Source organism: Anopheles cruzii, chromosome 2, assembly GCF_943734635.1.
Source record: "Anopheles cruzii chromosome 2, idAnoCruzAS_RS32_06, whole genome shotgun sequence".
NCBI classification, from domain to species: Eukaryota; Metazoa; Arthropoda; class Insecta; order Diptera; family Culicidae; genus Anopheles; species Anopheles cruzii.
The window spans coordinates 19835081-20112509 of NC_069144.1; the positions used below are offsets into that span (position 1 = coordinate 19835081).

At 48.8% G+C, this 277429-nt stretch overlaps 31 protein-coding genes and 1 non-coding gene across 43 annotated transcripts in view; 16 read left to right on the top strand and 16 right to left on the bottom strand.

Annotated features, from left to right (window-relative positions):
* Positions 1–14119: 14119 nt before the first annotated feature.
* Positions 14120–16936, bottom strand: LOC128278615 (alpha-L-iduronidase). The gene is made up of 7 exons (XM_053017346.1): positions 16575–16936; positions 16030–16223; positions 15875–15970; positions 15497–15797; positions 14579–15397; positions 14343–14497; positions 14120–14211 (listed from the first exon to the last, which is right to left on the bottom strand). Exons 1-7 carry the CDS (start codon positions 16934–16936, stop codon positions 14120–14122), a joined length of 2019 nt encoding a protein of 672 aa, XP_052873306.1.
* LOC128277740 (PRADC1-like protein) lies at positions 16414–18423 on the bottom strand. Of its 2 annotated transcripts, XM_053016248.1 has the most exons (4): positions 18031–18423; positions 17847–17950; positions 17517–17772; positions 16414–17456 (listed from the first exon to the last, which is right to left on the bottom strand). In XM_053016248.1, the coding sequence occupies exons 2-4, from the start codon at positions 17947–17949 to the stop codon at positions 17162–17164; spliced, it is 654 nt and encodes a 217-aa protein (XP_052872208.1). In that variant the 5' UTR covers position 17950; positions 18031–18423; the 3' UTR covers positions 16414–17161. The 2 variants fall into 2 exon arrangements, with proteins under 2 accessions (XP_052872208.1, XP_052872206.1); XM_053016246.1 differs by having other exon boundaries at positions 17847–18423.
* Positions 18424–22070: 3647 nt separating this feature from the next.
* On the top strand, positions 22071–23231 carry LOC128268180 (antigen 5 like allergen Cul n 1-like). Its single transcript, XM_053005206.1, has 2 exons — positions 22071–22529; positions 22596–23231. Exons 1-2 carry the CDS (start codon positions 22218–22220, stop codon positions 23076–23078), a joined length of 795 nt encoding a protein of 264 aa, XP_052861166.1. The 5' UTR covers positions 22071–22217; the 3' UTR covers positions 23079–23231.
* A 1026-nt stretch (positions 23232–24257) lies between these two features.
* On the bottom strand, positions 24258–33758 carry LOC128278616 (STE20-like serine/threonine-protein kinase). The gene is made up of 13 exons (XM_053017347.1): positions 33435–33758; positions 32174–32372; positions 31775–32085; positions 31557–31700; positions 30524–30599; positions 29595–30455; positions 27484–29429; positions 27175–27420; positions 26829–26983; positions 26588–26756; positions 26406–26512; positions 26202–26334; positions 24258–25480 (listed from the first exon to the last, which is right to left on the bottom strand). Exons 1-13 carry the CDS (start codon positions 33756–33758, stop codon positions 24395–24397), a joined length of 5757 nt encoding a protein of 1918 aa, XP_052873307.1. The 3' UTR covers positions 24258–24394.
* A 27839-nt stretch (positions 33759–61597) lies between these two features.
* Positions 61598–62326, top strand: LOC128268403 (NADH dehydrogenase [ubiquinone] 1 alpha subcomplex assembly factor 2). Its single transcript, XM_053005480.1, has 2 exons — positions 61598–61870; positions 61941–62326. The coding sequence occupies exons 1-2, from the start codon at positions 61623–61625 to the stop codon at positions 62140–62142; spliced, it is 450 nt and encodes a 149-aa protein (XP_052861440.1). The 5' UTR covers positions 61598–61622; the 3' UTR covers positions 62143–62326.
* Positions 62214–71739, bottom strand: LOC128268402 (poly(U)-binding-splicing factor half pint). Of its 2 annotated transcripts, XM_053005477.1 has the most exons (5): positions 71621–71739; positions 71002–71188; positions 65157–65442; positions 64347–64850; positions 62214–64268 (listed from the first exon to the last, which is right to left on the bottom strand). In XM_053005477.1, the coding sequence occupies exons 1-5, from the start codon at positions 71639–71641 to the stop codon at positions 63308–63310; spliced, it is 1959 nt and encodes a 652-aa protein (XP_052861437.1). In that variant the 5' UTR covers positions 71642–71739; the 3' UTR covers positions 62214–63307. The 2 variants fall into 2 exon arrangements, with proteins under 2 accessions (XP_052861437.1, XP_052861438.1); XM_053005478.1 differs by lacking the exons at positions 71002–71188; positions 71621–71739 and adding an exon at positions 66491–67331.
* A 175-nt stretch (positions 71740–71914) lies between these two features.
* On the top strand, positions 71915–73403 carry LOC128278618 (bifunctional peptidase and arginyl-hydroxylase JMJD5). The gene is made up of 5 exons (XM_053017348.1): positions 71915–72205; positions 72266–72422; positions 72481–72607; positions 72665–73076; positions 73146–73403. Exons 1-5 carry the CDS (start codon positions 71915–71917, stop codon positions 73401–73403), a joined length of 1245 nt encoding a protein of 414 aa, XP_052873308.1.
* Positions 73404–73439: 36 nt separating this feature from the next.
* LOC128278619 (uncharacterized) lies at positions 73440–93837 on the top strand. Its single transcript, XM_053017349.1, has 7 exons — positions 73440–74420; positions 90014–90450; positions 91277–91448; positions 92594–92705; positions 92812–92996; positions 93399–93479; positions 93743–93837. Exons 1-7 carry the CDS (start codon positions 74366–74368, stop codon positions 93835–93837), a joined length of 1137 nt encoding a protein of 378 aa, XP_052873309.1. The 5' UTR covers positions 73440–74365.
* A 2189-nt stretch (positions 93838–96026) lies between these two features.
* LOC128277636 (B-cell receptor-associated protein 31) lies at positions 96027–97670 on the bottom strand. The gene is made up of 4 exons (XM_053016122.1): positions 97608–97670; positions 97096–97392; positions 96732–97024; positions 96027–96661 (listed from the first exon to the last, which is right to left on the bottom strand). Exons 2-4 carry the CDS (start codon positions 97322–97324, stop codon positions 96482–96484), a joined length of 702 nt encoding a protein of 233 aa, XP_052872082.1. The 5' UTR covers positions 97325–97392; positions 97608–97670; the 3' UTR covers positions 96027–96481.
* Positions 97671–98087: 417 nt separating this feature from the next.
* Positions 98088–102591, top strand: LOC128276897 (inositol polyphosphate 5-phosphatase OCRL). Its single transcript, XM_053015359.1, has 9 exons — positions 98088–98279; positions 99184–99364; positions 99466–99979; positions 100055–100214; positions 100287–100465; positions 100537–100894; positions 100971–101742; positions 101808–102041; positions 102111–102591. The coding sequence occupies exons 1-9, from the start codon at positions 98202–98204 to the stop codon at positions 102281–102283; spliced, it is 2649 nt and encodes an 882-aa protein (XP_052871319.1). The 5' UTR covers positions 98088–98201; the 3' UTR covers positions 102284–102591.
* Positions 102592–102725: 134 nt separating this feature from the next.
* On the bottom strand, positions 102726–104597 carry LOC128278300 (retinoblastoma-binding protein 5 homolog). The gene is made up of 5 exons (XM_053017001.1): positions 104470–104597; positions 103972–104399; positions 103720–103901; positions 103534–103653; positions 102726–103473 (listed from the first exon to the last, which is right to left on the bottom strand). The coding sequence occupies exons 1-5, from the start codon at positions 104486–104488 to the stop codon at positions 102726–102728; spliced, it is 1497 nt and encodes a 498-aa protein (XP_052872961.1). The 5' UTR covers positions 104489–104597.
* Positions 104598–104808: 211 nt separating this feature from the next.
* On the bottom strand, positions 104809–106947 carry LOC128278620 (testis-expressed protein 10 homolog). Its single transcript, XM_053017350.1, has 2 exons — positions 106151–106947; positions 104809–106081 (listed from the first exon to the last, which is right to left on the bottom strand). Exons 1-2 carry the CDS (start codon positions 106945–106947, stop codon positions 104809–104811), a joined length of 2070 nt encoding a protein of 689 aa, XP_052873310.1.
* A 103-nt stretch (positions 106948–107050) lies between these two features.
* On the top strand, positions 107051–107461 carry LOC128277054 (protein PET100 homolog, mitochondrial). Its single transcript, XM_053015508.1, has 2 exons — positions 107051–107135; positions 107197–107461. The coding sequence occupies exon 2, from the start codon at positions 107206–107208 to the stop codon at positions 107458–107460; it is 255 nt and encodes an 84-aa protein (XP_052871468.1). The 5' UTR covers positions 107051–107135; positions 107197–107205; the 3' UTR covers position 107461.
* Positions 107462–107673: 212 nt separating this feature from the next.
* Positions 107674–109628, top strand: LOC128277043 (protein LTV1 homolog). The gene is made up of 5 exons (XM_053015497.1): positions 107674–107813; positions 107911–108093; positions 108157–108911; positions 108980–109243; positions 109331–109628. The coding sequence occupies exons 1-5, from the start codon at positions 107811–107813 to the stop codon at positions 109572–109574; spliced, it is 1449 nt and encodes a 482-aa protein (XP_052871457.1). The 5' UTR covers positions 107674–107810; the 3' UTR covers positions 109575–109628.
* A 537-nt stretch (positions 109629–110165) lies between these two features.
* LOC128278621 (uncharacterized) lies at positions 110166–114488 on the top strand. The gene is made up of 2 exons (XM_053017352.1): positions 110166–110667; positions 110734–114488. Exons 1-2 carry the CDS (start codon positions 110166–110168, stop codon positions 114486–114488), a joined length of 4257 nt encoding a protein of 1418 aa, XP_052873312.1.
* A 115-nt stretch (positions 114489–114603) lies between these two features.
* Positions 114604–114675, top strand: Trnaa-cgc (transfer RNA alanine (anticodon CGC)). The gene has a single exon. It is a non-coding gene; the product is annotated as a tRNA-Ala (tRNA).
* Positions 114676–115946: 1271 nt separating this feature from the next.
* Positions 115947–117689, top strand: LOC128278040 (lipoyl synthase, mitochondrial). The gene is made up of 5 exons (XM_053016676.1): positions 115947–116098; positions 116185–116532; positions 116722–116936; positions 117019–117293; positions 117358–117689. Exons 1-5 carry the CDS (start codon positions 116033–116035, stop codon positions 117603–117605), a joined length of 1152 nt encoding a protein of 383 aa, XP_052872636.1. The 5' UTR covers positions 115947–116032; the 3' UTR covers positions 117606–117689.
* A 345-nt stretch (positions 117690–118034) lies between these two features.
* LOC128278676 (cationic amino acid transporter 4) lies at positions 118035–122323 on the top strand. Its single transcript, XM_053017408.1, has 5 exons — positions 118035–118170; positions 118270–118472; positions 119052–120227; positions 120282–120557; positions 120632–122323. The coding sequence occupies exons 2-5, from the start codon at positions 118331–118333 to the stop codon at positions 121027–121029; spliced, it is 1992 nt and encodes a 663-aa protein (XP_052873368.1). The 5' UTR covers positions 118035–118170; positions 118270–118330; the 3' UTR covers positions 121030–122323.
* Positions 122324–122694: 371 nt separating this feature from the next.
* Positions 122695–123757, top strand: LOC128267700 (ORM1-like protein). Its single transcript, XM_053004589.1, has 3 exons — positions 122695–122990; positions 123068–123219; positions 123285–123757. The coding sequence occupies exons 1-3, from the start codon at positions 122820–122822 to the stop codon at positions 123418–123420; spliced, it is 459 nt and encodes a 152-aa protein (XP_052860549.1). The 5' UTR covers positions 122695–122819; the 3' UTR covers positions 123421–123757.
* Positions 123758–128062: 4305 nt separating this feature from the next.
* Positions 128063–139337, top strand: LOC128268096 (transcriptional activator protein Pur-alpha). The gene is made up of 2 exons (XM_053005113.1): positions 128063–128182; positions 130130–139337. Exon 2 carries the CDS (start codon positions 130804–130806, stop codon positions 131641–131643), a length of 840 nt encoding a protein of 279 aa, XP_052861073.1. The 5' UTR covers positions 128063–128182; positions 130130–130803; the 3' UTR covers positions 131644–139337.
* LOC128268095 (cationic amino acid transporter 2-like) lies at positions 139048–152764 on the bottom strand. 2 transcript variants are annotated; one of them, XR_008269127.1, is made up of 8 exons: positions 152177–152764; positions 147689–148075; positions 147337–147621; positions 146539–147265; positions 145648–145835; positions 143297–143572; positions 139797–140024; positions 139048–139338 (listed from the first exon to the last, which is right to left on the bottom strand). XR_008269127.1 is itself a non-coding variant. In XM_053005112.1 (7 exons), exons 2-7 carry the CDS (start codon positions 147918–147920, stop codon positions 139930–139932), a joined length of 1803 nt encoding a protein of 600 aa, XP_052861072.1. In that variant the 5' UTR covers positions 147921–148075; positions 152177–152764; the 3' UTR covers positions 139475–139929. The 2 variants fall into 2 exon arrangements, 1 of the variants encoding a protein (XP_052861072.1); XM_053005112.1 differs by lacking the exon at positions 139048–139338 and having other exon boundaries at positions 139475–140024.
* A 1227-nt stretch (positions 152765–153991) lies between these two features.
* Positions 153992–158334, bottom strand: LOC128269516 (cationic amino acid transporter 2-like). 4 transcript variants are annotated; one of them, XM_053007002.1, is made up of 4 exons: positions 158146–158334; positions 155820–156188; positions 154718–155746; positions 153992–154655 (listed from the first exon to the last, which is right to left on the bottom strand). In XM_053007002.1, the coding sequence occupies exons 2-4, from the start codon at positions 156181–156183 to the stop codon at positions 154261–154263; spliced, it is 1788 nt and encodes a 595-aa protein (XP_052862962.1). In that variant the 5' UTR covers positions 156184–156188; positions 158146–158334; the 3' UTR covers positions 153992–154260. The 4 variants fall into 4 exon arrangements, with proteins under 4 accessions (XP_052862962.1, XP_052862960.1, XP_052862959.1 ...); XM_053007000.1 differs by having other exon boundaries at positions 158135–158334; XM_053006999.1 differs by having other exon boundaries at positions 158104–158334.
* A 1521-nt stretch (positions 158335–159855) lies between these two features.
* On the bottom strand, positions 159856–170301 carry LOC128276301 (cationic amino acid transporter 3-like). The gene is made up of 3 exons (XM_053014772.1): positions 170010–170301; positions 160901–162317; positions 159856–160835 (listed from the first exon to the last, which is right to left on the bottom strand). The coding sequence occupies exons 2-3, from the start codon at positions 162297–162299 to the stop codon at positions 160360–160362; spliced, it is 1875 nt and encodes a 624-aa protein (XP_052870732.1). The 5' UTR covers positions 162300–162317; positions 170010–170301; the 3' UTR covers positions 159856–160359.
* Positions 170302–172824: 2523 nt separating this feature from the next.
* On the bottom strand, positions 172825–174277 carry LOC128267485 (general transcription factor IIH subunit 2). The gene is made up of 2 exons (XM_053004324.1): positions 174142–174277; positions 172825–174063 (listed from the first exon to the last, which is right to left on the bottom strand). Exons 1-2 carry the CDS (start codon positions 174198–174200, stop codon positions 172857–172859), a joined length of 1266 nt encoding a protein of 421 aa, XP_052860284.1. The 5' UTR covers positions 174201–174277; the 3' UTR covers positions 172825–172856.
* A 337-nt stretch (positions 174278–174614) lies between these two features.
* On the top strand, positions 174615–175447 carry LOC128267229 (ER membrane protein complex subunit 4). 2 transcript variants are annotated; one of them, XM_053004029.1, is made up of 2 exons: positions 174615–174778; positions 174865–175447. In XM_053004029.1, exons 1-2 carry the CDS (start codon positions 174723–174725, stop codon positions 175325–175327), a joined length of 519 nt encoding a protein of 172 aa, XP_052859989.1. In that variant the 5' UTR covers positions 174615–174722; the 3' UTR covers positions 175328–175447. The 2 variants fall into 2 exon arrangements, with proteins under 2 accessions (XP_052859989.1, XP_052859990.1); XM_053004030.1 differs by having other exon boundaries at positions 174874–175447.
* Positions 175448–176271: 824 nt separating this feature from the next.
* LOC128278260 (ADP-ribosylation factor 1) lies at positions 176272–183526 on the bottom strand. Of its 4 annotated transcripts, XM_053016947.1 has the most exons (6): positions 182263–182326; positions 179875–179905; positions 179212–179598; positions 179022–179131; positions 178830–178955; positions 176272–178742 (listed from the first exon to the last, which is right to left on the bottom strand). In XM_053016947.1, exons 3-6 carry the CDS (start codon positions 179357–179359, stop codon positions 178578–178580), a joined length of 549 nt encoding a protein of 182 aa, XP_052872907.1. In that variant the 5' UTR covers positions 179360–179598; positions 179875–179905; positions 182263–182326; the 3' UTR covers positions 176272–178577. The 4 variants fall into 4 exon arrangements, with proteins under 4 accessions (XP_052872907.1, XP_052872903.1, XP_052872904.1 ...); XM_053016943.1 differs by lacking the exon at positions 182263–182326 and adding an exon at positions 183479–183526 and having other exon boundaries at positions 179212–179905; XM_053016944.1 differs by having other exon boundaries at positions 179212–179905; positions 182263–182328.
* Positions 183527–183736: 210 nt separating this feature from the next.
* Positions 183737–187448, bottom strand: LOC128267222 (uncharacterized). Its single transcript, XM_053004022.1, has 5 exons — positions 187065–187448; positions 186925–186997; positions 184656–186832; positions 184449–184590; positions 183737–184374 (listed from the first exon to the last, which is right to left on the bottom strand). The coding sequence occupies exons 1-5, from the start codon at positions 187446–187448 to the stop codon at positions 184265–184267; spliced, it is 2886 nt and encodes a 961-aa protein (XP_052859982.1). The 3' UTR covers positions 183737–184264.
* A 1790-nt stretch (positions 187449–189238) lies between these two features.
* On the top strand, positions 189239–194734 carry LOC128277433 (sorting nexin-8-like). Its single transcript, XM_053015886.1, has 7 exons — positions 189239–190270; positions 192445–192542; positions 192618–192709; positions 193403–193948; positions 194016–194133; positions 194202–194381; positions 194443–194734. The coding sequence occupies exons 1-7, from the start codon at positions 189619–189621 to the stop codon at positions 194494–194496; spliced, it is 1740 nt and encodes a 579-aa protein (XP_052871846.1). The 5' UTR covers positions 189239–189618; the 3' UTR covers positions 194497–194734.
* A 2466-nt stretch (positions 194735–197200) lies between these two features.
* On the bottom strand, positions 197201–207751 carry LOC128277432 (transmembrane channel-like protein 7; the record flags this gene model as incomplete). Its single annotated transcript, XM_053015885.1, has 4 exons — positions 207589–207751; positions 207352–207489; positions 199914–200014; positions 197201–199849 (listed from the first exon to the last, which is right to left on the bottom strand). Coding segments are annotated over exons 1-4 (3051 nt in total), but the record flags the coding sequence as incomplete, so codon positions are not given.
* Positions 207752–220816: 13065 nt separating this feature from the next.
* LOC128269362 (neuronal membrane glycoprotein M6-a) lies at positions 220817–226452 on the bottom strand. Of its 2 annotated transcripts, none has more exons than XM_053006807.1 (3): positions 226284–226452; positions 223286–223756; positions 220817–223208 (listed from the first exon to the last, which is right to left on the bottom strand). In XM_053006807.1, the coding sequence occupies exons 1-3, from the start codon at positions 226285–226287 to the stop codon at positions 222931–222933; spliced, it is 753 nt and encodes a 250-aa protein (XP_052862767.1). In that variant the 5' UTR covers positions 226288–226452; the 3' UTR covers positions 220817–222930. The 2 variants fall into 2 exon arrangements, with proteins under 2 accessions (XP_052862767.1, XP_052862766.1); XM_053006806.1 differs by lacking the exon at positions 226284–226452 and adding an exon at positions 225005–225626.
* A 502-nt stretch (positions 226453–226954) lies between these two features.
* On the top strand, positions 226955–228262 carry LOC128267953 (uncharacterized). The gene is made up of 2 exons (XM_053004918.1): positions 226955–227659; positions 227721–228262. Exons 1-2 carry the CDS (start codon positions 226955–226957, stop codon positions 227853–227855), a joined length of 840 nt encoding a protein of 279 aa, XP_052860878.1. The 3' UTR covers positions 227856–228262.
* A 228-nt stretch (positions 228263–228490) lies between these two features.
* The window catches only part of LOC128278622 (uncharacterized), a 51678-nt gene continuing 2739 nt past the window's right edge, over positions 228491–277429 (bottom strand). Inside the window, exons 2-4 of the mRNA XM_053017353.1 lie at positions 242750–245034; positions 229097–229303; positions 228491–229021 (exon numbers count right to left, since the gene is read on the bottom strand). Of these exons, the coding sequence (XP_052873313.1) occupies positions 228653–229021; positions 229097–229303; positions 242750–245034 (2861 nt within the window). The 3' untranslated portion in view covers positions 228491–228652. The remainder of the gene's footprint in view (positions 229022–229096; positions 229304–242749; positions 245035–277429) is intronic.

The following is a 277429-nucleotide window of genomic DNA, read 5'->3' on the forward strand; positions in this document are numbered from 1 at the left end:
TTAATGCTGCTAATGTTGTGAAACCTAAGAAGATCAACAACACCGATTTTTGAAGCATATGGCAAACAGTCTACCATTCGTTAGCAAAAACAAGGAGTCGCTCACCACCTCCATCCACATCCCGTTCAGAACCCACATGTTAAAGCTCGTATTGAAACTCACTATTCATAAATTTCGATCCGTGCCATGCTCCGATGATCCGCCCGCCGATGGTCGGTGTTCCGTGTCATCATTTGTCGGCTTTGCGCCTGCTGCAAATCAAAACACGGGCTCACGTTTCGTTCTGTTTCTCTCTCTTTCACCTTTTTGTCACGCTCGCGGCCGAGGAGGTCGCTTGGGCATTTAAATTGATATTTTGGGTGATGTGCCTTCCGCCGCTATCGAGACCATCCAGGAGACCTTGCACTTGTCACGATCGGGATCCAGTGGTTCAATTTGGTTTAATAAACATAAACTGTTCGTCAAACCGCCCGCCGGGGGGAGCGGACGATGTTTCAAACGTTTTAAACTGTCACCTATCCGGATGCTGCCGTGGCTCTCAGTCAGCCCCGGAAGCGGAGAATCGCCAACATCGGCAAACGCCTGGCGGGCGGCAAGATCCTTAAACGAACGAGCAGCCCCAACACGTTCCCGGCGGTGAAAGCGACGAAAATGTCCCGCGAGGATTAGGCAACAATGCTGCTGCGTAACAGTGCGGAATAACAAACAGAAACCCACACATAAACGCACGCAGCGAGTGCGCGAGACAGTTCACAGCCGCGGCCGAGGTGAGCGAATCCAAGAGATGGAACATGGAAATCGAAAGACAAGTATTAGTTATCTGATACTTTCATTTTTATTTATCAAGAAACCCTATTATCGAATTTGAGAACCTATTGTCCAATTTGTCAAATTTTTCAGCACGGATCGCTTAGTACTGTGACCTTAAGCATATGCCTACGACAGATAATTTCGTTGAGCAAAGAACTTACCTTTTATTTATTTGATTTATGATTACTATTTACCTTTAATTTCATGATTTCAATTAACTAAATGGTATCAAATGTGAGTTGAGATTGCTTGAATGATGCTTTGATTAACTGTGTTAGTTCCTTACCACACAGAAACACTTTCATAACGACCGGAATCGAGGAAATCGTTGCCTTAAATCGAAACAATTTGGACTTGGAAATCCATAATTTGGCTTGGAAGATCTAGCGCAAGAGTTAAACATTTTCGGATACTTTTGACCGAAATTTTGGCCAAGAATTTAGTTACCAAAAGTTCAGCAGGCACAGATATGGTTTCATGTAGCTTTTTCCTTATTCCTTTAACTAAAGATGCTATTGCAAAAAGCTCTGTAACGGTGATTTAACTATTATATTTAACTTTTCATTTGAACATTTTTAAAGAACTGTTGACAAAATCTAATTTTAAGTGAGGTTTAAATTTATAAATCATTTTTTCCATCACTCTAATAATAATTGTCGATGCATGAAAATAAATGACAATGCTTACATTTCTTGTGATATTGGGATCTGAAAAATTGTGAAAATCCTGCCACTATTCTGCCACAATCGCACTCGCGGCTGTATGGTGGCCCCAACGTGTGGTGGTAATGTCAAGGCAAAGAATAAGCTAAAGTGTGCGCGTCGCCCTTCCGGTGGGATTCGTCGCTTTGGCCCAAAATAAACCGCCGCATAAAACATGGCCCCTGCATAACGAGGGCCTGTCGGGTGCAAGGCACGTTCTTAGCTTCGAAGAGTCGCGTCGCTCCGTCGTGAGGCTTCCACTTACACCCCTCGGCCCCAGTCAGCGAAAGGATTGCAATTTTGACGCCAACTTGAATCCACTCCACTTCGCGAGGGGGCCCATGACCGTTCGATCGTTTGTTCCCCATCCCGGGTGTCGGTGAAACATTCATGAACATGAACCGACGGGCATAGTTTGGCGAGCGATAGCCTTTAATGCACACACGCAAGAAACGGCACAGTCAGTCAAACGCAGGATCTCGAAACTCAATAACGTCGATAGGGAAACACGGTTATTGGAACGGGGTCCTAGCCTTCTCGCTAAGCCTACGCGCGTGGCGTCACTAGGTGGCCGCTAGGGCGGCTTGTTGAGCGGTGCCTCGTTATGGCTGTCACGAGTATACTTGGAAGCCGATTCCGCTACTCACGTGGCACACATTTGGCACAAATCCGAATGCTCGGTTGCTTGGCCTGACAGCGCGCTAGCCGCTACGCAGCGTTTTGGAGGACAACGCCGATCCAGCGCTGCACAAGACAGTGCTTGCCAAACAACGAATGTCCCCAATATTCGAAATGAATAAATTGGGAAACCGTTTTTCGTTAAGCCAGGCGCTGTGGCCAAATTTAAGACGGAAATTTAACATACAATTTTGAAGCTTCAAAACCACTACGGCCAGTTTTGCTTTTTTACTTAGACGAACCCTGCTTTACTACTATGGGCACAAAATACCGGGAAATGTTTAAATTTTAATTGCGGTAATGCTCAATGGTGGCGGAAGCATAATTTTTTTTTTTTGCAGCACTGTCTCCAGAATCAAGCTTGAAAATCATGACAATATAGAAACCTCTTTAAAACTTATGAAAATATTATTCCATTTCGATAAGGATAAAAACTATTGCAGAATGCCCCCAGTGAAAAAGTTCTATCGAAAACACGATTATATGAAACGATATGAGCAGTCTTAGGTTCAAGAAATGGTCGAAGACAGGAAGCAATCCGGACGAGCAATTACTTCAAGTGATGACCGAGACGTCAAAAATATCACTAATCGGTGCTCACCCATGGCCAACAGATAATAAAATAACTCACCTGTTTTATTGGTGTAACGGGTTCCCATTTTGGAAGACCTTTTGTGTCTGAGAAAAATGAGGTCCTATTTGGTTAAAAAAATGCCTGATATGACCTCTAGAGGTTCGTTAAGCACAAGATAGCGCTCGAATCGAAGTTTGTATCGAAAGACATCACGGAGAAAAGCTTGTTTAGAGAGTCTAAAGAAACGACCATGATTTGTTGTCCACAGTAGTAAGAGACAATTCCGCCACGAAACGTGAAAGTATAATGTCGCGAAGGTTGCTAAACATTAACTTTGCCATACGAAATTGACCTCTCTTGCAGGGGGAAAACGAAAAATCGCTTACATAACGAAAGTAGAAAAGTACTCATACTTATTTAATGCAAGAAAGCAAGAGACTCAAGAGAGCAAGGCCATATTCAAATATTTTTTTTCATTTTCACTGTCATTGCAATCATTGTTCATCGGCCAGAGACGAACAAAACTGGAACAAGATAAAGGGGTCTACACTACCGGAAGTCGTTGTGCTCCGCATATAATAAAACTCCCACCGGCAGAACCACCCCCAAACAGATTGGCCACTCTGCCTAGTACGCGAAACAGATTTTTGGGCTTTTTTTGGAATCGGAGGACTAAACTCTTTCGCCTATGCTGCAGAGCCCGTTTGCATAAAATCGTTTCCGTGTATGTGGCGCATGTGAGCCAACAAAAAGGGGGAGAACTGTGAAGCACTTCTGCGGGCGTTCTGTCGTCAATATTTTGGCCATCAAATGGGGATGCCGGCGCACTTCACAGAGTTGATCACGGTTTTTGGTCGCCGTCTGTGTATCACGTCACGCCTCAGGAGGGCGCACTGATTGGAGGTGATTGACTTGGCGCGTGTCTGCATTTTACTAACGTCGACGATCGGTTTGCGCTGGAATCGATTTCTTCCGTTGACGTCCCACTGCGGCCCGCTTTAAAAGCCATTGGAGGGCGGCTTTTCAGACGAATCCACGAACACTCCACCGTCACGAAAAAGAGTAAACGGGTAAACGTTGGCCCAGTTTCTCATTCTTGCCGCGGAGGCCAAACGTTCCGATGGTTGGCAATTGAATTTCGAATCGACGCGGCCTGCGGCAAATTGTATTACTTTGGCCGACTACTGTGTCGAGATACTGCTGAGATGTGATCTTGAATGGGATGCTTTTTGTAGTAATTAGATGATTTTCAGTTCGAAAAGGTTGCTCGTGCAGAAAATGAATCCCTCTTTTTACACTAAATTTAATTAGTTTCTAGTCAATTAATTATCAATGGATTTTTACGGAATGTTACGAGCATTGTTTTCATACCACTGCCCCAATAATCAATAAAAATCCTCTTCTTCAATATGACAATTTTTTAAGTATAACATAACTTTCTTAAAGATTAAAGCTATTATCAGCACACTTAAAACCATTACTTTGTGTAGAAGAGTAGATTTCGTTACGTGTTTGTTGCCCATTTTTGCCGCTGAACCATAGAGTAAAAGTTAAGAATCTGGAGAATTTTGTGCGAAAAAAGAAAAAACGTCATATTGCCATAGCATAACTGAGGAGTTTGTAGCCCCCGGCCTAGCCTAGTGCCTATCTAATAAAATGATGATGATGATGAAATATTTTTAATTAATTTAATGATACCACGAGTATGATGATACCGCAACTTTCGGGGACGATATAAAAAGATCCTATTTCAGGACGTTCTTTTGCGGTGCATCAATGAACGGTAGACATTTTACGCCATTCACGGCTTGCAATATAACGACGTCAACCAATGTCAATCAACCAGGACGCGCCATTTGAGCGGTAGCTTCCATCAGAAGGCGATCAGGCGATTGCATGCTAAACAAACACCAAAAATGGATGTCAGTGGCTTACCGTATGCCACTTTCGAGCCATTCTCAGATCCGTTCGAAGCACATAATGATTTTTCAGCAGTGGATTGAAAAGGTCAATTATGTTCGATATGAAACGTTGATTCCGAGGAGATTTATCATCTTGCAAAACAAAACAGCTTAATCTCATCACGTATTCCCAATCGTGTCCGTGCAGATTCGTTTGAGACAATCCTCGAGGAACATCAACGGACAACGGGACCAGCATAATTATGATAAGGAACACGGCGACCGAGCACCGCACCGCAAGGAGCTCGTTTTCGAAATAACCCAACATGGTTACTCTTTTATGCCGTTTATCTACCCGAGCAAAAGCCGAGGGTTGATTTATGAACACGTGCCCGACAGACGGCACCGGGCGGAATAAAAAATGAATTCCAAGACTGTGGCGGACAGGATGGACTGTCTGGCGTAGTGCACAGGTAGCAGAGCAGAGGATAAGAACTCTGTAAGCAGCGCTCGTCACATGCATGAGCTTCGTTCGATTCACGCCCGGTCAGCAGCCCGACCGCAGATGTTTTGACTTTTGGGACACGATAATTTATGACACTCCATCATCTAGCCCGTGGAAGCTAATTAATTTTCTATTTTCAATTTCATGCACTCCCGGCGCTACCGTAGAGAAGGTTAGAGGCAATCGGAAGTCCCTCTTTCTCAGGCCACCAAACCAGCGAGCATAAATTTTAAAACCAACCACAAGAGAACCTCCGGGTCCGATCAGCACGCCAGATGATAAATAACCGAACATGCTGTGGAACCACAGTGCACACCTTGTACACGAGGCCTCTCGAGGGAGCGCCGCCAGTGGGCAAACATCTGACATTCTGCACAGGATTGCGCTACACACTCATATGTCTCCATCAAGCATGGCTGGCCTGCTGGCCACTGCTGAGGCAAGTCTTCAGACACAAAGACAAAGTTTCCGGCAACCTCTTGTGCGGTGTGAAGAAGTATGCCAAGAGATGGCTACGGTGCCGAGACAAACGACGGCAAGTTGTAAAGTGGCCATCGGACAGGCTAAGGTAATTTTGCCAGACGGTAACCATAAGGAGCCGTGAATTATAATGCCATGAATCACAGGTGCTGCCTATGGTGACGAAACAAAAACTGCTTGGCCGTACCGTAGGGCTCAGTCTCCCGGGGGGACACTAAATAAACCTCAAGGAATTCACTTCGACTGTATTCTTTGGTAATTAGGAAGTGGGTTCCTGGCTGCAGGTTTCTCGGTTCATCCAACCGTTTATGTTGATGCTGTCCAGTAACCTATCTGAAGGCATGGACCTATCATGGGAAATATTTTTATTAATTATGATTCGGTATCGTAAGTAAGCAAACAGTAAGTAAAGTAGTAAATAGAGTAACAACACAACTATATTTTTCGACGATTAAATGATTTTCCCCCTTAAATGATTGTGGTGAAATGTAACATGCAAAAGGTTCGTAGTTCACATACAAAAAGAGCAGTGAGCATTTCCTACGTTATCAACTTATCATAATGTTCAATTAAGCATAAAGTATGATGATGATAACAGTTCATAACTCACTACAACTAGCAGTAGTACTAGTCGTGGTTTATTTATTCGTTACATAATTTAAATGTACACATATTATACAACGTTCAACAGTTGTTTCATTAATGATAGAGATTAGTTTCTTTTATTGAAAATTCGAAAATTTAAGGTGAGTGCAGTGCGGTTATAGGCATTAAAACAGAAACAGCTTTTTACGCAAACCTGCGGTCTCATTTTTTACAAATATCCTACTAAATTTATTTCTAAACCTAAAGCTTATTATAACCCTAACTTTAAGTTTAAAGTTTCTTTTAATATGGTGTGGTACATTTTTCCCTAATTGATGAGGTGTTTTATTAAAGGTTTTAAATGTTATTTAGGTCGAACCCACACTTCTGCCAATGAAAGGGTATATTGTGCTACATATTTTTTAAACATTCTATTATTAGTTCAGTCATTCTACCCCCTTTCACTCTCATATCGCTAACAATTAAAGTGAATTTTAAGCTGAAAATTAGCATAAAAAATATTAAAATGAAAGCATACTAACGTTGTGTAATACCCGCTTCGGGCAGGTTTAGAAAACACCTGGCCGTGTCCTGTGGGAAAGGAGCTAGGTCCCGCAAAAAAGAAAGTCATCCACCAACCAATTTATGTTTCATCGTTCAAATCTCTCCCCGACCAGGGCACGGAAAAGTTGAAAAGTGTCGCGAATAAAGGCCTGTCCTGCGCCTTAGTGGTTTTGGAACAAGATTCCGTCGCAGTCTCCGGGGCCCAGTCGAAAAAAAACAAACCTCCAGAAGTGGTATAAATTTTCCGGATGAAAATCCTACCAGCACGGATCGCGGCGGTGCCGGGTGATGACAAACTTCAGAAACTAACCTAATTTAAATATGTTCTTCACCGACTGTAGGAAACTCTAAAACTAAAAAAACACAAAACAAAAAACTTTCGCACCCGGAAGCACCGAAAACGAGCCCCACGGCAGCGTTGCCGCGGTCGGAGTGGTGGTGATGGAATCGAAGCTAACAAAAACTATCCGATGGCCGTGAGATCATCCGAAACGAAGCGACAGCAGGTCAGATAGTACACTAAAATCTGAGGAAACACAATCTAAACGCCTGTTTTGTCCACAGGCAGAAAATAAAACAAGCACTTCACCTCAGGTTGTAGTGGGGCCCAGAAGTTGCTCAAATCTCGAGTTGCCCATGAGACCTCGAGCCGGGCAGAAAATAAAAGTGGTTCCACAAACGAGTTTGTCCAAGGATCCCGCACCGTCGCCGAACTCGCCGCCGATGAACGTGATTATGCTCCAAACAATTTATTTCTTTCGCGACCTGTGCCACGGATGACGGGCGAACTAATCTAACGAATCAGGATGTGCCTCCCGTAGTAACACGTAACTTGAACGCCTCCCCAGCATAGAACTCGCTGAAGACAAACGTACACTTTATTCGAAACGGCGCTACCACGTGGATCTGTGGGAAAAGATGTTCGGGTGATCTTGCCAGAAAGTTGTAAGATAACGTAATTTTTGGGGAACTCAAAAGCCGGCTGAAACCGGAATACAATTCTTCAATACTTTAAGCGAGACCGTTCTGCGGTCTACAGGCCCTAACTAAAGCGCATAAAAAGTAGTACACTTTGTTAAAGTAATTGATATCAAATTTTAACATAAATTATGTCCACCAAATTTTGGCCCAAATTAAGGTCCATCGCATGGCCACCGCAAGTCACTACTAGGTCGGATGCAGCAGAGTATGTCCCCCCCTTGAATGCACCATCATACGGCCAGCGGACGATATCTAGGACGAGCTAGGTAGTGCACTCGTAAGGGCATGCATTGCATCAACGTCAGCACCACTACGGTTCCGGTAAATTATTACAACCCACATATATATTGGGTACCACCCGTTGGCACCTAGAATCCTGCGCCCACCAGTGTCCGGGAGTAAGTGAAGTGCGCCATTTCGTCGACCCCACAAACACGAAACTAACCCAAAACACTGCCATTTGCGTTGGCGGTGGTCAGTAGTTTACACATTACGCTGCCACGTGGCAAAGTTCTAACCCAATAAAGTGCAAACCGAGTGGTGCGCGCGTAACGGTGCTCTTTTTTCGCTTCAGGTTAGTTTAACTCGCAGCACGACACACAGCAGCAACAGCAGCGAAAGGGTACATCGATTACGGGTTCGCCGGGCAAAAGCGGGTGTAGAACCACGGGCTTTGGCCGAAGAGTTTTATGATTCTCATCAAACTCGGCCGGCAAGCGGGCAACCGCAGTAATAGTCGCACGAACAGGAAGCACGATTTATAGACCAAACACGCCATCATGTAACACGCTTTTGGTGGCCGGGGGCTACGCCCGCTCTGGGCCGAATATTCGGAAACCCCGGTAAATGCAACGCAGATGCACTTTCTGTCCCATCCAGGGGGTCAATAATGTGTTTCAGGTTACCGAAGTGTGAAATTCGGGAAAACGACTGCCACATACAAAAAGTTCCCTTCCTAAACACTTTTACATTATTATTTTAAATGCACTTCTGGGAGGTTTAGCGATGCTGTCAGTCTCGATTCAAACTACCTGCCGGACCCTGTAGTATGGAAATGTAGGATTGCTGATTGCTGTGCAGCAGATGTTCCTGATCGTACGAACATTTCAGAAACGATCGTACCCCGGTTTTCAAACATTGCTTAATGTTGGAGCAAAATGCAGAGTCGTGCCAAAACAACTCAAATCGAATTTTTAAAATATATAAAACATATGAGCTAACATGGAAATTTGTTACTCGTTTATTAAAAAACAATACATTAGTTTCAATAAAACATCAATCGGTTAAACGTGCATTATAAAGTCCACTGTCCATAGAATGATGCCATAGAATGAGGTCGCTCCGTCGCGTGCCTCCGACATGCAGGATACCTCAGTACACGTCCACTAAACTGTGTACATGCACCGAAGTCTGCAGTATGTATTTTGAAATCTGATAGGTACTGCCAGGCACGGTAGCAACGCAGTGCAAAGATCGGACTCGGACATTGTCTATGATCAGGTGACCAGGAACCGCAAAGCCGCAAACAACACCATTCTTAACATCAGCTCAACCATTAAGGTAAATATCATTTCGGTAAATATCAATTAGCAACCCGGTCAATGAGTCATCGACTCAGCACGTGCTTAAGTAGGAAACCGGAAGTCACGCTACACGCTGCGGTATTGTTTCAGGCGACCGCGGCACTATCGTTCACCAGCATCGATGCCCAATCCTGAACATTGGATGTACATTGATGTACTACCCACCACACGTTGCTGTGATGGCCTCGTTCTGTGATATTGCGTGCCAAGCGACATATGAAAAATACTTAATTGCGTTAGTTGTGACCTATTTTTTAATACCTGTAAATGACATTCAAAACTTCTATAATCAAACAAATTCGGAAAGCATGTAAAGAATTTTGTATTGGATCGTTTCAAGCATAACAATTATTATTACATACTACCAATTATATTAACTTACGTTCTAAGTAACTGGCTTCGTTTTTTAGCTTAGTCAGCACTGCACCTAATCAATGCCCAAAAACCGGACCATACCTGCTAAATAAATAACATAACGCACATTCTTTGACTTCAGCCTATACTCGATTCTGATTTGGTTCGCTACTTATTCCGGTATATGTTTGATAAAACGATATTATAGCTCAATAACAACCCGTTGTAAACACTGAAAAATACATGGCTATGGACTAAAGTAAAAGACCCCATAGGTTACCGAAACATTTGAATCATTACCTTGCGTTCGAGGAGCAACACAGGACATTAACAAATATGCAAAACGGTTGATTGTAACTACAGGGTGGTCAAAAACGCGTGCACATTTTGATTTGGTTATAAAACAAAAACGGCTGAATATTTTTCGATGCTTAAACATTTATTTCAAAGGTTGATCATCAAATTTATGTGTGAAAAACAATTTCGCTCAAATGTCCACCACGACTGGCTTCGCAGTACCCTATTCGGTCGACCCAAGTTTTGAGCACTTTTTCGACTGTCGTTGGTCCTATCGCGGCAATGGCAATTTCAATTTCGCTCTTAAGGTCGTCAATAGTTGTTGGTTTGTTTGCATAACATTTATCTTTCACCGCTTCCCAAAGATAATAATCCAAAGGCGTCAAATCGCAGCTTCTTGAAGGCCAATTCACATCACCATTTCTGCTGATTATTCGCTGTCCGAAGATGCGGCGCAAACAATCGATCGTGGCTGTCTTTGTAGGGCACGTAGCGCCATCTTGTTGAAACCAAATGTTGTCTAAGTTCTCAGCTTCAATTTCACCAAAGAACCAATTAGCTAACATTGCTCTGTAGAGTTCGCCGTTGACGGTTACGGCGGCTCCTTCTTCATTCATTGATACGGCGGCCGATGATGCCACTATCCCCAAATCTGCACCGAACAATCACTCGTTTTGGGTGCATTGGCTTCTCTTGCACGACGTGGGGGTTTTCCGAACCTCAAAAACGACAATTCTGCTTATTACCATAGCCACCGAGGTGGAAATGAGCTTCAACGAAATGAGCTTTTCAAATATCCTACCGTTTGATTTAAGACCTATCACTTTGGAAGTAAGTTTTTAATATATTCCAGCATTCTTCAAGCGGAAAGCGACCCATTTCGTAAATTTGGAAGTGTCTACTAAATGTTTACATTTTCCAGAATCAAGTTTGACGTTTTAAACGTCAAATAATGAGTAGTTCAAAATGTGCACGCGTTTTTGACCACCCTGTACTTAGGCCTGTGCCGTTTAAAATCGAGATTTTACTACTGCATTCTCCGTGCAGAGTGCGGTATAAAGCCACTCAAACACCTGCAACGGATAAACCAGAAGAGGAAAGGTGTGCAATCACATTGGTGCACACGTCACCAAGATCGAGCTGTCACTTGTTCTCTTGTCCACCAAAAACTCCAAACCAAGAATAGACCATATTACGAACAAACTCCTATGAAACTAACCGAACCTGGCGAGGATACGATTGTTATGCCTACTGAACACTCTGTTGAGTCTCAACATTATGCCACCAAAGTGGAAACCCTGAAATGGATCGCTATCTTAAGATCCGGAAAGTCACCTTCCAACACGATTAGCACACATGCGCAAAATACTCGAAAAGAAGGTGCTCTGTCGATTAGATAGATTACTCCAGTAAAACGGAAATCTTTCCGATACCCAGTACAGGTTTCGTAAAGGGAAGAAAACCAATAACTTGGTGGCTCATGCACTCCATGAATAGTTCAGTTGGTCGCCCAACTTAATTGAGCCCTCCAACGTGCAGTGTGTACATCAAGGACATAGACTCCAGCAAACTGCAAAATGAAACGATCCCGTCGCCATTTAACTCGTTTCGAGAGACAATGACCATGTAGCGTGTTTGTGACAATTTTTTCCAGCCTAAGGATATTTTTTTACCTGCACATCACATCGCACTTTGAAAAGATTTTGGAAGTGGTGCAAGAAACTTCATCCGACAATTGGTTCGACAGCACACTGACCTAGTGAAGAGGCCAAGGCCAGCGCAAGCCACGAATTCTATCCAGCAACGCAAAGGGGCTCCGCTATCAGCATGCGACCCAATCCAGATTCGAAACCTTAGAGTCAAGTCATACATCGGGTTACATTGAAAACCTTATGGCCAGCGCGAAGTACCGCCTAAAATGATAATGAAGCTGCCTAAACCCGTCCAACATCCCAAAAGAAGCCGAGAGAACGTCTTGCCTCCAGAACACGTTATCGGCTAGCGAGATTGCCTCAACGCGTGTAGAACCAAAATGGTATTGGCGATAAAATGCAACGCACCCAACCAATGCAGCGGGTTGCAATCTCAATTGAATGGCAAAGAGACCGAAAAGGACAGAATATTCAAATCGGCATGTTCTTGAAGGGATTGCCTAACAATCGCCCAACGCTAAAGCAAAATACATGATTGACATGACGCCCGGCCATACGATAAGAAAACTCAAGATGCAAACGCAACAGCCCAACAAAGACGAGTAACGGCCAAAAGAGTTGGTTGGGGTTGATAAGGACGAGGTTTCTCAAATTTCGAACCAAATAAGGGCAATAAAACTAGAAGGTTACATCATCGCTGGGATGGAGTTTCGTTGGTATGTGGGAGCCGCGGAATCAGCATCCAACTATAAATAAGAGAGAAGAAATAAAATCAGTGCGCAGTTGAGAAAACGAGATCACAGTGTGCCAACGTGTTTTATTAACTGATTAACGCCTGAAAACCCAAGAACTTCACTAGAACCATGAAAGGTCCAGGCAAAGGAGGATCGTAATTAGCGTTTGTTCAGAGTGGTGGATTTATTTTTTGTACCTCGAACTCGCATGCATTGGGAATACCAAGTGAGCGAAAAACGCACTACCTGTGAGGTGTCCGTTGGTTAAGGGTTCTATTGTTGTACCTGTGTAACGCCGTACCCTTAACGAAAAGGATTATAAATAAGGTTGTAAAAACGAAATCAAGGCTCATTCATCCAACGAACTTCTACGAGTGTGCCGGTTTTGTTCGATTCGTTCCACGAGTTTTTACTGTCGTTCGCCAAGCCTCACTTCTAGACGACCACCGACGATTGCGATGGCAGCGCATCGAAGAGTTCAAACTGTAGTTATGTGGCTGTTATTCGGCTTCCTGATCCACAGATCGTCGTTACCGGCCAGCGCAATGTCTTTCGGGCCATTGATACGCCCTCGAGCACCGAAAACGTCCCAGGAGGCGCCCCGTGAGCCATCGCCTCTCAACGAACGGGACACGTGGCTACTGATGCCGGACAAATTGTTAACGCGCGGGAGTGCTTCGCGAATTCGGACCCAACAACCAGCCGGCAGCAGGGACGTATCAGCCGATAGCAACATCCTGTTTGTGATTCGGGATCAGAACGGTTCGTTGATGCCGATGTTCTGGAGCACCACGCCAGTTCCATCCGTTGCCCGCAGTCCCAGTGTGGCAGAGCACCAACATTTCGCAGCACCGCCTATCCAGGTGCTGCCAGTGTCCCCCGGTGCTAACTCAACCACTTCCGACGATGTGACCTTCGACAAGCAGTCCTACCCCGACGGCTACCCGTTCGAGCGGATCCAGGCCATCTTGAAGAAGAAGCGTGGTATCTACCGCGACGTGTTCGAGGAGCACCTGGTTGCAAATGTGCTCCCGCGCCTGGACAGCCCGACTGATGAGTATCTATGCAGTTCCAGTCGCACCAACGAGTACCCGACGCTCCACCACAAGACTGGTCAATACATAGTCAACGTACCTGGCTTCTATCAAAGCGTCACCTTCGAACACTGCGACAAAATCGGCATGGCCTGCAGCAATGCGATCACCGACGGCAAAAGCACGCTAGAGTGCGAGCAGGTCTACAGCTACTACGACGTCTACGTCGTTCCAAGCAACGGCAGAAGGGACAGATTCGAGCGACTGGCTCTGGAATTTCCGTCCTGCTGCAAGTGCAAACACGTTTCCAAGTAAATGGAAACCCGGCGGTATTACTGTTATTTAGTAGTTATTTAGTCCTAAGCCTTATTTTTATCAAATAAAACGGAGCCGAAGATAAAATAAAACTTAACACTGTGCTTACTTTTGTGTACTTTTTCGTGTTAAAATTAATTTTAGATTAAAAAGGACGAACGAAAAAAAATTATTCGTCAGTTTATAGATAAGCGAGTAACAGACATACAAATAGGCATAAGATGTAGGACCTTCTTTGCATGGATTCTTAAGAAAACAGGAAACTTTTGGGAGTTTCTATCTAGCCCATGTCCATGAAAAATCCGGTTTCGACACTCATTCAACAGCGTATCGTTTATATCAGCTTAACGTCTAAATCCTACCTTTAGCTTTTACGACACGTGTGTCTTAGCAACATGGAAAAAGGCAGCAGAAAATTGTCCCTTTCGGTTGAACATATCGATGGCACGCACTTTGTAATATCCTGCGAAGTGAAGAGCCAAGAAAAAGAGCTAAATTTTCTTGACACAATGACACACAACACGAAAATTACGCGTTATGTTACGAAAAGTGGTGTAGGATTAAAGTAAATGGCATAGACAGGTTGATACGTACCTCCGGAAGAGTGTTGAGCACGGTGCTGGAGGAAAGCGAACGGCGTATGTTGATCCGCATTTATAGGTTTCCAACCGTAACTGGTTGTTTTCGACCTTTTTCGCCGTGCGTGTCGGACTGCCGGTTTGTACCACACTTCGTATGTCACGATGCACCTGAATTGGAGGTAAATTATAATTACAGGTACAAGCAACTTAACGAACGGGGCAGTGGAATAAAACAAAAACCGTACCAACCTTGAGTCACCCATTTTAGGCGGTTTCCAAAATATGATCACTTCTTTCTTGAATACCTGTTGCACTCGTACATGGCGTACCATTCCGGGCGGGGGACGCATATCGCTACAAATACGCACTGCCAAGATCCACGGAGCGCGAAGGAACAGTGACAGCCGCACCTCGGTAACGTTTTGCGCCACAACTTGCGGGCCACCGTTTAACACCGCCGGCAGCTGAACCGAGCGCAAAGCAACAAGCTGATCGGCCGATGGATAAGGTGGTCTGCCCTGCGCGCTCCAAAGCTTGAACGGATCCGTCCGCCCATCCTGCAAACCTTCGACTAGGTAGCTTTTGCGGCTTGCGCTGTTCTTCAGCATGGTCAACGGAATAACCACAGTTAACCGAGAATGTCTTCTCCACGTTATGGGCGAACTATCGTTTGAGCGGGATGCCAAAACGGAAAGATAACTTTTGTCCTTTTCGAACGAAACAATGTAGGACACGTTGGCCTTGCCAAAGTGCGTACGGGTCGCGTACGATCCTAGCTGGGCCAGCATACCAAGAGCCGAAAATACTGGTTTGACGATAAACTGGACGTGCGGTGGAGCCGTTTCATTCATTTGAAACCGCGCCAACAAGGTTCGCTGCTCAAACTCGTACGGGTGGTAGCTGAGGAAAGCGTTATCGTGCGATAAGAAGCGGAAATTCCCAAACGTAGTTGTATTACGGGCCATAGCCGACCAGTGCTGGAGTACGATGGAGAACAACATTGCCGCGTAGCGTACGTCCGCTTGGAAGGATCGTGGGGTTGACCAACTTGCTACGGGATCCGCTTCACTGCGATACACAGAAAAAGTGCCACCAACATTATTTTAATCGACTGAAACAAAACCGATGCAAGAATAGAAACGTGGACATGTGCCTCTTGAAACTTACTCGTTTGCGAAAGCCATTCCGCGAACGGTTGGATAGCGAGCAAATAAGTCATCCAGCAGTTGTCGCGATGAGGACAGCACCTCCGATGCCCATCGACCACTGCCCTTCCGGTGGAAGGTAATCGTGTCGAAAGGGCATTTACGTACAGCGCATAGCTCAAGCGCGGCCCAACATAACAAATGATGCTTCTGTTCCTTGAACAATCCGGCTGGGCCGTTCAGTGAAAAGGGTGTGGATGTTCCTAGCACCAGGCGAGCCTCGTCCAATCCAGTGCGAATCGATTGAATGTACATTAAATAATCTACAAGAGCATAGAACAAGATCTCATTGGTCCCAAAACGCCAAATACTGGTAATTTTTAATGTGATGCAGACTTACCGGAGACGGTGAAATTAAGCAAATTGTAACCTCGCAAATCCGGCTCGTTCCACGATTCGAATCTCCAGCGAATAACGTACTGCAGGCCATAACGAGCTTAAAAATAGATGTAATTCTTAGTACAGCATCTCATCGAATTGGAAAATCGCACGAACTTGTGTATCTCAAAACCAACTGTTGCACTAGATCCGACCAGAATTGGGAACTGTACGGTTGCAATCCTAGGTCACCCTGCGGAACACCCATCAGCTCGAAACCAGGATAGAGGCCAACACCGTAGAGATGATCCAAAAGTTTATCCAGCGCCATAAAATCATACGTAAAAGGCCAGTTTGTCCCTTGTCCTGACCTGTAACACAGCCCATTGAATAAGAGCTTATTACTCATTTTTATTTTCACGATGTTATAGGACATATTGTTGCTGAATTGCTTGAATTTATTACACAATCCTGTCAACATATTTTGCCATAACTGCATAATTTCTCAATATTAAATTCCCCTGTGTTTCGCTTTCTTTCAAGTGAGGATTAACGTTTCAATCTTGTTTCGATAATTTATTCTGTACAATAAAAACGTATCTTATGTCAAGCATCATTTGTCACAATTGTTTAATAATTTCGTAAACGGAGGCATTCCATACAAAGTAATAAATCAACCGTAAAAACAATGAACAAACCAATCAACAATGTTTTATACTTACACCCGTATTAGCTCCAACAACCAATGGATTCGCACGTGGCTGATGGCACGATCCGTCAATGATCCAATCAGTTGCAGGTTCAGTAGTGAATCCCGCGACAGCAGAAATGTTGCAGTGTTATTGCGGGGCTCCGGTGGACACAAACCGGTACTTGCCCAAAACGGCTCCATCCGCTGGACGTGGAGTGGATCGCCGTTTGGTGAGTGACGAAGGCTAATCGTTAATGGTAATACAGGCGCGACCTGGACGGCGGCTCCTCCACGAACCGAGGCAAGTGTAGCAACAAGCAGCCAGGCGAATGGCGCAAGTTCCAACAGAGTCATGGTTTTGAGGCGTTCGATGTTTCTTATCTTAATAGCCATCCAGAAAATCGCTTCTCCAGGAAATAATCCCGAGCAACTAATTATCACTGCAATCAAGTCGTCTTGCCGATTCGTTCGCACTCACTTCACAGAAATAGTTTGCCTCGTTGTGGTAAAATATCACTCATTATCGCAAATTGGTGTTAATAACGTATTCGCCCAGAAGTGGACGAAACCGATGGTGGTAATGTGAGTTTGATGTTTCCCCCGGAAATCGCACTGTTGTTACCACTGCAGCCACGGTGGTTGATTTATCTCGTGTGGCTGCACAAACGTCAGGTTTACCGGGATGTTCACAACGGCGTACGGTTGTTTCAGCTTGTTCAGTGTCTTCCGTATGATGAGTCCATTTTTTCCGAGCAAAAATGCAGCCGGAATATCGGTGTCCCGGTCCGTGTTGTCGTGCACCATCTCAATGTAGTAGTCATAGTCGTCGGAATCGGTATCAAGTTCAGTAATGATTACGGCCGCACCGCCTGCCGCCTCAACGTTGACGGCCTTTGTCAAAAACGAGCATTCGCTGTGAAATTAAACCAAGTGTGTAACAGGTGATATGTTCGTGCTTTTGCGAATTACATACCCCCGCTCAACCAGCGCTATGTTACCGGCAAGTTCCTCGCCGTTCACGAATTTTGGACTGCAAGCGTCCGCCGGTACGGCGGGAACCAGCTTTCCTCGCGACGCCTTGTACGATGTACCGAAGCTACCGCCGAAATCTTTCGCTGGCCTCAGCCGGTACGTGTACTCGAGCTCGGGCGGATCGAGGATTTCGAAAAACACGTCGCCCGCTATGATGTGGTGTGTACTTATGGCATCGTACGTATGCAGATTGTTCGCTAGAATAAGTGGAGGAAACACGAAACGATGCAAAACCCGGTCCATTCGCTTCAGCAAGCGCCACGCCACTTACCACTGCTCCAAGTAGGCGGAACCAGTAAGCATAGCCAGCAGCAAATCGTATAAATGTTCAACTTTAATATTGCACTAGGCACCAATTTTCTAAGCCGTAGCATACTAGGTTGCATCAATGAAAACGGTTTACCATGAACTTGCAATGGGTAGCGACGAACTGAACGAAAAGATTGACTGCTTACTTGAACTAGAAGTGGCCACTTCCACAGGCTTCGTTTGCAAAAATGGCAGCAGCTAAGAACCGCTCAACGCAAGCACCGAATAATCGTACGCACACGTACTATCAAGTTTTTTTATCTTGAAAAGCGTATTATCTGCCGACGACACATCACACATCACCTTGGAGTAGCTGGAAACATCGTCCTGCAGGTTTACTTATCAGCTATGATGTTGTTGTCGTAAACAACGTGCCAAACGTTCACTTACACATCGAGTCTAACGCACGCATTTTACGTCGTGTGGTTTCGAAAAAAGCAGCCACCGGCATTTCATCTTGACTAAGGATGGTTCAGGCCGTGGAGTGCAGGACAATACTCCCAACAATTAGCCAGCATCCAAAAAACTTGCAGCCACAATCAACAATCAAATCGCCAACCGCGCGCTGTCACTTTGCAATTTATGCAGGGTTGCGTCAAAAATAGTCAAAAACAACTGTTTCATCTAACACAACCCTTCCAAATGCATCATGCATATCTTTTCTTTAAATTGTACTTGTTTCCACATGTCCTAATCGTGCTGCGGTCATGCTTTAAAAATTGTTCCGGACAATGAAAAACGTCCTGGGGGACAGCTGCATCAAAACCATGAAGCGATTAAAACATCATGAAGTTACCTCCCAACCATTTCATTGCCCAAAAACCTGTTCTGTTCTTCGTACCACAGACCAGATTCGGATGAGTTCGAGTACCGAATGTACGTAGCAAAGATAGAGAGCAATTAAGGAAGTAAGCAACTGCCTCCGCCATCCTGGGCACAACTGCATGGCGCTGGCTGCCAACCATACACACAGAAAATAAAATTCAAATGAATGCTATTTATCAAGCAAAACGAAACAAACGTTGCGTAAAAATAAGATTTTTTATTATATTTCTTCAACATTATCTACGCGCTACGTTACAGCTTTTACTCTTCGTTCCTTGGAATACTCTTCCACGTCGATTCCATCCTTTACAACTTGCTGCTCACTCGATCGAACGAACGACGCAGGACCATTTATTTCTTGAATTACTTAAACCTTAAACTATCTAATAAATTTCTCTCGTCTAACCTCCCATTCTCACATTTGCGGTAATACAATCACAAATACCATCTATCTGTTTCTAAACTGCACCGATCCGTCGCCCGGAATTCCACCCGTATGCCCAAGTGCATGCGGATGGGTAGGTTTGATGCGCGGTCTCGGATGATTGTTGCATTTTTAAGCTGCCGTTTTCAAAATGCGAACGATTCGACGGTTTTGCTATGATGGCGGCGCTCTTTTCCATCAAGCACCAAAACTAATCGATTAAGAGGCAAAGGAAGCTCAAGTACGAAACATTTGGCCACGCGCGCGTCATCGATCGGTCGTATAGGTTTAGCTTGCACATTCGCTGGAAACACAGCAAGCACGGACTGAAACCAAAGAACCAAGTGATGAAAACGGTATCCTTCGTCTGGTGGTGTCCTAGGCCTAGGAAAGGTGATCAGGAACGTGGTAAACTGTAAAACCAAACAAGAACAAACCGACCTGGAGCTAAGATTACACGATTAAATACCTCTCCTACTATTTACGTATTCGCTTCTTACACGTACAGAGCGCGTCTTACAGCCTAGTAAACAACCTAAAGTGATTGGCATTTTGTTTCTTCATTCACCTAAATACTTGATAAAACCATACGCTTTGTGTGTAACGATTCTTTACAATAAATGTTCAGCTTCTTGTTCAGCGTTCCTCCGCGAGGAAACAAGGGAGTGCCCGATTTTCGGTTATCATACACTTTCGCCGGATCGGACGCGGCCACCCACACGCTCTTAATACGTACTGGAAGAAATCGATAGTCTAAGCGTCGGAGTAACGACTGCGTTGACGAATAGATAAAGACAAAAGAACACCACTGAAGCATTTTGGCAAACGGCCCGACAGTCTACGACACGCCGTCGATAACGACGAAACAGTTAGTGTGACAATGGGACTGTTCTAACAGGTGGCCACCTACTGGTCACATACTGGAGTCGACTGATTTGTTTATGGTGTTATTTGGGTCTTAGCAATACGTATCCGTGTCCTTTCGTACACTCCAGCCGAAAACAATAGCAGCACCAAGAGCGCCGGATTAACGAAAAAAGAAATAATTGTAATATTCAATTTAAAATGGTTACCAACTGCCTCACACTGCAGAGGATGAACAGGAGGATTAAATTAGTCTACCCAATCGAATCGAAATCAACCGATATGGTTCGGTGCTGGTCATCGACACGGGCACAACAATATTTTAATATACAATTTCACTGCTGTACATTTTAAAGGTAAACGCTTTAAACGTCCAACAGATCGCAATGACCCTTGGGTTGAAGCGTTCCTTCCCCGTGCGAGTGCATCGATTAGTGGCGCGCGCGCGCAGGTTTATTTTTGCCACGCATGCATGTCCGAACAGCTCTCTCTCCTTCGCTCTCTACACGTCCTGCTTACCTACGGCGCTGCTAACTGATTAACTTATAGCATCTAGTGTCCCTATTCAGTTGTCTATACAATTTACTTAAGGTGCTAGCCCCCTAAAAGAAACAGAAATGACAGTCTCAACAAAATCCTCGATCGCTCGGCTGCTGATGCTGATTTCGGCGGACTTCCGGGGAAGGGTAATGGGTGTTCTTCGGCAGACTCTGCCAGGGCTGCTCTTGGAGGGCGGGCTGCGCTCTGCGTGGCTACTCAGCACAGATGCAAAAGGCAGTCGCCCTCCTCGATCGACCACACTACTAGCCGCTGCTGTTCCGGTTCGTGCTCCCACTGCTGCTGGTGCCACCACCAGCACCGGTACCGCTGCCGCTGATACTGTTGTACCGAGCCCTGAAGCCCGCCGGCCTGTGTCAGGCGCCCAATCCATCGGAATACGAAGAAATGCTGCTCCGGGTCGAGCCCACCGGGTGCAGATGCAGGTGGTCGTGCGCCTGCGGGGACTGCGGCGGCATCGGTACCAGACTGTTGCCGTACAGTTGTTCCATCTCTTCCAGCTGCTGGGCGAACGCTTCTTCCAGGCGCTGCGTATCGATTGGAAAAAGAACAGAACAATCATCCATTATCGTCTTGGCCTCGGTGTGGTTTCGGGTTTCACTGCGGTGGAAAAGAAAAAACATGAAGAACGATCCACCACCGACTCACCCTCGAACTGATTAAAACAGATGAAAAGACAAATGTAACGAAAGAGAATTGCACACCGAACCGAAAACACACTACGTGGCAAAAAAACTAAATAAATAGCAAAATAACGGAACTAAAACAAATCACTACTATAAACCGTAACGGAGTGATAAACCACCACCAGGAAGTAAGTCACAGAAAAGCTTTACTCAAACTTTTAACTCAATAAGTTCAGACCCCTGTATCGTGGACCCAACGATGTGGCCAAGACTTCCTACCGAGAACATCTAGGCGATGTGTCACCTAAAAAAAATAAATCACGCGCGACCGATCGCCAACACGTTCCAGTAGCGCCGCGGCAGGTTCGGTGCGTCAGAAAGATGAATGATAATTGTATGCAGCGGCGGGGTGTTGCGCATGCATAAATTAAAACTGCAAGCGCATCAATCATCAGGCCGAACGCACCGCACCAACAAGTGCATTTAACGCCCGTTGCGAGGAGACGAAAAATGTCCTTGCCCGCTCAGTTCTCGCTTTCGATGGCCGGCGCAACCGACAGAGATTGCTTGGAGTCTCTCTCACGTGTCCATCATTAGTGGCGGCGCGCGAATGTTCTTGAATGCTAAGTGTGGCCCATTCTGTTGGCCACCCAGCTCGCCATCCAATCAGCTATCCAACCAGCGATCGATCGAACAAACTATCCTTCAAAGGCACGAGTCGTGAGGAGGACACACGCCGTGAGATCGCGTCACCCACCGGATATCGGTGCTATCTACAGCCACTAATCAATCCGCGCGCCCGCGCTTCGAGGCCTTCACGCCTTCAGCGCACTAAGGTTGAGTGGTCTCCTGAACGTGCTCTGAGTATGTCGGACAGCTGAATGGGACGGAATGTCAGCGCGCACAATAACGGATCAGCGCAGCGTCTCGAGCAGCACTGTGGCGTCTGTTTGTCTCAGTATAGAACCGTTCTCCGGCGAGTTCGGGCGATGTTTCGGGAAGTCTAGAGAGCACAGAGCAGGAACCAGTCAGAAACATGTTCAGGGTTTACAGCCGATGGAGCCGTTTCCTGGTGTGGTTTGCCATCGTTAACCACCACCACCACCTGTGGACGGTTGGTGCGGCGTTCGATTATTGTGCCGCCTCGAAGGACCTCTGTCAGGTGGACGGGGCGCGCCATGTTGTCTGCAATGGGCGCAATTTTTCTACCGTGTGTCACCAGCCGAAGCTGATCAAGATGACCGAGCGCTACCGGGAGCAGGTACTGGAGTTTCACAACCGACTGCGGAACAATGTGGCGTGCGGTTACTTCCGACGCTACGCCGAAGCTAGCTCGATGGAGCAGTTGGTAAGTTGCAGCCGGACGCCTAATCCGAAGGGGAACTCTGAACCGCCGTTCTACGATCGCCGTTAGGAATGGAGCCCCAAGTTGGCGCGCATGGCCGAGTACAACGCCCGGACGTGCACATTCGCTCACGACGAGTGCCGAAATACGCGTAAGTTGCGTGCGGTTGGACAAAACCTGGCCATCAACTGGTTCCACGGGGTCAACGTGAGCGTGACGCAGGCCATCGACAGTTTCCAGCGGCACTGGTACCAGGAGTACGAGAACGGCCACCAGAAGCTACTCAATCGGTACACACAACACTCGATCCAAGCCGGTATCGGCCACTTCACGCAGATGATACACGCCGACACGCAATCCGTCGGCTGCGCTATGGTACGCTTCGCTGGCACAAGGCAGGGAGTGACCGTGACGCAGTACTATCTCGTGTGCAACTACTCCGAAGGTAACCTGTACGAGAGGCCCGTCTACCGGAAGGGCAAACGGTGCAGCAAGTGTAAGTACGGTTGCTCCGCTGCCGCTGCCTACAAATGCTTGTGTCGAAAGCAATAGTAGTGGCCCGGGGTGACCACACTAATCCATCCTCCAAACCACTTCACCGTTGCGCCGCGCTTGCCAAGTGGCTATCGGGGCGCCACTCTAGCTTCACTAACACATTAACGTCGTACTAGGAGACCGTGGGTCAGTCAATGTGGCTCGAATAAACCGAAGAAAAATTAGTTTCCCTAGGAGATGTACTTTGTTTAATCGGAAACATCTGCGCACCTAACGGTAACGCACGCGTACTGCGTAATTGTCTCTTCACGGCGCTGAATCATCCGTTGGTTCCTTCTCGGTAACAGAACGTGCCTCGGCGCTTCGGTCGGTTTGAAAAGTACTTGTTCCATAAAGCATGTGTCGCCACTGCGCATGTCACGTGAATTCTGCTGGAACTTAGAACGTCTGCTACTGCTGCAACAGGTTTTCTCCTCATTCCGCTGCGACATCACCGACATGATTCCTGGCGCAATCCACACCGCCATTAGCGACACGTGATATGCTTTCGAATGGGTGTCATCAATTGGTTAGGTTTACGATGGACAGTTAAACATGGCTACCCGGAATGCGAAATGTTCCTAAACACAAATGTAACAAAAGTTAAACACAGTAACGAGTAACACAGAAATGGTGGGGCAGAAATGAAAACAATAACCACGGAACATAGCACAAAAAATTAGATACCAAACGAATGGGACAAACCAAACTCAATGGGACACAGATGAGCACTAGACATCAAACGGAACGGAAGAGGCACCCTCCCAATTGGAACGGTTCATCTGGCAGCGCCGTTAAAACACAAAACAAAAAGGAGGACACATAGAGAGTAGAGAGTGCAGAACCAACCTTCAAGCGTTACAGAAAACGGGACGAGACTAGCAGAGCCCCCATGCGGTGCGCGCGTTCGAAAGAGAGACAGCCGTGGGGCGATGTCTCCGAAGAGGTCCCAGAGGATGTTGCTTAGAGTAGTGTTGGCGCGCAATTGATAGTGGACACACACGAAAGAGGTACTGCAGTGTCGTCCGCAGTGTCGTCGTCGTCGTCCCTCGCTCCCTCGCATGCATGCGTTGCGTCACACGTTTGCCCTCTCTTTGGCCAGTACGTTTTAGTATTCACAGTGTTAGTAACGTACGGTGTTGGGTCGCGGTGTTAGTAGGCGTCATCATTAGGCTTGAGTTTCTGTTGGGTTATGGTAGCACCACCATCGGCCATCGGATGTCCATCGATCGATGAAGCGTTGCTTGTTTGGCGTAAAGGAATAAGGAGCAAGACGGGAATAGAGAAAGCGAGAAAAAGGACAATGGGGATGGATGCTCCACTGGTGGCCTCGTTTAAACGTTCGTATCATCATCCTTGCTCGGTGCCAGCAGTACCGGTGTCGAGGGAGACAGCTTCAAACCCCCGGGCGGGCCGGATTTGCGCCCGGGCATGGTACCCCCAGTGGGCACCGCTGCCGCCGGCAACGGAAGACCTCCGCGGGCCGAACTGAACGTGGTCAACCGGTGATTGAGGTTCGCATCGGACGCGGTGAACGAGTTCTCCCCCAGCCGACTCGGGCCCCAACCCACGCTACTGCGGGGCATCGTCGTCGTGACCATGCCCGATCCAGTAAGGTACTGCGGGATGTTCGAGCGGTTCGTCATGCCGTCGAAAATGTTAATCGGTTTCCGCGATGGTGGCGTCGACGAGGTCGAGGCCGCCGTCGAGTTCAGGCGAATCGAAACCATACCACGATCCTTCGGCTCCGTAAGTCGGCTTTGCGACGCGCTGTAGTTAGAGGATGGGCCACCACTGCGCGCCTGTGGCCCCGCCGCAAGCCCGTACGTGGACGCTGCCGAGCTACTACTTCCGGCAGTCGAATGAAGAAAACTTTTGATCGGAATTCGAGTACGCTTGCCGGACGACAGTATGTCTTCCGACTTGCGCCGCAAATGAACACCACCGCCAACACCGTCGTCGTTGGTGTGCACGTACTTGACCGCGTATTGGTAGCTGCCGTGAGCACCATGCATGACACCACCACCAACAGGACCACCACCAACAGGACCACCACCACTGCCGCCAGCCCCACCGGGGGGATGGTTTTCGCTTTCGTTCTCCTCCAGCACCGAGTCGTAGGACGAGGCCAGCGAAAGCTTGTGGCCCGAGTTGGGCGTGTTCGGTACGGAGCGGCTCAGATCCGGCACCGAGCCGTGTATGGTGCTGCGACTACTACCGTTGGGCACGTTGGGAAGCGTTAGGAACGTACGGGACCGGGTAATGTTGAGCAGCCGCAGGGACCGGGTGTTGAGCGAGTTGGCGCGATTGCGGAGCTCGGGCGGCACGATAAAGTCACCGTCGAATTCGCGCCGATCCACCGGGCCGCCCCAGGCCGCCTCGTACTCGTCCACCATTCGGTTCAGCTCGCGCTCGACGGCCTACCCAGCGCCGTGCCCCGTGTGGTCACGGTCCCAGGGGGGAATGCATCACACGAATTGGACACGGGCAGAAGAGAAAGATGCATTTTATTTTGGGATGTTGGGATATTGTTAGTGGGAAATGGATAAAATAGAAAAAGCAAAAGAAAATTGGTTCGATTACGATTAGTTAGTGTGTTGCAACTGTACAATCGCCGCAGGCAGTACGGAATGGTTAACATCGGTTAAAAGCCAATTATTTGTTACTGGAAGTTAGTTTTAGATGCTATTTTGGGTTATTCTGATCTACGACCACGCAACTACACACTCTTCGCGCAACACAGCCATTCGAATGCGCAGCGATCGATTCACTCAACTTAGTACTTCACTGTGAGGGCTTCCTGAGGACAAATTTTCGGAGAGTGTGCCGACGAAGATTTTCAAAATGGATGTGCAGGATTTTACTAGTTTTCACTCACCGATCGCCATTCATAAGATGTTGTTTTATAGATACAGTTCAACAGTACATTGACACGCTGCCATAATAGACTTTGCGGTCCATTTGTGTTCAATGTTACTTTTACTTACGGATATGTATATCATTTTAAAAATATCTGCACGACATAAACATCGACCAACATTGGCCAACGTCGGCTTTCAACCAAAGTGGCTCAGTCATATTATTATTTGTGCCCCTGGTTGGGGTTCCTAAACCAGTTCATTTTCATGATATTCCACTCACCTGTTTCCGGGGCATGAGCTGTCCCTTCCACTCGCGCAGGTCTTTCTGTAGCGCTTCATCGCACTCGCGCAGTTTGGCCGTTTCGTGCTCCAGTAGCTGCTTTCGTTTCTCATTCTGAAGCTGCTCCAACTCTCTACGGTTAGGAAAGGAAAATGGTTCATATTGAGCATTATATAAGGATGCAGAGTTTCGCTTCGCTCGTACCTGATTGAACCCTCGGAGGTAGCTCGTAGCTCTTCCAGCTGTTTGCTGTGCTTAGTTTCGAAGCGCAACTGCTCTTGGGTGTACCGTTTCTTCTCCTGTTCTTGAAACTGTCGAACGGACGAAAACGAACATTACATTAAACACACTCGAACAGATCGAGACAAAATGATAGAGCTTCGCACCTTTTTCAGCTTGTCACGCTCCACCTCCGGATCGGTGGTCATCGATATGCGCAACGATTCGCGGAACATCATGTCGCGTGCCTTCCGCTCGGCGCGTATTCTCTTTGGCAGGGCTCGCCTCTCGATCGTTTGTCTCTTTACCAGTTCCTCCTCCTTACGCGTAATCATGCTGTAAATTGGGTGGATTCGCACAAAGATTAGATACACCAATGCCAGAAAGCTTCCTAACACACGGTCGTACCGCTTGATCTGGTCCAGTTCCTTCTCGTGTCGGATTATCATCTGATGGCGCTGCATGAAGCAGATGTCTTTCACGTGCCGTTTCGCTAGCTGATGTTTATCGTGAATGTGCTTTTCCTCTAGCTCCCACAGCATTGCTTCGCGCGTCCTCATCGCCTAAACAATCGCAATCAGTAATGCAGACGTTAAATCAAGTGCATTTAGATTGAAATAAAAACACGGATAGAAGAAACGGTTGAACTATAGATTCTCATATAACAACAAAATAAGCACTATTCTTGACGAGAAGGCAGCTCATCGCACCCATAAATCTTCAAAATGCAGTGCCTGTCCACCAAGCAACATACCGTTTGCTTTTGCTGCAGATGGCCCTTGTCGGTGGACGAAAGCTTCTCCCGGTAGATTTCGCTGATCCGGCGCAACGCCATTTCATGAGTCTCGGACAGCCGCGACAGAAACGACTTCTCGCGCTCCTCGTGCTCGAACTCCATCTGTGTTTTGCGGTTGCGGAACTCGTCTTTTCGTTTCTCCTTCGGCAACAGATCCACTTCCTGCTTGAGCAGTCGTATCTCTTGCTTCAAACCGTCCCGGAACTGCAAAAGTAACAGTAGGTTCTGTCTCTCGGTCTGCCTTTCTCATTCGCTTCGGTAACTTACCAACTTAAGCTCGCGCTCCTGCTCGGCCCGGATTTTCTTGGACGTGTTGCGAAGTTCCGCTTCCTGCTGCTGCTCGAACTTCTCCACCGTCTGCCGGTGGTGCCGGGCGAGCACGTCCATGTCCGCCTCGAACGTGCGCTCCAGCTGTACCCGCTCCTGTTCGAACTTTTTCTCCTGCTGCTCTTTGGCGTTCGCTTCCTTCGCTTGCAGATCGTAGAACTGCTTCTTTTCTTGCTTCTGCAGCATCTTCAGCTCGCGCAACTCCTGCTTCCGGAACAGGTGGTCGTCGTACAGCTTGTTGCTGTCCTCATCGCTGTAGATCACCTTGCTCGTCGTCGTCGTCACCTGCACGCCGTCGATTTCAAACTTGCGCGTCCGTTTGCGCGTTTTCTTCTTCAAATTTTGCAGATGCAACTCCTCCTTGGTGATGGTTCGGTTTGCCTTCTGCCTCACTGCGCCACCGCCGCTTCCGGCGCCAGCACCACCGCCAGCACCACCGGTGGTGGTGGTTGCAGCGCTTGTCACGCCCGCTTGAGCGGCCGTGTTCGGCGATCCTGCGGTAAGACCCGACGGCAGTGGGGCCAGTTTATCATCGTCCGGCTCACCAGCAGCCGGCGGCAGTTGCTTCCGTCGTAGTGTGACCTCTTCCTCGAGCAACTCTGCGGCACCCTGCTCGCGACTATCGTGACTAGTGGTGGTCGCGATACTTTCCGCATCGCTCCGATCGTGCTGCAGCTGCTGCTTCGAAGTGGTGCCACTTCCGGTGCGCTGATGATGCGCACCCGCTGCCCCACCAACCACCGTCCCGTGAATGGGGGTACTGGCGGAGCGAACCGACCCACCGGCACCATCGAACGATCCCACACTGCTGTCCGGGGAAATCCGTTGCTTTTCTATCTTACGCTTATTCACTATGATGCTGACATCCTCGCGGCTTTGATGGAACTCTCCGGCGGCACCGTTGAAACGATTTCCATTCACGATACCCGCACCGGCCGCCATCTTGCCCGTTTGACTGGGCAAAGAAATCGACGATCCCGAGGGAGATCGTTGCTGAAGGTGCTGCTGCTGCTGCTGCTGGCGACCGGTGGAAGCAGGATGGCCCAGGACGATGTCAACCTTTACATCGTCGCTCGATTCACTTGGACCACAGCTTACATTTGACAGGTCACTGGTAGAATCATTGTAATTATGCTGCTGTTGCTGCTGTTGCTGCTGCTGGTGCAGATGGTTGTTGAGCAACTGCGGATGGTGCGGCTGAGAGGAAGAGTCCTTCACCTTCACCTCCTCCTCACCCACCGTTACGACCGAAACATGACTAGTGTCCAGCAGGAGCAACTTGCTATTGCTATTGTTGCTACTGCTGCTGCTATTGAGAATACCGCTACTGCTTCCGTTGAATACTTCGTCCTCTTCATCGCCCTCTTCTTCGCCCCTTCGGCGCGCCACCTCCATTGCCCGGGCCACCGTTTCCTCCACATAGCCGGGGCTTACGATCAGCACTTCGCTTTCGTCCAGCTTCCGTGCAATCGCAGCCGAAGGGGTACTCCCGGCCGGTATCGGTTGCTGCTTGCGGTAGCGGGGCGAAGCGACCGTATTCTCGAGACTGTCGAGCGACTGGAAGTCGTCGTCGGTGGACGACTCGTTGACGTGCGTTTTGTTCAGCTCGTTCGATACAATCACAACCTCATCGCCCGCTCGCCGTTGCGCTGCGGCCGATCGGCGTTGCGACGATCCGAACGATTTGGTCGACGAAGCCGACGAAGAGGTACCCGAGGGCGAAGAGGTCACGGCGATTGCTCCCGGTATCGAGTTGTCGATAATGACGGGCGGGTGGCTGGTGACGACCGTTACCTGCGCCACGTTACTAGCCAGACTGTTCGACGGATCGGCCAGCACGGTCGCATCGTTGATCGTGATGGACGTGGTCGAGGAAGAATTCATCACTGCACCGGGACGCGCATGATGATGTTGCGGGGTGTGCCGTCCCGCTGCGGCCATTGCTTTGAGTGCCGCTTCTTCCTCGTCCACCAGCAGCGGTGACGATGAAGACGACGACGGCGGCGGTGGCGGCAGCGGCGGCGACGACGACGATGGTGGTGGAATCGCACGTGGAATGGCAACGTTCGTAGGATGAGGGTGCTTCGCCATCGGTGACGAAGGTGACGGTTTGGTACCGTCCTTGGCAGGTGGTGTTGGCGGAGCGTGCTCCTTGCGTGGCGGTGACGACTTCGAGTGCTCGTCTACACGCGACACCGATGCTGGTACCACCGATGAAATCAAGTTGGCGGACGCATCGGGGCGATCCTTGCCTCTACCGCCGGAAGCTTCACTTTCCGGCGGTGGCGTTTGTGGTGTTTCCGGTGGCGTAAGAGGCGTCCCTCCTGCCATTCCCTTAGGAATGTCTGAGGAAGCACCCCCGACACCACCTAGTGCTACCGGCAATACCGTTGGCGGTGGTGCTGGTTGGGTTGATGCCGCCGCCACCGGTTGATGCTTCGCCGTTGGTGATGTAGGTGTGTGTGGCGGTGGAGGAGCGGGACCTTTCCGGACGCCACCACTGACTCCTCCGGCGCCGACCGAAGACTTCCGCTCGCCAGCACTGCCGCTGGGCACGGTAGTGACCGACTCATCCACCGGTGCTTGCTGCTCGTCGTTCGTCGTGCTGTTTGCAACGGGCAGCACCGGCGTGGGGATGTTTACCGCTTGTGGCGGTGAGTTGCTGCTACGATTAGAGAACTGTCGTGGTGGTGGCGGCAGCTCATCGTCGGGTGATTGGGGCTTCTTAAAAACAACTCCCGGGACCGTGGCGGCGGCTGTTGCTGGCTGGAGATCCTGCGGCGGTACCGGGGCGGCCACCGGTGTTAGCCCGCTTTTGGCCGATTTGGAGGGATCCTCTTCGCTAGCGGGAACAGGAGTGGATTCCTTCGAATCCCGGGACGATTTCGAAAGGGACGTTGGTGTGTCTGGAACTGCAAGCAAGAAGGGGGGTCAATGAATTTTGCTCGCGTCATAAACAACGGGCAACACAGCGACTTACGTTTATCAGTTTCTTGGCTTTGCAGCGACGACGAGTCATCGTCCAAGTCGAGCGGAAGGGCAGAGTTGCGGGGTTCCTGAGCATAAGAATAATAGTACAAACACACAAAACACGATATTAATAAAACTGACCAAAGAACAAACGACTATCGAACAACAAAACCAAAAGGAAAGTTAAGAAAGTGGGAAATAAATACATTGTAATGCAACGTTCGGAACTCAAAGTCAAGCTAATGCCACTGTAAGGCTTAACACAAAAACGAGGCAGAGTTCGGACGAACTTTTGATTCGTTTCGGCGCCGCCAATGAGCATAGTTACAATACGACAACCGAAAAGAGGGGCAATTAGAAAAACGAAACAGGTGGACAAACCGATAAGAACTCTACGGAACTCTATTGCCAGACTAGACGTTTACGCACACTACGGACCGATTTTCACTTTTTCTACGCGACACTTTACGTTTACAGAAAAGAAAACGTTTTACAACACCGAAGCGAAGAGAGTGACTTTTCCGAAGAAAGCTCAACCTCTGCACACTCTATGGATCCGTTCCGATCCGCACATAGACCGGTGGTGGATCCGTCTACTGACAGCACCGGTACGTAGGACAAAAAACAACACACAACACACGCACACAGAATCAATCAACGATGCTCGAAAGGTATCGGAATCGGGCTGCCGACGATGAGAAAACACTCTAGTCTGACAAAACTTACCAACCCTCTGATAAAGCGATCTGCGTTTCGCTTGCCGTTTCGCTTTCTATACTTATTTGTTTTTTATTTAGTTAGTTTTTATCGGATCAGAGTGGAGCAAATGTTTCGGTTTGTCGTTCGAGATGGCGCACGTTTGGATGCGAGCGATGTTAGTGTGTAAGAGAGCGGCGGCGCAGTTAGATGAGAAAAAATGTAAAGGATATGACGTTAGAATACAGATTGAAGCTTGCGCATCGAGGCGAGCATCGACCAGCGTGTGACACTTGTTTAAGGAATTTCAGGCAAAGACTAGTTGGCCAGCAAGTGGCGGATCGTACCTCTGCCTCCTCATCCACCAACTCCTCTTCAACGACGTCCGCTTTGTACTCCAGGAGCAGGTCTTTGATGGGTTTCGAGTCCAGGTTGCCGCTGATAAACGGTAGCCCTATAAGTACATCCGTCGATGGCCTCTGCTGAGGATCCTGTGAACAACAGGCAGAAGGGACAAGTCTTAGTCGAGTCCAGCCCACTTCCCTGTGGCCGATTCGTGCCATACCTTCACCAGGGTGCGGGCCAGGAAGTCGTTAAAGTGTTTCGACCACTTCGACGGCTGGTCCAGCTTCGGTGGATCGCTTTTCTGTATCTTGAGCAGCACCCGCATCGGTGACATCTCGCTGTTCGGTGGCTCCATCTGAGCGAACTCGATCAGCGTTATACCGAGCGACCAGATGTCGACCTTAAAGTCGTACGGATTGTCGCGAAACGTTTCGCACAGCACCAGCTCCGGTGCCATCCAGTACGGGGTGCCGATGAACGTGTCGTGCTTCTGCATCGTGTGCTTGTTCTTAGCCGACACACCGAAGTCAGCTACAAAACAGGCGAGGTTTGTGTTAATTTAAAATGGTGTACCTTAAATGTTACTTCCGATAGGGAACGGGACACTGCCCGCACTTACCTAGCTTGACGCCACCGTCCATCGTGAGCAGCACGTTGCCGGCCTTCAAGTCCCGGTGTATCACCTTGTTTTTGTGTAAATGGTTCAGTCCGGCGCACATGTGCTTGCACACGTAAGCGATCTGCGCCTCGGTCAGTGGTTTCTCGAGCTCCACCATAATACTATCTAAGGCACCGCCATCACAATATTCTATCAGCATCTGTGAAATAGGAGCGGACAAGTTGTTGGTGAGAAAGATGAAATTTCAGGCGGCTGCTACTGCGATGACGATAAGGCGGGCGGAAAGATGCAACAACACGGAGCCGATGGGGTAGGTTGCTAGACCGTTACCGTTGGTGATCGCTGCGCGAAGAAACCTGACGTCAAGAAAGCGGACCAAGCAGCAGCAGAGTGGTGAAAAACCGATGCTTATGAATGGGGAGCCGCCGCCGCGACCAACCGCCAACCCTCGACACACGTCGAGGTGTTTATTTTTCCTCCGCCGAGCGAAGTAAAGAAAAACTCAGCCAAAAGAAACCTGATCCCCAGGGCAGGCGCTCTCTGGCAGCATGTTGGCCCTGCGTTTAATCATCTTCAGGCCCGGTGCGCGGTCGCGTGCACGCACATTCGATGCTAACTACGCTTGCTCCGCTACGCCGGACGGCACACAGCGCGGAGAGTGCATCCAAAATGTTTTATTTTTCCAGTTTCCATTTTTTTTTCGGCCGCACACTCTTTTCACGTCGGGGGACTTGTGTGTTGCTTTTTTATGCCGGCACTGCTAGTAACGTGCAAATATGTAAAACAATCCAGCGGGGCCGATCCGTCACCACAAGTGGCGGCGCGGAAGTTTCAAGGCAACCCCGCTTAAGCTGCGTTCTGCGCTTGCAACCGTTTGCAAGTAAACAGCTGCTTAAAGTTGAAGTAATGGTTAAGGGTAAAAAAGAAGTATTCAAACACATAAACAAATTTTAAATGACACTCGCTGAATGGTGGAATTTTCGATGCTCGGATAATATTCTAAATCCGAATTCAAGTAAACTACTGATCATTTCGTGATCATTTCTCCACAGACTCGACCCATAACATTCCGCAACCACCATATTCCTGTCTGGCTTAGCACCATGTGACTTTTGGCTATTCGCTAAACTCAAGAAACCGCTCCGTGGACACCTTTCACAGTCAATAGTTGAAATAGAATCCGACACGAAGAATGTGTTGATGGCTACTCCTAAAAAGAATGGTTTGAACCGTTTCAAAAATGGCATTAAATGGAACCTACCCAAAGCTTATCGTCGATGGAGAACGCCTCGTACAGTCCGACGATGTTCGGGTGCTTGATTTCCGAGAGGATGTCAATCTCCACCATGTGATCGCTCAGGTTTTCCTCGTCCTCGAGCGTGCACATCTTGGCCGCGGCCAGCTGCTTCGTTTCTCTGCTCTGCGCCTTGTACACCTTGCCGAACGCACCGTCCCCCAGCTCGCCGATCATTTCCCAGAAATCGTTCGGATCCGTGTCCATCCGGATGTTGTTGAAGATGCGCTTCTTCTTCGCCTCCCCGCTGCCAAGGTGGAACACCTTTTTCAGATTGTTTAGGAACGACATTTTCGGCTCGTTACAAACGGTACACGGGGGACACGAGTAAAACTGCGGCCGGTCGGCTTTTCTCAAGTCACTGAGAGGGCTACGCCGGGTGATTAATGGACGGTGCTATGCCCGTTCGTTCTCGGGTACAGTGATCTTCGCGACACGCTTCACATTACGCACTACGATGGTGTGGCGAAGCTAAAGGCTGTCTGCGACACAACGACGAACTCGAATCTGCTTATCTTGGCTCGATATCATACACCCGTGTACAGTACAGTGTCCTTCTTATCTGGCCCACTTTACCCTAGGCTAACGCGTGTCAACACCTATTGCGCTTCACTTGTTTTCCGTAAACTCTTCTAAATCACACAGCTACTACAAAGCTACTCCTAATTCCGATCTCGATACGATAAAGCGATCGAGACGCTCTTTTTTCGAGTAATTATTTTAGTTCTTCAATACCAACACACAAGCGCGCGCTGCTCGTGTGATCACAAACTCTTGATTAGTTGTCGAAAATACTGTTCGTGAGGTACTTTTAGGGGAGTCAGGCACTATCGCTCCCAAGCTTCGGCCGGGGCGGCAACTCCTGGGACACGAAGCCGCAGAACCGCCGATCGATGCCGACGAGCTGATAGATTGGTCGACGCAATAGGACTATGGCTTATCACTCGAACGATGCCGGTCAATGCAGTTGAATGCAGTTGTAGATCCTCTCCGCAGGCGACACAATCGTAGCACACTACAGCTCCGTCCGGAATGGTTGCCCTCGAACCAACCTGAGTTTCCTCGTCACAGAAGATCGTGCCAACAGCAGCTTCATCGAAGGCATCTTTCAGGGATTCCATCTTCTCATGAACGGCGGCCCCGACGCAATCCTCCGTGGGCGGCGGTACATTAAATGCTCGTCTCGTCCACACTTGCGGTCGGCTGTGTGAGGATTCTAATTGTTCAAGGATGATGCCTACAAAGAAAAAAGGAAACAAAACACAGCATTAGTCAAATTTATAGCCGGGCGATGCGCGAATGTTTACCAAATGCTACACAAAAGGGCCCAAAAGCAATTGGGTAATGTAAATAAGCTAATCGATTTTCTTAAACACACTCATCGGCCGCGAATTACTTTCGAACAGCGGCAACCTTTTTGTGTTTACATTTGTTCATGCCGCGTTAAGCGATTGCTCTCCATCTGGGTGGGGGGTTCGGAGAAAGTATGGCCGAAAAGAGTCGGTACAGGAATTTGTGCTCCCAACAATCAGTAGATCATCGATTTTTCGCCTACCAAAGCAGAGCACATACTGTACGTCGTTAAAAAGGGGATGGTGTATGGAGATGTAAAAAATGTGTAACTAAACCGCGCACGCTACCGACCGGCCGTGCCCGGTCACCGGTTCGGTGCGCAATTAACACTATTCGAAAATAAACAGAAAAACATCAAAAAGAATCAGGCCTCGTGGATGGTAACAATACAGAAAAAACGTAATACAAATTAACCGTGCCAGTGGGCTCTGTGTAACCCAGATTTGTTGGCACGAAAATTGAGATGTTTACCGGGCGTGCCGACAGTACAGACAAAACACGTAAAATATGTTTTTGACAGAAGGGAAAAATAAATAGGAAAAGAAACCATAAAAAGCCCACCTAATAATCAAATATGAAAGTGTAGACTTTGTTTTCGGAGCGAAACTCTCTCAAGCAATCAAAAACAATCAAATCGATCAATAAAAAGGATAAATTGGTTTATCAATCGTAGAAGTAAAGATTAAAAAATCATATGTATAAAATAACTAGTGCCAACAAGAGACAGAACGCAGAATCGACTAAAATACGCCAAACAATCGAATAAATAAACAACTAATGTTAAGAAAAATGTTGTTTATTGAATAATAAACATGTAAATTTTAAAACTCTATGAGAGAATAGCGACTCTCCTCTTCTCATATTTCTGTAGCTTATATTTATTATAATTTCCTTCCCCGCTAAACACTAGATATAAACTGGCGATGTGCTCTTCTGCGTTTTAACCGTACTTTGTGGATGCTTTTAAGCGTTCCTTACAATATATTCTACTATATCCGATCCGCATATTTCCAACTACACAATGTTGTTGGTTCGGACGGAAGATCATCGTTGAGCCCCGCCAGAAAGATGGAAGCAAGTCAACCGGAAGACAAGTTATACGAGCAACTGAAAGAAGTTGGTTCGAAATTACATCATCTGCCCTCTGAACTCACTGGTCACGGTACCATGAAACAGAAAGTGAACCCAGGGCTCTCCACTGTGCTCCTGCTGCTGACCATTTAACGTCGATGGAACACTGTCCTTCGTGCGTGAGGCGTCGTGCACTATCATAATGGTTAGACACTTGATGACCAATTTAGATTAGCCGCAGCAGCAGCAGCACAACGACCGATTAATTACGACAGCTTACATGGCGGACCACACTCTTCTACGTCTCCTCCGCATTGTGTAACTTAATCTTTAGTCGACCTTCACCACGCACCTTAACCTTTCGGTCGGTCTCGAACGAACGCATCCCGTCCCACGGGCTTCTCATTATGCTTCGTTGGCGGGGCGCGATAACAACAATGGTTGGAGCCATTTCCTAACGCCCATCGTGAGTCATAGTGCCGCGGGCAGTATTTGGAGTTCTACTCCATCACCAGCCACCGTGGTAGGAAGTCAGTCAGGCGATAGTCAGCACCACTCTGTCGGCTTGATGGTTTATTTCCAATTGTTTGGTCAGAAAAGCAGTGTGCGGAATGTATGAACTCCGTTGATCGTCGGAGTTACTCGAACTATAGACAGCTTTAGCGCCTTTATTAATCCATTATAGAGTGGAAATTTTACGGCTAGCCCCCCGAGAAGCCGCACCGAGGTAGAATTGCCCAGTGTCCACTCACCACCACCGGAAGGTGATGATCGGTGATTAGAAGGGGTTCGCCCCCACCGTCGCGGGGTTTTAGGTCAAGCGTCGCGACGCGCACCACAAGGTGATTGTACCATTATAACGGAGAAAATTGCTGTGCGTCGGGACAGAGAGCGGGAAGGTGGTGCACGAGAGACGTTAGTGTTCCGTGCGTAACGCCCCGGACACCGGACTAGACTTTAGATGTCCGCTTCCAGCCAGCGATCAGCGAGGGGCCGAGAAAAGCACAGAGCGACCGAGAGAGAGTGAGTGAGAAACCGAGGCCGAACGAATTAATTTCTGTGAAATTAAATTCCAGTGCGCCAATAATGCGTAACAGGCGCGAAACGGTAGCGCGATGATAGGTAGGTAGGTAAGGCGGCAGTTTGCACCCATTTTTTCTCGCCTCTTCTTCTTCTTGCCGGGCTCAGAAAGTGAATGCGTTTTGAAAGGGAAAAGCCGCCGTCGGATGGTGTGATGGTGGGCCGCAAAAGGAACGCCATTATAACGAAACCACCAACTATGTACACTAAACCCGGCGGGGGGTTCACTCTCAACCTCAGCAGCAGCGGCAGCATCACGAAACGGCGGCGACAGATACGCGCTAGAAATGGCAAAAAAGGGGACCCGTTTGAGAGTGAGCTGAGGGAAGTGAGAGCCTAATTGCTCGGTTCGGTCGGTTCCGTGAACCCGGTAGGTAGTAGCTCGGTTAATCGAACCCCGTCCCTGGCCGGACTAAACTGGACACGCACGCGCTCTACCCCCCGCTTTACGTAATGCGTAAAATAGACAAATATTTCACTCGGTAACGGGGCGCAGAACTGAAAACCGATTTGTATTCGGAAATGATCACCACCACAACAGGATGTAGATCGCCGGGGCCCGGTGGTTTCTAAAATGTAAAAGAAAGTTACAGGGAAAAGTACACCGAAAAATGTCCGCAACGGCCGACGGCAAATGCAGTTAGACGAGGTACAAACGTATCACTTGGTGTTTATACAGCTGAACGTCAACCGTATGTTGCTTGCCAGTCGGCCAACGAAGTGTTGGTTGGTCTTCAAAGGAACGTCTCGAGGTGAATGCTATGCCGTGATTGTGTGAAATAATTTCTACGTTATTACCAGCAAATGTGTTGAGTCGAAACATTCGCAGTTGAACCATACATCAAACGTTGTTATCCTATGTCTTAGCTATTTTTGGAAGCGAGCACGATGATGATCCAGCACACCACCTTACGCTAGAACCGTACTGACCTCACCGTAATGATCAGTGAACACCCTTTCATAGATGGTTCTTATCTGGAAACTGGCAAGACTTTCTACTTTACCCAATAGACCACCACGAACGACCTCCAACAATCGAACGACACATTCCGATCTGCGTCCCTCTCGCTATCAACCCGTCGGGGGGTCTCACGACGTTTGACTGTAAACATATAAAACTTATGCCTATGCCCCGGAGGGGGTTGTTTGCGTTCCTTTTTCTATGTTATTAGAAGCACCGACACTACCGTGTGTCTGTTGAATAGCGTCGTCTGGTGGTGAATGGAACCGGGAGACCTCGACCAAACGACGAGCCTACTGTGTGCTGGTCAAGAAGCCCGAACACACGGACACTACCACTCAGAGAGGTACCCCACGAGCGCACGGATGCCATTGGCGCACCCCCGAGGCGGGGGCTTGTGATCCAAACACCCCATTCATTTCGCAGCCGTAATGCTGCTTCGTGGCTCATTCATGTCTGCAGAATCCCCCCGATGTCCTTCTCTCATCGGGAGCGAAAGTATCCGATCGCTTCTCTCACTCTCTCGCCGTCGGTTGTGGGTCTCTCGAAGATCTCCCAACATAAACTAGATTCCATGCTACGGCCTGGCCGTAGACACGTAAACAGGTGTGCGCAGCAGCGCATGGTAGATCTAGTCCGTCGGAAGACAGCATGCGCAGACTGAGCTGGCTGCAGGCCAGCATAGCAAAGTAGTGGTCCAACAAATTTTCTGCATACAGCGCGGGCTTAAGGGTTTCTCTGCCTATTTCGGCGGTTCTGTTTCTTTGGAACCGATTCAAAAGCGACCAAGAAATCATTCATCTGTCTGCTACTGCCGCTGGGCGGCCGAACTGCGGATAATGGACATCCCCAGGAAAGGGGAAAAAACAATATAAAAGTGTTTTATGGCCATCTTTTAAAACCCATCACTCTTGGGGCAACTTTTACTGGCACCCAGACAGGCACGCTGGCCGGAGGAGACCATATATCAACAGAGAAATGAGCTATAAACATTTTATATAGCTTTTTATATGTTTTGTTCCATTTTGCATAACAATCGAGCGGTGCAATGAGAACAAGCAGAACTCACATGTTGAATCGTTGTGAAACGCTTATTCAAGTGGATTTAAATTTATAAAAAATACAACAATCTATCGTTTTCAGAATAGGAACATTGAGATTTGAACGATTTGAGAATGATTGAAAAACACACTTAAAACTGTCACACTTTTCGACCTTTCTGCACACTTTATTTGCTCTCAAGAATTACACTTTAAAGAATCGTTGCCGAATCCATTTGTTGTCGTACATGTTGATTCCACACATGAGACAGATCGGGAAAAAGGTTCTTGGGCGATATCGGAAACCTTCCTTAAATTACAACGAAACCACTCTACACATTTTCCCCTTCAGGTGATGATCCGCAATCTGCTGCAGAAAGAGAAATGTGCCAACAAATTCATGTTATTTGTCACGAATCAACATAATTTCGCTGGCTGGCTGAATGCGCGCGCGCACGCTTCGGATCCATATTGGCAGGGCAATCACGTGCCACAGGTGCCATCACGATCCTGATGGGCACAAGTCACGCACAAAGCGGAGAAAGAGAAGCAGCAACAAAAGGAGTGGAAGCAAATCCCCAGACGACAGGGTTACTAAAAAGAAAACACATTAACACACCGGAAGGAAATGGTTGAGCGACGCGGCGCTTCGGTTGTCTTTTACGAAATAATCGACCGGAATGATCGGAGTGTGGCGGCCACACGGCGAGACGGCGGAACGAAACATCATATCGGTGCGCATGCGGCGGCGCCTGTCGATATATCTCGCGTCCATCACTCTATTGGCCGGACTCGACCAAACGATCAATATCTTCGCGAAAATCTTCCACCAGATTCGAGTGACTGACTTTGAAGAGGCGACGAATGCCGGCAGAAACCGGGGAACCATGGACAGGGAAAGAGACCCGGAATGAGAGACCGAGAGGGAAACGAGACAGAAGAGACCACGGGTGGTGCACGGAACACTCGTTTGATGAAGTTGTGTGTCCATGTTTGCGCTGCTTTCAACACGCGCGCGCAATGATTGCTAATGATTGACTTTCTATCTAAACATAGGCGCCTCCAACTGCACAACTCAATATGCCAATAACCTTCTTTCTTCTCCCGGCCAGCGAACGAGATATACCCTCCCTGCTCTACTCCCTCCTCCTATCACGGTGCCGCCGATTTAGATGACGATGGTCGATGAAGACACGATGGTGCATCATTAAATCCGCTCTAATAATTTGCGCCACCACTTCTCTTCGCTGAGCTGTGCCGCACGATGCACTGCTCCCGATAAAGGTGGATTGCAAGCAAAACCCTTCAATAGTCATTTGAATAGAGTTATTAATAAGAAAAAATCAATAATAAACACACCCACAACGACAGATGTAAGAAAAAAGAAGACAATTTTGCATTAATTCCATTGCGATCAATTTAACAATAATGTAAGTGGAGCAGGAGAACATATACGGTAAGCGGCAGCATCACTTCAATCGTGCGCCAAGATGTAGCGACAGGATACTACTACATATGAGCGCTCCATAGTAACTTGGCAACACAAAGTAGTAAAGCAAGTAGCACAATTTCACTTTCGCCTCTTCTAAAAACTATATTCTCTTTTTAAGACCTTTTCAATTTGATTAATCTTTACAACTAACGCCGTTGCTAACACCGTGCTGAAATGTTGGTAATTAAAGAGTGTAAATAAAAGAATGGTATTTTGCATCGAACATTTGTTTTGACCTAATAACCTACATCCCTGTCGATTAATAAAGCATTTCCCTCATGAAAACCAAGATTTTGGCCCGTACATAGAAACGCATCCAGGCCGCTTGCAATGTCAACCGCGGAACGTGGCAACCATAGCTACCTAAATGAGAATCCAGCGTATCTACAACATTCATATTGGGAAGGTTGCGTTGCATCATTATACACATATTGGGCTAGTAGCATCTCCTTCCGTTACCGAGGCTACGAACTGATTGAACAGCCTAGTATCTACTCCGTTCTCAATATCATCAGGATCCTGAGAAGACCATTCTTGTATCCACGATGGTCTGCCATTTAGAAATATAACCAATCGGCTACATTTTCGAAGTCTGCGTGCCTAAGTAAAGGAACTGCTGAGGTACGAAAAACGAAACACCTCTGTGACACATCATCATCTCTCCTCAGGGCAGGGCACAGCACTGGAGAAATGCACCGGTGCGATTGCGAGCTGTTCCACAGCTAATAAGAGGGCGCACATATTAGCTTGTCTAACTGTCGCGGAAGAGTGGCGCACAGAAGCGAGAAAACGGGCGGCATTCCTTCCTTTCGTTTGCTTTTGAGGACCGTTTGCGGAGCCAGCGGATCCGGACGGAAAACCGGTAATGCGATAATAATTGATTTCTCAAGTGTAGAAAGCTTAAGTACAGCCGTGACGCTGCACCTTGGCGGCCTCTACCTAATGCAAACCACCTCCTGCAGCATCCAGACCCCGCCCCGCCGCCGCCAAAGATTGCAAACAACGCAATGGAGGTCAGGAGCGCACATGCCCATCAGCGGAACCAGGCATCGTTAAGGTGAGATGTTAACTGAAACACCACCCACAGCTGCATTGTTGCATTCGCACACATACGGCGGCGGGGGCTCGAACCGAGCAACCCCCAACTAATCGAAAAACCGGTGACGAGGTGGTGATCATGGGAACTGCAACTGCGAGCATCGCTCGTAAACAATAGACGTGCAAAAAGCCAGACCCCCCGGCACCAACAATGCACCAACCAACCCCATCGTCTGTGCCTCTCCGAATCCGACCTCGATTCTAGTTTTGGAGACCAAGCTGTGGGTGACCTCTTTTGGGGAGCCCGGAGAGAGAAAGAAAGAGTGAGCACCTTCACCTACGTGGGGAGATCAATTTAAGTAGCGTTTGGTCCCCGTTAGGCTCCCCGAGCGAGGCGGCCGCCGGAGCATACCCCACATCACCCTCTACACCACCATCCTCCGTCCGCGTCGTCCGTCAATTATCGAAAATTAATGCTAAACGATGGCGGCGCGTAAAGTTTAATTGCAGTGGAAAAACGGTAGATCACCACGCCCCGTAAGCATAAATCTATGATTTTCGTAATTAGTGGCACACGAAAGCGAGGGCGACATGCGAAAGTTGCGCGGCCAAACGTAGAGGTGGGCCAAAAATTGAATTGTTTGCCGTCCCACTTATTGTACGATTTGTTTCCAATTGGAGCGGTCCAAAAGTACAAGTGGGCGTCCCCGTAGAAAAGGACTTTTCTGTTCCACGCGACCGCCCCTAGGGCACATCAATTGGCCATACTTGTGCATTTTATTATGTTAAATAATATATACGTAATATTTTATTGTTATGCGTTCGTCCCTCTGTTTAATTTAAAGGGCACTTGATACTGAGTTGGACAGTTTTGCTTAACTCAGATCTTTAGAACACCTCATTAATGCAACCGTAAATCCATCCGTAATTCCACAAAGCGTAAGCCAGATGATCAGTTGGGCCCTCTCGGTGACGCTATCGATAAGATCTATGTATAAGTTAATGAATTTGATTTATGGACTTTATGAACCACACCAAAACTGTGCAATTAATAATGGCAGTAAATTAAACTATAAAAAAGGCGCCAGCAATTAATCTAATCTTCTTTTTTAAGCTGCGCCAACGAGCGGCTTGCAAAAAACCTTTTTTGATTTTATTCTTCACTTTCGAATCGACTCGATGCGTGGTCCTCGAAAGGACAATTCGTACTTCTAGCTGGATGTGTTTAGGGCCAAAAATACCTTCAAAAGGGAAGCTGTTCGCTGCAGTGGTCCTCAGATGGTAGTGCTCTCAAACCACAAGAACTTTATTTAAACAATTTACGAAGCCCTTGCCCAAGGCAATTCATTAAATCATTGACGACTATTTTTTGCTTTCGTGTTTTTTATTCAGGAATATCAGCAGTTCTCTATGAGGAACATCCAGATATTTTTTTATTGACCCGACGTTCCGTCGATTGCATTTTCATTAAAACCGTTAAATAGTTCAAAATGTAGATTACATAACGCTTTTTAATTAGATTGTCTGAATTATACATATCGTACTAAACAAACGAACCAACGCAACGCAATTTTCACATATTATATCATTTAAAGCGCCGATTGCAAAGTTGGAAGAAACTCTGCATCGACGAACCCAATAGTGGTTCGGTCGACCGACCGGATGATATAATCCTTATTTTCTTTCGAACCTTCGATTGCAGTTTTTGCCTCTGGTGTTCATTTGCGTGTAGCACTAGCACCCCGGTGCAGGAATGAGGACACCACCCTACCGGATGGCTGCCCGGGAGCGAGAGAGCAGATCGATAAAATCGTTTAGCACTTCGAGAAATGGAAGTTCCACGACACGACGAGGTGTATTGTGAATTATCACATTCCCTAGGCTCCGAGCCGAGGCTGACTTCGAGAATAAAGGACCGGGCCAGGAGAAAGAGCCACACCACAACCGCTATTAGTTGGGATTAGATGTCACGGAGGAGCAGCGCCCTAAGCCCCGGCGGCAGCGGGACGATGCTCCGGATCACGGCGGGGCAAACACATCGATCGGTGCGCAAATGACGCTCCAGTAAAGGAGGTTTTAGCGCAGCGTAGACAAGCGCAAGCGTTCCACCGCATTTTAGGCTGCGACCACACCATTTATCAGCCGTCTGCTAATTATTCCATAGTGCGCACATCTCGTCGGCCCCGCCGATGGCGCTGGAATACTGGGAGGAAGTCGCAGAGTGTGCGTTTCATAATCCCGAGCCCCGCGGTCCCGAGGGGGACCTCGCACAGTGTGAAGCATTTCATCACCTTCGCTTCGCGTCCACTCGAAACGCGATCGATCACGGAGCGAACGACGGCGGGCACCTCTGCAACATTTGATATGTGTAAGAGGCATCGCCTCGCCTCGGTCAGGAGCCTCGCTACTGCTTCATTGCAGCTCAAAGGAAAAACAAAAAAGCGAACGAAGAAAAACAAATCTGTAAACTGTAAACATTACACGCACAGGGCGCGCGCTTCGCTACCACCCCAAACCGGTCACAAAACTCGTGTACCGAGAGAGGCCGCGCACGAGGTGCTGTGGAAAGGAGGGTACATCATTTTTCATAACTCCGCGGCCACCGTCGCCGCCTGGTGTCCACACGGTTGCAAATGGGCCGCAGCACTAGGTTGCGATTATCTAACACACGCCCGTGGGCCCTGCCCCGCCGGAGGGCCGAGAGTGTTAGGCGCAGGACACACCACCTGTCATTAGAGTTCCATCGTCGTGTTCCCCCCTGTAATAGCCGCGTTGTTGCCGGCTTATGACACGGCCCAACCCAGCATACCGCGGGCCAGTTATCGGGCTAGCCGGCAGGTTTCTATTGGTAGCCTTTTTGCGCTGGAATGAAGAATTGCTAGCGATACTGAAACGCACGAGGAATATTTTTGACCATCTTCGAGTTAAAAGGGGTTCCAACGATCCTCCAAAGATCCGCGATCATTAGGCAGTTTAAACCAAGTCAGAACTAGGTGGTTGAAGTTGAAAGGATAACTTTAAACCGAAACGGATCTCAGTGCACTTCACCAAAACAGAAGAACTCAACAGCATATAACAGGTCTTACAAAGTTTTTAATACGTTGAATCATGACGATAAGAAGGAAAATAGTGGTAAAACATGCAATTGGTGTACAATGCGGTATGACACAAAGCTCGCACTAAATTCGACAATTTCCATCAAATGTTTTCAAATTCAATCACTTTCCTGCTCTTGGCGTTTGCACAGTATTAGATCGTGGCAGGATGAGAGATCGTTTTAAGATCAAAACGTGATCAAAGTTTAAAAAAGAAATCTATAATTTGGCAGACCCTAAGTAGAGTTGCCTAAGAACAATTCTTAACACCAAAAGTCCAAAGAATCAAACAAGTTTCCATTAAAAAGTGCTACAACAATCGACCACAAAAAATGATGTAAAATGTTTCCCCCATTTTCGAGACAAAGCTTAGTCCGTGACAAGCTAGTCCGTGAACATGATTACAAATTCTCATTTAGAGAGTAGAGTATTCAACATTTAGAGTACGTTCGCGCTCTTAATTTCATTATTCACACAAAATTTATTAAGAATAAAAAGATTATTTGCCATCCATTTTTTGGAGCAGAGAAAAATCGACGATGAGCCAAACCACGTCCAAGCAAAACAGCTGTCAAAAATTGACCGATTACTCAAAATGACAGAACTTGTCACCATAAGTGAGTGGCATGAGTAGCAATATACACAACTCACTTAAATACAAAACTTTCATTACTTTTAGAACACACCTCGTAGTTGAGGTTTTCTTGAACCAACCTTCGCTGTGTGTCCATCGCTCAAGTCAAAAAATAATGTCACAAAGTGATCCAGAGAGGCTCTATGATCTGGCACCACTTCTCCGCGGCTACTCGGGTATATAAGCCAACCTCCCAACACACAACCCAGCTTCCGGCGTGCGTGTGTGTGTGCGGGCGGTCCCATCAAATCAGTCAGTCAGAGACAAATACACCTGACTGACCGACACCGCAACACACTCAACCGGACCTTATCGTTCACCATCTGACATCGACCAACGCGGCGCGTGATGTCAGCGCGCAGCAGGTGTAACACACCTCATTGGGTTGTAAAACGTTGGGCGTTGTCGTCCGTCGTGCCGTGATTTACTCGTTACAGTGTAGTACTAAGGCATTCTTCGACCAACTGTTTGCGCCACATGTGGGTAATCTTTCGGGGTGGTTCGCCCCAAAGCCTACGATTACCTCACACACACGGGCTATTTCTGCATGCATCAGTGGGTGCGCAGCGCGCAGTAGTTGGGGCGTATGCGCACATGACTTGCACACCAGGCTGCTGGTGGCTGGTGGGTGGCTTACGTGTTCGACAGAGTGCAAACCACCTCCGTGACTCCGAAATTGGACCACATTTTTAAATATTGCACTTCAGCCCATCAACTTCACAAACCAGCTGTGGAGTTGGTCAGTTTCGATTGATGTGACGAGAACGAGATGCTTCTCGTGTTCTGATGCAAACGAAGGCTGGACGTATTCTCCACGTCCGCATGTCTCGGACAACACACACACACGCTCGCACATCAGCGGTAAATTTTCTGTCCCGTTATTCTAAACCCATGGAGATGAAACAAAAAAAAGACGGAGAAATGAATTCCCCACGCCACGCCTGACTGCTTCCGAATCTATTTATCTCTCTGACGCTGTGGAGCTCTGTGGAGAGAAACACAGGAATACCGGTGGCGGAGCGGGGGAAGGAACCACTTCACCACTCAGGTGCTTCAGGAGTCAGGCTCTATCGATACCGCCCGGCGCCCGCCGCCGGGGTTCATCGTACACGATAGCGAATCGCAAATGGAATCGCGGTCACATGTTCTCCGTCGGGCCCCCGTATCACCGGCTTCTTCTTCAGTTCCCATAGTACACCATCTTCCCTACACACCCAAAATCTTCCCAACACTGACGCAGTCCATCTGAAGTAGCCAACGGAGGAACGACTCACCATTGCACCGTGTGTGAGGCAGGCAAGGCAGTGCGCGAACCGTTTTCCCGTCAAAGAATTCGACTTCGGCAGAGCACGACCGACATGCTAAATACACTTGATGAAACCAGTTCGAGGCGTACGCACCGGCCCTGAGGTTGTCGGAATTGGAATCTGAGGCCCCGCTGGGTGTTTTGATCACCAGAAATCGACACGCTTTTTGTGAGACAAAATGGCCCAACTTTGACGTTGATGTGTCAATGGGGGCCTCAGAATGTCTTCTCCTCTCGGAACGGTATCTCACCACCACCCGACCACTGGATACATGTTGGCTCAAGAACCTCCAAAAACCTGTTCTCACCAAGCACCCCAAATCTGGTCTAACACAAGCAAGGACCAAAGCCGCCAGTAGGATGGTGGCCTGATTCAAAATTTAAGACCCCGCCCTGCATGGGTGGTGGGATGCTGTTGACTGCTTCATCGAAATCGTTGCTCTTGGTGTTCCGGTAAATAATCTCCCCTAATACACACAGGGGTCCACAGTGCGCACAGGCTTAAGTCACCGAAAGAAAGCCGGCACAAGACCCGGGAGGCCGATAAGCTGTGGTTCGCCCCCTTTTAAAACGCTACCAACGCTACTAGACACCTCCGGGGCCTCCACCGGCGGTGAGGCATTAGAGAGCAAACAACTTCCGTCTACTTGGTGGAGAACCGGTGGTGACACTCTCTCCACCGCCGCCGGAGATACGGAAAACGTAAATTACTTCGCGCTCGAGATGTCGCTCCAGATCCAGACCTACTCTCTTGTCTTGGCCGTCGAGTGTGTGCCGCCTCCTCCTGCCGGGTTATCTCGCCGAGGGTCCCCCTTACGATTTGCCTTGGGCGGTGTTCCGACGCACTCAGGTCGATCCGAAGTCGAAATGAAGTTAAATGTTTACGTCGTGCGGCCCCTGGGGCCATTTGTGGCGGAGGGGTGGTATACGTGCGTGAATTGTTCACTTCCTCTTTCGGTGGGTTTCTTCAATGGGCACCGAGCGACAGTTGTGTGTTTGTTTCACTGAGTTTTTCTTATCCCCACAACCCGCTCTTGTGGTTGCCTTTTCTTTTGCCTTTCAAGCGATACAGTCCCAGAGAGCGCCGGGAATTGAACTCAAGACCTTAGACTAGAGAACTACCGGGTGAGCGGTGCTGGTGGTTTACAGGGAAACTTGACCCGCTCACAAACAAATTAAGCCCAATAGCGAAACCATCCAACACATTACCCGAAACCTGCGCGGGTCAGTTATGATCCGCGGCTTATGGTTCGCGAGATCCGGAAGACAACCCCCCCCCCCGGGCGTGTGACACACTGCAACGCTTTCCCTCTACACCACTGACATTAAACTACACTTTTCCTCAGCTGGCCGAAAAATCTATTTCCGCTGTTTCGAGCGACGTTTGTTGTGGGGGGCTTTCCCTCAGATATCATCGCCGGGGGAAAAAACAACAACAAGACACCGGGAGCGACACAATCCGCGACCGGGGAACCGTGGTGGTGTGTGAACGTGGTTCAGCTTCGAGAGAGAGGGCTTGGGTTGAAGGAACGTAAACTCTTAAATCGGATTGAGTTGATGGCCATTTGCGGACGCCTGGGAAAATGGGTTTTGGGCAGGCAAAGGCTACACCGTGCGACGGCCATCATCAGATCATGATTTTCGCCACCAATAACTATCGCCCGGGCGACTCACTTTCGATGAGCCGAACCCCGGTGGCGACAACCGAGAGGCTGTCTCCGCGTTTCGGTGTCACAAAAGGCGCCAGAAAAGAAGAATCACGCCCCGCGAAAAGACACCAAACACAGCTCACGGTGACGTGAAAGCGCGCATCACCGGGCATTCGCGATGAGCAGCATCATGATGATGATGGTGGCCAATTTCGAAGTTGTGAAATAAATTGTGCAGAACCTTCTCCTCCGGCCCACTTTCGCGGCGGCGGCGGCGACGACGATGACGACGACCGACGGTAATGGTTCCGAAAACCGATTCCGAGTTCGAAGGCATGGAGGCAGAAGCGCGGCCAAAGGAAATACCTTCACTTTTCCCACTTCACGTCGCAAAGAGCGGAGCGGCAATCAAAATTTCGAATCAATCTTTCCATATTTTCTACTCTCACTCTCGTTAAACACGAAGCCGGCCTCGACAGTCAGGAGGCCCTATCAGGAGGTTTCCGCAAGACGCCGATCGCGAACAGTTTGGCCGGAACCGTCCCTACGACCACGACACCACGCGGACACACGCCGTGGTCCTCCTCCTTGTGCTGGGTAACAATTTCACAGCAATTAACCTGGCGAGCGATAATAAGGGCGGACACTCCACTCCTGCGGGAATGGATACCTACTTTGTCAGATTTTTTGAGGAAGAGGTTTTTAGCTATCAAACCGACCAATGTTGGTTCGACGTGGAACCCAATTTCTTCCAAAATCGGTTGACAAATGTCGAAATCTGGAAGAAACTCCTACATTACCTGTAGCGGTTCATTCCGTAAATCTGGTACATCATTCGTAAAGAACTGTTGAAAATTGTAGCATCAACAAAATTGTGTCTATATAAGAAAATCGGAAGGGTATATCCGTGCGTTTCCGGGTTGTTGATAATTACATGTGATTTTAAGAATTATATGTTGAAGCTAGACCATGTCCGCAAACGTCGTTGCTAGGTCAGTCAACATGCAGTGGCTAGCAAAACAGAGTTTATCATCTGAACATTTGGATGTATGCGAAAACTTATATTTGCTGTTGGAATCGCCCTTTTGAAATGTCGAATGCTCGAATGCTAGTTCAAGATTCTCAGAGCAAAATTAAGTCGATTAAATGACATTTTGATACAACCCCTTTTTGTTTAAAGTATAAAGTTAGAATTTTTTCGTTTTCCCATCTATTTCCATCGTTTTGCTCGGTGTTAAAAAAAACTGGACTAGACTATTAAAGCTCCTTTAGTTATTTGTGAGTTTGAATGATATAAACGATAAGGATATTGCAAAAATATTCAACTAAAACTTCAATCGAAAATTATACAACTTCCTACTTCTGTGCATGTTATCCGAAGTACTCTATATGATGCAGGCAAATCTGACCTTGTCATCAAAAAGTTTCAGAACCTAAAAAATAGGCCAATCTAAAAAACATAAATGGTTTACCATCATCATACTTTCTCACATTTCACATTTTCCTATAAACGGACATTTCTCCTATAAGCGTGCTAAATAAATATTAGAAAACAAATTACACAGGCTTTATGGTCTGGCAATACATTTTTTCCATGAAACTAGCAAGTTAGTGAAAGAAACATCTTCAAGATTTCGCCCTAAAATAGGATAACGCACTACTTCACAAGGTACAGATAGTCGTGTAGTACCTCAAGGATGATTAATCTCATGTTTCAAACTATCCAACGCAATGCCCAGACGAGCCAATTCCACTATCGGGCCGCGCACGCTAGCAAGATAAAGATATAATCTAGTGAGAGTTGTTGGCCCACTGGCGTAGACTTGTACACTCTACTAACTTGATCGTTTCATATTACAGGTCATGTCATTCGAGAACTAAAAGAACCCAGTTCTATAGCAACGTACCACGGCATACCGTTGTGTCGTTTCTTGCTGATAAGATTCTCATCAACCGGTATGCGTGATCCACCCACTAACCCACGCCTCAGAAGATAACGGTTGCGGCGGCATTTATGATGTTTTTTTACACAAGGGCCGCCAACAAAGTGAAGTCTGCCGAATTGGTGAACCGCGCCCTGTTTGTGGGCGCCATTCGTCCGATTCTTAGACCGTGCCTCTGGTTGGAAGACTTTAGGAGACAAAGTTCCAACAGTGCGCTTCTCTTCCTGGGGCAATTAGCTCAAGCAAGGAAGCAAAACTATGAAACCGCTGGTTAGACGTTCTGGTTGCCGCTCAAGGGAACTCCCTTGCCTCAACCGGAAGAAACAGCAACTTTAGCAACTTGTGGCGATGGCAGGCAAGGAATGCACCCTACCGATGGGTTGTTGATGTCATAGCAGGAGCCAGACCAGAAGAAGAACATGACACACAGGCGGAAAACACCTTCCAACTCTGTGACACCTTCGAGTCATCCGTCTTCATCGTCATCACCATCATCAGCACCATCAACGTCGCCGGCAGCGGCTTCGTCATCGACGGAGAAATACCATAGTTGAACAGCACTGCAAGCAAGCGACACGAGCCATCCAATTGGGACGATGATTTATAGGCTCCTCGGAGCCGTGACACGACACGTTGAGTCGACGAAACTCATACACCTGTTCCCGCCGACCTTCCGTAGAGGGATGACTAATAGGGGCCGCATCTTGCGATGTTACCATAACCGGTTTAATGAAAAAAAAGGACTAAGCTCAACATGGTTGGTTTGTTGATTGACCAAACAACAATGTAGCAAAACTGATAAATTTGTGGAAAACCAAAATATAAGGTGTAGAGTTTGGACTTCCAAAATTGACTGAAAATCGCTCAAAAATCGAATATAATAGAGCTGAACCGAAAATACGAAAGTTGAAAAAAACTATATCATAACATAAGCGCCATCAAGCGTTGCCACCAACAGACATAAAAGCGCAGAGCAAATAGTTGACAAATAGACCGCTTCTCGGCAAAAGGGAAACAATTTAGCTGCTGCCAATTCACGCTATAGCCAAGTCTTACACGGGCCCCTCTTCAGTGATAAGCGCCGAGCAATCATGGCGCAGACAGTTCCTTCCGGCCGGAACTCACCGTTACCGTTTCTCGTACCGTCAGACGACGTGTATCATACGCCACGGAAGCAAGTCCCTAGCCAGCTGCACCTGGAGCCGGAGTCTAGACAGAGCCCAGCGCCACAGCCACCAGGACGGATCGCGCGATTTGAACCAATGTGAAAAATGGATGCTTCAGCAGACTTCCAACGAGTCGCAGACAGAGCCGCTGACTGCACAATGACCTACGCGAGTCAGGGTTGCGGCCAACCAAAAATGGAAGAAGCAAGCGGAAGGCTAAAGGCCACCGCCGAGATCGTGTCTAGTCCGTCCGTCGACGAAACCCCGCCGCAACAACGTAACGTGTCCGTGGGGAAGACATTTCTTTCCATTTCTTCGTTGGGGTTTCCGTTTATTTTTGGAGAAAACACACCGAGACTTTTTGTCACGTCACAGCACCACCGACACCGATACCGCCACAGGCTGTGCCCACAGAGCCTGAGAATCACGGCGAACGGGGCAGAGCAAATAGAACACGCAAAGCGCAGGCTGCCGCCGCGAGGCTCTTCGTCTTCGCGGGCGGCCACGTCTATTGCTGCTGCTCCACACGAGCACTTTCTTCGCTTTTATGAGCATTTTATTCAAGCACGCACCATAAAAATACGGTAAACTTTCCGGCCGGCTTTTGGATCGTTTCCGGTTCCCGAGTCAAAGCGGACAAGCGCGGGCCCTACGGCAAATGGCGGCGACTTCCACAGATAAGCTCCCTGGTGTTCTCGGGGTGCCCCAACCACAACAAACTGTGAGCCGGGAATACGGGAGACAAATCTCGTGCCGGGGGCTTTGAAAAGCCGAACAAACGAAGCAGACGAGTAACGAGAGAGACTTTTATAAGACGAGGTGTTTATGAAGGGAACAAATTTAGCTTGCTAATTACCGTGCGCTTTAAATGGGACTTTGGACGTAAACGACTTGAATGTCTAATTCAAGGTTGCCCCGGATACAAATGTTAATGGAATATACCGAACGTGGAACAGCATTTGGCATAATGATATTTGCAAACAGTTTTGTTATTTTTAATCTTTTTAGCTAGTGAAGAAGCACCTAAAGACACTATAAAATGTCCGTATTAATTATTGACAGAAAAACTTTGTACATTTGAGAATAAGGCTAAATTGCGTAAGATCACATTCTTGCAGCAAGCAATACCCTTTTCAACCAACCGAAAGCCGTTATCAGTAAAAATGACCACGTGGTGCGAAAGCAAAAGGATCCTTATTCTTGGACAGTTTCCACACCTGTTTGCCCTTCGAATCAACGAAATATAATTTCACACCACGAAATTGGGATATACGAACGGAAACGAAATAATTTCTCGAGACGACATTTTGAATTTCACGATATTTTCCTACAACGTACGGATAAAAAACATGCTGCCACATCAAACCATTTCCATTAGCCAAATTGACGGCCCCGATATGTTTGCTTGTCGCATGTTTCCTGCACCTATCGCAAATATTTTCATACCGTTTTCCGTTGATACCGAAACCATTACCACCATTATCTGGCGGGCAGGGGACTTGCCCACGTCGGCGGGCCACTCCACACACGGCGCTCCGTTTGACCCCGTGCCCGAAAAAAACACGGGGTGACAGATTGTAAAACAACGACGATAAGATAATGTTGGGACCCTGCGACAACGAGGCATTTTTAGATAAAAAAATAGTTGGCCGCCGTTTGGCTGCTTGCTCTGCGCCTATTATAATCACCTCTGGCGCACCTAACAGGTACCTCTCCAGTACCACAACCCAAGGACATTCCGAGGACAGCAAACAGCTGGAAAATAAATCTACATCCCAACAGTGCAAGGCCCAAAACACACCCAAAAGTAACCGTGATTATCATTCTTATCAGACCATGGCTTCGTGTGATAAATTTTGCGCCCTTTAAAACTGAGCTCCCGTTGAGTGTGTCCACAGCAACGAAAGCTTAATCTCTGGGCCTCGGGCGGTGCGGTTCCAAATTTCACCGCTCAAATAAACAGCTCATCGTTCTTTGGTCCATTCCAATTATTCTGCCCACTGCCCGGGAAGCAAATTAATGCTCCGCGCCACACACCCCTACGCAACTACAAAGAGACGCACTACTGCCCTTCAGCAACCTCCGCTGTACGGAGTGAGAAACTCGTTTGAAAATTTTAGCGCCCAACTCTAGCGGAAACACGCGTGTGCGCGGATGCTTTCGAAAGAGTGGCCATTTATCATCATCATCACCAGCACCAGGCGGGGCAGGCAGGCGGGAAGGGGAATCGAGAATGGAGGAGTTAGGTGGCATTAATAAGTGGGCTAAGAATGGGGAACCAAACAGCGAAAATTACCAAACAAACGGTTGAAAAAGAGTAAGGTATCATTCGTAACGTTGTGGACAACTGTAAAAATTTGTATAAAGATTCAAAATACGAAAATATTAAACGTGGAGCTTCGAAATGAAATAAAACGAAATCGATAAAAAGGAGTCAATAAACTTTAGAACAATTTATTTAAAACATCAATTATGGTTGTAACAGTGACCATAAAATGTCCCACCTTGCAAAGATTAATCCTATTTAGGCAGCGCACAAAAGCAATATGTATGGGAAGAATCATTTGAAAAAGAACCAAAAAAGAACTACGAACCCAACCCAGAACCCGTAGGAGATGCCAATTTCGGCATTTGAATGAACGATAAACATGAGAAATTCCCCACGGCGAACATTTTGACAGCCCGTCTGTCGCGCGCACCGTGACGTCCGTGCGACTGCCGAACTGAACAACGGTCAACACAGCCGAGGAGAAACCGGAGGCTCCACGACATGACCGAATTCCTCGGCATGACCTCAACCACATGGAACCGACCGGTGGTTCCGCCGCAGCGAACAGCCTTGAAAGATCCGAATCGATGGAGCGCGCTGTCGGTGGTGGACGAGATGCCCGGGCCAAAATGGTGATAATCGAACGATGGTGATGAGCCACATATGATTACGGAAAGGAAGTGATAAAACGGTGCCACCCCCCGTTGTCATAAATTGTCAAGAGCCGCATAGTTATTCAGTTTCAGTTCCAGGTTTTATTGGTTTGTGATAATCTAGAAGTGATCTTTGCACTAAACAAACTCAAAAGCCAAACCCGTGAGATAATGCCACAGGTTCTCCGCAAAGCTTGGTGCTAAAAGGAGATTTTTCCACTGTTCATAATGAGCTGAACCCGCCATTTGTTTCGAAGGGTTCACACAACCGGAATTGAAATCTGTCACTGAAAAGCGCAAATTATGGTATCGTAAACTCCTAATGCCCACCCGGACGATAATATGCACACACGGCCATGTTTGCTCGACAGGCCAGAGGGTAAAACGCCTCATCTTCGAAGCCGATCGAGAAGGGAACCCGCTGGATGTATGACTTTGACAGCACAGCAACAACCATCAACGCAAACAAGCCCGCTGGCAACCGTGTCGGGACCGTCCGTGGTGTTTTTTGTTTTGCCCGTTCCTCCTCTGGACAACCTGTTGTCGTTTGCAAAACAAATTAGTGCCCCTCCGACCCGGCCGGGCAGATACATCATCCACTGCGGACACCACTGCCGAGGCCCGGTATTGCGCGGATCAAGGGAGATGGTGTCTCGTTGGGCCACGTCGATTCGAGTTAAATTTAAAATTTGACACACATACTACGCAGCAAAGTATATATTTATTTTGTTTTCATTCACTCGCCACATTAGAAAATCCTGTTTTCATTCACAAATTCCTGTGCCCGGTGACTGTAGCGTGTAGAGGTTTGTGGCAGCGAGGTCTTTGGAAAAGATTGATTTTATATTACGTTTCCATATGAGGAACAACGAAACAGTCATCGATTGTTGTACGAATAATCCCACCGATCGGCAAGGATTGTTGAAAGAATGTCTTGTTTTGATGGATTCAAAGATTGGGACCCCAACATTACGCTTCGCAAATCGGTTCCGATGACGTACGTTTGTTAGCACCCGAGACACGGGATCGATTAGATACCGAGAAAATTCATGGAACTAACTGTTCGATACAAACGCATTGTTGTGCAATATCTGATATCCGAACGTTCATTACCTCAATCTATCAACTCATGATTGATATCAACACTTTCATTGATCGACTCCCCAAATCTGGGCCGTGTGACCATTACAAACAACACGACAAAATTATATATTAGTACATCGCATTCTACTCGTTTTATAAATTTCCACAAGTCCCAACCGATACACTTTTCCAGTCTCCAATCTTTATCGAATGTCGGACAGATTCACCCGGCAAAGCAAACGACGATACTTCCTCATGTGACCATTGCTCCAGTAAAAAAAAACTAAAAGGTTGGAACATAAAATAAAAAGTCCATAAAAAAGGCAACCGCAGCCGCATTTGAAGGTCGTTCATTTTATTGCTATATGGCTTCTCGCAGAGTCCCTTACTGTTTATTAAACCCACGAGTGGTCTTTTCCCGAACCCACACTCAACATCAATTTAACCAAATTATACCGTTTCATATCAATCGACCGACTGGTTCGCTGACCGTTGCAATCTAAAAGCACGCCAATCAAGATCGATATGGACAAAAACTCAGACAGGCACCCGCGTAGTAGTTGATTATTAATTTGCCTGCACAAGAAGTGCATTCGAGATGAAAACCGATGGCGCATTCGGCGCTGCAACCAAATCGGATTCATGCTTCGACAAACGATTACAATTGATGAACTAACATTTACCATTCCTCGGTTTTTATTTTGTCGCTGCAAAACAAAAGAGTGCGCTGCGGCCGAGAGTGCACACAATCTGGAACTAGAGTGATTTCATGCGCAATATACGCAAACACGCCAGGCTGCCCCAGAACACCAACGGGAGTGCAATTTAATCCAATTAATGTACCGGCTGTGAATCGGTACCGTTGGGTCGGTGGTTCGATTTGTGGCTCGTTGCTCGGCGCGTTGTGGTCGCCCACTGCGAATCGAGTTAGACAAGGCCAGTCTTGCCCGGAAATCCTAATGTAATTTTTATGAGCGCGAATCTGAAATGGCAAAATCAATTACAAAAACCCCTCGGCCGTTCGGGGGGCTTCAAATATTTATCTTTGCCATAAAAAATCGTTTTCACTATATTCGTAAGTGACCGACCCCTCGAGTTCGTTCCTCGATTCAGGGGGCCGCGGGACGCGATGTTCACATAAAATGTCCCGGCCCGAAAATGAAATCAACAAACTAGCACAAACCTACGCACGCAGCAGCCGCAGCAAAAGTGGATTGAGTTCGTTTTTTTGTGTGGTCTACGGAGGATTTGGCAGTGCGTTACACGATCGCGGAAAGGCGCAGCTCTTTTATGTGTTTGCATGGTGCGCGGTATACGACGGTTTTTTTCGGCGAGTTATTTACACTACAATCGATGTTCGGAAGAGAAAAGATACACAGAAAATGGCGGTTCGTCTGCGTACCAGCGGTTGACATATTAATTAAATGCTCGTTAATATGCAACCTCTGCGTACTGCGTCTCGAAAAAGGCAGACAACAGAGAAGCGCTTTTTTCAAACTGCGCCAACATTTTACACCAAACGTCACGTACAACAATAGTGGGGCAATAATTTTCGTTACGATTGCCTCCGTGGGCAGGAGTCGCCGTCGGGTCGTGTAGCTCCGATTTCGCCACAAGCCCGTACCGCCACTACGTCAAGACACACGACTGTATAGCAGCATAAAGCTCTATTAATTTGCTACAAGTAAGAACATTTACGTGGGAATGTGCAGACATAAGGCGCTATAAGCATCGGCAGATACAGCAAGATGGTGGTGCTAGAACCTCCGCAGAATGAACATCTCTCTATTAAGTATTCCAAGACGGAAAACGCCAAACGACAGTGCGCCGCCACACTGCCTTTGACGCCCTGTCTGGGAGCCAAAGCGAAGAATCCGCGGCCCACGATGTTTGGTGAACAAAGCTCCAAAACCCCGAAGATTTGCCGCAGTAACTGGACGGGATATATGGATGAATATGGGCTTTTCGGTGCCAAAAATCACGTCATAGGTCAAAAGTACATTTGAAGGTCTAGCAGATCTAGAAGACGTTTTTTAACGATTGAGTCGTGTCAGTGAATTTTATGTGAGTAAAAAGCAAACGAAGCAAGCCCAAAGTGTAAGATGCCCGAAATATTTTCAACAAACCTAATTTTCACACTCCAGTAAAGGTGACCTTCGGGCGTGCGGGTGTTCGTTGAAAGACACACATTTGTTCCAACTTTGCCACAGTTCATAAGGACATTTTCTGCCTGTACACGTGTCAAACCACGACGTGCGAGAAATTCCGCGCAAAGCCATACCAATTCTTGACACACACGGGCATTAGGCAAACGTTTTTGTTGCGTAAACCGACGCCCAGCAAATAATGCAACCATCGGAGGCTCTTATTACATTTTCTTATTTTGTTAGGAAAAGTTGTTATGCCAGTTGTTTGTTTGGTACGTAAATTGTAGGACGATCAAGCTGAAAAAATCGTTTCTTAATCAAAATATGTTATGCAAAGATCATAACAATATCAGATAATCATACAATCAATATCAATAGTATTGATATTATTCGTGAAACTCATAGAGAACGAATAAATATGGATCTCTTTGAAATTAAATTAATCGAGTTAAGCTAGAATAATGACAATTTATGTAACAAAAAGTTGAAGCAAACAATTGGCAAAGCAAATTATGTTGGTGATCTTTAAACTTGATTGCATTACAGTAAATTGCAACATTTTTCTAATTCAAACATTATGTTGCTTTTGCTGGAGCGAAAACCTACCTCTGCGACGTCATCAAAGCGGGTCTGGCTTCCGTCATTGAACCGAAATCGAAACAAATTCCGATGATCTCAAATCCCTCGCAAGACCTTGAGAAGGTTTATTTAGTTGAAGCGAAGATTCCGGAGGCGGCGGCGACGGCCGGCTTTCTCTCAAACACACAACACACAGCCAATGCTGGGGGCTGGGATTGTCTCACTAACACACACACAGGCACCCGAACTGAACACAGTCGGGCGCCACGCACCACACGACGGCGGCGGCCGAGTCAACAGCTCAGACGAACGTTGACAGGTTGACAGGACGAAAACGGAGCCGCACGTCGGCAACACATTTCACACACACACGCACACAACACGGAGGATCAGCGCAACAGCGAGGCGTAACGAACGGAAAAAACGCTCCTTAAACCGTAACGTACGTAACGTAGGCCACCACGGCCAAGCGGCTCCCGGCTGCCATTTCCACGGGATTTCCACCCTTTTCGGGTGTTAAACAGTAAACGCACTTTCCCGAACCCGTACACGAGAACCTCGAAGAAACAAAAGCGCCAAGTTGGCCCCAGTTACGCGAAGATAGTTCTCTTTTTCCACTTTATTCTGACACCTCAACGCTCGGCACCATTCTTCTTCGACACATCGAACCACCACAGACGCTGTCGGTTTTCACACTTCCTTCGCATTGCATACACATATGCACTCATGAATACGCACGCACTGGCGTAATCGTCGCACACAACCGCAGCCAGGCCAGGATAAGCCAGCCAAATCTCACTCTTCTGTGCCACTGGTTAATTAACGAATTAGAAATTTAAAAAAAGTAGAACTCAAGAGCTAGCGGCCCACTGATGAACACCTACAACACACACAAACACACCCACAAAGGCACGGATGAAAAAGGGGAGAAGAAAAGCAAATTAGAATTCGAACGGTTTTGCACGCCTCCCCGCTACCAAACATCCGTTAATTTCGTTCTGAGCAGTATCGGGCGGAAGTGAAAGAGACGGAATTCCAAAGCGCGGCAACAAAAAGCTCGTTTAAGAGGCACTGGGCTAATGAAAATTAAGACTACCGCTCGTGTCTGTAACCAAAGGCAACCAAAGCAGCAACATCACACAACGGGTACAGCATCAACAACGATACGCATCAACTTCAGGTGGTAAATCTCTCGTCAAAGATGGGTCGTCCCCGGCACAATACATGCATCGATGCACTTTCTGTCGCCCTTGCGCTCTCGCCAACTGCCCTAGTATCTCTGTTCCTTTTGCGCGGGCACAAACGCACACACGTAGAACACAATTATCACCGTTGCGCTTTGGTTGTTTTTGGAATTCGATTTTTCTTTTCCCTCCTCGATTCTTGCTCTTGCTGCACCGCGGCGCGTCTTCTTTTCCCGTCCCGAATGCTGTCTGTATTTACTCGCCGCAGTCCGGATTTCGCATCCACGTTTGGGATGGGCAAACGTCCTGAGCGATGTCGAAAGGACGAGCCGCAAAACCGTTTGCCACAAAAGATGCAGTATGGTTCTAGAAGCTGTCGAGTGACCGGTCAGAAAATCGCAGCCTGCTGCGAAAAGAGAAAATTGATGATTCATAATGCTTCCACGCCATCGCCCCGCTCCATCGGAGGTTTATTCTCCCGTCGGATGCTACCCAACGCAATCTTCCGGCTTCGGCGGCACGCTTCCGTCACGTTCGCATCTTCCGCGCCAACAATTGCCCGTAATGATTGGGGCCCGCCTAGCCTAGCATGAAGCAAGGAAGGTTCCGGATGGCGATGCTTGCAAATCTCGGGAGCCCCAGCGCACGGCGAGGTTGATGGAGAACCACGGTCCGGGTAGCACACACATCGGTCGCCTACGAGGCTACGTACAGGCCGAGCAAACACATCCTCATCCATTCTCGAGGCACGCAACGGTACAGCTACATACAAAGCCGAAGCCAGCGCGCGTTCACACAGATCCCCCGGCTAATGAGTTTTGCGCTTTTCTCGCACACACGGTTCACGCTCGAAAAGGCCACTCCAACCCGCCGTCACCTACCGGACGTTCGGAGTTTAGCGTAACATCCAAATCTAACCGATTCCTTCGTATGTCGCACACAGCACCGTTGCGAGTCTTATGAGCACAGCATTCCGTACAGTAACCCACAATTGACAGTGTAACAACAATCAGAAATAGCCACATTGGGAGGAAAACTGGGCAAATGCAACGGCGGCGGACTTTCGCATCGGAATGCGAAAACTTTTGCACCAACGTACAACTCAATTAAGCACGGCGGATTGGAAAACAGAGTTTAACAGCACGCATACTAGTGGTGGGGCAGCACTGCTGGAGTATTTCGGACTAAGTACCAACATCACATTCACCGGGGGTCACGGGAATCTGCACGACGGCCAACGTTATCACGTCACCAAAGTTGTGCGAGAATGTCCATATATTTCGGGGACGCAAAAGAAATGCTCTCCGTTTCGACTTCGATTGCAAACGATCGCTCCGTCGTTTGTCGTCGTCGTCAATCGGACATTTTTTCGGACACCAGCACGCTAACGCCGGTTGTCTCGCTCTGGCGCCCAGTGTCGGCTGATCGAGCTTGCGATTTCCTTTGCGGCTCGCCTCGGCTCGGCTTCACTACTACCAACGCACAGCGCTCCCTATAGCCGTCATCGTCATCGTCATTGTCGCGATCATTGTACCGCATACCATGGAAGTGATGCGCTCAGCACACGCCAGCAACAGCAGCCGAATATCTAATCGCAGCAATCGTTTTTTGCAGAAACATGTCACTCTGTCGGCATAATTCGTCATCAATCGAACGAATGGGCAACGCAGCGCCCGAAACGTAATGCCCGCATCGCCAACTATGCAATACACGCTCGGTGCGGATGTGTGCGGAGTCGTTCCTAATGCTCTCAAGTGACACAGCGTAAGCGAAGCATTCCTTCGACGCGACGGTCGATGTTTTGCGTGGCACAATGCTCTGGGTAAGTTGATCTGAAACACTGGTATTTCATACCGAACAACACACAGATTTTGAGCTAACACGGAATCTTACGGAGAAAAGTGTAACGGACGGCTCTTGCACGAACGAAACACGAACCGAAATACAACGTTCACTTGAATTTTTTTCTGTCTTTTGACTTTTCACAGGAACTGACACAGACAGACTTTTGAACCTGACTTTTCTTTACCGAAACTGACCAAGTGCCGAACGGGACAGAGCATGACGCTAGAGCGAGATAATCGATGTTTTTTTCTTTTTTTCCTTGTTTTCATATGCATATTTTTATCTAAATCTTGCATTTTTCCTCAAGGTGGTTCAAAGGCACATAACACATAATTAAGTTTAAAAATACACAATTTTGTGGCTCGATAGTTTGATGATACGATGTCATCCGCGCGATGCTTTTACTTCAGCGGTTCCGTGGACACCGCAAATGTCAAACCTGCCATTGTTTACAAATAACTCTACCGAAACCTCGCACCGGTAAAGTTACCAGCCGCAAATTAGTAATCTTGTTTATGTAACGCATTTGCGTCTCGGGTGGTTTTAGTGAACTACCTTTCCGCAGCGATGGCCAGTGGACCTCCGACACGCAACATCCTTCGTATCGTGCTGGACAACTTCCTCAAATCATTTAAGCCTCGCCAGATGAAGGGCAACTTGGTGGGAGAGGATTACTTCGGCAACAAATACTACGAGATTCCGCCCGATCCTTCGGTGGGCCGGCGTAAAGCGTCCCGGTGGTTCGAACCTACGGCCAAGGAAGCATACGATCAGGAAATCACCGCAGAATGGGAAGCGTGGCTCCGGGGTAGAAGGTAGGACACGAATCGGAAACTCGATCGGTCGAAGAGTTACCTACCTTTTACACGTTTCACCCACTTGCAGAAGGGAACCTCCGACGCAGGAGGAATTGCTGAAAAATTTGGCAATAATGAAAATGAAAGAACGCAATGCGGCCGAGCTGGAGGCCAAGTATAGCAAAGCGAAAGACACCCAAGCCCTGGAACAGCAGAAAACTGGCATGGGGTCGTTCCCACAGTACGACGAGTACGAAGTGATGCCCGGCAAGGGAAAACATGAAAAGTAACATTGGACACGCGCTTCTACAGGCACCGTCGAACAAAATTACGTAAACCCCGATGTGTGTGTCGAGACAGTAGTTCTTTATTTTATCGATCGTATGAGAAAAGAACTCTTCCTTGTGTTAAAGTTGTATATACACTAATATTTATTCTAATATGCAAGACCGAAGAATGATGCATCCGCTGTCTCTCTAAGGTGTTTGCCTTACAATGGTTTTGCAAATTACTGCACTTTTGAAACAGAAAGAAAAGTGTCCGCCGCCATTTTCGTGCTGGAATCAGAAGCGACGGTATATGGTTGTAGATGTTTTGAGCCCTAACCAAATAACCTAACCGGCCATCAGCATGCGATTTGGCGTCGCTGATTTGTAGCATTACTAATTTCGTATTCATTCTTCCGTTCTTAAAGCCACCGATTCTGAACAAATCGAACGAGGATCACTGTTTACTCGATTTTTATGCGGTTTCATTCAGCCCGCTGGACGTCGTAAAGTACAAGAAGTACCTGTCGTAAAAGGGAAAGATTGTTTTATCTTCATTTGTTCTCATTTGCTGTTCTGCTAACTTCTAACGTATCTCCTAAATAGTAGATATTTCTTAATTCGTCTCCCCGTTTCAACATTGCATTATGATAGTTGCATCATACAATACAGTTTACTCCCACGAACACCTGTTAATTCTAAAATCGTACCATCTCTCCGTCGGTATCAATTTACTGGTCTTGTAATCTTCCTCTCCCGTGTTCTCAACCATAGCCAAACTGATTCAAGTTGAGTGGTGCTACCGTGGTGATGATGTGATTTGATAAAGAAAACGTTACAATCTATCTGGCCGTTCTGAAATGCGGTACACGATGGTCTACTATCGATAGTGTCGTACCTTAGTCTCACGAAGAAAATTGATTACGAAATGAATTTCCAAGACATACATCGACCACACGTTGGGTCCCTCTTGCGAGAATGGACAACATCTTTCGAGGTTAGTGCGACCATCGGCATCGCACCAACTGATCCGGGAACCACAACTGCTCCTCACCACCGCAAGAGGTATTGATCGCGCACGGAAATCTCCCGAGGACATTCGATCCTCTTTCGAGTGGAGGAGGAGGGGAGTGCAAGAGGATGCAGCTCGCATTGCATCGCAATTTTATGAAGCAAGGACTCAGTGTACTTAACCAGACAGATCGCCATGATCATAGAGAGCCTGATCGTATGACTCCGCTTTGACCAGCCGGCCGCCAAAGTAGCGACCGTTCAATGCGTCGCGGGCTTTGTCTGCTTCGGTCGCCTGCGAAAACTCGACGTAGATCTTGACGATCATGTCCGTGTTGTCGTCCTCGGCATAGGTGCCCTCGGACTGGCGCTCCTTGTAGATAATAACCCGCTTCACGTCACCGTACTTGCCACACTCATCTTGAATCTCATCCTCCAGCATCTCGTCCACCTCTTCCGGACCGACCATATTGCGCAGTATCACGACTTTGCTTTCGCGTGGCCGCATTAGTCGCTGCATCACCAAGTGACGCGCGCTCTGGCCCTTGATCGACATTGACTCCTGCTGCTGCAGTGTCTGCGGTTCACCCTCCTCCAACAGCTTCTTCTGTAACTCCTCTTGTTGCTTTTCCTGTGCTTTCTTGTACACGTCCTCCGCTGTCGCGTTCGGAGCGGCAGCTGCTGCGGCAGCCGCCGCCGCAGCCGCTGCAGCCGCCGCAGCAACCGCCGCTGGATTGGCTTGGCTCAGAACGGTCGGTAGCGTCTTTACGGTCGCTCCCAGGACGGGATTCATGAGCAACGACGGAGCGAGTCCAAGTGCAGCACCGCTCGGTGCCCCCAGCAGACCGGGCTGCTGATTGATGGCGGCCGCTGCCTGTGTGGCCGCGGCCAGGTGGGCCTGAGCCACCAAACCGGCACTTGCTGCCGTCGTTATGGTGGGATTCATCGGCAACCCACCGAGACCCACCTTCAGCGTAGGTGCGGTGGCCGACAGACCCAACACTGCGTTTGTTGCGACCGCGTCCATGGCCTGTATTTTGGCTGTTGCAGCCGCCGCTGCTACGGCAGCAGCCGTCGGCATTGCCGAATTGGCCGCCGGGCCCATCAATGCGTTTGGTGGCGTAATCGAACGACCAACTCTGAATATAAATGAGAAGGCAAAATAAATCAATTTTTGGCTTATCTGCGCCGTACGGTGGCTTCGCAGCCGAACTCACCTCAACAGTTGGCCGCCGAGATCGAACAAGTTCATACTGGCAATTGCTTCAATGGCTGATTGGTTCGTCTGGTACTCAATGAACCCGTATCCCTTGTGCGAGTGCACGGCATTGCCTTGCGACATCTTGCACGTTACGATCGGGCCGAACGCTTCGAACACGCTCTTGATGTCTTCCTCGGTGAGATCCGGATGAATGGACGCGATGTAGATCCGATTGTAGCTCTTGGCTTCTTCCTGTATCTCGTCAATCACCTGCTGTGCTTGGGGCATGTTGCTCGGTCGTCCCACTTTGATGTTGCGCCCACCCAGCATTGCACCATTCATCTGCTCCAATGCGAGCTGTGCGCCTTCCGGAATTTCGTACTCGACAAACGCAAATCCTTTGTGCTTCTGAGTGATCGGATCCCACGACATGTTGATCGATTTGATCGGCCCGAACGGTAGGAACGCTGCTCGGATCGTATCCTCCTTTAGCTCGAATGAAATGCTGCCGACGTACACACTATGAAAGAAATATGAATAATTTGTTAGCACCAAAGTCGCTAGACGGAACCATCCAGTGATATTTTCTATTTTAAATTGAATGACTGAAAATTTACTGGACAATCAGATCTTATCAGCTGTGATGGCATCAAATGAGTTTAAAATGGATTTTCAAAGCATTGTTAAAATGCGATGAAACTCAACGTTTCACCATTCAGAAATGTATCTTTAAGGTCGACATCATTATTTGTCCAGGCAATTTAATTTCAAAATATCCCAAAAATTCTAATTCTAATCTTCTAATCTTTCATAGGGGGTCACTTACCGACACATCAAGGCCAATGCCTGTTGGCGCTGAACTTGTGTCCGCTGACTGGCGAGCTGCTGCTGCTGGTGGGCAAGCGTTTGCTTCATCAGCACCATCTTGATGCTCTGCTCCATCGCATACTTCTTCGCGCGTGTCACGAGATCGTGCTGCTCCGACGTCAGGCGCGGCAGTGCACCACCCAATATGCCGAGTAGCGCCGATCGAGTACCCGGACCGAAGGCCACATCGCCCATTTGGCGTAGGTCGTATACGGGCTGCAGAATGAACGGCGAAATCTTCGTTTCTGCGGGGGTTTTCGAAGAAAACGGAATAGTATTAGTTTTGCTTTCACTGACCACTGGCAAGAGACCCCTTTCCACTTGTCGAACATGTAATATGATCTAATAATTAAGCCTATTGAGTCCCACTCTAAATGAAATTATTCATTCTCTCCACTGTTCGTTGAGGGCTAGAAATTTGGAGGGGCAGGAAAATGGATGGCAGACGAAGTAGATCGATAGAACGGTAGGTTGCGAAGCAAGTTGCAAAGGTTCGTATGTTCCGAGTATAGAGCCATTTGTTTGAACCATAACCAATGTTTCGGCACTACGGAGCAGCACGTTTTCCAAAAAAACTGAACCTATTTCCTTTAATAGTAAGGACAAGTAGTAGATTTGTTAATTTCTCTTCGACCGACTATCAGTAGATTGTAGAAAAAATAGTTTACTTGCATTAAAGGGATAGTAATCCAGCACTTACTATGCACAAACTCTTTTTGCAAAAAAAAACTAATATGACTAAATGAAACGTGTGCTATCAACGTTTTCGATGCTTTCAATATTTCTTATCACTACCATTGAAATTTTTTATGTTTACACGGCTTCAACAACTCAAACTGGAATTCCAGATTATTGCGCTGTCCGCTGGCAATCCAGGCAACTGATAACATTTTCCAGGACCCTTCAGCACCAATAAGCCGCGGGCGCGGCAACCGGAAACCGTTCAACATTCACTAGATTGTTTTCAAACCTTTTTTTTTTTTAATTCAACCTTCATGTTGGGCAAACTCACTCATAAAAATGCTTCAGCATTGTTCAACTTTCGTACCATTACCAAAAAGGCACAGAACCATAATAATAACCCCTTGTGCCATGCCGTACTTCGCACGAATCAATAAACGAGTAACCAAAGACGAGAGGAAGGAGTAGATTATAAAATTGGAATTCAGGCACATTCTTCGATGTTGCGAATCGGTGTTGGACATTTTCGCATCAGAAAAGGGATCTTGTTAAAATACGCATTGTAGAGCTAAGAAAATAAAACAAAACAACAGATGAGAAATCAGTTCTAACCTCTTCCATGGATCTCTTGAAGGGGAAGAAGACTCGTGGGCACACACATGCCACGAGTCAGAGTTCACAACTACAACAATTTCATTGTTTTCGCCTCGTACACTCTGCGAATACTGTTTTGTGTGTTGTGTTTTGTTCAGCAATACTCGTTTTTGCTACTTTCAGTTTCATACTCTGTCTTACGAGGCTGCGCTCTGCGTAAGGCACAGGGATAATACGGGACGCGAAACACGTAAACGGGCCAAAGAACAGGTAGTAGAAGTTATGATGTTGGTGGTAGTAGAAGTAGTAGCAGAGGTAGCAGTAGGCGCTAGTAGCAGTGGTGGTGGTGGTGGTGGTGGTAGTAGTAGTAGTAGTAGTAGATAGGCGAACGATCTGAGTTTTGGCCTATTGGCTTGCAAGTGATCAAAAGGTGATATGATGACGGAAGAAGAGTAGTGGGAACCGTTCGTTTGGCGGTACGTTTGCATAGAGCCGCGATTTTGCACTTTTCGCTCGGAGGGATGAAACAAAAAGAGAAAGACATAGAAAGAGAGAGAAAAACAAAAACAATACGAGAATAGATCCTGAAAATAAATAAAAACAAGAAAAAATAATGCGGATTAATTAGTTGACTCGATGAAGGAAGAAGCGGCGTGATGGTTGGTAGGGAGTTTAGAGAACACAGAGCGAGCGTGCGTCACGTGTTACGACGTCACATCATATCCGCGATGTCGAACTCAACTCGACTGAGTGTTTCCGGTGCTTTCAGTCTCGAGCATCAGCAAATAGAGTTTGGGCGATTAAACGAAGATTAAAATAGTTTGTATAATCCAGTCCAGTAGCATAAATTCCAATATGGAATACGTATTGAACGAATCAAGCTCAAGGCCATAAAATGAACCATGACCCAGTTTTCAGCCAGTTTATGTGTACTATTTTTAACAATTCTTCTATGAACGTTTGTTGATTTCATGACCCAAACAAACATGATTTCATGAACACGATAATTAGTAAAAATAATATTTTACTTTGCCTCACATACGGCAACATGTAGTCTTCTTATTAGTGGATAAAAACACCGTTAGCTTCATCAAGCTACAAACGAATAGAATTTAATCGGAGCAAACGGGAGAACAAAAATAAGAGTTAGATCAAAACAAGGACATATCATCGTTGTGTGTTGCATAATCAGGACATGCTGGCGGCTTCTACCAAAGTTATAAGTGATGCGGTCGCGCGAAGTACGTAAACTATCGGAAGTGAGAAGGTTTAAGGTTTGTCGGATTGTTTCTCCCAGCAGAACCGGAAAGCCTTCACGTCCATGCATTTGGTCGCATCCGGGCGCCATGGTACACGCAAACAGTTGGTAGATATAGTTTAGTTTAAATACAGAGAAAGAGAGAGAAAAAGAAATACAAAAGAGAGAGAGAGAGAAAGAGAGAGAGATAGAAACAGAGAAAAGAGAGCAAGAACAAAATCGAGACAAAAACCATTGGCCGACATTCCCGCAGTCCAAGCAGCCGCGACGGCCAAGCGGTTGGGATGAATTGGACATTGAGGCGACGAGATTCACTCTTTGGTGGCGCGCTGGTGTGACTGTAGAGATGGTACCATTTGCTGTTGCTTTCAACCAGAACACACGCGGCGAAGATAAGAAAGACTTGATTTTTTTAATGGTATGATTTTACTACTACTTGGCAATGAAATGTTACTGTGAATGTATGCATTTGTTATAGCGTGCACCTTTGGCTCTCTTTCTCTTTAGGTTTGCTTCGCACAACCTCCGCCGTCGTGTTACGCGCGTGTCTGGGGAAAAAATCAAAACTCTACTACCGATACTAACGATTAGTCGTTAAGGTCATTCCCGCCTCCCGACGCTAGCGGCAAATCCCCTCTAACCTGTCGCATTTGACCACCAGCTTTACACCAGCCCATGCTCAACAAACTTTTCACTACGCCGAGCCCCCGGCCCTCTGAATGCAATCACAGGCGGGAGTAACATTTGGCAACAGTACCACCCTTTGCCACATCTCTACTCTTGACGCCGTACGTAACCTTTTTCTTTTCATAAGCTCATACATCACAACACGAACACAACACGGTTCGCTGAAAGTACGAAAAAACACAAAAAGACGAAAAGGAAAAAGAGAGAGAGAGAGAGAGAAAAAGAGAGATAGAGAAAAAGAATACAATGTTCCAGAAACAAGCAACCAGTGCTGCGACGGTGATGGAAACCGGGACATCCTCTAGGTTCAAATAATACGCAATACGATCGCGAGACAGAGGGATCCTCTTTCATCCCTTCTCATGAGAGCCAGAGATCACGTCTATCACCTCCGAGGATCACTTTTATGTTCATTTGATTATCTGTGTGAACGAAATAAGTCTATTGGGTTGGTTTTGTTTACGTTGGTGAAATAAAAAAAGAGGAAGATAAACACGAAGTAAGGAAGTAGACAGGATGTCGCGTCTCCTCTCTGCCTCTTGTGGGGGTCTGGGTCTTATAGTGCTCTTATGTGCGCCGCTGACCCGTTGGTACGTCACGACGATTAGCAGACGCCGGCACACGGAAAGAAGAAGAGCCGGTCCTCCTCCTCTCACGATCCATCTCCCCGAAGCCGCGAAGAGCTGGTTGTTGACGATTTCAGGTTGAAAGAAGAAGAATAAGAAGAAGAAGAAAAGGTGACGCGCTCGGCCGAGCCCGTCTTCGCGCGACGACAGGTATATTGTATAAAAAGTATATTAAAAATCAAACACAATCCAATTTTTCAACGGACTTCAAGTTGCGTGTTCACGTAAACTGCCAAATGGTTTTGGCACACTTCGCAACCACGGAGTAAATTGCCGCTACTTTCGCCACAAAATAGTTGACCAAAGAGTTAAGGGTGCAAAAGGACTTAAGAAATGCGCCGCTTAACTGTAATATAAACCCGCAAAATTTCCATATACTTTTAGCAACATCCATGCATCAGATACTGATGCTGCAGCTCTTTAACCTTTGCACGTTTGTACTGAGACGCGTGGAATTTTGGTTGTTCTTACACACAAAGCGGTTACGATTTAAAAATATAGTTAATACACGGTATAGGCTTAGGTTACCTCCCAAAGTACGAATGCATTGCACTGCGCGTGCCTCATGCATGAAGTTCAAAACAGACTCCCTCACTTTGATCTATATTCCATCAGTTTGGGAGTAATTGATAGAATATTGTTCTAGAAACCCTTCAATTAATACATATTTTTATGTAACAGCTGAAAGTACAGAACAAAAAAAAGAAAGAAAGAAACGAAGAAATCTCATGAATTGATTTTGTTGTGTGCGATGACCAGCGACGATCAGGGAAGTAACAGGTATGGGGTGTGAAATATCGTGTGAAAGGATCGACAGTCCCATCCGGGTGATGGTCTGTGCTAAACTGGAACCGAAGTGGACCAAGTACGGAATAAAAGTTTTGTAACTATATTTCTTATGTTTTTTTAAATAAATCATAAAGTACAGCGGTACGGGATGTTTCTAGTGCTTTTTTTTGCTATAGATGCATCTTCTTTTGATCCGACAGCTACAATTGCCGATAGATGAATTTAGCGCAGCATAGTTGATACGAGAGGCATCTAACGGTATCATCATTTTTGAAAAAGAACTAAATAAAATATGTTTTGAAAAACGGTCCAACCAAAAATTTTACTATCAAAAGAGAAACACAAGAATAACGCTGCTCACTAATGTGGCAACAATTCTACTATCAATTCAAATGAATGCACAATGCTCACGAGGAGCACAAGCATCAGCACTGAATTCATCGACAAAGGATTGACACAACAAGTGTAAGAAAATACCTTAATGTGGTGTTCAAAAAGAGGGCCGGAGGCCGGAAGCAACATACTTCGCAAGAGCATGAAATACACTGGAAGAGATAAAATGTGATAAGCACATTTGTTTTGGTTGGTGTGCGTTAATGGAGTGGTGAAACCAGTGTATGATATTGTTTATTTTACCTATAATTGAAGAGAAAAAGAAAAAAACGAGAAAGAGAAAGAGAGAGAGAGAGAGAAAGAGAGAGAAGAGGTGATGCACAATAGAAAGCAAATCTGGTTATTCGGGGATGACTATTTACAGTACAGAGAATTGAAAATTGATTCGCATTTCCATTCACTCTCATTTCTCATTAGAATTTTCCGCAAACTGTTTGCAAAAGAGAAGACAAGACAAACAACAGAACGCCGGCGGCCAAGAAGCAACTACCGGTGCGGGAGCACTCTCTTACTACACAGCACGGTAAGAGCGAGACTGTCTTGGATAGCGGAAGGATTTTCTGTTCCTTCACCGCTACTTCAAACCCTCGCTAATCAACCCTATCAGTCGACTTCGATAGAACCGTGTCAATAGTTGGCGTAGCGTAATTGGCGTGTGTGTGTCCCGCACGCGGTTGTTTCTCTCTTTACGGTAAGGGTTGTACTCGTTTCTTTTATGGAAAACAATATTAAGCAACCATTTGTTTGATGGGGCGCACAATAAATGCTGCACTTACCACGTTCGCGCTCCTCGCGTTCTCTTTCCCGGCGCTCACGGCGTTCGCGGTCACGTTCGCGCTCTTTGTCACGCTTGGAAAGCTTTGCCGGTGGCGGAGAGATGTCCAGTTCTTTGCGATATTCCTCACGGGCGGGTGAGGCCTCGCTGTTGTTGTTGTTGCTTCCAGAATTATACTCGTTGCTTCCCTGCGTAGGAAATTTTAAAAAAGGACATTAATGGACGAAAACTTGGCAAGGCCACCGCAACAGGACGTTCAAGGACGTTGCTAATAACAACAACGGGTGTCTTTTGCGTAGTTTACCCACAAAAAAACATAATCTTATCCGGCTAGTACAACCGCCGAGCGGTACAGGCCTGTAAACATCTACAAACGCAAAATCTTCCGCACTTTGGTATCCACCCACCGGGACATGCACAACCAGAAAGCCACACACCCGGAACGAAAGTTAGACATTGGCGGCGGTGCTATGGTTTGTAGCGCCCCCCTCAGGAAGCCAAGCAATCGGAACGCCGCCATATTGGATTTCTAGCGAAGCATACCATCGATTCGCACCGTTTTGCAATCGCACTTTACGGCTCAAATAACAACTGCTCCACCGAACGAACAGTACACTTACCATCGCTACAACACCATTCATATTCTTAACACCACGCAGAGCAATAGAGTGCACGTTTTCAACAAGTTTAGTTACAAAATCACCGGATCGTACGCTTGGCACACACCTAGCACACACTCTTTGCAGGCAAATTTTCACTCTTTGACAGGCGTGCGCTTTGGCTGCGTGCGTTGACAGCGTCCGCTTGCTGCTTCGTATGTTTCCAAAGGGAGACCGGCAAATGTTTTGATTGGCCGGCTGATCTCCTTTCGAGCGTGAGGGCCTGTGTTTGTTGTGCGATTTAAAACCGTGAAAATGGAACAGTGCATAAAAGAACTACTTGCACTACTCTCCACTAGCCCTTGTATCAACTGCTACATTCAGAGCAAATGTTGCGGAAGTGAAAAATTGTACCAAAGCGTTATAAACACAACCATCCAGTCCTTGATTGCCGATCAGGATGTTGGGGTCTCAAGCGGTTTGCCGAAAAATTTGGTGAAAGTTGGTTTATTGTACGACACCATTTACAATCGATTGCACACCGGCCAGTGGCAAGAAGTTCAGCCCGAGGAAAGGGAAATATTCACAATATTGTCCTACATAAGGGTACTTGCGTTAGCTTGTTGATTTACGGTTAGAAACATTCACATATCTAATCTATTTCAGATTGTTCACATAATGTTGGCTTCAAAAGAACCAGAAGTTGCGCTGAAGGATGGAACGTATCTGGCTGACTTGGGACTGATGCTGGGGGCAAGGATAGCGACAGCAGCATCAAACGATCTTCTAACCGAAGCGGCTACCATTTTGACGACTCATTTGTGTAAGTTTGTTGTGAAGTTTAATTTCCTTCGTTGTAATCAGTGTTTTTTTTTATTTAGCCAAAATAAACTCACGGAAACTACCTTTAAAACGGCTTAAAGTGAGTGAAGCTATCGACGATGCTGATACCGTACACAGCGATAGCGATGTGCCGGTACTGGAATGTCCCTCGTTAGACTATTTCAGGTACGCCGAGTTTCATCAACACAATTTAAAATGATTAAAACTGTCATATTACTTCAGAACACGCTGCTACGATTGCAAACAGCCCGCACTTTTGCGAAAAGTTATTGACGACTGGCCAGCCGTGCGCCGGTGGCACGATCTAAACTACCTGCTCAGTGTTGCCGGGGAACGGACAGTTCCCGTAGAGATCGGTTCGCAGTACAGCAACGAAGACTGGTCCCAGAGATTGATGAAGTTTGGCGAATTCCTACAGCAAACGCTGTCCAACGATCTGGACGAGTCCACCGATCCGGTTGCTTATCTGGCACAGCATGATTTGTTCGATCAAATTCCGGCCCTTCGGCGTGACATCGTCGTGCCCGATTATGTTGGCCGCACGGACACTGCTCCACGCATCAAGGCTTGGCTCGGTCCGCGGGGAACCGTTTCGCCGCTACACACCGATCCCTGTCACAACCTGCTGTGTCAGGTAATGCGCTCTCGCCATGCCATCTACGCTATGCTATTAACGGTCCTAATGCATGTTTCATCCGCTCAGGTGTTCGGCAGTAAGCTTATCATTCTCGCACGACCAGAAGACACAGAAAGCCTGTATCCTCACGATCACTTTATACTGAACAACACGTCCCGAGTCGATGCCCGGCATCTGGACTACGAGCGCTTTCCGTTGCTGAAGCAGGTACGCTTCTACCGTCTGACGCTGCGCCGTGGCGAAGCGCTGTACATACCACCAAAGTGGTGGCATTATGTGGAGTCCCTGTCACCGAGCTTCTCGGTTAGCTTTTGGTTTGAATGATTCATGGTGACTGCTGCTGATGATGCGGTTGGCGCTGCGTACGGTAAACGGCAACCGAAATAAACACTTATCAAATCAATCCCCGCCAGACAGAGAGGAGAACCGAGCAGAACACGCTGTTCATCTCCCGAATCTGCCGGGCAAACATTTCAAACGAAGTGTAGATAGTGAACCGCAGCGCACATGCGCCATAGACGCAGCATCCGGCCGAAGTGGCCTCGCTGCTGACTAAACGACAGTAGGTGTCAGAAAAGGCGAATTGAATAGTTGTAGATTCGAAAGAATTCGACTCGTTAACACAAACTAATCGAAGAAACCTCCATTCTCCATCAGAAAGGTGTTAGTTGGCAGACGATACACCCCAAGATTGGGTATATTTTTCTTGTTCACCCAGCAGAATCATTACTCAGCATACGTTCTAGCAGTCACTGTAGCTGGGAGCCAGCTGGCGGCATCCTGTTTAAATAAGCGTACACTTCGGCACCGTGCCGTTAGTATCGTCGACGGTTACGGGATGAACGGTGTTGCCCTTTGCGAGGAATCGAACTGTATCGTAGAGTTCGTTATCGCGTTACGGTCGTTGGCAAATGTCGCTGTGTTGTTCGATTTTTGGCGCCTTTAATCCGATTTAATACGTGCTCGGCACGCAGCTCAAAACAGTGTTCCTGGTATCCCAACGCGGTGTCCGTGGCCTATCGGTTTGAGTGGTTTTGATAGCGGTTTTTATTTGTTTTTTATTTGTCGTGATTTTGAAAATACATTTTACGCACTTTCTTTCGTTTCTGTGCACTGTATTGGATGTGTGTCGGTTGGCCGATTGGGACAAAATTATTCACCGAAGCGAAAGTAGTGAGCGAAGCGAAACGACGCCGGGAAACAATAGACGCAAGAAGTACAGCTGAATCCGCGTATCGAAAGAATAACGAATAACAATCCGTGTACGCCGCAAGGCACACGCTGAAATGTTTGGCATTAATTTGTTCAATGGCGTGTTGACAGTTTTTCTATTTGCACAAGGTAAGTACCAATGAACAATAGGATCCGGTATCGGTAGCGCGTTTTCGGAAGAAGACGGGGCACAGAAGGGCTCGATTACCTCGAGGCACTGTCGCTCAACGATGCGAAACGGCTTTGTTGCTGTTCCCGTCGTTCGTCGGGTTCTGCGGTTGGTTAGACAAATCCCATTTAATACATTTGCCCACCCGTAGCAGGGTTTATGGTTTGGCTTTCGCGAGAATAGCTTTATTTTGTTTGACCGACGACGACGACGACGGTGTTGTTGATCAAAGAGTATTGCCGATCCCGAATGGTGAGGGCCTCCGGCGAGACGTATCCTTGGAAACGCACAAATCGAAAGCTGCCACCGGTAGCCGATCCTAACGATGCAAGCCTCGTTCCTGTCCCCGGACACAATGCCCAGTAACCACAGCCTTTTTTTGGTGCTTGTGACCACCATGAAAGTCACTGTGTTTTGGCAAACTCCGTATTCCTCGAACGGTGGGAGGTGTAATATTTGAATTGTCGTTTTTTCCTACATTGCAGAAAAGAGAAACCGCACTCCCATGGTGTTGGAAGCGCGCCAAACTCCTGTTCCAAGACAAGGCACAGGACCGACGCTTCCTCTTCCGTCGGTGCACACTGGTGGCTGTCGGTCACAAAGGATTAAACATTAATTCACTGTCCTAATGGGTGTTGTTGTCCCGAATAGCAGTGGCCTATTTGCTTGGTGGCGGTCGGTTGGAGGTGGCATTCAACCTGGGCCACTTGTACCTACCGTTTATTGCTTACGCTCAGCGTAACGCGTGTAAAGCACTGGGCGTCTCCATCCGCAATGCGCCCCGATCGGTCGAGTGCTGCTCCGTTGTCGATTTTCCTGGTTTCGGTTCGGGGAACTGTTGTTTTCCGACGATGGCCCAGAGCATTGAATTCCATTGCTAATCCTTCGGCTCAGTGGTGCGAAAGGAATCCGGTTTTATTGTTTATTTCTCTTTTATAGCTTTTTAAACATTGGCCCGACATGCTCTGTTTTTCCTTTGCCTTTGGGAGTATTGGGATGGCTTATGGTGGTGGTTCGATGGCCTACGTGGCAACGGCCACAACAAATCGCTGTGATGGCATATTTCACTTGTTTTATGGGACCGACGTTTTGCGACCAAAGGGCGACCTGGAGAGTCATAACGTAATGTCGCTTCGAAGGCGTCAGACGTAATCCGTACCTAATTTTCGTTTGGACTTGTAGCGTTAATTTATACTGACTTTAGTTTATGGTGAAAGCAATAGGTTTTTTTAAATCAGATTTCTGGTACCCCAAGAGCCCTTTTGATATAATAACCTTATAGAAATTTGATACAATAGTTCGAGTGTATACCCAACTTTTGTAGTCATTTGAAATTTAAATGGTACTCTGTTTAGTTATACTTCACTTGAATATTAAACTTTGAACCAGGTTATTTAAACCGATTAAAGTTGCATTCGATTGCTTTCTTAATTGTAATATTTTACTGCAGAACGAGGAACCCAATTTAGTCCATTTGATGGTTCATTAGCCAGGTTTTATCAATTGCAAATTATTGGACAAGCCCGACTTGTTGCACCGACGCACACATACACAACTGGCGATTACAGAAACCAAAACCCCTTGAAGAGACAGAAAACTTAAGTCTGTTACTCATAATAGGGAGCATTTAAATGCCTATCGTCCTATATTAGATGTATTGCAAACCATGGCAGATGACAAATTTCAGTATGAATTAATATATTTGATCTTTTTTATTCGCATTGATTGGTATTCTATCCAATTCCGCTTTCACCGTTGGCCACACGCCAACCGACAGTTGTCTGTGGGCTCTGTTTCTCAACTGCGGTTGACACCTCAACATGGGACACATCGTTTAAAAGCAATTTGCGAGTTTGATTTGCAAACGACCCGAACGGTACACGGCCACTTGACGCAGTCATAAGGACATGTGTTTTCGGTGGAGTGCAGGGTGCTTCCCTACCGTCCAATCGTATCCGGGCCAGAACAGGTATTATTGTGTCAGACACAGCAAACGTCCTGTCATGTCCTTTCACCACGTGTGAGTGCGTACGAAAAAAAGAGGAAGTCCCTCGGGGCAGCATTCGTTCGGATGTTAGCGGGTTTGTGGACATGTGGGGCAGTGTCAAAGAATATTGGGGAAAAAGTAGTAGTTCAGCGCAAAAAGCCGACAGCCGTGCTATGAAGTACTATCGTAATTGGGGGGTTTTGTGCTCTTGTCATTAGAAAAAACAAATCAGTAAGAACGTAACATAATACCATTCGAAACTACAGGGTGGTCAAAAACGCGTGCACATTTTGATTTGGTTATAAAACAAAAACGGCTGAATATTTTTCGATGCTTAAACATTTATTTGAAAGGTTGATCATCAAATTTATGTGTGAAAAACAATTTCGCTCAAATGTCCACCACGACTGGCTTCGCAGTACCCTATTCGGTCGACCCTATTTTTGAGCACTTTTTCGACTGTCGTTGGTCCTATCGCGGCAATGGCAATTTCAATTTCGCTCTTAAGGTCGTCAATAGTTGCTGGTTTGTTCGCATTACATTTATCTTTCACCGCTCCCCAAAGATAATAATCCAAATGCGTCAAATCGCAGCTTCTTGGAGGCCAATTCCGCTAAATGTTTGATTTTCGAAGATGCGGCGCAAACAATTGATCGTGGCTGTCGTTGTAGGGCACGTAGCGCCATCCTGTTGAAGCCAAATGTCGGCTAAGTTCTCAGCATTAATTTCGCCAAAGAAACAATTAACCAACATTTCTCGGTGGCGTTCGCCATCGACGGTTACGACGGCTCTTTCTTCATTCTTTCATAAGGCGGCCGATGCTGCCACTAGACCAAAATCCGCACCGAACAGTCTCTCGTTGTGGGTGCATTGACTTCTCATGCACGACGTGTGGGTTTTCCGAACCCCAAACACGACAATTCTGCTTGTTAACATAACCACCGAGGTGGGAATAAGCTTACATGAAATGTGCTTTTCAAATATCGTACAGTTTGAGATTAGACCTACCACTTTGGAAGTAAGTTTTTAATATTTCCCAGCTTTCTTCAAGCGTAAAGCGACCCATTTCGTAAATTTGGAAGTGTCTACTAAATGTTTACATTTTCCAGAATCAAGTTTGACGTTTTAAACGTCAAATAATGAGTAGTTCAAAATGTGCACGCGTTTTTGACCACCCTGTATAAGCTTTTTAGGGAGCAAGGGAATAAAAACGAATGTTCCGTACAAGTGGTGAGATAATCAAAGAAATCAATTACCATTTTCTTCATACAGGAGCCACCAGGATCGTACGTGAAAAGAAAGAACACGGTTCGTGAAGCATGAACGGTGAAATCAAAGTTTGATACGTATCGTCGCCTCGACCCATGCCGAGCCCTGGTATGACCAACCTTTGCAAAGCTCGAGAACAGCAGCCAGTAGAAGTGCAACAGGACAAAAAAGAATCCATTTTGCCGCCTAAGGTCGCGAACGACCGTCCACGGCCGCGTCCCGCGAAGAATCTGCTCGCAGCTTTTGTGAATTTTAATGAATTTAAACCCATCACCGTTTTTACGGTACCAACGACGGGCCCGTTCAACGATGAAACACTGGACAGATGAAATTTGCGCGACTTTACCCGGCAATCCCGGGCATATGGCCGCTGGTGTTGGTGCTGTTCTGTGCAGACGTTCGTGGTGGCCCGAGCACATCACATTGTAGCAGTTATAACCTTAAAAAATATCTGACCAAAAGAGAATTGATGTTCGAAAAGGAGGATCATTGAATGCTAGAGAAAGTTTCCAAAATGGCCGACTGCAGAATGTTTTTACCTTTTTCTTTATACTTTATCAATCTATACTATCGGTAGCAACCGGTAGCTGGAAGGCATTCGTTGGCACCATTGTCTACCGATTGCCGGCTAAAAACGGAACTTACGAGCGTCTGACGTGGTCCGACGGTCCGAGAGTTGATCGGATTTGAGGTTAGGTGTCAATTGCCAACAATTGCACCGAACGCTTTTTACCGGTCTCTGGGATCGGCATGTCCTACGACCTCCATAAATAACCATTGCGTTCACAGGGACCCACGGGTAACGTGGGTCCCTAAACTCTCACACGCGCTGACCGCAGACCTAACCGACTGTACGTTGAAAGTGAATTCTTCTACTGCGGGTGCGAATTCTGCTGCACATTGCACTGTGCACTTTGCACCGATTTCGTTACTCACTCAGTGTCTTTCGTAGGTCTACACATATGCCGGGAACGCTGTGTCCGTCCGCATTCACTGTCATTCATGAGCTGATGACGGTGTGATTGAGTGTGTGTCTGGCCGTGGTGCTGGCGGCTGTGGAGAGGTTATGGCGCACAAGACGGAGGGACCCCCACGTGGTTCCGCTCGTAGGAGCACGGTTTTGTCACCGAAGATAAATAGCCTCCATTCATTGTCGTCGGTCCTATCGGTCCGCTGGCTCCGGAACTGCTGCTGGTATGTGTATGTGTCCGGTCAGCTTTGCGATCCTCGGGGATCCCGGAGCAGCCGTTGGCGTGCCGGCAACCCTGCTACTGCGGCGAGATTAAAAAGGATGTGTAGAGAACTCGAATCCCCTCCTAAAAAACAGGGCAAGGATATAGCGGCTGGGGGCACTTTCTGGCATCGCTGGGACGCATGAAGTACCCGCAAACCCGTACCATTTCGTACCACTTCCCGTCAGCAAGAGACCCGAGCCCAAGCTTGCCTGCCGTGGTGCACCGAACATCCATCAAGTCATGTTGTCAGGATAACCCTCAAGTGTTCAGCACAACTCGTGATGAAAACAAAAACACGAAGCGAAGAAAACCAGTACGTGTTCGGAAGGTTTTCATCGCCCTTCATAGCAATCCCTTGTGTAGATGTAAATAATTAATGCACTAATGGTGTTAAAGCTTGTCTTCCTTTTAAAATTGGTAAGACAATACACATTTTATTGGATAAAAAGTAACGGCAAGCCTAAAATATAGTTTTGCACATTGCGATAGAGTGTATTGCTGCGATCTTGTTTCAGTTTTATCAACTTAAGAACCGTGACTCGTCCGTAGATAATCCTGCTCCACTTCGATTCGATTGCGACTATCTGCAGATCGTAACCCATTTGAAGAGACTAAACGAACATTCCCGCGAAGTCCCTTGTGAGAACTGCGGCCGAACAGCCAAGGGTTAGCTCTCTACACAACTTCCCAGGCCGGATGCTGCAAGATCTTCACATCCGTTCGTTAATGACGCCTGTCCGAGAGGAGCAGCGTAAAATACGAATTTTAACCGATACATACAGCATTGGACGCTGCTGCGTAGAGCATCTTCATTAAGTTTCCTACCTTCCTGTCGCTGGATGGTCCCGGACTGCTCGACACATGGTCCATGTGAAATGCTCCCAAACGTTCCGCACCAGTCAGCCAAACCAGCAGCAACCGGCACCAGTAAATGGAACTCCCCATCTCCGGCTCGCCCTTCCCTAGCGATGACATTTTTATGCTACTGTGCCTGTGCCCCATACTGCCTCGCCCGGGCCAATATACCACCCGTTCCGTCTACATTCTCTAAGCCGCCGTGTACAAATGACGGTTCACGGGAAGGGCCCCGACGTTTCGGTTTCGGTCGTCCCAGGTTCCGGGGACGCAAATGCGTTGTTGATGAAATATTGCATTTGGGATAAATCCGGTCGGAATCGGAGATTGGATTAATTTTCGATTTTTCACCGGTTTGCCGGTTTAAAATCGGGAACGAAGCCCGTCTCTCTCCGGGAACCGGTCGTTCAGGAGAAACCATGCGGTACACACTGGCACGACGTCGTTGACGGCGACGACGGGAGTTTTTGGCAAAACTTGCGTTCGCCTCAGGATACCGAGAAAACCGACCTTTCCGGGCGGCCATACTGCCGTTACTCCGGTATCTAGGTTTTTGAGCAACGAGCAATTCCTGAGACGATTGCTATTTGAATCAGGTTGAACGATTGGCTGTGAGTAATTTAATAATTGCATAAATGCATATTTTATGTACATGTTGCTTCCGCCAGTTAATGGCATTTTAATTGATGTAGCAGTAGAAGCATTGCTGGAAGTTGCTAACACCGGGGAAGGCAATAAGCTGGCGGTGGTGGTCGCTTGACCATTTTTCAATCAGCTTATCTTCATCGCTACGCATCGCCTCGGACCCGCAAACAGCCCGGAAGCGAGTGGCTCCCCCTATCGGAGACAATTAAAACGAAGTAAAACCGGTGCTACATAATTCATCGCCGTAGATAGTCGGCCGAGCTTCACTGTGCGGCCACGGTGGAGGGCATAAAATAATATCAACGATAATTGTGTGTGTGCTGTTGCCAGACATACCGCCTGGCCGCTGGTGTGCTTGGGTGTGCAACGGCACATAACCGGTGTTCTGGGGCGACAAAGATGAGCGAGTTTTATCCGTTTAATAAACAACAATTTCATTCCGCCTCAGCGGTGGGATAGGATTAACATCATTTTGCTAGCATGTAGAAACTGGTACTAATATTCATTAAATGAATGAAACTGCATAAAAATAGGCACATTGACTCCGGGACAGTGACGTCTAAATGGTAACGGTCGCAGTCACGCGTACGCAATTATCCGCGTAGGTTAATGCGCCGGTAATGGCCGGTAACCTAATGGCTGCCCCGCAGATTGGATTATGGAAATAGTCCGCAATGCATCACTTTTCAATCACACTTACGGCGGTTCGTCATCGGCAAAGCGGGCCCCGGGCTTAACGATTATTAATAACCCACGGCGACAAATGTGGTCGATTGCAATTCCATTGCTGCGCGGCGCTGCGCATTCTTCCCTAATCAAAGGTATTGATTTTCGCACCACTTGGGCCGGGAATGGATCATCGGAGCCACAGATCGTTCGGTCGAAACCCACTCGGTCGGTTCATCGGTAGTATTATAATTTGAAACCACTTCACGGGGCCGAGTTTAATTAGGCCCGACAGTTTCCAGGTCCGTGTGGGAGAGTTTCATTAAGATTTCACCCTGACCGGGACGGCGCTTTTCCCGTCGTTAGGCGAGCTACGGCTTCACCATCAACGATAGCCACCGATTCCCGCTTCTCCGAAGTGCTTTCGAAACGAACCGAAGACTGCCAATGCCATCAGTTCCATCCGTTGATGGAGTGGTTGAGAGTTGGTCTCGTGAAAGCGAAACTTTCATTCACCGCCTTACGGCTCTGGTGGGCCGGTACCGAAAGCTTCTCCAAAGTGTAGTCAATTAATGGGGCAGCAATCAAAAAGGAGAATGCCTTCCGTTGGTCGCAAGTTGAAAGTAAAGTGGTTCCCGTGACGTCACCGGTGGACTACAAAAACGGACCCGAATAAAAGGTTTCTTTGCAATTTATTTTACAACATTCATCGGTCGCTGGGAACAATAATAAAGCCTCACAATACAAACGCGATGTTAGAAAATTTATGTTGTGTTGTGTGGATTGAAAAAAATAATAAATAACCTTGGCATGTTCCGAGTTTTCCGCCTGGAACGAAAATTTATGGAACAGGTTTTGTTTTGGAGAAAAAAGGATCACCAACGAAGGTTAAGCTGGAGTTAAAAAAAATCTATACCAACTACTAACCTTTTCTGTGTTGAAGCCATTCCTTCTGTACCCGTGCCTGTTGCTAAATGTCACCCAAACCTTACGGGTAATCGTTTTTACAAATTAATTTTGTTCGCCGTTCGCCGAGAAGTAACCTTTGCCGCTTTCGAGAACCGTCGCCGCCGTCAGCATGATCGCAGCCCCTAAACGTGACCCCTGAAACCATAACCACAAAACGCAGCCAATTGCGTGCGGATACTGGTAGCGTGCGCCTTGTAAAGGGCATCGTGATGAATTTTAAACCGTCAGTAAACCGCAATGTCTAGCCAACCCAGGGGTCTATAGGTTGGGGACTTTGCCGCCCTTTCGGCGAACGACGCCACGGAGAGGCGTAAGAGATAAGCATGAGGATGCGCTCCCCAGAACACGGAACGAACGGACCGGACCAGGACCCGGAAACAAGTGTTCCCGTAAAGTTGGAGATTTCGTTTGCGATAAACTAAAACTAAAGCAGCACTCGAGCCGCGATAGCTTTCTACGGCTGGGCCGGCCAGTTTCAATGGCACTTGCTATGGAATGGCCTCCTCCGCCGTTCGGTAGAGTCCGGCGGGCAGTCGAATGCCACTCAATGTTGAGTTCTTTCTTTTCGCCAAAAGGCTGGCCAAAGGGCGGGCCACAAGTCGGAGAGGTCAAGCCGTGTGGCTGCCTCTCGAAGCGCCTCATGGAACGAGTGGAACTAGCGACTAGCGGTGGGTAGTTGGTCTAGAAAAATGCAAAGGGCTCCTGAAGAAGATGGTTTGCAATGGGCCTTACCAGTCAGGACAATAAAAATCAGTAAAAGGGAAATCCCTTTCTTTCGGAGTGTTTGTTTATTTTCGTCCACAAAACTGTTTACCGTTGACCAAATTGTACTACTTCCATACCCAGTCAGTGGTTTGGTTCTTCCGGTTTTTGTTGACGAAGATAAATAAATCGTCGGGCACGGTTTTGTGACATGACGTGAGGGTTGTTTGCTGACGCATTTGACGTTTTACGTACCACACCTCGTATGTGAAGGGAAACTATGCATAAAGCATTAGCTAAATACCTTGTAAATATTAAATGGTATTTGTTTCACCTGAAAGAAAACATCTAAACAATATTACGTTAAGAATTCGCCATTAGATGTTTTAATTGATAAAAGTAAAGTGAGTGAAAGAGCTGGTCAGAATGGTGTAATTTCATGATGTATTTATTTACAAATTTATTTTAGACACTTAAACTAAATTGAAACACTCAACGAGGCCAAATTCGAAGGCTATCTCTCACTTAGCCTAAAATACTATACTTGTGTTCCTGTTCCTAATAAAATGTTTATGTGCTAAATCTTTCTAAATGTTGTTTAATTCCTCCAATGTCTAGGATCATAAAAGCGCATATTTTTAATAGTGTAATAAATTAAAAAAACCCTTCAAAAAATTTCCAAAATAAAGAATTTTTTGTTCACCAAAACCATTGTAAATCAGCATGGAGCTTTGAGCCAAACTAGAAAAGTCCTCTGTGCACCGTATATGGTCTCTTATTCGGGGAGTTTAAAGTACCACTTCGAGAAGAAACTTCTAGTCGATTAGAAAACACGGTTCAAAACCGAAACTGATGCTAAAGTTGGAAAGGATGCTAAAGTTACAGTCACAACAGTCATTGTCTATTGTTTTATTATGAGAACGGCAGAGCCGTATTAAGGGACGTTGTCTATTTGTTTGTATGTCCCAAGAAAACATACCCTAGCGTAACTAGCATATAGCTGCACAACTCTTCATTTATAAACTTAAATTTAATTAAATCTTAGTGATGGTGTGGCTTTGTTAATTTTGCGGGTGTTAGTATTTATACGGCTAACAATTAAAAAACTCCAAACCATTAATGGTTGGCTTTTGGCAAGTGAAGCTTTTGAGGCCTGGAAGTGTGGTCCTGGCTTTTTCGTTTACTCCGCTTCACACCAAACTGTTTTATGACTGACTTATTACAAGCCATTACAGGATTTTTGTTTACGTTTACTCCCATACAGGCGCCTCCCTTTAGCTGTGCCTGTTTTTAAAAACCAAAAACTCTAGTACTCATCGTCGAGAAGAAAAAAGTTGACCACTCACCCTGCACATTTGACTGTCCGTACCGGTAGCCTAGCGTTGCAAGCGGCGCGTTTCGACCAAGACCCGGTTGGTTTTATGACTAGCACCAGAGGAAAACTTTGTCTTCCCTGGGCCCCGTGGTCCAGTGGTGATTGTTTGCCAACCTCACCAGCAGGATGTAAGTCCAGCGCTCGGGAAGGTCGGCAAGGTATTTCAATAAAGAAAGAAGTCTGCGAAAAACCGGTAGGCCCGGTTCTTGCGGCCTCCCGACAAGCCGTTTCCAGGCGAAACCCGATACCCCGCAAGCAGCGAGCTGGCGGGTGGCGGTACTCGTAGAGCCGTGCGCAGGAATACTGGCCGGTTTCCCGTCTTCCGACGGGTTCCGAAGCTGATCTCCGGAGGTCAAACGAACCCTCCATCACTTTCTGCTGGAAATTCCCAGCTTACCGCCAACACCGGACCGGCCGGTAGAAGTTGGGCGTATCTCGCACACGTCGAAAGCTCTGGCTACAACTCCATCGCAGTCCGCATTCCTTATCCGAACCCTGTTCACCATCAACTCCGCTGCAGGAGACGGCTCACGGAACAAAATGTTTACTCCTTTTTTCACTTTACCTCGACCATCGATGTGTATGTACCCCACACACACACATGCGCTCCGGACATAAATAAACCATACGCTCTCCACTCTCGACCGACTTCCGGTGGCACACGGTGCGCACATTAATAGATGAAAGAGCAGTGCAACAGAGGGTTTGGGGGTTTTCTTCTTTTATTTTTGATTTCCTTTTTTTATCTTTCTTCGGCCACTTCCGTCTGCCAGGATTCTTTCGGTTCTTTTTATGCTTTTTGCTCTCGCTTGATAAAATAAACATGGGCCGGGTCCGGGCCGGGACTGACCCGCCTACCGGATTGTGTCTATGTGGGCCCACACGTCGGCACCGGCGTTCGATCCGAAGTGGTCGCTTACTCGGTGTACCAATAATTCCCGAACCACACACATCAGTGGCTCGATGATTGATTCATGAGCCTTTCAGATAATCAAACACATAATGCGGAAAACAGAGAGATGATAAAAATTGTCCTCAAGGGAAATGGCGGCATCTTCAGATGATTAAAATAGAAATCATAGGCCGCGAGCTTTTGCTACTAATTTTTTTTTGTTTCCAATGCTACTTTGGGTGTTACCTTCGGTGTTAAGGCCAAGACCTCTCGACGGATGTAGGGCCAGATAAGAAGAAGTTTGAACAGCATGAAATTTGTCTTGTGCGTTTAGGAGTGCAAAGGAATTGAACACAAGATCATCAACGTTGTTTTCGGGGCGAGGCTCGCGACTTATCAATCCACTTAGCATATCGACATCGGTGCCGCGTAGCTCCGCAACACTGAAAGGATAACAAGAACGAACGAGGAGATAGATTGGCAGCAAAGGCAGAAGCGGTGGGCCGGCCGACTGAACGCTCCCGAGCCTACCTCATATTAAGGGGAACATTTTATTCAATGTTTTCCACGATGTGCTGGGTTTTATTTTTGGTTTACCGTGTTTGCCGTTTCGTTTTTGTGCTCCGTGGTCACAACAGAGGTCTCCTGTGTTCCCGGCTGCGCCAGGCGGGACCGAGGTTGAAAGGAAAGGAAAACGAGACGGACGGAAGCAGCCCGGCAGCACAAAAGAGGGGTCACTGGCCGTCACCGGTTGATGCGAATGTAGGCATCAAGCATAAGTGAGCGAGCATAAGCCAGGGTGCCACGATGGCGAACGTGTGTGTGCCAAGAGCTCCTAGTTGTCTGACCCACTCCCGTCACCCGGAATGTAAGGAAAAAGGCCCCCGTCTGGTGACCTCCCGTGGGATCTGCGCATCCTGGAACAGGATTGAGGAAAGAGAGCGCCGGATAGCGGTCGGAGCGTCCGGAGTCAGCAAAAATTGAATTCAAGTGGGAAAAATTATACCAATTTTTGCAAACTCCGCCACTTTTCCCGTTCTATCCGGTTTTTTTTTTGCAGAAATGGTTTTTTTTATGCTGCCACCTATTTCCGGGTTCCTGGCTTTATGCGATTGAAAGAAGATTGGACGTTGGTGACGCGTTTTTTTATTTATTGATTCTTATTCCCGAATTGTAAATTACCAATATTTGGCGGGATCAGCTCGGGGATTACTGGGTTGGATGCGAGTTTGGAAATTGCTATACGATGGACACTTGCTGATGGGTTCACTTTCTCTCTCTCTCTCGCTCCCGCTCTCTGGAGTCATCAAATATTTAATTTAATTCCGTTGTGCAATGATGCCGGCTTTTTCCGCATCCTGGCTTTCACCAGACTCGGGATTTATTCGATTCCGCGATTGGTAATTTATTCAAATCAATCATTTCGTCCTGCAGCTGTATGCTGCTTGCTGCTGACCGGCAGGAAGTAGTGTGTTATTTTCCGAAACTAATAGCAACTTCATTCCCATTCTAACCGGTTTTCAATTTAAATATGATTATTGGTAGCGTATTATTTTTTATGGCGTCGATAATGTGAGACACATTATTCTGGTTTGATTGACCGCAATAATACGCACACGTCCCTCATTCTGCATAACTTTAACATACAGCGTTCAACACTCTAAATACTTCCAACAGTAAAGGCAGAAGGTCATCAACAGCAACAGTTCAATTTTGAGTTGGGCATTTTGCTGAAAGCTAACCATTCGCTGTTCGCTTTGCAATCGCTGATCTTCTGATCAATAATTAAAAGTTTATCAATTCACAGTCAGGCAATGGAAGTAAAAAAAAGTTACACAAATGGTTGTACGTATCGCTTTTGCTTGAATATTTTATGCGCCCTACCAACCTGAGCCTAACCTGAATTCCATTCGAACTTTGCACAGGGTATCTTTCTTGCGTTCCCCGAATGTCTCAGATGTACTCTGCTACGGAAAACTTTCAAGTGAATAAAATTTGGGATCCCTGGAACTTCGATTATCGAAGACAAAATTGGTGGTACCGTAAAACATGCCCCTATGGGTAGGGTGACTACGTCAAATCAAAGTAAATCGACATAACACGGTAAAAACACACAGACTAAACGAAACTGGAAAGTTGATGCTGCTTAAAAGTGGCCCGTAATGGTTCAATTTATCGCATCAAAAAAGGTGTCATTTTGGCTGACAAACAGTTTACGACACTAATGTAAAGTGGTTAATGTAATTTTCTTCACATGACAACAAAACATAACACGATAAAATTGGGTGACTAAGCTGTTTGGGATTTTTTTAATTTCAAATATTTCTTGTTCACCCAATTTTCGTGTTGTGGTAATCAATTTAATAGCCAGAAGAATATCTGTGAAGGATTTTACTTTATTTCAAAGGCATTTAACTGCCAAGTGACATAAAAAATTAAAATACATTTATGAATTGATGATAAATTTACCAACAAAACCAAATTGGTTGGCTCGATGAAATAGAAAAAAATGATTCCACACAGAATTAAATATTTCTTTTGATCTGCCCTCAATGGCCCGGATGGTGATGGGTCAAATCGTGTCCCAAAAGGCTACCGAACTAAAATCTGCTCTGTGAGCCTCTCGCAACAGAAACGAAACGAAAAAAAACCTAATCCGTACCGAAAGTGGCAGCGTTAAAACATTCAATTGAGTCCCCAGGCTCGTCATTCTCGTTCGATACAAGCGGGACCGAGCGCTTGTTCCACTTTTTATTGACACCCATTTCGACGCCGATGGGGACGCCTGGTGGCCGGTGACAAAAAATAACTAAATCAGCAAATAAAATCCATCTCGAATTGCATTGCCACACGTTGGGAAGTGAACCCCGCAGGAGAAACCCCGTTCGTACCGAAAGTGAGTCCCACTTGACCAATCTGCGCTCAGCGCGGAGAGCGAAATTAAATTAAACCAACCCACCACCTCGGGCCTTCGGGCGACGGTGCTTTCGTGATACAAATTTGCTCGACTGGCTGGTAATGCTGGTGCATTTCAGCATAGCCGAAGGCAGCAGCATCTGTGGAAGCATTTCACTGAGCGGCGAAGATTGCGGTGCAAGAGTTTAATTGTAGTGCAAGCAGCAGCACCGCTCGAAGGATGACAGGGCCACTGAGCGAGGTTCCATTGTGCCACGCTTTCTCCGTTGTCACTTGAGGCAGATGCATCGCTTTTGCTCGAAATGGTGCCTTTGTGCTCTAACATGCAACTTTGAAATGAAAATGTATTGCACAAATCTGGCGAACGAAACAAGCAAAGCGGGAAAGCGGGAAAAAACCCGTAAGATTCAACACAACATCAACAGAGACGGGAACGAGCGAGGGCCGCCCCAAAACAATGATCAATCATCGCGACAAGAAACACAATAAAGCGTCAAATTTCATTAGCAAACTTCTGCTTCCTGCCCGCTTCCGGCCCGGTGATAATGGTTATGTTTTGCGCGCACATTATTTGATTCCTGGCCACGGGTTTGCTGCTCCCTTTTATTGGTCGCTTAAACCGAGCTGGAGCCCTGCAAAGGGGGACCCCTCTAGCCCGACTCTAGGCCACGCCACGGTGGACGGCAATAAATTTCAGAACGGCAACGGTGAATTCGGTGTGAACGAGATTTTTTCATTACACTGTCAGATTTTCCTTAATTTTGCATCATCGCGAACGGAAACGGGGCGTCGACAGTGAAAGGAAGAAAACCGAAACGGAAGGAACGAAATAAAAACAATACAGAGTACATCCAGCAGCAGATCGACTAAGCCCGGCCCGGATGGCCCGGCGAGTGAAGAAACCGAACCGAAGTGGTATGAAATATTCATGCTCTGACTCTGGTCGGCTGGGTTATGGCGCGCTGTTGTTTTGCCGCCGTCCGCGATAAGTGCGGCGGCGACCAATGGGTTTGCGTATGCTCGCTCGCCTAACGGTGGCGTTGCTACTGCTGCTGCTGCTGCTGGTGATGATGATGATGATGACGATGGTGGTTGAATGGTGTTGCGTACTTCCATCGACCACCGTGGACGTGGCCACGGTTTGGCGAGGATTTTTCCCAATGCAATCTGGCGGATAGGCGGCACAGCAGGTGCTTTCCCACGCCGCGGAAAACCTCGCAGCGGCACCGCTCTAAGCCGGACGGACCAACGGACGGAAAAAAACTGAGCTACGTCGATTGATAACTCTACAGTCACACGAGGCAAAATGTGATACGTATGGTCCTGATGGCACTTCCGTAGGTCGATAGCATTTATCAACATCTATTAATCTATTAATCGCCTTGTATAAGGTTTTTGGGCCTGTGTTTATCATATTACTTCGGGTATCGATTTGTGGCAATCACAGATCAATCTCATTTACCTATATCTTCCTCTGATAATACTTTTCTTTACCCGTTGATTTTCCATGTTTGACACCGAAAAAAGTCCACAAAATTGGAGCGATTGAATGCAAAAAAAAAGGTTTTCAAACCTTTTTAGGGTAGAGCCCTAGTAAATTACTCTTAATTGGGCCATTTTAATTAGAATTGCATTCATGCGATATTGTGTGTATGCATCAGGAATTATCAGCCCATGGGGTAATCCGCACGCCCAGAACCAACCTGGGACCGCGTTGCAGGCTCGGCTTCGCTATGACGGTTAAGATAAATGAATTTACATGCAAATGCTGATGATTATTCGCGCAACATCGGCGTATCGGAGTGGCAAAGTTCCACGGCCGCAATCAGAGGCCCGGGAGCGCAACGTCGACGGTGATAAAATTCCGGAACGTCCCGCAGTTCGCAAATCGAAACGGTTAGAGCTTCGCTCGGCTTAGCCCTGCTCACCGGAGCGCAAAGTGTGCCGGGCGTAGTACCGACGCCCCAGTTCTGGCCGGGCAGGGAATTGCATAAAATTATAAACTAACCAACATCTCACGCCTCTCGCTTGCCTTGTTTCAGCGTACCATTCCGTGCACATAACGAACCTGAACGTACCGAAGACGTACGTTCTCGATCGGGACACTTACGATGCGGTTGCACCTTCGTCCGACGGGCAGCACGGAAGGGATGGGACGGTGTGGCACGAGCAATCCCAAGATGTCACCACCGGCGCCGGCAGTCCCGCCACGACCACCACCACCACCACCACCAGCAGTAGTTGGCAGCCGATGACATCGAGCACATTGCCTGGCGCTCCGGTCGGCTTGGCGGATCCGAGCGGGACGGGCGGTGGCCCGTCCACGACCCCTGTCACGACGAGCCACGATGGCCAAAAGCCTCTCATCATGGACTGTCAGTACGAGATTAAGGCCCGCGAGTGTGGTTTCGTACTCAAGTGGTACTTCAACAAGAAGCTCATCTACCAATGGATACCATCCCGGACGCCGGTCGGCATGGTAAGTGCCCACGATGTTTACAGGCGACGTGGCGCTCGGATCCGATTTTTCTCAAGCCGCTGGTTGAATATTACACTCCGGCGCGATCGATTCGATGGCTTCCGATGGCCTTGACACACAGGACTCGGCTCCTGATGGGGCATTTGTTTTAGGGCACCCAACAAATTTACAATTTAATGATTTAATTTATTGCATTTTGTGCACCTTGGGATCTCGTTTTTTTCGTTTCGAACACGTGAAAAGTAACAGTAAAACATACCATTCAAAGTTAGACACAGGACAAGTGGACTGTGTACTTTTAGGCGTGTTTTGGAGAAGAAATTGCCTACATTTAGGCGCTGTTTGGGAATCTATGATAGCTTTTCGAGAAGTTCCGGACCGCTCAGTTTTAGGCGCTAGTTAACATGAAATCAGAAATTTCAGAAGTTCTTCATATATGCTAACAAAAAACGGTAGAAAATAAATAATTCCGCCCAGATATGTTCTCCCGTTACTTTTCATGTTTGTTTTTATAAATCTCAAGATCTTCAGTTGGCTAGCGAACAAAATTGTTTAACGTATCACTCTGAAGAACTACTACATTTACCTATTACAAGACTCACTTTGGAAGTTACAATACTTTCCCAGTAACATTTTAGCACCATCGCCCATTCCTTAGCGTGGCACTCCTTCGCAAGCGCATTTGCTCCGTATCGTCATCTGGCATCGCATTATCTCATTGTCCGCCGTGTTGTGCCCCATAACTCATTGACAACGCCTTCCGAGTGTCCCTCAAACGTTACGTGACTCGAATACATTCTGCTTCTCGTTTTTCCGGCCCCGACAGAACCAGTTCAAGAACGAACTGCAAACCAACTACTCGATGTCCGACTCCGTCAACTACAAGTACCGTGCCTTGGTGATACGCAACCCGAAGCAAAACCACAGCGGAGAGTACAAATGTTCGGTGCAGACGTACGACTCCTTCGACTGGCGTGTGGCACGGTTTCAGATTGTCGGTAAGTACGGTCAGAAAGCGCTTGTGCTCGAGCCCTCGTCAGTCGGGCGAAATATCTGCCGTGTAAGCAAGGCTCTTGACTTTACATCTCGCTAGTCAGGAGATGGAAAGCAGGTCGGTGATTCGATTAGGCCCACGATGCAATAACCGGTTTTTAGGCCCCCCGATGCGTCGTCTTGCGGTGCGTACCCTTCATCAGTGTAATAGACTGAGGCAATGAGGTTACGTTGGTTGCCATCGATGGAATGTTTGCGTCGGATAGGTTGACAGGGCTTCGTGGTTGGGCCACAGCCATAGAGGGAAGATTAAAGAACCCGGCTCGGCTCGTGCACGGTACAGCCAATTTGCAGCCACATGCATGCGCGAGCGTTTTATGAAAGGCTCAATTAATTTTCAATTTGCAAATTTGTTTGCTGGCCGGATTATATCTTTCTGATGGGAAAAACAAGCGACAATATGCTGTCCTCATGATTTTTGTCTTCTTCTAAATTTTTATTTGTTATCTACCTTAAACCATGCTTATGCTGCGGTCAATCGCTTTTAATATGTTTAATGCCTATCGTGTTAACCACATTCGACATCAACAAAAGGCACCGGAAACAACGGACAAAATGGCACACTAGTTCTGTTGTGTGACGGGCCACGGGGACTCACGTTCTTTGTTTCCTTTTCAAACGAGCCATTAAACGTTGACACATATCAATACCGTATCCATTTTCATTGTGCGTGCTGCGCCACAAACTAACGAGGGACAAAGGCTCGAAAGCAATTAAAGTTCAATCGTGTGAACAAAGGCAATAAGGGCAGAAACAGTATTTCATATTTTGCATGGTTTGTGTACCATGTACTTAACATATCGGACAGGTTGAAAAAGTGCCGTTCGTTTCATAGCGTAGTTTTAATACAGTACAACTTTGCCACAATATGTACTATAACTACAACTCAAGCCCCTGAAGGAGGAACAAATCATTGTACAAGTATTCGCATAAGCACAAGCACACAAGAAAGGAGCCCAATTCTACAAATAGAAACGGGAAAATGGAGCACAGAAAGGGATGCACATTTTCATCACAATACGGTTATACTTCAAATATGTATCCAATAAATAAGGGAAACCGCTATGTACACCATTTTCGATGCTTGCAGTGCCGGAAAAGATGCTTCTGCTCCACTACGAAAATGATGGCGACAGCGACAGTATGCTGCTGATCAAGTGCAGTGTCTTCATGATCTACCCGGAACCGAACCTTTTGCTGATGTAAGTGAAACCACCCGACACCGGACGCGACACCGGTGGGTCAAATCGAATAAAAATCGGCCGCTAAACTCGATTTACTGTCTCCTCTCACCGTCGCCCTCGCCAGCGTTAGTGGAAATCTGTTCCTGGTCAGTTCGCGTACGCTGGTCACCGCCGACCGGAACCACATGTACAATAAGACCGTTTACGGTAAAATCGATAAACATTTGCTCATCTCGCCGACATCAATCAGTTGTGTGCTGTCCGTGCCAGACTCCGGTTACATTCGCAAACGCGAAACCATCTATTACGGTAAGTGTAAGTGTGGCCCGTGCTGGGTTCCCTAACTTCAAATTGACCTCTTGATTCGGCGATTTGGTGACACCGCCCACTGGTCGGTTAATAAGTTGTTAGGCTGGTTGCGGCGGCTACTGTGCTGGCCACACTTTTAAGCCGTGTCTTGTTTAATAGAAAATGTATTTCCACACTGTTTTAATTAATCCATTAGATACAGTCGCTTAAATAGATCCTTGTAAGACAGGCTAATAAAAATAGAGTTTAACAAGCGTAGCATGCCTACTTATTGACCGACATAGTGGCCGAGTAGTAAATGGACGCCAACAAATGGGACACATTTTAGTCACAACGCCTACGAAAGCCATTCGCATCCATAACCTCAACGGTACCGTACGTCATCTCTTCTCTCCGCTACAGACCCCACGCCTCTCACCAAGTGGAGCCGGCTGCGGATGGACGAACGGGGCCGATTCCAGCTGTTGTCCGGTGACGGTGCAGGTTAGTACCGGCCCAGCGGCGCAAGCTGTGTGGCCACCTCAGCCTAGTTGTGCCGGTTGTTGTTCGATTGATTGGATTGATTGTGCTGCTGCTGAAATTTTGATTCCATCATCTGTCGGGTCGCGAGGATCGTTCCGGAAGCGGCCGCTTTTTTGGCAGCCGTGCAATCGCTTGCGTTTGCATTTTTCAGGCGCTTCCTTCACGCGGCTACGGCTGTGGTACGTGATTTTGATCGCTGCTCTACCCCGTTTTTCCATTCGCAGGTCAATTAAATCCACTTGCCGGTTGGATGATTAGTTTAATTGTGTTTCTACAGCGCTACAGTATCTGCAAACACGGTATAGATTCAATAAAATAAACGGACCAATCGAACTGTTCCCGTTGTTTTTGGTGCTTTGCCCCCTAAGGCCTTTCCATTACCAGTAGCTCATTTTCCGTCGCTAAACCTGCACATGCAGAGTGAAGGAACAATGAAATTTATGATAGGATACGTTTGTGTGAAAGAAAATGTTTTGAAGCACCAGTTTTAGTTCCGCAGGTAAGAATAAATTATTCCTGAATTTATCGACGGGTCTCACTTAGTGCTTATTTTTATCTTTTTCAATATAAGGTTATTAACATCAATGTATTTTTACTGTCATAAAGATATCTTCAAAGGTACCTTCTCATTATGTTCACACCGTTCATAACTTCACCCACAGTGCGTTAAACTGTTTTCATCTAGTGCTGTATCCTGAAGAGCAAAACTTCATTTTTCACAATTGATTCGTGTTATTATCTCGTTTCCATTCGTTAGTAACCTTTTAAATTCTGTTGAGTTTTTAATTTGAACATCGGCAATCGGCTTTCGGCAAATTTACGATGGAAAACACGATGCTAAGATGGTTCGGTGCTGCACTTAACATAGACTAAGCGACCTTAAACTGTTGAAATGATCCGTTATTAGGTCTTGGGAAATCACTCGGTCAGTGCTTTTAATTTCGCTCGCTAAGGTTACTATTTTCGGATAAGTTTGAGAGAGATGAGAGTAGGACAAGGAACTTTATTTACAAAAAATTGTGTAAAAATCTCGTAAGGAAGGTGCTCCGCGAATGAAAGTATTGTTAAATTCTAGCATCTTATTTTATGCGTGAATTTTGACTAGTTTTCAAACTGTATGACTTATCGAAAGTATTGTCACGACGGTGATTGGATAACGTTTTGATTACACATAAACGGTGTTTCTATTTAGACGGAAAACTTGGAATCGAAATAAAACAAAGTAAAATATCATCTTTATCAATTTGATGCTAACACTTTTAATCAATAAAAAGAGAGGATCAAAGAAAGTCGAAATCAATCAAAGAATTACTAAAAGTTACTTCCCATCAGTCCAGTTATTGAAGGAGACGCCAGGTTATTGGTAAAATAAGTGCGAAAGCCTCATCGATTAAATTCCCTGCAGATCAAACGATTGATGACGGGAAAAAATGATAGTGTGCTGTACTTTTCTACATCACTGCCCAAAAAATATCATTAAATTATTCCACAACGTCCAGCATGTTTGTTTTGACGCAGCCTTTAAGATGAAACGAGGTTCTATCCTCAAATAGGACAAAAAAAAAATCAAATGCTGAATCCAATTTGGTGCTAAAACAATACAGATAATCACGGTCCGAACCTTGGGATAGTGTTTGGGGAGTAATTGAGCGTAAACATATCGGTGAGTCACGGACAATTAGCTCCACACGAATCGCCGGATTGCACCTCGGGCAATAGATGCATGGCCAGGCTGGGACAACGCTGAAAAACATATGTTTGCAATCACCTGTGTGTTGTAGACCGGTGGTGCCGTGGAATATAATACATCATCATAATTTGAGCTATTGATACGTAATAGATTTCCGTGCAACACCACGTGTTGAGATAACTTACTGCCACGAGTAAAGGTAGAGCGATTTGATAAGACAGAAGCATGAAAAAAATGTACTACTACAACATTGGCTCACAAAAAAGTACCCTCAATCGTGTTTTGTTAAACAACCTTTGGATCAATAAAAAGTGAAAAATGACCCAAAGCGGTGGTAAAATAATAGGTAATATTAAAATATTATCTTTTACGCCGAACGAGCGAAAACGAGATGGAAAATCGCGGTATAAAAATACTGATACCTGTCACCGCCACCCTATCATGACGTCATCGTAAGAATGACCGTACGATTGGGAAATTATGTCATCGAGCCGATATTATCTGGTGCAGTGACGGCATCTTTAGGCTCAGCGTGCAGTACTAAAGACGCTTGCGGGTAGGCAATGGTGCCTGATAAGCTAGCCTTTCAGATAAAATAGCAAAAATGGCAGGGAGAGCAATGAAAGACAAGTTTCTCGTAAGCACACCGTCCTGTCATAGTCCTGATAAGAGAAGGCAAAACTTATCTTACCCAAAAATATTGATACAGATGCAGAAAAACTGCATTCGTGAAGCAACTGCCGTGTGAAAGCTCTTTTCTAAAATTTGTTTTACTATTTACGATCGATTCAAAGACCTTTAAGATGCTATGGTTTTGTCGGGTTTTCTATTCCGTTTATTCTGGTTCAGTATAGTGTACAAATCAGATGTCATTATAATGGAGCATCCTGGGAAAATGGATTAGAGAAAAGACCCCATCCGAGTCCGGTCCGAGAAGTATTAAATATCCAAACCGCCGCCCCAATTATCCTTTTGTTTGACTCCCGTTAATTCTTTCGCCCTCTTTCCGCCGGTCGTATCCATTGCTGTAGCCTAGAGTCAGTCCCAAATCTGCTGCCATGTTCGTGCGTAGTGCGTGCGTAACCAAATGCAAATACCATCTTCAGCCCTACATCCTAATGAACCAAACGCGACACAGATTATTTCTTAACTCATTTCTTACGTTAAGAACCACCAGAAAGAGAAAATGAACCGATCAATGAACCGTGTTACACACTAAATGAAGAAATGGAGGTACGGAGAAAACGGTGACCGGGTGACTCTCGCCGGGTCCTTAGTCACTCTTGTCGGGGCTGGAAACGGTGATCTTTTTCTGCAGCTTGCTGTATTCCTCCGTCAAGCGGTCGTACTCGCGGTTCAGGCTTTCGGACTGTGACTTCATGGCCTCCTTATCCTTCCGCTCCTTGGTTAGCTCTTGCTCCAGTTCGGTGATCTTTTTCTTCAGTTCATCCACCTGTGAAAGTTAAGTAGGCTGTTGAGTAGGTTGTTGAAAAAATGCCCACCCGACACTAACGGACACTTACATTCGGTTTCGGTGCATCCGCTGCCGCCGGCTTTGTCTTCGTGTCCGGTTTCTCGTCACCCTTCTGCTGGTTCATCAAGCTGCGGGCGGCACTGGTGGCACTTTGAGCCTGCTTCATTGATGCTTCGGCCTGGGCCAGTAGCACGGCCTGTCCACTGATCAGCGACACCAAGCGGCGGATCACCAACGACAGGAAGATGGCGAAGCCCGAGATGTAAAAATTACGCTGCGCCCGGAACAAGCGCATGCTGTGCTGCATTTCGACGTTCAGGTGGGTTTCGGTGTGCGTATGATCTACAATGTTGGGGAGGGCGAAGGAGTTAGGAATGCTGATGGACGCAAATCACTGCACCCGGATCACCTACCGTTGGACGAATATTTGCGCATCTCGCGAATGGCTTCCAGAAGAAACAGTACCAGCACGGCCAGCAGCAGATAGAAGTACGTCTGGGCCTGCCGGCTCAGCATGGCCAGGAAGCGGGACTTGAAGAACCGGTGCCATTGCTGCGGACTTCGCAGGGGCAGCACCAACAGCAGGACGATGAAGAGCTCCACGTACAGAAACGATGCAATGATTCCCCAAACGAGCGTCATTTTGTTCCTTTTTTTCTTCTCACGACACTATTGGATACGTGTAAGCGGGCGATTCGCCGACAGTTCGTCTATAAATAACACAGATTACTAGCCTTATGCCGGGATGTTTGGGTTTCCGATGGTGGCTCGGTCCGCGAAGTGCAACGACTGATGCGCTTTTGGGCGCCGGCAGCTGCTCAAATAGTCGGCCTCAGACACGTATCTGGCTGATGAAACTTTGAACCCGACAGATCGTGTTGCCGGATGAAGCGATAAGTGCCAAAGAAAGGGTATGTTTTCGTACCTGAATTCCGTAGACTACGCAGTTGAGTCACCGCAGAACGCACCGTTAACGTATGACAGCCCGAAATGGAAGACGAATTCTGTGCAAGGTTGGCTAAGTGTTGGTGGTGATGTTTTGACAGCACGACTCACTATGGGCGTATTCTCTACGCCACCCTGCGCCCTTCTTTGATATTCGCACGACCGCTTAAATGTAACCAACAAAATGTTTGATTATAGCCCATGTTTTACATTAATACATGTTACATATCAAAATCATTCATTAGCACATGCAGAAAAGGGTTTTAGCATTACTCTTCGTTCTATGTTTCTGGCTTATCCGCAACCATTGGGCACCCTCCGGGTGACATCGCGAAAAAACGGCGATCAGATGTCAGAAGTGGGGTGCAGAAACACAAACCCAACGAAGCCGTACAGTTGAACAAGTTCGTCAGCGCCCCAGAGAGGAAAACTGTTGGTTCGCAATGAGTTTTAGCTTGTGGCTCCGTTCGGTTTAATAGCAGCGACCGACCTGTGCGAGTGTAGTTTGTTTAAGTGCAAAAGTGAATCCTTTAACGTGAGCGCTCCCATCGCCATCATCGCGGTGGATGTGAAAATGAACGGTCCCAGCCATGATCCGATCATCATCCAGACGGTGACACAAAAGTTCCGCGAGGGAGAATCAATACTGGCCGTATCCTTTTAAGAAATGCCTCAACCACAGCAAAACTCACACCACCTGCAGCGGAACAGATGGTGACCATCGGTTCCACCGGTTTGGTGATTCCTGATAACGGCCAATACTCGGTCTGACTACGCATTCTTACGCTCGTTTCCTTCCCTTATCGCAAACGGCATGTTCCGATTCAATTGGTGTCCGTGCGCAAATGGTTGCAAATATGTTGCGTGGAAATTCCTGCCGAAAACAAGCACGGGTCTCGAGAGAGAGAGAGAGCCAGAACGAGACGAGAAGCTTGTATCGGTCTCATTTTTCCTCCTTCGGTGGCCAGTGAGATAATGGTTTGTTTACAAATTTGGATCAAAAGCAGAAAAAAAACCTTGAACGTCGGAACGCAGAACCACGGGCGTGTGGTGCGCGCTACAGGGGAAACAACAGTGACGTGGGAGCAGCGAATCGGAAAAGAAAAGAAAAGAATTTTGCTCCGGCCCGGTGGTGGGGAAGGGGGTAGCGATAAGGTTTCTTTTCGGTCCCCTGATCCCTGAAACCGCCTTCGAAGAGCGACGGACGCGCGCACACACACAGAGCCTACGTCGATGCGAGTTACGTTACCTTGGTGATGGTTTGTTTGATGGCTTTCCGTTTCAAAGCAGACCGCGGCGAGCCGCGCAAATGCCGCGCAGAGTAAATGGTTGACGCACGTTTTCCGCACTGTTTACATTGCGTGAGCTGCACGCAATTTGTGTCGGTGCCAATTGAGCGCTAACGCAATAGTATGTTTGGCCAGACCAGATGGCGTTAATCGTTTTTTTTTCGGTTTCTTCTCCGTCTTCTTTTCCCCGCGCATGGACGCGTTGTTTACTTTTCCTTAACTTTCATGCAAACGCGCCGCGCCACATTAATTGGGGCACTTTTTCAGATACTGGAAGCGTATCAAATCGCTGGAAATAGCTTTCAGAACCGATTGCTCGTGACGGTGAGCTCCAGCACGGCGGCGGCCCTCTTTTCGTTCTCCATCTCCCGCTACCCACCGGAAAGCATCTCCGACCTCACGATCAGCGCCGTGTTCCCGATCAATGAGTCATTCAACGTGAATCCGGGTAGGGTTCGGGTGCACAGCCGAGTTTCCGTGCAACAGCAACATTACTCGTCGCCGTCGGGTTTATTTATTTTCCCTTCCCTCGTGTCTCGTGTTCCACAGAATCGGGGTTCGCTTCCGTGTCGAGCCACCAGTTTGCCATCTACTCTGACGGCCAACCAACGACGTTCTACTACCGCGTATCGGATGATGGCAGTAGCGCGAAGGATAATTTTCTGGAGAGCTTGGTAACGCTGATCGCTTCCTACCGGGCCGTACCGGAAGCGGCCCGTTCGGCACAAGCATTCGATTGGCTCGACTACTACCGCCCGGCCGACCGCAGTCTGCTGGCCATCGATCGCAGCGTGGCCGATGGAAGCCAAGCGCCGAAAACACGGGACGCCAAGTTCCGCGAGGAACTGGAGCGTCGCCGACACGAGTACATTGTGCACGAGCCGTACCGCGTGTACACGGGGACGTGGAACGTTAACGGGCAAACGTCGGACGACATTGAGCTGCCGGAATGGCTGGCCACGACCGAACAGCCACCGGATATCTACGCCGTCGGTTTTCAGGAGATCGAATGGACGCCGGAGAAGATTCTAATGAACGAAACGAAGATCGATCGCACTTGGGTGTAAGTTACGACAACGGTTGGAAAGTGGTTGATCTCTTTGCTTCTACTTCCGCTTCACTCTGTCTCCCCTTGCAGCGATAAGGTAATGAACGGGCTGCACAAGGGTGCCACCTACACGGAAGTTGTTTCAGTACGGTTGGTCGGCATGATGCTAACCGTCGCTGTAAAAAGTTCTATTTATCCGAAAATTTCCGATTGTCTAACGGGTTCCGTCGGCACGGGAACACTTAAATGGGTACGTACGTGTGTGGGGCTTGGAATCGCGCTGTCACGCTGAACTGAATTTATTCCGAATTGACCACCACAGGGCAATAAGGGTGGAGTTGGCGTAAGCTTTCAGCTGAATGAGGCCTTGTTTTGCTTCGTCAATACCCATCTGGCGGCCCACACACAGGAACTGGAGCGTAGGAACGACGACCACGACGAAATCATCCGCCGGATGTCATTCGACAATGGCTTCCGGATGCGTTCGATTGACGAGCATCAGTAAGCGTCGGGTCGGGGCGAACCTCCCAGCATTGCAGGAAGTTCATTGCAGGATCTTTCCCCTCTTTCAGCCATATCTTTTGGATCGGCGATCTCAACTATCGGCTCGATGGACCGGAAATCTCTCAGGAGTACGTTAATCGCAAGGATCGCGACTACAACCAGCTCTATCAGTACGATCAGCTGTACTTGGAAAAGCGTCGGAATCGGGTGTTTCGCGACTATAAAGAGGGCAAGATACTGTTCGGGCCAACGTACAAGTTTAACCCGGGCACGGACGAGTGGGACAGCAGCGAGAAGTGCCGTTCGCCCGCCTGGTGCGATCGGATACTCTGGAAGGGCCAACGGATCGAGCTGCTGCGGTATGAAAGTGTCATGCAGCTGCGCAAGAGTGACCACAAGCCAGTCTATGCGCATTTTAACGTCGAAGTAAGAAAGAGAACCATCCGCTGCATGCAGCGTGTACATGATTGCTTTCTGACCCTCTTCCGTACGTGCATTCCAGGTCCAGACGAAAGACCAGGCGATGCTGAAGCGAGTGAGCGAAGAAGTGCTGAAGACGGTAGACAAGTACGAAAACGACAATCAACCGCAGATTACGGTCGAACAGACGGATCTCGATTTTGGATTGATACGCTTCAAACAGAAGTACTCGCGGGAGCTGCTGGTGGCCAACAACTGTCATCTGCCGGTGCGCTTCCGGTTCGCCTGCAAGGACGATCGCACCGCGCAGGTGTGTGACGATTTTATCCATATTAGCCACACCTCCGGCGAGCTGCTAACCGGCAACAGTCTCAGCATTCGCATCGACATCCTGATCGACGGTGGGCCGGCATCGCGCATGTTGAGCAAGCTGAAGGACGCCCGGGCCGGCATCAAGGTGCCGCTCGACATTCTTGTGCTGCACGTCGAGAATGGGCGAGACATTTTCATTACCATCTTTGGCGAGTATCGGCCCAGCTGTTTCGGTGTTTCGCTCGACTCGCTCATGAAGCTGAATCGACCCGTCTCCGAGTACGCCATCCACGAGCTGGTGGGGCTCGATCGAGAGGAGAAGCTGATCGATCTCACGGACGATGAGCCGCAGGCTGCTGGCACTGGCGGCCCTGCCAGTGGAAACCTTCGCATTCCGCGCGAAATCTGGCGTCTGGTGGATTATTTGCGCAAGAATGGCATGCAAACGGCACAACTGTTCACGCCGGGTCGGAAGTTTGCGCAACACGAAAATGTACTCGAAATACGCGACTGGCTCGACAGTTGGTCGTCGGAGGTGTTTCGTAAGTCGATCCGCCGATACTGCTGTCCTTCTGATTACTTACACCAAACTTTACCCCACTTTCAGCGGGTGTTCCACAAACGGCGGCTGAAGCCCTACTATTGCTGCTGGAAGCCCTACCGGAGCCGGTTGTGACGATCAGCGAGCGTGAATGCATTGTCAATGCGGACAATTTCGATCGCTGCAAGGAACTGCTGCGAGCGAAGCTTAAACCCGTCAATCGGCTCGTGTTTCTGTACATCTGTCGATTTCTGCAGGATCTGAGGGTGGCAAACGCAACCACGCGGATCGATGTTATCGGTAACCGCTACAAACGATATACAATTGGCTGGTTTATCAATCGGTATTTCCTATTTCTCTCTTTCCCAGCGGCTCTTTTCGGGCGCACTCTTATTCGCAGCCAACTTCCACCGAAGGCGGATTACGGCAACAGTATTTATGTGTACACCGACGGCGAACGGGACCAGCGGAGACGCTTCATGATGACGTTCCTCAACAACAATCTGCAGGAATTTACACGCCAAGAAATGGACATCAACTGAGCGGAAGTTCACTCGAGTTATTTCAATGGTCTTCGGGACACAACCGCACAGACCTTAAACCCCTGGGAGGGTCATATATCACGGTAGCGAGTTTGTGAGGCGTCGTGTCCGGCCCCCACCAGTAGCGTTAGTATTCGAGTGTTTGTGGGCACGCATTGTTTTCTTGTCTGTTGTGCGATTGTGTAAATATATGTGCCAGAGGGACCGGCCCCATTGTTTTTCGTGTCTAGGAACAGGTGTTACCGTCGGGATTGTGCGTTTCAAAACTGGCAATAAAAGGACCGACACCGATCGCAAGTAATCGGGAGCAAACGGTAACACGGCTCTGTAAGTCAGTAGCCGGACCAAACAGCCTTTTCGAGATCCTTAACCGAGAACGAAAGAACTACGTGCGGTCGCGCGTTGCATGAAAATTAAAATTTATTATACATTCAGCATCCGGTTACTTCCGTGGCCGGCCGGCTGCCTTCTTGCTCGTGGCCGACTGTTTGTCCTTGTTCGTTTTGTTCTGCAGCAGCGGGTGCACATCGTCGGTCGGGGCATTGTCCAGGGCTATCTCGTACTGGCTGGTTTTGCGTTTCTTCATCGTCGGTTCGTTTTCCTTTAGCGAATCTACGCCCCCCGTCACACCACCGCCGCCGCCACCGAGTGACCCACCGAAGGCGCTACCGAGCGTATCGCCGTTATCCTGCGAACACCAGCCATCCTCCGGATCTTCGACCTCCGGAGCCATCGGCAGAAACTGAAGGGCCGTCTCGTCCTCATACTCCTCGTCCGAGCTACAGAACGCCGCGATCGGCTCGGCGGACACCACATCCACCTCCACCTCTTCGTCCTGTTTCGATTCTGCCGCCAAATCCACCGATTTGTCCTCGTCCGCCAGATCAAACTCCGACTCACGCTCCTCGTACTCCACGTTCTCGTCCAGCTCCTTAAAGTCGGGCGCGAAGGCGGACCAGTTTTCGACCTGATTTTGGGCCCAGATCGAAACCAGTCCCGAGCTGATGCTCGCGATGATCGGGCGCACCGGATGCCAGACGACATCGAGCAGCAGTTCGCCCTTCGTGCCGTGCAGAATCTTGACCAAATTGCCGATCGACTTCTCCCACACGTACAGTGCATGTTGCCGGGCACTGCCGGCACAAATGTACTCGCCGTCGCCGGAAAAGCAACACTTTTTCCACGTCGTTCTGGGAAAGGAGGATGTGATCAGAAGGTACAAAAAATTGTCCAGTTGACTTGGCAAGTACTTGTTCACGAGATCCTGCAGCTTTTGTATGGGTTCCGGTTCGCCGTCCTTCCCGCAAGTGACCACCTCCTTGGAGTCGTACACGCGGATCACGCGATCGGACGTATTAACTAGGAATGCTCTGCGAAAGATCAGGCAGTTGGTTAGCGCATCGTACTCTCACACGGTCACGCCAAATGTTTCTTACTCTCCCCGGCGGGCAAACTCAATGCTCTTGACCGCCGTAACGCTCGAGCTGCCGAGCACTATCTTAAAACTGGCCACTATTTCGAGCGTGGTGGCGTTAAGGACGAGAATCTTTCCCTTCGCATTGCCCGTGTATATGTGCTCTCCGCGTCGATCGAAGGCGGCGACGATGTTCAAGTCGCCCTGTGAAAAATGTTACAATCGGGACAGATGATAGACTGGACCACGTTAACCGGACACACTTGCTACCTACGTCGTTATCCAAGGGAAGACACTCGTGTTTACCGCCGACGACCACCAGTATAGCCGCGTAGCGCATCGGACAAACGAGAAACTTGTTGTCGTCCCGTGGATGAAACTGTACCTTCAGGATGGGCGACGGAAAGCGATACTTTTGCTCACAGTCACCGCTCAGCACGTCCCAGATGCACACGTTGTTATCCGTCGACGCGGACAGCAGCTTGTGGCCGTTTCGGGACCAGCACAAGCTGCATACGGGGTGTACGTGGGTTGAGATGATTTTCGCGATTCCGCGCGTCAGGAAATCCCATATCACGACTCGCCCATCGTTGCAGCCAACCGCCAGCAGCGTGCCGCACTTATTGAAGGCACACGTTACGGCCAGCGATATGCAGTCGAGCGACCCATCAAACTCTTCCGGATAGTTCTGCCCAAAGGATTCTAAAAGTGAGTGGAAAGCGTGAATCAAGCGGAACTAGAACCAGCCTTTGGCTAAGTATTTTCTTCTTACCTAGTAACTCTAAGTTCATTGTTCAGATAGCGGCCGGGTAACCCACCACAGGAAACTAGCGCAAAACAACCCCTCCACGCGCTTCGTACAAAAAAAACACTAAAAGACGCAAACAAACAATTATATCAACAACAGCGAAAAATAAATAAACGTCGAACGACAAACGTCAAAACGATGCGCGTGAGAAGCCTGTGAACGTGAGGTGAGGTGTTGCGACTGTGAGCTTGGTTTTCTCACGTAACCGTTCTCATTGCTTCACCACCTTTGAAATGTAGAATTCGTAACAAAATTCGATTCATTTTTTAAATATTTATTCGTTTCCACATTCGTATAAGCTTTTCACATTAAGATGTCTAGTCTCATCTGTAACGTATCGTGTAACCTTTTCCGTTGCAACGAGTGTCCAACTCCGTTGCAGCCGGTACCGATGAGTTCCTTGAGCAAATCGCGACTTCTAATATAGAAAAGCAAGCTACAAATCAACTCGAAACCTTCGCCCGGCTCGCCCTCGTTCGTGACCCGAATAGTTTCCGCGTTACTGATGATTTCTTTCGCATTCGCCTCGAGCACTTCCAGAAAGGCGTCCTTGTTGCGCTGGGCCAGGCAAAGTAACGCCCGTAGCACGGTCATGTCAATGGTTGGTTTGCACAGCAGATTGGGCAGCATCTTGAGCCACAGCGTAAACAGATCCTCACCGTACTGTCGCCAGAGAGTGTCACTGCGCACGATAATGTCACAGAACAGCACCAGAATGCGGTTGCGAATGTCCTGCGGCAGTCGGGACCTGATGTAGACCTCCATCAGCGTTTTCAGTAAGGCACGGGATTCCTCGTTCACGGAGTGACCACTTTTTTCCAGCAACATGAAGCGTAAAACCTGCAGCATAAGGTTGGTTGCCTCCGTCCCGCGAAACTTCCAATTCATCACGCACCGCTTCACGTACTCCACTATCCGGCCGTAGCCCGGATTGGCCTTCTTTTTCTTCTCGCCACGATTCTGCTCGTGCAGGCAGCAGTAGAAGTAGCAAATGTTAAAATTCTGCCGATAACAGTTATCATCCACCACCACCCGTTCGCCCGGAACGTCGGCAGCGATCCGGGGCTTTTTCGCCTGACTTTGTCCCTTACCGCCGCCCGACTGGTAGTAAGGAAAGCCGTGCAACATGTGACTGCAAAAATCCGCACTGTACTGTTCCCGGAACCATCGTTTCATGTCGTCGTTGTTCGTTTCGGCGCAGTACTGCACCGTCAGCTGCCAGAGCTGTAGATAGATGGTGAGCAGAAGGTCCAACGTGGATGCCGCCTCCTGGGAAAGGCAATGCTCTTTGACCACCTCTTTGTTGACGCCCGAGGGACGCACTTCTAACCACGATTCGATCAAAAGGGGCACCAACATCTCCACGTATAGCTTCAGTTTCCGGCCATCGTCGACCCGATCGCTCAGCGAAAGTCTACCCTCCGTTGAGGTCGATTTTCGGAACAGAAGATCCAGTGGACACGTCTCCATTAGGTGCCTCTGGATGAGTGGCAGAAACATGCGCCGTTCCGTATCGTAAATGTGTTTGATCTGGTGCTTTGTCTGCGGTTGATGTTCGGCCACACTCGGTGCGAATCTGATGAACATAAAAATGAAGCATTTATGGTACGGTTTTGGGTTTGAATTTGTTTCACGGGTCACTCACGGATTCTCCATGCTAGCACCGCCTGCCGTCCCTTCTGTCAACGGATCGCGGGATTCTTCCGGCTTGGCTTCCTTAACCGTTTGACTTTCGAGCAGTATCTTCAGTATGCCGGACAAACGCATCAGCACCTTAGCGCGCCACCCGGTGCTAGTCGACTGTTTGTTGAGAGTAATGGTTAGTGTCCGGCCAGGCTTACTTTCCGACTTCAGCTTCGATATCATGTCCAAAAATGGAGGCAATATTTTATCCCTATTGGCCAGTATCAACGCCGGTGCGTACTGGAGCAGCACATCGAGCAGCAGCAACGAATTCTCCTGGATGCGCGGCTGAATGTGAGTCATGGCGCACCGCAGGAACGACAGAAGCAGATCGAAAAATGGCGCCAAACTCGATGGTCCGCAGGAAGCCAGAATACAGCCCAGCGTTTTGTAGCAATCCCGCCGAACTTCGTGCTCCACGTCGATCGCCAGTCCGGCCACATCCTTCAGCACGTTGCTCAGCATGGTCTGCACCTCGGAGGGCATTTTTCCGAGGATTTCACGAATCCCGCGAAGACCTTCCGTTTTGGCCGACGCATGATTCTGCCGCAGTTTCGCGAGGCAGTCTTTGAGCGTAAGACTTTTGCTCGATAGTACGCTGGCCTGCGTGAGATTGCGCTGCTTCAATTGATCCGGTAACACAATCTTGCGGACCTTGAAATTGGTTTTGGTCACGTTCGCACCCTTCGGTAGTTTCGCTCCTTTGAGCTTGATTTTGGACTTTTCGGCCTTCTTGAATTTCCTCGAATTACCGCCCATGGTTTGGTTTGTTTGATCGAAGGCCGGCCAAAGAGTTCGGCACGTGCGTTTGACTCTGACAATTGCCAACTGACTGTCTGCTGTCCTGTCAGGCAGCTGTAAACAAACGCAGGCCACTGCACTCGGTCTCGGTGCTGTGTTGTTTTAGGTATTTCTTGTGGGAAAAAGCAAGCGAAAGACACATTTATGTAAGATCGATCGCAAGCAAACCTATTTCGCAATACGTGTAAATTTGTTCCCTGTTTGCAGCGAAACAACATGGGCGGGTGGGCGCTGGAGATTGGCAAAATGGCTCTGTACATGACGTTCCCGGTGGCAATGTTCCACTGGTTCAATCAGCCAGAGTACTTCGAGAAGTGGGTTACGGATACGAAGCGACAGATTTACCCACCGGAAAACCAGCAGCACCGAGAGCAGATAGAAAAGTGCATTCGCATCGTACGCGAGCAGCACGATAACGAGCTGATGAAGGAGATCGAAGCAATGGAGAAAAAGGAGCACAAGCTGTCCTGAACGAGTCGCCCTTTATTTGTGGCGCTGCTATCTTTCACCGCGCTGTGTTTGTGTTGTTGTAAATAAGTTAGTAAACTGAAATATTAGCACAAAAGTTATCAGCTATTCGTATTGCAAATGGGAAGACAAATTTTTTCTGCGCCCGGTGAAAAAAGAAGATATATTCATTCTGATTCGTTTGTTGACATTGCATGTCCAACTGTCAATTTGGTCCTTCCTTTCCAAAACAACTGGTGCTGAACATAAGCACGGTTGTTTCCATTTTACCCTTTTAAAACGCTTTTCTCGGTGTGTTTGCTCTTCACGAGTCGTATTTCACTTGCGAAATAAAAGTAGTATCAAACTGAACAATGGTGAGTCATTCTACAAGCGGATCACTTGAAATAACATAAGTTTCTACGCAGCATTTGTATGGTGCCCTAACCTGCAAACTCTCTTTCGTTCGCACAGCCGAAGAAAAAGTTTATCGACAAAAAGAATGCCGTCACGTTCCGGTTGGTGAACCGTAGCCAGCAGGATCCGCTGTATGTCGACGAAACGGCACCACAAAATGTGTTGATGCCCGTTCGCATACCCGAAAAATATGCTAACTTGGCCGGAGGAATCAAGAGACAGTCAACCTCCGGAGTAAAGGTGAGTGGATTGGTTGCACGTTAAACTGAAATTGGTAGCTCACCGCACGTATTGTTTCCCCAGGTTGATCCTACGAAGCGCAAAACAGAACAGGCAAAGTTTGGTATCTACTACGACGATGACTACGACTACCTGCAACATCTGCGTGAGCCGGGCCGTAATGAGGTGTTCTGGGAACCGATCGATACGAAAGCAACGAAAGAGCAGCCCGGAGCGAAAAATGTCAGCATTAAGCTACCCAGTTCGGTGTTTGCGTCGGAGTACGAAGAGAAAGAGGGAATTATGAAAAAGGCTGCCAATGCTCGCCCGGGTCCGCGGCCCGACTGGGATCCGGATGTTGTTGCTGCATTGGATGAAGATTTCGATTTCGAGAACCCGGATAATGCACTGGAGGACAACTTCATGGAGCTGGCAATGCAAGAAGGCGGCACCGACGGCTATCTCGAAGCAGTCGATGAAGATGAGGATGAGTACGATTCTGAGGGCCCAATGGATGGCGATTATTCCGACGAAGAACAGGACCGCATTGGCCCGCTGGGTGAAACGTTCGGAAGAGAGGAAACAAAATCGCGCTTCACCGAGTACTCCATGTCTAGCAGTGTGATTCGTCGTAATGAGCAGCTAACACTGCTCGATGATCGGTTCGAAAAGTTCTACGAACAGTACGACGACCCGGAAGTAGGCGCACTGGACTGTGAGGAAATCGAGGGACACGTAGAGGTGAGCGATAATGTGCTACTACAGTACGCGGAAGCGTACCAACGAGAAAACGATGGCCAGTTTGACTTGGCGAAGGAAAAGGAATGGATTAAGGACCGGTAAGCAAGCAGTGGAGAGCCACATCGACGTTCTCCTATCCCTTATATTCTGCGTTTTCTCCAAACAGCGTCCTAAAGTTCCAAGAGGAAGATGACGACGAAGAGGAGCTGGTAGAGATGCGAGTCGAAGACGACGCGGAGAAAAAATGGGATTGTGAAAGTATTCTCTCCACGTACAGCAACATTTACAACCACCCCAAGCTGATCGATGAACCGAAACGTTCCCGCAAAATTGAAATCAATCCAAAAACGGGTCTACCAGCGCACGTTCTCGGTTCGGATGGTGATAAGCTAACGATCAAATCTCTGGCCAAGCTCGAACAGAGCGGAAGGTAAGCGATCATTTGACGAGACAAGATTTTTGAAAAATAACGTTCTCGCTGTTTTATGCATTGCCTTTATGTTCTACCAACCAACAGTAAACAGGACGGCCCAAAATCGTTGTGCGATCAAAGTGTCATCTCTACGCTCAGTGTGCTATCGATCCGACCGCCAGACGAATCACCCGAAGAAAAGCGCGAACGCAAGAAGCTACTAAAGGAGTATCGGTCCGAGCGTCGGATAGAACGCAAGGCGAACACGTTGGCTTTCAAGCAGGAAAAGAAACTCCAGGAGAAAAATAAGATCAACAATCAAGTGAATGCCGGCCAACGGATTGTGTAAAAAAAGACTTGTAAAATTGCCCTTGGCTTACCTCCTGTGAAATAAAAGTGTTGCGGAGTAAACCTGTATTTTCCTTTCTTATTGTTCTTAACCTTTTTGCCGATCGTCGTCTTTGCGTGTGGTTCACACATCAAAACAAATATCGAGAGTGTCATTACGATCGCACACACAGTCACCCACCCAGCATCATGGGGAGAAGATCACAAGTGACCTTTCGCGACAGAAAGGATCTTTGCATTGGTTGAATACGATTTTTAAACTAGTTGCAACACTTTTCAGAGGATCCTCACCTCGGGCAACTGTTTTTCCCCTTAAGTATGTATGCGAATTTATTGAAACGATGCTTATGAAGTTACTAATTAAATGATTATTTTTCATAGGTTCTTAGCCCCGTCTGATAGCACCATGAATTGGGGAAGATAAAGACGTAATGATTTCAACCGTGTATAGCTATTGCGCTACGATGGAAGCAACACAATCGGTGTTATACAAACACTCGACAAGCATATTCTTAGGCGCAAAAGAATCCGCATCGATAAAGCTCCGACCAGTTGCAATCGGGACGTCGGGCTTTAAACTGTGCATAGCAGGATGGACCTAATACAGTCAAAAATCGTTGCTGATAACGTTTGTGAGCTGGAACAGTTGCTTCAACAAATTTCACAAACCGAAAGTACATCACCGGCAGTGTTGTTGTCCCATGCGTACGCCAAGTTACGGCACCACAACGTACCACTGTCGGCGGAAGTGGTGCACTACATCGAGAGCGAGTTGATTAAAACCAGCTATCAGCGTGCGGCCGCTTATCAGCCCAACGATAGCACAGCGAAGAGCGATTCGGCGAAACGTGTGGTGCATTTAGTGAATAGTATTGATCTTATCGTCAAACACCATCGGACGGGGCTGTACACCGATATCGATGAAAGCATGATTCAACGCTTGCGCCATGTTTACGCACACGTGTTCTTTCTTAAAACGCACCACCGGAAGTTGCCTTTGTTGCAGCTGCAGTTCTGCATTGCCGTTTTTCTGAAGCTGGTCACGGGAAAGGCCAACAATGATTTCGATGTCTTTTCCTTTGCGATCGATAAAGGTACTGTTTGAAATTCATTTTCTCTTCCGTGTAGTGCTGCGATCATATGCATTCGTATATTTGCAGAACGTTTGATTCGATTTTTGCAACTCGTCAGAAACGAATTGGCCAGCAGCCAGCACAGCCGGACTATATCGTTCGATAGCTACTATCAATATATTGGCTATTTGCTGAACCCCGCCGGAAGGTCGAAAGCATCATTACGTGTTCCCAAGCGAATTCGCACCTTCATTCGAGGGGACTTTCATGTGATGCAACCTTTATTCAGCGGCAACGATTGCAAAATGTCCTTCACCGAGCTTCCCCCGCATTTACAGAAGGGTTTGAAAGCTCACTACGACAAAACAGTCGATTGGGACGCCCGGCGGCGATCCAAAAAATATTTTAAGGAACTCAACGACACATACTTCCTCATGAAGCAGCACTACTCGATTCGCAAGATATTGTCCTACATCGATGGCATACCTGAGGCTACCCCAAACTCGCCACCTTCTCCGACGACCATCCGTGCAATCAAGCGAACCATACAGGTGATCGGAGAAACGATTAAAAGCACTCGCGAAACACCGAACATTACGGTCAAACTGAACCGCGTTCTGAAGCTCATCACGTCCGTCGCGTTGACTGAGCGGACCAAAGACTTACGCCAGTTCTTCAGCCACGGTTATCCGTTGTCGAAATGGGAACTGGAGAGGGCCACCGCCGCGGATGTGGCGACCGTGTTTCAGACGATCGACAAAAATTTGCGCGAAGCTCGCCACTGGTTCGTCTACACGCAAACGCAGCAAAATCTGCGCCTTTATCGGCGCTACTTGGCGTATCTGTTGGTGTTCGACTCGATTGATGCGCTACGTAGTTACATTGCGTTCGTGGGCACTGAATTTAAGGCCAGTCTCATACAATCGTTTCTCCCCGAGCAGCTCACGGAGGCGAAACTTCTCCTACAGGAAATGCTGCGTACGTCTAGCAGAGACAGTGATCCGGCGTACACCGCAACGCTGCGGCCCAATTTGGAGTATCTCGAACGGGAAATCGAGTTGCGCATCAATGCGATCCGCACCGAAAATGCCTCACTCGGCCGTACCGTCGATGAGTACTTCTTTCTCGAAACCTACATACGCCAGCCGAGTGGAACACTCGACCGTGTGCGATCGATCGTACGGTCGGTGCTGTGCGCAACGGAGCTCTCTAACCGGCACAAGCTTGTCGAAAAGACTGATCTCCAGTACGGTCGCGAACTTATGGCTAGGCTCCACACGATGGAGCGGGACGAAGCGCGGGCCAATCTGTGGCACAGCATCTGGCAGAGATTGGCACGCGATAATTTCGACGGCATCGACACGCTCCTGGGGCGAACGGAACAGCGATCGGATGTGGCACTTGATGAAACGGTGCGTACGATGCAATGCCTTGGACTACCGCTGGCAGATGAGGCATTCGTTGAGTTCGTGAATCGGCGATTCGTTAAGAGCTATTACCCCAACGTGTTCGTGCTGGACAACAAGTACCGAGTGCTGAAGGAGATCATCAAGGATCGTAGGGCGCAGGTTGGTGTGCGGGACGCTTTGGCGAAGCTGAAAGAGTTGCGCCGTTCAGACGAGGCCGTGCTGCAGGAAATGTACGATCAGCTACTCGATCGCATGGGCGAAACCCTGAACAACGGTTCCGGAGCGCGGGCCGATCAGATAGCACTCGAGTACAGTCTGCTCGAGGTATCCGAAATACTGTGCAATCTGGGCGTGTTCCGGGATAATGTGGCCGACCTTGCCGCCAGCATGACACCTGTCGTCACGGGGCGCAATTTGCGCAACTATTTGGCCCACGACAGCCTAGCATACGACACCCTGATGGCCGGATGTCCTGTGCCCGGTGCAAGTATCGTTCGCAACGCGCAATATTTAATCAAACACCGGACTAGGCTGTACCATGCGCCGAGTGTGTCCGGACCGCACAGCGTGAAAGGCGAACAACTACATTTTGAGGAAGTATTCAAATTTCAAACCGAGTGGACAGCGCAACAAGTAGAGTTTCTAGAACGGGTGAAACAGATGGATTTGGTCCAACAAATTGCTTGCGGCGCACGTGCTGATCTTCTGCTGCGGCGACGCGATCATCTCGATTACGACATCGTGTCGATAGCATTGAACGCAAATCCGGCCAAATTTATTTCTCAGCTGGTGTGTTACGAGCAAAGTGAGGCAAACTTTTTCCACATTCTACTGTCGCACGAATGCATGGGCGATGTGAACGGAATGATCCGCAGCTTGATAGAAAATCCCCACCAGTTCTGCCTTCGTCTGGCACTCATGAGCGGCTTGTGGGAGGAAACGGAAGCTTGCTTTCGTCGCTGCCGTGACGAGCCGGAGCTACAGTCCATGGTAACCCGTGAAGTTCCTCTCCTTTTCCGAAGGCACAGTACCTCGTTCATCGTCAGCGTACTGGAACTGTTCCCATCAGCCTGGTTTCACGGTGTGGTCAACCATCTGGGCAATACGATTCTACATCTGGCGGTACTGCGCGGGGACAAGGATTTGTTGCTGCTCGTGTTACGCCGCTACGGGAATCTGGTGAACGTGGCCAACAAATTCGGAGACGTGCCATTACTGATTGCTGTGCTCTACAGCGACGACACTGCAATCGCCGATCTGCTCCTCGAGCACGGAGCTGATCCGTGTTCGGCTCCGAACATCCTGGCCAAAGTTGCTACCTGCAATCGTTTGCCTCTTTTGCTGCGTGTAAGCGATGCATTCGCGACCCGAATGCCTCCAGCCGGAGATGACCTTCGGAATAATCCGATGCGAGCGGCCCTCGAGAGTGGCCAGTTCGAGGTGTTCCAAACGCTGCATCGCACGTTTAGGTACGATCTGCGCCAAGGGGAGCTCTTGCACCTAGCCTCGCGGCTCAATCGCCTCGAGTTCCTCCCTTACATCCTGCTCGAGGTGAAAGATGTCGATCCCGTGAATGCCGGCCACTGTTTCACACCACTTATGATAGCCTGCGGGTCTGGGCACTACGAAAGCGCACAGCTACTGCTACAGCACGGCGCCAGTGGCGTGTTTCGGAATGGGAACGGTTACAGTCCGTGGCACTGCGCCGTGTTTAGTGGCCGAAAGCGCGTCGTGCGACTCCTGCTAGCCATGTGCCCGGGTGTGGACGTGAACGCGATCACGCGGGACAAACACTCCGCCTTAGGGCTCGCTATAGAAGCGGGCCACAGTGTGCGGCAAATGATGGTACTCTTAAAGGCAGGCGTCTCCGTGTCGGCGGACCATGTGCTGCAAGCGTGCACCGGGGACAGATTTGCCCTCTTCAAACTGCTCTTCGAACGTCACCCGGAGTTTCTTGAGGCGCGAGACTACTTCCAGCGCAGTCCACTCATGCTGGCCGTGATAGAGGGCAACCTACCGATGGTGCGCTATCTCCTAGCTTGCGGGGCCAACGTGAACACGGTGAACATGCTCGGTATGGGGTGTCTACACGTGGCAGCCATGAATAACCAGGTGCAAATATGCACCATACTACTCGGGGCCCGGATCGACTGTGAGGCCGCGGACCACTGTTGCCGGACGCCGCTGGTGGTTGCTTTGGAGCGCGAACACCTGACGGTGGTCGAGATGTTGCTGCGGCACGGAGTACAACGGGAGAGCGCTTACCGATTCCGGTACGGCGTGCGGCACCGTAATGTGTCGTTGCTTCACAAATTTACCATCGAAAAGCGGCCCCGAATGGTGCAATACCTACTGCAGAATCTCCGTTTTCCACCCGACACTAAAGATGATGACGGCAAAACGGCAGCCATGTACGAGACGAGCGAGGAATAAAGAGCAAACTCACTTTTTTATACGTCCGTTTTATTAGACGCGAACAGAGAAGAATAGCAATGTAACGGATTTTTATGTTCCGCGAGGCGGGCGCACGTCACCGTACCTTGCCGGCGGGGATATAGCTCAGTGGTAGAGCGCTCGCCTCGCATGTGAGAAGTCCCGGGTTCAATCCCCGGCATCTCCAGCTTCTTTTTTAAATTTGTATATTTACATAGGAGTTTGAAAAACATTGAAAACCTCGAATTGTGGAAGCATTCCGGATTGGTAACTTGCAGCTGTCACTGTGTCATACCACTGTGTGTGGTATTGTGGGGGTGGGGGTGGCATTCTGGAACCACTAAAATATTGGTGGGCATATGATTGATACCCGGCTTGTGCTATGCCTTGGTGCGAGTAAGTGTAGCGTTGCTGCGATGAAATTGACCCAAATCGTTTGGCTGGTTGTGGGAAAACGTTTGGGCGGTGATGCACGCGATCGCGATTGCTTTTATGTCGTGCAGGTTTGGCGGTAACTTTAATGTTGCCAATGGTGTGAATGCAATCTGCCAAAACCATATTGACCGCTTCTTTCGACCGAAACTCGATAAAGCAGTAAGGCTCAGGCTGCGAGGTTATGTGGTTGTGAGGCCTGCGAACAACTCGGATCTGGCCATATTTTTCAAAGCACTCCCGCAGATCGTTAGATGTAATTTCCGGTGTGAGTCCATCGATGTATACGGTGTGTGACGTTTCGGCAGACTCATTTTGCGGCACCCTAACCAATTTGGGAACGTTTTTCTCAGTCGATAGCTTCTTGGGACCCTGGGTGCTGCGAAACAGGATGTGCACCACCAGCTGGTTGATATTTGCCGAATCTACGTCCAGACGAATCTGCTCGATGTCATCAAACTGGGAATAGTATTCCACCAGCTGCGCTACCGTCGTTTCTGAAGCTATTTCATGACTGAACCATCGACCGTGTTCCCCGATTCCTGGAACTATCTTGCCCTCGTTGTGGTTCTCCATTGTGATCTTTACCTTTACCGCCGGTAGAACCAGAACGCAAACACGACTGTACACGCAAGTGACCTATTTCAATTAAAAAAAGTATGTTAAAAACTGTAACTGAGCAAAAGGACCAACCCCGTTCCTGCTGCTGGGTGCTTACTTAATTAATTTCGCCGTTCTTCACAAGAAGTGCACAAACAGAAAATGCGTGAGCCGTCGTTAAAGAATCTACTAGCCGCTTTCAAAGATGGCGCCGTAATAAAACCACTCGCGTCGCCGACCGTATCTGTCACCGTTTTCTGAGAAGAGCAACCGATGAAGGACATTTTCATCCGTTTTTTATTTAAAAATTCATCTCGATCGCGTCGAAATTACGGTTGGTTGCACTGCTATGCTGTCAGTTTTATGTTGCTGTCAGAATCAGCTGCTACTGCGCAAACAACATATGTTGTCATCCGATTTACAATCGCAAACAACGTTTCACTCCGAACGACGGCTTATCGTCGCCGCTGGCTGGCCTCCATCGTAATATTCCGCACCAACCACCTAAAGCCATGGCCTGCAATGCTGTTCTGTTGCGAAATACAGTGTGGAAAGCAACACTGCCGGTACCGTTTAAGGTTGGTAACAGCACGACGGACGGACAGGACGGAACGACCCTATCCGCCTGAAACTGATTATGAAATCATATTATCTCCTTCCGTAGGTCCCCCTGCAATGCAAACACACTTCGGCGGCCAGTCCGAAGCTAGAGAAGATCCGCGAACGGCTGGAGAGTGGACCCCACTTTCAGGACTTTGTGCAACATCCGGACTACAATCGGGATGACTGGTCGACGTACGAGGGCAAGTTGCGGCGCGAGAAGGGTGAGAGCGAACGGCTGCGGCTGCCCCCGTGGCTGAAAACGAAGATCCCGATGGGCAAAAATTACACACGCATCAAGGAGCAGCTGCGCGAACTGAAGCTGGCCACGGTGTGCGAAGAAGCCAAGTGCCCCAACATCGGGGAATGCTGGGGTGGCGGCGAACATGGCACCCAAACGGCCACTATCATGGTAAGCAAGTGAGGAAGTGGCGGTCCGGTTTTCATTTTTCTTTTCTTCCCTTCGCCTTAATATTGATAAGGACGTCACACGCGCCTTATCAATGAAAGTGAAACGGCCCGGCCATGTTTACTATTTTTGGTGTGGCAACAGTTGCAAAAAGTTCTAATATATCTTTCTTCTTTTGCCTGACTTTTGCAGCTCATGGGTGACACGTGCACCCGAGGATGTCGGTTCTGTAGCGTCAAAACTGCACGTGCACCACCACCGTTGGATCCGGCCGAACCGGTCAACACAGCGACGGCCATCGCCTCGTGGGGCTTAGATTACATCGTGCTAACGTCAGTCGATCGGGACGATCTCGCGGATGGTGGGTCGAAGCATATTGCAGCAACGATCACGGAGATAAAAATGCGGTACAAAAAGGCACCCGCTTTATCTTTGCCCTAATGTCCGGCCATACTCATTGGATTCTTCGCTCTTTCTCTCTCTTGTTAGAAATCCTCGCATTTTTGTCGAATGCCTAGCGCCCGACTTTCGTGGCGATGAGAAGTGCATCGAAACGGTGTCCCTGTCCGGGCTGGATGTATATGCGCACAACATCGAGACGGTCGAAGCGTTGACGCCGTTCGTGCGCGATCGGCGTGCTCGCTACCGACAGAGCTTGGACTGCCTGCAGAGCGTAAAGCGCTTCAACCCGAATCTCATCACCAAATCATCGATCATGCTCGGGTTGGGCGAGACAGATGAACAAGTCGAGCAGACGCTGAAAGGTAACTACGGGTCCTGCGAACCTTTCTACGCGGAGGGCTACATCACTACATTTTCTTGCCCTAGATCTCCGGTCCGTCGGTGTCGATTGTCTTACCCTTGGGCAATACATGCAGCCGACCAAGCGACACCTGAAGGTGATCGAGTACGTGACTCCGGAAAAGTTCAAGCACTGGGAAGAGCGGGGCAAGGAGCTTGGCTTCCTTTACACGGCCAGTGGTCCGCTCGTGCGCAGCTCCTACAAAGCGGGCGAATTTTTCATCACCAGCATCCTTCGAAATCGAGCCAACGGACAGAAGGAAACGGTTGAGTAACCGTAAGGCGTACGGCAGTGTCGGCCCGGTTGCTGCTTCACCCGCTTTAATTAGTGCAATAAATGTGTTTGTTTTGAAATAGGCTATATTTCGAATTGATTCCTCTACGATGAGCGACTGTTGGTGTGTTTACGATTTGGGCGACCAAGACTCGATAATTGCATCGCACCAAATATATATTCTCGTCGTACTCATCAGCAAGGGCTACGTAATTCCTCCAGAGTGCTGGAAGCAGATTTGCGCATGATCGTAACGGAACGGCTAGCCGTTCGCTGTCGGTGTGTGTATTGGAATGTTTGTGATCCAAAAATCGAACAAGTTGCCATTCATCATTACACATTCCACCAACGGTGTTGCCGAACCGGACCCGCAGATTGTGTCGGGCATCACAGGTGGGTGGATGGACAGCTCGACCCGCCGCCACGCGTAACAGTGCAAAGCCCTGCCCGAGTCTCCGAGTGAGCTGGAGTGCGTAGGAAGTAACCAAGCGAGGCCGCTCTGTTGGACGCCTTCGTCAACAAGTGATTTTTGCCCGAAACGTCCCGCGTTACGAAACGTGAGCTAGGTATGGCGTTTTGTTTTTCGAAGGTGCTTTAGAGTTGCGAATAAGTTTCCCCACACCCCCCAAATTTGGTTCCATATGGTGCATGCGATCCGGGTGCAGACCAACGCATCGGGGACGTGACCTACTGAATCGCAATTAGCTACCACTCGTTGGCCCAACGATGCCGAGGGCCAGAAGAATGATCCTGGGGCACGTCATGTCCGGGCTGTGCTCGAAAATGAACCGTACCAAGCAGCTTCCGGCGGACCTGATGGAAACACCCCTCAATCGATGTCTCAACACGTTCGACATTACGCTATTGGGTAAGTTGGCATAATGCCCTCCGTCGGGGGCCTACCGATGCAGAGTTCCTTCACGCGCAAGGAAGTCCCTTCGAAATATCGCTCCCTTTAATCCGGGTGAAGTAAACAGGTGGCAGCTCTTGTTTGTTTACATTTAATGTTTGGTACTTTTGGTTAAATATTATTGTTTCCCATTCAAAGCCGTTGCGATGGTGACAAACCTTGAAGGCGAAGAAGAACATCTGTTCGCCATTGTGACCTCACCCATTTTAGTGCGAGAATGTGGAGCGATAATCGTACTATTTTCACTGTAATTGATTGATTGTAATTACCCATCGACAAGTTTGTCCACCATCGTTGCGCCTATTAAACATATGGAGCCTTCGGGGAGTTTTTATATTTGTTTTCTTCTTTCCTCAACTCCAACCTGTGCTTATCATTTCGTTTATTTAATTTGCACAAACGTGGACTTTTGCAAAGAAGTAAGTTTTTTCATGGGCTACCACACAGTAAGTTGCCAGTTGTTGCCAATCTAGTTGAAGTGATGGTGAAAGGTAGTACTTTGTTGGCCACTCATCGTTAACCGTCCGTCTCCCACAGGAATCGGGCATATGGTTGGAGCCGGCATCTACGTGCTCACCGGTACGGTTGCCCGAGAAATGGCCGGGCCCGCCATTGTACTCTCCTTCCTCCTGGCGGGGCTTGTCTCCCTTCTTGCGGCACTGTGCTACGCAGAGTTTGGAACGCGCGTCCCGAAAGCTGGCTCGGCCTACGTCTACACGTACGTTTCGATCGGCGAGTTCTGGGCCTTCGTCATCGGTTGGAACATTATCCTGGAGCATATGCTCGGTGCCGCATCAGTGGCCCGTGCCTGGAGTGGCTACGTCGACTCGATGCTGGGTAATATGGTGGCGAACTTCACGATGGAACTGACGGGCGAGATGCACGAGCAGCTACTGGCCAAGTATCCCGACTTTCTGGCGTTCTTCGTATGCTTGAGTTACGCGGTGGCCCTGGCGGCCGGTGTGAAAGCGACTGCCATGATCAACAGCATCCTAACGACGGTGAACGTGGCCGTAATGGCGTTGGTGGTGGTGTTGGGTTTCTGGTACGCATCGCCCCAGAATTGGTCGCTACCAGAGCAAGGTTTCATGCCGTACGGCTTTGGCGGCGTTCTGGCTGGTGCCGCCACCTGTTTCTACGCGTTCGTCGGCTTCGACAGTATTGCGACATCCGGCGAGGAAGCGAAAAACCCGAGCGTATCCATCCCCTTGGCCACCATTCTGTCACTGTGCGTGGTCACGGTCGGGTACGTCCTGGTGAGCGCTGCTCTGACGCTTCTGATACCGTACGATGAGATCAATCCGGTCGCGGCCCTTCCGGACGCGTTTGGAACGCGAGGTATCACCTGGGCAAAGTACGCCATCTCGACGGGAGCCATCTGTGGTATGACGACGACTCTGCTCGGGTCACTGTTCGCGCTACCACGCTGTATCTACGCGATGGCCAGCGATGGGCTATTGTTTTCGTGCTTTGGCAAGGTAAACACTAAAACGCAAGTTCCACTGCTAAACCTGGCTCTGTCCGGTATCTGTAGCGCGCTACTGGCGCTACTGTTTGATCTCGAGAAGTTGGTGGAGTTCATGTCGATCGGAACACTGCTTGCGTACACGATCGTTTCGGCGAGTGTGATCGTTCTGCGCTATCGGCCCATCTCGGTGGAGGAAACGGTCCATCTCGCCCCAGACACACCCGGTACGGACGAGGAAGACGGCGGTCAAGCACCGCTACCCGGCACGACGGCTACCGTGGCGTCGGCTGGGGGCATAGATTCATCATCCCAATCGAGCACGATCGATCCGTCGTCTCCGACGAGTGAAATGATTGAGATCGCTCTGGCCGGTCGACTGCGACCACAGTTTCGTTGGCTCGAGCCAGTCCTGGGACGTTGCGAGCCGGGCGTTGCCTGTTCCGGTGCAGTACTCATGTTCTGTGTGCTGAGTGTGGCTGTCTGCTTCCAGCTCGAAAGTTCATGGGATGAGCTGTACCACGGCACCTGGTGGGCACTGGGTTTGTACGGGTTTCTGCTCTTCTGCTTGGTTGCCTGTAAGTCGCAAGTCGAATGACGCCGGTTCACTCGTCTCTACACATACTACACGTCTTATTGTTCCCTTTCGCAGGCGTTGTGGTCATTTCGGCTCACCATCAAAACACACGAGGACTTCAGTTTAAAGTGCCGTTCGTGCCGTATGTCCCAGCGTTGAGCATCTTCTGCAACATAGAACTGATGGTCCACCTGAGCTTCCTGACTTGGTTGAGATTCTTTATCTGGCTTTCGATCGGCATGCTGGTGTACTTCCTGTACGGCATTCACAACAGCAAGGAAGGCGAACTCGGAACGTCCTACTCGATGCTGATGTCAACTAACGAGGCCATCCGGGGCTGGGGAGCCACCAGCACCGCACTCGGTGGTGGTACCAAGGTAACGGTAACGAAAATCATAAAAGGCCGAATCAGTCGCAAGACGGCCGGCGACAGACAAGCGATCGTCGACGATGATGAGGATGATGATTCCTAAATGCAATCTTATCAGCAGTGCTCAGGCCTTGTTTGATTAAGCGTTTAAATTTATGATTTTCCTTGGTTTTCATTTTATAAGTTGAAAATTCTCGAAAATGGGATTCGCTTGCAGTTTCCACTCTACGAACGGTAAATTTATTCGCATCAGTCTGAATACTTAGCTACCAGCAAAGGTACTAGTCGCGGCCATTGGTGTGTTGAACATTTCGTTACACAGTATTAACCTTTATGCTACCTAGCAATTGCCTTAGAAATGAATGTCCCAGCGTAGAACCTAAACCAAAATTACAAATAATTAACATTATCAACCTGTCCGTTTAACACGCAGGTACTAAACAGAATGATAGTCTATGTTGATGCGGAAAAATATTTAAAACAGTTTACTCTAAAAAACGTCCCTTAGATGAATAGCGCTGTTAAAGAGCATAATACGCTTTTATCGGTTTTACACTCCAGATGATTCCTATTGTTACTTAGTAGTTTATCGGTAATGTTTTTGGAAGAATGATGCGACAAATTAATCATTTAGCTTAATTCAGTTATTCGATCTGCTGGGCGGGCTTTGGGTGCAGCCGGTACAGAGCAGAGCAAAGGAATACCACCGTTCGTATCATTGGACACGTTTTGTACTACCTTCGAACACTTTCCACACACGGGTCACAAACTACTACGATTCCTTCGTTTCCATCATCGCTGTGCTGTGCAAACTATATAGGAATATGCGGAGGCTTTCGAAGGGAGCGCCTTGTCGTTTAATTTTGGGAACGTGTAGATTTAACTAAACATAGAGTGCTGGTCGGATGGATCTACTAGCACTATCAACCGTATATGTATCATAACGTACCATTATACTATAGATAAAAACACGCACGGTAAATGCATTCAACATATTGTCATAAATCGGAATAATAAGTTACCCTATAAGGGCCTAAGGAACACGGGCCGTATGCGATAGAGAGTATCTTGAAAAGATTTACGTACGAAACAACCGACAAACTTTTAGCGGTGATTTTTTAATTTATTATGAGCAATCACAACGTGGCTGACAAAAGAACCAAAGAGGATGGTAATGTGGATCCTTGCATACCAATCAAACTTGTTCAATTATGAATACCACCTACGGTATGATTCCAGATTCTACAGTTTCTACAGGTTCTACAACACTTTTTATCTCTAATTTATGGAACTGTGTACATGCAAACAAAAACTGAGCAACCAAAAAACAGAAGTGAAGAAAAAACATGGTATAAATTTATTCACCTTTAAGAAACTTAGCATACACCACATAAATAAAGAACAATAAATATACATACTTACATAAATATATTCGGATTAAGTATGGTTTTTGCACTATTGAGCAGTTATAATTTACGGAGAGTTTTAGTCCAACATTATTAATACTCCATTACGGGTATGGTGTTTTACTATACTGGTAAAACCTGGTATTTTTATTAAAATCAGTATTTCACTTGTTGCAAGTGGAGATTGTATTATTTCGTACTTTAACCGATTCGCTTCGAAAACAACGTTCGTTTTCATTCCTCAACATGCTGTGTGTTTCGTGATTGAAGTACACGACCCGGAGCGATAAACTGAAATGCGCATCCGTCAAGAAATCTTTTTTTTTTGCCTTTTTCGTTTCACCAGTTCGGCGTAAAAACAAACAAACCAAGGCACAGAATAATCTGTTGCGTGCATTTTGTTGTTGCTTTTTGTAATGGTCGTCTGAAGACGGCGATAGTGTTTGCTGCGTAAAAAAGTCTGAGTCTCGAGTCAAAATTCGATATAATGCTGGCTGGTGGCCACGGTGAACCCAATCCCAACACATCCTGGCTAGATTCGCGCGGCCTGTGGCTGTCGTATGTGCTGGGTATCACGTTTTTCCACATCGTTCTGCTTGCGATACCGTTCGTGCAAATTCCGTACGCATGGACCATTACAAACATTACGCACAATTTGGTAGGTTCTGGCGGCGTGCGAATGTTATTTGGTAGCTAAACGTGCCCTAAGCTGTGCCGTATGTTATCCTTTTTCAGGCACACCTCTACTTTCTGCACTCTATCAAGGGGGCACCCTGGATGAGCATTGATGCAGGCGAGAACCGCAAATATACCCACTGGGAACAGATCAACTACGGCGAACAGTTCACAACAACCAGAAAATTTCTTACGGCTGCACCCATCATTCTGTAAGATTGCTGCACAATTTCATACAAGGTATAGCATCTGCTTCAGTGTTCTTTTCTTGACACAGCTTTCTTCTAACGTGTCTGTACACGCGGAATGATGTGGATCATTTTATCGTCAACTTTATCTCACTGGCTGTTGTGCTGGTCCCAAAACTGCCGCAGTTTCATGGCGTTCGTTTGTTCGGCATCAATAAATACTGAAGGTAAAATCAGTAGCGAACATCGACCCTGGACACGACCCATAAATGACGACGGCGTGAAGAAACGTGCTACGGATACTCTTGGGAAGGAAAACATTTAATCTACAAGACAGAATAGTCTCAAAACTGTAACGATTGGACTTTATCGAGCCTCATTTATTGTCTATTTTGTAGAATATACGCATTTTAATGCATAGATGTTGATTGCTTGCGATGCACGTAAATAAGACAAGAAGCAGGGTTTATATGAAACATGGGTTTTTCTGCTCTTGACGAAGAATGAATTTAGTGTTGTCAATGTGTGCTGAACGAATTTGAAAAATAAACATTGTGATTATTATCTAATAAAAAGGTTACTCTAAATCGTTGTTAATATGCACAATATAGACCACAGTATTCCCACTATTCAACAGCTGTATGTATGACTCCAAGCAATTGTGTCCCACATCCAGTGTCCTAAGCGAGGCGCCTATAACGCTATCGGCACGTGCTTCCGTGTTCGTACATGTTGAGAACGAAAGTGAGAATGATACACCATGGGAAATTGGTATACAATAGGCGGACATATTGTGTTTTAGGAAGAATCTACGGACGTCCAACGTTTTTGTTTTCTTTGTATGTGTTTTGATTAAATTCAACATTTTATGTGTAATACACGCGTTCCTATTGTATTGTATTAGTATTAGATGATGATTCATCGTTTTATCATTATTGAAACTCATTACTCATTACTAAAATCCTAACTTTTCTAAGTTGGCTTATCCCGGATAGTTTGATAGCTGGACAAAGTGCGCTACAACTTGAAACAAAGACATAATCGCGTTGCACGAAATCACGCAACGATGTGACGAATCTCACGGTTTGTCTTACAATTTACGAAACTTTCACGATTCTCACTGTCGCTCCGCTCTCTCTCTCTCTCTTTTTCTTTCTCTCTCTTTCTCTTTCTCTCTCTCCCTCTCTCACTGTCTCTCTCTTTCTTCTGTTCCTTGATTTGGAGATTAGAAATCGGGCATATGGATCCGTTTGGGTGAAAAATATTCGTGTAAGGTCAGCACTGACCTATCGACCAAAAAATGAATTCTCTAACCGATTCCCCAGTTCTTTGGCCCTCTAACAAACAAGACATAATTAACTTCGGTGTACTAACTTTTCAAACCGAGTTTTGAACTCTCGAGCAACGCGGGGTTTGATGGCAGTCAATACGCTCCATTTGTTCTCTCCTTCGCTATGTAATGACATTGACCAGAGAACGGGATCGTTGCTGCAGTTCGTTGACCCCGTTTTCCGGCGGCTCATTTCGTAGACGGTGCTGGTTGTCGTTTTGGGGATTGCGTGTACAGCAGCCACTTTTTTCGGCACCCATTTGTGGGTGGAGGTGGCCATGCACTCACACATACATTTTCTGATCAGTTCGCGCTATACTATAAGACAGCTTAATTGAAAACCTATTGCATACGTTTAAAGGAAAAGAGAACAAAAGGGCTAGTTTCATATTTCACCCGTGCGTTAACGTTTCTTGCAACCGGAAATAGCAAGATATTGTAGGCAAGGCGTAGTGGTGTTGAAAAAATAGACGAGTAAACCAGATCAGACAGGTCAACAAAGATTGAGTTGGGGAACGTAAAAAGGGTAACTATGAGCTGTAAGCGAGCTGTAAGACTTTTAACAAATAATTTTTGGGTAGCAATCATAGCAATTTGAGCTGGAAAGCTTGGACGTACATTCTGTTCAGTATGAATATCTGTCGTTTCATTTTAAACACAAAACTTAAGTTGTACTTAGAAACAACTAGCAATTAATTTACATTGCAATCGTTAGTTTACTACAGAGATATGTAAGTTGAACTATTTTATTTAATTACTTGCTTGTCTCAAGCATGGCTACTGCAATGTGTTCGGAGTTTTTGCTGCGCGACAACAATTTGTAGCAAAAATTGAGCTAACTGGATGGATGGATGAATTTCTTCTCGCATCTGAGAAACGAGAGTATCCGGGAGCGCAAAGAGCGCGTGCCAGAACAGTCGGGGGTCGTTGGCGCTAAGTACTAACCGGAGGCTAGTAGCAGCAGCTGGTAAGAAATTTGATTCGCTCTTCGCGGCCGCAGTGTGCTGTGAGTCCGCGTAACGCGAGTGTGTCGATCGACGGTGACCGCCAGTTGCTGAACGCAGAGCAGTACCACCTTGCACACCGATTTGTGATGAGGATTTATTAGAGTTGCCCGAAAGAAAAATCCTCCAGAACAGGCAGTGAATACTCGCAGGAAGACCAGCTGTCCCTTGGCGGACTGTGGCCGCCATTGTGCAGCAGTAGCGCCATCCATATTTTCCTTCATCTTCAGCGAGCAGAGAAGACCCGAAAGGGATCCACTGAAACCTCTGCGAGATTGTGTCACCATGCGGGCCACCATCACTAGTCCGTGCCGCTAGCCAGGAAGGACGTCGGACGCAAAGTTTGTGCTCCACTTCCAGAAAGCAGATTTTTCACCATTAAGCGACGGTCTCTCGCCATTACAACCCAGTGGTAAATGATTTTCCTATCTTTGGCTCGTGTGTAAGTGGGAAAGGATTTTCCACTATGTGTGTGCATGTTTGTGAGTGTGTGTAACGTGTCCGTCTACACGTTTTACTTCTTCCGTTCGCCTGACGCCTGAGGAGCTTTCACCGATTTGTGCCCACGCCTCCTCAGATTTCATGCTATGCAAGAAATATCTTGACTTGCGAAAAATACGGCCCCGTGCTGCTCTCATACATAACTTGTGCAAACGCGACCTCTATGGAATGTTATACATATGTGCGTAAGTGTACGAGTGTGAGTGTGTGTTTGTACGTAAAAAACAGTGCCGCAACATTCGTCCCATTGTGTCAGGCAGTATGAACGCAACCAAGCAAAAGAAGGACTACCGAAAAGTAGATGATTTTAGTTCGTTTAATCGTATGGCGATCTCCTAATTCAGTGCCAGGGGAAGTAGTTTAGTGTGGAGGTAAACAGAAGAAACAGGTGTAGAATATTGCCACGAATCACAAATGTTGGAGTTTTCTGGAGATTAGTGCAGCCTGATGAATGACCAAGGGCCCCGATGGTGGATTATTTCTGGTCTGCAGACTCGGTGTGTTGATTTAGGATAAAACGGGAAAATGGGTTGACAGCAATAGTTATGGAATCCATCAAGTGTGGACAAAACTGCTAATAACATGATACCAACGGTGAGCCACATTGGTAGCAGCGCTATTGATTAAACCATTACTTCCAACAGGGCATGAAATCGATCAGAATCGTGAACGGCCTGCTATTCGTGTGTACCAAATTTTCTTTACCGAATTGTGATGGTAAAGAAAATAGGCGTAAGCCAGCCTCAGTTTGACACATTGCACAGTGCACTGAGTGTTAATAGCAACATATTTCGAAAAACGAAATTGATAAGACAGTATTTAAATATCTATAAAAAATTTTAATCATTACGAATAACTGCAAAAACTAATTGCACTCAACACGAGTCACTAATACGTGTAAGTATTTCGTTTCGTGTTTAAAAAAGGTCGATGCTTGTCTGATATTTGTCAAAGTCATTCGGCTAATGGCACCAGCGAAAGGCTCAATCAAGATCAACAACCTTTGAACCGATCATTTACACGACAGAAAAGCTCGGACATGAAGTGTCGCCTTCCTGCGGGGTGGTGGAGTCGCCTAGTGACTCGTGAAAACGGCGTGCCTTTTCTGTACATGATTAAGATGCCAGCTTCGCTTCTGTTTGGTGCAATGCAATGCAAACTTTTCGGTGATAATTCATAACTGGGTTAACATTTTTGTTAGAATACTTTGAGTATTTCCCGCTACAGTAGAAAAGTCTTTACGTTTGCTCACAACGAACTGGTAGAAGGAGAGCCAGCAAGAGCAAGAGAGAGAGCGAAAAACGGAGCACAAGAGGGACAGAGAGAGACAGAGAGAGAAAGAGACTGGGCAGCTGGGCGACGAAAGTCCTGCCGTTAGCGCCGCATACCGTCACATATAGAAGGTGTGCAACATGGTATAGAAGGTGTGCAAGCAACATGAGCACAGGATCATATGGTATGCTGAGCCCCGTCGTGTGCTAGTGTGAAAGCTTATGTTGCGTGCATTCGTACGTAAGTGTGAGTGTTTTTTCTTCACATCCCGAAAAACGTGTAACAAAGAAACGATCCGAGGAAGAAGTGTTTGTGCGATGGAGAGAAATAACTAGCAAAAAGAGAGAGGTGAGACACGCTCGTAAGGGAATCTATCGCAAATGCAAGAGAACCCTTTTTCTAACGCACAAATTTGCAGTCTCTCTCTCGCGCCCTCTCTCACTTTTCTGACAGTTTTGACTTTTCGTGATCTCGAACAGTGTCTGTCAGTCGGTTCAATAGGAAGGGGAATTGTGGTACCAGAAGTGATGCAAATATTCCGTGGAGCAGCAAAGGAAGAAGTTTGTGTTATACCCACTGAAGATTCGGCAATATCAGGCCCCCGGCCTCGGTTGCCATCTGACCCAGGCACGCACCGACTGACCCGATGGTTTTGATTTGAATTTGGCAGGTGAGCAGCACTATTTAGCTGATTCAGCTCTCAGCGTCGAGCTCGTGGCGTGGCGCGTGGCGGGCTGGTCGCGGGGCAGGGAAGGCCGAGACGTGGACGAGGACAGGCGAAGGACAACACTCTGGAGCACCGTCAGCAGCGCCTGCAAGATTGGATTGTGACACCAGCAGCCGCGGTGACCGTGCGGAAAAGCTGTTTGGATAAGTTACGGTACGTGTGCGTGCACGAAGCGAAAGGGCCCGGCGATCGCGAATGTAATAGGTAGTGCCGAAACCATAAGCTAATGTCCGCGAGTAAACGTGAATTGCCATGAAGGAAAAAAGCATTGCAATGCTCGTCGAATTGTGCGTCAGTAAACCACGGTAAGGCGAAAAGAAAGCGCGAGAGCGAGAGAGAAAGAGAGAGAGTTCGTGCCAGAATGAGCATAGTCCGGAACAAGAGAGAGAGAGAGAATGAGCGAATGGGCCCGCGTATGTATCAAAATGTGCGTTCGCTTTGCAGTGGAATTTTGGTGTGCGTGTCGTGTTACGTGCGATAGCCGTGAAGTGACTGTCACAGCAGCAGCAGAAGCAGACTTGCTGTGTGTATGCGGGCAAAAGGCCTACGAAGCTCTCAACATACATCAACACATTATACCCGTGCTGGCGTGAAAAAGCTGCAAAGGTGCGTACGTGTGTGCTGCGGGTGGTCAGCAAGCAGGCCCTGGTGCGGATCAGTTGCGCGGCGTTCATACGATCCTCGGTGGTTCCCGTCATCTCCCTTGTCCTGCATCACCGTTTGACAGTGACCGTGGCGGTAATTAGTTGCACACACCGCTAGAAGCGCGCGACGGAGCGATCTGTCGAGATTTTGTGTGACTGAGCCTAATGAAGAAAAATCGAAGTAGCGAGTGGCAAAATCGTTCGTTCATTGGCAAAAAGGTAAAGGAGAAGAACCACAAGCACTAGCAACCAGGTCTGACCAACAAACAAAAGGACGTACACAGCATCGCCCAGCATCTCAGAGGACGGTTGACAACCGACGGGCCGATTCTGACACCACGCAGCCGATTTTTGCAGCATGCCTGCAAATAAATTCACCTCGTTCCTAGGCGTAACACGCGATCGGAAAAGGGCATCATGATTGTGCAATGTCATTCGCGGCGGCGGTGTGAACCCGACACATCAGCAGGCAGGCGCCGCAGCAACCAGCTGTGGCAAAGGCGACACCGAGTGTGGCAGCAAATTATGCAAACATACATTTCATAAACAGCTTTCAGCTTGTTGCAGTTTTGTTCGCCCGAGTTTCGGAAACGGTTCGTTTTCGCCCATTTTGACCCATCCCAGCAGGTTGGTCAGTGGAAAATATGTTTTCAATTAATGGTGTAAGCTGTGAGCAGTGGTGGTTGGCTTTGCATTTGGGAACATTTCGGTACATGTTTATAGCAGAGAGCGTATGCGTGTGTGTGCGCGTGTTGTTAGTGCCAGAACAACACGGCCACGGCCGATGATGCCGATGAAAATGAGACAGTGGACCGACCGCACGACGGGGGCCATATGTATGAGTGAAAGAAAAGCATTCGTGTACGAGAATTAGCAAATGTACGAAGAAATCTGTACTGCGGCGGCGGACTCTTTGGTAGTGTCGGCAAAGATCGAAGTTCAAGAATATTTAATTATTGTCATTTGCGACCGGGCAGGGAGCATGGCCAATGTGTGTGATTTAACGTGTGTGCCCGATGGTGTGAATGTGCCCACTTCGATTCGGACCGCGGCGGCGATGCAGTCATAATCGAATCGGGATAAACCTTGCCCACGACAGCCAACCAAGCCGAAGGTGTTTGAAAAATCGAACCACTGTTTCAAATGCATTTTTTCCTTTTCTTCTTTTCTATGTACTTGCTGTCAAACGGGGCATCGAATGATATTGACCAATGGACAACCGACTGATCGATTGTTGCACCGACTCTGGAATACCCAACCATTTTCTCGACGCCCTTGGCCCAACCTACGATGTGCGTTCGAACGACAATGGCAACAAATTCTACCGAACGGAATCAACGGGTTGGCCAACAAATTCGATTTTTAATTCGAAATCGACAACTGCTTGATCGCTGCTTTTTCTTTCGTTCCGGTACAAATCGTATCAAACTGACGTTGTCCTTTGTGACGATCGTAGTAGACAGATGCTACTAAGCATTGGGCTCGTTTGAGTTGTCGATTTCATTGAACCGAGCATTCTCTTCGACTCGCACGCGAATGCAGCGGAACAACACTATCGATGAGTGCCGTTCGCTTAGAAAACCAATAGCATTGGAAGGAGGACGAGGACATTCTTTTATTCGATACCGAAGATCGTCGCGGTGATACGGCAGATGTAACGACAGCAGAAGGCTGCTGCAGGAGTTGGTACAGACCAGCCGCGGGTGAAAGAGCGAAACAGCTGCAAGAGACGCTTTCGTAGCAGGCGGTGTCCTGTGCAGGCAGTGGACGGATTGAAGCGATGCTTTTCTGATCGGCAACGAGTAAGACACAAGGATTTCATCTCTTAGCGGACGGACGTAAGGCAAAAGGAAGGGCGAAAAAACGAAACGGATAACTAAGCTGATCGACGAAAAGTAGAGGAAAATCGAAAACCCGGAAAGGGGAAGGGCGTTTGCTGCTGGTTCGTAGTGAGCAAACGTTGTTCCGGTGGTGCGGCGTTGCTGGTGATCGGCAGCGGTCGTAGTAGTACTCATCCGACTACTACCACTCAGGGCCCTTGTCCCTGACATTTTTCTGTCTTTACGGTTCAAAGAGGCTTAGAAAATAAACTTTAACCTGACTCTCGGTTGGTTCGGTGGCACCTCGGAAATGTCCGACACTGGCAGTGGACACGACGGAGGCGCCCAGAAGGACTATTCACAAAAGATGGACGGCGGCGGTGGCGGCGTCGGAGGCGGCGACTTCGACTCCGGCCAGCAGAGCCAGCAAACGGAGCAGGAGCTCGCGACGAAGATGCTGCAGATCCAGTCGAAGCGCTTCTATCTGGATGTGAAGCAGAATCGGCGCGGCCGCTTCATCAAGGTCGCGGAAATCGGTGCCGACGGGCGGCGCAGTCAGATCTTTCTAGCGCTGTCGACAGCGGCCGAATTCCGGGACCATCTGTCAACGTTTAGCGACTACTACGCCTCGCTCGGGCCACCCAACCCGGACAACGTGCCCGAAGACGGCAAGCTAAAGTCGGAAATGATGATCAAAGATAACCGGCGGTACTATCTGGACCTGAAGGAGAATGTGCGAGGCCGGTTTTTGCGCGTCTCGCAAACGATCACGCGCGGTGGGCCGCGCTCCCAGATCGCAATACCGGCGCAGGGTATGATCGAGTTTCGCGACGCGCTGACCGATCTGCTCGAAGAGTTCGGCACCAACGACGGTGGGTACAAGGGCGAGCTGCCCGAGGGGCGCCACATGCGGGTTGACAACAAAAACTTCTACTTCGACATCGGCCAGAACAGTCGGGGTATCTACATGCGGGTGTCGGAGGTGAAGAGCAACTTCCGCACGGCGATCACAGTTCCGGAAAAGTGCTGGTCACGTTTCCGCGACATCCTTACCGATTATTGTGACAAAATGAAGAAAACGTCCGAGTCAACCACATCTTCAATCACTGCCGAAAACACTTTACAGAAGCAAGCATCAAATAATATGTAAAATTTCAAATTAAACAAAACAAACCAACAAAACAAACGACAGTAAACCACAAAACCAACAACAACAAAAAAACGTAGCGAAACCAGGATTAAAGAAGAAGAAAAAAAAGAAAGAGTAATATAATAATAACTATACATATAATAATAATGATTATAATAATGATAACAAATAGAGGAAGGAAAATTGGAAGCATAGCACGCAGGATGGGTTTAAACAATCGACGGGAAAACCGGCATGGGGAAGCAAAGCGTCACAAACGGTAGTGAAGCACAAGGGCAAGCATAATTCAACACGAAATCTGGTTGAACCGTAGGTTCGGTGAGGGCAAACAGTGGAAAGGGCAGCAGCACACCGCATGGCCGGCGAGCACAGACCTACAGGCCTACAGGTAGACAGGTACAGAGGAAAATAGTGCTGAACAGAGTTTCACGTGTATATCGGGCGATAGAAATGCGATTTAGAAGAAAGAATTGATGGCCCCGAAGGATGGTATTTGAGTATTGTTTACATTTTATTCGCAATCTTTCGGGTGCGATTGTTTACGTTTGTTTTGTAGCTGTTACTATCTTGTTTAGTTTTTTTAAATCCTCTTATTTTCCACATCGTTTTCTAGTGGTGGTGTACGTGGGGTCCGAAAGGCACACCTCGCTTCGTCTAATCGCCACATATCGTAAGTCTGCGGTCCGTGAGTCGAGCGGCGAATGATTGAGTGGAGATTCTCATATGCATAATGTGTCTCAGTCGTGCCCTCAGTCTAATTTGTGTAAAAAAACACCCTCCCCCGAAACGGGGCTTCACGTCCCTGTCTCTGCAGAAGATTACGGAGAATACAATTGAAAGAAAGAGAAACATAGGCGAATTAGGTTTAAAAACTTTTAAAAATTTACCGCCAATACTGCAAACTCGGTATGGGCACGGAAAAATAAAAGAAGAGTCCTTTTAATAGTGAAAACAAAGGTCAGACGATGTTATCGGCAAACCCGGACACACGCGGAAGGAAGACACGCTAACACAACACATTAAGGAACGATAGAAATGGAGAGCGCGCGCGCCAGCGAGCAAAGGAGCTGACATTAAACAACAATAAATGAAATTGTAAAGCAAATAATGAAGCTCAGATAAAATCTGAATATATTAACACGTTATCGAGGCAAGGAACCGGTGCAACGGGCGAATGGGGCACACCAGTGCCAGTTTCTGTATATGTTTTCGTTATTACAGCAAACGGGCCAGAAGGAGTGAAGGAGTGACAACAATAAATTACGAAAATTGGTGTTTTTGTTGAAACAATTAAAACTCACACGGACGCAGTGGTTGCCGAAATTACTGCCTAGGTGTCGACAGGACGGAAGCATTAGTGGCGATTGGGATTAGAAGGACGTAGATTAAGCCGTGTGTTACGTGCTTCATAGAAACTTTTCGTTGTTACATACTGTTTAACTTACATTTCGGGAAGGTAGCGCATGGTCGGACACATTAGCTTAGTGCCGTACAAGAAAGGCTCCGGGAGGGTGCAACAAAGTGACTTGGTAGTGTCACCGAGTGTGTGCAAATTTGGGTGAAATCATCAGAATGTCTAGAAACAACGAGTAGTGTTCAATCCGTTCTATGCGCGATATGTAACCGTTAAGGCAAGTTGTGTACCGTGCATGCAAACAATGAGAACGAATAACAATAAAAAAGGAATACCAACAACAGCAAAAACGAAACCGAGTCAGTTAGGATCGCGTTTGAATTCTGAAATATGCTAAGCAAAACGCGCCACACATTTTTTGCATGTCGCTTTCCTTACGAGCAACCTTTAATTCCTTTGCAGCCACAGAGAGAGAGAGAGAGAGCGAGAGAGAAAGCTTGAGAGAGAGAGAAAGAGAGAGCGAGAAAGAAAAAGAACGTAAGAGAACGAAACCTCAGAAGAACGATAGAAAAAGCGATCGATTGGATTGGTCATTTGCACAGTATTTGCACACTCGTACATCTCGGGCTCCGCCGAAATCGTCGGGATCCGTTGGAACCCTTCCCTGGAACTTGGAGATCATCCTCTGGAGAGTCCTTCACAATCCCTGAGCCGTTTCAGCAGCTCTTTCTTTCTCTCACTCGCTCTCTTGCTATCTCTCTCTGATTAAGGCACAGATTTAAAAACGGTGGACAGCTGAGTTGAGATGTGTTGTCGGAGTGGGGACGATAAAACGCACGGAAAACAAACGCAAATTAAAACGAAGTCAATATATACTGTTGTTAAATGTTTCAAAAACAAATCTAAAACTCGACAAAACGCTGGATCTTGCTACGTTAGATGCCGAGCGCAAGAACGGAATCAACAAAACAAAACCAATGTCTCTCGGGCAATACAGAAACGCCAAGGCAGAAAGGCAAAGGAATGTAGCGCTCCGAGCGGTTTAGGTGAATCAAACAATAGAATGCAAATGAAAAAATGAAAACAAACGAAAAAAACAGTAAAGCGAACGTATTACTACTGAAACCTCTTCTATGCGCAAGCACTGCGAACAATGAAAGAAACTAGCAACAACTAAGTGTAGATGGGAAAAAAGTATGTTGCATTGGTGAAAGAGGTGATTATTATGCATTACAAATGGCGTATGCGTTTAGAGTTTTGGGCCATTTTATTCCTTTGTCTGAGTATTTAGGTTCAATCGTTTCTCTCTTTTACCTCTTCTCGCCAGTTAGTGAGACGCATGTTTCAAAACTGGGTTTTCGACATAGTCATTTGCTTGATGCGGTGCAATAAATGTATTCAGTTTGAGGAAAAAGGTTCAAATTTTGTGCTAAAAGGTATAGTTCAGTTTGTTCAGGAGTTTGTTACAATAGTAATAATTGTGCGGTTGTCCAAAATGCGGTCAGAGCGCCTAGTACTATAGTTTTACTATTGTCACTCTTCTTGGGATCGAACTGTGGTTGGAAACTTCAAAAACACAAAGCTCTTTTTTGGTGGTGGTAACACTCAGGCTGGCCCTACGTGTCTTCTTTCGGTTCGGTCGTCGTCTTCAGAGAATGTGTATGCACTACTTTTTTAGTGAACACTTTTTGCTGCCACTGAGACTGTACTTTTTAAAAGCTATTGAAGTTGTTGGAGTTGAACTCAAGCGCTGCAAAATCCTCTTTAATTTTGTTGTTTTTCAAACGGCAAAATCGAACGCCAAACTCAACGATGCTGGCACCATTCACGTTAGTTTTAAGCGAGTGAAGAAAAATGTTAGTACAAAATTGTTATTATAAGTACAACTTTTAATTACAACCATCTAACGCGTAAACTAGGATACCTTTGCCGTTGAGAACGCATTTCACGAGCGCGTATGGTTTGAACTGTTGGTTTTGATTTTTGTTAGCTCCCTTACGATACTTCGAAACTGCGCGGCCTGACCTGCCGAAATTTTTAACAGCACTCGACTGGATATTATTTGACCCTTCGTAGTGTGTCGGTATAGTGGCAGTGGAAATAGATATAGCAAACGAAATAAATCGCACCGGGCGATAGATGTAACAAAAGCACACACAGAACCACACTATGACAAGAACACAACAAACTCAGAATTATGCAATAACATAGACAATTCCAATGGACAGTGCAAAACGCATAATACAAAACGAAAACAAAAGAAAAACATCTTGCACACACATAGCGACTACTACCAATTATATATATATATATGAAAATTATTAAAAAATTGTGAAAATTTTAACTTCTGTTGTTTCTTTTCAAGTCTATTATAGGAAGTAATGAAACAAGCCCATGATACACATTAAGCAACAAACGCGCCGATGTGTAGGGGAACAAACGAAACAAAAACATGATCCCAAGCAAAGGACGAAAGCTCTGTGGTGGAGTATTAGCAAACCAAAAAAATCAAACCATACCCACAAAGTGTGACAGAGGCCAGTGAAAACGCATTAAATAAGTGGTTAACCGAGTGCGCTGAAAGAGATCAAGAGGATTCCGGTGTGCGGTTCTAGCGAAGAAAAGCAAAAGAGAACAAACAAAAATCGATAAAAAAAAACAGAAGAGAAAATAATATTAAGATAAATTACCGTAGGTAATATATATATATATATATATATATGTAAGTATAAGACATTTATTTAAAGAAAAACGAAATCTGCTAGCCGCGGTAAATAGAGCAAATGAGAGAACTATGAAAATGTAGCGACACGGTTTAGTTTTCCATTCATGCGAAAAGTCACTTCAAAACCAGCACATCGCCCCGTGGAGGCGGAATCGTAAATAGTCGAGCACACAACAAACCGGACCGCTAGCTCTTCTTTCTTCTATGGAATAGTTGGAGAGGTGCGTCAAATAGTTCCACAGTAATGGGCGTAATAGTAACGTTTTTCGAATTTATACGATTACCTATCGCTTAGCGATTTTTAAGAGCGTAACAGCAGAAGCAGAAAGTGCACTCTTAGCAGTAACATCCGGCGACCGGCGTGTTGTGCAAACACGAACGGGAAGAAAGTTCAACATTCGCGCCTTCAACCTTCTGTATCACTCGCCCAGTTGTGTTCGCTAATTGATCGACATGAGAAGTGACTCCTTTCCGTTTTCGTCACCGTGCAGGGAGAACCGTGCATCCCAGGTGCAGGTCCTTTCGAGAGAGTGAATGGCAAACACGTGGCATCTGTTCCATCTGGAACCAGACCAGCCCCCCTTGACGATCCCGTACCCGTTTTCGCATGCAGCATGGCTGTTTCGAAGCTCTAGTGTTGGCTGTTGGCTCTAGCCCTGTTCGGGACATATTTTAAGGCAAAGCATAATGGATGATTCCTAAGACTGCTGAGGTTTGAGCACTACCGATAAAGTAAAAATGTGATCAAATAAAACGCAAAACCTATTTAACACGACTTTGATATGTTTTCGTAGTAAAAAGCGGCCGACGAATAACACACCTTTCGTTACTGACACACATACACTGATGCTAGAGATAGAGTGCCCTCCTTTCCTCCTTTCCGTTGTCTTTTGTCCCGTTGTTTAACAGCGATTGAGTTTCTTAGAAACTCTGGATCCTAAGATGGTAGCTTTAATTAAAGTATATACTGAAAACAGATGGTCAAAGCTGAACGGAGAATAGAGGGAATAGCCAGCAAGGCGGAAGCAAGCACAAGCGTTACCAGTGTCAGTGCAGTCACCAGGATTATATCCAATGAGGACCTTGCAAATCATATCTCGCCTATTTCGAGATCTAGTTATTTCCGGTCTTTCCCGATCACTACTCCCGATCGGTTATCCGCCGCGGACGTCGGTTTCTCAAAGTGATCGATCATTGAAACAAGAACTGCAGAACAACAGAAAAGGTGTGTCGAAGTTCTTTTACAATTCTTATGCTCTCAAGCTTACACTCCAGCAGAGCTTTTCTGAGTGATGCGAGGTACAAAGAGAAAACAAAACGGAACGGCATCGGTACTATAAAAGGTACTTGAACGAGCTATGAAAGCGGCTTCGAACGGAAAGAAGATTGAAAAGCTAACCAGAGATACTACTGATCTTTCCCATCTTCCGCTGTACTAACGTCAGAAGTACGCATTGAGTTCAGAAAATTGCCCTCTAATATAAAAGCACAGAGTGATAGAGCTGACTATGGAAAAAAACCAGAAGCCGCCAACACTTTTACCGATATACCTAGGTTCTTTCGACGTTTTGTGTCCAATACTTACTTAAAAAACGTGTTTCCGTTTTCGAAAGCGATGTGTGGCGATTAACTGTTAGCCAGAGGGGCTAAATGATTTCATGACACCCAACTAAAACCATGAAATCATTGCGCAACACAGCGCAGCAGAACAAATGTTCAGTTCACAGTTTTGAAAGCAGACCAGTTCGAGCAGACGCAAAATTCAAAGGCGAAAATGAAATTAAGTTAAAATAGCATAATAAGAAGAAATGTAACATATGTCATTCTTATAACAAAAAAAAACACCGAAAAGTGACAGATAATAGAGAAATATAGAGTTTCTGGAAAACAAATTAGAGAGACAAGAAAAATACAAAAACAAAGCAGAACAGAACAGTAGAGAACGTACGGAAAAAGGGGGAAATGAAAGTAATCCAAACGGTACACAAATTATGAATATCGTCCTGCCAGAACAGATGGCTGCAAAATGACAAAAGAAAACAGAAAACGGTAAACGCAAGCGAAAAAAAAACACAAAATAAAAATAAATAATAAAGATTGTATATTTTTAGAGAATATGAAGTACTATTTTTTATTTGGTTTGGTATTCTGCGATGCGATGCAAACCAAACGGTGACCATAGTTTACGTAAACGCAACCGCGCGAGAGAGGCAAATCTTACAAGACACAAGGCAAACCAGGCCACGCAACCGGCCACGGAACATAACCAACCAACCGAAAATAAGAAAGTTCGAATCGAAAGGTGACATTAGGTATTTTTGGACAAACTCCGTCTGGCCGTAGCACATGACGACGGCGTTTCCAACTGCGTTACGACGCAGGACCGATGCATACTACTATTTATCTTCAGCCTTTTAAGAGAAACTAGTGTGTAGAACTCCGGACTTAATTTTCCAAAAGTTGAAATGTTCTAAGAGTATTCTCCTGTAATTTTTGCTTATTGTTTCCTTATTTGAACACCGTCGAATGGATATCGAGAAAACTAAAGAGCAAATCAGTAAATAGTGCTTCAGAAATTTATTGGTTTTTTTTCTTCACACAAAAGAAGAAACAAATATTATTTACCCGGATTATGGAACTAAATCGTTTTTTGCATTGAGCAAACTGCAGAAACCAATAAAGCAAGACGCAGCGCACTGGAGAAAAGCAAAGAATGAAGTCAATGTTGTGTATGTGTGTGCGTGTTTGAAACGATAATCACCAGGAAAACAGAGAAAATGCGGTTCCGAAAAAGAACAAAAGTCAATAAACGCAGAAGGGAAGCACAGAAGCGTCCACATAATCTCTCACGTAAAGAGCGACAAACGACATTCACAAATAAAACCAAAACCCCGTGAACGCCTGAACGTGCAGTGCACTTCTTTCGACCAAAACTGTAGACCCAAACCCAATGTGCAAAATCTGGACAAATCGCGTAAGGAGCCGGGCGAAATGTACGGCGGGGCAGAACAACGGAGAGCTAATGAAAGCACAGAAACCAGAGAAATCTTGTAAAACCCGAAAAACAGGCGCGTCAAAATGGAGATTGAACGGAGATCTGCACTAGTGTGTTGTAATCGATAAAGGAATAAACAAGTCGACAGCTTAAAGGTGTTTTGATTATTTGATTCAGGTGTTACCATGTTAGTAGGAAATATACTAATAAATGTGATTAAAAACAAGTAAAAGGAAACGAATAATAAATGAAAGGAAAAACCAAACCAAACTAAACCCCGTCGTCCGAGTTGCTGATTATGTTAAGTTAATGCGCTGCACTTTGCCACTGTTCGATTGTTCAATGAACTGTTCTCTACTTTCTACATAATGCCGGTCTTCCAACGTTCACTTTCGACATTCTTTTAGGACGTTGATTATCTCTAATGTCTTCACTAATTCGTTTCGGTGTGTCACTGACGGACACAACGGGTTGGGATGGTACAGCTCATTAGGATTAGGACATGTTCCAAAAATGCTTCTGAAAGGCATTGACGAAGCTTTTGGTCAAACTCGAAAAAAATATCGAAAGCACGGTTCCTTCTCCAGATATGCTCTCCTGTGACATCCCTGTTGTTTAAAACTGCCGCTTCGGGGATGTGTTTGCAGTCCAATAAAAGAACAATTAGAAAAGAGGTTGTTATTTATTTGACAGAGTGTATCGAAGGAACAGTTCGGGGAGCATGAAAGAAAACCACCACGACCCGAGCCGGTTTTGTTCTATTAATTTATTCTACAAATAAAGGTGGAAGAGCATAAACACTACAGCCATCATCATACTACTGGTCATAATATTTTCACAACCGTACAACCGGATTCACACGAAATCGGCGAGGGTACGATAGATTGCTTACACACTTCTTAAACGCTACACGGTTGGGAAATGGCAAAACAGAACACAACACTAATCGGCCACTAATCTATCGCTTACTTATCGTTTCCTGCACTCTTACTCTAAACGTATCATACCTACGCCACTTTCGCACACACTTCCGGAAGCTGCCGGATGTTTGCAATTTGTGTGTTTGGAACCTCTCTTACCCAAATCATAGCTTAGTCCCATGTCACGTCCATATTGGATGGCCGTCCGTCCTTCCAGTCTTCGTACGGGGTGGTACTGTTTTGCGATCTCCGTGCTGATGCTTGGGCTCGGCTTCCGATCCGTCGGATCGCTCTAGTGCACGTACTTCATCTTTGTCCATCCGAAGTGACTGGCGTACACTTCCCTGTAGCTGTTTTTGAAACCGTAAAATGCGTATATCGCCAAACCTTTCGTTGAAGAGACAGGAAGAGCCGGGAAGAACGGCAGATTAATGGAAGTTATCGAATGAGGCTTTGAGTTACCATCGGATGAAGTAGAATGTTCGTAGGGTTGGGATGTTCGGCCAGCACCATTCGGTTAACAATTAAGGTTAACATTTTTTAACAAAATAAATGGTCAATGTTACTTTACTTATTTTATTCTATTATTACAACAATGAAAAGAGTGTCGAGGGTATTTTGTTATGCACCCTGTCAAGGCACTAATTAATGACAAAACATGAAACATTCTTTAATGGATTTTTTACATTAAAATAAAACAATGGTCCTCTATAAAAGCATTCAATCCGTGGACATGGCCTATTAAGTTTATCTCGATCTCTAATTTTATAGGTAGAGCCATAAAATGGCGCTAAATTGTGGGCCACACTAATTTTTATGGAGCCATTCAATGTTGGGTGTCTAGCAAGAAGAGCCCAAACGTAGGAAAAACAAAACAAAGCCAAGGCCAATGAGTAAATTCAATTACGCTTCTGGTTGTACGGTACTCATAAATTGGATTACCGTGAAGCGCTTCACAAAATGCTTCGTTCCTTAATGTGCTGTCGATGAACGAGTCCAAACACAACAATTATGGTAAAGGGTACGAATCTACGAACTTTTTGCTTCACCAAACAGCTTCTCTTAAACTGCGGCATACCGAAAGGAGGGCTTACTATTACTCGTCTGGTCGGTTAATTAGATGCCTTAAATGGCACCTTACGGATGTTAGCAGACAGGCAGGACGGTTCATGCAGGACACTACTACGGAGGGATCTAACTACAGGAGGCTAAACACGAACACACAAAACAACGAAATAAAACGCTGGATCGATGGCCACGCAAGAGATCAGTGCTGGCGGGTAGGGGTCACGCGCTCGGAAGGAACTGCTTCGGTGGGACCGTTTTCCGCAATCCCTCCTTGAAGTTGCGGAACGACACCCGGTTCTCGACCGAGTTCCGTATGCTGCTCGGTCGCGTCTCCGGGTTGATCGATTTGAGCACATCGTCGAACAGCAGCTTCTGCTTCATCTTGGCCGTGTCGAATCCTCGGGCCCGGTCCCGGAAGCTTTCGTCGCGCTTCACGGTGGGCGTTGGTTTCGCTTCGGCCGCGAGCGCCACCGCCACCACCGCCGGGCCGGTCGAATCGATCGACATGCTCGACGAACTCAGACCGAGCCCGGAATCGGTGCTGGAGGCACCCGGCAGCGCGGGCGCTTTCTGCGCCAGGCTCGTTGGCGCAATGTTGTCCGCACTGACCGCGCCCACACTGTTCGGGGCAAGGGTTTTCGGGCGCCCCGGAGCCTCCAGTGGCCCTCGTTGCAGTATCTTCGACAGCCTAGATTTGAATGCCTCGCGCGGATCATCCGTCGATGTTTGAGTTTCGTTCGGTTTGCCAACCGCGACCGCAATCGGTTTTAGCTTCTTCAGCTCCAACTCGTAATACTGACCACCGACCGAGGGAGGTGCTTTGGATGGTGCCACGAGGGTCCCCTTCACCTCGTCCGCCGGTGGCAGAATGGAGGCCCGTTGCGTTTTCCCCTTGCTGAGCGTCGTGTTGTACAGAACCGGATCGAACTTGGGCGCTTGCGGGATGGGACTTCGGGGTGCAAGTTCCGATAAACCACCGGCCCTGATCGTGTTGAAGAGTGTCTCGTCGAACTTTGGGGCCGGCGGAATGGCACCCATACTCTTGGGCTCGGGCCGCACCTTCTCTTCCGGCTCGTCCGTTTCACTTTCCTGGGGCGAAACGGAACCGTTCAGTTTGTTCAACAGAAGCACGAAACTGGGCTCGCTGCTGGATCGATTGAGCGCCACTACAGCCGGGGCGGTCGGATCATCTTCCGGACGCTTCAGGACCGGCTTCTGGGGATTGACCAACAGGGTGCTGAGATGGGACATAAAACGCTCCTTCTCGACTGCCCGGAAGTTGATGAACTCTTGCTCGTCCTCAGTGAGCACCTTCGGGGTGCCTGCCTCATTGCCTTTATCGACGTAGATGGCCCGGGGCTTGAGTTTCGCTGCATCTCCGGCCGGTTCCGGCACCGGTGCGCTCTCGGCTGGGATTATTTTGATCGGAGGGATACGGGCTTCCAGTTTCAAATCGTCCGACGCCTGCTCGGATCGCTCTTCTGAGCTCGGGTTCGTGCGTACGATCGCCGCTGGTTCATCGATCGGTATCGACACCTCGACGATGGAGTCGTTGGCGCGATGAATGTCCGCCACTACCGATCGCTCTCGGAAGACCGGGCTTGCCAGCGAGGCTGCGTCATCGTCAAGGTTTCCATTGGCGGTGCCTCGCGGATAGCCTCCGATGCCGCCGGTGTAGTCTCCCGAGCTGAGCGGTTCTTCACCGGACGGAACCGTGTCCTCGTCGTTCAGTATGTTGTCCAGGAACGCGATCGCTTTGGATGTTTCCTTCTCTTCGCTCAGCGAGCTGGGTTCGGGTGCTTCGGCACCGGGTTGTTGCTGCTGCTGCTGGTTGGCCACGAAGTACACCTTACCGTTCGGTTCCATTTTCTCCGTGAACCCTTCGGCCAGCTCCGACAGGGGAATGATCTCGTCGAGGCTACTCTTCGGCGGCGTGCCCGAGGCCTTCGTTTGCTTCTGGTCTTCCTCGAGCTCGGGAACGACGGCCAGGGCAGCAATTGGCGCTAGGGCTAGGGCAGCACTCTCCTTCGATTGGGCCAAGGTCGGCAAAAGGCCAGCATCCCGGCCCGTAGCGCTTTCGGCAACCGAGCGGACCGCCGTGTTGAGATTCTGGGAGTAGAACCCATTCTGCGATTGATAGTGATCCGTCGGAGCGCCTCCGATGACTCGCCGATCGGCATCGATCGAGCCGGTTTCAATCGAGCCTTCCTGATCGGAGGGCACCACTTCGATGGTCGGCACCCGGACGTCGACGTTTTTCGCGTCCCGCGTGTTGTTAAAACACACACACATCAGATAAATTGCTAACCCTGGCGTGCGTGCAGTCAGATGGTTTTTGTGTGGATTACGCAGTGAGGTCGGTTGTGAGCGGGTTGTTAGCGAGCAAAACAGGGGTCGGACGGAGGGAGGAAGAAACAGAACGAAAGAGAAGGTGTCATGCAATGGTAGGTTAGTGGGGGAGGCTACGCTCGTCGGGAGTATAGAAACGGAAAGGATATTGGCTCTCTACTGGTGCAGCCATTAGTGCGTTAGTTTTTGGTACGTATTGTCTACCAGGTTAATGGAGTTAATGGAGCGAAACCCGAACCTACCGAATGCCATCCAGATACCGAATCGTATCCAGGTGTAGACGTCGAGCATCAGCATCAGGTAGATGTTGACAAAAATACTGATCCCCGGCAGCAGCGGCACCAGGGGTACCCGGAACGGAGCGTCCGCTTGCTCGCGCGGCTGTATGGAGATGAGCAGCAGGACGAGCAGGGTGCAGGCGAGCAGTATGCCAAACAGTGTCCAAGCCCACGCTTCCGTATCGTATAGCGCGTCCTGCGCGTAGTAGATCGTCAGCGCTAGTGCTACCGAGAGGAGACCTGCAAAATTAAGAGGAACACACCGTTACAGAAAATAACACCTGTTCTTTCACTATGACCTTAAATTTTACCATATCAATAATGTTCTAAACAAAACAGTTGAAATTAAACGAAACGTATCAGGTGTACAAATAGAAAACCGCCGTTTTTTCTCATGATTTGGGGCTTTATTGCACAAAACTCCTTACACACTCATTCTTCAAAGTAATTGCCATTGTTAGCCACAACGTTTTCCCACATTTTGGACAGCTTTTTAATTCCTCGTAGGAAAAATTTTTCATCTTTCGACGCGATCCATTCATCGATCCGATTTTTGATGTCCTCGAAAGAACGGAAGCGCTGCTCGGCCAGGTCATGCGTCATCAATCGGAATAAATAGTAGTCTGACGGAGCGATGTCTGGAGAGTAGGGCGGGGGGGTAGTATGTGCCATTTTAATGTTTCCAGGTATATTTTCACGACTTTGGAAACATGTGGTCGAGCGTTGCCGTGAAGAAGGATAACTTTGTCGTGTCTTTCTGAATATTGACGCCTTTTTTCCTTCAACACTCGACTCAGCCGCATTAGTTGTGTGCGATACAGGGCTCCTGTAATGGTTTCGCCTGGTTGCAATAGACAACGCCGAGCTGGTCCCACCAAATACAGAGCATCAGCTTCGAGCCATGAATGTTCGGTTTAGCTGTAGATGTTGATGCATGGCCGGGAAGTCCCCACGATTTTTTATGCTTTGGGTTATCATAGTGTATCCACTTTTCATCCCCGGTCACGATGCGATGTAAAAAACCTTTTTTTTTGCCGTTCAAGGAGTTGCTCGCAAATGCAAAGGCGCCGTTCGATGTCCCTCAGCTTCAACTCGTGCGGCACCCAGTATCCTAGTTTCTGGATCATTCCTAGGGCTTTTAGCCGATGCGATATTGCTTGTTGCGTCACGCCCTATAAGTCTGCAAGTTCCTGTTGCGTTCGACAAGCATCTTCTTCCAGCAAAGTTTTCAATTCGGCATGTTCGAATTTTTTCACCGGTCCGGGACGCTCCTTGTCTTGCACGTCATAATCGCCGTTTTTGAACTTGCAAAACCACTCCCGACACGTTCTTTCACTAATGCAGGCTTCACCATAAACTTCTACTATCATTCGATGCGCTTCAGCTGCATTTTTTTTAGTATGAAACGCAAAAAGCAACACTTCCCGCAAATGGCTCTTTTTCGGCTCAAATTTCGCCATGTTCGCACATGAATAACACAAAGCAGAGTGAAAATAAACAAACGAGATTTTGTGGAGTTGTTGACAGATGCCTCAACTGTCATTGCCAGGGTTTTGCATAATTTTATCGTTTAATTTGCTGCTGCTAGCACCGCCTATGGGAAAACGGCGATTTTCTATTTGTACACCTGATATTTCCGTTGAGAGTTCCTAGCCTGAGCTATCGCTTAATTCTATCGCAACGCATTTGGACAAGCCCTATTTGCCTTTGCTATTAGGTGTATGAATGAATTCTTGCCGTTTTACAATAGATCTCATTACTCATTACCGAAAGTCATCGTGTTTTAATGGATCTTTATGGTGAAAATGCTCTTGCTGAGAGAACGTATCAGATGTGGCTTGCGCGGTTCGTAAGTGGTAATTTTGGCTTGGAAAACCAAGAGCGACCTGGACAGCCAAAAAAGGGTAACGATGAAGAATTGGCAGTATTACTCGATCAGGATGCATGTCAGACGCAAAAAGAACTTACAGAAATGTTAGGAGTTGACCACACGACAGTTTCCCTTTGCCTGAGTGCCGTGCGAATGATTAGAAAAATGTCTCACTAGGTTCCACAAGAATAAAAAAAAAGACATTGAAAGAAGGAAAAACAAGAAACAAATACAAGAAAAAATTCATACACCCAATATACTTCATCTTGAACCCGCTATAGGGAACTAGCCCGCAGTCTAAGTCGAGCCTAAGATTCTTTTCTACTTTCGACGGACGGATGTGCGATGTACATAAAGCAGTTGTAAAGGCTGTGACTGATGTGACTTAATAAACTAAATATGGGGTTGGGGTCAGCCAACCGCGGAACCGCCAGTCGGTACTTACAATAGACTGTCACCAGCACGCCGACCACACGGGCGGACACGTTCGTCGGCAGCCGGACGCAGGAGAGATTAAGCAGCTGTTTGCAGAAGACCGAACCGGTCACGCGTTCGCGCGCTTTCAGCAGATTCGACGACTCGTACACATCCCTGCTCGTGGACGGAATCGCCGGATCGGGGTTTTCCGAAAACCTACGGGGAGAAGGCAGTGAATGGCGGAATAATTAGACGCAAAGTGAAACAAACCAGCCCAAACGAAGGGCCGGCCGTGAAGGGCTGTGTCGTGCTGATGCAACGCCTGACGCTGGGCACCGCCTTTGCATTCGATCGGCTGATCGCCGGCCGCTGATAACGCGTTAATCGAATATGATAAAAACATAAATCATTCCAAACCAAGAGCATCGGGCGGCTTCATGCAATTGACATGAACGCGAGTTATAAAACCTCATTAGCAGCCGGCTGGCCGAAACGGATCCATAAAACATTAGCGTTCGCCCGTTCGGCCAATCAATCTTAAATAATCTGAAAGCGACACTGCGTGTAAGCACCGTTCGCAACTTTTACTTGTGGTCGAAGCGGCTTTCCAACCCGCTTCGCTTCGGAATTGACAAAATCAATGGCGAGGAAAAAAAAACCTGGTAGGCAAGGTCAAGACTCGGTCCGTCGGTTGGGTAATGATCGCTTCGGGGCGGCCTTTAAGCCGAATACCGCGAACGAAAGTCATAAATCATGGGCGTCGTTGGCGTCGGAAAATTGCAGCCCACCGGTGAACACGGTGGGCTGTCGGTCGGTCAAGCATCATTTCACTCCTGCGAAGGTTGAGCCGCTCGGCGTCTGTGTTGTGCAATCGGCGGCATACCCATCCGGAAACCCTTCCGGAGCGGTGGCAACCTACCTCAGGATGAGTATTGAGATGGCGACGACGGTGTACGCCATCAGGGTACCGATCGACAGCATGTTGACGAGCGCCTTCAGGTCAAACAGCCCGCCGAGCGTGCCGGTGAGGCTCGCCGCGCACAGCGTCCCGATGACGGGCGTCTTGAATCGTGGACTAACCTCCCCCAGGAAGCGAAATATTAGCCCGTCCTGTGCCATCGCGTAGATGATTCGCGGCTGGGGGAACATCGCCCCAAACAGACTGGCCACTAGCCCGATGATGCCGCCGATGGCGACGATCCACTTGGCAAAGTGCCACCCGATTTCGTTGAACACGTGCGGCAACGGTGCGTTCACGTCCTGCTTGTAGTACGGCCACATTAGCGTCAGCACGGTCGAGACGCCAAAGTACGCCAGGAAGATGGTGCACAACGAGAAGAGGATCGCCCGCGGGATCGCCTTCCGGGGGTTCCGCACCTCTTCGCCGGTCGTCGCGATGCAGTCGAATCCGACGAACCCGAAGAAGCAGGTGGCCGCCCCGCGCAGCGTTCCCTCGAAGCCGAACGGAAAGAAACCTCCCTCGCCGGGCGCATAAATGTTGGGCACCGTTTCCGGATCGATGCGCCAATTGTCCACGTCGGCGTTGATCGCCCCGGCTACGATCACGAACAGCACGATGAAGATGTTGAGCACGGTAAACGCATTGTTCACCATGGTGGACTTTTTCAATCCGAACGCCAGAGCGACTAGAACGAGAAGGAGATAGAGGTTATTTTGGGAGGCCTGCGGACGGGGCATTGGACCGTGGTGTACCTACCGCCGAGCAAGATCGCCACCGAGAAGGCGAAAAAGTCAAAGTAGTCCGACATGAAGTCCCACTCGATCGGGGCCACCTCCCGAAACCGTAGCTTCATCGTGTCGTTGGCGAGCGTGTCGATGTAGAGGCTGAGTCCCCGCGAGACACTGGCCGACCCGATGATGTACTCTAGCATCAGATTCCAGCCGATGATGAACGCCATAAACTCGCCGATGCATACGTAGCTGTAGATGTACGCCGATCCTGACTTGGGAACCCGCGCTCCGAACTCGGCGTAGCACAGACCTACAATGGGAAAGACGTGTTTGTGAGTCAGGGGCGTCAGGACCAGAGGCCATCATCAGGCACTTACCAGCCAGGAACGAGGCAGCCGCGGCGATGAGAAACGATAGCACGACCGATGGCCCCGCCTGATCCTTGGAGACGTGGCCCGCGAGCACGTAAACGCCGACACCGAGCGTGGCACCCACGCCGAGTGCGGTCAGGTCGAACGTGTTGAGGATGCGCCCCAGCTTTTCCGGGCCGCCATCATACGAGAGCACCTTCCGGCGGGTCAGTATGCGCCAACACGACGGGCTGGCCATGACCGGGGAAGATCGCGAAGATCGACACTGGGAGTCGATCCGCGATCACTGCGATGCTCGCTCCTGATTCACGAAGGGTTCCGCTCAACTTACGGTGTTATCCCAAGGGGAGTCCAGTTAGTGTGTGTATCTGTGGGAAGCTTATCCGGAGCCGGCTGAAGAAAGAAACGGAATCGAACGAAGAATTTTTAATTGCTTATCAGTCGCTTATCTTGTTCCCTCGAGCGCATATCTTCAACTAGGTTATCAATCGCCGATAATTGGTCCGGACGTCAACCGTCCGCGGAAGTAACACGTGACGGCCGCAGACAAAGCGAGCCTTAGCCTCGCTGTCAGTCAGCTGTTCTGCTTGGGTTGTCTTGTGACAGCAATTAATGACCCTACTGCTCCCGATGGTGACGGTGTCCAGGCTTATCCTGACACACTGATAAGCGGACAACGCGCTTCGCAGGGAGCTTCTTGTCACGGAGCTGATTCCACAGGTTTTAGTCACTCGAGGCGTAGATATTCTAGCGACAGAAGGTGGCAGGCACACTGTCAATCATTGGACACCCCGAATCTTCGTTTGGAACGCTCCCGTCGCTTTGGACGTACGAAGAGTCTGCGGCCAAACAGTTGTCGGTCTCGGGGAGAGATTAGATTAAAGTTGCAGTTTCTTTTCATTTCAGGCTGCGCTGCAGGATGGGCACCGCGTGCGTCGTGGACCGCGCTGATAGCCACGCATGACTCAGCAGCGCATGCATCGTCACAAGAGTCATTTGTGAAACACAATTACACGGTGCCGTGTGTGTCACGGTGCCCGAGAAGGTCGCTTTATGGTCCAAGAGGCCACCTGCACGATGGTCGTTGGTCTCGAAACGTTCTTGCGTGAAGGACGGCTAGCAGTCGTTTGACTGTGCGGAGCAATTACACGGTTTTGCATGGCTGGATGCACTCTGTGAACGGTTCTACAGAACCGAAATGTTTACTACTTGTCCGGCGGAGGGACTCTGTTGGAGGATTTTTTTATAGATTGCACCTCTACAGTACCTACTGCTCCGTCGATTATGTCAATCAGTCGGAATGCTCGGTACGCAAAACAACCCCTAGGACTGGCCTTAGCGACTGGACCTCAGACGTAATCAGTCGCCAGAAGTCACTAGCAGTCAGACCTCCCGGCAGGGAACCCTCTGGTCCGTAATCACAGTTCAGAGTGTCTGCGACTGATAAAGTCATCATCGGATGTTCAGGCATGCAGGCGCGACCATGACATCGTTTCGAAAGCGTTCTAGTTTGACTAATCCCCACTTGATCTCCCGCTTGAATCATCTGTGGACCGGGCTCCGTCCGGGTCCGGGCTATCGCGGTGGAAAACTTCCAACCCGCGGCCCGCGTGCAAGAAGTTCACCCCGAATGCCTTTCGGAGGGCACGTGTGCTAAGTCTGAACTGAACTGCGGGAGCAACAACATGCTGATAACTCCCCACTTCCAAGAAGCGGGAATGTCCCCATCGATGCCGGCGCCTGCATTGTCCAACCGATGTTGGAGGTTATGTTCTCTACTGATCTTCATCAAAACAAATAGACAGGTATGGCTAACGGACAGTTCGTGGTCAGTTGGTAACGCTTCAGCCCATCGGCACGCTCGGCATCGGCCGCCTCCGAGATGGGCGCCGTTGTCTTGGGGCGTTCACTTTGGCACGCAACCACGCAACCATCGTGCCCTACCGGGCCGGCCGTTGCGGAATGTTGCGTTAATGGTTACACTTTCCACGCCCTGCGCCCGCCTTGCCACGGGGGCCCTGTGGCAGGCCGCTAAACGACTTGTGATTCTTTCTTTCACTTTCGCGCGCGCGTTGCGGTTCGCGCACGTGGCTGCACGCATAACTGTTACGAACCAAGAGAAACATCACAGAAAAAACCTCAAAACCAAATTAAGCAAACCGATTACCGATCGATCGCGTGGGCGTGGAGTGAAACGGTTTGTGGCCCAGCGGCCTAGGGTCTCACAGTGAGGTGCATAACGCGCGGTGCATGTTTTCGTTTGCCGCCACAAACATGGCCCTGAAAACTCGCCGTCCGCCGGCTTTGAGCGCAGGGAGGCATGGTGCATGGTTTTAACTCACGCCGATCCGTCATCTACAGCCGGCAGGTCGAATGGGCAGCTCGCTCTCGTGGTTAAGCTTCATTGAACCAGGTGGCGCAGAATCATCGTGGAACCAATATGGTGCTTTTTGTTGCTAGTGTTTCCGATCCGGCACCGACGAGCTTTGGGGTGGTGAAAGCATTCAGATTAATCGAAGGTCCTCCGCCGGACGAAACCGGGTACCCTCGGCCCCGGGCCGGGCCAGGACAGATATCAATGTATACTTAGTGATAAAACCGATAAAGCGATGCGATGGTACAAAAACCCCTGTATCGCGCCGGCTGCTTCAGAATGGTGCTCATTTTGGGCTTAGTGGTTGTTTGTGCATTGCCTCATCAGCGTGTAATGGCAATTAGACTATCAACACCGTTGTTTCTCCAAACACTTCCACAAAGCGTCTCCTGCCCGATAGATTCAACCCAAAATTCATTCGAGTTAAGGCAACGTTCACACTAAAGTTTATTAATTGATGTAAATCTTAGCTCATCTCACAAAATGCACCAAATCGTGTTTTTTATCCTGTGGTCGCAAATCACCACCGCGAAAGCAATAAAACTCCATTTTGACAGTAGCAGTGGCTTTTTGTAGACTTCTTCCAACACACGCTATGCTGTGCTATTTTGTCAGGATTCGAGGCAAAATATTCCAATTTAAAGGACGGATTAAAATGGTCCAGTACAGCGTTCATTACTTCGGCAAAACTTGTATTTTATTGAACGTTGAAGTATAGTGTCAAGGCCTGCCAGAATGCCGATTTGTAACTGTCAAAATCGTTCGTAATTTTCAGCAAACCGAAAACGGACGAACGCAATTTGCCTTTTACATACGCGAGGCGAGAAAGATAACAGTTAACACTTTTCTGAGTTCCATGCTGAAATCTCCCAAGAAACAGTTATATGGACACACTGGAATGAGATCATCGACACCGTGGACCAGCGCAATCAAAGAGGTCGGTGACGTTCCCTAATCCTTCCGCAGTCACAGTCATCTAGTCATCCTTTGTTGATAATTCCGCAAAGCAAACTGCTCATCAAGACGTTCTTTACAGCAGTTGTAAAAGCTATGAACCAACCAGTAAGGTCTACTCTATCTACAGAGTGGGTACAAAACTAGTCTGACAGGAACTAGAAAACGGCGCTCAATTAAAATTACTGCCGGCCGGTACATTGAATCATATTTCTCGGCGAAACGCTCACACACCAGACGGCAGATCCACGGTGCGCGCACGTTACGTTGTCGCGCCGAAACCACAGACTCTTTTGTGACTGTGTCGCGTTGCGTAATCCTTAGCGTTCTCTCGCGCGTAGCAGATCACAACGCGGTGGAGCGGATCCGAGAAGATCCCGGGCCGCGCCGGGGGCCCGCACCGGCGGACCCTTTTGGGGTGGGGTAATCGGAGTCGGAGTGTTTAGCGATAAGAGGTAAGAGGTATCTTCCTCCCGCACGGGGCGAATGTAACGCTCGCGGTCTGATTCACGCCCCACTCGCCGTGTTAAGTAGGCTACGCCCGCACTCTCATTCAGATTGATACTAAAAACGATAATACATAAAGTTTGTGACAAACAACCCGCTGCTTCGGCAACGTCTCGTATCGTTCAAAGAGACACCAAATGCATCTCCAAATAACCTGGTCTGGCCATCAAAAAAATTGCAGTAATTCGCGTGTCTGATATGCGTCACGTCGCAAGAAAACTAATTAGGTACTTGGCCGGGCCCTGCTGGCGCGCGTCTGAGAGTTTGATATTTGCACAATTTTTATCTTGAACAATTTCCTCCAAATTGCCCTCGCAGTCCAATCGCCCCTCGAGGGCCGGAATGCGGCACGGCGAGCGAGAAACCATTTTAAAACAGAACGACCAAGGACATGGTATGGCGACGCCATCGCGCGCGAGCGCCACTGACAAACAACGATCGCCCGTGAATGATGGCTGATAAGAGATAGGGAGCTTCCCATCCGCATTGAGAGGGCGCATCGAGGCATCGAACGTATCAAGCTGCTGCGGCGGCCAGCACGCAATCGCCGAAGTTGTTTATCGTCGTCGTCATCGTCGTCGTCGTCATCCTTGAAAGGCGCAAAGCCGAGTCCTGGCCCACCGGGTCACGGATCAGGTGATCGGTTTCCGCATACTAACCAGTGAAAACCGGGCTCTTTATCCTGCGCGCTGGCTTCCGCTGGCCGTTCTGGGGAGTTCCGGAAAGTGTCTCGTTCCAACCCGTCTCGTTCATTGGCACAACGGTGTGGCATGTGGCTAGCTTTTCACTGCACCATATGGAGTCACTGTCGCCGTCGTCGTCGACGCCTTATCACTTCGTGGGCCGCCGAGTAACGATAAACATCGCTTCGGAAACAACAGCACCGATGTCGGCGGTGTGTCCCGGTAATCAACGCGCGATCGTCTGCATGCGGCCACAAGGGCGAAATCGGAAAGAACTTCGTCTGCCGGGCCGGTGAAACCCGTCACCCAACCCAGGGACCAACCGGGAACACTGGACACCACAACTAGCTGCTGCACTTTTAAGTTGTTTCTTTCTCTCTCTCTTTCGTTAGGTGGCAGTTGTGTAACGGAAAGACATCTTTCGCTGCGCACTCATCGGCGCAGGATTAGTAGCCGCAAACACATACACACACCCACACACACCGATTTGCCCACAATTAGGTACTGGGTCGCGAATGTCCACACACTAACCGCGCTACGACACCGAATGTCGGACCGTGCCGTACGAATGCCTGACCGCAACTGGCTTCGCCGGATTCGCTCGAAGGAGCCCGCAGAGTGGCCAGCCCGGTGCTTGGCCATCGTTTCGGTCGTTACGCTCACGCTCTCGCTCCGGTTACGCAGGTCTCTCGCATGGCCACCCGCACCGCTGCTATCTCCCCTCCCTGCCGTTTCATTATCTGCTGCTGGTGCTGCTGCTGTGGTTCTGCTGGTCCACAGCCGAACTGCCGGCCGTCATATGGCTTCCGAGCATCTGTTGTTTGTTGTTTTCGATTCGGACACCGGTGCCGTTGCCGTCGCCGCCGCCGCTACCACTGATTGCCGTTATCAAGGCGGCAAAGAATGCGTCTCGGGTATTGGTGGACGAGTTCACGCGCGGTTCTTAAGGCCGCGGGCTTCTGCGAAAATTGTACGCGACCGCCACAAGGTTACGCCATCGCTGGTCGTGATCCATTTTCGCCGGGTACGCCTTACGTAAAATTGATAACGACTGCACGCGGTGCGGTGGACGCTGAGATGGACGAGCGTGACACTCGGTCTTTCGATCGGTCGCCCGGGATCGGCCGGGCGGCATAACGGTCGAGATCGCGTTTCAAAACCATCTGTCGTCGAGCAGGTTGCATACTTTTAGGCGCATCAAAGGGCTCGCGGCCGTTAAAATCTGCCATGGCGCACAGAATTCTCTGGTCAAAATGATCAAAATATTACGGTCAAAAACGGTCAAGTCTGCCACTTCTGTTTGCATTCTTACGACCGATTAACGGCGCTGACCTACGGGTGTGCGATTGACATTGACACCGAAAGATACGCCGATCGGTCCGCCCAGTGTAACCTTGAGCGGCGGCTGTTCTCTCACGCGACGGTAGAAAAGACGAGGGGCTTTAATCGCACTCACGATGCACCGTATTCGAACACCCGAGGGCATTGCTTCTGGATTGCGGTCAGTGTGTGCGGAGATTACCCTACCCAGCAGATCAGTGGACTCGAAAGGGCGAACCCGGCGAATCACGCCCGCTCGGGTTGGGACGCTCGCACTTGAACCGTTCGACGCACTGCGGATCGTGCTGCTGACCTAGTTAATTGATTGCCGTTGGGGGAGTCAGTGCAGTGCTAAAGGGAAGATCGCCGGTTTGAAACGGTCCAGAAATACCTCTACCAGTATACAATGTTTACTCCGCCGTCCATTTTGACAGTTGAAACTCAAACACACCGTACCGATCGATGATCGGATGTTTGTAAATAAATGTGTTTATTGTGTCGTTACGAGCCCCGTTTACCACACAGTTTAGGGACAAAATCTGCCGCTGCAGCTCACTACCTGAGTGTGACTGACTGACGGACGCGTAACGCATCGATCACAAAGTCCTAGTCCTAGTCCACTAACCTACGCAAACATTTTAGCAAAACTACTGAAGGCACTCCCAGCACACTCAGCGACTCCGTTGACGGCGATCGCGAACGGAATGACCGTACTCTCGGTTCGACCCGTGCGACGGACCTTACACCTTAATGGTACCGAATGTGGCGAACGGATTCTCCAGCTGGCTCTCGGACAGCGTTTGGCTGCCGGAACCCAGCACCGAGTGCCGGATGCCGTAGGAGAAGTAGATGAGGAAGCCGAACAGCAGCCAGATCATGAACCGCACCCAGGTGGCCGCGTCCAGCTGAAACATCAGGTACACGTTGACGAGGATGCTGAGCAGCGGCAGGAACGGAACGCACGGCACCCGGAATGTGAGCGAACGGGGCTCCGTCGGCTGGCAGGAGATGATGAGCGTCAGCAGGAGGGCCACGAGGGTCAGCACCGTGAGCAGCGTGCAGAACACGGGACTGTACTCGTTCAGGTGCTCCTGCCCGTGCACCAGGATCGAACTGATACCGCAGATGGTGATGGCTGTGGAAGAGAACCGATACGAATGATGCACCAGCCAGCCGTGTAGCCACCCCGTTACGCACCGTAAACGAGCACCGCCACCTTGACGATGCTCGACGAAAGACTGCTCGGTGCGGTCAGGCAGGTCAGATTGAACAGTTGCCTGGCCACGGCCGTCGATTTAGTTTGCGTGCTGGCGATGAAGTTGGTGTTCTGCTCGTACCGCAACACCAGCACACTGACGGCAACGATCGTATACGCCAGCAACGTGCCGATCGACATCATGTCGATCAACTGGTGCAGATCGAACAAGAGGGCCATCGTGCCGGAGAACAAACCCGACAGAATGGTGGCCAGCAGCGGTGTTTTCGTTTTCGGGTGAACATTCCGCAGCTGCTTGAACAGCATCCCGTCGGAGGACATCGCGTACAGGACGCGCGGTAGCGGAAACATCGCGCCTAGCGAGTTGGTGCAAAGCGAAAAGATCGCCCCGATCGATACGATCCACTTGATCTCCTGCCAGCCGAGACAGTCGAACAGCCGCGGGAACGGTGCAACCGGGTCCTGCAGGAAGTACGGCAGGGCCATCGTGAGAACGGTGGCCACGCCGAAGTAGGACAGGAAGATGACCAGCAGCGAACCGATGATGGCGAGCGGAATGTTGCGCGATGGGTTCTGGGCCTCCTCGCCGGTCGTGGCAATGCAGTCGAACCCGACGTACCCGTAGAAGCACTTGGCCGCTCCGGCCATCACACCGGCCATCCCGTACGGGAGGAAACCGCCGGCACCGACCCTCACCCCATCCGGTATGCTGGGGTCATCCGGTCGGATGGCCCAGTTGGCCGGATCGGCCTTAATGCCGACCGACACCAGCACGACCGCGATCACGATCAGGTTGACACCGGTGAATAGGTTGTTCAGTAGCGTCGACTCCTTGACGCCGTACGCCAGCAGTGCGGTGATGAACAGGACGACCACGAACGAAAACACGTCCGGGTACCGGGCCAGAAAGCTGACCTTGATCTCCACCACCTCCCTGAGTGCGTTCCCCATTCGATGATCAATCAGCGCATCGATGTAGCCGCTCAGTCCACGGGCCACACTGGCCGTACCTGTGAAGGGGGTTGACCATCGGCAAGAGCATTAAACACCAAGCGCCGGTTCCGGTTCCAGCTTTACACTCACCGATAATGTACTCGAGCATTAGGTTCCAGCCGATCGTGAAGGCCGCAAACTCTCCTATCGTGATGTAGGTGTAGATGTACGCCGACCCGGCCTTCGGTACACGTGACGCGAACTCGGCATAACACAGCCCGGCAATGGCGGCCGCTAGGGCGGCGATGACGAACGAGATAACGACCCCCGGGCCGGCCTGTTCGTACGCTACCGAACCGGCCAGGACATAGGCGCCCAACCCGAGGGTGCTACCGACGCCAAGCCCCGTCAGGTCGAGCAGCGTTAGGACGCGGGCCAGCTTCGAGTGGCTACCGTCGTCGTCGTTCGGTTTTTTACGGCTCACCGCCTGCCAGAAGCTCTCCATCCGGCCCATGTCACCTGGAACGTGTAATGGCAGCAGTCCAGAAATGGTTAGGTTCGCAACAAATCGCTTTTGGGCACTCTATCTCTCTGCCAAAAATGTTTGGGTTCCTCTTCTGCTGAAGCTGTGCTTGTGCTTCGGCTTGGTAGTGAACAGACCTTAAGCCTTCACAATCTCCGATTGACTAGACTTTTGTTTAGTCACGGTTTGGCTTGGGAACTGTTACCAACAACAAATATCATATTTTTTTGGTTTGAAATAATATTTGATTGATTTAATGGACCAAAATGTGCGAAAAAGCTATCCAAGATTAAGAAAGATAAATTACTGTGTCTCGATTTGACCACCTTTTGGCTTGACCGATGGCCTGCAGACCGGTTTCGTCAGCGCGATTCTGACTGGCTACAGTATTGTTCGACCGTCAATAAACTGTCGAAGTACTTTTCATCATTGGTTTGAATGATGTGATTGTTTGAAGTTATATACCCAGGGATCTTTTACCATGAACCTACATTCTATATTTCACGCCACACAATTTAGTTATTTACTTCAAACTTTTCCGTTTTTATTTCAAACCCAACAGGACTCCTAAAAATACGAGCACGCGATTGTTCAAAGTGCCACGGCCCGCTACGGTCCGATGGTCACACATCAATCCATCATTATTGCCGGTGGCAACCGATGGGCCGGTGTAAAAACTGCCAACAGTAGACCAATTGGTGCAAGTTTTTAACGATTTTGGCACCATCGCCCTTCTGGCAGGCACTTGCTGGGGGCGCACGTGTTCACGGCGCACACGAGCACTCAAAGTCTGCACAGGAATGGTGAGCTCGTTCCCAGAAATGGAGCGAATAAATAACAATATCATTCACGATCAATCACTCAAGACGGGCCAGGCACAGAGAGATTTCGATTTATAGGTTCCGTCCCGATGACAGTGGCGTCGTCTTTGTTGGACGATCTAGCTCGCGGCTCGTGGTTGTGGTGTTCTATTCTGCTTCTTGTGCGCGCGTTCCGATTTCAGACACTTCAGGCGGTGTAAACATCGCTGGCGCCACTCACTAACTAGGTTTCTCACCTCACACGCACGCACCCGCCTGTGTGTAGCGGAACCGGTTCGATCCTGAACCCCGATCTCGTCCTGTGCGTCGCATTCATTTGAACCCTCTTTCGTGACCACACCTAGCTTCGCGTGCACCGACACAAGGAGCCATGTCACCGCCATGTCTTCCTTCTTGTTGCTATATTTTAAATTCGTTCATCCGTTTTTTGTTTTTTATTGTTTCCCTCACGGCCATTGACCTAGAAATATTTTGCAACCAGCAACCATGCAACGCGGTAAACGTGTGACAAAAATCACGCTGATCGCGTGGTCATGACGCGTGGTTGTAAATAATTGCTCTATTTATAGATTTATAGACACACTGCCCGTCGACCCACACAGTGACAGAGAGAGAGACAGAGAGACCGGGGATGAAGGTTCTAAAGTCGGTCGCATCCTTCGATTGCATCGTTAGCGAAAAATTCGCACGAAGAACGCATCCGCCACTGATCCAGCCAGCTCGGCTTGGCATGCTGTCAGTCGTGCTGTCAGTCGCACGCGACACCATGCGTCTCCATTGCACATGCACACGGCGCGCGTGTGCGACGAAACGAATGAATTGCGGTGCCAAAAGTATTCACGGTTCGACGGAAAAGCCCAGCAACACACGGTGAATAAGGTTCCATTATGTAGCGCCCCCTTTTATGTAATCAATGCGACTCGAAAACGGCTTCAACTATGGTGCTCCGGAAAGCAATACGCGACGGACGGAATGTACCAGAAGGCTTCCCGGGCCGTCGGTACGGTTCTTTACTTTTTGTATCCTATAATCCTGTTGTGAGCTAGATCCTTGAGGTTGAAATTAAATGACTCCAATGTGTCGTATCCACCTGTGACGCTTTACGGGCGAACTACACGAACCGTTTAAGTACCGTTCTTCGACGAATAGGACACTGTACACTTAAGACACTCCGTTCGCGCTGATCGCACTCAGATTTCTCGGAAGAACTTGGCGGAAAGAAAAAATCGGGGAACTGTATCCACACGGACGATCGATGGCGGAGGACGACGGCCAAAGACAATACCTGGCCGAGCCGGGGCCGTTCGCGTATCATCCGACACTCTCGATCAAACTGAGACTATTTTCAGAGCGGAACCAGAAAATAAGTACCGTTACCATAGCTGATTGTAACGGTATTAATTAAAAAGTGGTTCCTTCCGTCACGAATACACCCACGGGAAACGGTGCGCGGGCGACCGTAGTCCAACCTGTTTATGTTTTCCCCGGTCGACGGCGTCCTGTCACGTACACTTTGGCGGCGCAAGTGGTTGGCAAGAAATTATTTATCGGGCCGGACCGACCGACAGGGACACAACGACGGGCGGCGGGATTTCTCAGTGATGACGTCCATCTCGTTTTGCGATGATTAAATCGCAAACGGAAGTAGCGAGCTTGGCACATTGCCTTACGGTAGGCGCAACCCAGTCAAACTGTGGACAAGTGTGAATTACAGTACATTTGTTAGCACGTAGTTAATTCTGTTTTAAATGGAGATGAAGAGTGAAATTAAGCGGCAGAATGGAACGTTATCCTTGATCTTATTCTACATAAGCCGACACTACAACGCAACGGTCCTTCGCGCAAATTCAATATTCGTCAAATGAAAATAACTTTAAAAATGCATTAAATAAATCAAGAGTAAAATAAAACCAGAACGTCTTTTCAACTCGGGAAAATACATGAGAAAATTGTGCATGATCGTGCGAATAAAGGTAAGAAGGTTAGTCGTACTTAAAATTTGGCCATTGCCATTGGAACATGGACTTTATATTCTTCTGAACATTATTTATATTATTATGGCTGGGGAAAAAAGTAAGCGACGTTTTTTACGTGAATTTCATAACTTTTTTTAAGATGCTTTCAATTGTCCGATTTGCGTCAAATATGCGAAAGTCATGAGGGAGGAAAATAAGGTAAGACTCGAAGCACTGCACGAAAGAAAATCAGTTTCCGGCGGAAGCTTCAGGGAAAACGCTACTCGCGCTTTTCTTCTCGACCAATCGCATGCTGCGCTACTTCTTAGGCATTCGGTAGACCCGAAAAAATTCGGTTTTCTGAGGCGGCAAACACACTAAGGGAACAGGAACGACTGGTCCCTTTGTCTATTTCTCAATGAATGTTCGGTGTCAAATGTAACTTGCTGATACGCTCCAATCAACAAGCTTTCGGACCTGGCTCGAATCAAACCCACGCGGGATACTTCAGAGATAACTGGCGAACGGAATAACGGCGCCTAGCCTCTTGCAGCATCTTCTGAGCAGCAGCACAACAATAGTTTATCTTGTGAAGAATTGCCTCCGTCATCGTTAGCTGAATAATTTCCAACGGTACCACGTGCTCGGAATGGACACGTCAATTCTTCCCGAAACCCGTCGGTGGTACGTCGGTTGTCCGTTTCCTGTTTGATGAATTACTTCAGCACGCAACGCACGACCATTGTTGGGGATACCAGGGACCCGGCGAAACAATGCGAAGACCAACGGTTGGCCAATAGTTATCTTTCGCGCTTCGGCCGAACACCAGAAACCGACACTACGTCGAACGTCGAAACTGATTACAGCGATTGAGGGGACCCGGTTTTGATTGATTTATTGGCCATGTCCATGTTTTTGTCACAATCGTCGTTATCGTCTCCGGACTCGTACGCTCCGGTGAGGGGATTAAAATGGAACAATCGCCGTGGATTGGTCCGCTGGTGGGTGGAACGATAAGCTCGAAATGGTTGCAGAGTCACACGGGCGGAACACGGGCGGTTAAGATCGGCGCGGAACGCACCCCATTATTAAGCGCAGGAGGTCCCGCATCAGTAGTATCTCTAGTAAGTAAGTAAACCTTATACACACTAATATGCAATAATTATCACAATCACTGTAAGTGGTGGTCCTGCCGCTCGCTGGCACGCACCCGTGACCCAGGGATCTGGGTCGGTCTCGATTCTTCCCTTCCTGGTTTGTTCTGCTTGTTCTGGCTAACTGTTCCTAACCCTAAGGTTGAGACTAATACTGGCTTCCCTCTGCATGGCCTCGCCTCGAACCACAGCGGAGAGAGAGAGCGGCAGGAAGCGAGAGAGAGACAGAAGGGGGCTCTAGGAGTCCTGCGTTATCGTGTACGTGGCGGCCGGGAACTTGGAGGCACTCTTCTCATCCCCATCGTAGCCGGTGTTGTCGATGCCGCCGTTGCCGTTCGCGTTGGCCCCTGACCGGGCGGCCGCCAGCTCGGACCGCGTCAGTAACCGTTCACCCTCGACCGAGTGGCGGATACCGTACGTGAAGTAGATGAAGTAACCGATCACGATCCAAACGCTGAACCGTATCCAGGTGCCGGAGTCGAGCTGGAACATCAGGTACAGGTTGAAGAACACGCTGACCAGCGGCAGCAGCGGCACCAGTGGCACCTTGAACGTCAACTTCCGCTTGTCGGTCGGCTGTAGCAGTATGACGACGAACAGCGCCAGCAGGACCGCCACCAGGATCGCCAGGCCGACGATCACGCCCGGGTAGTCGGTGTTGATGTAGTCCTCGGCCGGCACCAGAATTCCGCACGCCCCGCACACGAACGCAGCTGCAAAACGGTGGGACGAATTAGTGACCTTGGGTATCTCTTGGAGCAGCTCCCGGGTAACTTACCGAACACACAAACTCCGATCTTCACAATGGCGGACGACAGCTGGGTCGGTGCCTTGAGGCGCGCCCCGTTCACGAGCTGCCGCAGGACATCCGGCACCGTCACGCTGACGTCGGACGTGCCGAGCAGCTCTTCCGCTTGGTACCGCAACACCAGCACACTGACGGCAACGATCGTGTACGCCAGTAGTGTACCGATCGACATCATGTCGATCAACTGCTGGAGGTTAAACAGGGCCGCCATTATGGCTGCCAGCAGGCCCGAAAGCATCGTGGCCAGCACGGGAGTCTGCGTTTTCGGGTTAACCGTCTGGAGCTTCTTGTAGATGATCCCGTCGGAGGACATCGCGTACAGGACGCGCGGTAGCGGGAACATCGCACCGAGCAGGCTGGTACAGAGCGCAAAGATGGCACCGATCGAGACGATCCACTTGATCGCGATCCAGCCGAGTGACTCGAACAGATGCGGAAACGGGGCCTCCGGGTCCTGCAGATAGTATGGGAGCGCCATCGTCAGCACGGTCGAGATGCCAAAGTACGCCAGGAAGATGATGATCAGCGAGATAACGATGGCGAGCGGGATGTTGCGCTCCGGGTCCTGCGCTTCCTCGCCGGTCGTGGCGATACAGTCGAACCCGACGAACCCGTAGAAGCACTTGGCCGCCCCGGCCATGATGCCGGCGAACCCGAACGGGGCGAACCCACCGGCGCCCCCGTTGTACCCGGGCGGGATAGCCTCCTGCGGAATGGACCAGTTGTCCGGGTCACAGTTCATGCCGCCCGCCACCAGCACCACACCGATCACGATCAGGTTGACGCCGGTGAAGATGTTGTTCATCATCGTCGACTCCTTCACGCCGTAGGACAGCAAACCGGCCAGGATCAGCACGACGATGAACGAGAAAAAGTCCGGATAGTCCGACAGGAAGTCGACGTTCATCGGCATCGCGTCTCGCATCGCATTGCTGATTTTGTTGTCGACCAGCGAGTCAATATAGCCGCTCATGCCACGCGCCACACTCGACGTACCGATCACGTACTCCAGGATCAGATTCCAGCCGATCGTGAACGCGGTGAACTCGCCGATGCTGACGTAGCTGTACACGTAGGCCGAGCCGGCCTTCGGGACGCGAGCCGCAAACTCGGCGTAGCACAGCGCGGCGATGGCGGACGCGACGGCGGCCACCAGGAAGGACACGACCACGGCGGGGCCGGCCTGTTCCCGCGCCACCGAGCCGGCCAACACGTACACGCCGAGCCCGAGGGTGCTACCGACGCCGAGCCCGGTCAGATCGAGCAGCGTGAGGACGCGGGCCAGCTTCGACTCGTTGCCATCGTCGTCGCTCTGTTTCTTCCGCGTCACCGCCGTCCAGAACCGTCGGACCGCACCTTCCATGCGCATGACGCCGGGACTGCTGAGCTGAGGGAACGAAAGTGAAACTAAACGTATGATAATATATTCGTCACGGGCCGACGGACGATCGCGTGGCGGACTCTGTAGCGCATAATCCGGAAGGCGAACGGTGGCTACACTCGGTTTGGGCATTTAATTTTACTATTAAATGGTGCACAATGACGATGGCGTAACCCGCGGAACGCGTTTGCAAATCTTCGCGTCCATTGCGCATCGCGATGTTACGTTCCAAATTGGCAGAAGCACCTTTCGCGGCTTGTTAGAAAGCGTAAAATCTCGGCAGATGCAAATTCGGGAAAATCACCCACAAAGTGGACTGCTTCCCATGAAAACGTGGGGGCGGAAGCCCGAAGGCAAGCGACCCAGGGGGACACAGCTAGTCGAACCGGTTAGACGTCGGAATCGGATGTCGTTGGTAGGTTTCCTTTCGCTGCAGCGCGGCGCAGCGCATTGTAATGACACAGTCTGTAACTCGTTTGACGAGTGGCCTGCGACCCAGCAGCGATTAGTAACGGCAAGCGGATGGCGAGAGACCCACTGGCAGTAGCAGTGACCTTCAGCAGCAGCAGCAACACCAGCAGCGGTGGGGATATTTAGCTCAGCCGATCAGACTCAGTTCGATACAACATAACCGGACCGGGCTTTGGAGTCAACTAGCGACGTGCCAGCCGAGCGAATTTTTTGTCAACTCATTCTAATGAGGTTGTGTGGCTGAAGCACAAGCGCTTCAGAAGGTCTTAGTACCACAACACAACGCGGGACGCGAGAGTGATTGGTTGACCTTGTTCCCGCAACAACCAAGACCTGCCTTACTGAAAGCATTAGATTTGGCTCCAAAAATACAAGTTTCGAGGTTCATTTTTTCCGGGGGTCTTGTAAACAATTTCAGATAGTCAACAAAAATGGCAGAGTCTTGTAAAAAATCGAATTCAGTTCGAATCGTCGTGGTAAACGTCTTAACAACATTCCGCAACTTTTTGACTCTGGATGTTATTTGAGGTCCAGAATCCACCTCCAAGAATAAATGCTATACCGATGGCTCAAAGAAGTAACAATAGCATCGGTTAAACTTGGTCTAAACTTCTCAAGAAAACACTAGAGCTCTATGTGAGTTCAATCTTGGAAAATCGTGACGAAGTAACTCTGATATGGGTACCAATCGGAAGCGAATCGATCAATCGAAGGCAATGATCAATTAGCAAAACAAGGTGCAGCTGGTTTTCAAGTGTTTTTACTGACCGATACACTTTCAAGGACACTGGACAACTCATGAACAATGGAACATTCGAATGGAAACAACCGGTAGGAGACGGACGAAATACTAGGAAATACTGTTCCTCAATCATCGCTCGCGTGAACCTGAAACCGAAAGCTCCGAAAAGTGTTGACCTCGTTAGACAAGAAACCCAGAAACCAGTAGGAAACCCCTGCAATAAAGGGTAGGCAACAATAACTAGGTCTTTACCAGATCTACCTCCTGCACTAAGATACTAATCTGTAGTGCAAATAGGGCCGGGCCCCATTCACAGCTGATTATCCGCAAATAGGATATAATCAACTGACTGATTAGCACCGTGGTTAGGTGGCAAACAAAAAGCCGACAATGAAACTGAAAGTGAAGATTATGATCAGTAACCGAAGACCAAGATAAGTAACTGTTTGCTCACAGTTGATTCACAGACTACCACTGGGATTACCTATGGCACTCCGATCACTCAGCCGCTCAGCTCAGACTCACTTGAACTACTTCGATAATCGACGTCCATTGACGCTTACTACAGCTCCCAATTTGCTGCTGTGTGTTTGATGGTGTATCATGGGTATGCCCACAAACGGCTGTCCTAATGATCCCAGCGAACCCAGCAAGCTTACACAACCCGCATTACGTCGTACGGCAAAGTGTCGCTTAAGCTGTCAAATTTGTTTATATTTGGAGGCTCGAAATGATCGTGAACGATCGAGGAACGTTAGTTTTGATGGCCCCCGATGAAGCAACACCATGCATTGAAGCGCATACGACTGTAATCATCGTTACTTGTCAGCCTCCGAACCTTACACTTTTATGCCTTTAATTGCATTGCGTAACGTACGTCCGATGGTGGAGATCTTGTCGAATGCATTACACTGACCAGCCGTGACCAACTAATGCACGGACATCAATAGGAATCCGAACCGAACTCAATGGACTCATGGACGGCGGTAGGATTTGCGTTTCGCAATCCCCAGCGCTAATCCTGGTAAAAGTGTGACAACCTTCGGAACGGTGCACCACCCGACCGGGTGAAGAAACGTGTGTCTTTGAGGCTTGAGGCCAGCAAGGACGGCCAATGAACCGCCGTTGTGAGGCCCTACTCTTGATCTTCAACCGGCCGGGGGATACACGGCCGGGGGGGGGCGGTTTGTGAAGTTTCGCCGCTCTGCTATCACTCGACCCACAAACTCGACGCCCTGACGCGAGCTATCATCTTTGTTTTGCTCCACTCTTTCGCGGCGCACCGTCGCGCCGTTTACCTTGATTGGGCCACTGTGTCGCTGACTTGGCCTCTGAGGATCGCCCAACTGCTTTGTCCGCCCACACCGCAGCGGCGCGACGAATTGCAGTTACGACTTCTTGGGCTGCCCGAAAGTTAACGACCGACGGTCCAAGGTTTGATTGAGTGAAGGTTCCGTCCGCCAATCTGCGGCCATCCGGGGGGCCGTCATCCGGTCTGCTGGTGTCTGATCCCGATGGACAAGGTGATCAACATTGGGTCAACCGGACGCACCGTTTCTGGAGAATTCATTGGAGTGCGAAGTGTGCCTTATAAAGGGTCCAAGTTTCCATCTTCAATTTCGCCGAAGAACCAATCAGCCAACATTTCCAACAGTGACTTCTTTCGTCCCATTTCGTGAATGTCAAAGTTTTTACAAAATCTTTACAATTTCCAATGAATGAAGTTTGATGTTTTAAAAGTCAACTAATCGGCAGATTAAAATCCAAACACTTGATAGATCACCTTGAAGAACTGCAAAGCTCTGCGCGGGTTGGGCCCTTCTCAGAGTACCTCCTTGAGCGTGGCGGAGTTCATTCAAACAAACTCCCCGCGCTTTCATATCTACGCGACTGTCACACAATCAGCAAGCCCCTTATTAAACAATTAAGCGCACAGCCCTCCGCCCAATGGGAACCCTATCGTAATGCGCAACCACACGATAAAGCCACGGCGAGCCAAGTACCAAATAAATTACAACCCAATCGATGGCTCGTCGTCCTGACGGACTGATAGCAAGTAATCCCTCGTCCATCCATCATCTTCCGAGAAACACCGTCACCGCAAATGCCATTACTGGGGCCCCCGCCATGGGCGGCATTAAATGGAATTTACACTTGACAATGACCATTTAAGATACGCGCTTCGGTGCCGCGCTTTTATCGCCCTGCTCCCGGTGCCTGGGGTGGGCCTGATAAATGGACTGGCCTAATCCCTGGACTACTCGCTCGCACCACCCTTTCGAATTGTTTAAAATGTGCGCGCGACCGAGCGACGCGCGTAGTTGACGTAATTGAGAACGAGACCAGGCTTAGGGGGAACCGGGAAGCTCACGTGCATGAAAAGTATGCGGCCACAAGAAAGCCCCCGTGTTAGTCCACCCTCTCAGACCACCATATGACGCGGTGGGGCCAATTATCACTTAATTCTTTTCGGTAGATGTGCGGCGCTCCCCTAATAGAGACACATTGTTGCTACCTGTTGTAACTGCCACAAAGCCCTAAACAATCGCCACCAATCGTTCGATCGGCTTCTGGAGCGAAACTATCGTGTGGCAGTTGTTGAGGTTAAAGTGGTCCCAACGGGCACCTCCGGTGGGTGATTCGAGTAACTATCACACTGCGTCAAGGTGAGTGGGCTTAGCGCGAAAGCCCCACCGTCCAAATGTTGATCATGTGGCTGGGCTACTCCAGCAGGAAGTAGAGCACTCGGGTGTCGATCGATTACGGGCAACGCATCCAATCGTGCCTGGCGACCAGAATTCTTGAGGTACTGCTCTGGCGTAGGTGTTTGTCTAGCTCCCAGCTCGAATGGTGTGGCCATTGTCCGTCATACTGACAACGCCACCGCAACAAGTGATCCGACAGCTGGAGGATGCACACGTTTAGCTTATTTATGCAAATGCTCAATTTTCCATACCCACCGCTACTATATTTAGCAGCGCAGCTTGAGTAACCTTCCAATAGAAGTTCTATAGATTAATTGCAGGCCCCGCGCATTTGGCAGAAGCGAGGAGGGTCAGGGTTGTTTGAGGGGAGGCCACAACTATATTCTAATTTCCCGAAGTAAGATCACGCTGCGCCCACTGGCACCAATTGCTCGGCTCGGCGGAGCGTTATCTGATAAGATCTTCCACCAAGAGCTGGGAGCGAACGAGAGATACGTTTCGCATCTCGGTGTGCCGCATCGCTCCGAGAACGTCTACCACTTGTGCACACACATGGACCGGAATTTGGGGGTTACACACAAAGCACCACCATGCTTCAACCGGTTCTATCACCGGCCGGGTGATAAGATCCGAGGCGGGCAACATTTTGCGCGGTACCGCACACTTTTTATCGGCACAGCACCTTTACTGTGCGCCCATTGTGCAATAACGCTCTTGTTGAGTACCTTAAGTAGGTTAATGGCTGCCAAGAACCCCGACCTCGGGCCACGCCAAGCAACTGCACCGTCGAAGGATAGCGTATTAGCGCACGGTTCAACTCATCAACAACGCGTAATAAAAATCAACATTTTTCTATCCCTGCCTGGAAACGTGTTTCAGTTTTAAAAGCTGTCAACAGCACGGAACTCCCCCCCTCCAGGACGGAACCACTTAAACGATGCGCAGGACGATGCGACGTCTCCGAGGCGTACTCCGTCTGAAGGACTTTAGTTTTGTTTTTTTGCGAAGTGCTCATTATCTCGTCTTCGTAACAAGTCGTGGCTCATCTTTCCGTCGCTAGCTTGTGCCTGGAGTTAAGATTACGTGCGGCACCGTTTAAGTCACCGTCGAGTTCAGTTCGTCCCGATGTATAACTCGCTGCGGTGTGTGACATACTTATAAAAGGCTGCCCAACGTTGACCATGTTCGTGCGAAAAGTGCGTATGCAAATTACTGGTTTGAGAACTCCATTACAGATGCAATAAAATAAAAGCGTGATCATCAGAAGCCCCCTCAGCCTCGTCTATCGTCTAATCGGCTAACGAATTTTGGCGAACGACCGGGGGAACGATGGCCTTGCGTAGGCCGTATCCGGTTTAAACTGGTTCTCTCTGTCAGCCTGATGTTGTCTGATCCCTACGCATTATTGAGGCACCACCCCCAAAGTCTAGCTTTTAGATTTCCATTTTAGAGACCCCGGACGACCAGTTTAGCCCGAGGCCCCAGTTGGTCTCCAGTTCTAAAACACAGACACACCAGCCGGAGCTGAAGATTGGTTGAAAATGGTTTCCGCGAACGTCTGCCATTCTCTTTGGCTACGCGCATTGGCAAAACGATAAAACCCTGACGGCATGGAAAGGAAAATAAGTCCTCCTACGGAGGATGGTGCCCATCCGGTACGACATTTTACGGGGTACCTGCCTGTGGCTAATGATCGAACGAAAACGGATGCCCTCGCTGCCAATCGCTGTTTTATGTCCAGTTCGGGCAGAACATAAATTAAAATCCATTACAAAGTTTATGTGGGGACCATTTGAAGCTATTACTGACTTTACTGACCGCAGAGATAGCGATGCAACAGCGACCAGGTCTCTAACAAGGACCGCTCAACGGCTCGGCCGCGTACCGGATCAGAAGTTAAGCATTTTACTATTATAGCCAACCTTTTCTTCATCAGCATTTTTATTGAGACACTTAAAATCCGTATCCTCTGGTTTCTGTGGGCTCGACCCTTTCAAAATGCAACTCTCGCAGGCCGTTATCTTCGTGGAATCGCATCGCAAGGAAGATCGCATTAAATGGACCAAGACTGCGGGGATTTCAGCTCATGAACAGCGCATGATCTCATCCCGCCTCATCATCACGTCGAGCCTACCCATGCAGCAAGCTCCACAAGGTTACAAAATTTCGTTTATCACCGTAGTTAATTCGACTCACACCGTCCGGTGCCAGAACCCCGGTCTTCTGGGGATTTTTTTATGTGTCAACGCCAACCCACACGCCAACCGGGGGAGCCTCACAGATGACCACGCAGAGCAGCATGCACTCCGCGCGAGGGCACGTTCGTGTGTTCCGGTGCCTCGAGGAATGGGCCGTTACGGTCGTGATCGTACATAACAGTGGCGTGGCGTGGCGTGGCGCGGCGTGGTGATCACAGAATTGGCTACATCAAAACAACACAACAGCCGACCGACGGCCGTTCGAAAGTGAGAATTGAAAGCAAAACCGCCAAACCTCAACTCTCCGATCGCGTCCGGATCGGCGAACGAGTTTATTTTTGTGTACACGTTCTGCCAGTCGGCGGCTGAAAATATCATCAAACGGCTGAGCTCAGCGCATGCATTATTCTAGTTTTTTCCGCCTATTACAACGTTAATCCCCTTTTTTGTGTGTTTTGGTCTCTGTCGCCCGGAACGCAGAAACTGGTTTCAGCCGTTGAAAATCTATATCCGATTGTTTGGGTCCTCGTCCAGGTGCTCTGGATGGCGGGCTTTGAATGGCCCATTGGGTGTGCTCGCGAGGAGTTGCCAAATGTTCTATACTCCCCCTTGCGGATTGCCCCTGTATTACCGCCAGAGATTGATAATCGTTGTCATTACAATCCATAATAATTAATTACTGAATCGTAAGCCGAGTGGTAGCTGCTTTTTCTAGCCTTCCAGCAAATTGACAATGTCAGTCCAATCGATAGCAATATTGCGGCACTCGGTCACTGCTAAGTGTCCGTTACTCTGGATCGGTGCAGGATTGGAGAGGGTTCCGTTTTTCCCCATATCAAACTGATAAATCAATCCCATCGATCAGGGCACTGTCCGGAGAAGGGGAATCTCTCTTCAGTGATTATGCCAGCGAGCGATCAACCACTGGCGTTCATCAAGTCTCCATCATTAAAACACAAACGAGGGGTAGTTCCCCCGTTTTGAATGAGCCAACGTGTGTCTAATCAAATCATTTCGCCATCCACGACCAGGCGCCATCAAAGACCGAAGCGCCCGTCCACTAGGGTTCAGTGTCACGTTTTAGAAGGTTACTAACCACACTCCACGCCATACGTTTCGCTCGGGCGGCCCGGATCTCGAGGGCCGCCGCTTCGTCCGTAGGGCGTCCGACGCGACACTAATAACTAATAAGTACGCTCGCCGCCCTCGCGAAAGCTCGTCCGATCACGTGGCTAGCGAGCGGTCCGCCACCGGAAGAGCCGTTGTCCCCGACCGCACAGCTGGTTGCCGTCGTTGGCCTTGTGTCACATAAAACCAACCGTGGGCCAGTGGGTGTCCATCGTGCCGGCCGTAGAAGCCGCGGAGATCAAAATGGATGCAAACCGTTTGAATCGAATCATTGGGATAATCCAAATTTGCCAACTTCAAACAGCTTTCTCTTTTGCTAGGACCCCACGGATGACGACACGGCGGTGACCGTGATCTTCCGACCATATACCACATAGCAAGGCGGCCCCTCGCCTGCGAAGGGTCATTATTTTCTTCTTGATTTTCCTCACGATCACAATCTACTACCCATTACCTCGGTTTCGGGCTCTGCTCGTTGATGTTTTGGGGTCTGGCAACAACTGTAGCCTCACGGTGATCGGACCACAATGCGAATTTACCAAGACTACTTTACCAAGACACTACTTTGACACAGACACACGCGCACACACTTTTCCTAGATCGCTACCGGCGCTACGATTGTCATCAAAGAAGGCTTTTCCCCAACAGCAACACCGTTACAGCACCAGCGTTACACGCGTTACGATGATTAGTATACGACCGGGTTTCTCGCTCACTACTAAGGTCCCCACACTCCGGATGGTGAGTAGATCGTTCGATCGAGGCGAGGCGAAGGCGACACTTTACAACCGCACCGGTCGGCGTCTGGCGTAGGACTGTGCTCTTTTCTCCAGTAGCGACTCCAGTATCTTTCGGTCAGTATCGCAGTCAGTCGGAGAGCTAGTGGGGGCCGAGTGAGTAAGCGAGCGAACGAACGGAACGGAGCGGCCTTTTACAATCGCGAGCGACACAATGGAGCGGGGGAAAAAGCTCGCACAATACACCGTGTAGCAGGCCATTAAAAAGTGCACAGCGTGATCGACAACATAGTGGCCGCAGCATACGATCGCCGCTTGCAGTTTCGATCATTCGCGCGATCTTCGGTGTAGACATCAGCCCGACGTTCGAATGTGGCCTTTGCCAAACGGCCAAAATTGTGTGTCGCCATAAACCCCAATTTGGGTGGCAATAGGAAGGGCGACTCTAGTAGTAGAGGCAGCAACGGTGTGATCTAATGATCAACGGGAGCCTCAATTTCGCACTTGAGACATTGAAGCCTTTGAAAGCTGCAGCTCAACAGGTTATAAAAACCCTTCTGCGTCATATTGCTAGCGCGTGGTCAGCCCACTTCTGGGCCGCTACTTTAGATTAGATTTCGACGCGGTTTTCCGGAGTTGTCCGCTCAGAATGGGAGAAAGGCTGCACAGGCATTCCATTGACCTGGGCGTTAATGTGATGGTTGCCCATTAAAAGCTCGTTCACTCGGCTCACTAGCCCCTGGCCCCAAAATCATGAAAGAATATTTACGAGAAACCTGTGGAACGCGCACGCGTTCCACATTGGCACCGGGTCCGGTGTCAGATAAGATGCTTGATCACCGTCTGAAGCCGATAAGCAATCGGGGCATTATCGGGTCGCGCGCACGGATAGCAGCAGCCCCCGGAAAGAAGGGCGACCAATCGAGGCGTTTGATTGATACCGAAGCAGAGGGCAAGATTAATAAGAATTGGGCAATTGCTCGGCTTGGCCTTGTCGGAAGTAGTTGTACGCAGTACTCCCGCTATCGGGCAGCCTGATACGATAGTTGCCGGGACCGCTTGATTGAGATTGAGACAGGTTTCGTTTGATTTATGTTAGTAAAAAGGCAGACTTTGTTATCGGATGATATGATAAACCGTCCGCCATTATTTTGTTTTAGGGGGCAATAAGCCGAAACTATCACGCACCGAGAGAAAGGGGTCACTTAATGCGTCATTATGATGCCGCCTCACTATCAGACACCGCGTAGCAGGCGGCTCAGGGATAAAAAGGTAGTGACACTTTCACCCTTCCACGTGCTCGATATCATCCGGATATCCGTTCCATCGGGGAGCGAAAAGTTTAGCCTTGCGATATCCCGGACGTTACGGTCTTGAGTTGGTAAAATGTTGTCACTCGGAGACAGCTCGTGGACGCCTTAATGGTCCTCCTCATTAAATGCCCGAAAAGAATAGCATACGTATACCTTCGCCAATTCACAAATGACCTCATAAACACACTCCGCACTCCGTCCGGTCGGTAATTTGTGCGGCAAGTTGACGCTCCCAGGAAGGTTTTACTTATCGTTTCAGAGAACCGGTCTTGTCGGTTAAATTTCGTCGTCAGTAATTACGGTGGCGACCGAGGGAAACGAAACCGAGTTGTGTTCCGCGGAAACTGCACCTCGAACAAAGGAAACCAAAGCAACGGGAGCAATCTGGCGCATAAATTATCTTGATGGCATTTTTACAAATATGATAGCAGCAGTGATAAAACAACATACTTTGCTGGGAAACGCAACCAAGGACCGCACAACACTCAGGCTCGGGTCGATAAATTAACGCCACAGCCAGTAACTTCAGGCGACGTTTGAAACTGGTTCATTCTCCGTTGGGTGAGGCGCATCGGATGGTGAACCCGTCATCGATCAGTCACAAGACTTAACTATTTTAGGCTATTCATTTATTATTTGAACAATTCATTTATTTCATCTACAACTGGTTAATTGGTGCAACAAGGAAGACGATTGATGTTAAAAGGCTACCCGGGATGTTTATTCAAATGTTTGTGAGAAATGTGGCCCTAAGGATTTCTAATAAAACAATCACAATACTACGGATCGTGTGCATCGCTTGTTCATCGCTTGTTTTAGTGCTCTACCAGCTGTTCCCGGCGTGCGTCGCCACGCCTCATTTTAATCTCATTTCTCGATGATCCGGCGTTTCAGAGGATCGGACTTCCTGGTCGGCTCCGAAACCCGAAAAATCCGAAATTTGACTAGGGGAGCAGGAGCGACTTGTAGGTAGCACCAGTGACTTGCATGCAATGTTGCACGCAACATTGTATGGAAGATTTGCTTCCAAAGCTTGTATGCAGTGTTGCACACACATAAATAAATAAATAAATAAATAATAATATTGCGTGATACTGCCAAACAATATTTTCGGCAATATTTCAATATTAGTGTGTGTGAAATATTTCGGATTTTTCAAATATTTTGAAATACTACGGATTGTGTGCACACATCGCTTTTTTATTGTTCCACTCGCACTATGTTTGATGGCCAATCTGATGCGCTCTGATGCTAGATGATGGATAGGGTGTGGGGAGGCGCAACGGGTTTGCGCGATTGTAGGGTCTGAGCCGAAGCCGGATTGGTCGTGCAGCCAACGCACGAGTGGAGCGTTTCGTGTATGAAAATGTCGCAATCGATACAGAACACCTGCTGGCAGGAACCGCACTCGTAGACCATTTTGTCCGTTACGGCGACAAACGTCTTCTGGCAGGCGTAGCAGTTCGTTGCCGGTGAATCACGCTGGCCCTGTTGCTGTGCCTGCTCAAGCGTCATTTCGTTGAAGTGTGGCACAGGGAAGAGATGATGAAAACTGCGCGCCAAATGCGGTGCCGAGGCGAGCGTTAGACCGCAGGCCGCACACTCCACCGGCAGCTCGCAGTACTTGCTGTAACACTGTGGACAGTGGTACCCGCCGGAAGTCAGCTTGGCCGGCTCATCCGCACTGTCGATGTGGCACATGCACATCGTGAGCGGCGGTTCCTTTCCCATTTCCGTCTTGCCGTGCGGAAAGCCCATCTTGATCAGCGAGAATTCCTGCTGATTGCCCGCCTGCGGTGGATCGATGTGCTGCAGAAGTTGATCCTTGTAGTGTGCATCATCCAGCACCGCAGCGTACGTACCGCCCGTTTCGGTGCACAAAAATTTACAGATCCGTATCTCCGCCGACAGGGAAACGACCGAGCACCGGATACCTTCCGTCTTGAGCGTCTCGATCGTCACGTGCACGTCGGTGGGATCGCACGTCGTCAGGCTGCCCATGATGACCAACACTTCTCGGCTAGCGTGCGACGGTACCAGGCGCAGGGTTTTGAGTGCCAGCTCTAGCCCATTCTGGAGCGATGGTTCACCGGTCAGCTGGACACCGGTGTTCAGGGCGTGTACCGCTTTCACGTGCTTCCGGGACGTTCCACTCAGTTCCGTTACCTTTTCCGCACGCTTGGCCTTCATCGCGATCACGCCGAGCTGCGAGATGGGGTTCTGGTCGAAAAACTCCTCGATGAACAGTTCCAGCAGCTTAAGCGAGCAGATGAAGCGCGTTGGCTTCAGATCCGGAATGGTCATCGCTTCCGAGCAATCGAGAAGCACGTACAAGTGGCGCATCATGCCCAGCTTACTGAACCCCCGTTTCATTGCTTGCCGTTTTCGTTTCGCCTTCTGTATGATGTCGGTCACGGATCCTTCGATCAGCCCATCGTCGTCCTCCTTGATTGCTTCCCTGTTGGGCGCGGAAAAAGAGCGATTATTGCGAAACGGACTGAAGGGTTTCGCGGGAATGGCGCAGAACAATACGCACCATGTTTTCTCGTATCCCGTCTCCCACCGGTACTCCTTTGGATCTTCTTCATCGGCCATGTTGAGCGTGTTGCAGCAGCAGTTCCCAGATCAATCGGTCACAAAAGTTGTATTAATATTAGCAACCCGGCGATCGCTGCTTAAACTTCGAGCTTTGTTTACATTGATCCCCGCTCGATTGACGTTTCTGTGAAAGAGGACCCAAGTGGCATAAGGGATTCAGAAAAAATCAAATCATGCAAGCGTTACGTGTTGAGAAAATAATTACTAATATTGATTACAAATTAACTTTTAGATGAAGAAAATTGCAACCATCGCAATGGTTGCAAATGAACGACCTAATGATTCGATAATATCGAACAAAAACGGCCAAAACAAATCTACTGCGTTACAGCGTTACGGTCCGTCATACACGCAATTACGATTCCCCTACCAATTGTCAAATGTATTTTGCTGCTAATCAAGTGATCCGGGAGTGTGGAGAATTGCTGGGCCAAATTAAGCGCTAAATAAAGTTATTTTTGCACCAATTCTGGCCGTTCGGTAGCTGGCAATCGCTTGATCAAAAGCCCATTAAGTACGATGGCTTCTAAGACGGTGGGAAAGAAATTCAAGTGGGGTCTGGATTTCAACACCAAGTAAGTGCACCGGATTTAGCCCAACCACCTGCCTGTGTGGATGCGTATTTTTGTGTTTCGCTCACATCGTTCCCTGGTTTTCGTAGGCCCCGAAGCAGCACCTCGGAAATTCCGGCCCCTCCTGGCTACAATCCGTCGGCAGAAGTGGCCAGCAACAAGGTGGCGAATCCCACGGACCAGAGCCATCTCATATTGAAAAAATCGTGGGAAATCGCGCTGGGACCGATCAAGCAGTTTCCGATGAACCTGGTCATCATGTACATGTCCGGAAACTCGATCAGCATCTTCCCGATCATGATGGTGGTGATGATGTTTATACGGCCGGTGAAGATGATGCTGTCCACACATTCCACATTCAAGGTGATCGAAGGCGTATCGGCCACCGGGCAGAAACTAGTCTTTCTGCTGGGCAACCTAGTTAACATTGGGCTAGCGCTCTACAAATGCCACAGCATGGGACTTCTGCCAACGCATGCCTCCGATTGGCTGGCGTTCGTGGAGCCGCAGGCCCGGTTGGAGTATTCCGGCGGCGGCATTTCACTGTTCTGAGTATCACCACCACGCGCACATTGATTCCGGTTTTAGTGCATTTTGTGAAATGTCTGTATTTATTTTCCTCTGCTGAACGTACCACGTGATGTGTGGTCAAAGAAAATAAAAAAAGGTGAAACAAAAGTGGCGCGTCTAATACATTGAGCTCGGACGAACAAGTTACACTAGACAAACAATTTATTCATCGCATAGCCTGGTAGATCGCTTATAATAGTAGTGCGCCCGTTGTAACGATGCCGTGTCTCTACGGCTTCTTGTACTGATCCGCAAACTCTTTCGCCTTTTCTAGCAATTTGCCCGGTTCGTCCACTCGAGGAACCTGTGGTGGCAAGAAAACTCCAGTAAATCGACATCGGGCGCACAACTGAACGAACGATTCAAATTACCTCATAATTTTGCGAAATGTATATTCCGGTGTAAACACCAGCTCCGAAGGTTACCTGTGTGAATGCGGGAGAAAACGCAAAAAGGACAATTTAGTCAACAATCCTAGCAGGTCATCAGCTGGTCATCATAAACTATCCCCGTGTTCACAGCTAAAAATAGGTTGCCACACGGCAACTTTACGAATATGCTCCATCCAACCGGTGGTTACGCAACCCGAGGGCCTTAATATTTCTATTCTGCACTATCAAAACAAACAAATGAAGCCTATTTTCTGGAACTTACCAAAAACTTCAACATATCCGAGAGCCCGAATGAATCCACTTTGACAGATTTGCTGCGACACAAACGATTCTCAACCAAAACGTTCCTGAACGCACACACACACTCTCACAGCTTGCTTCGGAAAAAGACGCGAGATGGCATTTTTTTCTGCTCACATTTTTTTTTTGTTGAAAAGTGGCTGCGTGCTGCGATGAATAAGGACTGCTTTGGTTCAATTCAAACGATCGTTATTTCCCACCACAAATATCACAAAAGTCCGCACGGTCGCGATTTGCTTCCTTTTATTATTCGTTTGCCACTAATCGATAAGCTCTCTCCGTAATTTCGGGTTCTATTCCATCTCATTAACGCTTCACTTCAGTGTTAATCGATTCCGGCGATGTGAATGTTCCAATTTTCTCTTAGTAACTCGGGTTCTGTTTTGCACTAACTGTAAATTAATTTAAAGAAACAAATGCTCTCACCCTTCCTCCTTATATTTTGTGGAATATTTTCTGCTCATAATGTACCTTCCGTTGATGAAGATGACGCTGATAATAAGTTAGAGAGGAAGCAGAAACCTAGTCTCACTTTGATCAGATTCCTTTTGCCCAGCCAGTTCGCGTTGTGTGTTGCTATTGTGTGTGTTCAATGGTTCTTTCTCTATCTCCCTGTCGGCCCCACTCTGCATTTGAAAGCACTGAGCGCAACTGAATGCAAAGCAAAATAAAACGGCCAACCACTTTCTGTTGGCCACGTCCTCCGTTTCCCGAATCCAAATGAGGCGGACCGACGACTTTCAGAGGCTGGGCTGGGACTGGACAGTATTGAAGTTAATCACTGATGCATCCTTTATCTTTGCTGTGTTTTACGAGTGTCTGTGTGTGTTTTGTTTTGTGAAAGAGGAGCGTCGAATGCAAGGTTTATTCCTCTCCAATGTGTGTCGCGGTCGCGACGACCTGCAGTAATCCACGTGTTAAAAGAGTGTCCCTCCTTTGTGTTCATGCCTCAAGGTGTTTGGCGTTTATTTCTGTTTGCAATTTTCCTTCATTATAGTTTTTTGTTTACCTAACATTTTGTCTCGTTATCTGTAATTATACATATATATTTTCCCTCACTGCGCCTGCCTGCCTGCCCCCGGGGGGCTCACGTCTGCGTCCGTTTGAATGTCGTGTACGTTGCGTTTTTGGTCACGTGTACGTTGTGTGGTGTCTGGCGTCTGTCGTTAACTTGCATCGCGCGCTCCGTGATGCTGTTGCGTTCTTCTCCTGAAGCAAACGTGTCCTCTTTGTGGGCGGCAAATGTTGTCGAAAGGATATAGGGCACGCAAAGAACGGAATAAATGGTGCAACGCTGTAAGTGGAATTATGCTAAGGTGCACCACCGTGCGTGAAAGTGTGCATGATAAGGTGGAACTAGCGCGCTAGAACTGCCATGATCAGTTGCTTCCATGGGACATTTCGGATTCTGTCTAACATGAAGCAACAAAAGCTTAAAAAAGGGAAACAATCGTTCACAACATTAATGTTTTGCATTACATGATGTTTCCGCTATGGTAGGTCTCTATTTATCTATCGTTCTATTCATCGGAGTTTCCCTGGGCACGGTCGCCGTCGGGGATGAATGGGGAGTGTATTGTGGGGTGCGACTTTATTTTGATGCGTTCTAGATGTTTGTTGTGTGTATGTGGGGAGTCCAGATCGGAATTAAACGATGATTTGAGGATAAATATACATTTAGAGACAAAAATTAATGTCCTTTCGCATACCACACCACATCGTCTACATCGCTTGCCCGTTCGGGGAAGGCTTCTCGGTGTCTTCTCTTGTCCTGCCATCCAGACCGGGCCTCTAGGGGCGCATCCATGAAGGTGCCGCGCCTCCAACAATGTGCATGCAAAGAGCGTCTTTCGTTCGTCTGCTACTATTTTACATGCCTTAATCTTGATGGTAGGTTGTGTTCCATGTGGATGTTTTGCTTGTCCTTGCGGTTGCTGCTCACCTCTGCCCTGCGGCTTAATCTTTATTATCATTATCTTTAACACCGTTTAGTCCGTAGTCCGAAGTCCGAAAGTGAACGTCCGTCCGTCCGCGTGTGTTTGTGTATAAATGTGTATACCCCGTCGGTGTCGTCCTCCCCGTGATCATGATGATCGTGTTCAATCTTTGCTCCTGAGCATCATCTATTTATTCCTTCATTTCGGTTCCAAGCGCGCAAAGAAGCGTCTTTTGCGCGGGCTAGAAATACTTTCGGCCAACTAGTGGCTGAGCAGAGCAACACTGACATTCTAGAACCGCGATTCGCAAACATAGCTGCTAGTGTTCTCCGCCTTTCCGCCTTAGCTACTACCTTCATTCACCAACCCACCCACACACGCCGATCGATTCTGATGCACCATTCCATTCCACAGCTTCCTGTCCTCTTACACCTACCCATTTGCGCCACTCTGACCACTCAAAGAACGACAGCGGAGTCCCGTCTCAAAATATGGATGTTTTTGTTTCTTTGCAATGATGTTGAGGCCGCCAAGACCCACCGTGGTGAGGATGCGCAATGACCTACTGCTGCTCCTGCGGCTGCTGCTGCTGCTGCTGATGTTTTAGCGATTGGCATTTTTCAGCTGATTGGAAAGCCAATCGAGTCCCTCGTACAGACCATCGCCGCTCGTTGCGCACGTTGCCTGAATGTACCAGTTGCGGTTTCTTAGCGAGTGCAGACCTAGCTTGTCGGTGATTTCTGCTGCATTCATTGCGTTTGGTAGATCCTAAAACGGGAAACAAGACCGGTTAAAATTGACTAACTATATCCAGTGGATGCGTAAGTTACGACGGTAACGGTGAACAACACTTGCCTGTTTGTTAGCAAATATCAGCAGAACAGCATCTCTGAGCTCATCTTCGGCCAGCATTCGCATCAGTTCTTCCCGTGCCTCGCCGATACGTTCTCGGTCGTTACTATCGACGACGAAGATAAGTCCCTGGAAAAAGAAGAAGTGTCGGTTAAACGCTGCCTTCTTGCCAGGCTTCGAAACCGTTGTACTTACTTGTGTGTTCTGGAAGTAATGCCTCCACAGGGGCCGGATCTTATCCTGACCGCCAACGTCCCATACTGTAAAACTAATGTTTTTATATTCTACAGTCTCCACGTTGAAACCTGCAATTTGAAGGTAGGAGAATGCAACTGCCGTTAAAAGGAATCTTTCTTTCTTTCCAGTTCCCCCCGTGCATACGTACCAATAGTAGGAATCGTTGTAACAATTTCACCTAATTTTAATTTATACAGGATCGTAGTTTTACCGGCAGCATCCAATCCGACCATCAGGATTCTCATCTCCTTCTTGCCAAACAATCCCTTGAACAGGTTAGCGAATACGTTACCCATTTTGTTGTATAATTGTTGTTTTGTTTTTGCTCTTTCTTAAGAACTGCTTTCACTTTATGCGGGGTCCGGCACGGTTCCTTTGTTGCTTCTTCCCGCACACTCTAGTTCTCTTCGGAAGAGGGTCACTACTACTTTTGAAGCACACCAGTAAACACGTCGTCACAATGTCACACTTTCGCCGCAGCTCTTATCTTTCTCCTTACCAACGATATGGATTACTTCTTAAACGTCTAGAATAGCTTCACGCGGACCAATAGTATTGTTCCGTCGTGAAGGGGAATGGAATGCGTCAGACAAGCAACAAGTAATACACTACGTATATATATATATGAATATATATATTTGCGGACTTCACAGTTTGGCGCTGACAGAGGACATCAGCGGCCGTCTGTGATGTTTATCGCACGGAAGAAGTATCGCTACGGCGGAGTGTGCAGGATGCGCTAACTGTCGGCCCTGATTTCGCGGCTTCTCTCACGTCCCAGCTACGGGGAACTTGCTGCGTTGTTGGTTACCTACGGTCCCCGTTGCTAGTGGCTAAATGTTCTGAAACAGGTTAACCAAAAAAAAAACGATGGCATATTAGAGGATCTTTCACTGCAAAATATAAATAAAATATTGTGGAATGTTCAGACGAAACTTGGATTTTTCATTAAATTTATCCTATGGAACTCGAAGAACTATCGAAGCCCTTACGGCATCTGTTAAAGATGAATTGCTGTGGCTGAACGTGCAATTGAATGTTGATGCTACGCATCCCAGACTAAAAGGAATTTGCCAAGAGCGTTTTTATCACGCGTTCACGTGACTAATGACTGGGACACGTCGGAAAGCGTTAATGTGCCTTTCCTCTTATCGTTATCATATCGTACCAAACGATACACGGTCACTAAATCAGGACTGAATGAAGGACCGATTACTTGTGGTTTGGTTTGAACCAGATGGGGCTGAGCTTTAGTTGTTTACCAATCAACTAAAGCTGCTGCCCGCCCGTCGCTTGTAATTTAATTCCCTATGCGCCCATGCTGCTTATGCGTTTTGGTGATCGATCGATTCGCCAGAAGTGCCTGATCTATCCACGCTTCCCCTACAAAACGCATACACGCTCACGCGACCGAAGCAAATGGAACCAAACGCCAGCCCCATCATCGTGACTCAATCCGTCGAAAATACAACTTTTTACCGGTGACTGGAAATGGAGAAAGCAGCCGGGACCCGTTTTGAGTGAGCATAATACTTATGCTACCGCCGCCACCAACACATGCATACTGTACACCTTGCGTGCGTGCGTTTGTGTGTGTGTGCACACGGCCTACTGATGCTTCTAACCCGTTCCTCTACTTCGGCCCTTCTTAGTCACTCTCTATCTCGCTCTCTCCGATCGTAGCATAATGGGGAGGCTCTTTTCGTCGCCGGCTGACTGACACAAGCGCAAGTTCAAACTTTGCGGTACGGGGAGAGAGAGCGGACAGAGAGAAAGAGAGTAAAGCGACCACGGAGTTGGAGCTTGTATTCGCCGACCTAATCTGTTTTTCGGTCGTCGTTGCCGACGGGGCTCTGCTGCTAACCGCTGAATGCTTGTGGCTACAATTTGTTAGTTTTCTTGCGTCCCGTCCTATTTCGTGCAACTTGCTCGCGTACTGACTCCACTCGCGCGATGAGCACTGCTTCTGTTGTGCGTATGTGTGCGCGCTAAGAGGAACTTGATAGTATCCACTGATCGGCTTGCTGGTGATTCAGCGCAACCTAAACGCCAATAAGGAAGTCGATCATCTCCTCTGCCACGAAGAAATGGATCATATTTTTCCGATTGTGTCGAACACACCAGTGAAAAGTGTGTTCAACCTCATAGCGGGAGAAAAGTAGTAGGCTGCTTTGCTGGCTATGTTCGAAAACCCTCGTTTACTGATTTAGTAGGTAGTTGACCACTCTATCTCGCCCGCATTCGTATTTTTCTGCAGCACACGTAGCAGCTTCCATGCACTTGTTCCGCTTTTTCAACTATGTACGCCCTGGCGTGGCAGAGAGTATTGGCTCTTCCAGCTCAGAAACTTTACTTCGGCCTCTCTCTTTCTTGCTCTCTCGCCTAGTCCTTCTCATGGGCCGTGCATCTCGTTCTTCCGTAGCGAGCATTTTTGAACACGTCAAAGGCGGCAACGGCGAGTGAAAGAGAGCGTTTGATTTTTTTTCAACAATTATCGGCCCATTGGAGAGCTACCATATTTTTCCGAACTCAACCGCACCTTTTCCATCACAATGGAACGAGGATTTACCACCGCGAACACTGATCTAACATTTTCACCATCCAAAAAGCCACTGCTGGTAAACCGTGTTCGCCTTTACCGGGTTACTGTACCAGGCTGAATCATCCAGCTCGATTCTTTGATAGAGCGCCGCGCACACAACGCCACCAGGCAAGAAGCGAGAGACTGGAGCGGCACAAGGAAACACACGGTGACAGCGCACGGGCAAAACCTGGATCGGTGAGGATGACTTGGTCCAACTGCGCCTGGCGTACAAGCGCTCATGCACACATCCGACGCACACTCCGGTTTTCACTGCCCCAACGGCTAGCGAAGGCTCCGAGACACACTGTACAGACACCAGCAATGGCGAACAGGGCGAACGCAGAGCGGCATTATCTGTTTCCTTCCCTCAATCGCTGACGACAGCACCGTACAGGGCAGGCAACGAATACAACGAAGAATCGTGAGAAGAAGCTCTACTGCTCCGCAACTACCGTCCAAGATGGCGACCCAGGCTCGCCTTCGCACTCTCGCGTCCGCGTTCGTTCGCTTTTTCCAGCCCAACCATCACCGATCGGACCAAACTAAATATCTCCTCGCCATGCGGGTGGGTTCCGGGGGCAGGGCAAAGAATTTACTATTGTTTCACTCACGTACTTTCTTAGCTATTCACGGATAAACCACAGCGCTCGCGTTCTGTCGACCTGTCCGTCGCTTTTCGCCACACGAATTACTTTCTTTGCAGAGGAAAAAGAGAATCTCTCAATTGTGCGCTCCAACACACACACACGGCTGGACGGCAAACACACACACGCGCGCGCATAGGCAAGCAATCAATTTCGCCCGCTTTTTGACAGCTTCCCTGAAAATGAAAAACGGCCCGACTGCCACGTCTTCTTCCAAGACGCGTGCAATCGAACGGCGAAACGCTTCGGTGGCGCCCCACTGTTTATCCTTCGGAGTTCGTCACTTTGCCAGGCATTGGACGGCATTGGATCCTTTTTGATTCCGGTACAATGTGAAGCGGAAAAATTGCATGTTGAAACACCAAATTGTGGCTGACAAAATGAGATTAAAATTCGCCAGACCACAGTAATCGGTGTGCAACGTTAGCTAGCCTGAGTTATCAAGTAATTCGCACAACCGTTCGAAAAATCCAAGCAATCACCTCATCAATTGGGAACGGATTTTGTGAGACCGATAGGCGAAGGAGATTCTTTCAGTCGATACAGGCCTGCCACAATCCGTAGCAATCAATAATTTGGCACTATTTGATCTGTTTAAGGTGTGCAATCTTTGGTAGTCAATAATGTAGGTTCAAACGGAACGGAACAGAACACTCTTAAAATCTGCACCATATTGCACGATGATGAAAGGTGCCGCGATGGATAGTTTCAATGTGGCACGTCGGTGGCTTTGCCACACACCCGCAATATCCGCCTGGCAACAGCAACTTTAGGACAAACTTTAGCAAAACACCTAGTAGCCAGAAATCCCCTCTCACGCGGTCAGACCGCGACCTGGACCTGCGAAGGATTTATTGTTTATACACGCCCCGATCACCACACCTCCTCTTCTGACACGCACAGCACAGTAGAAAATTTATGTGTTTAAACAAACAACACCAAACATCCGATGGACAGTAATCCTTAAAGCGCAAGAGGTACGCAGTTTTATAGCTTTCACAATAATCCGTCGGACACACGTATACTGTTCGGAGAAAACGGCATCCACGTAGCCAAAAGCCACACGGCTTGTTCCACCGTCACAAAGAACGCTGTTTTTATCCAAATTAAACCTTTAATCCCGCGCAATCCTACACCTTCGGCCTGTACCGAACTGAAAAATGCACTCGTGAAACCTGAAAACCAACCTTTGTGAACTACGGAATGATGAACGAATCTCAATGATTTGGATGTTGTGATTCGGCCACTCGGAATGAGACGAAATGACGTTTTGTGCGTTGCATCAGCGGGAAGCGTTTTTCTTCCACCGGCGGCCACCTTCTTCGCTTCACGCTTGCGGTGGTGAGCGGCTCGCAAAACTAGCTAGCTAGCAACAAAATAAAATCAGTAGTCCATACTATTTATTGGAGGCTAAATTAAACTTAACGACGATTACGCCATTGTACTTCCGAACTCGGTACATCCTAACGGGAACTTAAATTAGTGCATCAATTGGATATTATACCGAAGTAGACGAATCGCCTTCTAAATATAGTTGTCTCCATGACAATGTCTTTGCTTCTGAGGCTAACGCTGCTGAGCGTTTAGTTTATATTAGTAAGATGATTGCTTAACGGCAGCAATCGGTAAGCGACAAACGTACGAGAAAAGGTGTCCCTACAACGGGCAGTCTGAAGTCAAAATCGTTTTTTTTAAATCCTACTCTTCGCAAACTAATGTTACTCTGGCAGCGGGCAGTTACGTCCGGAAACCTGTCTGGTAGAATAGCAAAGTTACTGTTACTTCTTAGAACATATTTTTACACTAGACGGTATAGTGCCGTTGTAACATGAAATGATTAAAAAAATTAAAAATACACAATACACACGCATACTCTTACGCCTAGAAATCTAGAGAAACGAATGATTGAAGACAAAAAAGATAAACCGACACAAGTAACGAATGAAGATGACTTAAGCGCAATTCACTGAAGTCTATTCTTCTGTGGGGTTGTTTAAGTTCAGTGATTGATACTGCTCTTCGGTTACCTCCGTCATCATGAACGAGCCATTGGGAAGCATCAGCACGACTTGACGCGTACCACCTGTGGCGGAATAGAAAGAGATGCAAAAACGGGTTAAAACAATCTTCAGCACACAGCGCCAGTTAACCGCTTACCGGGCGAGGGTTGACCCGCTTGCACGATTTCGGCCGTTATTTGACCATCTTGGGAGTCCTCCGTTTGTATCGTTAGCTGTTGATTGGGGGTGCCACTTACTTGCTGGAACTGTACCACCTGATCCTCGCTCAACTGTTGACCCTGCAATGAAAAGTAGAATGACCTTCTTGTTCTCGTCCGGCTCGTGGCCATCGTGTCCAACTCACCTCTTGCGATACCTGAGCTACCGCCTCGGACACCGCTGCATCGAGCGTGAGAACCCCCGACGCGGCGCCATTCGTGATATCATCTTCTCCTTCCTGCGCCGCCATCAGCACACAGCTCTGCTCACCGTCCGCACCTTGCGCAATCAAAATCGTTTGGCCCTCGGCATTCTTGCCCGCCACCTGGTACAGAGTTCCGTCCTCACCGGCCACGATGATCGGCGAGCCGTCTTCGTTGGTCAGCAACTGGTGCACCTCCGTCTGCGGGTCCGTCAACTGGTGCTGCTGCTCGGCAAGCCCGCCCGATTCCGTTTTCTGATGACTGGTGCCAGATTTATCGTCGGTCGGTGTGCCAGATTCGGTTTCCTCGGGGCTCGGAACCGGTGTCGGTTCGCCTTCCGCCTGTCCCAACACTTTGCCGGTCACCGGGCAAAGGGTTAGGGCACGCGGCGGACTCGGCGGTGCTGGTAGCGACAGGTTGGACGGGAATCCGTCGCCTAGCGCTTCATCATCCTCTTCCGCCTTGGTGGCCATACCAGCTGTTACTTTTTTCGTTGCCGGACTACCGACCGGTACGGACCGCTTGACCACATTCAGACCCTGCTTGCGGAGGGCGTTTATCTTTTGCTCAGAGGAAGCGCCCGGAACCGCCGACACCGTCGGCGTCGTGGATATGGCCGTTCGCATAACACCTGCCCCGACGGCGTTACCCTTCACGCCAACCCGTGCGGCCGGTGTTCCGGTGGTGGCCACCCGTGGTGAAGTTGATGTCCGCTGTTGCACCCCAGCGACCGACGTCGTCACCGACGGGACAGTTTTCTGTTGTGTGGCAACCGCGCTACCGACAACACGGGTGGCAACCGCGCCGCCGGGCCGTTGGGCGGTCGGTGTGCTCGAAACAAACTTTGTCGCTTTGCGAATGGTTTGCTTGACCAGTTGCTGCGTTCCGTCGACATTGCGGCGAACGAAGCGTGTCGTCACGTCACCGCTCACCACGGAGTTGGGCGTGTTGGTGACGATAGGTCCCGGGCGTGTCGCCGCCGCCGGAGCTGCCACGCTAGTAGTGACCACATGTGGCGAAGTCAGCGCCGTACCGGCTCCCGCATCGGTACCCACTTTGAATATTCCGTGCGCTACCGGTTCTGACCGGTTCACGATCTTCACCTTCGCTTCGCCTCGTGGCGATGTTCCGGAGGACTGAACGCCCGGTTTCCGAGTGATACCACTCGAAACGGAACTATCGCGAGGTGACTTGATAATCAACACTTCGGCCGCGTCCGCAGTCTTCTGCGAACCGTCACCTGTCCCGGCACCGTTTACCGTGGCCCCGGAAGGCGACGATTTGCTGCCCGCAGCCGACACTGGTAAAATTTTCACGTTCCCAGTCTGGCTAACCTTGCTAAGAGCTTCGCTGATGGCCATGTGCGGTTCCGTTTTGGCCCTCTTTCCCGAACCGTCCGCTGTGGAGTCGGCACCGGTGTGGTCGGTATCGGTGTCCTCCAGCTTGCGCTTGATACCAACCGAATCGTCGCCACCACCGTCAGCCGAATCGCCCGGTGATCGGTTTCCGGAGGTCCACATTTTCACCCGATCGAGAGCGCTGGTTTTAGAAAAGCGTCCCGGACGCTGCGGTGACAGCGGACTTCTTGTCACACCCGCCGCCAACGTGGCCGTATTCGATGCCGCAGCCGTCGTAGGCGTCCCGACCGTTTTCGCCTTATTTTGCTGCTGCTGCTGTAAGGTGCGGGCTGCCGTGGCCGCCCGTTGCTCCTTTTGTTTGGCCAGCTGCACTTCGAAGTATTCGAGAATACTCTGGCAGGAATGAAGGTGCGTAAGCGGCTCCCACGTGTTTTGGTCGTTTCCCATTTTACTCCACTTCACAAGATACTCGTGCATCTTGATTACCGGGCTGAAGCGCTTGGCCAAGATTTTCTCCACTTCCTCCTCCACGGTTTCGCCCGTCTTCGGAGAGGTGCGCTTGGCGAACGCACGTTTGGTGACAGGCGGCTTTAGGACAGCGTTGGTTGGGTCCGGTTTTCTGCCGGGTACTCCGACTAAGCCACCTGCTGGTGTGGCACGCTTCGCGTCAGGCGATCCAAGCCCGCTCACCGGCGGCTTTAAATCACCCGGTTTGCGGCCCTGCAGTGTGGTCCGATTTGCCGCATTTGCTGCACCGGATGCTCCGGACGATGCTAGGTGTTTGAGAGAAAACGATTAAAATAAGCCAAGCCACTAAGCTACAGATTAAGCAGATGCCAAAATCCGGCTATACCTCTGCCTGAGTCCGTTTCCAGAATAGTTTTGGTGATTTTCACCGGCATCTCCTGCAGATTGCCACTGCCGATCTGGGAGAGAAAGAGAAAAACAAACTATTATTCAAAGCCACAGAGTCGAACGGGAATGGCCACTTACCCTGGTGAAGGATTGTATCGTTTTTCCGGCAACGATCCACGTATCTCGCACAGATTCGTCCAGCTTTACCCACGACTGGTACAGCTTCCACGAGTTGTTCCCGCCGGATTTGTCGCCTTCGTTGCTGATGGCGTTACGTTGGGCCGATTTCCACAGCAGAAAGGCCCACACCTTGGCCTGCGCCTCATCGCACTGGTGGAGCGTGTTCGTTGCACGCCGGCATTCCGGTTCATTCTCTTTGTGCTCTTGAAACAGCTCCACCAGATGGAAGACGGTGTGGCAGCGGCCACACACGAGCACATCCGAGTAGACGATGTCCGATTGTGCCTTCTTGATCAAGTCGGCGTGTTTGCCTATGTCGGCCGGATCGATTTCCTTACCCATCGTACCGCTTGCCTTGAGCGCCGGAATCTGACCGGAAAAGAAGCGAGAAGAAAATAGATACTGTTTTTGAACCCCCTTTTTATGACCTGCACGCAATTCAGTGCCATTTCTAAGTGGTACCCCCGGCTCACGAGAAAGCATTGATCGCTTACGTTAACGAAACGCTCAACTCGGTAAATGCTTCATTTGCAATGTCCTTCCCGGGAGACCGTTGTCCACTTTAATGCTGTTAACACCACATTCACCGTTACAACGCAAGCGATACGATTGCCAGCGGTTTTCGTTGCATGGGAACTTGAATGCAGGACAGCTCGTTGTGTAGACACAAGCGAGCGTGTTTGTCAATTTTTATGTTTGGCACTTTGATTGACTTTGGCACTTTGGATTTCCACAAACTGGACAATTTGCTCACCTTGACGGAGGATGCGAAACAGCCAAATCCGAACTAAACCGTAATAATTCGTACTCCTCCACGAAGCCGTTCTCTACCCAGTGTCCGTGTGCCGATGAATATGATGCCGGAGACCGTGGTTTTTTCCCTTCGTTCGCTCCGAACGCACCGAGCGCAAAACGTATTTTTTTCACACACCGTTCGTTGTTCGCACTTTCTGCGAACGAAACACGTTTCGAAGTACGCTGCAGATGGTTAAAATTTGCCTAAATCACACAAATTAACGCCGTCTACGGGATATTGATGCTCTCAGCACAGCCTGCTTGTTTCGGTGCGTTCGCTAATAGTGTACCGTGTACAGTTCGGGCGGCAACCGAGGAGCGTGTGTGCGTGTGTGTGAGCGTGGCCGCAGCCCAAAATGGCTGCGTACGTTGTGGCTTCGAGACAGCGGTAATTTAAAGTCACCGTTACTCGTTCCTAGCGGGAACATTATTTCGGTCCAAAGCGGATAAAATGTACCGTGAATGATAAATCGTGTCATAGTTCTTTATGTTTTGTTTTTATTTGCGACAATTCCTGGTAAGTAAGGTAAGGACGTAAGTGAATATGTGTTTCTATTGGGGCATATCCCAAGGAGCAACTATGTCCGATTCAGTGTCCGATGGACCGTCCGTTCTACACTCTAGGGCAGTCCTTTGGACCGTCCGCTTCGACGGCACGCCGGCGATTCGAAAGCTCGTGGCTCCTTGGGTTGGCTCATGTTGAAGATATAATACTACAATACTACAGACCCCTATAGCACTAGGTTGTCTGGGAAAAGAAGCTTTGGAAAGCATAAGTGTTTTAGACAAGATAGGACAACACGCACAAGAAAATCGTCCAGGGAGCACAATTTAGAAGATACTTTCATTCGGGCACTGACCCTAAAATTGGCTCTATTTCAGTGGGTTATCATGCATTTCATCAAGTAAATATCGATTTGAGTTTGGATGAAACAATAGACTAATAAGTATTCTATCAAACGTTTAAATAATAGCCATGGGTTGGATACTTTGGATGGTACTAATTACATGTTTCAGAATTCGCACAAACAAATTATGCATTAAAACATGTTGGTGTCACGCAGATTGCATAGCTCAGGCGTTTACCATAAAATATCGAGAAAAGGTTATTTAATATACTGGAACGCGTGTATTACACATAAAATGTTGAATTTAATCAAAACACATGCAAAGAAAACAAAAACGTTCAAAAAATTCCGTAGATTCTTCCTAAAACACAATATGTCCGCCTATCGCATACAATTCCCCATAGTGGCCACCGCGGGAGAAACACGCAAAACCGAACAGTTCGCTCTCTCGTTCCTCACTCGTTCGGCGAGCCTCCGAAAAATCGGTCGTGTGTTTTCCGAGTTTCCTCTTCCGGTCGTGTTGCAGTTTTTCCGTGCAGTTTCCTGTACCGCGCGATGCGTGGTCCTGCCCTGCTGGGCCTGTGATTTATCGAAACGAACTCATTGTGGCCCACGTTGTCCCCCGAGAAAATCGAAATAAAAGTGCACCACATAATTGCCGTTACCGCGATGTGGTGCATTCTGCAGCACAAAATACACAATTATTGATCGCCAGTCTCTATGACGGACTGTGTGTGTGTGTGTTGTGATAAAGTTTGAGATTCGGGCTTTCTTCTGCCCAGCCCATACCTAGTTTTCCTCATTTCGACGTTCAGTGCGCGAGAGAAAAGTGTGAAAAGTGAGCGCGAGAGCCCAACTTGCCGAAGAACATGCCCGCCGTGGTTGAGACGAATTTCCATCACCCAGTCCCAGCATCAGCACCATCATCATCGTCATCTCCACTTACGGCAGCGGTTCTCGCTAGAGAGCCACCGGCGACAGTGGATGCTGCCGCCCCGATTCCGCTGAGGGATGTTTTGTGTCCGGCGATGAACGGAACCGCCACCCTCAATCAATCCGCCGGCGCTGGCCGTGGCGACATTCATCACCCCCACGGGGGTCGATTGAAACTGGCGTCCAACTGGAGCAACGGATCGGGGATTCTCGATCAGTCCCGATCCCCGTCGGTTGGTGAAACGTTCATATCGGCCGCTGCTTCGTCGGAAGCTGCCTACGTTTCGTCCTTCTCCGACAGCGACTGTACGGACGATTCGGATGCCGGCGGTGGGCCGGATGAGGAGGAAGCGGAAATGCTTGACTTTACTGTGGAGAGGAGCGCCTACGGGTACGTAACGACAGCCACCATAGCGGTTCCCGGCCAGAATGGTCAACCGAACGGAATGCCCAGTGGTGCAAGCGATGGGGCGATGATTTCGCTGCCGACGGAACTTTCACCCCAGGCGGTGGCTTTCGTTGTACCGGAGCAAGGTCCTTCGCCATCGTCGGGATCAACGTCGGTGGCATTATCTTTCGAATCGAGTGGTGAGTTGAGGTAGCCAGCTATTTTACTTCGTACTAACGAGCACGCCAATTATCTCACGCCTGCCTGTGACTAATCGTAAATCGCCCGGCGACACGTGGGGTGGTAATGTTGCCATCGTAAGTGTCGGCTCTGTTGAATTTTACACATAGCAGTGAAAGTTTACGATGTCGTTAATCAAAACCAGTGCCAATCGGTGATCTACTGTGGCCACTGGTTGCTGATAAGAGATGAAATCACAACTCTAGTAACAGCTGATAAGGAAGAGGAGGGCCTCCGGAAATAGGAACCAACCAAAACAATTGAATTGAATTTTGAATTCCGCTAAATCAGTGTTTTTTATCGGCAAACCGATAAGCAGAGAACACTAAACCCCCATCGAACCCCGAATTAGCCATACCCCATATGGCCTTGTATACCGTTGTTGATTTTATTACTAACCACGTGCAACAAAATACGTTGGCGTTGGTGATCCAAACGGTTTGCGGAACAAATTGACGCCACGGAGCTTCGAAAACTGCACACGTTTGTGATTACTGTTCGCACCACGGGTGGCGACACTCGAGAAGCGTGTGACCGTTTACTAACAATTTGCAGATCAATTTACGTCCCACTTCGGTTATGGAAAAATTAGAAACTTTCAAGTCGCTCCTATCGTACAGGTTGTCTAAATGGGTTAGCTAGTTCGTAATGGAATCATTTCGAATGCTCAAGCCATTTGCAGCTTTTTGTCTTGAAGTAGCGAAACCCACATTAATAGTGATCGGAATGATAATATTTTGAAAGGCACCTCAGACGGTGTAGAAAATAGCACAAACTCGAACCATTGAACCCTTTTAAAAGGAACTAATTTTCTTTTTAGTTTAATTAGCTGAGCGCGTATGCAAGGTTGCAACAAGTGAACCCCAAGGTTCAACCTCGCTGAGCGTTAGTCAAGATCACGGTGAAGGTCAGTCGATCCCCATAAATACCTTGTGGCCTTCGGGGCCTGTGGTTTTGAGCGCGGTGGATGCAATTGCGATGGGGGCCGGCCTAGACACATGGTTGCCGTGGCCTTGCCACAATGCACGGAAGTGCATGCATAATAGAGTATGGGATTTTTTTTATTTTAACATGTGGTGCAGCAAACAATAGCGCTAACGTTAGCAGCTCGTGAACAACCGCGTTCAGATGGAAGTCGACTGATTCATGTTTTAAAACAAACTCTCCGAAACGTCCCAAAGCAATACTGTAGAGAAGTGATTTATGTCACAGGAGTGCCACAATTTAGGCTGGACGGTATTTAGCGTCCTGCTGCTAATGCTGTAAATGAATGCTGGATCGCCACCTTGGTAACCTTGAGGAAAGTCCGCCTGCTTAGTCGATCGAACAAATGTATGGCGCCTTTTTTGTTGGTTTTGAGGGGTCAGCAATTTGGAACGATCCGTGCGTGTATTGCGTAGTCAACCGGTAGTAATTGGATAATCAGACGAGTGGACAGTCCGTGGGTCGGATTGTGCAAAGTGGAGCAGTTTTTGTTTTTAACTTCACTCTAGCGTGTGGCAGCGTGAGTTAAATTCGCGGGCCAAATATTTGGTTTACGCATCACTTTCCTGTTCGTAAACAAAGGGGGACTTTAACTTCACGGAATCTCTTCAGAGGGAGGCTTGTGCTTGTGACGCTCTTTGATTGTTTATTTGAATACACGATGAAATATAAAAATATTGCTAATAGTACCGGAATCTTCACCGGCCACAAAGTGTTGTTCTATTTCAATGTAGTTCTAATTAGTGCCGTGGATGCGTGGGCACCACTAGAGCCAGTTCGAACGAATGCAATCCATTCCTTCTATTATTCTGCTGACCTCTGACCTTGCTCCTGGTCATACAAGGGGATTTATCGTTTATTGCTTTCGGACAGAACCGATCGAATTTGATCGATTTGATCGACGAAAGGTGTCAAAACTAAGTAAACCACAACCTTCAATCTCCGGCACGCGGTTCTAGCAAAACAAACGAATCTCGCGTAGCACTTGCGAATCGTGATCAGTGTCCAGAACTTGGTCGGTTGCAATGGATCCTCCCGCTGAAAGTGATCCTTCCGCGTGCCACAATCTTCTAGCAATCGAGTGTAGGTGACCCTGTCGATCGGATCTTTAACGCATTTTACTTCGAATTCTGGCCTCTTCTGTCCGTAGTCGACGATTCAACGGTGCGCGAACTGAATGAACGCCACATCAGCATCAAGCTGGTGCCGGAGAAAAAGGGCCTGTTTCTGAAGCATTCCGAATACGAGGTTAGGCGGCAGACCGCAACGCGCATCGTTAGGTAATGTGATCAAACTCATCCCCCGGCGGTTTTTGTTTTGCAGATCAAACGAAAGGGCTCCGTAAAGCCCGTCCGTCGGCGGTACAAGGACTTCGTCACGCTGCACTGCTATCTGATGGAGAAGTATCCCTATCGGTAAGTGACATTCCGCTGTACAAGCCAGCAAGCTACACCGTGAACGTGCGTTATTTAACGCTTGACGAGCAGCACGTGTGCTCTACTGAGGGTAGTGGTGTCCTCGAAGCAAATGAACAAGAAAAATGCCTACCACAGATCGGAGAGGCGTGTGACGGTGATGAATCGGCGATAAGTAACCGTACCTTGGATGTTAAAATCGAACAAAGGCACACGCGCGCCACGGCAACCGGCATGTCTAATGGCTCCGTAGGGTCCAAGGCGTCGTTGTACCTCGTTATCGGCCGTTAACGATCGATCAGCGACGCTCCGCGATCGGTTAGCTGGCTCATATCGAGCGACGTGCGGTTTATGTAAACGATCTTTTCTTTAGCTTTCAGTTGGGAGTAAACCAAATAGTAGTAACATTCAATATTGACTACCAACTGATCGTTCAGATGATCTTCAATTTTGATTCGAGGCATAGACAGCATTTCGATCGTTTCCAAAGTAAAAAGGTAGTAGGACGCCTGCGTCAAGGTTTTCTAGGGCTCCAGCCAGAACGGAATTATTTGCGGTCAGTCATTCTGTAATGATCCCTTGCAACGGCAAAAGATTTGTGCTAATTGCGACCGATTGCTTGGCCTTGGCCAGCGGTTAGTACTTTGCGGTTTCCCAAGTTCCTCATCTGGTTCCCTTTCCATCACCCTGCAGCGCGCTACCAGCACTTCCGCCCAAACAGCTGATGTTGGATTCGCTGCTCGAAGAACGGCGCCGAGGGTTACAGGCTTGGCTCACCTTCGTGTCGCTCCATCCCGTGCTGCAAGCATCCCCGCTCGTTAGTATCTTCCTGCAGGACGTTACCACCGACTATCGGTACCGGATGCGCGTAGCCTACGAGAAACAGATCGACGAGTTCGCGCGCCTACGACAAGATGTGTCACTACCGACCGTGGATGGGATGGGCGCTTTGGCTGCGAGTAAAACGCGGATGCACCGTGTGCAGGACGCGATCGGTCAGCTGATGCAGCTTTTCGATCATCAGGCGAGACGCACCAAGAAACAGTTAACCGAGCGGGCCACCATCGATCGGATCCTGCAGAGCGATGAGCTACGTGGCGTGTTTGGGGAGCGCTGCTTCGACGATATGAGAACCAGTGTGGGCGAAGCGACGGTGCTGTGCGAAAAGTATGTCCAGATCCAACATCGGGCCGTTATCGAACGGCTGCGCGTGCTGCTCGATGCATTATATGCGCACAGGTACGTCGGATGCGTGCGGAAAGCCGCGAAAATTTGAACCATTAAAATTTTTCCTTTCCCTTTTCAGTGACCTATGCGAACGCATCGAGAGGGGTGCGTTTGCCGACTACCAGAAAGCTCTCGCGAAGGCTGCCACCGGAAGTGGTACAGTGAAAGGAAAAACGGCGGACACACTCACCACGACGGTATGGGGCTTAGGAGATGATCAGCCAAGGGGGAACGGTTTTTTTTAGTTGTACTTTCCCTCCCACAGTCCATGGATAGGGACGTTCCCGATGACGAGCCCGCTACGGAGGTGAGCAAGTTCGCGCGACGCTCAGCTTTCGCCTTCAGCTGTGCCCGCAGTGAAACCGACCTTATCGAACGGTACCTACAATCGCTGCCCTCGATCCTCCTGTCGTACGCCTTCGAAGAGCAGCAACACCATCAAAAGGTAGCTGGCCACTCGGTTCCCCCCGGGGCTTACTAATATGTGCCGTTCTCTTTCACTGTAGATGGCCAAAATATGGCACGAACTAGTGACGAGCGAGTCCGGTAAATTGCTCTAGGGACAGCTGCGGTAGAGATGAGGAGCACTAAACAGGACAAAACAATCGACATTCGGAAGCACAGGGAACGGTGCCACGTGAAGCGGCCACCGGAACGGGCAAAACCGGAGGAGAGCCCACTTAACAGTGAGCGCTGGTGTGGTTTGCCGCTGCCGCTTAATAGGCCAAACTTAGTGTTGACTTAGCCGCACCCGAATTTGTTTATAACTTTCCGCACGTGGTGAGTGCTGTAATAAATTAATGCAAATATTTGAACATCGATGGAAAGGTTGTTGTTCGAGCTCTGTCATCATGGGTCACGAAAGGAACACAACGGGACGTTTCGATACAAATATGTATAATAATTCGTTTAGTGACTCATCGCATATGAATGTCGTGTGCAGTTCTGGGCTGGCGGCTGCGGCCGTGTGCCGCTTGGCTGCGCCGCACTTTTGCACTAACTTGCTGCTGTAGCTGGCAATTTTACATTTACAATCCGTTCGAATAGTTTAATATCATAAAACGTACACAGAGTACACACGGCAACCGAATCGGGTGAAGCGAACGATGACGCGTGACGCGATATGGCATATTGTATTGGTTGGCTTATTGTTAGAATAAGAGAGAAAGTGTGAGAGAGACAGCCTGGGGAGGTCCTTGCGTGAGGATTACTTTCAATCGTTTGCACTTTGATTTGACGTGCGCTGAATTTGTGAACAGACCGCCGATTGTGATTGGACGAAATGAAGGATTGCGATACCCGTACCCGGTGGGGGCCGTCCGGCGGGTGCTATAGTTATTCTCTCCTAAAGCTTCTACTGCTTGATGGTAGATCATTGTGTTCGTTTTTAAATTAAGATCATCTTTTATTTGTCTCCCGGCTCGGTGGCGGTGACCACGGTGCAGTTGCAGTTTCTTTCGCATGAGATCTTGGTTTTATGGTGCACCGATGCGCAACTAATTACGTATATATATATATTTATATGACTACACAGGGTGGACGTGAAAAGAACCGGAAAGGTGTTTGTTTAATTTTAGGACTTCAAATCGGTTCCCCCTGAAAGGGCCAAACGGGGATGATGTTTTCGCGCACACTCGCGCACAGTCGATGCGCGATCATTTAGGGTGGGAAGCAATAATATTGGTAGCATTGTACCTTTTGGCCAGACGTTTGTCGGATATCGGAAGCAGAAAATGATCACTACCCATGAGTGTTGAGCTAACAGCCGTGTTGCGTAGCCGTAAGGATGGTACGAAACTGACCGAATAGCGATGCTGGTAAAAGTCTACAAAAACCCATGATCCTCGCCCAAATGGACGTCAGCACCATGGGCAGTGAGCTTGAGCTTGTTTCCCTGAGCCATCGTATCCTCTGTCAGCTGGCAATATATTGTGTGTAGTCTCTAACTAAAGATATAATAACTAGGGCAGTCTCATGTCGTTATGTTTCTGTATAGTGGAGGAGTTTCGTTTCGAGTGCGTGGAAGAAATGCAGGCCCGGCGCTCTGTTTCGGAGGAATTTTTCTTTCCAATCCGACTATCCGTGGACAACCAGTACAGGAGGGAGTAGTGGAAACACGATCGTTAAGCCTATTGGTCCATTGGGCCCTCTTGCTACGGAGGGCACACAACATCTGTTTTGCTTGTTTGCGTCCGTCTTGAGCGTTGCGTTGAAATAATCGTATTCGTTTGGTTGTAGCACGCGCAATGCGAACTCGTGAGGTCCTTACGCTCCGTTGCACGCACCGTGTTTTGTTCTGCTGATGCTAACCCATCGTACCGACAGTTCTATTAGACTCATTTGTATACTTATAGAGTGGCTTCCTTTTACGGAAAGCGAAAGTGCGAAACAATAAACACGACTTAAAGATTCCGGCGTACCGGTTCTAGGGGGTTGGTGGTAGAAGTAATAGACAGTATCTAGCATCTAAACTGACTGCAGCCTCACATTCTTACATGCAAATATATTCCATTATCACGCGCCTGCTTCCTTGTCCGCACCGGAAGACCATCGGAAGTGCATTCCAGTGCAACTTATTGCGCTACTATTTACAATTGCAAACCGAGCTTAATCGTCTGTCAACCAGAGCTCAACTCAAAACATCGAAGAAAGGAACGTTTCGGTCGCTGGTATGTACCACGGCCCAATGCGTACCCTTTCTAAGGGTACCACCGTAGCACCCAGCGCCATTGCCGTAGCAAAGCAGAAGAAGTAAACGTTTCCAAGCAGGAAATATACGTATTAAGTTTAAGGTGCCTCCGCGCGCGTGACGGCACACACTGTTACTAACGTTTGCGAATAGAAAGAGATGTTAGCGGGATGGTCAAACGCTATGCCACTAGTGACGGACAAATTGTGACTAAACGGCGAAATAAATAATATGGTACTACGCGAAAAGGGGGTCGGGCGGGATTGGGGGCGCTCGAATCCGACCAACACAACGAATGTGAGGGGCGCGAAACGAGTGCCTAGCGATTGGAATATAATATCACGATCAGTCGTGCCGGAACACATCGGGGTGTTGTGTCCACAGCGGGGCAGCATCTGGCAGGCCGTGTGTGCCTGCACGGATGTCTGCTAATCTCATTCTTTCGACTCAGCCCCGCCGATGCGACCATCGGCGTAACACGGTGGTCAGGACACGGTAACCGCAGGGGCAGAGCCGTTGGCCGTTCTTCACTTCATATCACTTGCCCCACTGGCACTGGCCGACCCGCCACCACCAGGCAGGGGCGGCGGCGGCAGGTCCTTGGGACGATCGCGGCTAGTCGGCTTCGAGTCACGGTCTGCCCTCGGTGGAAGAGCCGGTGTCGGTTCCGCGTGCTGGACGCTGTTGGTGCGCGGCGGTGGCACTATCGTTGGTGGCGGTGCCGCCGACGACGAGTGCTGCTGATGCACCGGTATCACATTGTTGGAGGAGGTGGACGAGGAGTGCTGATACTGCTGTTGCTGCTGGTGCATCTGCTGCTCGGCTGCCTGGCGCATCATGCGTTTCTGGTACTCCTGCTGCTGCTTGATGAACAGACTGAGGCGGCTCAGCAGGAACTGCTTGTCGTGGCCCTCGAGCACCAGCTGGTGCTTGAGCACCGACACCATGTGCCGGTTGGCGGTCGACACGGCGTAGTAGTAGTAGATGAAGAACGTCAGCACCACGAAGCACGGTATGGCGAAGCTGGCCGTGCCGAAGTAGAAGATGATGTTCTGAAAGAACAGTGGCATCTTCATGAACGCATTGATCGCACGGTCCCACACCGACGGTAGCCCGCGGAAGGGGCCACACGAGCGCGACGGAACCAGTTCGGCCAGCGCGTACACTACCGGCACCAGCGCCACCGTGAACGAGATCAGCAGCGTCGACATGAAGAGCGAGTTCGATCGGGACGCCCGGTACAGCATCGCCGACGGGTTCGAGTTGACCAGGCAGGCAAACTTTTTGATGTAAAACATCAGAAACGTGAGCAGCGCGGCAATGGCCGGCAGAAACGGAGTGTAGAAGGTACCGAGCCAGCAGAGCGTCTGCGAGTAGATCACGTCCAGCACGTGCTTGGACAGCTCAAACTCCTGCTCGCCGATAAACTTCGCCACCCGGCTGCTGGAGTGGCGCGCAAAGAGCGCCCGCGGAAAGTTGACGAAGAACGTGACGAGAAAGTGGGTCGCAAAGTCCACGATGAACAGTTTGTAGAACTGTTGGCCCACGAACGTCTCCCAGCACTGCGGGGCACCGTTCTGCTCGTCATAACACTGCTGAGAGGGCTGCTGCTGCTGCTGCTCCTGCGGTTCCGGAAGCTGCTGATCGATCGGTAGCGTACTCGACAGCATTGCCAGCGTCGTCGTGGCCACGGTCGTGGTCAGTGTCGTCAGATTGGCGACAACAGACGATTCGTTTAACTGCGGCAACAGTGTCTCGGAGGGTACCACCGGCACCGGCACGCTGCTGGCTGCCACCAGATCGGAGGACGCATTTATGAGGATCATCTTGTGCGCCACGTTCATCGGGGTGATGAGAAAGTAGAACCGACTAAGCAGCACCGCCAGCGACGATAACCGCAGAAACACCGTCCGGAAGAGGCTAATCTTGATGACAAACAGCGGAGAGTATTTCTCGTACTTCACCAGATACCCGAACAGCAGGGGTACGACCAAGTTCATGCACACGATCGCCAGATAGGGCAGGAACTCGTAGAACAGTACGCGCAGCTTTTCCTCCAGCGAGATCGTAGGCTCGGTCGAGTTCACGCCGCCCAGCATCCCCTCGCTCACCCCGAGCAGCGGCGTGATGGTGCTCGTGAACGAGATGGCACTCCGCTGCGACGAGAACATGGACCACGAGTTGGACCAGCTGTACGTCCGGTTGCTGACCTCACCGAAGCTAACCGGGTGCGAGGGAATAAAGTTGGGCTCGAGGGCGGCCAGCGACACGTTGAACAGCACGTAGATCGTGATGGCGGCCAGCAGCAGTATGACGAACACGAACAGATTCACCAGCATCCGGATGGCGATCAGTTTGAGCATGAAATCGCGTGACCGATTGCTCCGCTCGTACTCGAACCGCTTCTGGTGCAGCAGCGACTTGATCTCGTTGTACAGCGCCTTGTGCTTGATGTCGGCCGACTTCTGGTTGTGGATGCAAAAGTCCCACCCGCCAAACACCAGGTTGCAGTACTGGTAGAACAGTCCTTCGCCCTCGGCTATGCGATCCTTAAACTGGCGCACGACCGCCCGCATGATGGCCACGAGCGCTACGACGTAGCAGATCGCGGTGATGATCACGTACACCAGCGGCAGGTCGTAGTACAGGACGGTTCTGGAGGTTGAATCGGAATCATCGCCATCCTCCTCACCGGTACGATCCAGCCCTTGGCTGCCATTGCCAGTGACCATCCGTTGGCGCTCCCTTCGGGCCGTTTGCTCCGCCCGATCCTCCCACGGGCTGTAGCCGTAGATTTGGTTCGTGTACATCCCATAGAAGAGCAGCGTGCCCTCCATGAAGCCGGTACCCTGGATAAGATCGAGCACCGAGAACTGGGCCGCACGGGTCACGTTTTCGTAGCCCTCCGAACAGCACTGCACCGAGACGGGTTCGTTGAGCGAATCACACGGCAGATCCCGTGGTTCCCGCAGGACCAGGTGGGGCAGCACGACGAACGCAAACAGCAGCAGGAAGACGAGCAGGTTGAGGAACACGAGCCACCGCAGAAAGAGGAAGTAGGCCACGACCCCCGTCCCGAAGTTGCCCTCGATCGTTTTGAGCGACATGCGCCAAAGCTCGAGCTTTGTCTGGTACTCGCCCCACTTGGAGCGAAAGCTTTGCCACGCTTTCCGTCGGCGCCATTTTATCTGCTCGAATCCCTGCAGCCGGAGCTTCGTTGCGTTCTACAAACGAGAGAGAGCGAGAGATTAGAGTGATTGCACGCTGGGTGAGTGTTTGGTTTCGTACCTGCAGTTGTGCCTTCATCTCCCGTTTCTGGGCCATCGGCACCGGCATCGACTTGATCTCCCGTATCTCCTCCCATGTCCGTTCCTCGTTGATAAGGTTCTCTGCAAGATAGAGCGTAGATTTTTCGCTGTCAGATAAACTCTCGAAAGCGGAACCCATCAATCGATCGTCAGCTATAATGCGGGGGGGACGATGCGCACCGTTGCACCGACAGAACAAAGAGGTACGTGGTGCTGTGATGGACACACCATGATTGACCCTCGATTGTGGAGGGGCAGCAAAAAAATAAAGCAAACATGTGACATTGGCTCATCCGATTCTATTGTTCTACCGCGGCCCTCTTACAGGCCCTTCCGGGGACCGGGTACCGCTACTCGTGTGCTTTGAATGCCACACTCTAACGCAGCGGTAATGGTAACCGTGACCCTCACAAACGTTGCACGCCGCGCGCTGCGATCACCCGCGTAACAAACGACGATCGTCGGATGGTACCGTTTGACAGTTAAGCGTCATCGGAACGAGGCCACCCCGTTGCTGCAGCGGTGAACGGTTCGCGAGTGATAGCATTAATTGCTTCAAAAGGCCATTCCGATTGACCGCAGCAGCTAATAGCTCATTGTGTCCCTTTAAACGGTAACGCTAGGACCGCTGGATCCGATCCGACCTGTCTGGGAGGACGTTTTATCGTGCTGCATTTTGACCCGGCGCTCTGAACCCACTGTGCCCGATCAGCAACACATGGGACAAGAAGCGAAAAAAATGAGGGACAACCCCAATCAGGTTTTCTTTTGCCTTGCGGTTGTTGCCACTGCGGGTGCGTCTCTTTCCTTTCTGCTCTCACCTCCGCCAGCCAGCCAGCCTACACGCCGCGGGCTGCTGGGCGCAAACAAAGACGTGTGCCGCGGCGCTTGTAGCCCAAAGAAACCCAGAAGAAGCTGAAGCCCCGTCAAGGCCCGCGTGTGTCGTGAGTGTGTGGCTACGGTGCACAGATTGCACTCTTCGGAGGAGCAGCTGAAACGAATCAACGAGCATGACTCATGCCCCGCTTTGGAGTTGGCGTCAAAAAAACATCTGATAGCCTTCCCTTCGTCGGGGCAGGTCGTTTGCCGGGGGGTTTGAGAACGGATCAGACGATCGGAACGTTGCGTGCCGATCGAAGAAGTTGTGATCGAGCACAGTCGTTTCCACCGTGTCCGGGCATAGTTTCATCTTTATTTTTAAGTCTGATTCGTTCTTGTGTTGCCACAGTTTTTATTAGCTCTTATGAAGTCATATTGAAGCCTTACGAAGCCTTCACACAGTGTTGATACCAGTGCGGCGTTCGAAAATCAGAGAAATGTAAGCCGTAAGACCACGAAGTTCTTCTACAGGATGATGTATCACGATCCATACTATTTAAATGTTAAATAACTCCGCTATTTGTCAGTCGATTTTGTCAAATAAACAAGATATATTCAGGGTACAGAATGCCGTTTTTTAATAATTCGTTCAGAATACATTATCGATCAAATGACCGCCTCCATTAGACACACAAAAAGCGGTCCTTTTTTGGGCATTTTTCATTGTATTTGACAACGTTTCGGTAATAGACAATGTAATAGCAGTAATTTCCGCTGTGATGTTAGTTTTCAGTTCTTCAATGATCTTCGATTGGCTGGCAAAAACCTTACTCTTCAAATAGCCCCACGGAAAGAAGTCAGAAGAAATTCGGCAACAATAAGCACGCACAGTTTTCACAGTTGAACGATTATTTTCAATGTACAGTGCTACAATTTCAGCCCGCTGTTTCACCGTAAACTGATCCATGACAAAAACGGCATAGACTGACTGTTGCGAGAACAGGCCGAATTTGAATTTAGTTTAGTACAAGTGAACAGGCGTTTACCCGAATGAACAGTCGAAATAGCGCCACAGATAGAATTAGGCAAAAAGCAGAAAAAGGCGAAAAAGAAAGGGATAGAGAAAGAGGCAGAAAGGGACAAAAGGGATCGGCGCGTGCCGGCGCGTTCTTTTAGTTACGAATCGCAACGGGGTAAGACCTTTTTGTCTTTTAGCGCCACGCTTCGCCCACGCTCCAGCCTCGTGCAAAATTGTGAAGTTCGCGTGTAATGGTGTAACCTTCTTCTAAAATAAAGCTGCTCAAAAGAAGGGTGCCTTTCCCCACCAGAAAATTCGTAACAATCTAAAAGACAAAAAGTGCGTTGAACGTGCAAAAGTAGGGACTCGAAGTCCCAGGTGAACGAACCAGGCACACGTCGCCGCCATCGCGCTGCGAGGAGACCGAAAAAACGTGGTCGCCATCGCGCTGTGATTAGAATAGTAACGCGCGATTTTCAGCATCGAAGGGCGTTCGAAACGCTAGTGAAACCGGTGCGAAGATCGCGAGTGAACATTACGATCAGAAACGGAACGCGCGGATTTCAGCATCGCAGGGCGTTCGAAACGCTAGTGAACCCGGTGTGAAGTTCGCGTGTGATCATACTATACAGTTGTGCGTTTGAAACGCCAACTGCAGATATTCGGGAGATATTCGCGTTTGAAACGCACACTATCGTGGTGATATGTCCCGAAGCGTCGTTCCTAGTAGAGACGACGTCAATGGTACTGCACGAGGGACGTATGCCAACGCCCGCAGTGAACCCTTGGCCAACTCAACGGCCAAAGCAATGGCGGAGAATATACGCGCCAAAGCTACGGCGCCATCGCGGAGGTCCTCGCGAGCTTCCTCGTTCGCGCGTAAGCGAGAGACACTCGAAACCATGTTGGGAATGGTACAGCGAAGCCTGGAGCAGCTTGATCGCGCTTACGAAAGTGACACGTCATCCACCAACTCCAATAAGGGCAACGAAATTGACGAGTGGCTGCGAGAGTCCAAGCTCGCCAAGGATGCAATCAGGCTCGATGACCGGGACCGTCGCTTGGGTCCAACGGCGGAGGCGATGGCGGAATCCGGACAAGAGCCGCCGACCGCTCAGCTGCCTCCATTGATCGAACCGGACAGGAGGGACCATGACGCCGTCATGGAGCAAAAGAGACGGGAGATAGAAGCTCGCTATGAGCAACGCATGCTCGAAGAACGGCTACAGGCCATAGAGAGATGCGAGAGGGAGCGGCAAAGGGATATGCAGCAGCTGCTGGAAAGCATCCATCGACCAGCTGTGAACGCAGAGGCGACAAGAATGGAAACCATCCCAGCCCAGAATGTCACGGAGTACTACGGCAGCGGGTTCCCACTACTAAACCAGAGCCAGTTGTCGGCACGGAAGTGCACCAGCCGTGATCTGCCCATTTTTGCTGGTGATCCTCAGCAGTGGAATGGATTCATCTCTAGCTTCGATTACTCTACAGCAGTCTGCGGCTTTAGTAACGAGGAAAACCTGCTGCGACTGCAACGGTGCCTCAAGGGCAAGGCTCGTGAAGCAGTGGAATGCTGCCTGTTGCACCCGACGACAATTCCAGAGGCCATTCAGATCCTGCGGGATTGTTACGGCCGACCGGAGCTGGTTGTAGATTCTCTTTTGAGAAGAATCCGGACGATGCCGAATCTAAAAGACAACCAGTTCGCGGAGCTAGTTGATTTTGGACTGGCAGTGAGAAACCTGTGTGCGGCCATCGCAGCCAACGGGCTGCAAGATTACCTTCGCGGAGGCACTGTGCTCAACGAGCTGGTGGATAAGCTGCCGCCGAATGTGAAGCTGAACTGGTTTTACTACCAGCAACGGCACCCAGGAACGACGTTAGCCCACTTTAACACTTGGATGAAGGAGCTATCAAGTGCAGCAAACTTGGGGGTGAAACCCACCAGCTATGAAAAAGAGACGCGACGGGATCATGCGCATAATCGCGGCAAGTACGCTGACATGAATGTTCATTTTTCAGAGAGCAGCGGACCTTCCAAACGGCGTGATAGCTGCTCGGTGTGCGGCGGGAATTGTGCCAGCCTGGACGCATGCGGAGAATTTATTAAAGCAGACGTTGACACACGATGGCAGCTCTGTAAAAACACAAGGGCCTGCAGGATCTGCTTGAAAAAACATCACGGCTTTTGTGCGATCAAGGACTTATGCGGTGTGAACGGTTGTGAACGTCGACACAACAAGCTGCTGCACGCCGAACGTTCCGGGGGTTTGCCATCAAAACCAGCAGACCCGGCTATTTGCAACGCGCACTTTCTGTCATCTTCGGGAGTTTTTTTGAAATATGTACCAGTGACACTATACGGTGCCAGCGGAAAGAAGTTCAACACCTTGGCCCTATTGGATGATGGTTCAACCGCCACCTTTATTGACCATGGTCTGTTGTCAGAGTTGGGGGTCGCCGGAAAACCGCGTCCACTATGCATCACGTGGACGGGGAAACAGCAGCGCTTCGAGTCAGGGTCAGTCGAGCTGCCCTTAAGGATTTCCGGCCAGCACTGTAACTCTACCATATACCGGATGCCAACAGTGCATACGGTACACGATCTAAGCCTGTGCAAGCAATCGTTAGGGCTAGATCTGATCAAACATTATCCTCACTTGAAGGATCTTCCCGTTCAGGAATACGATAACGCAGCGGCACGCATCATAATTGGCATCGACAATTGCCAGCTGGGACGGGCGCTAAAGACGGTCGAAGGAAGGGCCGCTGAGCCAGTTGCCAGTAAAACACGCCTCGGTTGGGTAATATATGGACCGCGCGGTCCGGGACAATATGAAAGAGGTTCCACAAAGGAGGCTGCATCTAACTTTCATGTATGCCCCGTCAACAAAGAAGAGTATGGCGAATTGAACGCCACATTACAAAGGTATTTTTCGCTAGAATCGCTCGGTATTTCACAACCCAACGAGAGACTAAAATCGAGCGATGAAGAAAGAGCCGTACGAATCCTGAACGCCGAAGTACGCTTGCTAGATTGCCGCTATGAAGCGAGCCTTTTGTGGAAGTATGATGTCATTCAACTTCCAGATAATCGAGCGATGGCTCTCAGGCGCCATGCGTGCCTTGAAAGAAGATTACTACGCGAACCTACGTTGGCATCAGCAATGCGTGAACTAATCCTAAAGTACGAGAAAAGTGGGTACATCAGACGGTTGAGCAAGCAAGAACAGGTCGAGAGACAGCCGAACGACTGGGTCTTACCCATTTTTCCCGTGACGAATCCTAACAAGCCCGGAAAAGTACGAATTGTGTTCGACGCAGCTGCGCAGGTCAACGGTACGAGTCTGAACTCCTTCCTGCTCGCAGGCCCTGATCAGCTAACTGGCCTGCTCTCGGTCTTGTACAAGTTCCGCGAGTACAGGGTCGCCGTAACAGGAGACATCCGAGAGATGCTCTTCCAGATAAAAAGGAATGCACGTGGTCAACGGAGTCAGATGATTCTCTGGAACGATGGCGAAATAGGTGGGCCTGTTCAGCAGTATGTGCTAACAGTAATGACATTTGGAGCTACATGGTCGCCAAGTACGGCGCATTGCGTTAAGAACCACAACGCAGACAGATTTGGGAAAGAACACCCTAGAGCAGTCGAATGCATAAAGTACGAGCACTACGTAGACGACATGTTAGTCAGCGTCGAATACGAAGTGAAATTGATAGTAAACTCGCGACCCCTCACCGATGTGCCAACAGAGGACGACGCTGGATCTCCACTAACGCCTAACCACTTCATTTTAGGTAGCTCGAACGGCAGCAAACCACCGGCATTGTTCGATGACTCCCCAGAGGCACTCAACCGGTCTTGGAGGTCCTCCAAACAACTTGCAGACCTATTTTGGAAGCGGACGAAAAGGACGAAGCCGATAAAGGTGGGCGACCTTGTGCTAGTCGCCGACCCCAACAACCCTCGCAATTGTTGGCCACGTGGCCGTGTGATCGAAACAGTGCAGGCCGCGGACGGGCAGGGGCGCCGCGTTACAGTTCAGACTGGAAGAGGAATAGTCAGAGGCCCTCGGTGAACACAAGCGGTGTTAGAGATCGGCCAATAGTAGGGTAAGCAGCCTGCAGGGTACTTACCGGTGGGGAGAATGTTGCGAGAACAGGCCGAATTTGAATTTAGTTTAGTACAAGTGAACAGGCGTTTACCCGAATGAACAGTCGAAATAGCGCCACAGATAGAATTAGGCAAAAAGCAGAAAAAGGCGAAAAAGAAAGGGATAGAGAAAGAGGCAGAAAGGGACAAAAGGGATCGGCGCGTGCCGGCGCGTTCTTTTAGTTACGAATCGCAACGGGGTAAGACCTTTTTGTCTTTTAGCGCCACGCTTCGCCCACGCTCCAGCCTCGTGCAAAATTGTGAAGTTCGCGTGTAATGGTGTAACCTTCTTCTAAAATAAAGCTGCTCAAAAGAAGGGTGCCTTTCCCCACCAGAAAATTCGTAACACTGACGTTTCATAATCTTGTTCACTTGTCAAAATCGACTGACAAATAGCGGAGTTAGTGAACATTTAAATAGTATGGATCGTGATGGATCGCCCTGTACATTCTCTAAAGGAGGCTGCGTTTGTCTTTTATGGTATTCGACTTTTTGATCATCAAGTCTAAGCATCGATCATCAAGTCTAAGCACACTGTTTCGATCGTTCAGGGATTGAACCAAAGTTGATGCTAAAAAGCTCACTTCCTAAAAAGAAATCGACTCATGTTTGCAGTGCTTGTTGACAAGAAGGATGATCACTTAAGACAATATCTAGCAAAAATCCAAAGTTTACGATCCGGAAGGGTGTTGCTGTTTGGGACGAGATGGAATGGAATTATATAGAGTGAGCTACCAAATCCAACAGCCAAAACTTTGCAGATTTTGCAGACCCAGACATGCATTCAGACTGGAGATTTAACATTTCACTACTTTCGAAACAGACCAACACATAAAATTTGAGTAATTTTATGTGCCGATTTGATAAAATAATCACAGCGCAGCGTCGCCTTTAAACAATCCTTTGCAATTCCCCACCAAAGGTTCCCCGCGGAACTACCGATGCGCAGGGTGCTCTTTGGCTAATTTACGACGCGATCATTATAGGGGCCACCCGCGCAAACGCACCCAACGCTGAGCGTGAGCGCGAGCCGATCGTTCGTTGAACTGTAGCCAGTCTCCACACGCTCGAGGGAGAAAGAGAAGGAGCGAGGGAGAAAGAAAGAGCGCGAACCCCACGAGGGCTAGGTTGTCGTTGGTCAAGCTCGAGTAAAGAACTGCGTGTGGGACAATTTCACGACCTAATGGCCCATCCGGCGGCGGGGCTTGTGATGATGCGCCAGCCAAGCGATCGTTCCTTCACTCGTGTTTTGCACGCTGGCTTTAAATTAAGAATTCATTAAGCCGTTTGTGCCGTTTGCATCACAACCACCTACCGCCAGAATAATTTATACGATTGATTACGGGCGGAAAACAATGGACACTATTTTGCCGAGTGACAATCCGCTGTTTTGTGAGGAGCTCTTTCAACCGCGTGAACCGCTCTCACCTGAAAGATCGGGCAGTGTGGCCACCTGCATCTCGTGAAACTGCGAACCGCGCCGGGCGACCGTAGAGAAGCTGGCCCTCCGTCGTGTGCCTCCCTTGGTGTCCTGTCCCTGGGCCGGTCGGACGCGTCTGGTCGTAGCTGTGGAAAAGGGGCCGAAATAGTGCGTAAGACCTTGTCCCAGATTCCTGTCGGTCGACCTTAACCTCAAACGGCCAGCCAGCTTCCCATATTACTCACCGTTTCGCGTTTGCTTCGACGGTAGCAGCGTCGCTATCTTCGACGGATCCCGCTGCATACCCTCCAGGTCGGCGGGATAGCTTTCCTGGTAGAACTCGCCCCCGGCCTCCTCCCATCCCTGGGTTTTGCTTGCCCGCGATCGGCGATCTTTGCCCCCGGACATCCTCGGACTTCCTCAGCGTGGGTTTAGAGTCACTGTGTTGTACGCACTCTGTTGTGCGGCCGTCTGAAGCGATTGGACCGCTGTCGGTACCGTCTGTGCGGGTGAAGTGATCTCCAGTAACTGGCCCCACTATCGGCGCACTACGGCCGGATCTGAAAGCAGAGGGATCGAGGTGCTACACATTAGTCAATTGCGGTTACGGGCAACCAGCAACGGCGCTACTGGTTCTGATGCAGCTGCAGGCGGCAGTGTTCGTGAAGTGTCTGATATCTGACACTGGTTGACGGGGGTACCGGAGCTTCCGGGCGGAGTAGCAACGCGGCAAACAATGACGAATTGGGCCACATGACGGGAGGACGTGGCTCACGGCACTTACTGTATCCCACCAAAGGTCTCACGCACCTCACTTGTGTGATAATGTGTCGATAATTGCTAGAGTCATCTCAAGTATTCTTGTGAAGTTTCTTCCCCAGGGACACTGCTGGGTCGATGATGGGTTACAGACTTCTTCCCACACACACCGGAAGAGAAGCACTCGATCAACTGCCGGCGGAACCGGCGGAGTGCCCCAGTGCCGTCGTGTTTATCAAGTGTTAATGATTTCAATTACCGATCAAAACGTCTGCTCAACAGGCATTTCGCGTGCGATAAGATAGTCGACCGTCGAACGCGCACTGATTGAAGGGCCAACGAACGTGTCGTCCGTCACCCGGCAATGGCACCCGCCACTTTCACTACGCTGGCTCTTTGAAGTGGCCCGAAGAGGTCCGCGCGGTCCGCTTCGTTATCTTATCGTTTCCGACTTCCGCGAGGTATTCGGCTCGAGGGGAATACCAACACACATAGCACGGAACGCTTACGCCGGCAGAGATACTTCCTTCGCAAGTTCGTGCTTCGAATCTTACCAGGTGCCAGAGCAATAGAGAGGGGAACCACAAACCAGAACCAAGTTCCAGGGAGCGTGTGAAGTACGCCGATGTGAGCGTACGGGGAACAATGCACTTTCAATGACACTTTCAATTCTTGGTCACAGGTCTGGCCTTCTGACTGGCTCGGTCCATCCTTCAACGGGATTTTCCAGTCATGTTTTACCACTCCACTTCAAGTGTGCTATTCTGTGTGAACTTTGTCAATATCTCATCGTCGTTATCCAATAACCCGTGCGTGGCTTATCTTGCGGGTCGGCATCGTTTCATCAGGCCCATTCACAGTGACACTAGTAAAGTTCGACGAGTACACAACAGGTTCGACTTGGGATCGACCAAAGAAAATAACAATTGGTAGTGCTATCTAACCACAGCTATGGACAATCCATATGTAACATTACGGCGTTAGAGCCACGAGCCCCTTCTGACTAACAGCTCTTCATAACCTGTTAGCTAAAGCTAGGTCTGAGTAATCCAGCGTAGACAACTTCCATACATGGTCCGCCCAAATCGGAAGATTCGATGGAGTATTCGACTCTCACCTAACACTTTGTCAGGAAGGAGAAGCGTCTTCGTCTTGTGTTGTTGGAGTATTGATCCCGCGACATTGGCCTGGATGGGGCATTGGGATTCTGCGCGTGGCAATTAGACTTGAAAAGACAATACAATAATAGGAAAAAAACTTGGTCCTTTTGACAGGTATATTAAAAACTAAATACTGAAGAACCGTCAGCAACAATTTCTTGCAATGGCCCGCCGTGGTGTGTTGTTTCGAGAGAACCCTGAACCGACGCATGACGTGGTGTGTTGTGGCTTAGCCCAGAGCTGCAGCGTAAATAAATGGACATGGCACGTTTCGACAACCTGTGCACTTTTTTTTTGCAGCCCCATAGCCGGCCACTTCCGTCCTTGGCTTATGCGCCGCATCTCGGGGACAGACATACGGCTGCTACGAGTGCTGCCATGGCGCAATGATGGCGTGTACGTGGAAAATCTCGAGGAAAAACCACACCAGACGGAAAACGCAGAAAGAAAGGGAGGGCGAGAGCAAAGTCGAAAGCAACGACAGAGAAAGTGAGTAACATTAAAAATAACATCAACTGTCTACCGATGCCCGGTGCCGCGTCGATCAACGGGCCGAGCTGTGTCGAAAGATCGAACTGAAGGTCGTGCCCGGCCGGTGACCAGAAGAGAGTCGATCGCGAATCTTTTCGGACCGATCGATGCGAACATTCAGCGAGCGGCCACAGAAATGCGCGAAAATCCGAGGGAGGCGTCGTCCGCCGAGTAAGGCGCCGGTTTCTTCTGCCATGGCGCCGCACGATGTCAGGGTCGCCGTGTTTGGACCAAATTAGTGAGAAACACGTCACCCCAGGCACCCGGTGTTGAAGCTATCGTTTGATACCGAACTTTGATGCCTTCACATTTGCATAATCTTCTTCTCCATCAACGCGCGGTTGGATCAACATTAATCTAGCGAATTCTGTGGCACTCTGTACAAATACTAACAGTATTTTCGCTACTACGATTTAAACTTTAATTTGAACTCAATTTTCTTTATTTTTCTAATGAAAGCAGCGATTTGATTGAGATGATCATGAACACGTATTTGCTATTACTTCTGTATGTAAACCGATGATCATTTTTGATACAGATGAAAGATGTTTTCGAAATTATTTCCCCAATGAAACAGCTACAGTATCTCTACAAACTTATTGGTTTCCGCAATAAGCAGATTCAAAGGGTCGCTTTTAGCAATCTATAATAAATTTTGTACCATTCTTGACATCTGGCTTCTTGTTTATTCGAAAACGGGTTACGTTTAACTGAAAATTATGAGCAGAAACAGCGCGAATAAAGATGTTTTTTTAATGGTCCTTTAAATACTGGCTGATGGACGTATTTACTTTTCGGTGGAACTTTCGAGTATGAGCGCACGAAGAACACAAAACATACTTTTCAACGCTTTATCTATCTATCTGTAATGTAATCCAAACGTAAAGTATTTCTTCAAAGGGATGTTTATAACAACGTTGTACCGCCATTGCTTTACGGATGTATGGTTTTTCGCGTTCTTGTTAAAAAAAATCATTATTTTAATAGCTTTACAGCACGAAAGAACGTAAACTGCGTACCAATGACGTAGCGTACCCACAGCGAAAAGCAGATCCTCCTCCAAGTAGAGGGATGATTGTTTATTTTTGGTAATAAATATAAAGGCACCCAAATAAACGAGGGCGCTGAAGGGGAGCAGACTAGAGTTGAACTTGATAGATTCAACCTTCTCTGGAGTTCCGGACATGCGGAATAATAAATTTTGAATTACTTTCACGCAATGCTACATCCATCATATTACTTTTGAACAGATAACAGAAACAACTACTGATTCCAAAGTAAAGCATTCTAGGGCAGGTTTCACAAAACAAGGGCATAAATATCGACAGAAGCGCTATGTCACGTACTGACGAAAGTTTTCAATGTTTGCAACGCAGCAAAAGAAACATCGAAAGACCAGGCCCAATGGCGTGATAGAGTTACAAAAGCAAGCAAACGGCCAACATGTTGTAACGGCCGTTCGCCGGCCGTTACAACGAGCCAACAAACACGTGCACGTGTTTAGCGAAATCATATGTAATTTGTTGCGATACGTGTACCACACACACGGCCGGTCGATGGTCGATGTCGGGTCGGTAAGCAACAGCGTTTGCCAGGCACGAGTTATTTGCACGAAGGAAGCGGAAGTTAGACCGCGTTTTGCACTGCTCATCGAAGCCCAACCATCGCCGCCGCCAGACGTGGTGTGTATTTATTTATCCAAATCTCAACAGCAAAACTACGCGCAAGAAGGTGGATCGAGTTCGCAACCGAGTTTACACGAGTCAATCGTCGGATCGATCGAGTGGTGCGATCGATTGGCGAAAGTTTATTTGATCAACCGGCTGGCTGACAGGCCAACATGGCAGACATGGATCGGAGGAGGATCGATCATCAAACTTAACACAATCCGATCAGAACCGGCGGCGGCGGCGTGGAACGAGAGGCAAATGTTTACGCTCTGTGTTCGTTCGATCAGTGGGTTAAGTGAATCTTCTAAACCATGTTGCACACCGGCGAAGTACGGTGGAGTAGGTTAATAGGAGTGACTCGATTGTTTTGTGGTTAAGTTGTTTGTTTTTTTGTTGGGTTTAGCTTGATAGTTTGCGTATGGATATTAGATCTCCAATGCGGCTTGTGTCAGAAGTTTATTTTTATGTACAAACTAGTATTGTCCAATTATCGGACATCAACGCCGACCAGCGACGAAAACCGCAAAGACTTATCAATTTCGACGTTTTTTTTACATAATACATCGCAAACGTAATCATACAAATCAGTGAAGAGCTTACCGACAGTTGACATCATATTAATGAAAGCTCTGCTGCTAAAACGCCAGCCCCGAGTAGTTTGAAAAGACTGACAGCCCCATCTCGTAATACCAATGATTACCACATTGAAAAGATGCCGGCAGCCAGCCGCAACTTGCCGAATGAGCTGACCAACCGACCGGTCTGCGTCACGCAAAGGAAGCCGAAACGGAAGTAACGGAACAGTCGCCGCCGTAAATTAGCTTCGAAAATGCGCTAGCGCAACAGTAAAATTATATATCATAGCAGGAAGGAAGCCAGCCATTGGCAGTAGCAGCACTTACACTTCATCTCTAGCCGTTGGAACGGCCAAACCGCCTCCACCTCGGGAAGGGATAGGCTTGGAAAATCGTAGGAAAAGCAAGCTAAATTAATAGCAAAAACCCGCAGCCACTTGGTCTGGGGAAAAGGCCGGTTTGGGGCCCGTTCGGAGCAAAAACGCGAAAATCTTGCTCCTGATCGGTTGCACATTGTGCAACCAGCGTGAACCGGGGCCGGTGTTAAATGAAGAAAACTCAGTGGACCATATTGGAACGCCGGGTGGCCGGTTGGACTCATTCAGCTCACTGCCCCCTGTAGCAGGATTAAGTGAGCAACGCCGGAGTGACTGAAAACGGGGTAAAACGGATGGTAAAAGACCACCGCGCGAACATGCCACAAGCGAAAGTGAACTATTTGCGGCATGTCGTTGACTTCGCGCGCTCTTGGGATGGCATTTTTTGCTGGAGCTTACCACCAGGCAGGCAGCGATAACCGCGCTTTGCAGTAAACCGCGGCGTCGGGTTGGGCACTAATCTTGGACTCCGTTTTTTGCCCACTTTTGGCGGTTTGAGAAATTCGACGAAACGTGGCAGTCAAAAAAAAAAACGTTTGCCATATACACTTTTGTAACGTTTGAGTTTTTAGCACTTTTTTCTAGAATATATACTTTGAAAATGTATTATTTGACTTCTTCCATGAGTATTTTACGTAGAATTGTGTCTTCCCACCTCAAAGTGGTTTAATTTAAACTAAAAACTATTTTATTAATTTCTCTTCATGTCTGTTCATGTTTTGAATATTGTTTGTATCAATGTATCGATAATATCAATATAAAGACGGTCCGGTCCGATCTAAGATTAAAAAAAATCAAATTATATCCATTTAGTTCTCCTAGTAAACGAAACACAAAGTAGCTAGATAGAAACCTTCAACATCATTACCCCAAAAAAGTACTTTTTCCGTAAAGCAACCAACAAACAAAAACTTCCCTTTTCTACACTCTATGTTTCGAGCGAATTTGAACATTAACAAAAAAGGTGTGAATTTCTATTCCCCACTTGCGTGACACACACAAGAAAAGACCACACCAAAAAAGGCCCCAGATTAGTCACAGTTGACACGCACGGTACTTCCAGCTGTTGAGGTCTGTGACAGTGGGAACATATTCATGCCAAACTTTCACCACCATTTTCCCGAGTTAATTTGCTCTAACCCAGGGGACTGACTGGTGTATAAAAGGATCAGCCGATAGTTGCTGGTTGTAGCAGAAACTCGGCCCCGCGGACGATGATTCAAATCCACCGATGGCGAATGTGAATGAAGAGAATTAGCAACCATCTGTCACTGGTCGATGCTGCTAATTGGGACCCGCCGGTGTACCAATTACCATTTTTGCGACCTGATAGCAGCGATCGATGGGACTAGGCGTGCGATGTGATAATTATTATGAGGACCACTACGCGATGCTATCAGCGATCTCTCAGTACGAATGCGGTGTAATAAAACCGATGACGGATGCGACAATATTACACATGAGGCTGAAACACAGCTCAGACAATGATGTTTGAGAAAAAATAGAAACACCGGGACATTGCCAAGTCAGACTGCCGCGGGGAATGCTACTAGTAGCTACCCTATCAATTAATGACAAACGTCAACCGTTCGCCATTAAAATCCAAAATGTCTCCCCAACACGACGCTTTTTCTTAGGTCCAATATTTATCATGGGGTCGTGGCGTACAGGATTTGAAAAACTTTTTCGTGCATTTGTTGCCCACGATCCAATGCCCCTTTACGCAAAACAATGGCCTCGGAACGACCGCCGAAAGGTGCTGTGAGGTTGCTTGCTGCTGGCCCTGCTCAGCTAACGAGAGAGGCTCGTCTTACTTGCACAATTAAATTTGTGCTGACGCCACGTGCGCCAGTGTTGAGAAATATGTTGAACCGGCCCCGGTCACCGTGCTGACGATGGCAGAGACAAGGACTTTTTCTTTCTTCACCTACGGACTAAAAATATATTTTATTCAAAGCATAATTTAAAGCAACAGTACAGAAAAGAAGATACCCACGCAGACCCAGGCCTCCTTCAGCGCTCGGGGAGCGTCACTCGGTTGTGACGATCAGCAGCAGCCGAGTACACCGTGTGGCAGGGTTATCTTTCCAATTTGAATCCTTCTAATTAGATTATACATATTTTGCGGATATCGCTAACTGAACCGTGTCCTCGTGTCTGGGTGCGATCATACGCCTTTAGACTTTACGGCTAAGGGGAGATATTTAAAAAAGAATGAGTAAATCACGACGACGACGACGACGGAGGCTACTTATTTTTCATCACCGAAGCTGACGGGAACCGGGCAAAGTGCCGACCGCGCCGCCGGTCGGGAAGAAGATCAGGTCGGTTTGAAATATCGTGCCCGTCGTCGCCGTCGTCATCACCAAACCGAGCAGCTTGCCATTTGTTGTGACAAATCATTTTCTACGGAACCGCACTCGGTGTGTGACGATCGCGATCGTGACACGAATGTCGATTGACATTTCACGTACCGGGAAGCCGCTGGCAGAATATATGGTGGTGAATATTTATTTAGCAGAGCATGAGGCTTCCGCAAGCCGTTAAAGAAAGGAGGTTCAATTGAACAATATTTATGAGCACAAGATAAATAAAAAGACGAGGCACTGAATATGATAAAATATTAGACAAAATCTAGTTTAGTTTGAACCGTGCACTTATTGGGCATATTGAACTGAACATACTGGGTTTTGCGTTTTCATTTAATCCGGCCATCAAAGTGCAAAAATGACCACTGAAATACACACAAATGAAGCATTTATTTGCGAAAACACCTGAAAGGGCGCCCCAATTACACTTTAATTGGCCATGAGTGCAGTAATTGGCATTCAACTTTGGCGCGGACTTAATGTTGGATCATTTGACTGAAAATGTATGTTATGAATTAATGAGCAAAGTATTTAACAATTGCAGAACAACCAGCGTCCTTCAACTGACTCAACTTCTTGAGTAGTCGAAAAAGCGCCAATAAACTCTCGAGTTCACTCTCGAGGCCCACGATAGTAAAAGTGTGTGCATTGAAAGTGTTGAAAGTGAATCAGAGCTCACCGAAAACCCATCTACGGAAAAGTTAAGTAGCATAACGGCGCTGTGCGAACCACAATTGACGCACGTGGTAACCTACATTCGTCGATAATTTCGATGCAGGAATAAATATCCATTTTGATGCCGACACTCACAGCCGGTGAACTCTGGCAAAGAGAAATCAAATGTACGGAGGGTGAAAAATTTACACAAATGTAACGACCATTCTTCGACCACGGTCGCTCTCGCCATTGCGGAACACTTTCTTGAAACTGTTTAATGTGCGAATGAAGGTGAAACGGCGGACACTATTTTCTCCCCCATTGCAACAGAAATAATACGAAACCGAACAAAGACACTGCTGCTCGCTGGCCTACGCGTTATCAGCGACATTCCAGCATTTCTTGACCACAAAACAAAAAAAAAACGGTTGCTACTGATTTGCTGCTACGTCGTAAGATTGTGGCGTTCAAATCTTGTCGGCTTACCCTCTCGCCAATCTCGCAGCAGCCGGATATGTTCATTTTAGCATCATCAGTGCCCCGCCGAGTGATACTATTTTTATGTGGCCCAACTTATCGCCACATCCACCCATCCGGTGGTGGATGCGTACACCGGTGGTGGCCGTTTGCGAGCTTCACTAATAAAACCAAGGCAGTCTCACTTGTCTTGGCTTGGTTTTGTCTCTTGATCTTGACCTTTCTCTGCGAGGGGCACCGCGAGGCATTATGTGCACAACGATTCGGGACGGCACGAAAAAAGTAGATCATGCTCACCGATCCGTTGAGCGGTGAGCAACTAAAATAGGCGGGATTAATGTGTCGGGAAGCTAAGCAATAGCTCTATGCAAGCCGTTTCATGCGGTACCCAAACACCAGGTTGCGGAACCCAAAACCGATGCACCAGAACCCTGACGGGAAGTTAATTCGGGCAGCCGTCGCTACGGGGTAGGTCGAGAAAGTACAAGCGCATTTGGGGTACTGAAGCCAACGAACCGAAGCGAAAGTTTTTATTGAAAAGGATTTATAATGATTTTGTTCGAACTTAATTTTATATGACAGCTTCACCACTCAAACAGCCCAACGGAACCTAATTCTGTGAAAAATTGGAAAAGTATTCCTCTGTCCAGTAATTCGCTTCTGTGCGCTTGCAGCAAATTAACGCGGGATTACTGCAACGAATTCAAAGTGTCCCTCTTGAACTGGGGACAACCACCGCCCGAACGGACTAGGGGTTTGCTGGTGGCGTTGTAGCAAATGGTCGCAATCGCACCTCTCGCCCCAGTCTGAATGTAGACCAATTTTCCGGTGATTGGACACTCTGGACGTTACGGGATCATTACGTTACGGATGCGGCGGACACGCCGACCATCACCGGCCCCGATGTGCTCTGTTTTGCGCCGTTAAACAAGCTCCGATTCCAGTTCGTGAGCTGAGTGTGAGTGTGTGCTTAGGACTCGTGACTCCATCTCCTGGGAGGAATTGAAGCAGCACCACCACGTTACGCCCCGTTCTGGGCAGACGGACGGGCGGATAATAAGTGATAAGTGTTTTCTTTTATCTCGCCCAACCATCCGCGCGGTTGACGGACGGGTTGATGCGTTGATTGTAGCGCCCCGTCGCCGGGTCGCCAATGGGGAGGCAAGAATGAAGGGTTTCAAATGCGCTTGAGACGCGGGGATTCGGCGCGACCCATGCTGCATGCAAAAAAAAACAAACTCCACCACTGCGCGTTCGACCGTATTCGTTTTCACTTCCGTTCGCTCTCGTTTCGATGCCACCCGTAACGGAATGTCGAAGCTTAACGCACGCTGCAGAGCGACCCCGGCCAATCCGGTATGCTGTGTGTTATGTACGGTGATTGATCGTGAATGCATGTCGAGACCGTCAGCATGCCGCCCTTGCTTGTGTCTCTGTGATTGCCGTTTGTAGCACAGAAATCGTTCCGAACGCGCAAGTGTGTGAACACGGTTTCAACTCGAAGCTGGGAAAACGGATCCAAAGTCCAACCTCGGCAGGGCTTGGATGCCTTCTCTATTGGTTCAGCTCTGAGGGCAGTGCACGCCGGTTGATATTGTTCCGATGCGAAGCAATTCTAAAACAAATATTAAACTTTAAGTAAGCAGCAGCGATCGAGGTGTCCGCTCATTTTTCATCAACCGTCGATCATTGGTATGTTTGAACAAAACAAACTTATTATTATGACTTTCTCTCAGGTTATTAAATTCGGTGGCAAAGCATAAGAAATGTTATAAAACGAATCGATTCAAACTCTGGCCACTTTTCGTTTCAATTGCGTCCGACATTCCGGCTCCAAGGTAAATCCGGCGCCCAGTGGGGTGTAGTAAAGTTGCTGACCCGTCGAACCGTTTTGATACCACAGCCCGAAGTACGGCCACTTTAAGCCGAATCGTCAGAACGTGCTAAAACTAAGCTTAGACTCATTGACGTTAGCAACCGCCAAGGCCTAATGGATTCGGCTACCGATGGAGAATTCGCATGTTTATTTCCGGACTAATGGGCACAAAGACCTTTCCGGTCTGAGCAATGGTAATCTGTGCACTTTGCGAAGTTTCGCTCCCAACCGGGCCCTTTTGCGGTCTGTAAACAGATAAGATCGGTCGGAATTGCTCCATTTTTATACGCGGATGTGAGCTTGACCCACAATGCAGAATGCTGGGGCTAGTATAGTGCACTGTCCTCAGAACGGGGTTATATGTTTAATGAAGATGACTTGTGCCACTTTTCTCCTATTTTGCAGGCCACCTTTCGCACGAACGCCTGGCACCAGCTTCTGGTGGATGATTCCCTTCCACAGGTTCCATTGCCATGTTACTTGCTTCACTTCCCAGGCGTCACACGTGTGTAATTATCTCCGTGAGCGTTTGCTGGTCGACATACTTCTTCCGCGTTCCGCAGTTGTTTGCCATTCATCCCTCTCTCTGTCTCTGCTTCTAGCTCCGTCGCATGGAAGGGTTACCCTACGGAAGGTTTTGGACCCTAAAACAGAAAGGCTCTTGCGCCTGCTTCAATATAAAGACAAATATCCTTGTTCGATTGAATCCCCGAAGGCTCAAGGGTTCCAGTTTCTGTTTTGCTACTTGCTCATGGGTTACTTCGATGAATCCGGTCCCCGACTGGTCCGGCATCATAATCTCAAGCGGAGTAAGGAGAAATGCGACCGTTCCCACAGTACACAGTGCACTTACCGATTCTTGGGGTGAATTCCGGTTTGATTTCAATACGCGTTCTGCACGACTCGCAGCATTTTTCCGTGGGGCGACGTTGCCCGCTCGGCGGAACTGGCGTTGCTGACCTTCGGCATCACGACCAGGAAACCGGCCCACGCCAAGGCAGGCGGGCGGGTTTGGCTCAATCCGGCAAGCTGTTCCCAGCGATATCCGAAAGGCTGCTACACTCCGGCCGGCGGCGGCTGCTGGTGGAACACGAGGGGAAATGCGGGTGGCGCGATTAGAGTAAATTCGCGTCGCTCCCAGTTTCAACATCCAATTGAGGGCATACGGTGTTTTTTGTGCAATTTGCAAACCCTCTCGCTCTCGATTTCTCCTTCCCTCTCGCTTTCTTTTCTGCCCTCTCTCTCTCTCTCGCACTCTCTCGACAACACTAGAGGGATTATTTAGATCACAACCGGTCGGTGGTAGACATTAAAATGCAAAAAAACTTGGCCTTTTCTGCACTCGCGCCCAGCAGTACGCTACGCCCCTCTCGGTGGGGAGGCTTAGATGTAGCGGGAACACACCTGGGGCACACCTTGTACACACATTTCATGCTCTTTCGGGCCACTTCCTGCGAATTCTTTGGTTACTATGATGGAGACCCTTTCGCAGCACTCCAATCTTGGCATGCTACGATTCGTCTGGCATAACCATACCAAGTCTTCCATTCGTATACATTCAAATTGATTACATTCATTCGCTGCTTCATTTGGCACCACGTTATTTATGCTATTATGCTCCTGAATAAAATCACCACACTCACTCGCGCGCCCACACCCACACTGCCAAGGAAAGAGGTCCTATTGCGTGATGAGATCCTTTCGGTTGGGTTTTTCGGAAAAACGAGAATCCCAGCAAGTGTGCGGAAACGCTGGACAAAAAGATATTTTCACCACCCTCCGGAGCCTTCTGTGCAGCTTCCGCAAATGGATCCAATCGTCACACACATACACACACTCACACACAAGCATTAGAAGGATGAGGCTTCTGCTGCCCGCCTTCCGTGTACCCAAAGGTGTACACATGCGCGCACAAAGCCACCGCGCGCGGCGAATGGTGAAAATTTAATATCGGCCTTCCTTACGCCTTTTCTTTCTATTTCTTCCACTGACTTTTATCAGCCTCTTTCTTTCTTTCTTGTGCCCGTTTTCGCTGGCGAATTTTGCTTTCCGTTTTCCGCTCACACAAGAGACAATCGGCGGTGGTGGAAGAACAGCAATAATCCCGGATGCTGCATCACGTTGCCAACACACACATTCGGGCTACCGGTCGGACGCGGTCCCCTGCCGTGCAAAACACCACGAGTTTTTCACAAAGCACAACCGACGGGAAGACACACGTTGATAGCACAAATATTAAGTAAACAGTTTGCTGCGCTTACCGGAGAGAAAGCCAAGCGGCTTTGCCGAATCGAAATATTCAATTCTCACAGCCACTACACAACGGTCCGCCGGAATTATACGTGGATAAAATAATCTCGCGGAGGAGCGTTAAATCCGCGAGCCGACGCTTTCTCGCGACGGACAAAATCTGACCGCACGCAACCCGCTCTTGCATTGCTCTCTCGAATTCAGCTCTTCCTTTGAATTTCTGAAGCCCGGTCTACACGCTACGATTTGACTGCTACTTTAGTCTGTGCAACCGCATCGCCGCAGACCAATCGTAAATCCCGATCCACACGATACGATGCATCGTTCCGATGCGTCGTTTCAGACGCATCGTTACGATGCGTCGTAACGTGTCGACTGGGCTTAAATCTGCGGCGATGGCCAACAACGACAAAAGTCGGTGCAATTTCGCTGTCCACACGTTACGATTTGTCTGTGGCGATGCAATTGCACAGTCCAAAGTATCAGTCAAATCGTAGCGTGTGAACCGGGCTCGAGACTCACTCTCTCGGAATCAACTCTCTGTTTTTCTACTCATTTTTTTTTTCGTCCGCCCGATGACAAGCCCGAGGTTGCTACACACAGGGTGGTCGCCGAGAAGACTTGGTTTGTTTAAAACGAAACGTTCAAAAGTGTTTAAATCTCAGCCAAAAACGAATAAAGGTTCTTTCCAAATCAAAAATATTCGTTCTTATCTTCTTCAAAATAAAATACAAATCTTTTCATTTCTTTATTTCAATTATAATAATTCCGGAACATAGGGAAATTAACATTCCGCTAACGTTGTAGCTTCTTATGGAAAGAACATGATTGATTGTTCGAAATGATTGTTGCAGAACTTTTTCGCTTGCTCCTCACGATGTGTAACGTAGTGTAGTGCCTAAATCTAATTATGAAACGGAAGCGGATGTAACGTCTTATCATTGCGCTAGAATCTAAACAAGTTTCTTTTTACTCCGTTGGAATTTTTGAAATTCAACTCTTCGCATAATGTTCTTATTCGTTTGTAATGAATACTTAGACTGAAATAGATAGACAGGTGGCAAAATGATCGACGATGCAAATGTTTTCCCAAAAGGGCTCACTATTTAGTTCGAAGAATGATAAATGTCGTACACGATTGGAATAGGAAATCGATAGAGAGAAATATACGTTATCGGGTAGAGTTATGAACGACGATTAAATATGGGGTTACGGAACACTTACGCAAAAAGGGGGGATTAATTCAATTGATTGTATGCATGCATTCGCGACACAACAGAACACGACACTGGAATGTCTTGCAGTATATGCTGCTTGCATTTTGTAAATACTTTAGGTGTCTAGAGGCTAATCTAAGGTTTCGTTTTCTCGTTTATATATATAGATGATCGCGGACATAAATACTACAGGCATTAGGCAACGGAAAAACAATACCTCCCCGTCTCAACAAGAAACGGAGAGAAAAGCGATCTAAAAAGCTACCAAAAAGTGAATCACTGGACCGGACAATCCCGTTCCTTTGGAAACCTCCAGCGAATGTTATGGAAAAAGACACGTTATTCTTAGTCGCTGGAGCTATTGCTGATGTTTAGGTTTTTTTTATACGATAAAATTTGCCAAAATACCGATTCTCACTTGTGGTACTCCTCTTCATTCAGCACTTACTTTTCTTCTCTATAATGAAACCACGTTTTGCTGCTTTTACGCTTTACGATCAATGCATTTAACTTTGCACGTTTCCATCTGCATGACTTAAGGAGATCACGAATGGAATCCATCAAACCGCCTGCCATATCTATTAATGGTTTTTCTTCCTTCAACTGGTCACCTACTCTGTTTAGATATAAAAATATATATCTTTCCGATGCGCTTCTGTTTCTGCTATCCCACTCGTATTTATACGCAGAGTTATACTATCACACTGGAATGTGTTAACGGATGAAGATCTGTAGTTATGTGCGGTTGTCCAAAACTTTGTTTGTGCTTCGATTCTGGTGCAAACTGTTGCTCGATTGCTTCACGTACTCTCTGTAAAATAAATCGTTTATCCATAAATGCGGCGTCCGCCGATTTCCAAACTAGACGGAAAAAATATTGTTCATTTCGACCGATAACCTATACCGATATGTGTTTCTTTGCTACTTTGCGTTTCGTGTTTGTGATGCACGTTTTCAAAATTTTGAGCATTTGACCGGTGATGGCTTAGTAGTTTCGTATGAAGTGTCGCTTGTTGCTTATTGTTACCATTGTCAGACTTAGTGTTGGCCGTTCATCTATTTTCTTTTCCGACATCTTCGTTCGATGTGTGCGCTTATCCTTCCCTTGCTTAAAGAGGTCAATCGGTCTTGTGTCGTTGCTTATGTATCTACGCATCTCTACTAACATGTATATGGTCCAGGAGTATCTATATTGGGCAGTAAGCTTGCGCTTGCGTATCCGGGCAGCGTCGTGATAAGTAAACGCGGACTAGGCGTTGTGCCATGGGCCGAAACAAAGACAGACCGGAAAAGGAAGCGTTACGAAATATGTTAAGCACGAAGAAGCATGTTCGAGTTTGGACGGAATGATGCCTAAGTAACAAACTATAGCGCGCGCTGGATGCAACACAAAATCTGTGTTTGTGCCCAAATAACGTTTCAAGCAAAAGATACTAATTATATCAAACAGCATTGGCGCCACGAAACTTAACGTAAATGGTGAAAATGGGTGCCAAATAAAGAACTGCGGTGCATGCTCCTTTTAAGGGTACGCTGAACGTGTGCACGGAATTAGCAACCGTCTTAGACGGGAGGAGCAAATTTAAACGTAAGCTGCTCGTACAGCGGATGCTGCCTTACAAGGCCACCCTCAGGTGCAGTGCTCGATATAGATCTCCTGGGCCGTATCCTAGAACCGGTCCTTTGACGCGGCACTATACTCCATCTCGGTAAGATTTTGCATTTCCTGCAGCTCCTGGAACTTTTCGTGATCGCGAATGTGGGCATAGTTTGCGGCCAGGCACATCAGATAGTGCACGAAGCTGAGTATGATCAGCAAACAGGAGACGGTCGCCAGTATGAACATGATCTCGCACTTCTCGACTCCGTCCTTGCAGAACGCTTTCACCTTGCCCGGATCGCAAATCTTCATATCTTCCTGCTTTACGCCGTCCGGGAACATGAAGTCTACGGTGGACCAACACGAATTGTTAGAAGAGAACATTTGATGATAGCAAAACGATTGGCGAACGTATGAAACTTACAGAACTGTGTCAGATCGATGCAATCACGGTGCGTCTGTACGTTGTTATTGGCGCACATGTTCCAGAACACCGTAAACACGAACGTGACGATGGAGAGAAAGCACAGGATCAATATCCAAACGATGTTCAGTACGTAGGAGATGCCCATGAAGACCGCACACGAGATGCGGCCGCCGACTCGGGAGCCCCACGCCCGGTACACCTTATGGCGGGTGGCGCCGGTCGCCAGGAAGCCAACGAACAGTATCATTAGCCCAAGGGCCGCCATCGAGGCACCGATAACGACGAAGATCATCTGTACCGCCTCGATCCAGGGCAGCCGCAGGTGGAACACCTGATCGAGCATTACGATGGCCAGCGAGGTGCCACGGAACATTGTGCCGCAGAACACGCCGACACCGATAAGGCACATAACCGTAGCGATCAGTGTCGCGTACGGTATCCTTGTAATGCATGACTTACAGCAACCACCTGAGGGAAGAGTGACAAAAACGAAAGTATTATTATCGGTGAAATGGTGAAAGACCCCGATACTGGACAGGACACGAAACGGTGTAGCGGTGATGACAAAAAACGAGAAGTGTCGTGAAACATTTATTTTAAAAACAAATATTCATTAAAGTAAATGTGAGTTTCGCTTGCAGATGAAGTGGAGCGCATTTGATGAAATAAAATAACTCTTTTTTTAGCGACACTTAGCATAAGTATGGTAATTTTTCTGGATCGCTGCAGAGGAGTTCCAAATCGTCGAATCAGGGCTCGAAGTCGAAGAACAACAAACATAAAAGAATCCTCATTTTGCACAACCTATTTGCCCGTGACCAAAGAATGATTATGTTAATGTTATTAAGCGTCCGCTTTGACCTACGTTTGCCTTAAGTGTGTTAACCGTTATGAGATTCATGAGGAACGCGAAGCATATAGTCGTCCTATCGTATTAGCTTTTGAGGGATAAAATGCTATGCTGGGTTCAGTTGTGATCTCGACGTGATCGGTGAATTAGCATATTAATACCAGATGTTCGGGGATATTGGTTACGTCACACTGACACGATTGGTATGTAATACAGAAAAGCGAGTTGTAGAATGAGGATCATGGGTCAGGCATAAGATGAAAACATAAATTAACTGATTTTGTGCACTGCGTTCGGTCAGCACCGAAATGGAATAGAAAGCTCCAGAATGGGACGAAATTCCTACACGTGCTCGGTGAATCAGCAGCATGGAATGTGCGTTAGATAAATGGACCCATTATGTGGCTGTCGGAAACGATGCGTAACAGATGCAGCATCAGCGAACGGCCGTCGGTGTCGGTGAAAGTTGGTGACAGAAGGTGATCAACAAAGGCTCAAGAAACTGGGGTTTTAGGACAGTTCGAATTAATAGAAAGTTATTTACAAAAGCGTTTGTACGGCGATGCGCGATTCTTCTTTCCAACATTACGATCAATTCGATGCATCGCACCAGGGTCCAATTAAGGGACGGTCAGAATGGTCAGACATAAGCGAGTGCTTCCAAGAACACAGTTTGCGATTGCGAACGATAATTGCCCAAAGTGGAATGTATGACTGGAGCGTGAATCATTGGAATGGAAAGGCCTGTGCGCTGTGCTGCTGGTGGTCACAGATGCAACCGGAAACGTCACGATTTACAGACACAAACATGGGCACACAAATATTACGATGGGTCCGGAAAATGTCACGGGCACTTGCTTTGGTACCTTTGCGTGGTGGCTTTCCGTGTAATGTGGTGTCCGAGTATCGATCCACCGATAAGTTGGACCGATAAGCGATGCTTCTTCGCTGCAAACCGTTCTGTTGCTGCTGTTGCTGCTGCTGTGGAAGCGTGTTGTAGGCTCGCGTGAGGGCACCGTCTTCGTCAAAGTTTGTTTCGAGCAAAAAATCGTCCCGTATTTGACCGGGCGGCGTCCGATTGCGCGAGGCCATGGTATCGCGAGGTTGCGTGTTCACTGTCGGCACCAAAAACACGGTCGATCGCCAACTTTCGTCGTCAGCCGCGCTTCCTGTGGTCACGCCACGTGCTGTTCCGGCCCTCGATGTAACGGCACGGAAATCCGGTGGCGCAGGAGGTTTATCGTGATTCTGTTTGCTCGCTATTTCACGAATTAATGCACACGTGGTAACCGCTATCGGAACGGTACTAAAAGTGAACGGATCATTTCATACTCTAGCTTCACCGTTCACGGTTTCGGTGCGGAAGGTCACAGCAACAAAGTGGTTTCGCCGAAAAGGGCGAATAATGAGTTCTCACTTTTATTCGGAGAGCAATATTGGATTGCAAATTTAAAACTTTATTCACTCCCAAATGTTCACTTCACTCTGGCAACGGATCAATACCGTTAGAACGGGTCTTGGAACAGAACGCTCCGTAGGCCGATGAACGAAGTGCGCTCGCGAGTACGTTTCAGAACTAACAACGGCCACCTGTGGTTACGTACTTCAGCTGATGCTGAACCAACACGAAGCGAAGCGTCTCACACCCACTTGGGCGCTTACGTGTATGGTCACACACCCAACACACCAGCGCCATCACGACGCGCCCAATAAGGCCGACACATAACAACTTTCGAGCTTAATGAATGGCCAACAAGTGGTGGGCCCCAATGGCTGTTTGTTGCGTAGTCGATCCGCCCAACACCACCGATGGCCGATGAAAACAAATGTGTTTCGTCCGCAAACAATCCTAGGGTTGTCAGCAAATTCTAGTCCTCATAGTAAATTCAACAAACAGTTAAAGACCATAAACTGTTGTTCCAACGGAACTGAACCCCACCTTAAACCACTCGCACGTACACGGGGTCCAGTGGTGTTAGTGTGTGTGTGGGGTGGCACTTTCCTTTCGGGTGGGTTATCTTATGCTTATCGTGCGATAAATTCGCTTATCTGCACAATTTAACCCTTCCGCAGTACCGCAACCTGTCGTCGGTACAGTTGAGGCTGAAATGTGTAAACAATAAACACGTCACCCGTTATACGCACCCATTCTGAGTCCGCTTCGGAATGCGGAGGAACCAGTCGCTGTTGACGAGACGCGAGGAAGCACTTGGAATGCACCAAAGGTAGCCTGGGCACACGCCTTTCACTCTGCCAAGTCAAATTGCACAATCGAATCTACTGTCCAGCGCCAAAGAAGCACCATCAGCGGGAGCGAAACAGCGTAACGATCGGATTTACGGATATTTTCAGTCAAAAAATCACTCTTTGTTAGCGAGTAATGCCGAACTTAAACAAAGTGCACGTAAACAAAACCTTTCTTTAATGAGTTTTGGTTGTCTAAAAACTTTTAGATCTGTTCGACGTTTGAATTTCCGTAAACGTCCACCAGGGTGCGCTCTAAGACGACCCAAACTCAAAAATGGCCGTTGGGTTTGGTGCACAAAGATTTATATCAACTTGCGGAACGGTTTTCTCTCGAAAGCTTGATGGGTTTCGACTTTACACTGCATTGAATCGGGCAACAAGAAAAACTTTGAGCGTTCACAGCTGCAAAGCAACTACAAGCAGGAGCTAGTTGTATCTCAATCTTGGCTTCGACCCGTTCTGCTTTGATGCACCTTGTGCACGACTTTTTTGACGTTTAACGAATTGCATTTTGAAAGCGTCCTGCAAACGTTGTTTTGTTCGTTCGTTCGAATGTTGCTTTCGGTGCAATGCAAACGCAAGAGTTCGATTCACTGGCGAAGGAAATAGTTGGTAATATAGTCATCAACCGGTACCTCGGTAAAGAGGCCAGAGTTTGCACGAAACTCCGCTCCAGCAGCAGTCCTGCCGATGACAACGATCTTCCCGCTACACTCCTGGCGTTGGCGAAGGAGGAACAAAACTGGCCGCTGCAATCTACGTCCTCTGATCCGGTGGATCGACCAAGTGAAGAAGACATAGACGATTTTTTCTGTACCATACGAGCGCGTCCATCAACGTTTCGATCTCAACGGCAGGGTTCGCTGAAAAGAAATGCCGCGTCGCTACACCAGAGCGTCCGCGTCCTGACCGAACACAATCCGGCGGCGATCGCAAATGTGTCCACCAGCTCTAGTTGTTCGGATGTTTCCTCTGTCGGTAGCAAATCAGTATCCAGTAAGCTTAGCTCTCCGGTTGACGTCGAAGCGCTGGTTGTCCGGTTCCGGCAAGCGATTTCTACTTTGGAGCAGATCGACAATGCACCGTTCGAGGAGATCGACTTAACGGAAGTGCACCATTTCTATCGCCAGGAGTGGTCCACCGTGGTGAAAACATTCCGAAAAGTTGATAATTTGCTGATGCAGTTTCAGCAACAGGTGGAAGCTGAACGTGATCCCAGCTACCAACCGATCATCAAAAAGGAACTGATCGACAGTATGGAACGATTGCAATCGGTAAGGGACGGGGGGTAATATCACGAGAATATCTTCATCACGTTCAATGTTGTCCTTTCAGAAACTTCACGACGTGTGTTACATAAGGAGCGTGGAGAACCTGCCCCATTTGAAGACCACTGTGAGCAAGGAGGTATTCGCCCTGTCCGAGTGTCTTGATGTGATCGACGAAACGATAAGGCAAAAGCACTTGTAGGGGAAAGAGCTTAGCGCATCAAAACGATCGGCTTGCCCGCCATGTTCTTTATGATACTACGATCGGCACTCGTCATAAAAGGGTCAGATCAGAATCACGTTCCAAATTTTAATTTAATTCATCAAACGCACATTGCAAAATCCCAGTAGCGAAGAAGGACATTTGACACTAGTTTGCCTGATATCAATCTAACAATTAGGCTCGTGAGACAAGAATCTCGTTTTCGATGTAGCAGCAGAACAGAAGCGGCACCAGAACCAGTATTTTGCAGGCATCGTCGCACGGTCTGCAGGGCCGTGGGTTTTATAATTTTTTAAAGAAAAAGTGATTGCCCAACACAGTGAAACGCTTGAAGCTACATGTAAATAAGATATATTTCCAATTCGATTACATACATAAAACGAACAATAAATGATTAGAAAAGACATCTTTCGTATGACTGATTTTTACACGTTTGGTTCGCAAATGTTTTTTTTTCTCAATACTATCCCGCTTCGTCCTCGCTGGTCACTACTTTTTGATATTGCAGCCTTTGGTATAGGTAAATATTAAATATTTGCGTTCTAGCGTTCTAGGGTTTCTGCGTTCCTAACGAGGCGATACCCAAACCCCACCATACTACTAAGCGATAGAAATGGGTTTTAGGGGTTGCTCTCTCTCTATCTCTCTCTATCTTTTTCCTTTGGGTTAGTGTTCAGCTGCACCACTTCTTGCGCACCGAAGCGCATCTGTAGGTTTACAATTCTAATTGCATAATGATCATGTTTTCCTCCTGATCCTGCATTCGATGACCGTCATCAGTCGTCGTTGCATGTTATCGTGTTGGTTGGTGAACCGGTCGAGGATGTCGCAGTACCGGTGCCGGAATCGGTCGGTGAGGGAGTTTCGAGCTTGCGCCGATTGTTGCGCCGACCGATCAGTATGACCACGTCGCCCGTTTTGATGCCCTTGAACACATTGATCGCCTCCTGGTGCGAGAGGCCCTGGAATGCTTTCCCGTTCACCGACAGTATCTCGTCGCCGGCGTGCAGCGTGCCCTTCTCCGCGGCCTGGCCGTTCGGGTAGATCGTCTTCACGTAGATGCCCATCGATCCCTTGGGCGAGTCCTTACCGCCGACAATGGAAAAACCAAGCGCTTTTGCTCCGTTACCTTTCGAAAAGCGAGCCTACAACGGGAGTTGAAGTTACGTTACGTTTATAGGTTGGCACAGTTCACACGAGGCACGCGCTTCGAAGCTTACCTGCCGGATGGTAAATGCATTCGGACCGTGACGTGGCAGCGTACAGAATTTGCTCTCCTCGATGCTGTCCTCCTCGTCCTCGTCGTCCTCTTCGGTAGGGGTCCCGTGCGCACGACCGTTGGCGAAGGAAATGATACCATTACCGTTGCTGGCTTTGAGCGGGCCGCCACGCAACGCAAAGTTGATGCTCGTAGGCGCTTCAGAAATCTGTGGAAACGGCATGCAAAGTAAAGAATTAACATTTTTTTAACTTTATGTTTGATTAATTAACTCAATTCAAGTCACAAAGCTATCTCACAAACGACGAAAGAATAGCCCAAAACAATCAAATTATTACCTAAATTAGCATTAACCCAAAGATAGCAAGCAAACTTCCTCAAGCAAGGAATCAGCGAATGCTCCCTAACATAACGATCCGGTCGGTTCCATTTGACGACGGGAATGGGCTCCAGTTTTACGACCGTCGATCGTTTGCGCATTGCTTGCTTCACGCGCATTCGCTTGATTATTCTTCGATCAGACACTACCGGTCCGGTTCCGAGCCCCCCCATCCGTGCTCGTGGCCTACATCTCACGGAAGGCGATCGGCACGCAGATGGAACCGATTCTGGGCCTTAATTTATAATGAAGTCACCCCATAACATGCCTTAAGTGACTCATCCTGGACTCGGTGACCCGGTTCCAGGTTTAATCGCCAAAACTAAGATAGCGTTTTGTGCCGGGGCGGACTTCCTCCCGCATTATTGGTGGTCGCCGCCGTGGGTCGGGGGCCTTTCATTCCACCGTTAGCCATTTTTGTCGTCGGCCAGCGGCCATGGTGGTCGGCTGACGCGGTAGTGATCATAAACAGTTGTTTCGTTTTACACCATCGCCGCTCGGCACCGGTCGTAAAATGCATAGAAAATGGTCGATCGATCAAAACAATCGCCACTCTGTGCTGATGGTTGATGGGCAGGCCAATAGTGCGGGTTCCTATATGGCGGCTACCCGTTTGAATTTTTTATTGATCCATCACCCAATTGAAAGGGTATCAAATGTTAGTTTTCCAACGCGCACTTCCAAACGCTGTGGGGTCCCGTAAACTTTTATTGGTCGGAATGACGTAGTGGACTTTGTCTATATTACACTTGAATTAGAAATCTCATAAAATTTTCCGCCCATCAATCCATCGACCTCGTTGGAATTGGCATGATTTGGTTCGCGGCGCAAAGCTCCTTCTTCGTGGCTTTGTTTAAGCTAAGGCGCTAACGCCTAATGCGTCATCAACGATATCGTAAGACATAGGCCGCTATTCCGTCTCCGATTGAGTCGAAAAAGCAAACCCTCGGGAAGGTAGGAAAACTTTCCGTCAATATGCCGCCCGGCCCGATGCCGCACCGTTACGACTTTTCCTACTGCCCCAGCGCAGCACTGCGATGACCCGCTGATCTCGATGTGGATCTTCTCGACTGGCAGTTTCGCTTTTTGGCTAAAAAAAAGGAAAATTTTCAGCGGAGTTACCCCCGCAGAAGGTACTACGGTTTTGGGGTGTCAGTGGGACATGCCACGAGAGGTGCCAAATAAGAAGTGCCGCCAGTTGGTTGCGTTTTAGTGGAAAATCGGCCCACGGAGCTGTCTATCGATCGGGCGCGTGAATCGACCGACTGATCGCTCGTGTGGAACGTTGCACCCGGTCGGTCGAAGTAGAAATTGGGATCATCGGTTGGGTTTTAATTAATGACGAGCCGTTGGCGAAGAAATTGCCCACTTTGGATGAGTGACACGGTCCGTCACGAATGAAGGCAGACGCGCGTGTCGGAATTAAATTATGGAAAAAACATGGAAGTGAATGAGGTGAATCGTCGTTAAAATACATTTCAACTGTTCCAAACCTTCTATCAGTTGATGATGAAGTGCACTCTGTTCGCCTATACGGGAGCAAGAGACTCATAGAGGACGGGATTCTTCAACGGACACCATACGCCAAGTGGCGAAATAGAAAATGCTTCCGAACGGGACTGGTACCGGTCCGGCAAAAGAACTCTCAACCCCCAATCGAGAATGACAAGCCAATGGCCGGCGCGGTCCGGGCCGACTAACGGTTTAGAGAACAGTTTTTCGAAGACGCTACTGTGTGGCGTAATTTGGAGCCGAAGAATCGCGGATTGCGTGCCCATCGGCATACATTAGGCACGCGCGGATAGCGGTGTCATTCCCGATAAGGCGTCGTCCGGATGCGGCGCGGCGCCCGTTAGACGATGACCAATATCTGCTGGGTGTGCTATGATCGCTCAGTGAGGCAGGAGTCAAGAACCTCACTAGGAGAAAAAAAACACTGGATACGAAGCAGACTAGTGAATCTATCGTTCACAAACGTCCTATTAATTACGACTTCCGAGCACGTTCCGGCAACGCATCGGGGACCAACACCGCCAGGGCAACGCTCGGTAACGGACACACGCCCGAATGCCAGTGGCCGTTCCATCATCAGCAAGTCCGGCACACGTCCAACGCGAACTGAAGAAACTACCTATCTCACCTCACCGCATCTCACCTATGCCCGCACCAACACCTCCTACCAGCCGGTGGATCCGACTTCAGCAGATGATTAATCCAAACATCCTGGACGTACTGCTAAAAAGGGCCCACGAGAGAGCCTTCTGTCCTATAGGTCTGCAGTTGGCCTACGACATCACGATCACTCTCGGTCGTCGGTTTGTTATTACTACGGAACCGTCCTAAGGGGCCCCTCGAGATGGTGACAGATGGTTCCGCTAGAGAGCTAGGAGATGTTAAACCAACAAAAATCCGATATGCATGCAGCACGCAAGGGCCAACGCAAATCAAACAGAGCCGAGTCCGAGTGGTCCGCGGGGAGAACACACGTGGAATTTGTGCCAACAACTTGACTGACAGCTGAAGAGCGAGAGACCGAGCCGAGCCAGTGGAGGATCGATCTTTGGGTCACTGCATCGCACGTGGGCGCCGTTGATTGAGAAAGGTCGGCTCGGTCGGATCGGATTATGACTGGCTTGTTGAATCACCTGCGCGATAAGGTCAAAGCGATCGAGCTACCCGATCGCGTCGTCGTAGGCGTTCAGAGTCAATTTGTAAAACCCACCCAATGATCGTCGATAAGACGCGTAGCGTACACAACACAACACACATGCGTCTGCAGCCTTGAGAGAACCCTTTTCGGGCGGTTTGGTCGATTCCGTTTTGTTGGGCAAATGTAGAGGCTTGGCACGTGAGCATGTTGGCGGTGGCTCTTCGTCCATCGAATGTCGTCGATCGGTGGTGGCCGTTTGTTTTGATGGGGGAGACATTTTTCATGTCCACACCAAAGCGCGCGGACGATTAGCGCAGCTATCAATCTTCAGAGCTGCTCCTGCTTAGGTAAGAAATTCAGACAAAATGGATTGATTGTAGGCACCTAGAGAGATGGGACCCATTATTTTTTGATGGGTTTTTCCGAGATGTTTCACATTCTGTCTAGCGATTGCTCAAATTGTTTGTTACGGCGTCGTGCGTTTAAGACGTTCCAATCTGCCAAACTAGCGGCTGTAGAAGCCGTAGGGATGAAGATGCAGCAAAACTTAGCGTAGGTAAACCTTATATTAAAATGCACAATTCAAGTTACTTTCAAAGTAGGAACGATTCATCATAAAGAAGCAGAATTTGGCATCATATTCTTAACATGTAAATTCTAGTCGATAGTCAAATACTAAATTCTCGAGTGTCTAGAGGATTGCTGCCTTTCAGCACACTGTTTACGTTAATTTCTTCATACTTCTTCCTTCGGACTACTCTTTCGTAAAGGTAAGTGTCTAATTCTGGTCAGAACAACATCGTCTGCACTAGATTACGTCTTTCCATATCCTAGATAGGGTCAGCCAAATCGTATATTTTTAGTGCAAATACCAACTGCGCATATTGTTCTGATATGCGCGTTACGCAAGTAATGACCTGGCTAAATTTTTCTAGGTCCATCCCAAAGCAATCACAAGCAACTAACAATTTTTCGCAGGTCTTGGATCCCATTCTTGACTACGTCAACAAAGTTCGGTGACCTCTTGCGACGCACCACCAATCGACTCGCAACATTAGTGACAACAGATCTCGGGGAGGAACGCGAACGGTTGGTTCGTGGGGTTCCAAAAATTGGGTCAACACCGGACCGGACTGGACCGAAACCCGGACCCGGAGATTACGGAAGCAAAACAAAGAAGATGGCTAAATAATTCGTACTCCACATACATTATGGTAGCCTCTCTTCGTAGCGGCCGGACCAGCGGGGCAAGTACACTTGTAAAGCCCGTGCTACAGAGCCCAAACTGCGGTGCTTAGTGAGCCCATGATGATGCCATAAAACCATCCACAGCCGCTGAAAAGCAAGACCGGCCCTCTCTCGACACGATGATGCACCTTTTAGGTGTTATGGTCACTACATCTTTTTTTTATTTTCTGCTAACTGATCCCAGGAAACTTGATCTGAGCCACCAGGGGTTTTCTTGGCCGCAAAACAATGGGCACATAAAACCAACTAAGAAATGGGCGATACGAATCGCGTGGCAATGCGCGCAAAAATAGTAATTCATGAGCCACCCCGGACCAGCCTGATCGCTTTAATGCTCGGGTTCCGTTCCAGGGAATTAAAAGCATTCAGCCGTCAGTGAGGCTACACTCGGGAGGAACTCTCTGGTACCGCTTCCGGCAGCTGGGACCGACGAGTGCGGGTCATCTGCTTGATCGAGCACGGTACTCGGACACAGCTAATGGGTTTATCACTTCTATCACTATCAGGTAGCCCGCTAGAGCTGATGTTTTTACCGTTCTGTGTTCTGAGAGAGACGGCCATCAAGTAAGTAGGTTGATAAAGACCCAAAATGAGTGCGCGTGGACCCAACATTTGCCACAACCTGCGCGATCTCACCTACTTTCCGGTGGCCTGCATTAATCGGCCAACTCAAGAGCTGGCCCACGCTCGGCAAACATAATTACAAATCAATCGATCGTGTTATACGCTGCGGTGCCCTATTACGTTCGACCGGTTTCTGGGCTACCCACGCAGCAGCGCCGCGTGATGCTCTTTGCGCGACACGCATGTTGCGCGATTTATGTCTTTTCGATCGACATCAAACACTCGAGCCGGGACACGAGATCGATCCGTTCACGTGTGTCCAGCCGCTCTCAGACGGAGCGCGTGGGCCCACACGCGCGTAAGACAATAAAGTTTGCTGTTCCGCCAGCCTTTCGGCGGCGGCTTCTAATGAAGCCATGGAACGTCTGGTTGAGATGACACGCCGAAGAATGAGGCGCTCCATCCCGTCCCCGACCGTTCGCGTGTTGTTAACACTGACGATTTAATAGCATGACAGCGCTTTATAGCCGCAGCCGCCGCCATGCGTTAATGCCATCGACACCGAGGACCGCTCCGGGGAGGAAGGTGAACGGATGACAGTTGGTCAACGATCGACCGGGATCGGCGGCGGGCACAATATCTGACAAGCCCAAGCCGGCACACAGCATGCAGATGGTACTGGTCTGCGATCGCCGCGTGGTTCGGTTGTTTGTTTAGCGGCCTGTTAGGCCTGTTATAACCCCTAAGAAAACATACAAATGATCGGTGGTGGTGGTGGCCATGGGTCATCAAGCACCACCGCCAATCGCCAATGATGAGGCGTTAGAGGACGCCATACAGTTGGCGGCTTTGAAGCCGCGTGGCGGACTGACGGAGTTTTTGGTTACAAATTCACCGAATGCAGTAGGTCGTAAAAATTGAGAAGGATTCCCTAACGAATGATTCGTCTTTTATCAATGTGTTGGGGTGGTTGGCACACTTTGAGTCTCACCGACGAGTCTCGTCAATCCGAAGCTCTTTTTCTCAGAATGAAGCAGGTGATGGTAACATTCTATTAGTTTTTGAAATCAGCTTCACTTGAGTTATGTTTGTTTAGAATGCTATTAACCAAGTGTTTTAGCTCTAAGAATAGCTTTAGTAATTCATAATCTATCGTTTTTGATTAATTTAAAAATTCAAATTGTAGAATTAGGAGCTTCGAGACGTTAGTTAATTTAATTTGTTCTTCAGTTTGTAACATCGAAACATCGTAAGCAAACCGACGAAGCATATCAAACGGTCATAGATTTGAGTGTTGATGATGAAAATAACAAGGACATGGCAAAAATATTTCTTCTTTGTATGTCCGTACAACGTGTTCTGCATGATGCTAGGAAATCTGGATATATCATTTGTGCCGGCAGACAATAAATCGTAATGCCTTTTGAACGTTATAGTTTTCTCCTTTGAGCTCTAAATTAACATTCAGCATCCTTAAATGGCAGTTCAAACAGCACATATTAATACCGAAGAAAGTGGGTTTCCGAGCCCCAAAAAATATCCATCGAGGTGGACATGAGCTTAAACTTGAACTAGCCGTTAGATTATATGCCCCAACCTACACAGGCACACAGCAGTACTTTTGGGGTGATTCTTTGGTCATTGGTAGGGCACCCTAAATGATTGGCCACTTTACGTTAACATTGGTTACTGCTGTATTTAGGTTTAATCTACCATCAGAGCCTTGATTAATTACCCTCGTTTCCGTAGTTGCAGTAAAAAGCAGAAGTAACATATTAATATGCACAGCACACTACAGGGCAAAGCATCGCACTTTTTCACAGGCGTTTGATGGGCCACCCCAAAGGACCGTTTTTAGCTATTACAACAACCGACCGATGATTGATTGTCTATATAGACCCCTCAGCGCGCCTCTGCTTCAATATAGGTCCCCTGTTCATGATGGAGATCTAATAAAAACACAAGCACCGGCAATGCTGAGCAAAGACAAGCCGCACCGCACGGAAACCCCGCGATTTTATGCTTCCTGCTCCCACACACGCACGCACGGCGTATCGAATCGATTAACCTATGATCGAAACTGTAGCAACAAAAAAAACCCGGTCCGACCCGATTCATACCTTGATCGATCAACCATACCACGCGGCGCGTTGAAAGATGATGACGACGACGGCTATCGGCGTCCCAGACTTTGTGTCGTACGTCCATGCCGTCGCCGCCGCCGCGCAAGTAAGTGGTTGGCGGCGTGTGTAACGAGATTGAGCGGAGCAGACTAGGTTGGGTAAGGTGACGTGTGAAAGATCGCGCGCCATCACCTCTATCGCACACTCCAATTTACCGTCACAAAAGAACGGGGGGTGCTTCGTACCCAAAGACCCAATATGTCCGCCCTCATCATGGAGCCCACCAAGGAACGGTTTTTACTAGCGGCGGCACTGTCGCCGACTCGTCGCGTCATCATCACCACGCACTGGGCCGCTGAACATCCTCTAGAAATGGGCGGGAGAAGAACCCAAGTCGATCGGTCGGGTGTTTCCACAAAGGATGGGCGGAATCACCTGGAGATAGTGATTATTCTACCCAACTCTTCCAGGTACGGCTTCCTAGATCGTTCTTCCTATAGGTGTGTTTGAGCCACGGTTGACGGCGGCGAGCTGCCCAACTTTGGAGCGTTTCAGCGGCACTACTCAGGACCCTTCGTCGGGGCTGGTCACTTCTGGTCACTGCTGAGGGGCCACCGCGTGGCCATTGAATCATCTGCGGCTCGGGTTTTCCCATTACGAGGACGCGTTACATGCCGCTTGGTATCTCAAGGTCAGCGCCAAAAGGAACACCACAAGACATCGCGGGCTGCTTGAATGAGCCACTAGAGCGTCGTGACTTGCGGAATGTCGCTGCGGATCCGCCGGTGTGTCGATTTCGCGGTTACGAAGTAATTGAGCGGGACTTTAGGCGACCGCTATCGTTTCCTGCTTCCTAGACGATCCGGTTTCGGGCGCACCGGATGATGCCGCGGAGATCGCAGATTGCGGAACTTCTCGTCCGACTCCGACGGGCGCATTATTCTCGATGGCTTGTACATCATCATCACCGTAGCCGTATTTTTTGTGGCCGCTATTCTAATGGATGCCAGATGACCGTCTGACAGGAGAAGAGACCTGAGACCTGCGCGCACATCAAGATCGCGCACTTCAGTTTGATTGAAGGCGCTCTAAAGAACATGCGGGGCCTGCAGAATAAAATCCAGGCTTTAATCTAAATTGACGAGCACGCACTTGGGAGCGTTTGCCACCGTTTCGCGCACCGCTTTTAAGGCGTTGTCGGTCGGTCGGAGTGTCCGTGGTGCTTGATATTTGATACAACACGTTTTGCAAAATGTTTGCTCAGTCATTCGTACTCCCGGTGCTTGTTGTTGTTCGTGTTTAATCCATTCAATATTACCCTTCCCATGCAAGGGTAATATAAACATGGTTGGTTGTGTTGGCCCGAACGATGCTACAATTACAACTCGTTGTTTTTTTGCAATGAAGCTCAGTTGAAACGTAGTCACTGTTTAAAATAGAATGGCATGCATTGATTCGAAAATGCCTACGCATACGAGGGCCATCAAAAAAGTATCGTAACATTTGAGTTTCCGCGGGCTTTTCGATTTTTTGTGGCTTCACTCACTAATGATGACAAGTTGGGCCATTTTCAGCAATCATTAAATTTTTTACAGCTGTTTTGCTTGAACGTGTTTAGACTTATCATCGATTTTTCTCTGCTCCGAAAAATGGATGGTTTTCTTGTTGGATGGTTTTCTTGTTGGATGGTTTTCTTTTTCTTATTCTGGAAACTGAAGGAGGCAATGAAAGGATGCTACCTACGATTGAATCCCAAATCTATTTAAAATTTTAGAGAAAATGATCGCAACACCATCGTCTTCTTCAATTCTTCAAGTCTTTGGGCGTGCTCAAATCACTCGTACTGAAGCGAGTGACTCGACTGACACAACACCCTTTCAATTACCATAATAAATGGGAATTGGGGCGATCTCTTCAATGTGAATTACGCATCTTCTGACTGACTGGGACTCGACTGCAGAGAAACTCCATTCGACGCGCATCACCGAGATCACTCCCCGATGGATGTTGGCAAATTTGCGAGTCGCAAAATAGGCATCCGAAGCTAGAAGTTAATTAAACCATCGTCGTGCGCACCGCAGTTGGCATTATACTCAAATAGAACAGCGCGAAACATCCCCCCAGAAGCAGACCCAGAGGGGGCGATGTCTTCATCTCAATGGAGTGCATTGATCATCGTGCATCTCTAGTTGGAATCGGGGACGGTTTGCTTGCAGGAAACACGAAATATCAATTTCATATACCGTGTGACTCTCGCGCGTGACCGACCTACCGACGGGAGAGTTCGAGCCGGTGGCGGATGGTGGCCACCGGAAGGATGCACTCTCCCGCCGCCGCTCGACCCGTGTCACCGTTGAGAGGCCATCATTTTATTATTAGTCATTTTCACCGGTCCGGTATTTATTGAATCACGACCGCGTTCGGAAGAGCTTCGTGAGAGAAGTGAGACGAGCTGAGAAAGTGACGATCACCTGGATCTCAGCCGTACTACGTGTGTGCGTGTGTGTGTGGACTTCCTGGAACCGCTAATGAATTGTGGCCACCGTAGGCGACGGGCAGGTGGGATGATGCACGCGATACGCTGGACCCCCCGCGACAGGAACCCTCCTCTGTCCGCCCCAAAAGCTAACACCGTCGTGTGCGAGGTCGGTCGGGGAAACTGAATCCCCGGACCAGACAGTTCCAATTAACGGGCGGGAAACTATGCATTCAAATGCCCCTGCTAAACGATCACGTCCATCCTGTGGCCGCCGCCTCTTCTGGGGAGTGGTTTATCTGTTCCGTGTTTCCATTTCCTCGAAAATCCTGACCTTCCCCGGGGAGTGGGGCGATATGGGGTTGTGCTCCATCACAGGCGACCCAGGAGTCTCCAGCGGTTGACAAATGGCCGGATTCGAATAAAAACAAAATAACCGGGCAGCAAAATCCAGTTAAAAAACCGTATCAATTAAGGGACGAGCGGGCGCGCGCGTGGCTCTCTTCCGGATCGAAATTTGTAAACCACTAACGAGGGTCCCAAAAGCTCCGATAAGGCGGGCCACTCGATGCGCCTTCCGGTTTGGGGAATTCGTTGAAGGATGGGTCGATAGCAGCAAGACCAGACACACCTGTGCTGTGGCACCTTCGCGGCCTGCGAGACTGGCCCGGGTGATGATGATCTAATCTTCGCGCCAACGACACCTGAATGACTTCACCGCCCAGGCTGAAGGAGCAAACAGCAATACTCCACAAAGCACGCAGCTTTACGACCCAACCTCCCGAACTCGGGACGAAATTGGACGACGTAATGGGGATGCAGTTTGGAGACGAGTTTGGTGTTTATGACCCAGACCGGGGCGGCCCATTCCTCAAGAAACTCTCGGGCCCCGTTGAGAAGCAAAATAAAATTCCTACGAAATGAGCATTTGTGTCCGATTTGGCGCCTACGATTGAGTTATTGAACCTCGTAAAGATAAGCCGCGCTTCCCAGTGTCAGCTGGGGCCGCGTGGGAGCGCTCGTTGTCCCATGGTAAATGTTTACTTTTCGACAAACCCGATCCGTGTGCGGTTCCTGTGGGAGGTAGGCGCCCGTGCTCCAATAAAGAACCACTTGCTGGAGGTGCAAATATTTACCGTAAGCCAATAAGTGTTTTACCACTTTTACGCCAACTGGCTATGGGGTAGGATCAAGTGATCGTACCCAGTTTTGGGATGCGACACAGCGCGACAGCAAAGTCCCCCGACGGAGGCTATAAAATGCAAAAATGGAATCAGAGGTTTTCAGATCTTGCAATCAATACGCAAATGGTCAGCAAATTCCAAATACAGATTTTGCTCGAAATTTAACTTCCATTTCTTCATTTTCCTTGTTGATTCCGATGATTAAGATGTCTCAGCCTCTCTTGTGTCTCTTGAAAATCGTTTATGGAACATGAATGCCTTACAAACAGATAAATATTACCGATTTTTGTAAGGCTCTCACTGGTTTATAAGTTCAGAAGTTACATTTTCCTTTATAAACGATATCTTTTAAATAATTTTGTTTGATAATTGATAACTAGTATTTCGAATGAATTTAAAGGCGACTGCATAACAATATGAGGCCATCCATTTATTAGACACAAGTCAAGTACAACAGATCGTCCCAGATTGAGGGAAAAGACAGATCGCGAAAGGTAGTTAATTCCACTAAAAAAACCATGTCAAAATATTACTCTAAACGCTACCAACAACCTCAAATTGAACTCGGTTTCGGTCCACATAAAAAAACCGGCCAAACATAAATAATAAAATGGGGTCTAGCGAAAATGCCCTGTCCCAGGTCGTGTTTAAGATGGGTCAGTAAACTAGAAGATCTGGATAATTGTTAGCAACTACGGCAACTATTGGTTTTGGCGAGTAATAAAGAGTCTAAGCGATAGTTATTAGTGACCATTACTTTACATCAACTATTCCGTTTCTACATTCCGTGTCTTGTACATTTTTTTGGCCACTTGTTACCGCACTGTATCGCCCACTTTTCGGAACAGAGATTTCATAAAAGCGTCTTCTATTGCCTTTTTGATTTATTTTCAGTCTGGACGAACACTCAATCAGCCTAACTAAAGCCCTACAGAGTCCTACTCAGAAATCCGACGACGTGTCCGACTAGCCTTTAAATAGGTTCCGCCGGCCCGGGGGCTGCGGCGTCTTCCCTTCTGAGCTGCCGAGGAGGAACATGGGAATGAGTTCATTTGTCCGTTTCTCTTCACTTTGTAGAATAATAAAGAAAAATTAGGTCCCAAAACCCCCAGCGTGGGTCAACCAGCGGTCCCCAACAAGCGACCGCTGAGTATTTGCATAACAAAGTTGTGTGTTTTTTGGCACTTGGTACACCTGTACTTCGCGGGCGAGATTTAGTAAGCCACTCTCTCCACTCTGACCTTGGGTTGGTGGCGGCCTCCCAAGATAGGGTCGGACCGTTACTTGAGCGGTGTTGTGCGCTGGTGATTCTTCGGTAGCAGTTCCGGTTCAGCTTTTAATGGCACTTCCCCTGGTGAAGTTTAAGCAAATCCCAACCCTTGATCTCTTGCGCAGGAAGTATGCATTTTCACGGGGCCCCTAGGCAAATTAAGTCGAACGACTCCGGGGCTGGGCTTTTCGTAAAAGCTCCACGACAATCAGAGCGCCGGCGAAACGACGCACCGGATGATGATGAAGTTATTAATTAAGATCAAGCCGATACACTAATTCCCGCCCAGGGTTCCGCGTGGCACACTTCCGAACCCAGCCGCTGGTGGCAGCGCTGGGAGTGGAGGCCCCAACAGACCGGCAGACCTTCCCCAACTGAAGGTGATCTCAATTTGGGGAAACACACGGGTGGCCTTCAGCAATCAACGAGCGATTTTTTTTGTTTGAGGTTGTTAGTTAGCTGACACTTAAAATAAGCCGACTGACTTGTCCAATCGGCCGAGTGGTGTCGATTTCAGCTACCGAAACACGGTGACAGGTTGTGGTGTCACCATTTATGGCTACCGAAAAGATCGACCGCCTGGATGTCTTCGAGCGCGGATCGTAACCAGATTCAAACCAGACCTGTCCAGAGAGGCTCGTCGCGAAATTATGATTATGGTCCAGACCGTTATTACCATTTTTTCTCTTGATTGCTGTTCTTCGAGGGCCATTCGAGATAGCCCCAACTCATTCTCATTCGGACACCGTCGTCCGTGGCGTTCTCACGCAGCGCAGTGCACCAGCGGCGCAAGGAATAATCCGTCGGGTCACGTGTACCAAGTCCGTTCCGTCGGGGTCCATTCTCTTTGATCGGTACCGACTTTCCGGCGCGCCGAAAACATGACGAGGAAGCGACATTAAAGCACTTACTGGCCCCTCCCCGGCGGCTGTCGTGCGATGAGTCGTAGACCGACCGACACCGAAACACGGTGCACGGTGCGTGAAACTAATCACTTTCAAGCACGGTCCATTACCGTCGGAGTCCCTGGTTCTCCACGCAATAAACCTGCTTTCTGTCTGTCTGGTGCACTGACAGCGAGAGAGTGATGACGGCGGTTCTGGGAAGAGCCCTGATCCGGTAGAGGCCCCCACACTCTACTAGAGGCCAGGTGGCGTCGTGATTAGCATAACAATGTTTACAATCGTACAATCAGCTCCCGCGAATGATAAACATCGCACCGGACGATGATGGGCTCCGCGCGCGCCCTGGGAACCTGGGATATAGTGGCCGGCCCCCCGATCCCAATTAAAAATGGTCCATCATTTGTGTTGTTACCTCACCGTGGGGTGTCCCGCCCGGACGGAAATAGTAGCTTCCGCTCATCAGCTGATTCGCTTGTCGTCATCTGCGACGGACCCGTGGGGAGGGAACCCAACTGCTGACACCTCGTCGTCGGCAGATGTATGGACCTCCAAATTTAGGTCACAATTTGGGGCTTCATGTTCACGCTCGTTTTCATTCAACTAGCCCCCACCCGTGACACTTTATCTGAAACGATCGCGGGTCTCCCGCACTCGGAACCGCTTCATTTGCGGCCAACACTAATGGAACCTGGAGGTCTCGATAAGACGGAAGACGCCACCTCACTGCAGTCCGTCGGATTACAATTTCTGAACACGGAACTTCCCTACCAGAATGCTTCCCGGTGGCGATAGCTCACCGAACCGGGTGTAGAGTGTCATCGAACGCGGGTGAAAGAACGCGCCCCACTGACTCACCTGTTTGGATTTCCGGTCACGTAGCTCGTCGTGCGTTTCCGCTTTGGACTGCTGCAACTGCTGCAACTGCTGCTGCTGCTCCCGCCGACTGCAACTGCTGAGCTGCGTGAGCTTCTGTATCGTCGACTGTTTACTAACATTCCCACCGACAGCACTGAGCTGGTGCCCGTTGGCCGCCTTATCAGTGGTTGGACCGCCACCGCACGTCCCATCGGTGCCCGTTTTGGGACCACCACCACCAGAGGCGGGTGGCGTCGCTTTCCCGTTCGGTTTCCGGACTTGCGCAACTTTGTCGGAGTTCCCCAGGCCGTGCTGGTGCATCATCCGGTTGAGTCGCCCAAACAGGCCACCGCCCGCTGTCGATTCGCGTTTCGATGCCTTCGCCGAAGGTTCGCCACCTCCGGCCGGTGGTAACGTCGCCGGTGTCGGCGGTCCCTTCTTGACCGGCGACAGGTTAATCTTGATATTCTTGAGCGGCGAATGACTGCGGGGCCGTATCTTTCGAATGTCCGTTAGCTTCTTGACTGTCTTCTTGGCCGTCGCCACCGGTGTTGGACTTCCGGCACCGTCGTTCGTCGGGGCGCTCGGCTTCGAGGGTCGCAACCGGCTGAGGTTCATGTTTTCGACGCGCTCCCGCAAACTGACGCGCCCCCCGATCGAGAACTGGGGCTTTTCCTGAGTCTTGGATGTCACGGACGGGCTCGGTGAGCTGGTCCTCTGGTCCACTGGTCCCGCCATCTTCTTTGGTGTGCCTTTACCGGCGATATCGAGCGAGTGGCGCTGCAGGTCCAGCTTCTGGAGCGCCCCGTTAAAGTCGATACTGCGGTACCAGGTTTTGGTGCGTTCCTTCCGCGGACTGGGACTGTGCTCGGCTGAACGCAGGTGCACCTTCGGGGTTGCAGTGGTCGGCGGGGTCGGCACCTCGGGCTCGGGGGGCAACATTGTGGCGCTCTCGCTGATGTACGGCAAGCTGACCGGACCATCGTCCTCACCCGGCAGTAGCTCATCGCCGGCCATCCCGCCATCCAGCAGTTCATACCGAGAAACTCCATCCGCCGGATCATCACCTTCATCTTCGTCGTCTTCGTTGTAGCGACGGCTTCGTGGCGTAAACGCTCCATGAGGACTCCGCTCGGTGACCAGTGGCGATGGGACGTAGAACGTCGGTTTGCTGCTCGGAGTTACGTCCGCTCCGGGTTGTGGCGGTACTGGCGTAACCGGCGGCACCTGAAACACTTCTTGGACCGACAGGGCACGCCGTTTGCGCAGACCGGCGTGGATCCGGTTAAACTTGCTCCGGAGTAGTTGCTGGACCTCGTGGATCGAGGACTTCTGGCCTGGCAGCCGCATCGAGGCCGACTTGAACGTCTTCAGACTGGGTAGTTTGATCTCTTTGGCCACCTTGATCGCAGCACCAGCGTCACCACCAGCACCTCCGTCGCCTTTCTGCCGGCCCGCGGTGTCGGCCAGTTCGTCGTAGTACTGGAGCTTCTCGGTGCGGAAGATCCGGGCCGCCGTTACCGGCGGTGCCAGCGGAACCGCCGGCGCCACCTGGGCCAACTTGTCACACATGTTCTCGTACCGCTGCACGTTGTACTCCCAGTCGATGCTGTGGGCACTGCGTCGCTGCTGCGCCGGATGTATCCGATGGGCGTACGTCTGGTGGGCTCCGAGACGCCACAACTTCACATCGCTCGGCTCCACGAACTGGTGGTGGTGGTGCTGCGGGTGATGGAGCGGGTGCTGCCAGTACTCGTCGGTAGTAGCGGCTGCCGCCGTCGAACCGGACGAAGCGCTAGCGGACGAGCCGCCCGAGCTCGAGTGGCGCAGTTCCCAGTTTTTCTGGTCGTACCCTCCCCGGCCGGCCGTAGACTCCAGCAGCGGATGGTGTTGGTGGTGATGGTGGCTCCCAGGAAGCGGATAGTCCACCAGTGGATGGTGGTGAAGCTGGTGTTGCTGATGATGCACTCGGTGATGATGCTGATGGGCCAGATAGTGCTGACGTTGCTGCGCCTGATGCAGCAGATGATGCTGCGGTTGATGATGATGGTGGTGGTGGTGGTGCAGCAGCTTCACTGACGGCTGGTGGTGGTGCTGAGCGGCGGCGGCGGATCGCGGCTGCTGGATCGGCGAGCCGGTGGCCGTGCTGATGATCTGGTAGTGGCCCGGGTGCTCGGCCAAGATGAAGTTGGTGTCCGAGTCGAGCGATGCCGGACCGGAGACTGATTTGAACGAGGCGCAGCGACGGCGCAGCTTGCTCCACTTCTGCAAGATACCGGCGGAGTCTGTGTCGGGGGCGAGAAAGAAACCCATGCGGGAGCGGGGTTATTATTGAAATTAATTGAGCCCGGCCGCCAGTTCGCCCCGGGTCGGGTCAGCCAGTAAGACCCAGCGCGCCCCAGACTCGTCAAGGGAGAACGCACCGCAACGACGACGACGACGACGACTGATGACTGATTGTATTTGTTTCAATTCCTGAGAACCACCCCGAGAGCCTCCCGAGAGCGCACTGAGTGCTTCCCATTCAATCGGTTTCGGTGGTCGTGGAGAATCAAACGACGCACTCCGCGGTGCCGATCTCGGTGCATCTCAACGAACTGTATAACGCCAGCAGCGTTCAGAACGTGTACGGGACACCCGGCCTCCGGTTCTAGGCTGTTTAATAAGTTTTGCGGTTGTGGATAAGAAAAACACAATTTTATCAAATCCGTCACATCAGTTCCAACGAGATTCCAATTTATGAATTCAATACGACCTTTCAAGGCTTTCAATGTATTAATTGAAGGCGAAGAGTTCTGAAGGTGAAGGTCGTTCACATATTTCTTTTGCTAAACATTCCAAAAATTAAAAAATGCTTGTAAACAATATGGCTCGTAAACTAAGAATTAAGTGAGCGATTGGAATGAAACGTTCACATCCGTTCATATGAACAGTGTACCAATATAACAAAAAAAATTGGGCCCTCAGCAGCGTCCTCTGTTATCGAGGCTCCGAACTTATTGAACATCCTGGTAGAACCCGACCTGGGCCAGCACCCGAGCCAGCATCCGATAGAGAGAGAGATGAGCACGATAAATGATTTGTGGCTTTATTAGCGCACCCGGCCGGCGCACCCTTTCTCGGCTGTGTGCGTGGCCAGCCTAGGGAATGTGGCTCAAAGTAATTAGATTCACTTCATTAAGCTCGAATCGCACCGCAAACAGTCCGGGGGCTGGAACGCTGTGTTAGAGGGCTTGGCCACTCGGGGAGCAAGGTCAGTCGGGGAGTGGTGCAGTGGCACACGTAGTCGGGTATTATTATACCCAAAAATAGTCACCAGTAGTCTGGTGTGGGGAGCGCGAACTTAAGCCGCGACCTTTACAGGTTGTAATTACACTTAATTCTACACCCGCGCGTACCGACGGCAGCAGAAGCAGTAGGTGGGACACTGCCGGCGACGCGGGAGCACCTTAATGGATGGTTCCGAAGGGCCAATCGCGGCGACAACCTTGTCCGGCCCGGCCCCTTTGCCATTGCGCCGTACGAGTCAGTCCTACGCGCAGCATCCAAGTGTGCGTTATGACATCAACACGGACTTTGATTTCCAAAGCTTACGATTAGTACACAAATTGGTACCGAGGAGGTTCCACAGAGAGACAACCCCAAGACAGCCTCATCAAAAGCTTCACCGATTCTCGATTTCGAAACAGCTCGATGGGAACGGCGGCTTCGAGAGCCGATGGCCTCCTGCTACCCAACTACGGGTGTCATTCGCCGTGGCGTCGCTCAACCACACGTCAGATCCACGCCTTTGGGATGGGGTATGTTACGAGCCCAGATTAGTCACACTAATTACCATAACAAAGCCAAGCTTTCAGCACAGGTATCAGCGCAAAAAACCTAGCGGCCACCAGACCAGCAGCTGGGTTAGGCGTCCAGAGCTCTTCTACTGGCGGAGAATCGCCGGACCAGAATTGTGTACCGGGAAGTGTGACACCGGCGTAGACACGTCGTCTACACCCCGGGGGGCGTTTCCATTTTTTGCTACCCTCAACAGACTAGAGAGACTAAAGGGAAGACAGTACATCCGTACGCACGTCTCGTGGCGGTCCAAATCGGGGACCAAACGAAAACAGACACGAGCACGCGCGCGTTCATGATTCTGCGCCGACGGCGAGATGGACGCCAACAATGGACAAATAAATAAACACACCCCGAGAGTCGGCCACAGCGAGCGGCCCTTTACAAATCAATCAGAATGCACCCGAGCAGCGCTCCACTGTTGGTGCACTTTGGCGCAATTTACATAAATTACCAATGATCCCGTCCGTCGTCGCGAGGTTAATGGTGTTGGCGGTGGAGGCCCACCGACCACCGAGTAAGGGCAGGGCAATGTGCATGCACATTTGCATCGAATGATCCACGCTGGCCACAAGTGGATTCCGTTTGATAAAACCGCATCGTCAGCTACTTCACAGCCACAAGACGACGTCGGCGGTGTCTTGCGTCCATCTGCGCGTCGAGAAGCTCATCAATGTGTATATTATTCTGACCGCCGACAGAATTGTGTGTGGCACGATTCATGCACGATCAGCAATGATCGCGCAGATTGTCCATGGTTGAGAGCGAAACAGAGCGAACGGGTTGGTACAGGACTTTGGCCCCACATTGCAGAAGATTGCGTTGGTTGCGTTGAACTGATTTGAGACAATTTTCGGTAAAGAGCATGAGGCTAAGAAATGATGTTGAGCATCCTTTTGTTGGCCAACTCGGTCGTTCCATTGATGGTCCATTTTCGGATGGTCCAAACAATGCACGTGATCTTCGCGATTTACAAGTGCCAGTGGACGATTACGAGGTATAAGAGAATATAATGGAATATTTGAAGAGCGTAACGTAACTTATAGACACTTGTGTGTATCTTCCAGATTTTTGCTAAGTAGCACTGAAATTTAGAAAAAAATTAGTTCAGCAAGATATCTTCAATTGTCGAGATTGAATTGAAATCCTTTGCTGTGCGTCTAAAAACAATAAAAATAAAGGTGAGAAAATCTTGCGTCTGTTAGCTAAGATAACTAAATCTTATGGTAGCTAAATGGTAGAAACAATTGCTAACATAATAGTAGCAAATAAAATGCATGCATTAAGGATGCATTAAACGAATGCACCAGAGCTGGGACACTTTTTTGGCAGAGCGAGTGCATGAGTGCATCCATCATCCGTCAACTCTTGCAGCAGTTGGACTTCTTTGTCCCGAATGTCGAACAAAAACTGTCGTCACTAAACCACCGCTCATTGCCCAGTAAGTTCCACCTTCACAAGCGGCAACCCTGAACTTGTGGTTCCAAACAATGGATCCTCTCTGTCGCCTTCCTCTCCGTGGTGCGGTGCACAGCATCATTTTACGTTTTCGCACGGTTAATATAAGCCTAATAGCTGCGCCACTGACACGTCCCAGCAGCAGTTCCGCTGCGTCTTACCAGGGGCCCCGCATCGTAATGGCCTGACTGACCACAGAAATAAAGTCGTCAACTCCGATCGGGGACAGACTTTTTGGCACGAATTGGGGCTTAAGTGTCCGACGGCGACGAGGCCAGCAACGGTAGAAGACCGTTTTAGCACATTTTCCAACCGGACGGCCGGCCGGCAAGGTGCCGAAAGTGCTTCCGAAACAACCAGTAAACCCCGCTGTTAATCACGGAACCCCCAGACCGGATGACGATGATGCTCGGGTGACAGAGTGACTGTTCCGGGGTTGTGTTCCGTTCACCACTCCGAGTCGACCGAGTCTAGACACAATGGAGCGCCAACAAAATGTTTGGCCACCCCAACACTGCAACGGGGGAACCCACTTTTGGTTGGCCCCGCCGCGTGTCAAACGCTCTGTTTTGGGTTAATTTAATTTTGTTAAATTTCAACAATAAAACAGCGCGGCCAAGAGAACTGGCGGCGTCCCGCGAACGGCTTAACATAGAAAATTAAAAATGGAGCCAATTAATTGCGTGAAGATGCAATTTATCGGCGAAACGCGACCTACGGAGCGACATCACGGAGTGAGGGGTCTGGTCTAGTTGAGATTGGCCTGGATACACAGGCCACCGAAATAGAAAGAATCGGGCGGTCGGCTACAGTTTGATCTGTTTTCTAGGCCCTGACCTCGCTCTCTGGCCCTCTGGCGACGACACCGACAACTAGCACAAAACAGCTGGCACGACGGCCGGCCGGCCGGAGAATCCTCGCGAAGGGCTGCTGCAGTAATTAAACATTCTATGCTATGAGGTGTAAAAGGGTCTCCCCCTCCGCGGGAGTGTCCGGAACACGCACACACCCTCGGCTACACCCTAATCCCGGGACCCGGCGCTGCCGTGATGTGACCTTCACAAACTTGTGACGCCACGGCACCATTGGAGGGTGCGCGGGAAACGAATTAACGGCGGAACGATCGAATGGCCGCGTAATGCGTTTCGGATGCTTAACCTCGGAAAATCAACATCCGCACGGACCGCGCCACAGAACATGGCCACAGTTGCACAGCTGCCGCGCGTCGCGATCGGATCAGAGAGCGAGAGAGGCCGCCGCTGTTGTTGTGAATGGAACCATACTATCGGTACCAAGAGGAAGAATGGACGAAGAAGCACCCAGGATCCCTGCAGGGTCCCTGTTTTGTACCTTGTTGGGTTGTAACGCCCCGGAACGGGCACGGCAACTCGGGGTATCTTCTCCGCGCCGAGGGGTGCGCGGCACCGGACAAAGCGTTGGCAGAAATCGTTTCGGTTGCGCCGCGAGCGTTGCAATCAAATTCCGCACACACCGGAGCCCTGCTCTACACCGTTACCTTATCTCTCGGATCCGGTCGGAACCGTTTAATCGGGCTCGTAGCTCGGTATGTTGCAATTGGCGAGCTGCGCGCCCGCTGTGTGCGCTATTGATGTCACCCTCCCGTCCCAGTTCCGGAAAAGGGCCTCGCACCGGAAACACACAGGCAGGCAGGGGTCAGGCAGGCTCTGGTGGGGTGCCCTTGTGAAAATTGCAGGGTCCGAAAGTGAGTACCGGCCCATAGTTTCGGGACTGAAAATGTTTCGGGTTGGCCGTTGGCAACATTGTTTTTATTGCCGTGCTCTGTTTGGCCAAACTCCTCCCCGTCGCTTGGCGCCGCGATACTCCTGCGGCGATGCACTTGTGGCTTTTGCGGTCGAGCTCTGCTTGTGTGTGTGTGTGTTTGTTGTTTGTGGGAAGTGCTCTAATGGTTCCTCGGTCCAGAGCCAATAGTCGGAACATATGGCGTGTTTTCACCATCCCTAAGGATCTGCGTGCTTTGCGAGGGTTGCGTAAAAAAATAGGCAAACAACAGCACGCAAAGGTTCCGATTATTTAAGACATCGTTCGGAGGGAATTACCACTGTTTGCACCGGACCCAGCAGGCCAGCTTAGGGTGTGGTATTGTGGGAAACATTCGAAATTGCATTCGTATTTTGGGGAGGTAACGAGTATCGATTTCAATTGGACTTGGGTTTGAGAGTATCGATCTCCTGTCAATCCCGATTAAACTTCGTCCGTAAACAACAACAACAGCGTAGAGTTTTAATCCCAGATTACAAACCTTAATAGGTCCACAGGACACGAGAATTACGCTTTACAGAGTACAGAGTCTTTTGCCCAGACAGAGTATTTTTGCCCAATATTTGGGGTAATATGGGATAATATCCAAAGACAACGGGACGCGTTGCCAACATTGAATGTTCATCTCAAGCGCCGGTTCCGGTTTATTGCTTGATCTGAGGCCGCAAGGACGGACCGGAAGTCCGATTAGGGACGAACCGAAGTGCAACAAAAACAAGGACAACGAAGCTGAGAACGAAGCCGAGAGTTATAAATGCTTTGTGTATAGTATCTTCACAGTAAACGCTAGCCTAGAACCAAGAATAATATCCCAATCCAATCAGCTCTTCAGCTTATGTTGTAGTTAACACTCATTGTAGCCTCAGGACTTATTGAACGATTAGTTCTTGCTTGTCACTATAAATTGAATGATGGTTTTCGTCCAACACGAGATTCTGGGTGTCGGAGCAACTCGTAGTCAAGCTAGTCCGACTTGTAAAAACAAGCTCTCAAATCAGTATGTATCGTTCGTCATCAATCAGAGAGGTTTATTGTGAAACTTTGTTCGTAGTCTCTGTAATTTGGTAAAAGAGTGCTTGCTCATCTTGCGAATTTCGATTATTCAAAATAATCATTTGGAGTAATCATTTGCCGAGTTCGAATGTAATTTTCAATAGCGCAAAGAGCCAAATTTAATCCTGAATTTCTTAATTGTCTGAACGTTAGGCTGTTGCTAAAGCGCATTGAAAGGCCATGATTGGGTTTGCGGATTGTGGGTTGAAAATAAAAATACAGTTTAGGATCTTTCAGGCATGACGGGTGACGCGTTTCAAATCAACAACAGTCACAGAGAAGCAATCAGTAGAAGCCAACCAAATACTTCGACGGGCCAACACAATCGACACCAGTGTTGTTTAGTTTTGACATTCCCAATACACTTCGCTTCGTTTTCTCGGTTTCTTCTTCAAAATGTGTCAATATTGACTGCGTCAAGAATTCCTGCCAAACAACGGCTGGCCGCCGGATGAGGTGTGTCTTCCAGTAGCATCCTGTTTGGGCCCCCTAAAACCGGTAGCAGTTCGCGCGCGCCAGGAGGTAAAAGCAGGGAAGCAAAATTTGCCCAAAACATCGACGATCTGATCGCCAGCACGCCGTCACGGAAAGAACACCGAGTGACACCTTCCCTAACCTTGACATTAAACGACGTGCCAAGGCACGCTCCATCATCATGCTTCCCCGCCCGCTGTTTACTCGTTTGCTACTCAAAATTGTGACAAAGTTTAATGACCATATCTTGACGGAGAGAGAGAAAAACCGGTATTTCGGAGCTTCTTAGCCGTCCACAGCAATCAATTCCTCCAATCCAGCAACCGGTAGGCATGACAAGCAGGCTCAGCCGTCCGATTGCGTCGCAGGATCGAGACCAAGGGGATTTCAGCTGGAAGATTACCTCAGCCGCCGGTGGATCACGCGAAGGTATCCCTTCTAACTAGCTCACGGGACCACATGATAATCGTACCCGCGGTAAACTCTCACGTTCGTGTCAGATAATGGACGGCCGCCGCTTGGTGGACTTGAATGTGGCGCTTTTCGCGCCCGTTCCTTGCACGTGTACCTACGGGGGCCGTTTCGGAGAGCAGAGGGTTGAATCATCCCGACCACCAACTTCACGACGGTTGAGAGTCGTAAGGGAACCCTCCCAGCGCTGGGAACCACGAAGTAGACCAGCGAAAAGTCATCGAACCAACCACCTACACAGGCGCCCCGCAGTCTCCCAGTCAGCTGTCCACCCGACCATAGACCCCGATAGCTTATTGCTGGACCACATGCTGTGTGTTGAAGTCGTAAAGGTTGTAGCAACCAAGCAACGCCAAGCCAGGGGGAATGACGTCTTGACGAACGAACCACGACCGAGAGGATGATCGTCGTACGGTAACTCACACGAGACGCGGCACGGCGCGGGCTCATGAATATGTATCAGAGCGAAAGGTAATCAAAGGGGCCACCACAGCCACCAAATCGGATCGTTACCAAATGTGAAGGCGCGCGGCACGAGTGAGCTAACACACAGATTTGCACAGATTGATCGTGTCGCCACTAATCATCTTGACTGCAGCGCGTCTACGTCGCGTTACGGACCGCTGCCTGCCGGAGGGTGCGTTACGCAAATGGAATTGGGAATTAGCTGATTGGGAGGATCCGCGCCCCGAAGACGCGCACACCGGACCAGCCAACCAGCCAGCCAAGAGATGAATACGGGGGTTTGAGAGCTGGATTGCATCATGGTGCAAAATTCTACAGTCCCCACACACAGATGGAGGCTCCTTAATGGGGTACACACCCCACGCGTATGGCCGAATGGGACCTGCGATCGTCGCATCGCCAAAAATACCTAGGTACTCCTCAGGCGGGTAAAAAATCTGCGGGTAAATGGTCTCCAATTTTTAGTACAGTTCAGGTCTTCTCCTAGCTTGTCTGGTGGATGGCCTCAAGGATCTCGTAAACTTCGCCAAAACGAATGTCTCCAATTGTCTGTCTGAGAAATATGCACACTACATGTTGTGCTGGATCAATAGACGTCCTAACCCGTCACTAACCTTTCCCCATTGTGGTCTGCATCCGATTGAAGGGTTTTGGATGCTAGGGCCAAAAAAATGGGCCACGGTATGGTGACGAAAGTCCCGAAGGTGAAACGAACGAAAGCGTGTCCACGCAGGACCCTACTAACCGGTTGGTGGCCCCCCATTAGCGATGCGATGGATCGCTCGGAACACACCTCGGTATGGTAATTTGAGGTCTGCTGGATTTCGATAATGGGCGGGTGTCCACAACAACAGCACCAGCGCCACCGCAACGTTGCATTCCGATGGATCGCTCCGACCGCAGATGCCAGACCTGACGCGTAATGGTAATGTGGTCGTGTGCTATTCCCGTACGGCACCACCGCGAATTATTTGCGGTCAGTGCACACCTCCTTAGAGCGGTCAAGTGCTCGATTGCGATACACTTTTTGCAGAGCACCCCACACGGTTGTAGAATATCAATCCACTTTTGGTGACGATCTCTGTAATTCAGAATGCATTTGGAGGTCCCGGGACGGGGTGTAAAAATCAATCGACTTACGCCATCGGCGAGGGACGTGTGAAATTGGCTAAGTAGGTGATTTATGGAAAACCAAGGTCCTGATGGCTGTGTCCGAAGATCAGCGATCAACGATCAGGAGATGCCCTCTAGTGGATGTTTTGTGAGTCGAATCACAAATCAAGTCACATCAAGTCACAATCAAGTCACAAGTCAAGTCGGCCAAGTTGGCGATATCAACAGCAACGTAATCCGACATGTTTTACAGTTTTTCTACAGTACCTAGGGCCCCGAGCCCAAATCTGGTCGTGACCTTCAGCTTTAGTTGACAACTTAATTGCTGGCCTGCTAGACCCAATAAGATTAGCCAACGACTAGTGGAAACAGAAGTAGTTTTATGACTCTAAGGTCCGTTAGGTCTAGACTACCTACTCACTAGACAGTGTTGTTACTGCAGCGCACACGAACAAAGCGTCCCAATTAGGCCCCCACGAAGGGCTCTAGTTTATAGCTCCACACAGCTCAACGCGCACTTCACCTTCACACGCAGCAGTTATTATCAGCGATCACTTTCAGTCACCCACTTTACACCGAGCGGGTCGGCGTTGTCAGATGATACCTCGCGCGATCGTCGTAACCCACTGACCTCTCCGGTTCGAACTCAGCTACGCGACATCACACAAAACTGACCAGCACTGAGTGCCACACTCAACAAATTCGAGCAGTCCTCGCAATTACGGCTGACACTGACCACGATCGTCGTGGTATCGGTCACCGCCGGCCATCGACAGCAGGAGACGGCACTGCACGAAATGCCTTCCCCGCGCCGGGTTGCGCCAAAGACCCGCGCGTGAGCCACAGTTTCCGGTGAAGACATACCAGCGGTAGAGCCCTCTCTACTACCCATCTTCACGGCAGTGAACGCTGCTGTCGATTCGCGACACGGTCCGCGAGAGTGTTACGCAACGATCTTTTGGGCGTTCCGAAACCGATTTCCGAAAACAACCCAACACACGGCCAGACACAGAGGGAGCCGCCACCAGACAGACCCCGGGTCAGAGGCCGGAGGTTGAACACGAAAAATTGACGTAATGTGATCAGCGAGATGTCAGCGAGCGAGTGAACGAGGAATCGGTGCGCCGTAGCGTTTCATCGCGCGGTGTTCCGGTCCGCCGGTTCGCCGGTACCTCTTACACAGCCCAGACGTCGTCGGACCACCAGCAGCAGCGGCACCATCCGCAGTTTATTGCACCGACCCGGTGGTGGCAGCAGGTGCAATTCGCGAGACGATCATCACCGCCGCCATAAGCACCGCCATAACCTCCAAAATGCTGCGCGTGAGCTTTGCGAGGCTTAATTGTAGGGCTTTAACAGATGGGTTGAAAAATTCCGAGCCTAAATGAGAAAACGTGGTTTTTTGTTCAAAATTAATTAGCAATTTGATTAATTCAGGTAGTTTTGCGATTGTTTTGACACGATGCCTTGTCTTGATGAAACATTTGAATAAACTTCCTTGCCATTTGCGGTCGTTTTTTCCGCAATTTCTTCCTTCAAACTCTCCAATAAGGTTATATTCACTGTTGATGGTATTTCCCTTCTCAAGATAGTCGATGAATATTACTTAAAAGCACATCCAAAAATAACGAATCCTTTCCAGCCGATCGTTGTGCTTTCGGGCGGTTTGAACGAGGTTCAGCGATTGCTCTCCACTCAGATGACGATCGTTTCGATTCCGAAATGACGTGATGAGTCCACGTTTGATCTATTATGTGACAATCGACGAGAAAAGTCAAATTTGTTACGTTTAAACATGGTCAAATACTGTCCAGAATCATCCACACGCTCTTGATTCTGGTCAGAGCTTTCTCAAAGTCAAAGGTTCATGCAATGCTCAATGCAACTAATGCAACTTCAATTTCGGTCATGAAGTGGTTCTTTCTGCTTCTCATGAAGCGGAGTTCTTCAACAATTTTTAAGTCAATTTCAAGCGAAGCAATGCTTCACATTTTATCAGCTTTTTTTGAAGTTTAATACTAACTGAAAAAGCGATTAATGCAATCAGACTAACGCCATTTATGTATTAGACTCGAGACATTCCAGCTCATCTATAGAATCGCCTCGCGATAGCCTCGCTGATGCCGTGCCGGATCGAAGCGGAGGCCGTCGAGGGCCACCGGTTTGCGAAATTGGCCATCTCCAAACAACTCTGTTGCTGATCATGTCACATAGCACCTACCCCCCGCGTGTCATTGATTGACATTTTTTTAACGATCACAAGACTAGACTTCAAATCACTCGATTCGGGATTCATTCATAAGTGATGGTTGCGCGGGCCAGGCTGACATTAGGTCACGTTCGGCCCCGGCTGAGACCGACCACCTCAGGGTTGCAGGCTAATAATCCACAATTATCTACTTAGCTGCAAGGTAGTGAGTAAACGGATTGTGCGCGCTAAAAAGAGGACACGGCACCGCCCGGAGGGGATAAGACAGGCAACCACCCCTCGGGTCTGTCTTACCGTTCCGATTGTTGAATTTATGTTTTGCGTGAGCTCAAACCAAACTGGAAATCAACTGCGCGACTAGGGCCGATCACCTCAGTCCGCGTATTGACAGCACAGCACACACAGTAGTTAATCACTCTGCGACGCAACTTTACCAACTGTCACAGCTCACCACAGCCCGTAATGAGGGATCTACGTGGGCCCTACGTTAAACCACCAGTCCATATTTGGACTCCCGCGCGTACACGCATTAATGAAATCATATAATCGATCGTAACCACGACCCCGAGAGCCACGATCTACATTCGATAGTTAGAGCATGGACGGACTCTTTGATCACGCACCGCGAAACCGTACCTCGGTGCTGCTACTGCGGACCGTCCAATTTTGGGGCTCTCTCTATGCCTTAATCTTCATCTCAATAATAAAACGTGTGTCTCCGTGTCCCGAGAAGCCTACCGCATCCTTCTATCCTCGATCGTGAGCCCCTTAATCAAGAGGCAATAATTAATTCTATTATCCTTCGATCGGACGGAAGAGACCCGACCCGAAAGGGACCGTGGGATCGTGGGTCGTCGGAAGATTAAGCCCGGCACGACGGCCAGGACTAGGACACTTCCTTCTTCGCGGCAGTTCGGAGTTGCTCTTTTTGTTGGACTTTGTTCACCTACACCCGAAGAAGGGGCACTGTCGGAGGAGGTTTCATCAGGTGTGTCCTCTATTACGTTTCAAGAAAAAGAACATCATCTCCAAACACGGGAGGGAGTCTTTGCCGCGCGCACGAAGAAGGACCAAAGGATGGAAAGAAGGAAAGACAGCTTCCGTGTTGAGCCTAAGCCACTGTGCGGAGGTGCCAGTACCGTCGAGATTTAATTGTTCCCGCCGGGCTCCTTGGATGTCGTCGTGCCAGGTAATGGCATTAGACATGAGTGTTCCAGAAGTCCGCAATTGCTTCGTTTCGAGGATCTATGGGAAAAAATCAACAGAAAATGACGACACGAACGGTTTCAGGGTTTCATACGTTGTGCGTCACCAGCGCTGGGGAACTAGAACCCTCAGCTGGCTGTTCTGCATGGATACCTCTACCCTCGATCGATCGTAAAACATAACACGTGGGGTGGTGGTGGTCAACCGTTAACCGCGGAATTAGCATAAATGTAGCGGTGGTTTTGGGTCTAAATCGATTAAAATAAATCTCGAGATTCGATTCGTGCGCTATTTATACCGATCGTCCGCGTAGCCCTCAGAGAGGGAGAAAGCCTCCTGAGAAACCGCCGCAACGAATTCGGAACTCGAATAAAGCCCAACATTTACAACACCTTTCGGACAATCATTATCAAACTTTACGATAATTATTGAACCGAGAAACGAGAACTAGCGGGATAAAAGGAATGGGAGGAATTTGAAAGGACGGAATGGGCATTGGAAAACTGAAGGCGAAGAGACCCTGCACAGCGATAGCCGCCGGGGCGGTCGTAGTTCTACCGGGACCGAAAGCATTAGCAATATGCAGGTGCACACTTCATTTGCCGCTGTTCGGGCGCGCGCTTCTTTCTCTTTTCCTAGTTTATGATATGCCATTTACACAAGCCCCGAAAACCCGACAGAGAGACCTTCCTTTTGCGGTTACCTCTTAGCCCGTAGCGCTGAAGTCTGATTTTCTCACGCACGCACGTAAGTTGCGTCACCAAGAGTGGCGAGTGGCGTTGTGGTGAAAATGTTCACATTAGCATAGAGCCCGGGCCGGAAACCCGCACAAAGGACCCGCATGTGCAGCGACGAGTACCAGCCCAGCGAGCGAGGGAAAGTAGCATAAACACCAATTAATGGGTGTTTGGCGGTGGTGACAGCATAAACCGGGTACCCTCTTTTGGGCGCAACAATGTCTTTCGAGCGCTGCGCTTGTTTTGCATACTGTTTGTTCATTTTCTGAGCTCCATTTAATTACGGCCATTAATAGACATGCTCTATCGGCCCTTCTAAGGCAAAGACAAAGCCTACAAAGTCCAGGTTAGAACGAGTGAGTACGTGTCCCTTGCCCAGCCGATCGTCTTAGCCGGTCCCGATACGGTTCCAAAGCAGCCTAATAAAGCCATTGCTGAGAAGGTAGCGGATAAATTGTCAGTCTCACATAAAACCGGACGGTTCCTGGTTCACGCTATTGTGAGTCACGTTCGACCACATCGTTGCAGAACATTCCGCAAACCGAAACGGAGTTATCGAAGGGTGGTAACTTCGACAGCCAGTAACGGTTTTTTGGAAGTTCTGATCTCATCATCGGGACGAACCCCGCTGCTGTCACAACTGCCTGCTGCTGTTGCTGCTGATAAGCGAGGCGCGGACGTGTGTAAACAAATCGCCGTCACCGCGTCGGGGGCCAGAGCACACCCAGAGATGGGTGAGGCGTGCACGAATTTCGTAAAATTGATTTACACACCCGCCGATCGCGCGGACTTGGCCGAGCAACGACGGACAAGTTAGGTGTGTCAATTAATCCTTGCGGTTTTACAATAGATCTCATAATTCAGTAAATGACACCATTTTTTTCATCACAAAAGCATCTGAAAAAGTCGAGTTGTCTTCCTGATAAAGTGTCGTCACACGAACATGGTCTTGCTAAGATTCTTAAGCGCAAAAAAGCCCTGGGTACAGCCCGGTGAACCAGGTCCATCGCAACCAAAGCGCGATATTCACTGTGCAAAAGATATGCTGGGAATATTCTTCTTCTTTTTTTTTTTTTTGCGCTACAACCGCTGCGCGGTCTTGGCCTGCACCAGAGACTATGTTAATCTCTGGTGCTCTCTCTAACATTTCATTTTTACGGGCGGGATTGTTAGCCCCGCGCCAACCCCCCTATCACGCCGGTATCGGGAATCGAAACCATGGCCGGTTGAGTTACAACCGATCCCGGGATTCGAAACCCAGGCCAGCTGCGTGACAGCGAAGAGCACTACCGACTGCTCTATCAGCGGGGGTAAATATGCTGGGAATATGGTGGGATATAAAAGGTGTAGTATATTTTGAGCTTTTAAAACCTAATAAAATCATTGATGGACAATCCCAGCGATAACAATTAATGCGTTTGAAGCAACCTTTGGCCATAAAACGACGAGAACGGGATAAAAGACATGATAAGCTGATTTTTCAACATGACAACGATCGAACGCATATCGCAAAACCTATGTCGAAATTGTCGGATGGGACCCTGTTACTCCAGCCGACTTATTCGCCATTCGCCGCTTCTAAAGACGAGGAGTTCTATCGGCACGAAACCGAAACCGAAATGTCGAATAAAAAACCGCAAGGATTAATTGACACACCTCATACATGAGTCTGAAGGGCTTCCAATGGTGAAGCAACCGCCACCACGTAACTGCAGCGGTCCGTCGGGCGCTCCGCTTCCGGGAATGGTTAATCTCTTAACGCCCCTATATATGCTCAGCCCGCCCGACAGGCGCCAGTTCCTCTTGCTCCGCTTCACAGCATTAGACAACGGCTTCGAAACAGTCGGCCCAACTATGTCTTAATTTGTAGCATGGCATAGTGAGCGCTACACTTAAGTTGTAGCTGAACCTATAGGTCACCAACACGGGGCTATGTGCACTCCTTCTTATCAGCTCAAATTCGGGTTTGACATAGAGAGGCCCACCCTTTTGGACTGGAACAGCGTCTAGGATTGTGGGGCGCGGGTTCAATAACACGTTCGATATTACACAATTGATAAAGTTAATATACCAATTCTGGGGAGGGGTCCCACAATCGGGACAGCGGCGGAAATTCGATCCATAACAACAAATGCAGCTGATGGCCATTACTCCCGCTGTTACACTCCCCGAGAGGCGTCGTATCTAGTAAGTCCAGGACGGCACGTGTATGCACCCAATTAACGCCTCCCCGACGGCTTCATTTCCGCTCGTCCGGAATCGGTTACATGACAGACCATCGGAGAGTTTGTTGATTGTGGCGGTGATAGGAATCTAATCAGTCGAAGTATAGACAGCGTTGAGACACCCACAGTCCAGTCCAGGACCAGACTGCCGAGGGGTCGGACACATCAATTAAAGCGAATCGATACCTTGCCAGACATTGTGCCGACACAGCAGAATATTGCCGAGGGGATATGGGATCCCCATGTGAGAGACAGGACCAAGTATCGTAAGACACCAGCCCCAGTTTTGGTCCCACACATCCGTTCTATCCAAGCGTGAAATGGATCGCCCGTTCGCGGGTTCTACTTTCGCAGTGTGCCGATAAACGGTTGTGGTGTGCAGAAACTTATGCTGCCAGCATGCGAATGGCGCTAAAAAGAACGTGCCACGATGGCCGCGTGTGGCACACCACCAAAAAGCACCATTGTGTCCATTAAATGACAGCTCGCACAAGAAAGTTAATTTCGTTTAATGGGTGCGAGACGAAGGATAAACAGTAATTAATCAAAACATTAACTTCTCATACGCGGGGCGACGACGACGAGAGCGATGGGCGCTGCGAAGAACCCAACCCCAGCGGGAAGAGGGAAAAAGTGTCAATCATCCGATCCGATGTCCGACGTAACGTACCTGCGGAAAGAGAGAAGCAGATAGAAAGGAATATTAAATGGGTCCTGGAGAGACTCGGGTCCCCTATCGCAACGAAACGGGCTGTTTTTTGAAGGAGCCAGATAATTACAAACGGGGAACCCGACAGCAAAGCGGGTCATGTGTGTGTTTGTGTGTCTACGACGCTAAGGCAGACGCTTTTAAAAAGTGCGTTATTAAGAAAAATGTTTTGACATGTGCCACCAGCAGCAGCAGCAACAGTAGGTAAATGGCGAAGAAGTTCCCAAAAAAACAACTCCGAACACCGATGATCGGTAATGGTTTCATGTCAAAGTGAGAAGAGTGTCAAAATTAACATTTGTCATTATTGTGTGCCGGTTTAATAGGGGTCTGTATATAGGTTTTTATACAAAACACTGCAGATCTTATGGATAGAAATATGCTGCAGCATAGGCAGGCCGGCCGGTCGAGCCTCACCTAATGATCGCCTTTTTGTTTCGTATGCTAGATGTCATCTGAACATTCGTGTTTTTTATTCCTTCAATTAAACAGCATTTTTGCAATTTTTCAATTCTATTTTTACTTAAGAAAAATGAAAAATGTGTATGATGTACTTCATAAATTAAATTGAAACTAGAAAAAAAGATACTAAACTGTGGTTTGAAAGCAACGATGTGGTTTACAAACAGAACTAAATAATGAAGTTACGTTTGTAACTAATAAAACTAATTTTCTAAGAACCAATAAAAAAAACCATAGTATCAGCAAGTTCTGCTGAAAGAAAGCAAGAACAACGAGATAAGACACTTAAAGATACTTTTCGACCAGCATAGTACTAAGACTAAGTAACCAAGCTAAAAAGCCTAATAAACTCGTTATAATGAATCAAATGATGAAGAACTGAAGTTTGTCTGAATGATCATTATGAAGTTTAATGACTCGAAACAAAAAAGTACAAATATCCCCGAACAACATATCAACCTATTTGCCGGTGATGATCTCAACCCGAGCCGGATCAAACAAAAATTGGCGACCGATCGGCAGCTTAGTGTGATGCAAAACGTGATGACTTCCGCAAATAATACACACCATACACACATACCACCACCACCACCATTCGGCGTGGGTTGGCTCGGCTTGTCTAGATTTAATCTCATTAAACTTCGCGGTAATAAAAAAAGCTTGAACCAATGGACGATGATTTATTAATAAATGCTGATGACGGGACAGGACGATGACGAAATGCGATCCCACAGGCACCAGGGGATCAGGGTTGATTCCCGTACGGTGTGTGCGTCCCGCCCATCCCGGCGGCCCTGACGGCACCAGAAGTATGGCACCTCCATTCGATTACGCCATCTGCCGCCGATCAGGCCCCGCACAGCAACACACATCCGATCATCGGATCATGAGTTCGAAAGAGAGCGGTCTGTCAATATTTGCCGCGCATGCCACCGAGGCGAGGCGGCCATGTGCCACGTATTCATCAACCTTATGGGTTATGTTTCGAGCGGTTCGCAATTGAAATTCAGATACAATTACTAGGTCTATACGTTGAGATGTGAACTGTTAAAAAGATGGCTGTACCTGCCGATTGGGACTTCCCAGTTTTGCTGTTCATTCATCATTACCTTGTTTTGACATCAGGTAACTGATTTCAGGTCGAAACAAAAATTATTTCGGTGTGCAACCCATCAATAAAAGGGTTAAACTATGTCAACTTTTGTGCCTGAAAATGACGGTTTGCGGGGATTATAATTTTTCTGTTCCTCTTGAAGAAAACTGCATCGGAATCGCACCAAATGCTTGTCGGGACTTGTGTTTGGAAGATCACAGTGCTTTAAGTGGTTTAAAAAAATTCAAAATGGCGATTTTGACTTAACAAAAAAAAGCGTCGAAAGACTCAAAAAAACGGACTTTCTGATGGGACAGAAAGGTGTGGTGTTTCACAAGTTCCTAAAACCTGATGGAAACGTTAATTCCGATCGCTACTGACAACAAATGATCAATTTGAACCATGCATTGATCGAAAACGACCAAAAAGCCGTTCCTGTTTTCTGAAATGGAGGCGCCTGGTCGCCCGTGGCCTGAGGCTTCCATGTCCCCAAAAAACAAAACTGTTTCAGGATACTATCAAATCACTTGGATGGAAGCTGCTGACCCTCCCCGCGTTATTCACCAGACTTGGTTCTTTCCAAATAACATTCATTTTCATCGATGGGACACGTATTGGCTGAGCAGCTCTTCGTTTTTCTACGAGGAAGTCGAAATGGGATGACTAATTAGCGTACTTAAAAAGACGAAGAATTCTTTCCTCTGGGAATCCATGATTTAGCAGAGAGATAGGAGAAATGTATAGCTAGCGATGGCACATACTTTAAATAAAATAGAAAATCGCATAAAAATTTTATAAACATATTTTGTGTGTTAAAAACAGTTCACTTCTCAACGTATAGACCTAGTAAAAGCGAAACCCTGAACAAATACTAGCGCAAGCATTTCGCATTGCCGATCCTCTAAGAGTGCGCAACTCATTAGCCAACAGGGCGGCCCTTTGTAGCGATTTGAAGAATGTCAAAGTCGCCCAGCAATGCGGTCCACTAGAGTGTTTATGCGCGTTTGCTGTTTAACCTCGCGGTGGCCGCCGTTTAACCCACCGTAGAGAACTCGCTGGCGACCCTTTCGGAACATCGACGATCCATTCGGCGTGGTCGGCTGTGTCGTTGACCTGCCCCCGGCCGATCCGGGGCCGGGTTTCCGTTTCCTTTCACGAAGATTTGAATTCACTGTTTGATTTCACTGTTCCGTTTTGGTATTTTCTTGCCTTCCCTCCCACGAAGACCTGGAGGCCTGCCTGGTGACAACGTGGTCCGCGTGTGGCGCGCGTGTCTGGCATTTACAAAACCAGCACCAGGCACCGATGGGAGACCCCGACATGGAGTCACTCCTGAGCTGAGGAGACAGGGAATGTTTCATAGGCCAGGAATGCACGCCGGTGTAGAGTCACCACCCGGCCTCCATTAGGCCGGGCCGGGTGGCCGGGGGTCTAGCCGGCATTCGGAATCGTGAGTCCATGTATGAGGTGGTGGTGGTTTCGAAACCTTCCAATCGAGAAACGGCAGGCAAAGTGACAAACGAGGCAGTACAGAACGCGGTCGCGGGCTCCTTTATCTTTATCGCCGTTCTGTCTTGGGGGGCGTTCCAGGTTCCAGGCGTTCCGATACGTGAATCGAGGTGCGATAAGGGCGGGCAGCTAAGCTAAAAGGCCTTCCGCGGAATGGCTTTCACTTTTCTGAGAGGGACGGCGATCATCTGGCGATCAAGTGCATCTGGGATCGACGAGTGTGCAGCTGGTAGCTGGCAGAACTTTTAAGTCAATTGGGTCCACAGAAAGGGGTCCGTCCCGTCCAAGTCGAGCGATCGGACAGGATGCCCTTATGCTGCCTACTCCACAAAAGCCCATTGAAGCCCATGCGCGGTCGGTCTTTGCATCGGTCTTCGCTCTCTCGGTTACGGCGCGTACGGTACACCGCGGCTTAGCACAGTAGCTTAATTGCGGACCTCATTTCCAGCCGGGTCCGAGCTGTGGCTTCTGGTCACTACCAGCGGCGTCTTTTCGGGGCGGTAAGCCGTTATGCGCCGCGTACGTAAGACGCAGGATGAGAGTATTTTAGCAGCAATTTAGGTTGCCAGCAGCCACCCCAGTTGGAGGTTCGATGATCAAAATTAGTTCTCCGGTCTGCACCCAGCCAGCCAGCCAAGAGAGGTGCAGTTGCGACGACGACGGCTGCGAAGACATTGAAAGGGCACCCCGCGTTAGGCTCTCTTGAGTGCTCGAATTGGATTAATCATCGTGCACCGTTTGCGGCACACAACACGCCTCACTAGCTCGAGGGAGGCGTGTGGAACTTATGCAACTATTTGCCGGTAGGACGTACAACACACAGCCACCGAGAGCCCCGAGAGCGCAACACCCACGAGCCACGGGAGAAGGAAGTGACTGCTGGGCCCCGGCGCTACTCCAGCGGCGAAGTGTTTAACCCCCTCAAAGGTCCAGCAAAAGGGCTCCGGCAAGGGCTCTTGCGACATCGCTCCTCTACGCGCCGCTCCAGGGACCCCCCCTAATCGAACGCGGGTGAAAATACTGGTATCGTGCTGGTTCGATCTCGGCTCGGCGATTGCTTCTAAACGCCACAGACAGACAGTCCCATAAAAAAAGCTAACATACAGCTCATACGCTCATAGATAGTGACAGAGGCGGACGTGGAACAACGTCGAACGTCGAAGTCGGAAATATTGTGTCTAGTTTATGCTCGAGCCGCAAATCAAACCGACACGCCGGCCAGCCGATTCAGGCCGATTCAGGCCACCTACAGTTCCGATTGGGGAGATTGCATGTGAATGTGACACACGCATGTTAACTTTGAACACTTATTGAAACGTACTTTGACGTTCTCATTTAGTTAAAATCGATTTTAATTATTGTTTAAGGGCATGTTATTGACATGTGATAATGAAAGCAACACAAAATAAACGTTACTATGCAAAATAGGGTTCAGTCACGACGATCGATCAGAAAGTAACGCCAAGGGCGCCTACAGGCTTGTTGAGATAGGCGTTTGTACCTTATACCGTGCTAAGTAAAAACAGGCCAGGGGTTTGGTGAGTGGGTGAGGTACCAGCTTCCAGCCAAGTGCTTTAATTGTGTCTTGAACCAGTGTAATCCATATTTCATCGCCAGTCACAATCCGATGGAGAAATGACTTCCTTTAGTACCTGGCGAGCAGAATTTCACATTTGGGTTTTCGGTTTTCCTGCTGTATTTCGTTCCAGGGCCTTCAAACGTAGGGATATGGCCTATTTTGGACACATTTAGCAGATCCGCGAATTGTTGATGCGTTTACGTGTCATTTTCGTCCAAAAGTTCTTGTAGTTCAGCGTCCTCAACCTTTTTTAGAGTCCTCCGACGCTCTTTGCTTGTTAAGTCAAAATCGCCATTTTTAATTTTCTAAACCACTGAAAGCACTGCGATTTTTTAGAAACAAGCTTCGACAAGCATTTGAGCACGGTAGCACGGTAGCATTTGAGCAGGTAGCACGAAAGCAATGATCCTTGCGAAACGTCATTTACGGGCACAAAAGTTGACATGGTCAAATTCTTTAAAAAAGGGTTGCAAACAATTTTTTTTACTAGAACATGTTAATAATAGGGCGTAATCCCTCCCCCCCCCCGCTGCCTCTTCAATCCCCGAGATGCCAATCCCATGGATTTTTCCAACAGCTCAATTTTAGGAAGCAAAATTAGAACTAGACACTGTAACCAGAAGAGACGCGCTGATGAAAGCACATTTCCCACTTGAATCACAAATTCGCTATAATTGAACGATTTTTTGAAAAATTAGTGCATTAAACTAATGGATCCAGCAACGAAGAAACTTATATAACTACTATAATATTTATTTGAAAGCCATAAATATTAATACCTCCAATAAGAGGCTTAAAACAAACAATGGAATAACAAAGTCTGCTTATTCGCCCGTCGCATATTAACCGGTTAACTGGCTTGAAACGATTCTACAATTTCCTTTCAACCTGCTGCGCAGAACGTTATCCGCACCGTACCGAAACGGACAGTACACTTAACATTCCGGCAGCGGCAAACAAAAACAAAAGTAAATCAGTAAGGATGGCAACCCGTAAGGTTATGTAGCCGTATCGCCGAGTAGACCTGTGCCTCAGGCACACGACCACCGGTGTGCCGGCGGGGTACGGGTCACCAACGGAACGGTTGGAGGAAGCGATGTCCAACGGAGCGCAAAATGGTACGGCCACAGATGAGCGATCGCCCGCTCGCCCGCCCAAACCACCTTGGTGACCGTCCGCAAGCACGCCCAATGAGCCTTGGCCAATTTCGGTGCGTCTTGGGAGGCGTTGCTAAGCGAATTGCATTTGGATTTCCGGCTGAACGTGAAGGTTATGTCAGCGTCAGCGTCGTGTGCCGATCGCCGCATTTATCACGCTACTTCAATGGTTCGATTGAGACTTCTTTCTGAAGAGCACCATTCCTCTGTCGTCCGAACCGTGTGTACTATATCGCATCGCAGACAACGCGGCACCGATTAGCGCAGCGGCGAGGCAGCGAAGCACGTCTTCACAAATGACAATAGTCCCACTTGGGTCCCAGAGGTCCACCTTCTCCAGCCGACAAACAACGGCGTAATCAAACAGCGCGCGCGCGAAATTAAATCTCAGTCAGTCACGCCAATCCGCGCGCGATGCCTGTCACTCGTCTGACAGATAGCACTAGCTTTCAGGCAACTCTCATTTGGTGGACAGGAAGGAGGTGCCTCTCTCTCTCGTGGAAGTATAAATCATTTCCGCACCATCCTCTTTGTAGCGGACGACCTGGTGTGTACCGAGCTGTGAAAAACGATTCCGGAAACGCAGCGCAGAATTTCAAAGAAAACAACACAACACAAAAGCCCCTCGGACACAATAGACAGAACACACACAGTCAAGCACTGACAGATGGGAAGGGTTGCTGTTCCACCACTGGCTGCGACTTGAAGAGACCTTTACAGCAATCAGTCGTCTGATCGGCCGATAGAGCTGGAGGTGAGTACGCAGCAAGTCACCCACGTTCTACTACTCTACAGACCGTAACTAGTGCCACCGCCACTTACGAGTAGACGGCGACCTTCCGTAGGGCCGCGCGCGGATTCCTAACCTCAAATAGTGTGCGCCCGACAACGATCCACAGGTTGACTCACATCATCGTCGAGCGCGTTGTTGATCCAGGAGATCAAGATCAAACCGCAAACGACAAAATGGTCTCGGGTGGGGTTCAGCCACAAGGGTGTGTGTGAAACCTCATGTGAACACGTTCCCAAAAGATCCTTCCTTCAAAACCATGTCGGAGTAGACACTGGCGACGACGAGGGCGATCAGCGTAGGAATGTCACGAGCGAACCCGTCACCTCGATCCATCTAGTTGGCTAAGGAGGTCGCGTCACGTCTGAGGGGCGAAGCTTTGGCGTGGTTTTGTTTGGGGCTAAGTACTCCCCACCGTTTGGTGATTGCGCCTCCGGGGGGAGGAGGTTATGTGACGCTATTGTTCCGATACGATCGCCCTCTACGTGGCCGTCATCATCATCATCGCGCGCTGCACCTTATTTGGCCATGACACGCGCATCTATGCAAAGCGAGACCTGTTTGCCGCAAACCATCCTCCTCAATGCTTGTCGTCGTCGACGCTGCGCGGTTGGGACGAACGAGATGCGTAAAATTCGACGCTTTAGGTACGGTGATCTGCGGATGTAATACCCAATTATCGTCCGTGAACAGGGTATTTCCGGGTGTAAGTTTGAGGTACATTTGTGTTGCATATTCAGTGGAGTCTTCTCAGTAACTCGAAGCTCACCCCATTGCACACATGTTTCAAATGGCGGACTGACCAAATCGAGCAAAGTCAAAGTCTTGTAAATTACACAATACCCTTATTTTACAACTCTCTTTACAAAAAGCTATCCATTTTGGATGTCCCAATTCTCGTTTTAGAACAATAAACAACAATAAACATTTTAGAACACCTAACTGACGTTTAAAATCTTTAAAGACAAAAGTAGAGTGATCTTTAAAAGATGATACAACTGTAAGCAAACTTCTAAACATTTCTCATCGGCTGCTCATCGGTGCACTACTGCACTGGCCAAGAAGCAGCCCAAATGTGCACCGCGCCAAGACTTCCACAGAGAAATGCGATTCCGTTGTTTCCCGATAATTTTCCAATCAATATGCGTCGAAAGCCTTCTCGAACGACGCTAGAACACTACACGGGCCCCTCCGACATACCCCCCGCGATCGGAAGGTAATTTGATCAGAGTTCTCCCCCCATGATGTGGTGTAAATATTAACCCTCGAGAGGGGCGCTTGACCTGCCCCGCCCGTTTCGAGCATCGTAGGCCTCTTTCGCTGGTCAATTTCACGTTCGATGAACCACAGCCACGAGTGCAGCATATTAGCGCACACGCCTTTAATGGCGGGTAGCGACCGCGAGGCAGCCGCATCATGAAGCAATTAATTTCGGGAAAAATTCTGTTTGCCGCCGCTGCTTTCATTATCGGAGATTTTTCCTCCTTCGCGCCATCGGATCACGCGGGACCCGCTGGGGCGAAACCGATCTGAGTGGTGGCCATTGTTTTCACCCCCAACCCAAAGTGCTCCCCATTTCTTTTTCCATCGGAAAAGCGATCAAGCTTGAAGTGGAGGCACCAGCGGAACAACAGCCTCAGACGGGGCGCGCCTAGAACGGCGGATGAAGTAAATATTTGGAAAGAGTTTTGGGGAGCGAGGAGGAGCGCGCGCTGAAGCATGGTGAGGTTCGCCGGTCCTCCTTGTGGACACTCTCCGGGGCCCGCTGGCCGCCGGAAAAAAACGAACAGAAGGGCACGAATTGATCTTAGCCGATTGAAGGTGGCCCACATTTTCTCACAGCATCAAGGCGGAATGGGATGTAGATCAGGGCACTCTGTTTACGATCACTTCTCTGCTTTGTTTCAGCAGTGGTCCACAGTTGGTTGGTTCGAAACCGAGAGCGCGACAAAAAACAGAAGCCCAAAAAGGGTCCATTTGGTGCTGCAGGCCGGCCGGCCGCAGTGGCTGACTGTTCACCGGGGGCAAGCTATGAATTCCGAAACCGAATGTAATTAACACCAAAGCGAGTAGCCCACGCTACGAGCAGCTTGGGAAAAATGTGAGAAAAAGGCGTAGAATTGGGGTGGTACGAAAATTGCCAGTTACCAGTTCACATTAGCTCAAAGTTTTTGGAGAAACAAATCAAAGTTTTAGTAAAGTGATTACATGTTTGACGAAGGGAAACAAACAAACCGAAAAACCTGGAAAAAGTTGCAAAAGGAAACAACAACAATCAGAATGGCACACCACCAACAGATAAGCATATACATTGCAAGAAATAAAAGAAACAATATAAATGAATTAAGTTTAACAAGCAAGGACAAACAAATCATTCAGCAAAAATAAACAAAAGACAAAATAAGAAAAACAAGAAGACAATGTTTAGAAAACAAACAAGAAACAGAAACTTTTTAAACTTAACAAAATCTAAGAAGCGATGTATAAGAGTTGAATGAACAACACAAAAACAATTCCGCAATTAGAATCAAAACTAGTGCAATTGCAGTGGAATGTAACGAAACTGCCGCAGGAAAAAGGCAACAAACCGTCACCTAAGAAGCACTTCAAGGTGCAGCATAAGTGAATTATCACCCTCAAATAGACGGGTGACATTTGGCGTGTCCGTGATGATTGGCACACACCATATCGGTGTAACGAGCTAGACCGAGTAAACGACTTAACGAGCATGCATACACCGGTGCATAAACCGCCCGAACAGGACACACCGGGCCAATTAGACACCATCATCATTACGGGGGCCCGGGCGCAAAGAAAATGAACGAAACCGCAAGATGCACTGGAATGCATTTTGTTTTCCACACGCACACACACACACACACGCGTGCGTACGTGAGTTAATGCGTTTTTTCCTTACAACACCACACGCATCTGTGCAATCTGTGCGTAGATATCTAATGCGCCCCACACGCACCACAATTCTGCGTTCTAATCAACCGCTTTCCATCTGCCATCTGAACGCGGCACAGCGCAGCATAAAGGGGTGGCTGGCGGCGCGCTGAGAAGCATAATTACTTACAGTTGCATCCATTTTCCCAGATGCCAACCGAGAGCAAACAACAACAAAAAAGAAACAAAACAAATGGAAAAATTCTTCAGACATTCTCGCGGCCTGTTATGCTCCTTATGCGGCGGACCTGGCTTGGGGGGCCACAACATGGCCACCACCCACAGCATGATAACAATCACGGAGGTTGGCACTCTCGTTAGGTCCCACACGTTAGGGTAATCGGTGGCTCGCTCGGAGGACATAGGGGGTCTTCTCTGTGTGCAAATGGTCTGTGCGGTCTCTGGTCGTCCACTTGTCTGATGAAGATATTCAATTGTCTGATTGTTGTTGGGTAGCCACAGGAGGTTATTGCCCTGCTGGAGACACGATGCGCTCCATGCTCTATCTCTCTCACTCTGCCTCTCGCGACGGAGGGTGCCAATAAATGCAAAAATGGCCCGCAGTGGGCGAGCGTCTTCCGCGTTTTCTCCTTATCTTGCGCATCTCATCTAAACGCATAAATGAATGCGCGAAGCTGCGCATGAGCTCGATAATATTAAGCCATGGTTTTTTTTAAATCTTACATCACTTCCTTATAATATAGCCTCTTTTCGCAAATGTTTAGTAGTTAAAGCACAATACCTTAACATAAAGCAAAATCAATCTCTAACATATCAAACTTATAACACCTTTGTTTAAAGCTGAAAACACCTCTAAAAGCATTAAAAGTCTTCAGCAAATACATAGTTGATAAACTAAAACAAACTAATGTTCTGTAATACGTAATGAAAATAGAGAATTGAAAAAAAAGTGCTCGATTAAAGATTTTCGTTAAGCATTTGTTGAAACATCGAACGTCAATTAAAAAACTATTCAACTGACTTTTATCCTTCAATTTTTTCTTAAATTTAAAATAAATATGAATTAAAATTAGCAGCTATCTATTCCATTGATCAACAGCAAATAAAACTATGAGCTGAATAACGGCACTGATTGCATCCATCAGAAGAATAGCGCAAATAATGTCATGCAGCGTTATTATGTATGCTAAGGGTTATTGTGCATTAAAATAAAATTAAAAATAACCATCAAACATTCCCTCGCAGCATATCAAAAGCAAATAAAACTCTGGAACATAAAGGTGGTACACGCTTCTCGCGCTGTTCATTCGTCAAAAAAACAACAACAACAACACACACAATGACTTCCGGTATCGTTCCTTCTTCCGCCGATAAATCATCACAATTAACGAGCACCAAAAAAAAAAGAGGTGAAATAGGTAAACCAAAGTAGAGCAAAATGTTAACTGCAACGGTCACACAGCGGCGGCACAACCGAGCAGAGCCTTTAATGCTAGGTGTTGACACGCAGAGCAGAGCGCGCGCGCCACATGAATCGTCGTCGCTACATAAAATAGCAATTTTCCCATGTTGACGACGACGACCCCGCCGGCGACGGAATGACTTTTGGGCTGGGACCCTCCCGAATAAAAACATGCACCCGTGCATTATGCTGTCGAGAGTACCGCTGCCAGAGAGAGAGAGTGCGCGCACCGCATAGAAAACAAACCCTTTCGCTTGTGTTATGCAAACAAAACCGGGAGACAAACATGTCCCGTGCAGCGACATGGCGGCTAATTTCGCCGCGGGATTCGCGGGCGCTCCGGAATGGCAACCGGGAACGGGGTGGGAAAAAAGGGTGCACGCACAGCATCGAACCCGGCAGCGCGCGCAGCATAAGCGCCAGAGCAGGGGAACAAAAGCGCGAACTGATGCTGCATAAAATTAATATCAATTAACCGCCCTGGTCTCCCCGGTGGTCGTTGTTATTGCGCAGCGCCGCGCGGTGTGGATGGAAAATGTGAAAAACCATTCGATCAAAAGCCGACTTCCGTCCGGGGAAAACATACGGAACTGTCGGAGTCGCGACCGCTCCAGAGGGTATCGTTATTTTGTAGAAAATAAAGAACTTTCCTACCAGCGGGAGCCGAACGGTGTATATTATAATTAGAATTCTTTTCACGGGTGACACGGTGATTGTTAGTCTAAGATAACGTACAAAGGTTCAGAGTTTGAGCAACAAAGCAGGCGCAGGCCGGAACGAAGCACCGCCTACTGTGCGCCTTCGTAATGAGCGCGGAAAATGTAAGCGTTACACTTTAAGTGGGTTTTATGCTCGTTTTCCGATTGTTTTTTTTCGCTACCTTCAGCCATTGTACAACGGACCAGAAGTGAACGACGGACACATTTGTGCGCCTATGGTGCAGCAGCGAAGAGAAGCTCCTTCCTAATAGACGATAAACGCTTTCGCTATCGCACACGTTATGGTACGTTACGGTGCGTTACGCATCGATCGAATTAACGGACGATAAAACGATGCAGCGGAAGTAAATTAAAACTGGGACTGGGAATGACTGGACATCGCTCTGTGACCGTTCGATGATTGTAGCCAATGGTTGGGGTTCAATCCTTTGGCAGCGAAACTCCCAACAAAAGGCTCGAGGGATCGACGGGGAACACTCTCGATAGGCATCGTAATTCGTTATGCTTGAGATGCAGCAGCAAGCGAACGGCTTAACGGTGGTAATAAAAGCTCAAAAAACAACATGCCCGGCCCTCACCATCATAACCCTGTCCCGGATGAAAGTTATGAAGCCAAATAACCGGAACGGAAAAAGGGCGAAAATCGGGGATAGCGCGCATTCCACGGTAGCGCACGGCGTACATTTTCGGTGGCGCCCACCGATCGAGTCCTCACCGAAAAGGTGGCGCGGAATGATGACTCAGCTTCTCTGCCAGTCCTCCGGGTGCCACCGCGGAAACAATCGACGGAACGGGAACGGGACGCGGGTTGTCACAGTCCGTGCGTTTCCGCCTTCGCCTCACTGGACGCCGCACACACACTCCTCCCGTTCCCGTCCCGTGGTTCGCGTACAGTTCTTAATTCGCGCCCCACGCATATGTGTGTGTGTCTATTTCTGGTGTTCCATCCACCGGGCGGACCATCCCTTTGGGGCTTTGTTTGATTGTGGGCAAATTATGGCCGCTCTTCGGCAGATGCGGTCGGCGGAGCAGAACCAGCTCGCGGATCCCTACCGCAACTATATGCCCCCCTTCTCCAGTGTGCGCTATTTTGGTCCACCGAGCGCCACTCTGGCGGAGCACGCGGTTCCCTTCCGACGCGTTATGACAGCGCGGCCCAAACAATAGTGTGACTGACGACGACGACGACAACGCGAATGGCGCCCTGTCCTTGTGAGTCACCTGGCGCCGAAAATGCGGTCACTGTCAATGTCTACCGAGTCTGCGAGCGGTCGCCGTGTCTCCATTTCGAGCCGGGCAAAAGTAGGCCTCGCGCTGCAGTGTTGTTGTTGTTCTGCTGCTGTCAAAATAATTAAAAACAAAAACAAAACGTACGTGTGGAGCACGTCCATCGGCGCCGCGCGGTCCACTTGCTACTTTCGGGTCGAACCACTCTAAAACAACAACAAGCACCACGGACAACCAAAAAGAACGAGAAAGAAGAGAAATTTTTGGCCAACACCAAGCATCGGCCGGCGGTGGGCGCGGATCGGCCGGTCACGGCAGATGGTAAAAAGATAGATTCCGTCGTCGCCGTCGGCGCGCTACCGGGACACGCCACATTATGGAAGGATGCGCACTCTCTCTCTCTTTCTCTCGAGCTGGTCAACCATCGGGCTGCAGCACACGCGCCGAGCCCCATACGTATCGAAATTATCGCCGCCCGCAAGATGGGTGGTTTTCCCTCGGTGCACCGGCACCAGCGGTCTGTAATCAGTCCTCAGGGCCGAAGCCGAGCCACCGTTCCGTAGTATGATGAGTTCTTTAGCTTCGTGGATTCGTGTTTAAGCTCTGTTTCTGTCCGTGCAACTGCACACGAGAAAGCACATGCTCCAAGCGTTTTCTGGGCAATCCCCGGTCGGTAGTACACGGGCGCTTGAAAGTATTCGGACAATATTTATGATAAGTAAAGAAGTCTAAGAGCGTAGGATTATTGAACATCAATCATACAAGTTAGTTACTTATACGGCAACTACAACCGTCGACCGCGGTCCGGATCTGCAACAGTGACTTCTTCCAGCGTTCACGGCTGAGAGCGCCTACTTTCGTCAACTCGTTAAAACGGCCATTCTTAACGGCCTAAGACTTTACGGGCTCGCTATTGGAACGACTCCTTAATTGTCCCTCCAAACATACGAAGCCGAACATCAATCTGAGAGGGTTTCGTCAGTTTTGGACAAAGTATCTTTGACGCTAGATAGGTGAAGCTCGAAACAAATTATCTGCAAACCGAAATTGTCCCCAGCTTGCTCAATCCCTATGTATACCTGACCATTCGACCTATAATGTCTACGTCATCAGCATAGGTCAGTACTCAAAGTACTCCAGAGTCCAGAACACGTGGTACGGTTAACCGGTATTTCGAAACTGGTCTCAGCAATCACTCGGCCAAACATCAAAACTTAGTCCTTTCATTCGGAAGTCTTTGTAAACATTATGGTCACTTAGTGTAGTGTATTGGCCAAATACTTTCAAGCGTCACTTCGTCACGCCATAAACGCACGCTGCACGCTCATCTTCAGCAAGCCATTTTTACCTTTTTACTGGTCTTACTCTGCCCATCTGCGTGTGCTTTCTACTGAGGTAACTGTGCCAGAAACAACACCTCCCCCCTCTCTGTCGGCACCCTGGGTCCTGGGCTGCTGCCATGGGAAGACGCGAAAAACGGTAAGGACCCCCGCGAGCGCTGAGAACATTAAACATGAACACATCATCACGCGTCCCGTCGTCGCGATCGCCAGAGCGAGGCTTTCATTTTGCGTACCCCGAGGGTGCATTCTACTGCCGCCCGGGTTTGTAACTGTAAAAGTCACTAGAAACGGAGGGCTGAAGAAAACAATAACCGGCGACAGGCCGACAAAAGCAGCGATAGGAGCGGACGGCCTCATTGTGCTGCTTAACCCTTTCTTTGAGCGGGAAGGATTGCGGCGCTTTCCCTTGCCAATAGCAGTGACACCAAATGCCAACACATCGAATCGACAAATCGTACTGTGCACTGTGAAACGTTACCCTTTCTAAAGCGTAAGGTACACGCTTGCAGCCAAATGATGTGCAAAACTGATTACACGCCGCGCATCGAGAAGAGCATCGAGGGTAAACGCAGTCAACCGTGACGAAAGTCAAACTTCAATTCCGAACCGGAACCCGCCACTTCGGTGGGTCCGTCAAATGGTACTTTCTTTCTGCCACACGTCGCCGTCGGAGAACTTTCTTCGGGGTGTTCTGTGTTAATAATACACTTTCGCCACACACAGATCCTTTGACGAGTGCCAGCCGGCGATAGCAGCCGCAGCAACAGCAGGAATTTGAAATTGGCAACAGCAAGACGTCTGTCGCCATTCTTGTGAACCCTTCTTCGTCGCGGCAATTGGTTGCACCACCGACGGTCTAACCTTTCGAAGTCGACGAATGAGCTCGACTGACGGAAGGAGACGGATCCCGGGTGGGCCCCGCTAAGCCTAGGTGTTTTGATCGATGACTTTTCTGCCGGCCCGTTCTTCGGCGCGGTCTCTGGCACCGCGACGTGACGAGCTTTTCCCGCTTTTTATTTTCTTTCTACATTTCCACTCCTGGTAGGTTTATTCTTTCTAATTGAGTGGTGCCGAGCGCGCCGGTGCTTTACGGGATTCGTAGAGCGTAACATTCTACTTCTTCTCCATCGATGTTGCCGTGGTTCCGCGTCGAGGGGTGCCGAGTGGTCACTGCAGACGCCCTCCCCCGAGAGTCTTACCCCTTTATACGCAGCAGCTAAATCAAGCGTGTGGGAACTGAACCGTACACCGGCAAAGCCAAAGCCGAAGCCGGCAGAGAAGGTGTACACATACGCGTGTACAACAGACTAGAACGGATGCTACCTCGGGGGTTCGTCACGCTTGACGAAACCGCCACACCGCAGAGCAGAGAGCCCCATCGACCACCACCGCCGGAATTTGTGCGTCCCAACAAGCGACGAAACAAAGGTGTAATCCACAGGCACAGCTAGGGGGCGCGAAAATCTTCCGCGTTTTTCGGTGCTCCACGGTGCATACACACTACTCCTTTCTGGCCTGTGATGAAAGTCCAGCTTATTATGGTACCGGTGTTGTCGTAAAGCAGTAGATGGCCCCCGCCGGGGACACGCTCGGTTAAAACATAATGAATCGAACTCGAAATGGGTGATAATGGCCGATACTGCACCGGAGCGGACGGCAGCGCTACGCGCTTTGAAATTAAAGCAAATCGACCCTAGCAGAGTAATAAAAACCCGTTCGCTAGAGTGGCTAGCTTTCGATTTTACTGTAACGATCGTAAATATCATCATCCGGGGGTTCACCGGTTCTTCGGTCGTTGATGGCCAGGGCTGAAATTAAAATTCATCCTCCTTTGGGCTTACCAAAACATCGGTTTGAAGAGGCGACACAGAAAATGTGTGGTTCCAAGAACTGGAACATACCTAAACGAAGGTAGGCGCAGTGCATTACGACCGCAGCCACATTCGGTTATGATGCATTGCGCAGACCATCAGTCCTACATCTCATTAAAAGGAAACCCTGTGTTGGCGATCGTCGTCAATTTCTTAATCCACCTGCGCGCTGCGCTGGCTGGCTCTAGTGTGCCGACCGAGTGAAGGGCCACAAGGTTGCGTGTTGTCTTGTCGTAGAATCGTTCTTCGTAGATTTATGTTTGTTTTCCAGTTCCGTGGGGAGTTCCGTGGGGATAGATACTCGGAGCGTGGAGCGAAAGAATTCTCATCAGAACCGCTGCTCACCTGCTGGGCAAGGAATGCGAGAGTACCGTAGACCCGCGACCTGGCTGAGGTCTTACTCCAAAAGTCCTGGGTCCGGAATACATCAGCATTCCATTGCGGGCCGCCCGAAACCCGAAACCAAATATTGAACCGCGAGCGCGCTCTCTGGAAAAGGAAAGTGGCATTCCCCATACAAGAAGCACTACCAGGTCTCAGGTCTGAAAAGCGATGATGTGTGACCGGACCCCTCCCGGACAAGGGCAATTTTCGTCATCCATGAAGGTGAGCGCGACGCACCTGACGCCACAGGCCCCAGAGACGCTGCTAGAGCCGGCCAAAAATTATACTTGCTAATAGTGATGCTCAAATGGGACCAAAAGCAATTATGGCCCGTCACATGGCGTGCACTGCTTCCTCTAGGCTAGGCCGTCCCGACGTCAAGACGCGGGAGCCCTAGCGTCCGTAGCGGTCTCG

Coding starts and splice junctions, on each gene's coding strand:
- LOC128278615 (XM_053017346.1), bottom strand. CDS start 16,936: ATGGCTATTAAGATAAGAAACATCGAACGCCTCAAAACCATGACTCTG. Junction 16,224..16,574: donor TTGTTGGAGCTAATACGGGT/GTAAGTATAAAA, acceptor GCTGTGTTACAG/GTCAGGACAAGGGACAAACT. Junction 15,798..15,874: donor GCTTAATTTCACCGTCTCCG/GTAAGTCTGCAT, acceptor ATGCTCTTGTAG/ATTATTTAATGTACATTCAA.
- LOC128277740 (XM_053016246.1), bottom strand. CDS start 17,961: ATGCAACCTAGTATGCTACGGCTTAGAAAATTGGTGCCTAGTGCAATA. Junction 17,773..17,846: donor TCCGCCTACTTGGAGCAGTG/GTAAGTGGCGTG, acceptor CACTTATTCTAG/CGAACAATCTGCATACGTAC. Junction 17,457..17,516: donor ATAGCGCTGGTTGAGCGGGG/GTATGTAATTCG, acceptor TTAATTTCACAG/CGAATGCTCGTTTTTGACAA.
- LOC128268180 (XM_053005206.1), top strand. CDS start 22,218: ATGTTCAGGGTTTACAGCCGATGGAGCCGTTTCCTGGTGTGGTTTGCC. Junction 22,530..22,595: donor CTAGCTCGATGGAGCAGTTG/GTAAGTTGCAGC, acceptor GATCGCCGTTAG/GAATGGAGCCCCAAGTTGGC.
- LOC128278616 (XM_053017347.1), bottom strand. CDS start 33,758: ATGTCGTTCCTAAACAATCTGAAAAAGGTGTTCCACCTTGGCAGCGGG. Junction 30,456..30,523: donor AAGCCAAGAAACTGATAAAC/GTAAGTCGCTGT, acceptor TCTTGCTTGCAG/TTCCAGACACACCAACGTCC. Junction 26,757..26,828: donor GAACTGGACCAGATCAAGCG/GTACGACCGTGT, acceptor CCCAATTTACAG/CATGATTACGCGTAAGGAGG.
- LOC128268403 (XM_053005480.1), top strand. CDS start 61,623: ATGGCCAGTGGACCTCCGACACGCAACATCCTTCGTATCGTGCTGGAC. Junction 61,871..61,940: donor GCGTGGCTCCGGGGTAGAAG/GTAGGACACGAA, acceptor ACCCACTTGCAG/AAGGGAACCTCCGACGCAGG.
- LOC128268402 (XM_053005477.1), bottom strand. CDS start 71,641: ATGAATGGTGTTGTAGCGATG. Junction 71,189..71,620: donor TGAATGGTGTTGTAGCGATG/GTAAGTGTACTG, acceptor TTTCCTACGCAG/GGAAGCAACGAGTATAATTC. Junction 65,443..71,001: donor ACGCGAGGAGCGCGAACGTG/GTAAGTGCAGCA, acceptor AAACCCCCGCAG/AAACGAAGATTTCGCCGTTC.
- LOC128278618 (XM_053017348.1), top strand. CDS start 71,915: ATGGAACAGTGCATAAAAGAACTACTTGCACTACTCTCCACTAGCCCT. Junction 72,206..72,265: donor CAATATTGTCCTACATAAGG/GTACTTGCGTTA, acceptor AATCTATTTCAG/ATTGTTCACATAATGTTGGC. Junction 73,077..73,145: donor GTCACAACCTGCTGTGTCAG/GTAATGCGCTCT, acceptor TCATCCGCTCAG/GTGTTCGGCAGTAAGCTTAT.
- LOC128278619 (XM_053017349.1), top strand. CDS start 74,366: ATGTTTGGCATTAATTTGTTCAATGGCGTGTTGACAGTTTTTCTATTT. Junction 90,451..91,276: donor CCCGGACGCCGGTCGGCATG/GTAAGTGCCCAC, acceptor CGGCCCCGACAG/AACCAGTTCAAGAACGAACT. Junction 92,997..93,398: donor ACGCGAAACCATCTATTACG/GTAAGTGTAAGT, acceptor TCTCCGCTACAG/ACCCCACGCCTCTCACCAAG.
- LOC128277636 (XM_053016122.1), bottom strand. CDS start 97,324: ATGACGCTCGTTTGGGGAATCATTGCATCGTTTCTGTACGTGGAGCTC. Junction 97,025..97,095: donor GCGCAAATATTCGTCCAACG/GTAGGTGATCCG, acceptor CCAACATTGTAG/ATCATACGCACACCGAAACC. Junction 96,662..96,731: donor CGGATGCACCGAAACCGAAT/GTAAGTGTCCGT, acceptor TAACTTTCACAG/GTGGATGAACTGAAGAAAAA.
- LOC128276897 (XM_053015359.1), top strand. CDS start 98,202: ATGAACGGTCCCAGCCATGATCCGATCATCATCCAGACGGTGACACAA. Junction 100,895..100,970: donor ATGCGCATTTTAACGTCGAA/GTAAGAAAGAGA, acceptor CGTGCATTCCAG/GTCCAGACGAAAGACCAGGC. Junction 102,042..102,110: donor CACGCGGATCGATGTTATCG/GTAACCGCTACA, acceptor TCTCTTTCCCAG/CGGCTCTTTTCGGGCGCACT.
- LOC128278300 (XM_053017001.1), bottom strand. Junction 103,654..103,719: donor GAGTTTGCCCGCCGGGGAGA/GTAAGAAACATT, acceptor GATCTTTCGCAG/AGCATTCCTAGTTAATACGT. Junction 103,474..103,533: donor CTGCAGGATCTCGTGAACAA/GTACTTGCCAAG, acceptor CTCCTTTCCCAG/AACGACGTGGAAAAAGTGTT.
- LOC128278620 (XM_053017350.1), bottom strand. CDS start 106,947: ATGGGCGGTAATTCGAGGAAATTCAAGAAGGCCGAAAAGTCCAAAATC. Junction 106,082..106,150: donor GGTGCTAGCATGGAGAATCC/GTGAGTGACCCG, acceptor TATGTTCATCAG/ATTCGCACCGAGTGTGGCCG.
- LOC128277054 (XM_053015508.1), top strand. CDS start 107,206: ATGGGCGGGTGGGCGCTGGAGATTGGCAAAATGGCTCTGTACATGACG.
- LOC128277043 (XM_053015497.1), top strand. Junction 108,912..108,979: donor AAGGAATGGATTAAGGACCG/GTAAGCAAGCAG, acceptor TTCTCCAAACAG/CGTCCTAAAGTTCCAAGAGG. Junction 109,244..109,330: donor AAGCTCGAACAGAGCGGAAG/GTAAGCGATCAT, acceptor ACCAACCAACAG/TAAACAGGACGGCCCAAAAT.
- LOC128278621 (XM_053017352.1), top strand. CDS start 110,166: ATGGACCTAATACAGTCAAAAATCGTTGCTGATAACGTTTGTGAGCTG. Junction 110,668..110,733: donor TTCCTTTGCGATCGATAAAG/GTACTGTTTGAA, acceptor GTATATTTGCAG/AACGTTTGATTCGATTTTTG.
- LOC128278040 (XM_053016676.1), top strand. CDS start 116,033: ATGGCCTGCAATGCTGTTCTGTTGCGAAATACAGTGTGGAAAGCAACA. Junction 116,937..117,018: donor ATCACGGAGATAAAAATGCG/GTACAAAAAGGC, acceptor CTCTCTTGTTAG/AAATCCTCGCATTTTTGTCG. Junction 117,294..117,357: donor AGTCGAGCAGACGCTGAAAG/GTAACTACGGGT, acceptor TTCTTGCCCTAG/ATCTCCGGTCCGTCGGTGTC.
- LOC128278676 (XM_053017408.1), top strand. CDS start 118,331: ATGCCGAGGGCCAGAAGAATGATCCTGGGGCACGTCATGTCCGGGCTG. Junction 118,473..119,051: donor GTTCGACATTACGCTATTGG/GTAAGTTGGCAT, acceptor CGTCTCCCACAG/GAATCGGGCATATGGTTGGA. Junction 120,558..120,631: donor GCTCTTCTGCTTGGTTGCCT/GTAAGTCGCAAG, acceptor TCCCTTTCGCAG/GCGTTGTGGTCATTTCGGCT.
- LOC128267700 (XM_053004589.1), top strand. CDS start 122,820: ATGCTGGCTGGTGGCCACGGTGAACCCAATCCCAACACATCCTGGCTA. Junction 122,991..123,067: donor CAAACATTACGCACAATTTG/GTAGGTTCTGGC, acceptor ATCCTTTTTCAG/GCACACCTCTACTTTCTGCA. Junction 123,220..123,284: donor ACGGCTGCACCCATCATTCT/GTAAGATTGCTG, acceptor TTCTTGACACAG/CTTTCTTCTAACGTGTCTGT.
- LOC128268096 (XM_053005113.1), top strand. CDS start 130,804: ATGTCCGACACTGGCAGTGGACACGACGGAGGCGCCCAGAAGGACTAT.
- LOC128268095 (XM_053005112.1), bottom strand. CDS start 147,920: ATGGCCAGCCCGTCGTGTTGGCGCATACTGACCCGCCGGAAGGTGCTC. Junction 147,622..147,688: donor GGCTGCCTCGTTCCTGGCTG/GTAAGTGCCTGA, acceptor TTCCCATTGTAG/GTCTGTGCTACGCCGAGTTC. Junction 143,573..145,647: donor CGTGCTGGTGACAGTCTATT/GTAAGTACCGAC, acceptor TTAATTTTGCAG/GTCTCCTCTCGGTAGCACTA.
- LOC128269516 (XM_053007002.1), bottom strand. CDS start 156,183: ATGGGCCGGATGGAGAGCTTCTGGCAGGCGGTGAGCCGTAAAAAACCG. Junction 155,747..155,819: donor AATGCTCGAGTACATTATCG/GTGAGTGTAAAG, acceptor CCCCCTTCACAG/GTACGGCCAGTGTGGCCCGT. Junction 154,656..154,717: donor GGTGGCGGTGCTCGTTTACG/GTGCGTAACGGG, acceptor TCTCTTCCACAG/CCATCACCATCTGCGGTATC.
- LOC128276301 (XM_053014772.1), bottom strand. CDS start 162,299: ATGCGCATGGAAGGTGCGGTCCGACGGTTCTGGACGGCGGTGACGCGG. Junction 160,836..160,900: donor GATCGGAGTTTGTGTGTTCG/GTAAGTTACCCG, acceptor ACCGTTTTGCAG/CTGCGTTCGTGTGCGGGGCG.
- LOC128267485 (XM_053004324.1), bottom strand. CDS start 174,200: ATGGCCGATGAAGAAGATCCAAAGGAGTACCGGTGGGAGACGGGATAC. Junction 174,064..174,141: donor ACGGGATACGAGAAAACATG/GTGCGTATTGTT, acceptor CGCGCCCAACAG/GGAAGCAATCAAGGAGGACG.
- LOC128267229 (XM_053004029.1), top strand. CDS start 174,723: ATGGCTTCTAAGACGGTGGGAAAGAAATTCAAGTGGGGTCTGGATTTC. Junction 174,779..174,864: donor GGTCTGGATTTCAACACCAA/GTAAGTGCACCG, acceptor TGGTTTTCGTAG/GCCCCGAAGCAGCACCTCGG.
- LOC128278260 (XM_053016943.1), bottom strand. CDS start 179,359: ATGGGTAACGTATTCGCTAACCTGTTCAAGGGATTGTTTGGCAAGAAG. Junction 179,132..179,211: donor TACAACGATTCCTACTATTG/GTACGTATGCAC, acceptor TTCAAATTGCAG/GTTTCAACGTGGAGACTGTA. Junction 178,956..179,021: donor ATTACTTCCAGAACACACAA/GTAAGTACAACG, acceptor TTCTTTTTCCAG/GGACTTATCTTCGTCGTCGA.
- LOC128267222 (XM_053004022.1), bottom strand. CDS start 187,448: ATGGGTAAGGAAATCGATCCGGCCGACATAGGCAAACACGCCGACTTG. Junction 186,833..186,924: donor GGAAACGGACTCAGGCAGAG/GTATAGCCGGAT, acceptor CATCGTCCGGAG/CATCCGGTGCAGCAAATGCG. Junction 184,375..184,448: donor AGCGGGTCAACCCTCGCCCG/GTAAGCGGTTAA, acceptor ATTCCGCCACAG/GTGGTACGCGTCAAGTCGTG.
- LOC128277433 (XM_053015886.1), top strand. CDS start 189,619: ATGCCCGCCGTGGTTGAGACGAATTTCCATCACCCAGTCCCAGCATCA. Junction 192,710..193,402: donor ATGGAGAAGTATCCCTATCG/GTAAGTGACATT, acceptor ATCACCCTGCAG/CGCGCTACCAGCACTTCCGC. Junction 194,382..194,442: donor AGCAGCAACACCATCAAAAG/GTAGCTGGCCAC, acceptor CTTTCACTGTAG/ATGGCCAAAATATGGCACGA.
- LOC128269362 (XM_053006806.1), bottom strand. CDS start 225,230: ATGGCCTCGCGCAATCGGACGCCGCCCGGTCAAATACGGGACGATTTT. Junction 223,757..225,004: donor CGGAAAGCCACCACGCAAAG/GTACCAAAGCAA, acceptor CTCTTCCCTCAG/GTGGTTGCTGTAAGTCATGC. Junction 223,209..223,285: donor CATCGATCTGACACAGTTCT/GTAAGTTTCATA, acceptor GGTCCACCGTAG/ACTTCATGTTCCCGGACGGC.
- LOC128267953 (XM_053004918.1), top strand. CDS start 226,955: ATGCAAACGCAAGAGTTCGATTCACTGGCGAAGGAAATAGTTGGTAAT. Junction 227,660..227,720: donor GTATGGAACGATTGCAATCG/GTAAGGGACGGG, acceptor TTGTCCTTTCAG/AAACTTCACGACGTGTGTTA.